The 279,065-nt window shown below is 56.7% G+C and overlaps 6 protein-coding genes and 1 long non-coding RNA gene across 25 annotated transcripts in view; 3 read left to right on the forward strand and 4 right to left on the reverse strand.

Annotated features, from left to right (window-relative positions):
• Positions 1–76,666: 76,666 nt before the first annotated feature.
• SLC22A11 (solute carrier family 22 member 11) lies at positions 76,667–94,206 on the forward strand. Of its 2 annotated transcripts, XM_047072400.1 has the most exons (10): positions 76,667–77,068; positions 78,548–78,651; positions 83,015–83,169; positions 83,271–83,439; positions 84,409–84,532; positions 85,469–85,584; positions 88,665–88,879; positions 89,904–90,012; positions 91,013–91,219; positions 92,496–94,206. In XM_047072400.1, the coding sequence occupies exons 1-10, from the start codon at positions 76,667–76,669 to the stop codon at positions 92,557–92,559; spliced, it is 1,665 nt and encodes a 554-aa protein (XP_046928356.1). In that variant the 3' UTR covers positions 92,560–94,206. The 2 variants fall into 2 exon arrangements, with proteins under 2 accessions (XP_046928356.1, XP_046928355.1); XM_047072399.1 differs by lacking the exons at positions 88,665–88,879; positions 89,904–90,012.
• Positions 94,207–107,636: 13,430 nt separating this feature from the next.
• Positions 107,637–116,623, forward strand: SLC22A12 (solute carrier family 22 member 12). 3 transcript variants are annotated; one of them, XM_047072372.1, is made up of 10 exons: positions 107,637–108,038; positions 108,687–108,790; positions 109,197–109,351; positions 109,427–109,595; positions 113,727–113,850; positions 114,019–114,134; positions 114,830–115,044; positions 115,485–115,593; positions 115,829–116,032; positions 116,560–116,623. In XM_047072372.1, exons 1-10 carry the CDS (start codon positions 107,637–107,639, stop codon positions 116,621–116,623), a joined length of 1,662 nt encoding a protein of 553 aa, XP_046928328.1. The 3 variants fall into 3 exon arrangements, with proteins under 3 accessions (XP_046928328.1, XP_046928329.1, XP_046928330.1); XM_047072373.1 differs by having other exon boundaries at positions 109,197–109,249; XM_047072374.1 differs by lacking the exons at positions 109,197–109,351; positions 109,427–109,595.
• A 5,131-nt stretch (positions 116,624–121,754) lies between these two features.
• On the reverse strand, positions 121,755–200,368 carry NRXN2 (neurexin 2). The gene is made up of 18 exons (XM_047071840.1): positions 200,325–200,368; positions 197,961–198,032; positions 193,295–193,596; positions 179,358–179,519; positions 178,230–178,668; positions 174,534–174,920; positions 174,152–174,355; positions 168,173–168,199; positions 166,500–166,619; positions 165,758–166,139; positions 164,961–165,151; positions 163,155–163,328; positions 162,671–162,790; positions 149,219–149,400; positions 144,305–144,476; positions 136,198–136,523; positions 133,861–133,939; positions 121,755–122,768 (listed from the first exon to the last, which is right to left on the reverse strand). Exons 3-18 carry the CDS (start codon positions 193,466–193,468, stop codon positions 121,882–121,884), a joined length of 4,026 nt encoding a protein of 1,341 aa, XP_046927796.1. The 5' UTR covers positions 193,469–193,596; positions 197,961–198,032; positions 200,325–200,368; the 3' UTR covers positions 121,755–121,881.
• Positions 200,369–233,747: 33,379 nt separating this feature from the next.
• On the reverse strand, positions 233,748–248,921 carry RASGRP2 (RAS guanyl releasing protein 2). Of its 7 annotated transcripts, none has more exons than XM_047070522.1 (18): positions 248,836–248,921; positions 246,819–246,959; positions 246,624–246,667; positions 246,057–246,163; positions 245,476–245,538; positions 244,996–245,127; positions 244,083–244,233; positions 243,722–243,895; positions 243,438–243,554; positions 241,829–242,110; positions 240,402–240,479; positions 240,079–240,201; positions 239,633–239,748; positions 236,297–236,438; positions 235,992–236,028; positions 235,452–235,628; positions 234,118–234,182; positions 233,748–233,971 (listed from the first exon to the last, which is right to left on the reverse strand). In XM_047070522.1, the coding sequence occupies exons 2-17, from the start codon at positions 246,889–246,891 to the stop codon at positions 234,124–234,126; spliced, it is 1,875 nt and encodes a 624-aa protein (XP_046926478.1). In that variant the 5' UTR covers positions 246,892–246,959; positions 248,836–248,921; the 3' UTR covers positions 233,748–233,971; positions 234,118–234,123. The 7 variants fall into 7 exon arrangements, with proteins under 7 accessions (XP_046926478.1, XP_046926474.1, XP_046926481.1 ...); XM_047070518.1 differs by lacking the exon at positions 248,836–248,921 and adding an exon at positions 247,182–247,240; XM_047070525.1 differs by lacking the exon at positions 246,624–246,667 and having other exon boundaries at positions 246,057–246,159; positions 248,836–248,920.
• Positions 248,922–250,521: 1,600 nt separating this feature from the next.
• On the reverse strand, positions 250,522–263,020 carry PYGM (glycogen phosphorylase, muscle associated). The gene is made up of 20 exons (XM_047070506.1): positions 262,239–263,020; positions 261,095–261,196; positions 260,916–260,994; positions 260,725–260,828; positions 260,214–260,345; positions 258,825–258,936; positions 258,656–258,738; positions 257,927–258,070; positions 257,508–257,600; positions 257,114–257,260; positions 256,830–256,993; positions 256,439–256,553; positions 255,802–255,903; positions 255,304–255,451; positions 254,947–255,005; positions 254,678–254,819; positions 254,005–254,212; positions 251,327–251,461; positions 251,047–251,113; positions 250,522–250,933 (listed from the first exon to the last, which is right to left on the reverse strand). The coding sequence occupies exons 1-20, from the start codon at positions 262,479–262,481 to the stop codon at positions 250,784–250,786; spliced, it is 2,529 nt and encodes an 842-aa protein (XP_046926462.1). The 5' UTR covers positions 262,482–263,020; the 3' UTR covers positions 250,522–250,783.
• Positions 254,732–255,806, forward strand: LOC124504876 (uncharacterized). The gene is made up of 3 exons (XR_006960540.1): positions 254,732–255,222; positions 255,314–255,424; positions 255,543–255,806. It is a non-coding gene; the product is annotated as an uncharacterized LOC124504876 (long non-coding RNA).
• A 4,114-nt stretch (positions 263,021–267,134) lies between the features above and the next one.
• Positions 267,135–279,065, reverse strand: part of SF1 (splicing factor 1) — a 13,894-nt gene continuing 1,963 nt past the window's right edge. For 2 of the 10 annotated variants that reach the window (XM_047070508.1, XM_047070511.1), the window contains exons 2-14: positions 278,810–278,938; positions 276,012–276,087; positions 272,835–272,987; positions 272,536–272,625; positions 272,004–272,187; positions 271,803–271,918; positions 271,565–271,672; positions 270,696–270,876; positions 270,160–270,433; positions 269,765–269,824; positions 269,479–269,658; positions 268,513–268,717; positions 267,135–268,077 (exon numbers count right to left, since the gene is read on the reverse strand). In XM_047070508.1, coding sequence (XP_046926464.1) covers positions 267,948–268,077; positions 268,513–268,717; positions 269,479–269,658; positions 269,765–269,824; positions 270,160–270,433; positions 270,696–270,876; positions 271,565–271,672; positions 271,803–271,918; positions 272,004–272,187; positions 272,536–272,625; positions 272,835–272,987; positions 276,012–276,087; positions 278,810–278,938 — 1,886 coding nt within the window. In that variant the 3' untranslated portion in view covers positions 267,135–267,947. Of the gene's footprint in view, positions 268,078–268,340; positions 268,718–269,478; positions 269,659–269,764; positions 269,825–270,155; positions 270,434–270,695; positions 270,877–271,564; positions 271,673–271,802; positions 271,919–272,003; positions 272,188–272,535; positions 272,626–272,834; positions 272,988–276,011; positions 276,088–278,809; positions 278,939–279,065 lie in introns of those variants that run through there. The other 8 variants (XM_047070509.1, XM_047070517.1, XM_047070507.1 and 5 more) reach the window with 6 other exon arrangements.

Below are 279,065 nucleotides of genomic sequence, written 5' to 3' on the forward strand. Positions count from 1 at the left end.
TCACTTGGGCTCCTTGGACCCCCTCCTTCAGGGATGGCTCCCAGTGGGGTCCAGGGGCCACTCAGGAAACGTCCTGCCCCAATGAGTCAGCCACGTGAAAAGCACTGACCAGAAACAGACGGTGCCCCCTCCACGTGGTAGACTGAAATGTTGGCCCCGATTCTACCTCCTGAGTGTCCCCACCCTTGCTATGTCCTGGCCACGAGTGGGGGACACTTTCCTGCTCTCTGACTTTGAGATTGTTCGTGTGGTTTGCTCCGGCCAATGGCCTAGGAGCAGAAGGGACAGTTGGCCAGGTCCCGAGTGGCCTAGTACGTTCTGCTCACCCTCTTGTGCTTCTGTCACGAGACACACGTCCTAGCTGGTCCACTAGCCTCAGGGGGGTAAGGGACACGTGAGCTGAGCTGCCCGAGCGGCCACGGCCCAGCCAGATCAGCTAAGCCCCAACCAATCCGAGAAGTCCCGTGCACAAATCATTGTCATTTAAGCCCCCTGCTTTGGGGATGATGTGTTACACGACACTGTGGTGGCAGTAGCTAGCATCATGTCGCTCAGGAACTATGCGACCAGGATCACACGAGGGGCAGGGCAGCTCTTCAACCATTAAGAGGAGGGCGAGAGCCTCAAAAATAAATACAAAAAAAAAAAATTTAAAAAAAAGGGGGGGGCACCTGGGTGGCTCAGTTGGTTGGGCTTCCGACTTCAGCTCCGGTCGTGATCTCGCAGTTTGTGAGTTCGAGCCCCGCGTCGGGCTCTGTGCTGACAGCTCGGAGCCTGGAGCCCGCTTCGGATTCTGTCTCCCTCTCTCTCGGCCCCTCCCTGGCTTGTGCTCTGTCTCATTCTCTCTCAAAAATAAGTAAATTAAAAAAAAAAAAACACATTAAAGAAAAGAGGAGGGCGAGATCGACGCGGAAGAAGAATCAAGAAGCTTCCCAGAGAGGGCAGCTCCGCGTACCCTCAGTCTGTTGCATCTCACGTCCTGTGTATACCTCTTCATTCGCCGGTGACAAGTGTCGGCCAGGGCTGAGCTGTCCCATGCCCTCCCCACGGGGCACCCAGTTCACCACACGCCCTGCCCACTCTCTGCGGCCTCAGGCCTGACCCAGGCCACTCATCGACATCACCTGCCTGGCTTCTTTTGGACGCTGGAGTTTGAGACCCCCAGGGGAGAGACAGAAATGTCCTCGAGGTCACGAGAAGCCTCGTCTCCTGAGGGAGGGACACCAACAGATGCTGCCGGCGAAAGAGGGGAGCCAAAAAAAAGCTGCAAAGGTTTTTTTGTTTTTAAAAGCCCAGAAAGAGCTCCTGAGGGCTCAGACCCAGGGGCCTGAAGGCTGTCTGGATGAACTTCCGGCTTTGCCCAGCACGCTGAACTCGTGCCATACGGTACCCAACACGGTTCTCCATTCCTTCCAGAAATGTCCCTAACCTGGGTTGTTTCCTCCGTTTTTCTCCAGGCTACTACATCCTGCTTCGCTCCACACTTTTTGGTACAAAAGGTAACTGAAGTACACGAATAGGGTTGGGAGATTTCCCAGAAAGAAAGAAGAAGAAGACGGAAACAAACAAACAAACAACTTTGGCTTCCATAGCTGTGGAATCGTTGTCCCCTACATACCTGGTCCATCATGTCTGTTCTGGGCATGTCCCAGGAGAATAAGCTAGAAAGCTGCCCAGATGCATCCAATCCCACCTCCGCCTCGGATATCTCAGCTCCTTGGGAAGCAGGGACGTCAATGGAGGTTAGATAAGACGTGCCCTCTGGTCCAGCCTCTGTGCGGGGCCAGACTCGCGTTCCAGAAGGTGTTACAATATCCTCCGCTAATAGTTCCAAGAAACGACAAAGGAACCCCAATCGTACCGTGTGAAATCTCTCCTCCTATTTTCTCATGGTCTGTCGGGTCCCAGGCACCCCCCACCCCCGCCCCGGCTCTCTCTCCCCTCCCTGGACTCTCCAGTCCAGCTCACTCAGAAGTCCCCCAAACCCGCTCTCTCCTTGACCCTCGTTCCCATGCTCCCAACTTCGCATCGAGGAACCCCGGGACCGACCTGGCAAAAACGAAGCTCATCTCAAAGGCCGGGGCGGGGAAGGTGGCCCAGCCAGGACAGAAGTCCCCTCAGAAGGAAGGAGGAGGGGGGAATGACCAGTCAACAGTATCCACCCTGGGAGGGAGACTTTTGCCCTTGACAATGAGCCTCAGCTGCTCCACAGAGGCCTGGGGGGCTGAGGGTCCTGACCTGGGAATGGCCCACCCCAGCTACCAAGCGGTATCATTTGGAATGCTCTCAAGAAAATGGGAAAATGTCAGCCAAGAGTCTGGAGATGATGCAGGGTCAGACGAGGTCATCGAGAACTATGTTCTTCCTGTGTGGCCACCCCGTCGGCCGAAGCATAGCTTCGTCCTGCCATCAGTCCCGCTTTGTGCACACTTTAGGTGGATGTATCCCCATGCAGGCAGCAACCTGATCGGATGGAGACAGGACATTTCTTGTCCCCACCCCCCGCGCCCCCAGGCTCTCTCATTCCCCTCCCAGAGGTAACCACTATTCTGACTTCTATTGCTGGCGTGTGTTCTATTGCCTGTTCCTGAACCTCACACACATCGAATTCTACAGTACGTGCTCTTTTCTGTCTGGCCTTTTTCCTCCTAATGTTACGTTTGCGAGATTCAGCCATATTATTGGGGGGGGGGCAACGCTCCCAATGCTCCTTTGCTTTGGGGCAGCCCACTGCATGAATATACCATTCTTTACGCACTCTGCTGTTGATGGACATCTGGGTTATTGCTAGTTTGGGGACCGTTATGAGTAGCCCTGTGATATGCACTTTTGTACATGCCTTTTGGTGGAAATATGCACTCATTTCCCTTGGGAATTTACCTAGGTGAGGAATTGCTGGACCACAGGGTAGACAGCCATAGGTTTAGCTTTTTTTTTTTTTTTTTTTAATTTTTTTTTTTAACGTTTATTTATTTTTGAGACAGAGAGAGACAGAGCATGAACAGGGGAGGGTCAGAGAGAGGGAGACACAGAATCTGAAACAGGCTCCAGGCTCTGAGCTGTCAGCACAGAGCCCGACGCGGGGCTCGAACTCACAGACCGCGAGATCATGACCTGAGCCAAAGTCGGCCGCTTAACCGACTGAGCCACCCAGGCGCCCCTGGTTTAGCTTTATAAAGGGGGCCAAATGGTTTTCCAAAGGGGTTGTGTGTGTGTGTGTGTGTGTATGTGTTTTTAATATTTATTTATTTTTGAGAGAGCGTGCAAGCAGGGGAGGTGCAGAGAGAGGGGGGATAGACGATCCGAAGCGGGTTCTGCGCTGACTGCAATGAGCCCCACGTAGGGCTTGAACTCACAAACCGTGAGATCATGACCTGAGCCGATGCTTGGTGCTTAACCGAATGAACCACTCAGGCGCCCCCCAAAGTGGTTGTGCTTAATGGGATTTTCTCTCTTCCTTTCTTCTGGCCTCCCTCCCCCTTCCTCCTTCCCTCCCTCCCCCTTCCCCCTTTCCACCCTCTTCCTCCCCCTCCCTTCCTCCTTCCTTCTCCTCCTCCCCCTCCCTCCTCCTCCTCCCCCTTCCCTCCTTCTCTCCCTCCTCCTCTCCCTTCCTCCCTTCTCCTCCTCCCTCTCCGTCACTTCCCCCTTCCACCCTTCTTTCCCTCCCTGTCTCCTCCATCCTCCTCCTCCTCCTCCTTCCTCTTTCTCTCTCTTTCCTTCTTTCTTCCCCAGTCCGAACCTCAAAGTTAATAGGAGGATTTAGCCCATTCACATTTATTGTGATAATTGATGTATTTCTTTTTTGTCCATGCTTCTCTTCGTATCAGTCACAGTTCAGTTGCAAGTAACAGAAATCATCAGGCTTAAGCGGAGAGGGGTTTAAATTTTTTTTTTTCAACGTTTATTTATTTTTGGGACAGAGAGAGACAGAGCATGAACAGGGGAGGGGCAGAGAGAGAGGGAGACACAGAATCGGAAACAGGCTCCAGGCTCCGAGCCATCAGCCCAGAGCCCGACGCGGGGCTCGAACTCCCGGACCGCGAGATCGTGACCTGGCTGAAGTCGGACGCTTAACTGACTGCGCCACCCAGGCGCCCCAAGCGGAGAGGGGTTTATACAAGGAATCAGGTGCTTACAAAATGGTTAGAAATCACGGGACGAGCAGGTTTGGGGCTGAACTTTCAGGAGTGACTGCCTGAGAGGTGCCACAGAACTGGCCAGAAAGGGAGCCGCTGTTTCCAGCACAACCCAGAAACTGGGGACCGAGCTCGAGGCTGGCCCAGGGCCACACTGTCTCTGCTGGACACAGGGGTCGGGACATGGCTGCCACGACTCTGGGCTCCAAGATGGCATGACTTGGCCATGATTCGCCCTAGCAGAGGCTGCTCTATGCTGCCTCTGCCCCGGGGAGCCCAGCACCCCCCCACACACACCCCGTTTGCCTGAAAGCAGAAGCCAGGCCTGGCCCCGCCTTTGTCCTCAGATGTCCCTCAGGTGCGGCTGCTGGGGGGAAGCAAGGTCACAGGCAGAACGGGGCTGCGTCTGGGAAACGTATTTTGTGTTTTCCACCTTCCAGAAAACAGCAAGGCGCTCTGCAGAGGGGGCGTGGAATGCTTCGGCTTTTCCAATGACTTGACTTTGTTGTTGTGTTTTTTCCTTTCTTCACTTTCACTGGCTTGAACAGCTTCACTTTTATTTCCGGCCTCCTCCACCCTGTTTGCTCCAGGTTCGGAAGTTCCACTGGGCTCCTGGATTCTGCTCGTGGTTAACTTTAGCCCTAAATAACCTTATTTAAATCTCTAATTCCAGGGTCGCCTGGGTGGCTCAGTCCGTTAAGCGTCCGACGTCGGCTCATGTCATGAGCTCACAGTTTGTGGGTTCGAGCCCCGCATCAGGCTCTGTGCTGACAGCTCAGAGCCTGGAGCCTGCTTTGGATTCTGTGTCTCCCCTGCTCGTGCTCTCTCTCTCTCTCTCTCAAAGAATAAACATTAAGATTAGAAAAAAAAATCTCTAATACCCTCTTGCCGTATTCAAGTTAAAGGTTACAAATACCCAACCCCCTGACGTCTTACTTGCCCACTTGGCCCCCACTCCCCTCAGAAAGAGAACTCTGGAACACTTCACTTCCCCTCTCCTGCTGCCTTGCTGCTGCCCTTAACTCAATTCCTGGGTTTTGTTGATGTCATTTAGAAATTTTAGTTCCATTTTTAGGCTGTTTGTTATTATCATTTTTTAAACGTTTATTCATTTTTTTAAAGTTTATTTTCATTTATTTATTTTTTGATGTTTATTTATTTTTGAGAGAGAGAGAGAAATAGAGCACAAGCAGGGGAGGGGCAGAGAGAGAAGGAGACACAGAATCTGAAGCAGGCTTCAGGCTCTGAGCTGTCAGCAAGGAGCCTGATGTGGGGCTCGAACTCCCCAAACGTGAGATCATGACCTGAGCCGAAGTCAGAGGCCTAGCCAACTGAGCCACCCTAAAATGCTTGTTCATTTTTGAGAGAGAGAGAGAACGCGAGGGTGAGCGGGAGAGGGGCAGGGCAGCAGCAGCACAGAGCCCGACATGGGGCTCGGACCCACGAATCATGAGATCATGACCTGAGCTGAAATCCAACACTCAACCAATGGAACACCCTGGGTGCCCCATTAGGCTATTTAGTATTAACTTGTCTCTTACAGTCTGTTTCCTGGCTTTCGAGAATCCCTTCCAAATGATCCCACCCTATCCTCAGTCACCTTATCATCTGCTGACATGTAACTAACCAGGCCGGCAGGCTCACCCCTGTTTCTCGCCCTCTGTCTTCTCCTCTGGTGAGACTTCCGTCTGATTTGATTTTCAGGGCTCTGGTCTGTTTTCTCTGTTTTCCTGGTTACTCTGAAGGAGCCTTCCTTTTCCCGGGCTGCCTTCCCTCATGGGTTTGTAAATGGGTTCCCTCCGCTCTCACTTGCAGGGATGCAGAAATGGAAGAGGGGCCTGTCAAGGGCTCTTTCGATCTGGAAGGTTCCAAAGAACTTGCCTCTAATCTGAGAAGCTCAGACGTCTCACTGGGCTGCATCGCGGTGTGTAATTCTTTATTTATCACTTCTGCCCACGTCCCTTTCAGATCTCAAGGTTCTTCTCTCCCTTCTACACACCTTCAGTTACAACATCTCCTTTTGTTCATTTTCCTCCTTTTAGAAACCCTGTGACCGACCCAATGATCTGGGGTCCTGAATCCGATTTCGCGGCCAATTGTCTTTAGTCGTGCTCTCATCTCTCTGCATTTTGGCTTTACGTGGTGCGTGAGCCCCTCCATCGATCTTCTGGAATGCTGCTTTTGTTCTCAGAGGACCCTTCCCGTTTTCACTTCCTCTCTTAAATTTTCATTGTGGAAGTCCCGCGCACGTCTGTGTTTTTGAGTTCGCAGAAGCCTTCCTTCTGTGTGCTCTGTGTGCTGTGTGCACCCCATCGGCCGTTCTCATCAAATGGCTGAGGCCTCGTCCCTTCGTGCTGAGAGCAGACGAAGCCCCTGCTCCCGCTGGATTGGGGGTTGGCGCTTTTCTTTGCTGGCCCGAGAGAGCAGCTCGCTAGATCTGTGCAGCCAAAGTGGCGGATCGTGTGGGTTGAAACAGGGCCAAACTGGGGCCGTCACTGCGACGTGCCGCGGGAGGGCACTGTGCACACCCAGGTCTTATGGGGGGGATTGGAGAGCCAGGGGTAAAAGCCCTACAGACCCTAAGGAGGTCTGGACCCGCAGTACCCTCTTCAGAGGTCGGCAAGGAGGTTAATGCAAAAGGACCCTCAGGACATAGCAAGAGAAGGGGGCTTTGCTAAGAGAGGCAGATGAGAGCCAGATGGACGTGCGGTGACCCAGCGGGGGGAATTGTGGCCAAGGACAGCGCTTGGTGTTGGCTCCACTTGGCCCATTGTCTCCCGGGCACGTAGCTAAACTACAGTTCCCAGCTTTCCCTGCATATGACCATGTGATCTACTCTGGCCAATGGAATGTGAGCAGAAGGCACCCAGCGTGGCGAATGGGGGCGGGGGTCCTATCCTGAGACCCAACAACACAGTGGGTTGTCCAAGGCCCTTGGGTGTCTGAGTCATTGCCTGGAGAATTGGGAGGGGATCCCGGTCAGGAATGCCCGTGGGAGACCTTGCTTGAGCAAGAGAGACATTTTTGTTGTGTTAGCTGTGGAGATGTGGAGCATGTTTCTTACGCGGCTAGCAGCTGATGACTAATACAGTAAGCTTTCCTGGAAGGTCCGGCAGACTTGTCTGCACGGCTCCTTGACCAGAGCTGGACTGCATGCTGTCCCCTCTGTCCCCTGCCTTGTCTGCAGGTGGAGTTGATACCCAAACAGTATCAGGGTTTTGCCAGCAAGGAAGAAGTTGGGAATTGATTCCCGGCGGCTGCCATATTGATGAGGCCAAACAGCCTTTTTATTTTTTATTTATTTATCTTTGAGAAAGAGAGAGAGCGCGAGCCAGGGAGGGGGAGAGAGAGAGAGGGAGACAGAGAATCTGAAGCAGGCTCCGCCACTGTCTGCATCAAGCCCGACGTGGGGCTCGAACCCACGAACCGTGAGATCATGACCTGAGCCAAAGTCAGACGCTCAACGGACTGAGCCACCCGGGAGCCCACGCCCCCGCCCTCCTTTTTAAAACGGAAACAGCTTTTTATATATTTGTTGGCTGATTTCACTTGTCAATTGCCCCTTGATGGCCTATCAAGTTTTTTTTTTTTAATCTTCTATTAATGAATGATAAGGTGTTTTGATGGATTAAGGATTGTAATGCACATCTGTCATTATTTTTGTCCACCCAGGATCTGCATTCCCTTCCTCCCTTCGAGGTGTCCCCTGATCTCTGCTACAGAAGCCTTTAAGACTCCTTCTCCAGCCCTCCTGCAGCCTGTGCAGAGCTCAGTGTCCATCCCTTTGTGGCTTAAATCAACTAAGGTCAGTTTCTGTTGCTTGGAACAACAACAAAACTATAATAGTAACCTTTCGTCTATATTGTCTGTTACAGATCACTTGCCCAGGTGTTATTTGTCTTGTAACTTTTTTCTTGAGAGGCAGAGAGGGGGTGGGGGAGAGGCAAAGGGAGAGAGAGAATCTTTATTTTGGGGGGGGGAGGGGCAGAGAGAAAGGGAGACACAGAATCCGAAGCAGGCTCCGGGCTCCGAGCCGGCAGCACAGAGCCTGATGCGGGGCTCGAACTCACGGCCGTGAGATCATGACCTGAGCTGAAATCAAGAGTCAGGTAGATGCTTAACCGACCGGGCCACTCAGGCTCCCTGTCTTGCAATCTTACGTGCACAGTAGCTTTTCCTGTAAACAAGTTTTGCATTCTTAGGCTGCCGGATAGATTAACCATGTCTTTAGTTGTTTCTGATTTTCAGGTCATGTTATAAAGGCCTTCCATAATCCGAGATGATAAAAAGATTCACCCACATATTAAATTTTTAAAATTTTCAGTTATTTCACTCAAATATTTGTATTTAAATATTTTATGTTTAAACACAGAGTTTAAAAAGCCAAACGCTACCACTAGGTTTAAAGAAATTAGTACTCTACTCCCTTTCCTTGATTCTTGAAACCCCCTATCCAGACGCAACCACATTCAGCTTTTAATAGATGTTTCCTCTTTTCAAAGATTTCCATGTCTAAATGAAACTGTTTATACCCTAATTCTCGGTTTTCAGTTTTAGATGTATCTCTTCACTTGCTACCATGGAAAATGAGCTTATTTAAAAAATATCTTTTGCTTCCAAGTTTTTATTTTGAGGTATTCTTTTCTTACCATCCACATTTTTTTTTTTAATGTTTACTTATTTTTGAGAGAGAGAGAAAGCGTGGGGGAGGGACAGAGAGAGAAGGGGACAGAGGATCTGAAGTGGGCTCCACACGGACAGCAGAGAGCCCCACCCGGGGCTCGAACTCACGAACCGTGAGATCACGACCTGATTTGGAGTCACTCACTTAACCAACTGAGCCACCCAGGTGCCCCCACCACCCGCACTTCTAGTATCTAGAATCTAGCCCAGCCCTTTAAAAATCTTTAGGTTCCTTCCTTTGTTGTTGTTGTTTGTAAATGTCCTGCAATCTAGACTTCGCTGGCCGGTGGCCTTGGTGTTGTGGGCCATGTTCCTCTGTTCCGCGTATTTCTTGTCATTTGGTGGTTGGATCTAGGGCAGGTGTTGGCAATGTTTTTCTGTCAAAAGCCAGATAGTAAACTCTGCTGTTGTAAAAAGTAGCGTGGAAGCAGTTGTAGGAAACAGGTGAACAAATGGAGCCCAGATGGGTTTCAGTGAAACTTGATTTGGGGTCATGGTTTGCAGACCACCTGCCCCCCCCCCCCCCGCCCCCCACCGGCCCCAGATCTAAGGCTTTGTCAGATTCAGCTTTGATTTCGAGCGCACTGGAGGTGCTGAGTTCTTCTTGGGGGCAACTCCTGTCCCATCGTTGCCAATTTCCTTTGTGTGTGTGTGGTGGTAAAATACACATAACAAAATTTGCCATTTTAACCCCCTTTCAGTGTCCAGTTCAGTGTATTAAATCCATTCACATGCTGTGCCACCGGCCCCACCGCGCATCACTATGACTTTTTTTCAGCTTGTAAAACGGAAACTCTGTCCCCGTTAAACACCAGGCCCCCATCCTGCCCCCGCCCCCAGCCCCTGGCAGTCACCACTCTTTCCGTCGTTGTGATACGCACGCTATTTAACTTGAAAACTACAAAACGAGGTCAAAACTGGAAGTAAAATCCACCCATGATTCCCACCACATTTTTGGGGAAGCATATAAATTCAGAAGCGAAAGCTCTGTCTTCTGCCCCCTCAACACCACTCCCCTCCCCCTGAGAGTCTCTACCAACAACTGGGTATAGTTTTTTTTTTTTTTTTTTTTTCCAGACCCTTTAATGTACTTCTAAAGGCCTATAGCTATACACAGCCAGATGCATATAACCCTTGTGGAGACGCCTCCCTTCTGCCCCGCAGCCGGTGGCTGGAGAGGGGAAGGTTGGAGTGTGGACCTTCCACGTGCACTCCTGGCTTACCCCTTTTGCTACAAGAGAGACCACGCTGAGGGAGTGAGTGGGTCCCCACCCCCCCTCGCCCCCCCCCCCCCCCGGCCACTACGGAAAAAGGACACCCTCTCTCCTTTCTGAATTTTTTCTTACCCCTTCTCTCGGGATAAAGCGAACCCCAGACCCATATGCATTTTTAAGTGACCCTTTCTGGAATGTTCAGGAATTTCTCCCAAAAGTCAGGGGAGGGGCGGAGACTGGACATTGTGTCCTGGTTGGGCCAACATGCTCCCTTACGGTGGGCTCGTGGCCCCCCCCACTTTTCCGTCTCCTCCCTTTGAGTCCTTGGCCCCCCAGCCCCTTGGCCCCACCCCTCCCCTGGAGCGCAGTCCCGGACCCTTTCAACCACTTCCCTCGGTGTCCACTAGGTGGCGCGCTCTTCCGCTGTGTTCTTGCCTTGGCTTTGGGTGGTGTTGGGGCGAAGGATGGCGTTTCGGCTTCTGTGTCTCCTGATTTTGGTGGGGGGTGAAGGTGGCTCGGCCCTGGGGCAGAGGACTACGCAGGGGGGAGGGCAAAGCCGGGATCAGAGGCAGCGCACACCCTGAGACAATAGGGTGTTACTGTCGGACTTTCTGGCCGGCTTTGATGGAGGCTTTAAGCAAACAGGGACACGCAAGTCCCCCATCCTTGCGAAGCTGGTCATGGAGAACTGATTTTGGAATTCCTTGATGACCCCCTCCAGCCTGTCCGAGAGGTCAGAGAGGCCACGAGTGGAGTGGGAATCTGGAGCTTGATGTGTGTTCCCTGCAGCTTCGGGGACACGTTGGACAGGTGACCGGCTCTCACCGGAGACGATCAAATGGTGATTGGTGATTCAGCCCGAGGTAGCAGAAGGGAAGGCTGCAGTCCCAGTAGCTGCTGCTGGTGTCCCCACCGGATCCCCTCTCCCAGACTGGAGTGCCTTCTCTGGAGAAGTGCTCTTGGCTGACGGGACCACAAGGCTTGGAAGGTTCAGGGGTCAGTCCATAGCCCATGGCGAACTGATTCAGGGGCTGCCCCCTCACCTCAGACAGGGATAAGTCCGCGGGACAGTTTGTGCATCGGGTCAAGGCCGGGCTTAGCCTCAGATGGCATCCTGACCCTTCCCTGTCCTGCTTCCCTCACTCCCTGAGGAGCTGCCCGCTGGCAAATCCCTGCTCCCAAAACCCCGTCTCAGGCTCCGCTTCTAGACAACCGAAGGCAGGTAGTCCCGAAAGGGGTCCTAGGAAGCAGATTCCAAGGATGCGATTTTGCCGCTGGATGACTTACTGTGCAGCTGTGACGAGGCGCCCCCTCCCCCGTGCCCCGCCACTCGTGGGGAGTGGAGCCCCCACGGTCCCAGCTGCTCAGCCTTCCCCTTGGTCACCTGGGACAGGACTCGGGCGGACGGGGATGTCCTGGCTTGTGCAATGTCCTTGGTGCTTGAGAGACATCGGGGAAAATAATAATCCTAAGGACTGCGGACAGGGAGGCTGTTGCTGGGGACCCCTGATGATGTGAAAGGACAAGCGCAGGACGCCGATCACCAGTTTCCGGCAAAGTCGGGAGGACTCCTTGGCAGCATTTAAGGAAACTTTCCTACCACACCGCTGGAGACAGGCTCAGGAGGTCACCGTAACAGAATTTCAGAGAAGGCTTAATTCCCATCCTGGGAGTGTCTCTCCTCCAAAGCCAGGGCCCCAAGGGGGGAAGGGTGGGGAGCCTGAGTCCCGAGACGGAGCCATCGGGGAGACGCGCTTGAGAGCCTTGAACCCCAGACCCTCCTGTGCTCTCTGGCCTGCAGAAATGGCCCCCTTCCCCTGCTGAAAGATAGAGGGCCTCCTTTTGCCTAAAGATTGTACAGAAACCTCACATGAGGGGTAGCGCCCTTTAAGACTTGGAAAGGCTCTTGAGAGATGGTTCTCAGAACAGTGGAAGTAGGGACAGTGCCCATTCAGTGGAGGAGGGGCTGGAACAGCTGGGGCAGAGCATGAAAGAGGGTATACAAAGGCTCGGGGACGCGGGCAGCTAGAATGGGCCTTCTGGTGTGGACTAGAAACCCACTGGCTGGCTAAGTTCCTCGGGCAGGCCCATGTCTTTATGAAGGAATGGACAGGGGAGGAGACACCGGCATCACTGAGAAGCCCAGGGGTGGCCTCTGTCCTCTGTAGCCTGTACCTGACAGTGGAGACGCTGCTGTGGAACTGAGCTTCCTAGTAGCAAGGGGGATGATAGGATCCCGTAATAGCAGAGACCGGAAGCCAACACGTAACCGTCACAAGCAAGGTGATGGGCAGGGATGGCAGCCAGGGGCCCTGACCTGTAAGGACCTATGAGGACGCCTAGTAGTATGTCACGTTTCCAGGGGCAAGATACATGGGCAGCCAGCGAAGGCGTCGATTCATGCGTGTAATCAAAAGTAGGCAAGAGTGGGGCGCCTGGCTGGCTCAGTCGGTAGAGCATGTGACTCTTGATCTACGATCCTAAAAAAGAAAAAAGAAGTGATCGAGAATGCATTAGCAGGTGGTAGAGGTCAGAGGCCTTAATGGAAAGTAGTGATCCTTTATCTAAACTGGAACAGGTTCTCAAGCTCAGAATCCATCAGCTGAAGGAGGGGGAGGTCCCGTAAGGAAGGACCCTGAAATGTCCTGGCGGGCATATAGAGAGTCGTTTTTTTCCAGTCTTTTCCCAAAGGCGCTGTATGAGTGTGCTCGGGCGGCTTAAACGACAGAAATTTGTGGTCTCGTAGTTCTGGAGGCCAGAAGTCAGAAACCAAGGGGGTGGGCAGGGTCGGTTTCTTTCGAAGGATGTGAAGGAGAATCTGGTCCGGGCCTGTCCCCCAGCTGCTGGTGGTTTGGGGCAACCTGTGGCAATCCTTGGCTTGTACATGCATCACCCCGATCTCTGCTTGCCATCATCACATGACCGTCTCCCTGTGTGTGTGTGTGTGTGTGTGTGTGTGTGTGTGTGTGTGTCTACCCTAATGCTCACCCTAATGGCTTGATACGTTGCTGTGAGATGTCAGGGTGGGGCGACGAGACAGCGGGCAGGGCTTCAGGCGGTGGGCCGGCCATTGGCCATCGACGCGATGTGAATGAAGAGAGAGGCGGCCCGGGGTCAGGATGTGCATCGGCTCGGGGGGCTGGAGTGCTTGGTTAAGTCTACAAGGAGCCAGACGGGAAGACCGGGAATAAGGGGGTCTGGGGAAAGGCCTGTGTGGACCGTGGGCACAAAGCCTGAGGCTCTTTGTCACATCAGCGCAGCCGACCAAGTAGACGAGATGGCCCAGCCAACCATTGTCCTCGGCACCATGGTGCTTGGGCAACAGGCCTGCAGAGAGGAGCAGTTATGGTGGCAGAGCCGGAGGCCAGGCGGGGGGCCCAGGAGAGTGTACCCCTATTCATCGAGGCCGTGGCAGTTACTGCCACCTCTGAGTGTCTGACCTGTCAGCGAGTGAGCTGACTCTGGGCTCCCAGGATGGAGCCATCCCCTCCAGGTGACGAGCTGGCCATGGGGTGGCAAGTTGATTTCACTGGGTCCCCTTCCATCCTGGAAAGGCGATTTACCCAGGTCCATGAACGTGCATTCCTTACTTGCATTTATTTATTAGTGAGAGACAGAGAGAGACAGAGCGTGAGCAGGGGAGGGGTAGAGAGAGGGGGAGACACAGAATCTGAAGCAGCCTCCGGGCTCTGAGCTGTCAGCACAGAGCCCGACACGGGGCTCGAACCCACAAACTGCGAGATCATGACCTGAGCCGAAGTCCGACGTGCAACCGACTGAGCCACCCCGGCACCCCTTGCGTTCCTTACTTTCAAGGTCAGGGCCAGGACCAGGACTGCTGTCCAGGGGCTCCCAGACTGGCAGACTCATTGACCTAGGAGACTGAATAACACCACCCACGAACAAGGGGTTCGTTTCTTTTTTTTTTTTTTTAAACATTTGAGAGAGAGACAGAGAGGCAGAGAGCAAGTAGGGGAGGTGCAGAGGGACAGAGACAGAATCCGAAGCAGGCTCCAGGCTCCCAGCTGTCAGCACAGAGCCCAACGCGGGGCTCGAACTCAGGAATATGAGATCATGACCTGAGCCGAAGTCGGACGCTTAACCGACTGAGCCACGCAGGCGCCCCAAGGGGTTCACTTTATGGGAGGGAAGGTGTGACAGTGGGCACGGGACCATGGATCTGCTGCTCCTACTCAGACCGCCTCGTGAAGAACCGGCAGCTGGGTAGAGCAGGGGATCTGCCCTGCAATGACCTTCCAAGGTGAGATGGCTCTGTGCCTTAAGCCGCCCTGTGGCGCTGTGCCCCCGCTAGACGGTGTGCGGGGCGGAAGCGGGAGTGGCTCCATTCACGCCGCCGACCCCAGTGACCCAAGTGAAACACCCAGCCCAGCAGATGGGGAAGGGAGGAGGGCGACAGTGAGTGTCCTTTAAGGCCTCCGGATCAAGGGCAAGAGCAGGGCCTCCAATTTCCCCCCCTCATTCACCTCTTGGAGTTTCCACAGGAGTTGTGACAACTGCAGGGGAGAGGCTGTGCCCGCGTGGAGGCGACCTGATGCGAGAGGGAAGAGCCTCTGGGCGACGCAAGGGGGTGGCCTGTGGTGGAGGCCGGTGATGGCCGTCCAGGTCCCCTTCCCGGCCAGTGGTGCACGGACCTCCCCAGCGGCCAGAGTGGCTGAGAGCGTCCCTTCCTCCCTGCACAGCTGACCTCAGCTAACGGGGCTGCCTCTCCTGGGAAGTCACACCCCTCCGCTCCCTGGTGGCGGTCCCCAGCCAACGGCTGGTTGATAAAGGGGTCCAAACGCCGCCTCGGGTTGGGGATAACTCCGAAGGGCAAGAATTCTCCAGAGCCTTTCCTCCTGGATCAGAGCAAGGCTGCACGTGCCCGAGCCCACACCCCTGCTCTGCCTTTTCCCCTCCCTCCCTTCCAGCTTTGGCTGTAGCGTGCTCCCTGAGGGATTCCGAGGCTTCCAATCCCCGCCTCAGTCTTAAGGGGCCCGGGCGTTTTCTTGGGGGCGATGAGAACATTTAGAACCAGATGAGGCGGTGGTTGCCCAACATTGTGAATGTACCCAACGCCACCGAAACGTACACGTTAGAACAGTTTGTTTCATGTGATGTGAATTTCACCTTAATTTTTAAAAAACGACATGTGAAGAGAAGCCCCTCCCCCCCTGTCCCCTCCATCACCCCCCACCCCCCGCCATCGCATGCAGGTACGCAGACACACACACACACACACAGACATCCACAGCCAGCCAGAGCCACACGTGCACACGCACCCCGGCCGCCAGAAACTTCCTGATTGCAGGGCGCCGAGCCTCAGCCTTAAAAGGAACGGGGAGTTGGATTATTACCTGGTCTTGGGCACAGTCATGACTGAAGCAAGACAGGCTGTGGGTCTACAAGCGGGGAGATGATGCTCTTATCTAAGAGTCATGGCCCGCCCGAGATTTTTGTCTAAGGGACAGGGAGAAAGGAGCAGGCAGAGGCCGCCTTCCCGCGGCCTGGTTTCAGCACAGGCCACGCGGGGTATCGATTTCCTTCCTGAAATCCTGTGTGGTTTCTGTGACAGCCTCTTTGTCCCCCAACTCCATTAACATCATGCTTACTTTCTGTCTTGTGGACGCCAACCCCGGCTTAACGAGTCACCGAGTCACCCGTGTTGAAACCCCAGGTTTCTTTACAAAGCTTTCCGAGAGGGCTACCCTCCCTGCGATCCAGGGGATTTTCTGAGCCCTCTGAGCCCTCGGAGAAAGGGGCAATGGGATGGAGAGTGCTGGATGGTGAGAAGCAGGGTGGAAATTTCAGGAAATGTCAGCCCAGCCCAGGGCTGAGTCAGATGCCACCTTCTCAAACAGGGCCCCCGCCCTCCAGCTCACGGGGCTGCCCTTTCTCCCTCACCCTTCTGTTCCGTTCTGTGTATTTCCTCTGTAGTCCTCACAACTTGAAATGACCTCACGTCATTTCGCTGTTTTGCCTGTTCGCTTCTTGTCCGTTTCTTCCCCTGGAATTCAGCCCCGGTAATTACTGAGCAAAGAACAACTCTTTCTAGGTCAATATGTGTTATCTCCCTTGCCTTAAAAAAAAGGTGGGAAAATATATAGAACATACCCTGTACCGTCTTAACTATTTTAAGTGTGCAGTTCAGTGGCATTAAATGCATTCACATTGTTATGCAACCATCATCACCATCCGTCTCCAGAACATTCTCATTATCGCGTACTGAAACTCTGTCCCCATTAAACACTAACTCCCCATCCCTCCTCCCCCCTCAGACCCTGGCAGTCACCACCCCACATCTCGATGAACCTGGCGACCCTAGGTCCTCCTGGAAGGGGACGCAGACGCTGTTTGTCCTTTTGTGACCGGCTTATTTCATTTGGCATAATGTCTTTCGGTTCATCAATGTGTCAGAATGTCCCTTTTGTGGGCGCCTGGGTGGTTCGGGCGGTTGAGCGTCGGACTTCAGCTCAGGTCACGATCTCACAGCTCGTGAGTTCAAGCCCCACGTCGGGCTCTGTGCTGACAGCTCGGAGCCTGGAGCCTGCTTTGGATGCTACGTCTCCCTCTTTCTCTGCCCCTAACTCACTCGCATTCTGTCTCTATAAATAAATAAACATTAAAAAAAAAGAAAAAGAATGTCTCTTTTGTTTTTTAAGGCTAAATAATATTCCTTTCTTTGGAGAGAGCACATTTCACGCCTTACTTTTGTTTTTTTTTTTAAAGTTTCTTTGAGAGAGAATGTGTACTCGGGAGGGGCAGAGAGAGAGAGAGAGAGAGAGAGAATCCCAAGCAGGCTCCGCACTATCAGTGTGAGGAAACTGATGCCGGGCTCGAACCCCCAAACCCATGAGATCATGACCTGAGCCAAAATCAAGGCTTAGACGCTTAACCGACTGACCCATCCAGGCGCCCCATTCACTCCTTACTTTTAATGACTGGGTTGTATAGATTCTTTTATTTTAAAATTCCTTGTTGAGAGACATTTAGGTTTCCTTTGTGATTTTTCTATTTACCAACAGTGCAGAAAAGCATACCCTTTAATGTATTTTTGATATACTCATGCTATTACGTCTGCAGGATACCTTTCTAAAAGTGGGGTGGCTAGGTCCTAGGGTAGAAGCACTTCACCTGTTTTTAGATGTCACCAAATTGTTCTCCCAAAAGATTATCCTGGTTCCCATTTGCTGCAAAAGTGTCCGAGCACGCCCCTTTCCCGATGCTGTTCCCAATCTTCTGAAATGTTGCCAATCTGGTCGGTTAGATATGATTCTCTCGTTGCTTTAACTTGTATTTCCTCAAGCATTCTCAAGGTAAAACATATTTCTATGCTTCTTGGTCATTTGTATTTTTTCTTTTGTGCATTTCCGACTTCTATCCTTAGTTCATTTTCCCATTTTGTCTTATTTTTATTCTTTCTATAGAGTGTTCCTACGTATTCTGGTCCTGATCCTTCAGTGCGATTCAAATACCTTTTCCTAATCTACAGTTCGTTTTTCACTTGCGGAGTCTTTTGTTGGGCAGAAACGCCACATTCGGTTGCCGTCCCATTTATCAATCTTTCTTTTAGGATGTGCTTTCCATATCTTGTTCAAGAAATGCCTTCCCCTATGCAGAGATTGCAAACAGGTTCTCCTATATTTTCTTCTTATAAATGTTTTACAGCTTTGCTTTTCACCTTTTCGTATTTGAGCCTCCTGTGGACCTTGTCTAGTGTTTGGGGACAGTGTTATCTTAGTGGTTCCTCCAGGAGCTGACGGGAGACAACGATTTGGGTGCCAGCAGTGTGAGGGGTAGGGAAGGGAGCCCAGGAAGTGCGTGCTGTTGAACAGCTACCACTGAGGGCAACTGAGACTCAGTCCCACTGGGGACCTCGGGGAGACAGCGTAGAATACATTTCACAGTTATCTTGCTTCGGGGCAAGGAGGCGGTGGTGTTCATCCTTCGGCTCTGCTAATCAGCGCCTGAGCGCCACTCGTGGGGCGTCCCCTCAGCCTGTCCTTCCAGCCCACTGTTCTTGCAGGGGTGAGTAGAAGCCCGTGGGTCTGCGGTGTTTGCGGGTGGACACCCGTGTATGTCTACATCAGGGGTGTGGACGGGGAGGGGCAGGGCCCCCGTGTCCACTACCGTGTGAAGCTGGAACCTACATTTATTTCGTGGCCAGCCAGTTGGCCTAGTACAATTTATTAAATAGTCCGTCCATTTCCGTATCGATTTTCTGACATCAGATTTCCGGGTTCACCTTCTGGGTGTATTTGTATGACTCTCACAGCGTTTTAATGATCATAGTTTCATACGTCTTGCTACCCGGTAGGGACACATCCCTCCCCTGCCCTCCCTTCGTTGTCCTCCCTCAAAATTATTTTGGTTTTCCTTGAGCCTTGACCAGCCCCTTTGTGTCTCAGGGTTATATGGTCAAGTTCCCGGAAAAGGCCCGTTCAAAATTTTGTTGTAATTGTATTAACTTTATAGATTGATTTGGGGAGACTCATTACGTTCACGATTTTGAGTCTTTCTATTCATGAACTTGCTATATGTCTTTATGTGTTTACGTCTTTCGTGTCGGGCAGTAATATTTGGTAATTTCCTCCATAAAGGTCTTTTACATCACTTTCTGTCTTGTCATCTCAATTTCTAATTGTTTTGCTGCTGTTGCAAGCAATGCCTTCTGATATCGTATTTTCTTAAAAATTTTTCATGTTTATTTATTTTTGGGAGAGAGAGAGACACACACACACACAGAGTGTGAGCAGGGGAGGGGCAGAGAGAGAGAGAGCGGGAGAGAGAGAATACCAAGCAGGCTCTTTGCTTGTCAGCATAGAGCCCGACGAGGGGCTCAGTCCCACAAATTGTGAGATCATGTCCTGAGCCAAAATGCAAAGTCGGACGCTTCATCTACTGAGCCGTCCAGGTGCCTCTTCTTTACTCTGTTAATGTGGCAAATTCTATCTGAATATTTTTCAAAAATTGACCGTTACGTGCCTAGGGTAATCCCAGCTCGGTCATGATGTATACATGTAAAAAACACATTATGAATCGTTTTGTTCGTATTTTACTTAGGATTTCTGCATGTATGTTAGAAAAGGGAAATCTGTTTCTAAACTTCTTTTCTTGTGGGAGCTTTGTCCAACCGGGATATCAGCTATGCTCTCTTCCTACAATAAGTGGGGTCCGTCTTTTATATTATTTTAAAACATCCCTACATGACAATTGTTATGATCTCTGTTTTGTTCCCGATGCCGATGACTTCACCCTCTGAGCTGATTGAACTTGCTAGAAGTTTGTTTGTTTTATTGGTCTTTTCAAGGAATCAGCTTTTGGCGCCATTGATTTATGAAATCCAATGACTATCTGTCTTTCTTATAGAATGTTTAGATCACTTGAGAAGGAAGACAAAAATGGGAGGCACCAACTCACCGTCTTTATTATTGATGAGGTTGATACAGGAGCATGAAACTCGCCTATAAGGGCAAAAGCCCTACCAGGACCGAACCCCAAAGTGAGACAGACTCATGGGGCTACTTATGCACAGGGTTGAGAAACAGAAACCCGTGCTTCATCCCTCGGAGACAGGCTTTTATGCTCAACTTTGTGGCCAAGAAGAGTAGTGAACACATTCTTGGCTGGAGTGAGGACAGAGGGGAAAGAGAGAGATTGAGAGAGAAGAGGAGGAGGGCAGAGGCAGGTTCATACGTGCTTAGCTCCTGTGTCCAACTGGGGCAGCCGCTTCTGTCCCCCAGGAGGTATAAGGTGGGGGAGTGAGAGCAGAGAGGCCTGATCGGTTCCTCCTAACGCGTGGGAGGGAACCTCGGAGGTAGGTAGGGCATCAACATCTCCCCGGCCACTAATTATCTCCGGTATTTAAGGGTTCATTTATTGGTAGGTTCCTTTAGCGTTATCCCAGGCTAATGGCTTATTTCTAAATGAGCGGGGTTAAAAAAGGTTGGTTTTTTTTTTTTTTTTCAATAGCGAGTCTCCAGTTCAACTGCATTGTACTCAGAGATTGTGAGCTGTCCGATGTAAACCTTTTGGTATTTCTTTTTTTTTTTTTTTTTTTTTTTTTTCAACGTTTATTTATTTTTGGGACAGAGAGAGACAGAGCATGAACGGGGGAGGGGCAGAGAGAGAGGGAGACACAGAATCGGAAACAGGCTCCAGGCTCCGAGCCATCCGCCCAGAGCCCGACGCGGGGCTCGAACTCCCGGACCGCGAGATCGTGACCCGGCTGAAGTCGGACGCTGAACCGACTGCGCCACCCAGGCGCCCCTCAACTTTTATGTATGTTCAGGGTGTGCTTGAAAATAGTGAATATTCTCTATTTGTTGAGTCCAAACACATAAAGTAGATGCAGCTTCCGAACTATGTTGTTCAGACGTTATAAATTATTATCACATTTTTTTTTAATCTGTCCGATCTATTAGTTTCTGATAGATGGGTATCAAAGTCTTCCTCTATTCCTGTGGTTTCTTCAATTTCTCATTATAAATGCGTCAGGTTTTGTTTTGTGCGTGTTGAAATTATATTGCTAGGTGCGTGCAGATTCATGATTTGTATGATAGTCCTTGTCATCCTTTGTCATTATGTTGTATAGTTACTTATGCATGCTTACTAATGCTTTCCGCCATGAATTCTTACTTTAATATTGTCAGGCCAGCTTTTGCTGTTTGTGTTTGTCTAGTGTGGCAGCAGCGTCGAGGTGTTACCCAGTACTGATTTTCCCATTCTTTCTTAGTAGCAGAGCCAAACTATATCTATGGTGAAAATGCACCTGGCTGAACCCAACAGCTTCTCTTGCAGCAGGGTGTGGCCCGGGAGATGCCGGCAGGACAGAAGGGCCGCTTGAAGGGAGTCCGTCCAGCAGGGAGGACACCCTTTAGTTCTGTCCCTCTTTCCCCTTTCTGATGCCTGGAATGCTGATTGGATGGCTGGAGCTCTGGCAGCCATCTTGGAATGTGAGGTTGCCTCGAGGATGGCACCAAGTACTAGTGGAACAGACAGAAAGAAAAACACTGGGTCCCTGTTGATAATGGAACCATGGTGCCATTTCTGGCTGGCCTTCCTCTGCGCCTGTTTATGTGAGAGAGAAATGTCCTTTTAGTGTGGTGAAACCACTGTTTTTTGTATACTTTTTGTATGCAGTCACTAATCCTAACGTACATTAACTATATCTTTTGTGTGTGTGCGCTTGTAGTTTCAATTTTTGTTGTTTCATTTTTATTTTTATTTTGTTGTGTATATTTGTAGTTTGTTTTCAGTGTTTTAGGTGTATCACTTCACGTATTTTGGATATAAACTCTTTGTTTAGTCACGTATATATTAACAATTTTAATAAACGTGAAGATTTGTGTATATTTTAAAAATTATAACAATAGGGGCGCCTGGGTGGCTCAGTCGGTTGAGCGTCCGACTTCAGCTCAGGTCACGATCTCGCGGTCCGGGAGTTCGAGCCCCGCGTCGGGCTCTGGGCTGATGGCTCGGGGCCTGGAGCCTGCTTCCGATTCTGTGTCTCCCTCTCTCTCTGCCCCTCCCCCGTTCATGCTCTGTCTCTCTCTATCTCAAAAATAAATAAAACGTTAAAAAAATTTTAAAAATTATAATAATATAATATAATTACATATAATATAATATACAATTATATAAGCATCTAGCATTGTGCTTGGGACATAGTAGGTACTCACTAAGTATTTGTTGAAGGATGAATGAATAAATATGCTACAAATATTTTCTCCCATCTGTCATTTAACTGTGATTGTGTTTTTTGCAGTCCTGAAGTTAAAATTTTGACTTCATCAAATACCCGAGCCTTTGCCTTTTTGGGTTCCGAATTTGTGTATTAGGCCTAGAGAGGCCCTACTCACCCCAACCTTATAAATACACCCTCCTATGTTTTACATCACTGTTATAAATGTGAACATACATGTGTAAATACTGAATTGATTAGGATTCTTGTGTGTCTATGGTGTGAGGTAGGCATGCAACTTTGTTTCCTTCTAAATGGATAGCTAATTATACTAACATTTTCAGGGAGAAAACATCCTGTTACCAGTGAATTGAAATTTTATTGTAAATTAAACCAGCTGGCTTCTTTGGTGTTGCTTGGGAGAATTGGTAACCATATTTACCCGAATTCCTTGCTTTTGGCTCAGTTGGTTGAGCGTCTGACCGGCTCAGGTCATGATCTCATGGTCAGTGGGTTCGAGCCCCACGTCGGGCTCTGTGCTGACGGCTCAGAGCCTGGAGCCTGCTTCGAATTCTGTCTCTTTCTCTCTCTGCCCCTCCCCTGCTCACACTCTGTTCTGCCTCTCAAAAATGAATAAACATGAAAAAAAAATTAAAACAAATTTACCCATGTGAGATACAATTTACTTGGCTGCAAATTTAGGTCCTCGGTTTGGTGCACTTGCTACCCGATTCCTGAGAGCCTGGACTGCAGTGACTGCCTTTGGTGAACATTTACAAGGGTGACAGCATCCATGAGCCTCTTTCCTGGACGTCCTTGAGACCAGAGTTCCACTCTTGTTCTTTCTTATCCCCTGACTGTGGCATAAAAAAAATAAATATGTTCAATCTCTATCTCTGGTTCCATTCCTGACAAAGAGCTGCTAAATCCCTTGCGATTTCCAGAATGATAAGCACATCTTTTGTTCCAACTCTTGCTGGGCCCCTAGATGGCTTCAGAATGGGGGCAGGTCACCAAAATGACCAAACTTTGATTAGAAGGTTGGAACTTTTGGGGTGCCGGGTGGCTCAGTGGGTTAGGTGTCCGACTCTTGGTCTTGGCTCAGGTCATGATCTCATAGTTTGTGAGTTCGAGCCCTGTGTCTGGTTCTGCACTGGCAGTGTGGAACCTGCTTGGGATTCTTGCTGTCTGAAACTTCCCCCCTGCCCGAGATACTTAAAAAAAAAAAAAAAAAAAAGAAGAAGGTTGGAACTTAACTTCCATCCCTGCCCCCCACCCCCGCCACCTGTGGGAAGGGGAGGTGAGTGGGAGATTGAGTTAATAATTGATCACACCTATAGGATGGCACCTCCATGAAACCCCCTAAAAGATGGGGTTTTGGAAGCCTCTGGGTTGGTGCGTACACGGAGGTGCTGGGAGGGTGGCTCACCTAGAGACGGCCTGCAAGCTCTGCACCCCCACCCCCGCCCCCTACCTTGCCCTGTGCGTCTCTTCCAGTTGGCTCTCCCTGAGCTTTATTTTTTGCCATAAACTGGTGATGGTAAGTAAAGTGTCTTCCTGACCTTTGTGAGCTGTTCTAGCAAATCTCAAACCGGCAGAAGGAGTTGTGGGAACCTTCCATTTATAGCCGATCGGTCAGAAGTATGGGAGGCTCAGACTCGTGACTGGGGTCTGAGGGGGCGGCAGCCTTGTGGGACCGAGCCCTTTAGCTTTGGAATCAGACGCTAACTTCAGGTAGATAGTGTCCAGGATTGAATGGAATCGTAGGACACCCACTGGTGTCGGTGGGTGGATGTCTGAGTTCGGGCTGCTATAACAAAATGCCATAGGCTGGGTGGTTTTTAAATACTCGAAGTCTATTTCTGTTCTGGAGGCTGAACATTTGCGGGCAGGGCGCCAGCGTGGTCGGGTTCTGGTGAGAGCCCTCTCCTGGTGGAAGACTGCTGACCTCCCATTGTATCTGCACACTCAGGAGAGATAGAGCTGGCTCTCTGGCGTCTTCTTCTTCTTCTTCTTCTTTTTTTATTAAAAAATATATTTTTAATATTTATTCATTTTTGAGAATGAGAGAGACAGAGCATGAGTGGGGGAGGGGCAGAGAGAGAGGGAGACCCAGAATCCGAAGCAGGCTCCAGGCTCTGAGCTGTCAGCACAGAGCCCATCTAGGGTTTATCCTCAGCAGCACCCACAATTCACGTTGTCAGTATGGTGCCGAGCACATAGCAGGTGCCCACATCATTGACTGATACCAATATCAGCAGAAAGCTTCCTTCGCAGGGAACAAGTGTGCGCAGAAGGGGGGCAAATTCTCCATCTTTAGGATTGATCCGTGCCTCCTCTGTGTTATTACATATAAACGTCATTCCTTTAACCGTAAGACTTTTACTTTCTGGACTCCGGGTGCCGTTTACTTATTTCTTTTTAAAATAGTGGTTATTGGGGCGCCTGGGTGGCGCAGTCGGTTAAGCGTCCGACTTCAGCCAGGTCACGATCTCGCGGTCCGGGAGTTCGAGCCCCGCGTCGGGCTCTGGGCTGATGGCTCAGAGCCTGGAGCCTGTTTCCGATTCTGTGTCTCCCTCTCTCTCTGCCCCTCCCCCGTTCATGCTCTGTCTCTCTCTGTCCCAAAAATAAATAAACGTTGAAAAAAAATTTTTTTTTAAATAGTGGTTATTACTTTCTTTTAAAAAACCCCACAAAGTAATGCTTGTCCAATGCAGAAAAATGGAAGAACATAAAAATGCCCAAGAAAAGCGCACCCCCAGCCCATAAGCACCTGTCCAGTGTTACTATTTTGATGTATCCCCTATTCCTCTTTATGTACATATTCAGATCGATATTATGAACATCTTTCCATGCTGAGAAATTTCTTTTCTACTGCATGGTTTTTCATAGATGCATATTAATCTATGATTTGATTGTTCCTTGACCAATGCCCTGGTAGATTTTTATCTAATTATTTTTTGGGCCACCACAAACAACTCTGGGATGAACGTCTTCTTCCGTGAGGCTCGTTCATTTGTCTGCTTGTCTCCTAGAGATGGCATTGTTGAGCCCGAGACAGAGGACGTTTTTAGGGTTTTTGTAAAAATTAGTTCCTGAAAGACCAGCACTGGCTCTAGAGGCTCATTTCAAGCCAGAGGCAGACGTTTGGTGAGAGTCCGACCCCAGCTGTTCCCCAGCCCCAGCCTTGGACATGATGCCCTCCGGTCTCCTGGGTGTTTGGTGCTCTGTGTCTTACAAAAGGCTTTTTTGTCCATGACCCCTGTGGATCCTCAACATTGACCCAGTGAGGTCAAGAGGGCAGGAAGCATCCCAGTGGCAGATCGGAAGCCTGAGGCCGTGATGCTTAAACAACTTGATGAGTGTATTAGTGTGCGGGGACCTTCATAACCAAATACCATCAACTGGGCAGCTTAAACCACAGACGTTTATTTCCTCACAGCTCTGGAGGCTAGAAGTGCAAGATCAAGGCGTTGGAAGGTTGGATTTCTTCCGAGGCCTCTCTTCTTGGCTTGCCGATGGCCGCCTTCTCACTGTGACCTCTCACGATCTTTCCTCTGAGCTCATGCATCGCTGGTGTCTCTCTGGGTGTCCAACTCTTCTCTTCTTAGAAGGACACCGTTCAGATTGGATTGGGGCCCCTCTGACGGTCTCATTTTAACTTCATTTCCTCTTCAAAGCTGTCCAAATATAGTCATATTCTGAGGTATGGGGGTGAGGGCTTCAACATGTGACTTTGGTGGGGGGGGGGTGGCGCCTGGGTGGCTCAGTCGGTGAAGCGTCCGACTTGGGCTCAGGTCGTGATCTCCAGTTTGTGAGTTTGAGCCCCAAGTCCGGGATGGCAGCCCAGAGCCTGGAGCCTGCTTTGGATTCTGTGTCTTCAGCTCTCTCTGCCCCTCCCCTGCTCGCGCTCTGTCTCTCTCTCTCAAAAATAAGTGAACATTAAAAAAAATGTGACTTTGGGGCGCCTGGGTGGCTCAGTCGGTTAAGCGGCCGACTTCGGCTCAGGGCATGATCTCACGGTCCGTGAGTTCGAGCCCCGCGTCGGGCTCTGGGCTGACAGCTCAGAGAGCCTGGAGCCTGTTTCCGATTCTGTGTCTCCCTCTCTCTGACCCTCCCCTGTTCATGCTCTGTCTCTCTCTGTCTCAAAAATAAGTAAACGTTAAAAAAAAAATTTTAAAAATAATGTGACTTTGAGGGTCACAATTCAACCCATGACAGTGAGTGAACAGTGGAACGGGGGTCTCCGGTCTTCTCCAGTCTCTCCAAGAGCCAGGACTCCGGCAGGGGGTGGGGAACAGAACGTCCACACAGGGAACCCTCTGAGAGCGGGTGAGTCACACGCACAGGCTGTGCTTCTGTTAATTCGGTTTGGGAGAAGGGACAGACGTCACCTGGGGAGACTCTCCCAGAGGTGGAGGAATTCTCCTTGGATCCTTCGAGGCGAGGAATCTCCTGATTCACAGACGCTGACCAGTTTCCCAAAGTGATTTCATTAAATGGACCCTTGAGTCTTGAGTTTCTTTCACTACAAATTTTCATTTATCAGCTTCAAGAGGAGGCAACAACATGGGGGCCGGAGGGCGGGGGGGAAGCGTTGAATTAAAGATGGGAGCCCAGGGGTTTTGGGAGATGTCCCAGCCAGTAGCCGCAGGGACCCTGTCTATAAGACAAGCACAGTGCTGCTCTCTTGGAGAGCTCTTTGTAGATTAATAATAAATCTGAGTCACTGATACCTGTAAGGGGAATAGAGTTAGCGCATTTTGAAATGGAAACAAAGAATGACCTTCTGGCTTAGCTGTGATATTCAGGCTCATTTTCATCATCTCGGGGCACTAATTTGTCTGGAAGACACGCACACTTGTGACTTGGAGGGGACTGGTACACAATCCGGCCAAGAGGCCGCCGCCTAGACCCCTAACGAGCCGGGCTGCCGGTGAGGCTTCCCTACTACTGACATTATCTGGCGACAGCGGCATTGGAGAGCCGCGTGAAATGTCGCTTGGGGAAATCTGGGCCCAAATGGGCATTTGCAAGAGTCTCCCAGTGGGCTGATTAGCTCAAGCAAACTAGGTCCGGGGTTTAAAGCACACGGGAGCCCAGCACACGTGAACAGGGGACAGAGAAGCCAGAGACATACTCACCACTGAATTGAGAAGGGGAGTGTGGTTTTAGGGACGCCGAGGAAGACACTTCCCGGGAGTGGCACCAGCATCGTGGCTGGCGGGATTTGAATTAGATTCAAGGGCTCTTGTTTAAGCCTCGGCACCTTAGAGTTATACCGATCAGGGCACTGAGTCAGAATGTGGAGATGTCACGGGACATTTGGGGCCAGCCTCTAGGAGGGGGACAGGGGCTGGGGATATTGTCTCTGAATCCTTGATGACACGGGCGAGGGGAGGACAGCCCGGGGGGGACGGGGTTGTACAGAAGACCCGACACTGCAGATCCTGGCTTTGCCCTTGGCACGCCTGGTTCGGTAACTCTGTGTGGGCAGAGGCTACGTGACCATGGGCAGGGCGGCGCCGGACCCGGGGCTCTCCTCTGCTGAGTGGGCCCGGCAAGGCCCTCAGAGGTGCCGAGATGACACGAGAGTCTGCAGGTGGCTGGGCTGAGGAACAAGCCAGGGGGACGGGCAGGAGAGACATCTTTCTTTTTGTCCCTTACTGCCTCATTAACTGTAGTTGGAGGGTGTGCTAATGTCCTGGGGCTGCTGGAGTAGTACCACAAACCGGGGGCCCCAAATGACAGCAATTTATGCTCTCACGGGTCCAGAGCCTGGAAGTCTGAGACTGAGGTCCTGGCAGCGTCCTCCAAGGGCTCCCGGGGAGGCGTCTCCCCAGCTCCTTCCAGTTTCCAACGGCTGCAGGTGACCTTGGCGTTAGTTGGCTTGTAGACGCATCTCTCCCACCCCTGCTTCTGTCACCACGTGGTCTTCTTCTCTGTTCCCTGTGTCTTCACCTGCTTTCCCTCTGTGCCCGATGTCCCCTCCCCACCCCCTTATCAGGGCACCAGTCAGTGCATGTAGGGCCCAGGCTTTTTTTTTTTTTTTTAACTCGTCTGAACTTGATTTCAGCTGCAGAGACCCTATTTCCAAATAAAGTCACGTTCTGAGGTTCTGGGTGCACTTGGATTCTGGGGGCGCGGTGGGGGGGGACACTGTTCGGCCCAGTGCGGTGGGACATGAAAATTTGGGTGGGGCCATGACTTTTCCATTCACTCTCAGGGGAGGAATCTCCCGCGGTCGCTATAAGCCTAAAGCAAGGTCTCGATTCAGAAATTCAAGGTTTCCGGTCCCGTGTACTGGTCCTTTTTTTTTTTCCCCCAGCCAAGGCATGTCACGACTGCAGGCTGACCCCAGGCAGCAGCGTGGAGATCCAGGGTCCTCATCCTCTCCCTCTGCAGCTGGGGCCGGGGGTGCCGGGTGGGGGACCAGGGAGCAGCCGCGGGGCCTGGCTGTCCTGTCCTAAGGGTTCTGTGTGTGCCGTGAGGCCTGCTGGGATTTAACTGCCACTTTGTCTGCTGGGCTGACACGGGCGGCTGGGAGACTCTCCGGGGCAGGGATCCCCTTGGTCCGGGGGGGCGGTGTCCTCTCATGTCCAGCTCGCTGACTCTCTTCTCAGGCCCTAGGACTTAAGCAGCCCACCTCTGCGAGGCCTGTGTGCTGTTCCGGGTGACCCGTGGGACTCCAGCATGCCCCCTCCGACGTGGTCCCCGTCCCCCTCCGTCTGGCCCAACTCTGGGAGGCAGGCTGGTCCCCACTTGTCAGTGGGCCGGCGGAACACCACAGTCTCGCCCTCACTGTGCCCCCAACAGCGGGGTCCCCCCTCAAGCTCCATGGGAGGCCCAGACTGGCTGGAGGTGGGAGGCGGACCCCCCCCCTTAGTCTCCCTCATTGCCCTTGGGGGGAGGTAGGACTTCCGGCTCTGTCCAAAGAACCCCTTTTAGAAATACCTCCCCGCCCTGACCTTTGGTGACTCTGGGATTGATAAGTCGTGAAACCCCTTCTCGGCCACCCTGCCCTCCTGGCCTGACTCGGGGTGTGGCTGTGACGGAGGGGAGGAGGCAACGTGAGCTGTCAAGGGTCACGAGGGAGGGCCCAGGGAACGCTGGGAGACTGAACCAGCCTCGAGGGTCCCATGGGTTTGAGCAACGGAGGTGACGGTGACATTCAGGCACGTGGGGATCAGGTGGCCTGTGTGGAGGGAGGAGTGACGAGGAGCCCGGAAGGCCAAGCGGAGGACGGCAGGCTTTATCTTGCTGGAATAAGGGGCAAGGCAGGTCTGAGAGCCAAGGAGGGATGTGGTAGGTTCAGGGCTTGTCCAGAGGCGCCACCGCAGCCCCGGAGACGAGGAGCAGCCCCGTAACCTTGACCCGCTTTCTCCTAGGTGCCTGCTTTCTCTTGGATCTTTCCCCTGCCCTTCCAAGTGCGATTTGCTGGCATCTCAGGTCCGATCCCCCAGAAGTGGCGCCTGAGCTGGGGCTTCCGGAGCAAGCGGTCACCGAGGGAGGGCTCTCAGGAGGAGGCGGCTAGAAGAGGGGAGGGTGTGGTTGCCCTCAGGCTCCCAGCCTCGCCTGATCCCAGGAGCCCCGGGCGTGGGTGGCAGCACAGAGCTGTCCCACAGTTGGGCAAGGAGGCCAGGGCGCCACAGGGGCAGGCAGCCCGGCGGGTGGGGGTGACCTCCCAGGCTCTTGCAGGGGAGGTGGCTCCCGTTGGTCAAGTTCGTCTCTCCGGGATCTGATGGCGTGACCAGCTTCCCCGCCCAGCTTCCTCGGGGCTCCTCTTGCCCGGCCAGCGAGGGGCACAGGCCCTCCTCCCACCTGGTCCTCCCCTCGCCCCGCTCAGCCACCCTGCCCCTCCACCGTCTCCAGACTTGCTGACTCTCTAGTATGGCCTTTTCCAGAAGGTTCGTTCACCAGGCCAGCTCCCCCTTTTAACGTGTCGTAGACAATTCACTCACCGTAACTTCCAGAGAACGCTGTCCCTGATGACGGGTTATACTCTTTTTCATGATTTCTCATTTATAAAAAGGAATTGTAGGGGCACCTGGGTGACTCAGTCAGTTAAGCGTCCGACCTCGGCTCAGGTCATGATCTCGCGGGTCGTGAGTTCGAGCCCCGCGTCGGGCTCTGTGCTGACAGCTCAGAGCCTGGAGCCCGTTTCAGATGCTGCGTCTCCCTCTCTCTCTGACCCTCCCCCGTTCATGCTCTGTCTGTATCTCAAAAATAAATAAACGTTAAAAAAAATTATAAAAAGGAATTGTAGGGGCGCCTGGGTGGCTCAGTCAGTAAAGCGTCCAACTCTCGATTCTGGCTCAGGTCATGATTTCTGGATCAGGTCATGGGATTGAGCCCCACGTTAGCGGGTTCGTGTCGCCTTCATATTGGGTTGTAAGAGTTCCTTACATATTGTGGAGACAAGCCCTTTGACGGATATACGCATTGTGAATTTTTTTATCCCCCCAGCCTGTGGCTTGCCTTTTTATTTTCCAAACGACGTCCTCAGAAAAGCAGAAATTGAACACTTCCTTGAAGTTCGATTTATCAATTTTTTATTGGCTCATGGGCTGGGTTCCCTAGGAGGCCTTCGCTGCGCAAAGGCTGTGACGATTTTTTCCTGTTTCCCTCTTGAAGCTTTATCGTGTTCGCTTTCATGTGGCCATCTCGGACTCATTTCAAATTCGGTTTCGTGTGCCGTGTGAGGAAGTCATTTCCATATAGATATGCGATCGTCCTAGTACTTTACCGGATAGATTGTCCTTTCCCTATTGAAGTGTTTTCTGATTCCCCACTCTGCCCCTCTGAGACTTGTCTACTTTTACACGGATATCACCCTGTCTCGATGACTGTAGCTTTATGGTAAGTCCTGTTATCTGGTAGTGGACATGTTCCCAATTTGTTCTTTGTTTTCAAAATAGTTTTTGCTATCCTAGGGCTTTTGTATTTCCGTGTAAGTTTCAGAATCACCTTATACATTTTTACAGAAAGCCTGTGGGGCTTTTGACTGGGATTGCATTCACCCCAAGCTCCATTTGACTCAAATTGGCGTCTTAACGATCTCAAGTCTTGCGATCCATGAGCCGAGGTGATCTCTCCGTGTGTTTTCAGCTCGCTGCAGTGTTGTGCAGTTTTTAGTGTGCGGGTCTTATGCATACTTTGGTAATCTTTATCCTTACGTACGTCATATACGTAAACAAATTTCTTTTTAATATTTATTTTGGAGAGGCAGAGCGTGAGCGGGGGAGGGGCAGAGAGAGCGAGAGGGAGACACAGAATCCGAAGGAGGCTCCAGGCTCCGAGCTGTCAGCTGTCACCCGGTGCTTGTTGCCCGGGCTGCCAGCGGCCTGGGTGGCGGCCCCAGCCCTGGCCTCAGCGGAGGGACAGGGGCTTTTCTGACCTGCTGCTCACCCCCGCCCCCATTCCTCCACTTTCTCCTGGAGGCCCCGGCGTCTGGGGCGCTGAACTCCCCGTCTTGGATCCATCTACACTGTTTTGGGGCCAAGAAGATAGTCCCCCGGCTCCTTCTGAACCGCGGAGGGCTTTTTACAGGAACTCCAGGGGAGACGGCTGGGGCTGGGGTCTCATAGCTACCGTGTGTCCAGCACGAAGCTGGACCCCTTCATTCAATCCTCAAGATGACTCTGATGCAGGTACCCATTCATTCATTTGGTATTTGTTTATGGCTCTGGGCACTGGGGAATCGGCAGTGAACGGTTCAGAGGGAACTCCCTGCCCGCTTGGAGCTTACGCTCTGGGAGGTGGGGCAGGACAGATACTGAGCAAGGCGAGGCAGGGCCATGAGGAGTTCTCCAGCTGAAGATACGTGCCGCCAGGAGGAGCAGGGGGCACTGAAGGGGCGGCCAGGTGCAGGGCTGGCCCCTGGGTCAGGGAAGGCCGCACAGGTATCTGAGCAAAGATCTGAGGAAGTGAGAGTATGAAGTGCGAGGATATCTGGGGGGAGGAGGAAATAGCAGATGGTGCAAAGGCCCTGGGGCAGGAGTGTGCCTGGCACGTTGAAGGAGCAGCAACCGGTCGAGGTGACGGAGCAGAATAAGCAGAGAGAACGAAGCGAACCTAACCAGCAGAGAAGAAGAGCAGAGAGAACCTAACCAGCGCCATTAGGTAGCGGGAGTCGTTACCTTGGGAGCTGCTGCAAGGTCTCTGAACGGAAGAGATGTGGCCTGACACTTCCCATAACAGAGGTCCTCAACAGTCTTAGACCCGGAGGCCCCAGATGCCAACAGATGTTCTAGGACACCCTCTATGCTCTCTGGAAATGAAATTTAGAGGTAACATACTCTACCGGCACGAAGAGTTGTTAACGATTCACAAGAAAGAAGACCGAAACGTGAATGCCGATAAAACCACGATTACCGTTGTTTACAGAGTAACTGCTCCACACAGCGACCCTCCAAGTCGAGGGTTCGGGGCAACCCTGAGTGGTGCCATGCGGGTAGACAGGCTCGCCCCTACTTACAGTGAATAAGCGTGAACTTCAGACCAGAAGAGCTTGGGAGCCACCCACACGGGCACCGTGGGGGGAGGCAGGAGAGAGATCTGGGGTAGAGCGGACACCAGAACAAGAGTAGTTTGGGAGGGAAATAGCCTAGTGTCCACGGGGATAAAACACGGTGACGATTACAGATTCTCAGAGGGGAGAAAATGAGGAAACGTGTCATTCTTGCAAATGAGCCGGACCTTCTACCCACTACAGGGATGGGGTAGTGAAGGAACATCCCACAAATATAACCTGCACCCCCACCCCCTCCACGCCCCGGAATACCACTCCTGTACTTAAAAAGGTCATGGAGGGGCACCTGGGTGGCTCAGTTGGTTGAGCGTCCAACTTCGGCTCAGGTCAAGGTCTCACGGTTCGTGGGTTCGAGCCCAGCGTCGGGCTCTGGGCTGACAGCTCGGAGCCTGCAGCCTGCTTCAGATTCGGTGTCTTTGTCCCTCTCTGCCCCTCCCCTGCTCACACACTGTCTCTCTCTCCCCCTCTCTTTTTCTCAAATATAAAAAAACATTTTAAAAAATTAAAAAAAAAATAAATAAAAGGGCCATGGAGGCCAGGGACCACGCCTTAGCTGGTGACCCCACAGAGTGGGTGGCTGGGGAGAAAACGGGAGCCCCCAGAGCTTCTAAGAGGCTGGGGGAGACAGTCACCCGGCGATGGGGAAACACCAGGCCAACCGAAGCTGGTAAATAACCTCATTATGTTACTTTCCACAACATGGATTTGTTTTCACTGTGCTATGAGACATCAAAGAACTAAATGGAACTTTTGTAATGAAATGTTTGGAGTGAAGTCCTTGTGTTTCACTCGGCTGTGAATCTGATGACGCTTGTTCCCAGATCTGCTGCCGGCCTGCGGCACGTGTTTGATGGGGCACCAGAGAAGCAGGCTGTCGCCGGCGGTGTTGACCCGGGTCTCTGGGGTTCTCAGAGAAGCCCCCACCCAGCAGAGCACGGTCTCTACTCGCTTTGTGTGGTAGCCGCGTTCCTGGAAAAGCCAGCGTATATTAAGCGTGAGCGGGAGAAACTTGGCTTTTTAAAAAATTATTATTATTTTTTTAATGTTTATTTATTTTTGAGAGAGAGAGAGAGACACACACACACAGTGCGAGCGGGGGAGGGGCAGACGAAACCCAGAGTCGGACACTTAACTGAATGAGCCACTCAGGCGCCCTTATTTATTTATTTCTATGTTTATTTATGTTTTGAGAGAGAGCACATGGGAGGGGCAGAGAGAGGGAGAGAATCCCAAGCAGGTTCCGCACTATCAGTGCAGGACTCGACGCGGGGCTTGAACTCACGAACCGTAAGACCTTGACCTGAGCTGAAATCGAGAGTCGGAGGCTTAACCGACTCAGCCACTCGGGCGCCCCCAGAAATACTGTTTTAAAAGCGTCACTGGGCTTCTGGGTGGAGACAGGTAAGCTGGGGGGATCGCACTGGGCAATGGGGGCCTGGCCCGGGCAGGGGGAGCGGGGGTGGCTGGAGAGGGAGAGCGGGACATCAGGCTGGGGTCTGGATTCATCTGAAGGTGGAGCTGACAGGATCTGTTGGTGGGTTGGACCAGGAATGTGAGCGAAAGGGAAGAACCGAGGCTGGGTCCAAGGGGTTTTGGCCTGAGCCACTGGCCAGAGGCAGGGGGAGGCCTGAGGGAAACAAGATAGGAGCCATTTTTGGGTGTGTTGAGTTGACTTGCCTTCTAGACGGTTCAAGTAGAAAGCTGAGGGCACCCGGAGACTGGCTGAGACCCCTGCCCCCGCCCCCCGTGTGGGTGTGGAAGGAGCAGAGTCTCAGTGCTGGGCCCCCAGCGGCAGGTTGGGGGGGGTTGTCGGCAGGAGCCCCCACCAGTGCAAGTCGGGGGGAGCCAAGCCGACAGAACAAGAGGACATTGCAGGAAGGAATGGTCCCCTGTGTCAGGAGCTACAGGAAAGTCAGGTAATTGGGATGGGAGGGTTGACCTCTGGATGTAGCCACAAGGTCCTGACGGGAGAGGGAAACACTGGTAATTCAAGGAAGGAAGGAAGAGAAGGGTTGCTGGACTGTCGTCCTTGAGCGGGTGGGAAAGGAGACGCTGGCCTGGGCTGGGAGAGATCGGGGACCAGCGTCCCCTGTCTTTCTCTTGAACGTGGATGCCGCAGGCCCCGGAGGTGACCTCTGGTTTCTTTTATTTCTTTTCTTATTAGCGAGAAGATCGAAGAGTGAAGACCTGGGATTGATGGCCGTCCACATGTAGAAACATCCTTTCAGAGAAAGGGAAGGTCAAGTTCTCGGTGTCGGGCGTGGCCTTGGCGAGGTTGATGAACCCGGGAGGAGCCCCCACCCCATATACAACAGCTCCAAAGGGCTCGCAGGCTCCGAGAACCCAGGCTGGTCCTCACCGCTCGAGGCTCCGTATTTGCAAACGCGCCGGCCTGCTGAAATGTATTTGTGACCAAACTGATACACGCGGCAAGTTCACGGTCATCTGTGGACAGGCGCAGAGCAGCAAACCCATCGAGTTGCCCACAGTGCCTGTTTCCAGGCGAGGCCGAGCGAGACAACGCTCTGTTGCCTTTCCCCTCTCATCCTGTCAGCCAGGGTCCTCCTCAGAGTCCATTTGGTGCCATGGTTTTTCGCATGTTTATGCTTTTTCTCGACGATTCTACTGTTGAGCGGTCCCCAAAGATAGTGCCGAGGTGCTATCTCGCGTTCCCGAACACAAGAAGGCCGCGATGTGCCTTACGGAGGAAATATTTGTGTCAGATAAGCTTCGGGCGTGAGCTGTTGGCCGTGAGAGCGATAGTTAACGAAGCAGCAACGTACGTGAAATCAGGGGTCTTTGATCAGACACGCACACAAAACCAGGTTAGGCTTTGACGTGTGGACAAAATGTGGTGACCGAAGGCTGGCAGGACCCTGACGCTGTATTTCCCCTAAGAGCAATGGTTCGGTGGTCAAGGTGACTTTATAGAACCTGTGACCTCGAATAGTGAGAATCCGTTGTAATGTGAAATTTCTGAAGAGGTGTAGGAATGTGTTTAAGGTTCCTTTGCCTTGTGGGAAATAGTCTTCATGTCATAGATCAGGAAAGAGGCTCAGAGAGATTAAGCAACTCATCGTAACTGTTCCATCTCTGATTATAGGCTGGGCTGAGACTTGAACCCAGATTTTTCTGATTCCATAGGCCTTGCCTTACTGGCCACATGTTGCCACAGAAGCATCCTCCGCACAGAAGAGTCACGGGTGTCCCCAGGAATAAAGAGAAGGTGCTGGAAATGCACCCACCCAAGTGTAAAATTTCTCCAAAGTCTCCTGTTTTACCTTAAAAATTCTTGTGGGTTGTTCGTGCTATTCCGTAAACTCTCCACTTTGGTGTTGCTATAAAAATAGTATCTTAAGTCATTCGTTGCGTGGTTGCGCCCCAGCGAAGGAGACACTTGTGTGTCACACACATCTGTCAAGGGAAGGGGTTTGGCGAGTGTTGCTTGTCCCCGTGGGTCCAGAGAGCGGAGGGACTCGGCGCGAACACGGATGCACAAACAGACGCAAAGCGTGGCTCACGCCAGGAAGCCAAGGTGGGTGGGAGAGAGGCCTGCAGCCTGGCGGGCTCATTACCCCAGGCCGCATGCCCAGGAAAAGTCCAGCGGGGGCCACTTTTCTAGAATCCCTCAGTCTTGGTCTCTGGGACACCCACGCGCCTCTGCCGTGATCGACCACTTGGGGGCGCCCCACACAAGCTGGACCCACGTTGCCTCGGAGTTCCTCAGGCGTGGCCTTGGTGCCAGGGCCGTCCGTGTCCGGCTCTGTGGTCAGCCACGGTTGCCATGGACGCTCGTGGCTACCAGCCAGAGCGGGGTCTCAGGGCTGAGGGGCTTTGCCGGTTTTAGGCCGTCAGCTCGGCTTCAGCCGTTTAGGGAGGAGACGTCTCTGAGCCAGAGCCACGCGATGGAGCCCTGCCAAGGAGGAAGGAACGGCTGGAGCTGTTTCGGGACACAATCTCAGTGGGACAAACCCAGGGGGGCTTCCCTCAGGCGAGCCACCCTCACTCGGGGGTCTCTTGGGTGCACCCACGCTCCCCCACGCAGGAGGGCCCGGATACTCTGATCATCTCCTGGAAACTACACCCGCACGTTCCCACACGCTCTCTCCAACACACCCACGCACACACACTCTCACCTGCACACACACTCAAACAAACCCACCGGCCTCGTTCAAGAGACCCACGTGGGCGGTTTTGTTGACAGCTGCAAACCGGGGATCCTTCCCCAGGCCCTACGGGATCCGATTCCCCGGGGCCGACCTTGGAAACGGCTGCTGGGCCCATCAGCCGTCCACGGGCACCGCCTCTCTGCCGCCAGCCACGTGATCGGGGGGCCCCTCGGCGGCCTTGTGTACCCCCGTCCATCCCCCACCCCTGCAATCCTGTCTTCGCCCAGCAGCGAGAGCCATTTCTCAAGGAAATACCCTCCGACCGCATTGCCTTGCGCAGTGGCTTCTCGACGCCCTAGAAATGGAGGCGACTGTCTGTAATGTGGCCTCACGACTGCCACCCACGGGCCCGTGCCGAGTCGCCCCTCCCATCACGTCTACCTCAGCCACGTTCCGCTTCTTGGTTTCTTTGGAGGAATTTTGTTTTCCTTTCCTCATTTCTTATGATGAATATAAAATACCGATTCTCTTACTCCTTTTCTACGCTATCAGCAAGAGCGTTTAAAGCAGTAAAAATTTCCTCCCAAGTCCTCTTTTTCAGGATCCAACATAGATTTGGGGATGAAGTGTTCCCTTTGTTTTTGTTTTCGATACAGTATGTCATTGATTTTTTTTTCTTTTCTTTAATCTCCTCCTTAGGCGAGGTGTTAGCTAGGAATGTGCCTCTTGATTTCAAAGTGATCAAGTCTTTGGACATCTCTGCATTCATTATTCCGAATCGTTTGGGATTATGTTTATTAGAGGATGTGGTCTGAAAAGCCTCTACTCTCAGGGGGGTTTCTTTCTGGCCAAGAACAGGGGCAGTTTCCACAGACGTGAAAGAGTGAATTTCTCTATTCAGGTGATATAGAGTTCTAGAATGGATTGCTATCAAATGAAGAGCTTTATTGTGTTTTATTGTATATATATTGGAGCTTACCCCAGATTTGCACGTATATGTGTATGTATGTACAGATGTGTGTTAATATACGTGTGCGTGTGAACATACACACCTATGTATATGATCTCCCCATCTCTAGATCGGTACAGGGTCCTCCACCATTTCTAATCAGTTGTTTTTTTAAATTTTTTTAAACATGTATTTATTATTATTATTTTAATGTGTATTTATTTTTGAGACAGAGAGAGACGGAGCACCAGCGGGGAAGGGGCAGAGAGAGAGAGGGAGACACAGAATCCCAAGCAGGCTCCAGGCTCCGAGCCATCAGCACAGAGCCCGACGCGGGGCTCGAACTCGTCAACGGCGAGATCATGACCTGAGCCGAAGTCAGACGCTTAACCGACTGAGCCGCCCAGGCGCCCCGCTTGTTTTTTTTCTTCTGGTGGTAACCTGTATTCTGAATCCTGTATTCTGAAATCAGTAGGGTCTACACTTAATAAATATGCTGTTCTCCTTGTTAATCCAGGGCCTTGGAATGCTTTCGTTCCTACCATAACTCATGCAACTCACAGGCTGGCCTTTCAGCTTACCCTTTTTCATTGCTCAAGGTAGACATTATTATTATTGTTGTTCCCTAGTATTTGGATTTGCCCACATATTTCCCAATTTCTTTGCTCATCATTCCTTCTTTTATTTGTTCAAGATCTTATCTGTAAGCAATCTCTGCACCCAACGTGGAGCTCGAGCTCACAACCCGGAGGTCAAGAGTCGCGTGCTCCCCGAACTGAGCCAGCCAGGCGTCCCTCATTTCTCCTTAGCTTATAATCCTGAAGACGATTTCAAAAAGGTTTTTTTTTAAGTCGGCTCCACGCCCAACATGGGGCTTGAACTCACAACCCTGAGATCAAGAGTTGCGTGCTCTACCGACTCAGCCAGCCAGGTGCCCCAATAATATTAGGTTTGAAATGATCTCATACTTCTAGAAAACTGTAAGAACGGTACACAGGGTTTCTTCCCCCTCTGAACCATTTGAGAATACATTGCCAGTCTGACGCCTCATTATCTCAAGTGCCTCAGTGTGTGTTTCCTGCACAGAAGGCAGTCCTTCTGCACAACCACAACACAACCTCAAAATCGGGGCATTAACACTCGTGCGTTATCACCACCTCATCGACAGCCATAGGATCCAATCCAGGGTCACAAATTGTGTTAGGCTGTCATGTCTCTAGTCTCCTTCAGTCTGTGACTGGTTTTCAGTCTCCTCTTGACGGACCTTGACACTTTGCAAGAGTACAGGTCAGCTATTGTGTAGAACGTTCCTTGGTAGGGTTTGTCTGAGCTTTCTTTCTTTTTCTTAGAGACAGAGAGAGAGAAGGTGAGCAGGGGAGGGGCAGAGGGAGAGAGAGAATCTTTTTAAAAAATTTTTAAAAAATGTTTATTTTTGAGAGAGAGAGAGCAAGCGGGGGAGGGGCAGAGAGAGAGGGAGACACAGAATCCGAAACAGGCTCCAGTCTCCGGGCTGTCAGCACAGAACCCGACGCGGGGCTCGAACCTACGAACGGCGAGATCACGACTTGAGCTGAAGTTGGACGCTTAACCGACTGAGCTACCCACGCGCCCCTGATTCTTTAATGTTTTAAAACTACAATAGTTTTATATTTAAAAGTATTTTATTTATTTATTTATAAATGTTTATTTATTTTGAGAGAGAGAGACAGAGACAGTGTGAGTGGGGGAGGGACAGAGAGAAAGGGAGGGAGGGAGAGAATCTCAAGCAGGCTCCGCACTGCCAGCTCAGAGCCGGATGCGGGGCTCGAACTCACCAACTGTGAGATCATGACTTGAGCTGAAATCAAGAGTCGGATGCTCAACCCACTGAGCCACCCAGGCGGCGCCCCAAAGATTTAAAAGTGTTTCAAATCCGGTCCAATGGACATTTGAAAGTCCCTTGGGGCGTCGGATGATTCTTAGTTGTGTGGGAACACGTTGCCCATCGTGGGACATTGGACATCCCCAACCCCACCCCCCGCCCCGCCCCGCCCCGCCCCGCCCCGCCCCGCCTCGCCCCGCCCCGCCTCCGACCCTCTGCGGACGCCGCACCCAGTCACGTGACACACGCAGAGACTTCCGCATTCCTGGCTCCGCCCCCATCCCCCACGACCCGGATGAAAATCCTGGCTCAGCGCATAAGCTGGGCTGGCTCTGTGCTTGCACCTGTCCTTCCGACTGCCTGCTGGCCTTTGCCACCCCGGTGGGATGTCTATACAGCTGTACAGAGTGGGTTGCAGCTTTGGAAAGAACGGTCCTCATTGGGTTTTGGACCTCCCGTAGGGCCTTCCCTTTGGTGACATACCATCGTGAAGACAAACCAGAGAAGAGAACAGTTTAAAGAACTTCCCAACTTTTAAGTTAGACCCAGATGCAGTGACCCCATTGTACCCGATCCCCAAACCGTGACCCCTAACCCCTGCCTTGTATCAGTTAAGGGATGAATCACTAGCTCAGAACGGCACCCAGCGGCCAGTTCTCTAATGGATGGGCTTGGGTCGACTGGCCCCAACCCGGTCCTTAATGACGGATCCTGTAGATTGTGAGGTTCCAGAATGACCCCCGGGGGTGGCTGGGCCTGCTTGTGGATGGGGGAGGGAGAACAGGAGCCCGTCACGTGACGAGGCCACACCACACTGTCACATGCCCCAAGCTCTCAACGGTAGAGTCTTCATAGGGCCAAGACAAGACGTCTTGGTGTGAGGACGGTGTGAGGTTTGTGCCTTCCTTCCTCACAACCTTAGAGCTTTCTTTTTTTTTATTTTTTTTATTTTTTTTTTTTTTCCAACGTTTATTTATTTTTGGGACAGAGAGAGACAGAGCATGAACGGGGGAGGGGCAGAGAGAGAGGGAGACACAGAATCGGAAACAGGCTCCAGGCTCTGAGCCATCAGCCCAGAGCCCGACGCGGGGCTCGAACTCACGGCCCGCGAGATCGTGACCTGGCTGAAGTCGGACGCTTAACCGACTGCGCCACCCAGGCGCCCCGAGCTTTCTTTAGTGTAAAAAGATCTCCTTTTCCAAGCTTTAATGAGCTTTGCAATGTAGGGTTTAAAACACCAGTTAGAGGGGCACCTGGGTGGCTCGGTCGGTTGAGCCTCCGATTTCGTCTCAGGTCACGATCTTGCGGTTTGTGAGTTCGAGCCCCACACCAGGCTCACTGCTATCAGCCTGTCAGCTCAGAGCCCACTTCGGATCCTCTGTCCCCATCTCTCTGCCCCTTCCCCGTTTGCGCTCTCCTGAAAAAAAAAAAATACATTAACAAATAAAAAAATTAAAAATAGAACACCAAAAGGAAAAAGCTCATTCTGTATTTGTTTCCGTTGCATCATGTTTCTTGAACCGGAGCGTAGACTCCATCGTCTTATCTCCTACCCCCCCCCAACGACCTCACCATGTTCCCCCCCACCCCCGTCTCCTTGCTCTTCAGCCACCGCATCTCCTACCTCAGGACCTTTGCACTGGCTCTGCCCTCTGCTTGGAATCCATTTTCCCAGACATCTGCATGACTTCCTCCCTCACTTCCAAGTCTTTGCCCGTTCGCCACCTTCTTGATGATGCCAGCCTTTGAGCACCTTAATTAAATTGCGTGACCGACCATCCCCACTCGCCCTTGCTCCGCTCTGCTGTCTTTTTCTTCTGCGGTGCCTTCCTCCCAAGCCTCTAAAACAGAGCCAATCACTTAGCAGGCATTCAATGCAGTTTTGCTTGATGGGTTAAGTGAATGAACAGTGGCCGATATTTATCGAGCAGGCCCTGTTGTAAGTACTTTACATTCTTCCAACGCCTCTTGAAGGATGGCTCGATAAACCCATTTTGCAAATAAATGGACGGCCCTCGGCACAGAGAGGCCAAGAAACTGGTGTAAGATCACACAGCTGGTAAATGTCAGTGCCAGGGCAATTCATCCTTGCCAGGCACTGGCCGGTGACCACGACAGGCCAGGCCCTGCCCTGGCAGAGATGGGGACCGGACAGGCTAGGCCCTGCCAGGCAGGTGCTCCTGGCTGACCCAGACGTCTTTCCGGGGGGCAGTGGTAGGGTTTGGGTGGAGAATGTGGATGGGGAAGGGCAGCTAGGGGGCCACGGCACTTATTCCCTCGAGAGCTGATGGTTCCCTGTATCACGGGGTGGTCCTGGAGATGCGGAAAAGCGTTAGATGGGGTTCTCGCAGACGCAGACCGTGACATGGGGACTCGAGGGCAAAGGAGTCGTCGAGGAAGTGTCCCCGTGAGAAGCAGGAAGCAAGGAGGAGGGTAGCAAAGCAGGATCAGGGGAGATGAGGCCAACCACAGAGGCGGTCTCCGGGGTGTTCGGTTAAAGGGGCTCCCGGGGCCGGAGAAAGCGGCAGGGGCCAGCGTGGGAAGGAAGAGTGCGGTGTCTGGGGGGAGGTGTGCAACTAGTAGAGAGGATCTGAGGGCATCCGAAGGGAGCACTACGGAAGGGACAGGAGAAGCAGGAGGCAAAGAAAGCACCCGGGCCACCTGCCGCCGGGTGGCTGATGCCGCCATTGTTGAGAAGGAGGAAGACCGGGGGAGGATCAGGGGTGGCCTTGGCCGGGTGACAGAGACCTGTCAGACATCACAGGGGGACATAAGGTGGACAGGTGGTTGTGAGTCCGGGGCCTGGCCTGGAGGTTCGTGGCCGGTGTCTGAAGCCATGGGACCATCCAGAGGTGACCGGTCAGATAGATGATGGTGCGTCTTTCCCTTAAAGGCTTGACTTCTCTCTCCAGCCACGCGCTTTCTCGGACTCCCAGAATGCCCTGTGTCCTGCCACAGGGCCTTTGCGTATGCCGCTCCTCCCGCTGGGAACCTCCGGCTTCTCCTCCTCACTTTGTTGGTGTCTATTTATGTCGAAGGCCTTGACTCTCCCATGGCTCCCTCGGGGAGGTGCCGCCGAGCTTCGTGGCCACGCGGAAACCCCCCGTGTCCCCCTGCCTGCGAACTTGCACTTCTCCTCGGGAACTGCGGCCACCGTTGCCGGTTTGCGTGTTTGTGTGTGTGGTTTTGTGGGGTTTGTGGGTCTTGTCCACCCCTGGGCCCGCAGCCCCTGTCCTCCTTGCCCGGTGGGGCTCCCGGAGGCACTGCTCTGGTTGCTCCTTTCCTGGAACAACCTGCTCGTTGGCTCCCAGTGGCTCCCCTAGTGAAGCCCAGGTGCCCCAGCTAGGGATTGGGTCCACTGCCCAGAACTTGCTTATTTGTCCAGCTGTATCCCTGGCTGAGACATCCTCTGCCTTATGCAGATCTAACGGTTCACCCTCCCTCTCTGCCGGATGCCGGGTGACCCAGTTAGCCGGCCTCCCTGTCCCACTGCTAACCAACCGGGGGCGGCATTCGTACCTCCGGAGTCCTTCCAAATGCCTCCCTCTGTGGGTCTCCCCAGCCTTCGTTGCCCGGAAGGACCGTGTCTCCTTCCCTTGCTCTGTGTACGCATTCAGCCCTTCTGAAATACTTGGCAAATCTATCTTTGTGTCTTTTGTTCTCTGAGAGCGGCAGCCGGGCTTGGGTCCACCTTCGCTGTTCCCTGGAACAGAGCCCAGCCCTGACGTGCACTGGTCCGCATGGGCGGAACGGACTCAGGCCGATGCTGTGTGCTTCTGAGCGTGTGTGTTCGTTCCCCAGACCTTGAGAAGTGACAGCACATTATCGCCTGGTGTCCAGAAGGCCCCCCACCCCCCCCAGGTAGAAAAAGGCATAAAAATCCCAGGCCCTGCTCCCAGGATCCTGGATCACAGGAATCACCCCAATCTTAGCGATAAGTCCCACGAATCACTGTGCTTTTCCGTTCTGTTTTGTTTCGTCAGTGTGTTGTCCCTAATAGGTTTTGAAAAATTTAGTGATCTCAGAAAATATCCCAGTTACATGTGGAAGAGTCAGCTGAGAATAACCAAGAAGAATCACATACGTGATGCGAAAGAAGTCTTTTAACATTCAGTGGTTCTGCTTATCGTGGTAAAATAGACCTAACCTGAAAGTCGCCGTTTTAACCATTCAGTCGCACGAAATACATTCACGTTATTATGCAGCCATCACCACCATCCGTCTCCAGAACATTCTTATCACCTCCAACAGAAACTCCGTCTCCTTATTAAACACTGTCTCCCCACCCTCTCCTCCCCCCAGCCCCTGGCAACCACTATTCATTCTACCTTCTGTATCTGTGAACTTGACTGTTCTCGGACTTTCATGAGTCTTTCATACAGTCTGTGTCCTTTAGCGACTGGCCTGTGTCACTTGGCGTGATGCCTCCAAGGTCTATTCACATAGTAACGTAAGCCAGAATGTCCCCTTTTTAAGGCTGAGTAATGTTCCATTGCATGTATAAGTTTATTTACTTATTTTGAGAGAGAAAGAGAGAGGATGAGTGGGGTAGAGGCAGCGAGAGAAGGGGAGAGAATTCCAAGCAGGCTGTGCCCCGTCAGCGCAGAGGCTGACGCAGGGCTCGAACTCACGGACTGTGAGATTATGACCTGAGCCAAGATCAAGGGTCAGACCCTTCACCGAATGAGCCACCCAGGTGCCCCTATTTTTTTTTTTTTTTTTTGTATTTTTGAAACTCTGGCATTTAGGACTTTGGTCCTGGAGAGACTGTCTCTCCCAGGATTAGCTAATTCACAGAGATAGACAACATCTCCCCTCTAAGTCCACCTTTGATATACAAAGCACCCACCCAGAGCCCACGCCCCAACCGCCTCCTTTATCAAACTCACAAACCAAGCCAATATCCCCCCTCCCCTAAATCACCCCAAGGCCGGGTTCTGGACAACGAGGGGCCACCGTTATAGCCCAGCGCCCACCAGAATTAATCAAACCACACGATCCTAACCTTACCTGGGGACTTTCCCTCTTGTCCCATTCCTTGCCACAAAAACCCCAGTAAAGGCGCTGGGCCATGCTCTCGCTTCTCTCCCTGCTGACCAGCTCTGGGCTTCCCCACACGGCCCCGCCTCCTCTTTCGAGGGATCTGTGAGTGTAAGTTTCCTTCTTCATGACAATCGGTTTTGAATCCACTCGTCTTACCATAACCTCATCAAAACGAATCCCCAATACATTTAAACACGATCACATTGTATTTATCCATCCATCAACGGACCCTTTGGGGATATTTGGATGGTTTCCACCTTTTAGCTTTTTTTTTTTTAATTGCTTACTTATTTATTTTGACAGTGAAAGAGGCAGAGAGAGAGGGAGACAGAGAATCCCAAGCAGGCTCTGTGCTCAGGGCAGAGACCAACTCAGGGCTCGATCCCATGACCGTGAAATCACATCCTGAGCTGCTATCGAGAGCGCACTGGCACAAGAACAGACACTCAGATCCATGGAACAGAATAGAGAACCCAGAAGTGGACCCACAAATGTATGGCCAACTAATCTTTGACAAAGCAGGAAAGAATGGAACAAAGACAGTCTCTTCAGCAAGTGGTGCTGGGAAAACTGGGCAGCGACATGCAGAAGAGGGAACCTGGACCCCTTTCTCACACCAGACACAACATAAACTCAAAATGGATGAAAGACCTAAACATAAGACAGGAAGCCATCAAAATCCTCGAGGAGAAAGCAGGCAAAAACCTCTTTGGCCTCGGCCGCAGCAACTTCTTACTCAACACGTCTCTGGAGGCAAAGGAAACAAAAGCACAAATGAACTACTGGGACCTCATCAACATAAAAAGCTTCCGAAGCCAAGCGAAGGAAACAATCAGCAAAACTGAAAGGCAACTGACGGAATGGGAGAAGATATTTGCAAATGACAGATAAAGGGTTAGTATCCAACATCTATAAGGAAGTTACCAAACTCAACACCCAAAAACTGAATAATCCAGTGAGGAAATGGGCAAAAGACATGAAGAGACACTTTTCCAAAGAGGACATCTGATGGCGGGGCACCTGGGTGCCTCAGTCGGTTAAGCATCTGACTTCAGCTCAGGTTGTGCTCTCACGGCTCGTGGGTTTGGGACCCACGTCGGGCTCTGTGCTGATGACTCGGAGCCTGGAGCCTGCCTCGGATTCTGTGTCTTCTCTCTGTCCTTCCCCTGCTCATGCGGTCTCTCTCTCTCTCTCTCTCAAAAGTAAATGTTTAAAAAAAAAAAAAAGAGCTCCTGAATGGCTCAGTCGGTTGAACATCCGACTTCGGCTCGGGTCACAATCTCGCAGTTGGTGGGTTCGAGCCCCACATCGGGCTCTGTGCTGACAGCTCGGAGCCCGGAACCTGCTTCTGATTCTGTGTCCACCCCCCCCCCCCGCTCCTCCCCTGCTCGTGCTCTGTCTCTCTCTTTCAAAAATAAATAAACATTTTTTTTTAAAAAGAAGACATCAGATGGCTAACAGACACATGAAAAGATGCTCCACATCACTCATCATCAGGGAAATACAAATCAAAACCACAATGAGATACCATCTTACGCCTGTCAGAATGGCTCACATTAACAACTCAGGCAACAACAGATGTGGAGAAGGAGGATCTCTTTTGCGTTGTTGGAGGGAATGCAGGCTGGTGCCGCCACGCTGGAAAACAGGATGGAGGTTCCTCAAAGAACTAAAAATCGAACTACCCTACGACCCAGCAATTGCACCACTAGGCATTTATCCAAAGGATACAGGAGTGCTGATTTGAAGGGGCACATCACCCCCATGTTTACAGCAGCACTATCGACAATAACCAAAGTATAGAAATGTCCATGTGGCCCCAATGTCCATTGACTGAGAAATGAATAAAGAAAATGTGGTGTATATATATATGTGTGTATATATATATGTATATATATACACACACACACACACACACACACACACACAATGGAATATTACTCGGCGATAAAAAGAAATAAAATCTTGCCATTTGCAACAAGGTGGATGGACCTAGAGGGGTATTATGCTAAGCGAAGTAAGTCACAGAGATATCATATCATATGATTTCACTCATATGTGGAGTTGAAGAAACAAAACACATGAGCGTAAGGGAAGGGAGGCAAAAAGAAGATAAAAACGGAGACGGAGACAAACCATAAGGGACTCAAATACAGAGAACAAACTGAGGGGCGCTGGCGGGGTGTTGGGTGGGGGGATGGGCTAGATGGGTGATGGGCATTAAGGAGGGCACTTGTTGGGCTGGGCACTGGGTGTTCTATGTGGGGGATGAATCACTAAATTCTATTCCTGAAATCATTATTACACTATATGTTAACTAACTTGGATTTAAATTAATAAAAAAAAAAAGGAGTTGGACACTTAACCAACTGAGCCACCCAGGCACCCCTGTTGTTGTCTTTTGAAGGAGATATTTCAAGCACGCAAAAAGAAGTAACAGGAATAATATAATGAATGTCCACATACGGTGGTGTCCCACAGCCTCTGTGCGCCCTCACCTGGCATCCTTCTTTTCCAGGGTGATTCTCTCTGCCCCGTTCGCGTTTTCCACCCCAGGTAGGGGCACAAATTCTATTCCATATGAATGAATAGTATCATCTTGTATCTTTTTTTTAATTTCACAGAAAGACACGATATGGTACAGTCAGCAATATGTTTTTCTCACGCAGCGAGGTGTTTGAGATGTGCCCATGTTATTCTGGATGTTTCCAGTTTCTCCACTAAAACATGAACGTGTGTGTGTGTGTGTGTGTGTGGCCATCTCTAGGGGACAGACTCAGGTGGGGACCTGAGTGCCTGTCCGTCTCCATTTATCGGGTGTGGCCAAACTATTCTCCAAACTGAGATACCACCTTGCACCCTGAGCAGCAGGTGTAAGAATTCCTGTAGAGGCTGACTGCGGCCCTTGAATTCACCCCTAAAACCAGACACAAGGTCACGGGCCTTCTCTCAGGAGCCGGAGTTGTGCCTAAAGGCAGCAGAGGGAGCCTGGCTGACCAGCCGATGGTAACTGCTTCTGGAACAGTGGTCAAGGACCCCGAGGGCCCCGAGGGCCCCGTGGCGGTCCGTGGATATGCCTGCTCACAGCGACCTGCCCCTGGGAGGGAGACCTGGCCGAGCCTCGCCCCAGCCCTGCCCGGATTTGGACTCGTGGGACCCTGCTGATCCCAGGCCAGAAGGGCTCTGGCAATTTGCTGGGGGTTGGCTTGGTAGACGTACGGGCCTCGGACCCAAGAAAATATTTGCTTAATAACGTGTTTGTTGTGAAGTGTCTTCGCGCTCTTGTGTGCTCACCACGCAAAGTGTTTTCAGCCAAGAGGAGGCAAATTTCTCTGAAATTAGGATATTCAAAGTAACTACTCGACTCAAGCCGTTTGATATTGCTTTAAGAAATCTGTTTTGCCCATAAAATCACGGTTCTGCTGTTTGCGCCATTCGGCTGACATTTATTCCAATTTGCAAATAGCAGCTTCTTCCATTATACCTTCTGTAATTCAAAATCGGAATCTTTAAGTCCTCGGGAAATTGTGTTTGTAATATTCTAAAGCGAAAACACTTGCAAATGCGTACGTTGTAGCACCAGCGTAAATTTTAAATTCAGTATGAAAGTAACCCTTCATGTGCGCTCTTGTCTGGCCTGTAAATCACAAAGTGTTTTATTCTCTATTCGCCGAGCTCTCAATTGCCCTGTGTTTTGGAGAGACTCGAATTGCTGTGTATGCGGCTTGAGACGGGCTCCAAGCTGTTCCCTGGGCTTCAGAAGCTTCGAGCGTTTGCTGTGGGTGCTATCCGAGCTGTGGGCACGAACGGTGCCTCGGGCTGGCGGGGGCCACAGGTCCGGTAAAAGCTGTGGTGAGTTCTTGCCCCATCCCTTGTTTGGGGTCTCAGCTCCCTTGCAAAGCTCCAGGTGGGAGATGGGGAAGAAGGCCCCTCTCCCTGGTTCTGCGGATGGGATTAGCGATTGAGCCCTCGGTGCCCAGATTTCAAGAACAGCTCTTTCGGATTTCCTGTCTAGGAGCCTGATGCGCCCAGGCTGGGCAGGGAACTGGACTGGGCCGTAGCCCTGCCGCCGGCTGGGATCTCGGGCTCCTGCGATGCCCCCTTTTGTGGATGGATCATTCTCCCCTACCTGCTTCTACTCCCTGGTCCTCCAGAAAACAGACTTCTGGGGCTGCCTCACCGTTTGCCAGAAATATCCCAAGTGGGTTCACCGTACTTGGAATACAGTTTCCTCGAGGCTGGCCATGCATGTCACCTGGTCAGCTGTATTCCTAAATGCTAATTATCATTCTGACTTTACTTCCTCTTTGGGGCAGCGGAGCACAGGCGACACGGGGGGAGGGGGTCCCTTGGGAGGCCCACGGCAGGGGTCAGGAGAAGGCAGGGCCGTGAGCATGAGCGCCGACAGTCTCTGAACTTCTCCCGGCCTCAAGGCTCCAACCAGGAGATGAGTGGTTTGTACGCGTTGCATTCCTTAAGCTCGTCAAAGTACTTGGGGATAGAAGCAAAAGTTGTTTTGTTTGTTTATTATTTAACAGAGTGGTTAACGTACAGATTCGGCAAACATCCGAGATACTTTTTTTTTGGTGACCTCATTGGAAATGTTCATCCATTTTCTGCCTTAGTTCTGTGCTCATGTATGTATTTACGGTTATGAATTTCCCTGTAAATACTGCTTTATCCGTATTCTATATATTCGGATAGTATCTCCACCACCATTCAATTCTATTTATTTTTAAGTTTCCATGATCATTTCTCAGTTGACTTAAGAATGGTTTCTTAGGGGCACCTGGGTGGCTCAGTCGGTTAAGTGTCCGACTTCAGCTCAGGTCACGATCTCGCGGTCCGTGAGTTCGAACCCCGCGTCAGCCTCTGGGCTGATGGCTCAGAGCCTGGAGCCTGCTTCCCATTCTGTGTCTCCCTCTCTCTCTGCCCCTCCCCCGTTCATGCTCTGTCTCTCTCTGTCCCAAAAATAAATAAACGTTAAAAAAAACAAAAAAGAATGGTTTCTTAAACAGGCATCGGGCTACAACAATTTCATTTTTGGTTGGGGGATACATTTAAAAAGCCTCAAGGGGGCGCCTAGGTGGCTCAGTCGGTTAAGCATCCACTTCGGCTCAGGTCATGATCTCAGGGTTCTTGAGTTCAAGCCCCACATCGGGTTGTCTGCCGTCAGCACAGAGCCTGCTTCGGATCCTCTGTCCCGCTCTCTCTCTCTGCCCCTCCCTTGCTCATGCTCTCAATCTCTCTCAAAAATAAATAAAAACATTAAAAATATATAAAATAAAGTAAAAAGCTTCAGAGGCCAAAAAGCCAAAAAGATCTACGCGGACAACTAACCCTTCTACCCCATCCCCCAGGCATCCACTCATAGGCAACTAATATTGGCCATTAACTGAGTGTCCTTCCTCAGATAGTTTATGCATAAAGCAAAATGTATATAGATGAACATATAAATATATATTCCTTCCCCTCTTCTTAGACAAATCCTATTCCCTTACATCAGTAGGTAAAAAAGCTTATTTATTTCTTCCCTTCTTTCTTTCTTCCGTCCTTTTTAAAGCAATTTTTTTTGACGTTTATTTAATTTTGAGAGAGAGAGACAGAGACAGAGCGTGAGCAGAGAGAAAGGGAGACACAGAATGTGAAGCAGGCTCCAGGCTCCGAGCTGTCAGCACAGAGCCCGCTGCGGGGCTCGAACCCGTGAACTGTGAGATCATGACCTGATCCAAAGTCGGATGCTTAACCACCCAGCCACCCAGGCGCCCCTCTTCCTTCCTTTCTTGAGCGTGCACGAGCAGGGGAGAGGCAGAAGGAGAGAGAGAATCTTTTTATTTTTTTTTTTAATTTTTTTTTTAACGTTTATTTATTTTTGAGACAGAGAGAGACACAGCATGAATGGGGGAGGAGCAGAGAGAGAGGGAGACACAGAATCGGAAACAGGCTCCAGGCTCCGAGCCATCAGCCCAGAGCCCGACGCGGGGCTCGAACTCGCGGACCGCGAGATCGTGACCTGATCTGAAGTCAGACACTTAACCGACTGAGCCACCCAGGCGCCCCTCTTTTTATTTTTTTAAAATTTACATCCAAATTAGTTAACATTTAGTGCAACAGTGATTTCAAGAGTAGATTCCTTAGTGCCCCTGACCCATTTAGCCCATCCCCGCCTCCCACAACCCCTCCAGTAACCCTCAGTTTGTTCTCCATATTTATGAGTCTCTTATGCTTTGTCCCCCTCCCTGTTTTTGTCTTATTTTTGTTTCCCTTCCCTGATGTTCATCTGTTTTGTCTCTTAAGTCCTCATAGGAGTGAAGTCATAGGATTTTTGTCTTTCTCTGACTAATTTCACTTAGCATAATGCCCTCCAGTTCCATCCACATAGTTGCAAATGGCAAGATTTCATTCTTTCTGATTGCTGAGTAATACTCCATTGTATATGTATCCCACATCTTCTTTACCCATTCATCCATCGATGGACATTTGGGCTCTTTCCATACTTTGGCTGTTGTCGATCGTGCTGCTATAAACACGGGGGTGCATGTGTCCCTTTGAAACAGCACACCTGTATCCCTTGGATAAATACCTAGCAGTGCCATTGCTGGGTCGTAGGTAGCTCCATTTTTGGTGTTTTGAGGAACCTCCATCCTGTTTTCCAGAGTGGCTGCACCAGCTTGCATTCCCAGGGAGAGAGAGAATCTTAAGCAGGTTCCACGCCTAGTGTGGAGCTCAGTCTCACGACTGTGAGATAATGACCTGAGCCAAAATCAAGAATCGGACGCTTGACCAATTGAGCCACCCAGGCGCCCTCTTCATTTAATTTAATAGCTGCATCATGTTCCATTGAAGGGACGTACCAAATCTAAATACCCGGGTCTCTATTGATGAACATTTCAGTGGACTCTGGTTTTTTCAAATTTGTAAACAATGTTGTCATAAAAAAAAAACACCTTTTTTTTTTTCCCCATGTCATTTCATAGGCGGGCAAGCATATCACCAGACGTGGGAACGCTGGGTCAAGTGTACATGCATTTGAATTTTGACAGCTGTTGCTGAAGGCCTTCCATGCCTTCCAGCGCTGCCATTTTCCACACGCAGGCACAGCGTGAGGTTTACCCCTCAGCTTTGCCAGTGGAGTGTCTTAGCAAATTCTGGTCCTCTGTTGCTCGATTAATGACTAATGCTATCGTTTTAGCTTTAATTGGCATTTCTGTTACTATGAGGTACCGCATCTGTCATATGTTTTAACGTCATTCATACACATCTTGGTGCCTAACTGCCATTCTCCAATAAAAGGTGGCAGGACCTCTTGGCTGACTCCCCGGGACTGGGAAAATGCAAGCTAAGCCCGGCGTGTCCTGCAGCGTCTGAAGAAAAGAAGTGCGGGGTGATGCCTGGGTGGCTCAGTCGGTTGAGCATATGACTCTTGCTCTCAGCTTGGGTCTCGATCTCAGGGATCAGGGGTCTCAGGGAGGGTCGTGGGTTCAAGCTCCGCCCTGGGCTGGGAGCCTCCTTAAAAAAAAAAAAACAAACAAGAAGAAGAAGTAAGAAAGTGCTAACAAATGAAAACAACCCACGCGCCACCCCGGCAGGGTTATGTCAAAGGGCGGTAGGCGCCAACTGGGAAAACTCCCAATGGCCAAAGCTGAAACGACTCGAGCAGCAAAATAAATAATGTAATATCTGCATTGGAGACAAAAATATAAATTAAATATACATGTGTCCACGTTGGCATAAATAAATGATTGTATAAATAAGTAAACAGGGGGAAATGGACAGCTGTTTCGGAGAGAGGCATTCTGGGTCCTTTAGGTAGGTACTCTCCTCTCCCGAAGGTAAAGTTTGATTCCCCGTCCCCTGAGCGTAGGCTGGACTTCGTGAATGGCCTGCTATGAACAGAAAGTGGAAAGAGAAGACCTAAGTCGAACAGTGGAGGAATCTGGCCACCACCACCTCATCCACATGATTCCAGGCTTCCGTGGCCCAGGATGTCATCTGGCTACGAGCACCACCGCCCCTCCCCCACCGATCTGCCGTGGCCAGAGGGCCCTTCTGCGGTATTCCTCCCCCAGACTTGTCACTCCAGCCTAATCGTGAAAACAAACGAACAAACAAACAAACAAACAAAAACAGGACGTGAGACAATCTCAGACTCAAGGACATCGTACAAAATACCCGACCACTACTCTTCCAAATGGTCAAGGTGGTGTGGCAAACGAAGAAAGACGGCCTGGGACGCGTGTGCTATCATGTGGGGCCCTGGATTTGGACCCCGGAACAGAAAAAAGGACATTAGGGGAAATACTGGTAAAATCTGAACCAAGCCTGCAGTCTAGCTAGTCGTAACGTCTTACTGTCATCACCCTGGTGGTGACAAATATGTCAGTTACGTAAAATGTGAACACTGGGGAATGTGGGGAAAAGGTACAGGGCAACTACCTCTGTATTGCCTTTGCAACTTCTCTGTAAATCTAAAATTATTCCTCAAGAAGAGTTTCATTAAAAAAATTTTTTTTTAATGTTCTTTTATGAGAAAGAGACAGCGTGTGAGCGGGGGAGGGGCAGAGAGAGAGAGAGAGAGGGAGACACAGAATCCGAAGCGGGCTCCAGGCTCCGAGCTGTCAGCACAGAGCCCGACGCGGGGCTCGAACTCACAAACCGTGAGATCATGACCTGAGCCGAAGTCGGACGCTGACCCGGGCCACCCAGGCGCCCCCAAAATTTTGTTTTTTAAAAGTTACTTGTATGTCTTTTTTTTTTTTTAAGTTTATTTATTTATTTTGCGAGGCAGAGAGAGACAGCAAGCATGAGCTGGGGAGGGCAGACTCTGCACTGTCAGCACAGAGCCCCAGAGGGGTCTCCGACTCACGAACCACGAGATCGTGACCTGAGCCAAAATCAAAAGTCGGATGCTTAACTGACTTATCCACCCACGCGCCCCTGTATTTCTTTTGTTTAATGAATAGTTTGGTCATTTCTTTTGCCAATTTCTCTGGGGCAGTTAGTCTCTTGTTTATCTGTAGAAGCTCTTTATATATTAGGCGTGGGTTATAGTATGAATTATGTGTATTTTCTCCAGCTTGGCTTTGTCTTTTTATTTTCCTTATAATCATTTCTGCCCATTCAGAAGTTTGGTTTAGTCAAATTTTCCTTCCGCCCCTTCTGTTGTGGCTTTTAACTTTGTGTTATAGTTGGAAAATCTCTTTCCCTCCAATGTCATAAAATCATTCTCCCATGGTTTACTCAAGGGCTTTCACTTGAGAAGTGTGCTTTTTTACATTTCCAGTATAGTCTCTATGTCTCCAACTTTTAGAAATTCTTAGAAATTTATGAATTTGAACAGAGAGGATTTAAAGGACAGAATTCTTAACTAGGTATTCAGTTGTTAACTAAGTAACAGAAAATGTATAAAGAGAAGTCTATAAAGTATTCGGGGTGGGGGTGAGGGTGGGGGGAGGCTGGCAACCACAGGAAGCAGCTGCGGAATCAGAGGGAAGGGGCTGGAATTGCCAAGTAGAACGTTAAGGAGGGGCCCCCTCTGCGGGGCCTGGGACGCCAGCTCTGATGAGCCCCGCTGGCTGTACCAGTGTCTCGGAGGGGTGGGGTGAGGGCAGGATGAAGTCGGTTTGCCCGTGCTGGAAGCATTCAACTGGATTCCAGGGCTGCCGTGGGCACGATCTGCGGCCGAGGGGTGAACAAGCTTTGCTGGAACACCACTCGCCAGACAGGAAGCAAACAGGGAGGAGCAAGACCCCTCTTCCTCCTTTGGCTTTTCAGTCTCTCTCTCTCTCTCTCTCTCTCTGGCGCCCCCTATCGGCAGAACCTAACAGGGACCATGGCAGCGCAGATACCCAGAACAGAGGAGGGCCATTTGGAGCTGGAACAGTAATTCAATAACAGCCTTTTGCTTCACACTTCAGTCCGTCCTCTTCCCTCTCCCACCGGGCCAACAAATTACAGTGGCCACCTGAAATCGCCTTGGCTTTAATTAAGTTCTCAAAATACGTGGTATCAATACGATTTTCTGCAGCTGATGTCCGTCTAGGTCTCTCCACGTTGCATGTTTGCCAACTTCTTTGCCTGCTATTTCTTCTTCCATCTCAGACCTTTTCTTTTTTATTATTTTATTATTTTTTTTTTTTTTTTTTAGCGTTTATTTATTTTTGAGACAGAGAGAGACAGAGCATGAACAGGGGAGGGGCAGAGAGAGAGGGAGACACAGGATCTGAAACAGGCTCCAGGCTCTGAGCTGTCAGCACAGAGCCCGACGCGGGGCTCAAACTCGTGGACCACGAGATCATGACCTGAGCCAAAGTCAGACGCTTAACTGACTGAGCCACCCAGGTGCCCCTCAGACCTTTTCTTATGGGGATGGCTTTCCTTCTTCCTGAAGTACAACCTCCGCCTTGGGATCTACTGCTGGCGAACTCTCGATTTTTATCGGTCGTGTGTTCATTTCACAGTCCTGGCGTTCTGGAAATGTTTTCGCGTTGCATCCTGGCTCCTGTCGTTGCCGTTGGTAAGTCAGTTTTCAGCCTAATTGTCATCCTCTTGCTGATACTATCTTTTCTCTCTGCATGCTTTTAAGATCTTTTTACCTTAGAGTCAGACAGCTTGGTGCATTAGTGGAAAGATAATAAGGTGTATTTAAGAGGACGTCGAGCTGGAGAGACACACATTGGTCGAAGTCTTACCCAATCTCTGAGACCTCAGGCAAGATTCTCAACTGCTGAGCCCTGTGACTCTGTGATAAGAACAAATAGGCACTCTGTGTGGTGGTTTTGGAAACCAGAGAAGCCACGGTCCCGGGACCTGGAGAAATGGAGACACCCCACTGAAATGGTAACAGTTATTTCCACTGACCCCATCTTGCTCGTTACCACCGTCTAAGGTTAAATTCAGCTCTGCCAACAAGGACGCTTCGTGTGCATTTTGAGATTTCAAAACATAATTCCAACCATGGCTCCTTTAATCATTCCCTGTTGTATAGAATTTTCTCTTACGTCAACTTAATAAAGAAATTCAAAAACCTCTGCTAATTAACTTCTCAGCACAAACTATGGCAGCACAGGCTCAGAATAGTATCGTGTCAAACCCAGACAAAAGAAGAAGGAGGAGGTTTTGGTCCTCCTTTGGGTAAGAGAATGGTAACTGTTTTCTGTTTCTAGAAACATCCGTACAGTATGGCACTGGGGTGTTCATGAACACGGCTGCAGTCAGAACAAGGAGAGCAACTGTTCTCAGGCTTGACAGCTTTTGAACGTTTTTTTCTTTTATTTTTTTATGTAATTAAAAAATTTTTGGGGGCGCCTGGGTGGCGCAGTCGGTTAAGCGTCCGACTTCAGCCAGGTCACGATCTCGAGGTCCGGGAGTTTGAGCCCCGCATGGGGCTCTGGGCTGATGGCTCAGAGCCTGGAGCGTTTCCGATTCTGTCGGAATCTGTCTCCCTCTCTCTCTGCCCCTCCCCCATTCATGCTCTGTCTCTCTCTGTCCCAAAAATAAATAAACGTTGAAAAAAAAATTAAAAAAAAATTTTTTTAATGTTTATTTATTTTTGAGACAGAGAGAGACAGAGTGTGAGCGGCAGAGAGGGAGAGGGAGACACAGGCTCCAGGGTCCGAGCTGTCAGCACAGAGCCCGACACGGGGCTCGAACTCAGTGACCGCGAGATCATGACCTGAGCCGAAGGCAGATGCTTAACCGACTGAGCCACCTGCGCGCCCCAAACGTTATTTTCTTTTAATCACAGATTTTGATTTAGAAAATTTCCTACAATTGTGGTCATATTTGTAGGTGTCCTGGACAGGCTGACTTTGAAAACAAAGAATTTCCCCTTGAATTAAAAGTAGAACATTCACCTGGGACATTCTCTACCTTCCCGCTTCCCGCCTTAACATTTTCACTCAGCAGAATCTTTGCCGCCTGCTTCTTTTCGGTCTCGAAACAACCCAGCTATCAATGCACTTGCCCCGCATTCCTTCGCGGAGAACAAACGTTGTACTCCTTTTAAAATCTTACCTTTCGGGGCGCCTGGGTGGCGCAGTCGGTTAAGCGTCCGTGACTTCAGCCAGGTCACGATCTCGCGGTCCGTGAGTTCGAGCCCCGCGTCAGGCTCTGGGCTGATGGCTCGGAGCCTGGAGCCTGTTTCCGATTCTGTGTCTCCCTCTCTCTCTGACCCTCCCCCGTTCATGCTCTGTCTCTCTCTGTCCCAAAAATAAATAAACGTTGAAAAAAAAAATTAAAAAAAAAAACTTACCTTTCTCCTCTGCTTGGATGCATCGAGGTGGCCCAAGGGGGAAAAGACAAAATCTACTGAGAAACAAACTGTATGAGAGGACCCATAGGCCGTAAACTATCAAACTAAGAAGGTTAGGAATGAGAAGCTCTCCCTGTTCCATGAAAGCATAGATGCTAACTCCACTATTCTCGACTGGAAGAGAAACCATCAATGCTCATATATGTGCTCTACAAGAAGATAATTTTTTTTTTTTTTTTTTTTTTTTTTTTTTTTTGCCTGAACATCGTTTACGCCACAGGACGCTCTATGTGGGTCCTAGTATTTTCTAATATGTCTTCTCTTTTCGCTCTCGGGTTGTCCTTGTGCATGATGTCCACCTGCCTGCTCGGGGAGGTATATGGGGCTCAATCTTCCATCAGGCTCCTTACCGTGGTTAGCTTACTGGAATCGGTGTGGCCTAAAAGATTGTTGATATTAAGCTAGTGGGCATTCAAGTCCTGGACGCCATGAGAACTCCAGGTCCCCTTTTTTGTGATTCAGATTCTAAATCGCTCGGATTATATCTAAAGAGAGAGCTGGAGACAGAAAAACTCAAAGGGACCCTCTGAGTTACACTGCTCTGTGTTTATATCTTCCGTGTTTGCGCACACGGGCCAGAAGGGGTCACCGCTGCAAAGTGGGTGGCCTTTGGGAGGGCATTCTTCCACCAACTCCTCCAAACCCTTTGTCCCTCCTTCTGGGACTCTGCTCTCCATTTCCTATCCCTGCATCCTGGGCACCCTAAACCCCTGGGGCCCTTCATTTCCCCGTTTCGTCCCTTAAATGTTTCAGTGGTAGGATATGTCCCTGCTTTTCGGGGGCCGTCTTTCCTCTCCCCCGGTCAGGTCCCCTCCTCGTGGGTCTCTGTGTTTAGACAGGCTGCTGAGAGGAATTTAAGTAGGAAATGGCCTAAAGAATGAAGACTTAAAGATCCTTACATTTACATTTTTCGAGAGAAATCTATAAACGTGACGGAATCGCCGTATACAGGAGGCATGTTACGTTGGCGTGTCTAAACAGGCCTGCTTCAAGTACTGGGGCATCTCTGGCCACTGTCTTCTTGACCCCAAGCTGGTATTCTAATTTTTCAAGAAATTCCTTCTCTCCACAAACCAGGGTTTGCTGCCTAAGCCTTGACTGTTATCTGATTTATAACAACACTGCTAAGCACACTCGCTGGGGCCGCTCCGAACCCCCCCCCGCCCTGTTTTTTTCTTAAATAAACAAACAAAAGCCTCAGGGGGCACCTGGGTGGCTCAGTCGTTGAGGGTCTGATTCTTTTTATTTTAAATGTTTAGTTTCTCAGACAGAAAGAGAGAGAAAGCGCAAGACAGGGAGGGGCAGAGAGAGAGAGAGGGAGACACAGAATCCGAAGCAGGCTCCAGCTGTCAGCACGGAGCCCAACGCGGGGCTCGAACCCAAGAACTGGGTGAGATCATGATCTGAGCCAGAGTCGGACGCTCAGCCGACTGAGCCAACCTGGCAATGCCGTGGGGCCCTTCGCTCTTCTCTCTGTGCACCCACCGCCTGAATCATTACCTGTCACCTCCTGGTCACAGGGTGGCCGCCCTAGTGCCCGGCTTCCCTTCTGCTTTCAGAACAGGAAGAAGGCGCCGGGGAAGGGGGTGCCTGGCAGGCTCGGGAAACGAGGGTCCCCAGGAACCCCCCCCCCCCGGCAGACTTCTACATGCGGTGGACTGCCCTAAGCGGTTTGGAATCATCACGCTGGCCTTGGGCTGGGTATAAAATTGGGGGCTCAAGTCCCCGCATAGACTAGTGTCTGGATTTACTTACCGTGGGGTTATAGGGGTTACAGTGCCCCCGCCAGGGGCACTGGTGCAAGGAAAAACCAAAAGGGCTCGAACTCCCAGAGGTGGCTGAGTGTTCTCACCAAGAGCTGATCAGTTAGCCTTGGGGGCGTGGTGGGGGGAGGGGCATGTCCAACGTTCCCCCGGCAGGACTGGCTGGCCACACCCCTACCTGACCCCACAGAGAGAAGGTAGAGGGCGCGGTGCTGCCTTGCAGGGCCCAGATGGGGGACACAGACTGGGGGTGGAGAGAAAGAGTCCACACCCGTTGGTGGAGACATGAAGCTTTTGTTAGTCTGGTGTATTAGTTGCCTCCAGCTGCTGTAACAAATTACCACTTTGGCAGCTGAAAAGCAACACCCCATGTATCTTACAGTTCCGGAGGTCAAAAGTCTGAAACAGGACGGGGCGCCTGGGTGGCTCAGTCGGTTAAGCGTCCGACTTCGGCTCAGGTCACGATCTCACGGTCTGTGAGTTCGAACCCCGCGTCCGGCTCTGTGCTGACAGCTCGGAGCCTGGAGCCTGCTTCCAATTCTGTGTCTCCTTCTCTCTCTGTTCCTCCTCCACTCGTTCTCTCTCTTTCTCTCTCAGAAATAAGTAAGCATTAATTAAAAAAAAAGTCTGAAGTCTCACTGGGTAAAATCAAGGCGCTAAGAGAGCCAGTTCCTTCTGGAGGCTCCAGGGGAGAAGTTCCCCGCCTCGTCCAGCGCCAGCAGCCCTCCGTCTTCAAAGCCAGCAGGGTGGCAGCTTCAGACGTCCCTCTGCTTCTGTCTTCACACCGATTTCTCTCTTACAAGCACCTTTGTGATGACTCCGGGCCCACCGGATAATCCCGGATAATCGCCCCATCTCAAGGTCCTTAGTCAAATCTGCAAAGCCTCTTTTGCATGTAAGGGAACATTAATAGGTTTCTTTCGGGGATTAGGACCAGGTATGTCGCCTTGCCCGGGTGAAGGGCAGCTGACTCAACTTGTGGGCGTGGGGCAGGGAGTGAGAGAAAGGAAGGGGATCTGGGGGCAGGGCAGAGCTGGGAACCTTCGAGAAAGGCCACGGCTTGTTGGGCTCAGGGCATGGCTGTCAGCTAAGCTCTGTGGTGAACTGAGCCAGGAGATTTCCTCAGGGCCCCAGGCGGAGGCCCACTGCCTTCCTCCCCACCCTCCTCCCCTGACGCAGAAGTCCTCGATGCCCCGGTGACAGTCCTCTTCCGTCCCCGCTGGTCCGCCTGGCCTCAGTCCCTCCCAACTGCCTCTTGGCCGGTTTCCCACCTCCATCTGGCCCACCACAGTGTGGCCGGAATGAGCTTTCCGAGGGAAGTCATTCTTCCTCTGTTTAACATTCTGTGAGGGCTCTGGGTGACCTTTTAGGAGGCAGCCCTACACCCCCAGCTTCACAGAGCAGCCCCTCAGGACACGTGGCTGATTCTCACCTCGTTTCCCAGAGTGTGGAGAGAATCGCATCCCACCCCCCCACCCTCCGCCCTCGTTCCCAGTGCCTTCTTGCCTCTTGGGCCTTTGCAGATGTGGTTCCTTCTGCCTGACACCCTTCCTCTCACCCCTCATCTGCCAACTCCTAATCCTTCAGGGCCCGGCTTGTCTGTCGCTGTCCCTGGGAAATCTTCAGGATCAGCCAGTATCCCGCGGATGTGACAGAAACTGATTTGGACTGGACCACATGGGGGTGGGGTGGTCCCTCAACGGGCACGATGCGAAAGGATGCTGGATGCCTGGGGACCCCGCCTAAGGCTACTCCCGTGCCCTCTGACACGGGGCATGGGCTTGGTTCCCTGTGGGCCTCCATAGCCCTGGGTACATATGTCAGTCTTGGTCCTGACTGCGTGAAGTCCTTAGTGCCTGGCTGGCTTGCCTGCCTCACTGCCCCAGCTCCCCACGAGGACCTTACCCAACTCGGGCTCCCCCCTGGGTCAGCACAGTGCCGGGCACACAGCAGCTCGGGGATTATGGAACGTGGCAAGGATTTCAGGGGGCAGTTCCAAACTCCAGACCCTGAGGACCTGAGGATCTGTGAGCTGTGGGAGGACAACTGACACGAGGCAGACAGAGGGGAAACTGAGGCAGGGACCCCCAGTCCCTTTCTGCCCAGAGATCTCTTAGATCGGTGGTGCACGCCTTGGGAAAGCGTTCGGCCGTGTCTGGGAAGGCGAGAGGCTCGTTCGGGCTCCGCCCTGTGTACCCAACAGAAATGCGTGTGCATGCCCACCGAGACGTCACCGTCTCAGTCACCGGGATGTCACCGGGAGCGGCTTTATTCACGACGGCTCCAAACCGGAAACCTTGTCCAGGACGATCGATGAATAGTTCACACTATTCTCAAAATGGAAAGAAAACTCACATCAGAATTGACTCCCTGTACAGCCGTTGGGGGTTGAAACAGAACGTGAGGGACCCTCGTCCAACCGAGAAGGAAACCCCAGATCTGTTTGGGGAAGAGTTTTAACCCAGGGAAATCTAGAATCGAGTGGAGTGTATGATGGAATAGATCGGAACCGTTATATTTATCTTTCTGTGAGAAGGTCAGAAATCTCCCTTATATCTCTGGCCTTTTAAGGACTTAGAAAGTTTAAGAGAACTGAGTATGTTTGAATGTTCACATCAGACTTGTGATTCTAATTTTAAATGTGCTCAAGTCGTTGACTTTGAGCTGTGATTGAAAGTTGGAACCTTACTAGGTTGGTAAACAGTTTTTGAATATTTAAAAATCCCCATAATTGTAAGTTTAATGTATCTGATTGATAAGAATCGCTTTAAGGACTTGGGAAGATTTGTTAGTCAGATAATTGAAAAACTTAGAAAATGGAATATAATAAACTCTGATTGCAGCTTAAAATGTTTAAAGGAGTTTAATTAACTAAGTAGGTAAATGGTACAAACATTAATCAAAGCTCGCCTTAAAGATGATCATGAAAATTGTCTGGATCTATTCATAGAATAGGCTTTGTAAATTGCATTTAAAAAGCTCAACAAAAGGTTAGGACTGAAGAACCAGCTTTAAAAACCAAAGTATTGGGGCTCCTGGGCGGCTCAGGCGGTTAAGCATCTGACTTTGGGTCAGGTCATGATCTTGAGGTTTGTGGGTTCGAGCCCCCCGTCGGGCTCTGTGCTGACAGCTTGGAGCCTGGAGACTGCTTCGGATTCTGTGTCTCCCTCTCTCTCTCTCTGCCCCTCCCCTGCTCGCGCTCTCTCTCTCTCTCAAAAATAAATAAAGATGAAAAGTAATAAAGTATTTCTGAAAGTCTTTTCTCCACCCAAAGCTGCCCTCAAGAACCAGAAACTTCCTTGGAGTCAGACACCGGCGGCTTGAGGGAGGATGACCCAGAGGTCACCCACCCGTCGATGTCTGGGACAAAAGAGACAATAGGTATGGTGGGTGCTGCCCACCAGGGGGTCATGTGAGCCCCCAACCCAGCCTCCTGCCTTCCCGTCCCCACCCCTAACTTGAAGGTACTCTCCAAAGCAGCCACTGGGCCACTGCAGAGACCTGGGAGGCACCGAGGGTCCCTGCCCCCGTGCTTCGCAGCGTCTGTAAGAGACGAACGTGGACACTCCTTGACCCCCACCCCTACCCCCGTCTTCGAAGCCTCTCGTCCGCTTGGTGCTGTCTTCTGTGGTCAGCAGAATAATGGCCCCCCAAAAATATACCCATGCCCTAATCCCTGGAACCCGCAAAGGTTACTTACACGGCCGAAGAGACTTTGCAAATGTGATTAAATTAATTTCCTTGAGATCAAGGGATTATCCGGGTGGCCCTAAATATGATCCCAAGTCTCCTTAGAAGAGGGAGGCAGAGAGAGATTTGATGAAAGAAAGGGGCAATGTAAGCACCCGAGCAGGTCCCTGCTGGACCCAGGGAACACAGTTCTAGAAACTGGAAAGGTGAGGAAACAGATATCCGCTCCCTGCCACCCCCCCCACCCCCAGCCCCACTGCGTAAGAGGTAGCAGATCCTCGGCATCACCTTGATTTCAGCCCAGGGACACGGATTGGGGGCTTCTGGGCCCCGGAGTGTCAGAGAAGAAACGGGTGTTGTTGTAAGCCGCCATATTGGTGGTTATTTTCACCGGAGCAACAGGAAACTGGTCCACCTGCAGGGAGAGTTCCTTGCTCTTGGCTCTCCTTGATGCCAGGGCTCCAGCCCTGGAGCCCCAGGGCCTTTGCTGACCTCTTGGACTGAGTGGGAGGCCTGAGGGTTCCAGGCATCATCTTCCGTAGCAGCTGCCGACACCCCACCTTTGGTGGGGAACTCCTTGGTATCCGCCTTCAGTCATTGGTGCAGAGTTCCTGAACTTGACGATGGTGCCCTTGTCCATGGCTGTGGCCAACAAGGTCATGAGCTCTGGGCCCCTCTGTGTCTGCAGGCAGCACACCCTGGGGCCTGGCAGGGCCACGTCGGGCCTCTTCTTTGCCCGCCTGTCCCTAGCGTGGCCCTGTCCCTCCGGCTTCCTTCCAGTAGTGGAGTAGGGCTGCAAACTGGGCCCAGGCCACCGTGGTGGGCATCATCACCTGTCATTATGGGTGTGCCCCGTACGTTGGGGGCCCCGGGCTGTGGCACCCCAGACTGGCTCCTCCTGTACCTCTCCTTCTCTGCAACAGCACCCCTTTTCCTGTGCTCACGGCAGATATGGTCCGGGGAGCCCCACAACCCAGAGGCACCTGGCATTAGACTGGGGGAGACAAGCCATTCATGTCCAGGTTAAGTTGAAGTTCTCAGTAGACAGGGTGTGTCCTTATCACTGCATCAGGTCCAGAGGTCTCCAAAGGAGGGTCCTATGCATGGGGTGGGGGTGGGGGGTGCAAGACAGTTTTCTGGGGCACGGGATGTAATGTCACAACTCCACCTGTTTTTATTCTTAGCTCATTCTTTTAAATTTCCATTTCTTGGGGCGCCTGGGTGTCTCAGTCAGTTACGCGTCCAACTTCGGCTCAGGTCATGATCTCACGGCTTGTGAGTTCGAGCCCCGCGTCGGGCTCTGTGCTGGCGGCTCAGAGCCTGGATCCTGCTTCGCGTTCTGTGTCTCCCTCTCTCTCTGTCCCTCCCCGGCTCGCGCTCTGTCTCTCTTTGTCTCTCAAAAATAAATAAGCATTAAACTATTTTTTTAATTTCCATTTCTTAAAAAGCTTTTCTATTACATTCAAGATACTAGAACAGGAGTATGAGTATAGATTTATAACTACATAAAATCAAATGGTAGGGGCCATGCTTTTAGGGCCTCTTAACGAAGACGATGAGTAAAGAAAGCTTCGGCAGCATCGATCTAATCAACAAGCATTTATTGATCACCTACTGTGGGCGAAGAACTGGGTGAGATGCTATGGGAATTTTTAAAAAGAGAGTGAGCAGAGGGTGTGGTCTTAGCAGGGAGGTTAGAAGTGCTACTCAGAATGACAATATCTGTAACTCAAGTCACAAACAAGGGCGACTGCTCCCAGTAGCCCTACTTTTCCTACATTTGCAAATGTAAAGAGCATTTGCAAATCAACAAGAAACAAGAAACTAGGCAACAGCCTCGTTGGGAGGGAAATGAGAGGAAGAGAGTCACAGAAATGAACCACAAGCTGCCCCTGGGCACACACAAAAGATACTGACTCATCACCCAGCTGTGTGTTAAAGAACACCGAGGTTCCAAGTTCCCTTCTGTCGGGTTGGCCAAGATCCACGAGTGTGAACACGTGCGGGTTGGTGGTGAGCTGGGCAGATCGTCTGTTGTAATGGCAACCGCCTCATTGTTTCAAACACACATGCCCTCCAAGTTGGCCACACATCTCCAGGGAATTCACCTACAAATACAGTCGTCTGTAGGAGATAAATGACGTACGTCTATACAGCAGGGTACTCTTTGGGCTTCGCGAAGAATCAGAAAGCTCTAGATATCCTGATAGGGAATGAATTCCAAGAAATATTGGTGGTGGAAACGGCCAGAGGCTACCATTTGTAAAAAGGAAGAAAAATAGAACATACACACCCACGTAGACAAATCCGTGGAAGGCAGGGCGCAGGCGAGAGAGGCAGAACCAGAGACTTCTCTGGGGGGTGTTACTCAGGACAGACCCTGGAGAGGTGGAGACGTGACCTGGAGGGGGCGCCTGAGTGGTTCAGTCGGTTGAGTGTCCGACTTCGGCTCAGGTCATGATCTCATGGTTCGAGAGAGAGTGTGTTTGTGCTGACGTCATGGAGCCTGCTTGGGATTCTCTGTCTTCCTCTCTCTCTGCCCCTCTTCCGCTCGCACACGCTCGCGCTTAGAAATAAACATTAAAAGAAAAAAAAGAAAAAAAAAAGGAGCGACCTGGAAAAGTCTCTGGGCTGGAATGCACAGAGCTCCGAAGCTCTCCAGCCTCAACTTCCTCGTTGGGAGCAAACACCACCGCCCCTTCGGCCCCTGGGTTTGCTGGACGGCAGGTTAACATAGACCCAATAGCGCCATCAGTCGGACACCGGGGGTTTTCAGGGGCCGAGCTCTGTGCTTCGGGTGCCACGCGTATTATCTCGTGGAAACCCCCCAGCAGCCCCGAGAGGAGGCTAATGTTTGCCTCTCAGTTTCCAGGCGCTGCAAGTTAGGCTTAAAGGGGTTAAATAATTGGCCCCACGTCCCTCCCTCGGTGATAAAGTGAGACTCCGCCTGTTGTCGCTTTCCAGAACAGAGTCCTATTGGTTAGGACAGCAGATATGGCTTTCTTTGGTTGGACTCAAGTTGGAAGTGGGGGCAAAAACGAGGGAAGCTGGTAGGTACAGACCACGGCCTGGCGGTCTGGGGTGGATTGCCGCAGAAGCCGTGGCTTGGCTGCCCCAGGCCATTTGCAGCTACTAGATGAGACTTCTGTATTTACATGTGGTCCAGACTCAGTCGGTGTGCGCTCAGCTGCCACGATCCAGAGTCCTGGGCTCGCCTGGTGCCCTGCTCCTCCCTTCCTGCTCAGTCTGTGGTGCTGGGGCGCCCGAGACTGTCCCCACGCCCAGCGGATTCCGCCTCTGCACCCACTCCCTGGTAGTGCCCCCCTCAAAGTCCCGCCTCTGGCAGGCCGGGCCCCGCAACAATCATTCCAGGCGGCAGGGTGATGTCCCAGGGGGACTTCTTTATGCACCTTCACAGGGTAAGAAGTTTGTTCCTAGATCTACTCTCTTTCAGCCTCCCCGCCCCCTAACCATTTGAGGAAGTGAGAGAATCTTCCTGTCCTTGCTAATACCTTCTTCTTAAAAACAAAGAAAAAGCCGGTGGGGCCCAGAGCGCTTGGCAGGCGGGGGATCCAGCCAGAACATCGTAATGTTTGCTTTGTTTCCACAGGATGTGTTTTTACGGTTTCCTTCTATTTGCGACAAGTGATACTGATTTTCCAGTTCTGGTAGTTGACATCCCGCGGAAGCTACGTTATTTAGAAGTCAGCTGTTGGGGCGGCGGGGAGGGGGGGAAGCATGAATGAAAGAAAGAGCAATAGAAAGACTCTGAAGCTGTGACAGAAGTCAGAGAGCCGCCAACAATGACAGAAGTGTGGAAATCACTGCTCTGGGGCAAGGTGATGGTTGCCTGCTGGGTCGGGAGTTCCTCGTATTACCGTCCTCTTTCGGCCTTTTCTTGCCTCCAACCAGTTTCAGAAGCCTGGAACAAATGCGTCTTTTTATTTGTTTATATATTTTTAAGTTTATTTACTTCGAGAGAGACAGAGGGCGCGAGCGGGGGAGGGGCAGAGAGAGGGAGACAGAGGATCCCGGGCGGGTTCCGCACTGTGACTGCAGGGCCGGAGGCGGGGCTCGAACCCACGAACCGTGAGATCACGCCCCGAGCCATGGGGTGCTTAACCAGTGGAGGCCCCCAGGCACCCCTGGAATAGTGTTTCTTTTTTTTTCTATTTTTTTTTTAAATTTTTTTAACGTTTATTTATTTTTGAGACAGAGAGAGACAGAGCATGAACGGGGGAGGGGCAGAGAGAGAGGGAGACACAGAATCTGAAACAGGCTCCAGGCTCTGAGCTGTCAGCACAGAGCCCGATGCGGGGCTTGAACTCACGGACCGCGAGATCGTGACCTGAGCCGAAGTCGGCCACTTAACTGACTGAGCCACCCAGGCGCCCCTAGTGTTTCTTTATCAAGTCTGTGCGTGGCACTTTCTGTGTGGCCGTGCTCTGTTCTGAGCGCGTCGCTAAGATTAACTTGTTTTGTCTTCACAGACCGTAAGATCGGTACTGGTGTCCCATTTACAGGTGAGGAAACGGAGGCACAGTGAGGTTAGCCAACGGCCCAGAGGTCAGAGCCCGAGTTTGGACCCAGGCTGGCTGGTCCCAGAATCTGTGCTGTGAACTACCTGCCCCCCCACCCCCAAGTCCTGGCTTCCCGGACCATGTGCTCAGCAGCTCGATAACAATGTTGCCATTTTGTTCCCAGATAGCTTTTTCTTCCTTCCTTCCTTCCTTCCATGTTTATTTTTGAAAGAGAGAGAGAGAGAGAGAGACAGAGCATGAGTGGGGGAGGGGCAGAGAGAGAGAGGGAGACACAGAATCCGAAGCAGGCTCCAGGCTCCGAGCTGTCAGCACAGGGCCCGACGCGGGGCTCGAACTCACGGAGTGTGAGATCATGCCCTGAGCCGCAGTCGGACGCTCAACCGACTGAGCCACCCGGGCGCCCCAGGAAACGGAACTTTTTTTTTTCTTTTTTTATTTATTTTTTCTTTTTTTATTTATTTTTTAAATTTTTTTTTTAACGTTTATTTATTTTTGAGACAGAGCATGAGCAGGGGAGGGGCAGAGAGAGAGGGAGACACAGAATCCGAAGCAGGCTCCAGGCTCCGAGCTGTCAGCACAGAGCCCGACGCGGGGCTCGAACTCACGGAGTGTGAGATCATGCCCTGAGCCGCAGTCGGACGCTCAACCGACTGAGCCACCCGGGCGCCCCAGGAAATGGAACTTTTTAAGAGGAGAATCATCAGGTCAGCCCGGTTTTGTCCTCTTCTTGGGGGCCTCACGGAGATCCAGATTCCAGCCTCCCACGCCCTCCGGATGTCCTCCCACAGGGAGCACTGGCCCCGCCCCATGTCCCCGAGGACAGGCCCTGAGGAGGGCACTTGGCCTGAAGCCCCTTCTCTTGGCTGCCTGGGCCCCGGATGCCCGGCTTTTCTTCCTGTTTCTACTCGGAGTCCGGGCGGCAGCCCATCTCACGGGCCACCTTCCTCCATGCTTCTGGATGATACCACGGCCCTCCATCCACTTCCTTTGCCCCTCAGGACCCTCCCCACCCACAGCTCGGCCCTGGCCCTTGGCCTCGGGGCTGAGGAAGCGTGATGGGCCGAAAGGAAATCAGGCTGTGGGTGACAGCAACATACCTAATGAAATGTGAAACACCCAGACAGCGTGTGACAGCCCAGGGCCCCGGGGCGGCCTGCCTGACGCGTTTTCATGCCCTGGGTGGGCGGTGGACGGCAAAGGCCTGGTCCCGGGGAGGACGCCCGGTTCTTGCTTCAGCGAACCTGGGTCTGAAACCAGGGGCCACACCCTGGCCCGCTGGGGGTCTCCCACACCCCCGCAGGACCCTCGGCTCCACAAGCAGGGTCAGGCACCTCCTGATGCTTAGAGAGCCGGTGAGAGGTAGAGCCGGAGGCAAACCTGGGCAGTCGGGACACAGAGCCCCGCGTCCGTGGCTGCGGTGTGGCCATGACTTCCTGCCTCCCTGTGTGCCCCCCTGTCTCCTCGTCTGAGCTTTGGTGTGCCAGGGGCCACACCTGCCCTGGTCACCTTTACAGGTGAAGACAGGCTTGCGATCGAGGGAGGGAGGGTTGAAGGCCAAGGTCTCCTGTACATTGCAAGAGCCCTGGTGGCATCTCAGCGTAGAAACCCGTTCCTATTCTGGTAGTTCAGACATCTCACCCCGCCTCGGTCTGTGGGTCTCCCTGCTCAGCCGTCCGCGATCTTCGTATCTCATACACACTCCTTCCCTCCTTTGCCTTTTCTCGGCTTCCCAGTGCACTTGGACTTGGGGAGGGGGAGAGAATCGAGCGCGCCCAGTCGAGCATCTTGAACCTCCCGCCCACCTCCGAGCCCCGGGAAACCGGATAACAAGGCTCGAGAGACCTGTGTGAAGCAGGGCCTCGGGCCTCCCGTGTCCCCTGGGCGATGCCACCGGGCAGGTTCCTTAAGTCGAGCTCCCTAGTTGGGGAAGAAGTGGCTGTTCAGGTTCCATCCGCAGCTGGATGAGGAGCTGGGTTTGGACCTACCTGCTGCCAGGGGAGGAGGGGGTGTGCGCTGGGGAGAATGGGAGAGGGGGGCCAGTGAGGAACCTGTCCCCAGGCATCTGTCCCTTTGGCTCTCTGTGCAAAGAGCAAATCCTAGCTTGTCACCGGCAGGGGCAAGGCAGCTCACGGCCCCCGCGTGCCATCCAGGCTCCCTGCGCCACTGTCTGATGAGGCAGAGGATGAAAGTCACCGTGGTGTAGACCTCTGCAATCTGGTGCCTTCTGACACGCTGCCCCTCCTTTTTCCAGCAAACAGGGGCTTCCTGTGTACAAGCAGGGCTTGGGCGCCGGGGAGTTTCAGCACGAGGCAAGTTTCCCGTCCCTAAGGAGCTTATATTTTGGTGGGGAGGCCGTGGCGTAAATTGAGGCAAAGCCCCTCTTGGGGACCCTCTCTGAGGAGGCCGGAAGGGTGGGACAGCCGTGGCCACGGAGGAGAACGGTCCAGGCCAGTGCCACTTGACCTGGAGCGGGCATACAGATTACTTGGGGGTCTTAGGAAACGCAGATTCTGACTCAGGAGGTCTGGGCTAGGGCCCGAAATTCTGCATTTCTACCGGCTCCTGGATGACGCTGACGTGTGTGGTCCACGGACCACACTTTGAGTCGCGAGGGAAGAGGGAAGCCTCGGTTTCCTGCTATGTACGTGCTGCTGTGCTGAGGGTGACGTGGGGACCCGTGGGAAGTCCACCAGGAACAGAGCTGACCCTGTGGCCTCTGATGGAGGTGCTGTGCCCTCCCATGGGCCCAACAGCAGATCTGAGCCTTGTTAGTAGGCCAGCCAGGCTGTAGATCCCTACTGCCCCGGGGGTGGGGTGCGAAACCCTTGGTTATCTCGGGGCAAATGACTCAGCATCTTCTCGGCCACTGCCCTGGCCCTTGGCTCCCCACAGATTCATTTGGGGTCAAGGTAAAGGCCCCAGGGCAGTCGCAGAGCCCTGCACAGGGGTGAGCAGCCCCAGACATCGGCTCAGGGCCAGAGCAGGTGTGGGCCGTCCTCAGAAACAAGCTGGAAAAGCCCTCCCCATCCGCAGAGATTCGGAGATTGGAGGGTTTTGGAGGCAGAAGATGTGGGTGGGGTGGGGGGAGGGCCGCTAACCCAAGGTTGACGGGCTTAAAGGTTAATCCAGCATGTGACCAAGACGGGCTTGCGCTTGCTGGGAGGGCTCAGAGGTCAGGACGCTGCCTCGTTACCCAAAAGAGACACTTCAAATTTCTGACATGTTGTGCATGCCGTCAGGATCTTCAGAAGATTGTACATTAAAGATAAAAAGTTGTACATTAAGAGGCGCCTTGGGGCGCCTGGGTGGCGCAGTCGGTTGAGCGTCCGACTTCAGCCAGGTCACGATCTCGCGGTCCGGGAGTTCGAGCCCCGCGTCGGGCTCTGGGCTGATGGCTCGGAGCCTGGAGCCTGTTTCCCATTCTGTGTCTCCCTCTCTCTCTGCCCCTCCCCCGTTCATGCTCTGTCTCTCTCTGTCCCAAAAATAAATAAACGTTGAAAAAAAAAAATTAAAAAAAAAAAAAAAAAAAAAGAGGCGCCTGGGTGGCTCAGTCGGTTGAGCGTCCAGCTCTGTTTTTTTTTTTTTTTTTTATGCTTATTTAGTTTTGAGAGTCAGAGATACAGAACATGAGCGGGGAAGGGGCAGAGAGAGAGGGAGACACGGAATCCGAAGCAGGCTCCAGGCTCCGAGCTGTCAGCACAGAACCCGACGCGGGGCTCGAACCCACGAACTGTGAGATCATGACCTGAGCCGAAGTCGGACGCCCAACCGCCTGAGCCACTCAGGTGCCCCAAGCGTCTGACTCTTGATTTTGACTCGGGTCATGATCCCACAGTTCACAGGTTCAAACCCCGAGGTCATTTAATAAACATTAAAAAATTAAAAAACAAAAACCAAAAAACAAAACAAACCACAACACTTTTCCGGAGAGATTTTGCCAAGGCCAGCACGCCGTGCTGTGGGTGGCTCAGGTCAGTGTACCTCCTCACGTCGATTGAATCTATGCTCCCTCACCTGGGGGGCTGGCTCCACCGGCCCCACCTCGTCCGAGTGCCTCCCCACACCGTGGCCAAGAAGGTCTTTCCGATCTGGAAACCTATGTCGTCACCCCCTTGCTGGAGATGCTATTCCCGCAGTCCCTCCGTGTTGCCCTCCACGTCCTCCTGGGGCCAGCCCCTCTTCTCCATCTCTCTCCCCCAGTCTCAGGACCTTTGCCCGCGTTGTCCTTTCTAGAACACCCATCCCACTTCCTCTGCTCTGCCCTCGGACCCTGCACCCTCTCCGTTCTGCCTCGAGTCCCCCCTACCGTCGGGTCCAGCTGACATTGCGTGATCAGACTGTCATGAAGATTGTTTTACAGCAGTCCCCCCGACCCCCCCCCCCGGGATGTGCCTCCTTGCTGATTCATCTTGGGTCCCCAGGGCCTGGCATGGGGCCTGACCCCTGCTAGGAATTTAATATGCGTTTGGGAGCCAAAGTGATGACAAACTCTCTCACTGCCTTGAGGATCGGAGTCTCGGTAAGTGGAGGGAAACTGCTGGAAAGCAATTTCAAGAACTAAGCGGAATGTATAAACGTGTGTACAAGTTTCCCAGGGCTTCTAGAACAAAGCGCCACAAACGATAACAGACGTTTATTCTCTCACGGTTCTGAAGGCCAGAAGTCCCAAATCAGGGTGTCTGCAGCGCCATGCCCCCTCCAAGCCTCTGGGGGTGGGGGTCATCGGCCGGTCTCCGGGGGCTCCCGGAGCTTCTTGGCTGGTGGCTGCGTCACTCCGATCTCTCCTTTCGTCCTTCCGTGACCTTCTCTTTCTCTCCCTTCTCTCTCTTCTCTTCTACATGGGGCCCCCGTGCATGACAGGTGTCAATTCGGATTTAGGACCCACCTGGACGACCCAGGACGTCCTCCCCAGCAGATCTCTAACTGCGTCACGTCTGCAAAGACCTTTTGTCCGAATAGAATCCCCTGCACAGGGTCTAGAGACGAGGGTGCAGATGTCAGGCCGCCCACTCGGAGAAGGGCCAGTGGACAAGGCCGGGGGGTCACGACAGGATTCCAGCAGCCTCCCCACGCATTACAGCTCTTGCATCCGGAGCTCAGATGGGCGCACGGTGAGGAAGGCACACCGGAGAAGGGACAGAACCCTGCACACGAGCCCTGGGCGGCCCGCACCCACGCGAGGGAATAAAGCGTAGGCAGGAGACTGTCTGGTCAAAATTCTGCCTCCCAGAAACGCAGGCTGGGCCCACCCTCTCTTCCGCTATCTCTCCTCCCCATCCCAGAGCCTCCCAAGACCTTGTTAAACCACAGTGGTTTATGGGACAGTGGTTCAAGGGGACAGGGGCAGGGAGAAAAGTATGTAAACTGAGGCAGGGCGCAAGGAAACACAGCCATGTTATTTTCAATCAAGTGTGTATACCATCAGTATCCAAACCTGAAGGGAAGGAAGGAAAGAAAGAGGGAGGGTGGGAGGTGGGGTAGAAAACCACACAGCCCGGCACCGCACGCAAAGATTTGTGGGAAAATTCCAAAGGAAAGACGTTCAACAAGCAGAACCCACGAGTGCATTAAAGGAATAGCATAACTTGTCTAGAATGTTCCCTTCTGGATGAAAGGATGGGTCAGCAGTTTTTGGAAAGTTCATTAATATGATTCAGGAAATTCATTAATGTAATTCACCATATTCACGAGTTTAATCGGGAAAGTCATATCGTGACCTTCATAGGTGCTGAAAAGGCATGTGGCCAATTCAGCATCCTATTTTTTGAAGAAGATTTTTTTAATGTTTTATTTATTATTTTGAGAGAGAGAGAGAGAGAGAGCAGGGGAGGGGCAGAGAGAGAGGGAGACACAGAATCTGAAGCAGGCTCTAGGCTCCGAGCTGTCAGCACAGAGCTCGACGCGGGGCTTAAACTCACGAACCGCGAGATCATGACCTGAGCTGAAGTCGGACACGTAACTGACTGAGCCACCCAGGCGCCCCTTTTCAAAAAGAGTTTTTAAAGTAAACTCTCTGCCTAACGTGGGGTTTGAACCCACGACCCCAAGATCAAGAGTCGCATGCTCCACTGACTGAGCCAGCCAGGCGCTCCATGGCCTGTCTTTTTAAATCAAAAATGGCTGTTCAGAGGCCCCTGGCTCACTCAGTGGACCACGGGACTCGATCTCGAGGTCATGGGTTCAAGCCCCACGTTGGGCCTAGAGTTTACTTTAAAAAAAAGCCCCCCAAACCATAGAGGTGCAACTCTTGATCTGGGGTTGTAAGTTCAAGCCCCTCGTTGGGTGTAGCGATTACTTAAAAAAAGAAATAAATAAAATCCTTTAAAAGCTGTGAAAGAATTCCTTTATCACCATGGAGAGGAGCAGGCCTTCCTTTCTAATCATGACATAAATTCCAAAAGCCAAATAAAAAAAAAAGATGGAAAATTCGGTTACAAAAGGATTGTTTACGTGCAAAAACACCGATAACAATAGCACAGCCACAAAATCAAAAGACAAACTGGAAAAAACGTTGGCAACTTTTATCAAAAGCTGGCGAAGAGCCAACCCCCTCCCCGCCCCCCAGTATCTAGGGGCTTCTAGAAATTGGTATGGAAACCACAAACTGCAGTCAAAACATAGATAAAGGACATAAAGAAAGAGTTCCCAGAAAAAGAAATGCAAATACATCCGAAATGCATTAAAGTTGCTCAAACTCTCGCGTAAGAAATGGAAAATATCACTATGCTCTGTTACCACTCATCACCCATGATATTGGCAACACCCTGTAGTAGCCCCCTGAGTTAGGGAGCTGGGGACAGTAGCAGTGGCTGTGTCCCCAGGGAAGACAGCGGGGAGTGCCTCTTAAAGCCACAAGCTCACTTACACTTGAACCCAGCAATACCACTTCTGGAATTTTTTTTTTTTGTTTGTTTAAGATGTTATTTTTTAAGTAATCTCTACACCCAACGTGGGGCTCCAACTCCTAACCCCCCGAGATCAAGAGTGGCACGCTCCTCCCACCCAGCCAGTCAGGCGCCCCTGGAATGTTTTTTTTTTCTTAATGTTTATTTATTTTTTAGAGAGAAAGAAAGAACGAGCAGGGGAAAAGCAGAGAAAGGACAAGAAAGGACAGGGGAGTTGCGTGAAGACGCTGCCTTCGTCCTTCTTCCTCCGCCAAGGCCCTTGGTTGAACTTAGGAGAGTTTGCAAAGATGAGGTTTTATAGCGTGTGAGGCCCGGGAGATCTTCCAGGGAGGGAAAGCAAGCCAAGCTTTCTCAAGCTGAAGTCCGCTGGCTGCGGTGTGAACCCAGGGGAGAAGCTCACCTTCTCTTGCTCCCAGGCTCTGCCACGTCCAGCGGGCCCAGCTGGATCTGAAACGTGGAAAAGGAAACAGGAAGCGGGACACAGGGGACAAATGGCCACGCCCGCCGATGGTGGTGGCGAATATTCGTTGTCAGGCCTATTCGTTATCCCGTTTAATTTTACCACCGTAAGCAGAAGCTCTCCGCTGGTTGCTGAGGACCCTGGGGTCAGAGGGGGAAGTGAACTGCCTGAGGTCATTTGGCCCCTCCTGCCACCTTACCAGGTGGAGCCCTTGTCTAGAAAAGTCAGCCCAATGGCAATCCTAGTTCTATAAGAACCAGGGGTCCACTTTACACGAATCGATTTAATGACACACTCTGGAGGCTTGGCAGCTGTGACCTAAGGCTGCCTGCCTCCCTCCCCGGAGCCCCCGAGCCCCTGAGCCCCCTCCGCTTGGGAAGTCTTCCGCCAAGGAAGGATGTGTAGGGTGCCGGGAATACTGCAGTCCCGGGTACGACCAGCAGGTGGCGGCGCAGCTGCACCGAGCCCAGCCCCCAGCAACCCCAGAAAAACAGAAAATACAAATCTAAAAATTCCTTGGCCTGGACGCAGACAGTCAGTTGGAGATTCCGGGAGCCTTCTGGCAAATCCGGGAGGTTTGACCTTCTGCTGTAAGCAAAGCCTAGGGGCGTCCATGACAGGCAAAGGGCAGGGGAGAAGAGAACATTTTTTTAGCATATGGAAAAGGGAAATGGAAAGAGACGAGAATTCTCTCACAGATGCCTTGGGTTTCGGTGGCCATAGCGGTGGCCACCGACCTCTAGCCGCCCAATTCTCCAAGTGAGGCGCGCTTCCCAAGCAGCTGAATCCCCTGGAGAGCTTCTTTTTATTTATTTTGTATTTTTCGTCACGTTTATTTATTTTTTAGAGAGAAAGAGGTAGAGTGTGAGCGGGGGAGGGGCAGAGAGAGAGGGAGACCCAGAATCCGAAGCAGGCTCCAGGTTCCGAGCTGTCAGCACAGAGCCCGACGCGGGGCTCGAACCCACGAACCCGGGAGATCGTCACCAGAGCCAGATCATAACCAACTGAGCCACCCAGGCGCCCCCGCCCCCGGGGAAGCTTAGTTTTAAATGCAAATTCCGGGGCCTCCCCTCACGGCAGGACCTGGGAAACTGTTTTAGCCAAAACGCCTGTGGCTTCTGCGGCTCCTCGCCCACCCGGGTCGGTTCTCTCTCCACCGCTCTCTACTTGCTATTTTAAAATTCATAATGAGCTCCTGCCCTGGGAGGCAGGGTACGGAGGCAGGCGGCCCTGGCCTGGAAATCCGGGCCCAGAAGCCCCGCTCCTCGGCCTCCTGGCTGGGTGCCAGTGCGGCCGGGATTGCCCAAGCCTCCTGGCGAGTTCGGGGCCCAGACACCTATCCCCGCCACACCCACACTTCTAGCACCCTCCCAGACTTCCCTCCAGAACTGACTCAGCCGGTTGCCCTCACAGCTCCGGAGGTGACTTCTGGCTCCCTGGCTGGCCCTATTCTGATCCCCATCCTGAATTCCAGCCCTAAACTGGGAGTTGATGCACGACGAGGGGCTAGAGGCCACGTGGCAGCTGGCCAGGGCCACTGGAGAGCGCGTTTGGGCTTTGACCTCTGGTTCCCGTCCCCACTCTGCTGTGTGACCTGGGGCAAGCCGCCTGCCTTCTCTGAGCCTCGGTTTCCTCGTCCGGAGGAATTAGCACCAACTCTCGCCCGGGCTGCTACGAGGGGCGCGTGAGAGGGGTACCGACCGCAGGGTCAGCACGGAGCCAAGCACATAGCAGGTCCTCGGGGCCAGGAGCAGCTGCTACTAAGAGGCTCCGCCTAGGTGGGGTGCTGGGGAAGGGGGGGGCCTCCGCCCCTCCTCACACCAAGCGGGGTCAGGGAGGTATGACTCCACTCACTTCCCCAGGCGGCAGGCCTGCTTAGCTCCAGGCCCCAACCGGGGGCTTCGAAGGGATGTCAGGGGGTCGTAGCCGCCCTCTCCACCCTGGGGGGAGCCTCCAGTCCAACAAAGGCAACCTGGAACTTTGAAATAGAAGCTTCCCAAAATAGTGGGTCTGCAAGCTGGTCTCCCCTGCTGCCTGGCGGGTGGCAAGGAGGGAACGAGTGCCGGCTGGGGCCCTCCCACCAGCCTCCCTGCAGCCTCGGAGCCCAGGGAGAGAGGGCCCTGCCCAGTCCCCACCTCCGTGCTTTAGCCAAAGCGGCCTGAAATTGTCCCAGCACGGCTGAAAGTCAGGCCACCGGTTCCCTGATTTCAAGGGCCACATGTAGAGGAATCTGGAAGTTCGATATAGGAATGTGAGGAGGTCACCCGCAGAGAGCTGCAGAAGCCTTTCTCGGTAGCTAGACCTGACTTTCTGGTCCAGGAGTCCACGCTGAGATTAAACTTTAACCGCGGCAACAGCCCAGTTGGTATTTCCTCCACAACTGTAATTCAGTAACATTACCCCATGGCCTCATTTTTTTCCTTTTTTTTTTTTTCTTTTTTAAATATTTGCTTCATCCTTTTACTCTTGGTGCTGGAGCCGGAGAAACAACGTGCCTCGATGCCCCAGGCAGCCTGGGTACCGCAAGCTCTGTCCCTGGTGCCCAGACTGGTGGGCAGTCATTCCTGGAAACAGAGTCAGGAGGACTTTCTTCAGAGCATCCGGGTCATCTCAGGACTGACTTGGCTGGGTTGCCAGACTGCTGTCCCTGTCCCGCTGCAGGCCGGCCAGGGCAGAAGGCGCGATGACCCAGGGTTCCCACACTTGCTAGCAGTTCCCGACAGCAGCGGATCACTCCTTGGCTCCCTGGCCCCTTCCGTACCCGCCGTGGCCGCCCGTAGCTCCGTCCATGGCGTTCACCGAGCTCCTGGACCGAGCGGGGGGCATGGGCCTCTTCCAGGCCCTGCAGGTTTTCACTCTCTTCCTTCCCTCCGTCTTGTTGCCCTCCCACATGCTCATTGAGAACTTCTCGGCCGCCGTGCCCAACCACCGCTGCTGGGTGCCCCTCCTGGACAACAGCACCGCCCAGGCCGGTGTCCCCGGGGCCCTGGGCCCCAAGGACCTCCTGACCGTCTCCATCCCCCCGGGCCCCAACAACGAGCCCCACCAGTGTCGCCGCTTCCGCCAACCCCAGTGGCAGCTCCTGGACCCCAACGGCACGGCCACCAACTGGAGCGAGGCCGCCACGGAGCCGTGCGTGGACGGCTGGGTCTACGACCGCAGCACCTTCACCTCCACCTTCGTGTCAGAGGTATGGGCCTCCCGCCGCCGACCTGGCCTCCCCAGGGGCCAGCGATGGCCACCCCCCCATGCCTGGAAGGATCGTACGGCTTCCATCAGCACTGTTAAATTAGATGCTACTCCCTCAACACATTTTGACTCACTGCGTACGACGGGGAAGTGAGCGGAGTCAGACCTCCCTGACCCCCTGATCTGGATAAACAGGGAGGCTTGGAGGAGCTTACGTTCCGCGGGCAGATTCAGAATTGGTCAACGTTTATTTATTTACTTATGTATTTATTTGTTTATTTTTAAGCTTGTTTATTTGTTTGAGAGAGACAGATGCAGAGTGAGTCGGGGAGGGGCAGAGGGAAAGGGAGAGAGAAAATCCCAAGCGGCCCAGAGCCCGATGTGGGGCTGAAACTCATGAACCATGAGATCGTGACCTGAGCCAAAACCAAGAGTTGGACACTTAACCAACTGAGCCACCCAGGCGCCCCAGCGCGTCAGTATTTAAACTAGTGCCGACAGGAGATCAAACTCCTTTAAGTGGCAGGCATCATTCCGTGTGCTTTCCCTTCGTGTCACTACGATCTCCCGGGGGGTCTCTTACTGTCGTCTGCATCTAACAAATACATCCAAATAGAAGCACAGTGAGGTTAAGTAACTTGCCCAGGACACACAGCTCAAGTGCACTGGAACCTGACTCAAGCCAGGCGGGCAGGAGCTAGAAGCCGGGTCTTCGGCATGTCCTGTCCTGCCTCTGCAAAGGAGAAAAGCAGCTCGGAGGGAGAGGCAGGTGGGGAAGGCCTCTCCGGAGATGAGGCCCGGATTAGGCGACGAGGAATCAAGTGACTGGAAGGTGGGGCGAGAGCCCAGTTGGGACAGAGGTCTGAGTAGGAGCAGGTCTGGGGTGTCGCAGGAGCGGGACGGGCCCCAGCGTGTCTGGGCAGAAAGGGTCAGGGGCTGGGCCACCGTGTGGGGAAGGTCAGTGAGGAGCAAAGGGAAGTCACTGGAGGCCTTGGGGCAGGGAAACGAGGGGATCCGCTTTGCGTTTTCTAGAGATGCCTTCGCCTTAGGGGGCGAGGGGCTCCTGCCACAGTGCTGGCGGCCCCGTGAGGGAAGCAGCTTCAGGGCCCCGCTTCTGGGTGAGGAAACGGCCCGGCCGGGGGCCGGAAGCCCCCTCCACCCCCCCCCCCCGGCTCACCCAGCGAGCGATCAGCAGAGTTAGAAGCCCAGCCTGTGGTTCAGCCACTGCCCACCGCCGCCATCCACTCAGGGTGGCCGGTCACACATGTGCCACTCAGCTAGCTGGAAGTACAGAGCCAAGGCCCCCGCCAGTACACCCCTGCTACCTCTGTCACCTGGCCCTAGGAATCCGGGGCCCCCCAAAACCCAGGCTGACCAGGTGCTCCAGCCTGGGAGCTCCCGACCCGGACCTCCCTCTGCCACCCAGGCCCTGCTATTCCACGTGCCCTGAGCCAAGCTGCTGTCCCTCTTTCTCTTCCAGTGGGACCTAGTGTGTGACCACAAGGGCCTGAAGCCCATCGGCCAATCCCTCTACATGACCGGGCTGCTGATAGGGTGCTTCTCCTGGGGCCTCCTCTCCAACCGGTGAGTATCATCTGTCCTCCCGGCTCCTCCTCAACAGAATGAGCACTGTGGGGGCAGATGTACAAAAATGGCCCACGAATGTCCACGTTCCTGGAGAGACGGGGCTCCCTTGGTCTGACCGGGGGTCTAGATGTGAGTTCCAGGTCTCCAAGGGGCAGCGACAGCCAAGGGGCAGTGATGGCCAAGGACCCAGGTCCCCAAGGGGCAGTGACGGCCAAGAACCCAGGTCCCCAAGGGGCAGCGACAGCCAAGGGGCAGCGACGGCCAAGGACCCAGGTCCCGAAGGGGCAGCGACAGCCAAGGGGCAGCGACGGCCAAGGACCCAGGTCCCCAAGGGGCAGTGACAGCCAAGAACCTAGGTCCCCAAGGGGCAGTGACAGCCAAGGGGCAGTGACAGCCAAGGACCCAGGTCCCCAAGGGGCAGCGACAGCCAAGGGGCAGCGACGGCCAAGGACCCAGGTCCCCAGGGGGCAGTGACGGCCAAGAACCCAGGTCCCCAAGGGGCAGCAACAGCCAAGGGGCAGTGACAGCCAAGGGGCAGTGACAGCCAAGGACCCAGGTCCCCAAGGGGCAGCGACAGCTAAGGGGCAGCGACGGCCAAGGACCCAGGTCCCGAAGGGGCAGCGACAGCCAAGGGGCAGCGACGGCCAAAGACCCAGGTCCCCAAGGGGCAGTGACAGCCAAGAACCCAGGTCCCCAAGGGGCAGTGACGGCCAAGAACCCAGGTTCCCAAGGGGCAGTGACGGCCAAGAACCCAGGTCCCCAAGGGGCAGTGACAGCCAAGGGGCAGTGACAGCCAAGGACCCAGGTCCCCAAGGGGCAGCGACAGCCAAGGGGCAGCGACGGCCAAGGACCCAGGTCCCGAAGGGGCAGCGACAGCCAAGGGGCAGCGACGGCCAAAGACCCAGGTCCCCAAGGGGCAGTGACGGCCAAGAACCCAGGTTCCCAAGGGGCAGTGACGGCCAAGAACCCAGGTCCCCAAGGGGCAGTGACAGCCAAGGGGCAGTGACAGCCAAGGACCCAGGTCCCCAAGGGGCAGCGACAGCCAAGGGGCAGCGACGGCCAAGGACCCAGGTCCCGAAGGGGCAGCGACAGCCAAGGGGCAGCGACGGCCAAAGACCCAGGTCCCCAAGGGGCAGTGACAGCCAAGAACCTAGGTCCCCAAGGGGCAGTGACAGCCAAGGGGCAGTGACAGCCAAGGACCCAGGTCCCCAAGGGGCAGCGACAGCCAAGGGGCAGCGACGGCCAAGGACCCAGGTCCCAAAGGGGCAGCGACAGCCAAGGGGCAGCGACGGCCAAAGACCCAGGTCCCCAAGGGGCAGTGACAGCCAAGAACCTAGGTCCCCAAGGGGCAGTGACAGCCAAGGGGCAGTGACAGCCAAGGACCCAGGTCCCCAAGGGGCAGCGACAGCCAAGGGGCAGCGACGGCCAAGGACCCAGGTCCCCAAGGGGCAGTGACAGCCAAGAACCCAGGTCCCCAAGGGGCAGTGGCGGCCAAGAACCCAGGTCCCCAAGGGGCAGCGACAGCCAAGGGGCAGTGACAGCCAAGGGGCAGTGACAGCCAAGGACCCAGGTCCCCAGGGGGCAGCGACGGCCAAGGACACCACGCTGGATGAAGCTGTGCTCTGAGAGATTCCCTTGGACACCACACTCTCTCCTTTGGCAATTACGCCAAACTTCTTGAGCACCTACTGTGTGACGGGTGCTGTGCAGTCCCTGCCCTCAGGGAGCCCAGAAGCTTCTCAGGAGAAACAGACCCCTTGTGACTCTGAGTACGTGGCATGCCGTGAAATAGAAATCCGCCTCCCCCTCCTCCTGCCCTTCCTCCCCCGTCCCCCCATCACCCTCCTTCTGAGATGGCGCCCCAGGACCTAGCCCCGCACCTTCTCTTGTCCAGCCACACACCCCCGCTACTTGAGACGCTGCTCCGGGGTCTGCGGTGTCTACGTTGCCCCCACTCAGCTTGTAAACCCCACTGCCTGCTCTGAGTTTCCACGAGGGAGAGGCTCACATTTGCCACGGCCAGAGCTGAGCTGCTGACCGCCCCTGCCGCCCCCCCCCCCACCCCGCCCCTGCGCACCAGACTCCACCCTGGAAAAGAGCCCCCAGCCCGGGGCCCACACCCAACCTTAGAGGCCACCCTGTTCTCCTTTCCTCAGGCCCGGCCACACACTCCCCCCAGCCCCTGCCTCTCCTCCTTGAAAGTCCCCTTGCCCCGCCCACCCGCCTCTCTTGCCCCAGGCAGGTCCCGGCCTCCTCCAGGGTCTCTGGCCTCCACTCAAGAGTGTCTTTGCAAAACCCTGTATGTGGATCGCAGCCCGAAGTCCCCCAGGGCCACTGCACCGAAGATGGCTCCTAACCGCCCCCTTCCCCACCCACCCCTGCTTGGCACTTGGCTTCTCCCCACCCCCGACAGCCGTGCCAGCCCCTCCGGAGCCCCCGCGGCACCCTGGCTGCAGAGCTCTCACTGAGGTGGCCGTGCCTCGCCCAGAAGACTCTCCCCACAGTTGCTTCTCCGTGCCCAGCGTGCCGGCTTTGACTCCAGCCTGCCTCCCCAGAGAGGCCTCCCGGCTCTCCTCTCCCGCCTCAGGCCCCGGGGGCCCCACGGCTGCACCTTCCTTTCTCAAACACCACACCCACTCGGCCAGCATCTGCTTGCGCGTTTGTTGTGCGCGTCCCCACAACAGGTGGCTCCGAGAAGGCAGGGGCTTTCTTGCTGCGTCCCCAGCATCCGGCGTGCGCTCAGTCATTATTTTGTGAATGAACGAACGACTCACTCCCCTGACCATGCAGGCTACGGGGTCTGACCCCTGGGTTCCAACCCCCACCTGTCCTTCCCGAGCTTCCTAGAAGGCAGGTTGGTGGCTCCTCCGTGCCTCAGTTTCCTCCTGTGCGTGGGGACCCGGCCCTATGCATGGGGTTGTTGTGATAATAAAGTGAGTTATTCACACGCAGAGCTCGGGCCAGGGCCTGGCACGGGGTCGGCGCTCCGTGCTGGGGTTCTGCTACGGTCGTTACCTGTGGGCCTTGTGCTGCGCTGCACGGGAGGGACGTGGTCCAAATGGCACTTCCAGGGGACCCGCTGCCGTGCAGCTATGGCTCAGTCCCCGGGGGCTGTCCACACAGGGAGCCAAATCGCAGTCGGTCTGCAGGTGACCCAGCGAGCCTGGGCCCAGGGCCGGGTGTCGGCATCCAGACCTCGCCCCGGGTCTGGGCCGAACGGGCCGGTTCCTGGGGACCCCGCTCGGATAGGCAGGGCCCAGCTTTGCGCGCGTCTCTCCCGTCAGACTGCCACACGCTTTAGCTAAATGCAGGCAGAGGTTTCGGGCTAAGCTGGCCTCGGGGCGGTAGGTGTGGGGCGCTCTGGTCCCCTTGCACAGACTGGCAGGGAGCTGGCCGCCTTGCCCCAGGCCACATGCGCTCAGCCTCCTGGCCGCACCGCCCCCTTGCTCGGTGTCTTGATTTTCAGAACTCCGTGAGGCGGTCCTCCTGCGTACCCCCGTTTTACACATGGGGGGACTGCAGCTCGAAGACGTGGAGTCTTGTGCCCAAGGCCACCCAGAAAGGGCAGAGCTGGACTCGGACGCAGGCTTCTGAGGTCAAAGCCCATTTTTTAAAAGTTTTTATCTAAGTTCCAATGTGTCCACATGCCTCATCGTGCGTGTAACGTAATTTCAGGTGCACAACGTAGTGATTCAATCGAGGCCTGTTCTCTTTTTTTTTTTAAGTGCATTTATTTGAGAGAGAGAAAGCATGAGTGGGGGAGGGCCAGAGAGAGAGGGAGAGAGAGATGTGGGGCTCAAACTCGCAAACCGCGAGGTCATGACCCGAGCCAGAGTTGGACACTTAATCGACTGAGCCTCCCAGCTGCTCCAGCCAAAGCGCGTCCTTGACCATGAGGTTATGCTGCCCCCTGAGAGCAAGGCGTTTGCCTTTTTTTTTTTTTTTTTAATGTGTATTTATTTTTGAGAGAGGAGAGAGGGAGATTGTATGAGCAGGGGAGGGACGGGCCGGAGGCAGGGTGGGGGGGAGGGGTGCAGAGAATCCCAAGCAGGCTCCGCGCTGACAGCGCAGGGTGGGGGCTCAATCTCACGCTTCGTGAGATCATGACTTGGGCCGAAATCAACACTCCGGACGTTTAACCAACTAAGCCGCCCAGGAGCCCCAAGGCGTCTGCCATTTTTGTAATAAGCACCCCGCCCCCCCCCCCCAGCATGCCCCTGGGAGATCCGGGAAGGAGACAGAGATGCCCCAGCAGGTACCCCTGCCTTCTTGAACCCTCTGTTACCTTGAGGCACTGGCCCCTATGCCCGAACCCCCAGGGGCCCCCTCCAGGCCCCCACTGTGCTTGTCTCCCGACCAGGTTTGGGCGGAAGTGGATACTGAACTTGTGTTGTCTACAAGTGGCTTTGGCCAACATCGGCGTGATCTTCATTTCCCATTTCTTCATCTACTGTGGCCTCCGGATTCTGAGCGCCTTTGCAATATCCGGCATCATCATGTCCTCGGGGATGCTTTGTGAGTCCCCGCCTTGGCCTGCTCCCACTGGGGTGGGGTGGGGTGGGGGTGTGGCGGGGAGGGGGGGGCCCTTACCTGCGGATGCCTGCGTCACCTTTCAGTGGTGGAGTGGACCACGACCCGCAGGAGGGCTGTCACCATGACAATCCTGGGATGCTTCTATAGCCTGGGCCAGATGGCCCTGGGGGCCCTGGCCTTCACCCTGCGGGACTGGCGCACCCTCCAGGTGGCCGTGTCGACGCCCTTCCTTGCCATCTTCCTGATATGCTGGTCAGTACAGTGTGGGGCCTTTTCCCTTGGGGAGAACATCACTAACCAGGAGGGAGACTTGGAGTTCCAGGGTGCCCCTCGCCCCCGCCACCCTGGCTGGCCCCGGACCCCAAGATGCCGAGAGCCACGAAGGGCAGCCATGCGTGCAGAGCCCTTGCTGAGGGAGACTTCTTGGGGGTTCGGAGTTCAGGGTGGGCGTTTTAGCCAGAGGTCTGAGGCTCCCGTCCGGACTGCTGGCCCCCGGCCCCTCCCCGTCCTTGGCACCCACCGGCCCCGCCCCCTGCAGCCTTCACATCGCTTGCCGGGCCCGTGGGCTCCGAGTCGGCGAGGACTGACAGCGGATACGAAAAGAGATCACCCTCGCTATTATTTTGGGTGTTGCGAAACTCCCTGGGGTCTGGAAACAGTTGTTTGGGTGAGGGCTGAGGGAAGAGACACAGGGAGGCAGATACAAGTTCATGGCGCCTGGAGTTCTCTCGCCTCTGCGAACCGGAGTTGGGTAGACCTGGGCCCAGGGGAGTCTACCGTGGGGTAGGGAGAATCAGAAGGACTCATTCATTCATTCTCAAGTATTTGCTGCCCCCGTGCCAGGCGTGGTTTCAGGTTTGATCTGACACGTCAGCAAATCAAACAGACCAAACGCCACTGACCACACGGAGCTTTGATGATACAATTACCACCCTTTTCAGAGGAGGGACTGACGCCCAGAGAGGTTCAGTGACTCACCCGAGGCCCAGCGAGTAGCAGAGGCAGGATCTGAACCCAGGCAGGCCGGCTCTTTTCACCACACTACCACACTGCCTTCCGGAAAGTCTTAGCTTCCCTGCAAACAGGGACGAGGCCCTCCGGGCTGGGAAAAGTCCAGTCCTTTCCATCCAGGAGCCGCTTCTCCCTGCCACCTGCCCTGAGGCTGGGAAGAAGCAGAAGGAAGAAGGCGGAGGCCCCGACAAGCATCTGTTTCCTTAACAGGTGGCTTCCAGAGTCTGCCCGATGGCTCATTATCACGGGCAAACCAGAGCGAGGGCTGCAGGAGCTCCACAAGGTGGCCAAGATAAATGGCCACAAGGAAGCCACGAAGTCACTAACCATAGAGGTGAGATGCTACTGTTGGTGACCCCAGAGTGTGGGACATGACCGGGAGAGGACGGCCACCGATGTCTTTGGACCAACTTCAAACTAGCCACGCCACCGCCACCTCCATCGACACCACGGGTTCCCGCAGCCACAGCTCCACGAGACGCCAACATCCACCTCGCCACGATGACTGTCACCTTGCCCATCTCTGTCACCACCACATCATTCCCACTGTCACCACCCGCTCTGCCATCACCATCACCAACAGCACCGCCAATGACAGCAATATGAGGGGCGACCCACCCACCCCACTTTAATCCACATACGTGACATAGTCACTCACTGCGCAGGGCTTCTCAGGGTGTTTGGGGACAGCTGGACGTGCTTATCTGAAGGCAATTGTTTCAAGGAAGCAGGTGTGGGAGGAGTGCAGCCAGAAACCAGAAAACACAGCCTGGGGCCGTGGGGAGGGGCGTGGGAGGATCAGGGAAGGCTTTCAGGAGGAGGTGACTGACCAGGGCTGAGCCGAGCACAGGGCAGGCAGGGCCCCAGAAGGTCAGGAAGGGTCTGGATGGGGGGTGCGGTCGGGAGCCAGTGTGGCCCGAGTAGGCGTGCCCTGACACCAGCCACGAGGAACAAGGGGGGTGGGTGGGGCTTTGTATGGCAACTACCGAGAGCAGAACAGCCCGCAGGCCACAGCTCAGAGGGCCAGAGCTGGGACACAAGACTGGCTCCTTGGCTCAGAGTAAGATGGGCCAAGTCTGCAGATGGGAGCTCGGCCAGGGGGCCAGAGAGAGAGACCTTTCTGCCTCCATCGCAGCCCCCACCCCGAGGCTCTCCAGAAGCCAAGGCCAGGCCCCTCCCATCACCCTGTTGTGGTCGAGGTCGCAGTGCCCTGGCGTGGGGGCGGGGCCGACTCCCGGCACTCACGGTATCTGGTGCTCCCTGTGCGTAGGTGCTGATGGCCAGCATGGAGGAAGAGATGACCTCTGCGACGGGCCGCAGGTCGGTGCTGGAACTGTTTCTCGTGCCCACGCTCCGCTGGCGGACCTGCATCATGTCCCTTGTGTGGTATGCCGTCCGTCGCAGACACAGGGCTGGGGGGGGGTGGGAGGGGGTGGTGCCCGTGGAGGCCGGGGGTGGGGGGTGGGGGTGGGGTAGGGCCCCGGTGACACAGTTCACCCAAGGCAGAACAGAAGAGATAGAAGTTTCTTGAATACATGGCAAGGTAGCAGTGGGCAGGACGGCAAAGGGGAGACTGTCCGCCAAGGAGGCAGGGGTGGGGGGGGGGTGTCGTTGGCGGGGGAGGGGGAGAGGAAGGGGAGGAAGTAGGGGAACATACGGAATTTTCCTTCTTCGCTACCTGTGCCTGGTAGTAAGTAGCTGATTGGTCAGCTGGGGTTGATGGATATTTGGAGGTGGGTCGTCTAATGGGCCTGTTTACCTTCAACCTGGCCGTGCTGTGGGTCCTTCTACCTTGCTCGGGTTTCCTTTGCTCCAGTTTGTTGCCTAAAAGGGCCTCTGCAGTGTCCAGGGAGAAACGGCTCCCACAGACCTCAGGAGGCCCGGTTCTGGCCGGGACAGGCAGCTCCCCCAGAGGGCAGGCCCTGGGGAGAGGATATGGGAGCTCAAGCCAGCTATAGGGCAGGACCAGGGGAGGACTAAGCCCAGGCTAGAGGCAGAGCCTGTGTCCCCCGAGCTGCAGGACCAGCGATGGCTGGGGGGAGGGCACGCTCCTCAAGGGCTGACCAGCGGCTGGCCACCCACTTACTTCAAGTTCATTTATACCCCCACTTTACAGATGAAAAAGCAGGGCCCAGAGCGGGCAGGGAACTTGCCCAAGAGGCCAGAGCAGACATCTGAACCTTGGCTGAGCTACCTCCTTGCCCCCTGTCGCCCGCCAGGCCCCACACTGAGCACGGACTCCCCAGCAGGCCCTGTCTTGGTGCCCAAGGGCGCCTGGGACCGGGAGAAGGCCCCTGAATAAGACAAATTCAGTTCAAGGGACTTGCAGAGAGCATACTAAGAAGTGAGGATCAGGTTTGATGGAGACTTGATCTTGAAATAAAACTAAAGATCGGGGCGGGGGCGCCCGGGTGGCTCAGTCGGTTGAGCATCCGACTTCAGTTCAGGTCACGATCTCGCGGTTCATGAGTTCAAGCCCCGCATCAGGCTCTGTGCTAACAGCTCGGAGCCTGGAGCCTGCTTCGGATTCTGTGTCTCCCTCTCTCTCTGCCCCTCCCCTGTTCACGCTCTGTCTCTCTCAAAGATAAACATTTAAAAAAACTAAACATTAAGAAAACCCCTAAAGATTAGGAAAACATTTATTTTATGCTCTATTTAACCACATATGGGTTCTCATGGCAAATAGTTGCTACATCTTAGAACAGAGATTGAATTTTTTTTTTCCTGGCTTAAGTTTTTTTTTTTTTTTCTGACAAATTAGAAGGAGGGCCGGGTGGTGGGGTGGTGCCCGGAAGGTCCAGGGCCATTCTTTCTTTTCTTTTTTAACGTTTATTTATTTTTGAGAAAGAGCGAGAGACCCAGAGTGTGAGTAGGGGAGGGTCAGAAAGAGAGGGAGACACAGAATCCGAAGCAGGCTCTGGGCTCTGAGAGGTCAGCACAGAGCCTGACGCGGGGCTCGAACTCAAAAGCTGTGAGATCGTGACCTGAGCTGAAGCCGCTTAACCGATTGAGCCACCCAGGTGCCCCGAGGGCCATTCTTCCGAAACCTTCAAGGCTTCCTCAGTTCTCCCAGCGGCTGGCTTGGCTTGCTCTGTTATTCTTCAAATCACGGGCTGGGAAGCCGAGATCCCGGTGGGTTTCGAGACGTCCCCTGTCCCCTGTCACCTACCGGCTCTAGATCCGCAGTATCCGCTACTTTGAGCCAGAGCTGAGCCCCTCCGCCACGAAGCTGTTCCTAGGGGACCACAGTTTCTGTCTGCAGCTGGGGGCTCGGGGCGCAGTGCTGGGAGGAGTGTCCCTGAGTCCCTGAGGCAGTGACGGGGACAGATTTGCAAAGTGACGGGGAACAATTTCATATTGTGGCCACCTGTGGATCCAAACTCAACATCCAAACTTCAGAAACCCGGCTACTGTAAGTTCAGCTACGGAGGAACCTGTGCAGGGGGGTCCCTCCCGTGTCCACCCCCACCCGGAAGGCCTGGGATGGACGTCAGTGAGCAGGAAGCTCTTGGGAGAGAGGGCTCTTGGGATCCCTTCCTGTGGACTGCTAAGGGAGGGGAAGGAGCAGAGAAGGGGAGAAGGGAGGGGAGGAGGAAGGGGAGGGGAGGGGTGAGGTGTGAGGGGAGGAGAGGAATGGGAGGAAAGGGAAGGGGAGGGGGGAAAAGGGGAGGAGGTGGGAGGGGAGTGAAAGGGAGAAGAAGAGGGGAGGTGGGGGTGGGAGGGGAGGGCAGGGAGGGGGTGGGGGAGAGGTGGAGGTAGGAATGGGAAGGGAGGAGGGGTGGGGGAGGGGACGGGAGGGGGGGAAGAAAGCGAATGGGGCAAGGATGCGGTCACTGTGGGACAGTCTCAGAAAGGCCCCGGCAAACCCACGGAGGACTCAGGAGCTGGGGTGGCCCCTCTGGCCTGTGTCATGGGGTGCTCTCCGCACCTGAGGGACAGCACCCCCAGAGGCTGGGAAAATACGACCTTCCACGCTGAGAGAGGGACAACCCAACCCATCTCTTTCCACTATTTCTCCCACCTTTCAGAGCTAAAGAAACCGGCGTCCGGAAAAGGGCCAGAAAGGGCCAGGTCGTGATTCTAGGCCGTGCCGGGGAAACAAAGCCAGAGAGAGCTAGCGCCAGAACTGAGGCTCGACCCCCCAGAGCCCAGTCAGCCCGGGGGGAGGGTTCCGTTCTCCCGCTGGCCGAGGCCGGGGAGCCTGCGAAGTGAGGCCCAGCCCACTGCGGCCAAGACCTAAGGTGAAATGGAGGAGGCCTGCCCTTTCTCTCCCTCCTGGGACAGGCTGGCTCGAGAGAGACTCGCCCTGCATCTGACAGACAGGCTTTTGGGGCTCCGGTAGTGACCCGCCCCGCTCCCCTCCGGGCTGGCTGTGCCCTCTGGGGACGGCCCAGGTGTGAGGTGACACTGTACGGGTGCCCTTTCCTCTGCGGGGCAAGGACCCGACTTCAGCCTTTTTCCTGCAGCTTCTCCCAAGTGACATCCTACTACGGGCTGGTCCTTGACCTGCAAAACCTGGGGAATGACATCTTCCTCCTCCAGGTTCTCTTTGGAGCCGTGGACCTAGTGGCCCGGTCCACCACCGCCTTCTTGCTCAGTTTCTTGGGCCGCCGCACAACGTTGGCCAGCTTCCAGGCTATGGCTGGCCTCTCCATACTGGCCAACAAACTGGTCCCACAAGGTGAGGCCGAGGCAGCTTGGAGGAGGGGCGGCCCGAGTGGGCCGAGTGGCCGACAGCTTGGGCCACTGGCTTCCCTGGCCCTGCCCACTGTGCTCACCCCCTGGGTCCTTCCCCTCCCCGGGCCCGAGAACATGGCGCCCCCATCCAACCCCCCCCATCGGCCCCCCACCCATTCCCCCCCGAGGCAACTGAGGTTCGGAGACATGAAGCCAGGAGCCGGAGGTCACTCAGCTAGCAAGTGACAGGGCCGGGGGCGGGCCAGACTTCAGACCAGAGGCTGGGGCTGAGGTGGGAGGAGGGGGAGGCCATGAGAAGCTTTAGGTTGCTGGAAGGGAGGCAGGAACCCCACGTCTGGTGCACCCTGGGGTTTCTCTTCTCCCTTGTTAAAGAAGCCAGAGGCATTTGTGTGCAGAGTGTTGGAGGGCCCTTGTCTTACTCTTTTCTTGCTGAATGAGGCTCTAATGCCCTGAAAAAGCCTCTCAAGTCTCCTCTTACGGCTCCAGGCAGGGAGGCTGGTGGAGGGGCAGGGACAGGCAGTGGCAGCAAAGCCAGGAGGGAGGCAGAGGGGCGGCCAGCGTCCAGGAGGGGCTGAGTTGGGCGGACTGTCTGCCAGGAGCCCAAACAAGCAGCAAGAGACAGCGGGGGGGAGAAAACTTGCAAAAGGCCAGTGCGTGACGGGTTATGCGACTCTGCGTTACAAACGTGGGCGGGAAAGCTGAGGCCCAGCCCACGGGCCGAGTGTGGCGCGCAGGCCTCGGCTTCCCGGCTAGGGATCCCGTGAAAGCCAGAGTACCCACAGGGGGGTGCTGAGAGCCCTCCCGAGCCACCCCAGGTTGGCCCACCCCAGGCCTGGCTGGGCTCAGGCCCCGCCCCCACCCCCGGCCCACCCACCATCCTGCCCACACCCCCCATGGGCACCTGGGCGCAGTCAAGGAAGCCTTGCGGGAGAACCCAGCCCTTCCTCTCCAGGCTGACCGGGCACCCCCTCGGGCAGACCCCACTGTCACCCTCTTCCTCTGCCCAGATTGGCAGACCCTGCGCACGGTCTTTGCTGTGCTGGGAAAGGGATGTTTTGGCATCATCTTTTCCTGTGTCTCCGTCTACAAGCCTGAACTCTACCCGACTTCACTGCGGTAGGCTGGGCCGCGGGCTGTGCCTTGGAGGCCGGGGAGGGGGCCGGGCCCCGGGTGTGCCAGAAGGGGACGTCCCTGGGGAGGCCAGCGGGGAGGGCAAAGAGGGGGCTGGGCATCCGGGAACACACAGCAGAGGGTGAGGAGGCCCCTGGCCCCAGCTTCCTTCCTTCCGCCAAAGGCTCATCCTCAGCCGGGGCTCCCAGAACAGCATTCCCCCGGAGTCTCCACCGGGAAGGCCGTGGTGCCATGGGGCCCTCAGTGATCAGAAACTGCTTTGAACCCGAGAACCTTCTGTTCGGGTGAAATCTTACAAGAACCCTCAGTGAGACCAAGAGCTGCCCTAGTGAAGTGCCCTCCGTCCCCCCACTTGCTTCCCACTGTCCCCTCCCTGCCCCAAGAGAGCCCTGAGTCACCTCGCAACAACCCGAGGGCACCACGGGCCACAGGTGGAAAACCAGTGGTGTAGAGCTAAACTATCCCCACATCGGGTGGTTGGGTAAACTGAGGCTCAAGGACCTACTCGCGGAAGGGTGAGATTGGACCCAGCGCCCTAGAGCCCTAGCCCAGGGCTCTTTCCCTCATCATGGTGCTCACGCACCCTCACCCTCTCACGTCCCCCCTTCCACTCGTGGTGTGGACCCTCGTGTGTTGATTTTGTTGATGTTACATAGAAAGCCTGAGCGGAGAGCTCAGGGGCCTAGCAGGAGGCCTGAGGCAAGCCCCCCACTTACCGAAGACCAGGAGAAACGGGGTGGGCCCTGGAGCATCCGAGAAAGACCCTGGTTGTTCTCGGGAAGCAGAGACCCCGCTCTGGATGGGAAAATCCATGTGGGTTCCACGGAGAAGGTGGTGCAGGGAGAGACCTTGTGGTTGTGCACCTCCCTTATCCCAGCTTTCCCTCCCCTGGCCCAGCCCGATGCTACCACCCACCCCACCCCATAAAGCCCCCTTCTCGAAAGTGGCGGCGGCCACAAGGGTCTGGGCCCCTCTCCACCCACAGGATGACAGCAGATGGCTTCCTGCAGTCGGTAGGTCGTCTGGGGTCTGTGATAGACCCCCTGATCAGGATGACTCAGGAGAGCCTGCCCCTGCTGGTCCCCGTGGTCTACAGCGGTCTCCCCATCACCTCTGGCCTTCTTCTCCTGCTCTTCCTCCCGGAGACCCAGGGATTTCCACTTCCCGACACCATCCAGGACCTGGAGAACCAGTGAGTGACCCCCCCCTCCCCCCGCCCCGGCCGGGCTGCCAGGATGTCGTGGGGCAGGGCTGCAGATGTGGGGACAGGCTCCCCTCGGCCCCGGGACGGGACAGCCCAAGGGGGCAGGGAGACGTGCTGGACGAGGAGGGCAGGAGACGGGCTGGGGGCTCGTCAGCGAGAGGGCACCTGCGTGCTGCGTGCTGACCGCGTGCCCGGTGCCTCGGGCACGCCACCCGGGCGCCTCAAGGCTTGCGTCTGAAACCACGTAACCGTTATGACCACGCTGCCAGGAAGAGACTTTTTCCAACCCTGTTTACCGGAGGCTCGGAGAGACGCAGGGGCTGATTCAGGGTCTCACAGGTAGAAAGCGATCGTCCCTGTCCCTTCGGCAGGAAAACGGAATGATTATGAGCCTGACCCGCAGCCAGGCTGCCTGGGACTGAATCCCTACCCCCCAGGCGCGCACTCACCTCTCTTACCAAACTCGCTCACGAGGACGAGGACACGGAGCCGGCCCTGACCGCGCTCCTTAAATCTTCCGCTAGGAACTCTAGGCCCAGGCAGATGAACAGGCCGTTTCTCTCCGACCCTCTGGGAAGAGATCATGCTTTTCTCACGTCGTCCTTGGAGGGAACAGAAGTGAGGAAACGTTCCTCTGGTTTATTTCATGGCCAGAATCGCCACTAGGCTCTGCTTCCTCATTTGGAAAATGGGCGTTAAGGAAACAACACAAAACCCAGCCAAGCTCAAAGAGAGGTCTTCAAGTTGAAGCGATTATATTAAAGCGCGGAGAACAGCGCTTGGCCCGCAGCACGGGCCCCCGGGAGTGTGGCTGCTGTGTCCTGGGTGAGGGTGGTCCTGGGGAGCCCACAGGCTGAGCCGGAACCAAGGTCATGCTGATAATAGTAATAATAACCGCTGGTGCTTCGGGGTTTTAATATAGCATCTTACTGTTCCAATATAGCATCTCATTTAATCCAAACAACAACCCCACAAGGTACTGTTATGTTCAGTTTCACTGCCAAGCGAATGAAGACACAGAGGGGCCATGTAACTCGCCTAAGGACACTCAGCCAAGAAGCAGGGAAGCCGGGACTTAACTTACTCTTTCACTTTGGGGGGTACCTACTGTGTTTCAGGCACTGTCTTCCGCTTTGGGCACACGGCGGAAAAGGAAACCGCGATCTCATAGCGCTTACGTGCTCGTGAGACTTGACCCCCAGCCCTGCCCTCCAAGCCCCCCAGCCGTGTCACCACACACCACTCTGTCTTTTGATTATCCTAGGAAATCGGCAGCGGCCACGGGCAACCGGCGAGAGGTGGTCGTTACAGAAAGTACCTCGTTCTAGAAATTCTGCCTGCGTGGAGCCCCTTTGGCCAAAGATCCCCACGGAGGGAACCGCCTCCTCTCCAACTGAGGGTGGAAGAAATCGGAAGAACCTTGAGAGTTAGGCGGGGCCGGCGCTGGGCGTCTGGGCGCTGAGGCCGAAGGCTGCTTTCTCCCCTCACTTCTGTTCTCCCCCCACCTCAGCCCTGCAGAGCCGAGTCCGGTTGGCTGATCGAGTCCACACCACTAACAAGACGGGTCCTTTCTCCTCCCCGTCAGGCTCCCGTCTCCACACCTTCACTCAGAACTCCTGACACTTCACTGACCCGGGCACCACAGTTTTCTCACCTCCAGGCTACCAGAGTGGATCACAGGGCAGAAAGGGAAGGGTCTAGACAGACCTAGGTTCCAATCTCTCCCCCATCCTCTGCAGAGTCCTCATCTGTAAAATGGAAACAATCATGAAACCTTCCTCCACGGGGCAGGGGGTGGTGGGGACAGGGTTAACAGATCTTAGCACGGCTGAGAGTCCAACAAACAGCACCTGCTAACGGGGCTGCCGGGTACCGGTGTTCAGGTTGTGCACTGCCCAAGGCACCAGCTGAGGAGGCACGTGGGGGCTGAAATCCAGCCCGGGCTCCGCTGGCGCAGAAAGGAGTTGTTTTCATCCCCTCTTACTTCTCCGTTGGGGAGGAAGGGCTTCCCACCCATGGTTATGGGGATGGCCTAACATTGGACGGCTCAGGCCAGCAGCGTTCATTGCTCACAGGTGTTCACGGCTCAGGGCGAGTGGCGCCATGCAGCACGCAGGGCGCGTGGGGCTGCACGCAGGAACAGCGTGAACCACCAGGGGCTGTGGGAGGAAGGCTTTGCAGCACCAAGAAGGCAGAGTGACCCCTGGTTCCCGGGGGAGGATGTGATCGGCTTGTCTGAGGAATCCCACCCATTGACAGGGCACTGATGCTTTTGCTACGGGACCCTATCCGCGGGAGCAGGAGGGGCAGGACTTGGGGTTCGGCCACTCGAGACCCTCCTGGATTCCCTACCTGTCAAGGCAGCACATGACATCAGGCTTTAATCTGAGCCCTTACACCACAAGGGCACCCCTTGGTTGTCTGTCTATCTCAGTGGGTCGCCTTCGCCTAATTCACGTAAAGACCCTCCCTGTGGGGGCAGCAGCCCGTGCCGCTAAAACTGTGGGATCACTGAGGCCGACCCCCTGGTTTAGAGGTGAGGAAACTAAAGCTCAGAGAGGTGGAGTGACCAGCTCGGAGTCCCACAGCCGATCCCTGGCCCGGTTCCCAGTCCAGGCCTCTTGCCCGCACCCCGGGCTCCTCACCCCCCACCTCCAGCCGTCCAGGCCTGACATCAGCAGCCCTGTCACATCGTTACTCCCACACCCTTCCCTGGAGATCCAGACCCTCTAGACAACTGCCCACTCCTGGGCGACCCAGGGAAACCTCAAGCCGTGGATTCCCCACCCCAGGCATCCCCACAGCCCTCTGTCACATCCGACTCCCACCAGGCTAATCAAACACCATTCAAATCATACTGCCCGTCTGCTTAAAATCCTCTGATATCTCATCATAAAGATCACACTTCCCCCGCCCACAGGCTCATATGGGTCCCTAGCCTTGCTTCGCATGTAATAAATTTTTAAACATTCAAATCATGGGAAGTATGTTCTTGGATCCTCATGGAGATCAATTAGAAATCAGTAACAGAGAGATATCTGGAAAACTCCTTCAAACATACTTCTAAATAACCCCCCGGGCTAAAGAAGAAATCGCCAAGGAAATTAGAAAATATTTTGAATTGAATGAGAATTTTAAAAGAGGACATATCAAAACTTGCAGGATGAAGCTAGAGAAGTGATTCAAGGGAAATTTGTATCATTAGGTGATTATATTAGAGAGGAAGAAAGTCTCAAATACCTCAGCTTCCACCTTAAAAAGCTAGAAAAAGAAGAGCTGACTAAAACTTAAGTAGGTAAAGGAAAGGAAATAAACAGAAATCAGAGAGACAGGAAATGAGAAAGAAAATTAGTGAAACCGGAAACTGGTTCTTTGGGAAGTCAATAAAATGTATAAATCTCTGGACATACTGATCGGGGGTGGGGGGAAGGAGGAAAGAAGGAAAAAAAGAAGGAAAGAAAGAAAAGGAAGGGAGGGAGGGAGGAAGGGAGGAAGAAAAGATACACATATCAAGAGTGAAAAAGGAAGCATCATCACCAACCCTACAGACACTAAAATGATAAGGGAATATTACAAGCAACACTTTACCCACACATTTGACAACGCCGATGAAATTAACAAATTTCCTGAAGGACACGAATGAGCAAAGTTTGCTTAAGAAGAAATGGATAACATCATTAGCCCTAAGTCTGTTAAAGAAACTGAAGTTGTGGTTTAAAACCTTTCCAGAGGAAACTCCAGGCCCGGAAGGCTTCCCTGATGAATCCTGCCGAGCACCTAAGCAAAAAAATAATACCAGTGATGCCCAAAATCTTTCAGAAGATTGAAACAAAAGATAACACTTCCCGGTTCATTCTTTGAGGCCGGCATTACCCTAATCCCCAAATCAGAAGAAGATATAACAAGAAAACTATAAACCAGTATTTTTAATAAACATAGACATAAAACTTCTTTTTTTAAGACACGATTCTTTTTTTTAAATGCTAATTTATTTTTGAGAGAGAGAGAAAGAGAGTGAGCAGGGGAGGGGCAGAGAGAGAGGGAGACACAGAATCCGAAGCAGGCGCCAGGCTCCGAGCTGTCAGCACAGAGCCCGATGTGGGGCTTGAATTCACAAGACTGCGAGATCACGACCTGAGCCAAAGTCAGATGCTTAACCGATTGAGCCACCCAGATGCCCCCAAGACATTAAAAATTCCTAACAAACATTTAGAAAATTAAATCCGACATTATGTTAAGAAGGGCAATACACCATGACAGAGTGGAGTTAATCCCAGGAATACAAAGTTGGTTTAACATTCAAAACTCAAGATTAACAAACCAAATTATTGACAAACTATAGAAGAAAAATCATATGATCATCTCAATAGACACAGAAAGTGCATTTAACAGAATTCAACATCTATTGCTGATAACATTCAGCAAGTTAGGAAAACTAGTGAATTTCCTCAACCCGATAAAGGACATCTGTGAAAAACCTACAGGTAACATCGTACTTAGTAGTGAAAGACTGAATGCTTTCCTGTCAAGATCAGGAATGAAGCTCACCACTTCTCAATATTGGTTCTAGTCAGGGCAATCAGGAAGGAAAAGATCAATAAAAGACAAGAAATAGATAAGAAAGGAAGACACAAAACTTGTTAATTTGCAGATGACAAAATTATAGGAAATCCTAAGAAATCTACAAAAATGTTACTAGAACCAAGAAATGAGCTTGGCAAGGTTACAGGATACAAGGTCAAGACACAAAAATCTATTGCATTTCTAGGGGCGCCTGGGTGACTCAGCTGAGCGTCTAGCTTTGGCTCAGGTCATGATCTCATGGCTTGTGAGTTCGAGCCCCGAGTCAGGCTCTGGGCTGACAGTTCAGAGCCTGGAACCTGCTTCGGATTCTGTATCTCTTTGCCCCTTCCCTGCTCACGAGCTCTCTGTCTCTCTCTCTCTCTAAAAAAAAAGATAAATAATAAACGTTGGGAAGAACATTTTTTTTTTCAACTTTTTTTTTTTTTTTGGGGGGACAGAGAGAGACAGAGCATGAATGGGGGAGGGGCAGAGAGAGAGGGAGACACAGAATCGGAAACAGGCTCCAGGCTCCAAGCCATCAGCCCAGAGCCTGACGCGGGGCTTGAACTCACGGACCGCGAGATCGTGACCTGGCTGAAGTCGGACGCTTAACCGACTGCGCCACCCAGGCGCCCCGAAGAACATTTTTTAAGTAATATAAAGGATAATCCAATTTTAAAACAGGCAAGGGGCGCCTGGGTGGCTCAGTCGGTTAGGCTTCCGACTTCGACTCAGGTCACGATCTCTCGAGTTCGAGCCCCACGTCGGGCTCTGTGCTGACAGCTCGGAGCCTGGAGCCTGCTCCGGATTCTGTGTCTCCTCCTCTCTCTGCCCCTCCCCTGCTCATGCTCTGTCTCTCTCTGTCTCTCGATAACAAAGTTTTTTTCAACAGGCAAAAGGTTTGAACAGATGCTTCACCGGAGAGAATACACGGACGGCAAGCAAGCGTGTGCAAAGAGGCGTCACATCGGCAAACGTGAACCACACAGATGCCACCACATACCCAGAATGGCAAAGATTGAAAAGACCGGGTGTTGAGGAGATTGTGGGGCGACTGTGGGAATGTAAAATGGTCCGGCCACTTTGGAAAACAGGGTGGCAGCTTCTTAAAAAATTAACACGCACGCCAGCCGTGCCACCCAACTGCTCCGCTTCTAAATATTTCCCAGAAGAGATGGGAGACTGAGCCCGTACGGGGACTTGCACGTGAACGGTCCTCGCGGCTCTATTTGCAACTTCCGGGAGCTGGAAACCACCCAAACGTCAATCAACGGGTGGGCAGACAGATTTCAGTGTGTCTATGCAACGACTTACAATTCGTGTAAAATATATGTATGAGAAGTGCTAGAAAACGCAGGCTAAGCCGGGGGCCCAGAAAGCCGATCTGCGGGTGCTCAAGCCAAGGGTGGGGGAGGGAAGGAGGGATTTCGAAGTCAGTGGCGACACACGGACTCTGGGGTGATGGGTGTGCTCATTTCTCCTGATTACGGAGATGGCGCGGCGGCATTTCACTCCCTTGCACGTTTATTAAGCTTGAAAGAAAGCCTAGAAGGCGCGTTATCTGTAGGGAGACAGCTCCCAGCCCAGGCCCGAAGGCCACACGTGCGTGGCCAGAGGCCGTTGCAGCCCCGGGGCCGTGAGTGCGAGGTGCCGGGTGGCTCTGCGGTCACACAAGTGACGGGGCCGGTCTTTCCGGGGCTGGTGGCCCAGCCCGTGGTGGGAAGTGTTGCCCCCGGATGCCGGGCGAGAAGGGGCCTGCAAGGTTTGGGCTGACGTGACCTGATGGAGATTCCGAAGGATGGCCCTGCCTGGGAGCGGAGAAGGGGGGACAGGGCCGCGGGGCTGGGGGCGGGGAGCCCCGTCCGGCGCTGTTGTGTCCCCAGGGTGCCGGCGGCACCCTGTGCGGAGAAGTGGCGGCAGGGAGGGCGGGGTTTGGACGGAGCCCCTTGGATTTGCTGAAAGGTCAGGATGGAACTTGAGAGACGGGAGGAACCGAGGAAGACCGAGGTTTTTCTGCTCGGCCACCTGGTGGGGATTTACCCGCATGGGTGACACCTTTTCCCCCAGGGCAGAGTCATCTGGGGAGACCAGGCGGTGGAGGGGAGAGTCCGGTGGGCAGGCGCAGGATAGGGCTCAGTCCCAGGGGGGCAGGGGCGGGGGGCGACGAGGCCACTCAGGGCCCAGAGAGCGTCGCCCAGAAGCTTTGAGCCCAGGATTGCCAAACTTCCCAAGTGTTCTCAAGTCACGATTTTTCTGTGAAATCTCCAAAATACTCAACGTTGGCTCTCTTGTTTAGAACACAGCATCTGGGCCACACCAGGTGTGTCTAGAGGAGCCAAACCACTCTCCCCTCCCAGCTGCGTCAGGAGGCACATGAGGACACCGTGGCCAGAGCGGTCACCCGGACCTTCCCAGGCCCCTCCGGCCAGCCTTCCCAGGACTGGGGCCATCTGTGTGGTGAGCGGGACCCTTCCCCCAGCCGCCTGGGCCGCCTCCCTGGTGTCGGGACCTCAACACGGCCCACAGTGACGTTGTGACCTTCCCCCAGACCCTAGATGGCCCGATATCCAGTCGGTGGTGAAGCCAGAAAGCTGGGAGCTGTGCTTAAAGCCTCCCTCGGTCACCAACTGGTCGCCAAGTCCCACTGCCTCCCTCTCCAAAATGTACCTCCCATCGATCCGTGTCTGTCCTCACCTTCGCCCCCACCCAAGCCGTTGTCACCTCTCCCGTGGGGACCCCAGGAGCTCCTCACTGGCCCCTGCTGCCACTCGTGGCCCCGCCCCTCCGCACACACCATCCGCCGTGTGCTCCCCAGGGCTCGTGCCAATGCCTTACAGGAAACCCTCCAGGGGATCCCCACCCTCCGTGGGTTCTCACGAGACCCCTAGGACCCTCCTCACCCCCCCGCCAGCTTCCCTCTCGCTCACTTGGCTCACGGCACCATGAACTTGGCAGGTCCTTGCCCACCACGGGGACCTCACGCACGTTGTTCCCCTCCTGCTCTGCTCTGCCTTTAACCCCTGGCCCCTTCGCAGCCGAGGTGTGAGTACTCGTCCCTCCTCAGGGAGGCCGTCCCCCCTGCTAGCTGAGTGGCCCTTCCCACCCCTCCCTGTTACTCCGGTGCCTTCCCGATTTCCTTCATTATCCTCGTAGAATCTGTCCTCATAGGGTTAGCGGTTGGTGGGTGTGCTGACATTGGGCCTCCGCCTCCCCCCTCCCTATACCTCACAGGCGGGAACGCTTTTGATCTATTCTCAGAAGTCTCCAGAAGTTTGCTCCAGGGCCTGACTCAAGGTATTTTTGTAAATTACTGTTTGTTGGATGAATGAATGAGTGAATGAATGAATGGGAGCAGAGACAGCACGAAGAGGCCAAAGAGAACATTCCAGTGTTCCCTTTGCCTCCACCTGCTGAAAGTCTAGAGCCCTGTCCCCCCCCCCCCAAGGTTAGCGGGTGGCCAAGTCTCCAGGGACCCCCCACCCACCCACAAATACCCTCTTCCACTCCCCCTCCGGGCACAGACATGAGATCGGGTTCCCTGCCCGTGTCCCTCGTGCCCCCCATGGCATCACTGGGAGGCACTGTGTTCTTTGGGTCCAGGAGGCGGCACGTGCCCTCACTGGGCCCCCCAGAACCCCCTCCCAGGGTGTCTCTAGCCAAAATGAAGAAAGAAAATCAATCAATCGGCCCTTCTCTGGGAGTGAAGCAGCAAAGATTGACATTTGGGGGCATTGGCCGCCGTGCTCTCCACTGTGTGTGGAGGAAAGAGATGTGCAGCGAGACCGGAGCCACGAGAGAAGCAGAAGTAGGGGACAGAGGTAGTACTGCAGCCCCAAGGCGCCACACCGCCAGGGCGCCCCCTCCTCCCGTTACCAAAACCCAAGTTTGGCTGCCGTTGCTCGTGGCTCGAAAGGCCAATACTCCAGAGAAGGGCTTCGACTGGAAAGGAGGATAAGCTTTATTCCGGAGGCCGGCCACCTGATTCTCGTCCAAAGGCCGGCTCCGAGGTTTCTGCCTGGCCCAGAGAATTCTCAAGGGCGTACGGTGATCAGTGGCATTTCTTGATTATGCGCAGACTCAGACGATACCAGCTGGGGAGTCGTCTCCGTGCTCGGAGGTTGAGCAGGAGGTTTGGCCAGTCCCACCCAGGCCAGGGTGTTCTCATCGCTGCGGGCCAAACACGGCCTCCGTCTCCTCAACCCTCACCAGCTGAGGCCAACGGTGCATACGTGTGTGCGAGCGTGTGCAGAGAAAGGCTGGAGACTGACCTGAGGTTTCCAGGCTACAGAGCCCTCGAGTAGAGCCACAGAGGAAGAGTCGCAAGCCCCGTGGCAGACAGAGACGCCAAAGGGGACGCGAAGTAACCAGGAGCCCGCAGGCCCGACCTTCCCTCCCCCGCCCCCTCCTGCCTTTTGTTCAAACAGCTTGGACGCGGAGTGAGCCCGAAGGTCCAGCCGCCCTCACATCCACACAGGTGTTCCTTCTCGAAAAGTAAGAGCTCCTCGTTAAAGCGGCCAAGCAGATATCAGCCGTATGTGAAAAGATGAATCACATTTTGACCCAGATTTACAGCAGCGTCACTCCACGGTGTGTCGGGGCCCGTCCTTCAACCAGCATCTATCCCCGCTTGATCTGACTCGGGGCCAACCCCGGCTGCCCATGAACCCTTCTCAGGTCAGCTTCCAGGGGAGCCCAGGTGTCTCCCCGAGTCCTCACTGCCAGGAAAAAAAAAAAAAAAAAGGATATTAATAACGCCTGCTGGGGACTGTTACAGGTGATCCGCGCCAACTCGCTTTGTCCTGAGCTTTGTGAGGTCAGAACCACTCTCGCCCCCATTTTACAGAGGCACAGAGAGGTTCAACTCCTTTCCCAAGGCCACACAGCCCGGGCAGAACAGGAATCGAAATCCAGGCGGCCTGTTCCAGAGGCTGTGTGCCTAACTGCCTCTCGTTTGGGGAGAGTTCGTGGGTTTGTTGAAAACACGGCTGGCGCTGGCTACTCTGATGGCAGGCTGTGCGCTTCCCGTCCCCAGAGGCAGAAAAGAAAACTCCCGATCGCCCAGTGTGCTTGCCCGCTGCCGGCCAAACCCCGCCGCTGTGCTTTCCGGCCAAACGAGAGGGATTTTGCCAAAATCCGCGGGACACCTTCCCGTGCCCTCCCCCCAGCTGGTCCTGGCATCCGCCTAAAATGATTCCTCCTAACATTAGGCTGCAACTCGCAAAACCCAACAGGGTCGGGGCCCCGCTAGAGGATTCGGTGTTCCTAAAATGCAGCTAAGGCGGCTTCTGACTTCTTCAGGAAAGATGCTGGAATCCTGAGCTCTGGGGCCCCCCCCGAGGCAGGGCTCCGGGCACTGGTGGGGGCAGGAGGGGGGGAGGCGGTGTTTGCACCCGGCCTTGTTAAAATGTGCCAGCCGGTGGCTGCCAGCGGTGGGTGAGACCCTCCGCAGAGCGAGGCAAAGTTCAGCCCGTCCGAGCAGCCCGCGCTCTGACGAGCCTTATTCCGACGGCTGGTTAACATCTCTCTGTTGAATTTTAACACGAAATATCTTTTTGACGCAGCAAGGAGAGCGAAGTCCCTTTGGCGAAGGAAGGCCAGATTTGCCCGCTCCGCCAGGCACGTGAAAGGAAGGCTGCCCAGCGCTCTCCTTGACCTATTTAGAGCGCATTTGTTCAATGGGCCAGGGGGTTCCTGCGCCAGGGGGGCTCCTGGGCCTCCGAGGCAAGGGACAGGAGGCAGGGCTTCTGTGGACGAGGGCCAGCTGGGTACGAGGCAGGTCCCTCGTGGTGCGGCAAGCCGTGGGGGGGGGGGGGGAGACGCGGGCTGTTCTGGGGGTGGCTCTGGAAGTCGGCTTGGGGAAGGCCCCGTTTCTGTCCGAGGAAACTGCTTACTGAGCTTTTTGGCAAGATGAAAGTAAAGCTAAAATCTGGTCCAGTGGGACGGGAGGCTGAGACGGCAGCACAGAAAAGAAAAGGGATCTTTTTCCTGGTCCCCGGTGAGGGGGCCAGTGTGGGGGGAGGGTGGTTGACAGGGACTGAGGAGGGGGTCCCCTAGGGAGGTGCTGAGCTAGGAGACGGGGACCCTGGCGCTCAGGGAGAAGAGGACAGGAGGGAAAGGCCGCTCATCGGAGGGGAGCGGGGCCCCCGTGAGAGGGACAGGGGCGCCGAGGCTGGGACGCTTGCCATGGAGTTTTCAGTGGCTTCCCAGCATTCTCCTCTGCTACCCTCCAGCCTTCGGCCAACCTCAGGAGTTGGAAACATAGCGGGGGCGCCGGGGTGGCTCAGCCACTTGAGCCACTGGCTCTTGGTTTCAGCCCAGGTCACGATCTCACGGTGTGAGAGTTCGAGCCCCGAGTCGGGCGTTTGGCTGATAGCATGGAGCCTGCTTGGGATGCTCTCTGCCCGCGCTCTCTCTCTTCCCCTCCCTCGCGCCTCAAAATAAATAAATAGAGTCGAAAGCATAGCTGCTGGGGCTGGACGGACCTGGGTTGGAGTCCCGATTCTGCCACAGAGTACCTGGGTGGCCTAGACTCACCTCTCTGAGCCTCAGTTTCCACATCTGTAAAAATGGATGTAAGACTGGAATACCGAATTGGAAGGGTTGTGCGAAGGATTAAACGAGTTAACGCAGGGAGAGAACGTAGGACCGTGTGCGACACATAGTAAAGACTCAGCGACCATCGGGTGTCATCCCCACAAGCGACATCGTCATGGAACGCCGAGGCGTCTCTCAGCTGTGCTGGGGGGAGTTCTGAGTTGAGCCCGTGGCCACATTTGGGGCACATCTTGCTGGCGACGAGGAGGAGAGGGGCCGCTGTGTTTGTCCAGCAAGGAAAGCTCCAGCCTTTCAGAACTGCCCAGGATAGCATTTTGGAACAAGTTAACACAAGCCAGAGACCGGATCCTCAGACGTTCTGGAGAAGCTGGAACTCTAAGCACCGCCGTGTGCGCTGGGGGGGGGTCTCTGGAGAAGGTGAGGACCCTCTGAGAACCACGACTTCTTGTCCTGGAAACGACCCTGTGAGGTTGGGGGCGGGGGGGGGGGGTCCATGATGCTCTTTCCCCAGGTGGCGAACTAGAAGCTCATCAAGCCAAGTCCACGGAGACCGCGTGGCCCCTGCCCTGCCCTGCCCTGGGCTCTGATCTGCACGCCCGTTCCCGTTCTAGGCACTTTCCTAGACACGATGACTCAGACCCGGCCCTTAGGAGGCATGTAACCCGTTATCTGACAGACAGAAAAGCTCGAGACCACGGCAGGGGCAGGGCTATCACGGAGCTGTGCAGGGGCAGGAGGGGAGAAGCTTGGAGGGAGGCGTGGGCTCGGGCTGGTGGGGTTGGTGGCAGTGGCTCTTGGACAGAAGAACCAGCAAACAAGGGAAGAGAGGGTGCGGGGCATTTCTGGAACGAGGCGTGTTCAGTGGGGACCGGGCCCAGGCCACGTGAAAGAGGCAGCTAAGCGAGGGCTCTGATGATGGGGGTGGGGGTGGGGGGGGGAGGGCTCCAGGTGGCTTGGCCTTGGCTCTGAAGCACCAGGGTATCAGCGAAGGCTTTGGGCAAAGGGGACAAGCTGGAGGCTAGCAGACATCCTCAAAGGGACCGACCCAGAGTGTTGTCCCGGGATAGCCACCCTGTCTTAAAGAATCCAGCCCGTGGAGGCGAGGGAAGGGAAGAAGCTTGAGAGTGGAGGCTCAGAGGCCACATGAAAACGAAACTCTGGGGACCCCGGAGGCATGAGCAAACCCAGCGGGTTCTGGCTGCCGCCTCCTCCTCCAGCCGCCCGCCTGGATTCGGCCTGGGGAATTTAGCCGCCTGGGGAATTTGCTGAGTCACTGACGGTTAGCAGTCCTGCCTGCCCTTTCTCCTGCCTGGCCTGGGACCAGAGGCAGCTGCTGTCACCACAGGACATCGGGGGTTGGGAGGAATCGCAAAAAAAAAAAAAACCTGCCAAGCCATCCGGCCAGAAAGATGTCCACACCGCATCCCCGGGTCCAAGAAAAAAACCCACGTCGGCGAACAGCTTTGGCCGGTGCCCGTTTGCGGACCGTCCGCAGGCTACTGACGCCTGAAACTCACCAAGGCGGGCTCGGGGCACGACAAGCCTTCCCGCGACACCACCCCCCCTCTGTCTTCTGCCCAGTTGCCGCGCCCTCCGCTCTGTGACCCTCTCTTCGCCCACCGCCGTGATCTAAACCACCCATTTTTGTTGGATGCTCCTCTTGGGCCCCCAAAAATGGGAGACCGAGGGCTCCATTTGAAACCTCATCTTTCTGCTGTGAAAGGTCGCTCCCCAGGTGAGCTCCCCGGTCCTGGACTCGAAGTGCCTCTCAGCCCTAATGACATCAAGGGGCCGACCCACCCACCCAGCGACATAGTCTTCAGTCTGCTTCCCTTTTTTATCGGGCAGAAGATCTTGGGCTGAGATGGAAATCAAAGGATTCCTATGTTCTAAATTTAGCGCTGTTTGTCTTTGGAAACGCTTTTCTTTCTCTCTGGGTACATAGTTTCATTTAAGCTGTGGGGGGAAGGCCTTGTCGAAAGTTCCTCCCAGGCTCGGAACACCAGCCTCCAATCTGACCAATCTCTGGCCACGGAGCTCCTTTTTAGTCCTCTCGAATACCTTGTTAAGTTGCAGTGGCGACAAACGGTACACGTTCCCGGCGCCATCGACCCGCTCCAGGGATGTGAGAGGTGCTCCACAGACAGTGTGCAAAGGGTACCGCCCTCCCAAGACCCAGAGCCACTCCCAAAGATGGCCAAAAGACAGAGGTCTTAGACACGTGCCCCGAGAGCTGGCACCAGACGCGGGGGACCCTAGCTGCAAAGGGGGTGCAACCCACACTTCTGTCCCACCATGTTTTGGGGCTCCCGGCCCGATGGTTGAGCTGTCTGCCTGTGCAAGAACCGATAACCCGCATGCCCCTCCCTTGTAGACGGGAAGTGAGGCCAAGTGCTCAGCACAGGAGACTGGACAAGTCTCTTGTCCAACAAGAAGGCCATAGCTGTCCCTGGGAGGGGAAGGCTCCACAACCGACGGGAATTCACGAGAGTCTGGATTTAGAAAGGAAGGGACAGTGTGAAATTTTACGTTCCTTTTCAACAGGGCTCTGCAGAGATCCGGGAGAGCTGACTCTGGTAAGAATCCTTACCCTATGGAGGCTTCTGGAAGTCTTCCCAGGGCCCCCTGCAGTCTGTAGCCATGGTCCCCGGGCAGGAAGTGGCACCACCTGGGGCCTAGGAAGGTGTTCCAACGGGCCCCCACGCTTGGGTGGTGGGATTAAAGAAGCCCTTGAAGGGGCCCCTGCGTGGCTCAGTCGGTTAAGCGTCCGACTTCGGCTCAGGTCATGACCTGGCGGTTTGTGAGTTCGAGCCTCGCGTCGGGCTCTGTGGTGACACCTCGGAGCCTGGAGCCTGCTTCGGATTCTGCGTCTCCCTCTCTCTCTGCCCCTCCCCTGCTCACGCTCTGTCTCTCAAAAACAAATGTTAAAAAAATTTTTAAGAAGAGGAACAAGGACACAGAGTGTGGGGAGAAGAGAAGGGGCCAGCAAAGGAGACAGAAGCGTGTGGGGAGAGTGGCGGCCCAGAGGGAGAAGGGCCAGCGGCTGAGATGGCTCAAGTAAGAGGAGCCCTGAAAATGTCACCGAACGCAGCCGCAGCAGGGTCACTGGGGACCAGGGCGTGACAGGGACAAAAACTTGATGGGAATCAATCCAAAAAAGAAGGAGGAACTGGAGGCGAATGGCAATAATGCTTTTGGGGTCTTGTACCTAAAGAGTAGCAGGAAAAGAGGTGGGGGCCAAAGACAGGCATTAAAAGGGAGGGGGCTTTTCTGAGGATAGGAGGGAGAGTGGCAGATGGGGGGGGTGGTTAACTGTTAATTTCTTTTTTTAAGCAACCTCTACCCCCAACGTGGGGCTCAAACTCACGAGGCCGAGATCAAGAGTCACATACTCCTCCGACGGAGCCAGGCAGGCGCCCCGGAAAATGGCGTATTCGTACATTGGTGGGAACTATCCGGTCGGGAGGGGAAGGCAGTTGCCAAAGAGGCTTTGAGCAGGTGGAGAGGTGGGCCGCAGGGCGCACGGCGAGGGGGGCAGGATGAGTGCGAGCGCGTGGGCCATCGGGCTGGCACGAGGAAAGGCAGGATGCGGGGCCACCGAGGCGGGTGGGAGGATGAGACCGCTGGCTTCTCCTGACTTCTGTTTCTTTAGTGAAATAAGGAGAAAGGGCATCTTTTTGCCAGAGGGTGGAGGAGGAAGGAGATATCTGAACAGAGGAGGCGGCACAAAACGCAAGACTCTGGAAGTATTTACACCAAGCATCAACAGTGGTGATCACCAGTTGGTGAGTTTAGGAGGGATCTTTGCTTTCTTCGCACCTGTCAATACGTTCTGAAACTTTTGAAAGGCATGTACGTTAATTTTATAATCAAAAGAAACAGAAGCTGCTTTTTTTTTTTTTAATGTTTATGTATTTTTGAGAGAGAGACAGAGAGGCAGAGTATGAGCGGGAGAGGGGCAGAGAGAGAAGGAGACACGGAATCCGAAGCAGGCTCCAGGCTCCGAGCTGTCAGCACAGAGCCCGACGCGGGGCTCGAACTCACCAACTGTGAGATCGCGACCTGAGCCGAAGTCGGGACGCTTCACCGGCTGAGCCACCCAGGCGCCCCTGAGAAGCTGCCTTTAAAACCAGCGGGAGCAAGTCTTTACGGAGGCTGCATTAGCTGTCCAAACCCGTGCTGGTCCCAAAGATGCTCCAAAGAAGGGTTCCTGCCCCCCGGCAACTGGCTGGACATGAGACCAGTTGGACAATAATGAGAGGGTGCAGGCCAGATGGGGCTCTACTACTAACTTAGGGCCCAGGAGGGAGGCAAGAATAAGCAAGCAGAGCTCCCTGGAGGAGAAGGCCCTTGTGGTACGTTCAGGATGTGGCATTCCAGGCTGGGAGCACGAGCAAGGCTAGGAGCCCACGGAGCTGGCACAGGGCGTGCTCGGGGTGGGGGGCACAGAGGCCAGTGGATGGGCAGGGGGAGAGTGGGCGAGACAAAAGGCAATGGGGAGGGAGTTACCCCTAAAATGGGTGGCCTCGTGCCCCAAAGCACAGAAGAAACGGTTAGGTCACTGTCATTGTTCCCACACATCATACACACGTGTCTGGTGACGTTGGGGAGACCTTGCGAGGGCTCGGAGAGGGTGACAGCAGAAGCAGCTTGGGCGCATCAATGGCAGCAGATGACGGGGGGGTGCTGGGCCACACAGGCTGGGAGGTGTGGGTTCAGATGGCTGCCCATAACTTGGGACACACACACACACACACACACACAGGTCTCAGCAGCTCACAGGATGTCGCTCTAGCTCCTGCCAGTCCCAGGATCAGTAAAGTCCCTGCCCTTTGAGGCAGGCAGGGGTGTGGAGGGCAGGCAGCAGCCTACGTCACAGTTGGGTTAAACTTCAACCAAGCCTTAACGCCTATTCCGTAAGGGTCACCTGGTCAGTGTTTTATTCCAGTCTGGGTGACTTCAGTCTCCACTTTCCCCGCTTCCTTTACTCAGCTCCTCCTGGAGGTCCAGGGCCAGCTACGTCTCCGGAAGGATGCTGGTGGCTCAGGGGTCACACCTAGCAACCCCTGGTCCGAGTCGGAGGCACCCTGAGTGACATTTGCTGGGCGGGCGCCCGGAGAGTCCTGGCCCAGGGGGAGCGAAGCCGGAGGCCACTGCCATGCTCCAGGCTTCTCAGCTGACAAAGCGGGTGCTGCTGTGGGGGAAGCAGGTGGCCGGCCTTGGCCCCTTTGCCCTGGGCCAGCTTCTGTGAAGTGGGCACCTCCCCTGGGCCCCCTCGGCGGGCTCCATGGCGTTTTCTGAGCTCCTGGACCAAGTGGGCGGCCTGGGCAGGTTCCAGGTTCTCCAGATGGTGGCTCTGGTGGTCCCTATCATGTGGCTGACCACTCAGAGCATGATGGAGAACTTCTCGGCCGCCGTGCCCAACCACCGCTGCTGGGTGCCCCTCCTGGACAACAGCACCGCCCAGGCCGGTGTCCCCGGGGCCCTGGGCCCCAAGGACCTCCTGACCGTCTCCATCCCCCCGGGCCCCAACAACGAGCCCCACCGCTGTCGCCGCTTCCGCCAACCCCAGTGGCAGCTCCTGGACCCCAACGGCACGGCCACCAACTGGAGCGAGGCCGCCACGGAGCCGTGCGTGGACGGCTGGGTCTACGACCGCAGCACCTTCACCTCCACCATCGTGGCCAAGGTAAGGGCCTCCCCTGACACCCTCCCCAAGTCCTGGCACTTTAGAGGCCGAGGGCAGAGCTCACACTTGACTGGACTCAGCACGGCCCAGTCCTGGGAGGGACCTGCCCTCTGCAAGCCTCCTCACCCGCCACCGGTGCCCTCCTCCCGCACCTGCCCTACAGGGGAGTGGGCGGCAGGACCCAGCCTACAGACAGACACTGGCCCCTGGCTCGTGGAAGAGTGGGTGCTGCCCCTGACCGCCAGGCCAGCCCCGCTGCTGCTGATTAGCTGTGACACAGGCAGCTCCCTCCACCGTGACCCCAGTTCTCAGACCCCGGGGGGGAGGCATCAGGCAAACGCGGGCGAGTGGGAGGGGCCCCCCCACCCCGGCCAGGGGAAGGGGCCTCTCTCTAGAAGGGAGCGGCCCCGGGGGAATCGGGAGGTGACGCCAACTCCGGCTGGCGTTGCAAACCGGGTGAGGCAGGGGAGAGATGAGGCCAGAGAGAACTTGACCCTGGACCAGAGGGTGATGTGGGGAGGCTTAGCCCTGCCCCACCACCCTAGAGGTCACCGGGCCATCCACCCACACCTGGTTCCCTCAGGCCTTCCCATCCTACGCCTCCACCCCTGCTTGTCCGGGCTCAGCTCCCCACTCCTCTCCCGCCAGTGGGACCTTGTGTGCGACTCCCACGCCCTGAAGCCCATGGCCCAGTCCATCTACCTGTCGGGGATCCTGGTGGGAGCTGCCGTGTTTGGCCAAGTCTCCGACAGGTGAGTACCCCCCCCCCCCCCAGTTCTAGAAGCCCCTTTTCCCTCACGCCTCTGTGCTCCCATCTCCGTGTGTCTCTCCCCTGATGCTTTCCGGCTCTGCCACTGAGGAAGCCCTGTACGCGCTCTAGGCCTTTGTTTCTGGGGTTGTAGAGGGTCGTCACTCCTACAAAACACTTACCGCTAAAATCTGCCTAAAACCGCTAAAAGCTGTTGCTGAGCGCTCCTGCTGACGGGGAGCTCGTTCTCTGCCCGGGGCCGCCACCTGGGCCTACAAGCCTTTCGTGGGCGGGGGTGGATAACTCGGATCTGGACCCAAGAGTCACCGTGACCTCTGCTCAGACCCCCATGGCCGGTGCCGTGGCGCCCCGTGGACCCGGCCACCGCCTGCCCGTTTGTGTGCCCGCAGGTTTGGGCGCAGGCTGGTGCTGACCTGGAACTACCTTCAGATGGCCGTGTCGGGCACGGCGGCCGCCTTCGCCCCCACCTTCCCGGTGTACTGCCTGTTTCGCTTCCTGGTGGCCTTGGCCGTGGCGGGCGTCATGATGAACACTTGCACTCTCCGTAGGTCACCTGACCCGGGCCAGGCGAGGGAGGCTCGTGTGGGCTCCCAGGCTGACCCTTGCGGTCTCCTTGCAGTGATGGAGTGGACGTCCACGCGTGCCCGAGCCTTGGTGATGACTTTGAACTCCCTGGGCTTCAGCTTCGGCCAGGTCCTGATGGCCACAGTGGCCTACGGTGTGCGTGACTGGGCCCTGCTGCAGCTGGTGGTCTCCGCCCCCTTCTTCCTCTGCTTTGTGTATTCCTGGTGGGTGCCGTCCCCCCGCCTCAGAGAAGGCCCTGCCTACCCTCCACCCTGGGGGCAGGGACCAGGGGTGCAGGAGGCCAAGGGAGCCCAGCCGGAGGGGAGCCACGGGCCCGGCACAGCTGGCGGCCACAGGCCCACGGTGCTCACCCACCCCGGCCTGGGGCTCCGGCGCCGGAGACGCTTCTCCCTTCCTTGTTCCTCCCGGTGCCTCCTCCCCCTGCACTCATCCTCCCCCCTCCCCTCTTCCTTCCCATCATCTCTAGGCCTTTTCCCTCTTGACTCCTTGCTTGCCTTGGCATGTGTGCCTCTGGGCACATTTTCTGAGCCGAGGCACTAGGCCAGGCTGAGGGGTGAGACACAAATACAACACACACACACACCGCTCCTAGGACACAGCCCCAGTCAGCCTTATGTACTGACATTTTACTAAAGAGCAGGGACCAAGACCCAGTGGTCAGAGGGGACCCCCAGCCCCCCACACAGGGCTGACATATTAGAGAAGTTAGGAAGTGTCTGTGCTGCCCTGAAATAAATCAGGCATGGCTCTTGCCAAACTTCCGGGACATAGTAGGTGTATGGGAAATATTTGTTGGATGGATATCTGGATAGATGGATGGGTGGGTGGATGGATGGATGGATGGATAGATAGATGATATAGATAGATGATAGATAGATAGATAGATAGGTAGGTAGGTAGATAGATAGATGATAGATATGATAGATATAATGGATGGATGGATGGATCGATCGATGGATGAATGGATGGATGGATAGATGGATGGATGGATGGATGATATAGATAGATGATAGATAGATAGATAGATAGATAGATAGATAGATAGATAATAGATATGATGGATATAATGGATGGATGGATGGATGGATGGATGAATGGATGGATGATATAGATAGATGATAAATAGATAGATAGATAGATAGATATGATAGATATAATGGATGGATGGATGGATGGATCGATCGATGGATGAATGGATGGATGGATAGATAGATCGATGGATGGATGGATGATATAGATAGATGATAGATAGATAGATAGATAGATAGATATGATAGATATAATGGATGGATGGATGGATGGATGGATCGATCGATGGATGAATGGATGGATGGATGGATGGATGAATGGATGGATGATATAGATAGATGATAGATAGATAGATAGATAGATAGATATGATAGATATAATGGATGGATGGATGGATGGATGGATGGATCAATCGATCGATGGATGAATGGATGGATGGATGGATGAATGGATGGATGATATAGATAGATGATAGATAGATAGATAGATAGATAGATAGATAGATAGATATGATAGATATAATGGATGGATGGATGGATCGATCGATCGATGGATGAATGGATGGATGGATGGATGGATGAATGGATGATATAGATAGATGATAGATAGATAGATATGATAGATATAATGGATGGATGGATGGATCGATTGATCGATGGATGAATGGATGGATGGATGGATGATATAGATAGATGATAGGTAGATAGATAGATGATAGATGATAGATATGATATAATGGATGGATGGATGTATGGATGGATGGATGGATCGATGGATGGATGGATGGATGATATAGATAGATGATAAATAAATAGATAGATAGATAGATAGATAGATAATAGATATGATAGATATAATGGATGGATGGATGGATCGATCGATCAATGGATGAATGGATGGATGGATGGATGATATAGATAGATGATAAATAGATAGATAGATTATAGATATGATAGATATAACGGATGGATAGATGGATGGATGGATGGGTGGGTGGATGGATAATCTATCTAGGTAGATAGATAATAGATAGCAGGTAATAATAGACAATAGATAATAGGTGGTGGGCAAGAAATGAGCTGAGCTGAGCTGAACAGGTGGCTGGAGGGGTAAGTGGATGAATGGATGTCCTTTGGGACAGGGCTGAGCCCGGCTCATTCACACACAGACCCAGCAACTCTGGGTTTTTGGTTGGCCATCGTGGCCCCTGCAGAAAGAAGTCCGGCAGAAGCCCAGGGGAGGACGGGGCACTGGCACCGGGAGGAGGGCTGACTTCACAGATCTCTCCAAACCCCACTGATTGGAGCAGACACGCTCTTAAAATGGAGCCCTGAGCAGCTAATTTGCAGTCACTCTGCAGAGCAGGAGACAGTCTCGCTTCCTGCACTGGCTCTGAGAGGAAGCCATTCCAGCTGACGGGTGGCTTTCCGGGATGGCCGTTTGACCCCCGGGACCAACGGAGCGGAGGCTGGAGGGTAGAGGGCAAGGGTCAACGGTGCAGATTCCGGGGCCTCCTTCCTGGCTCTCCGAGGCTGACGCTGGCTCACGGGGGAGAGCCTCACTCTTCCTGACAGACGTGCCCACCCAGGTGCCGTGCACGTGCCCACAATCGTGCGTCACCCACCACGTCATGACTTCGGCAAACAGCTACCGGGTGCCCACCAGGGGCAGGGCACTGGCTGATGCGGGGCCGACGACAGCGAAACAGGCGCACTGCCCCGCGGGGAGCTGGCAAGACACCCCACACGTGATGGCTTGACGAATAAGAGGGGGACCATCTGAGGGCGGGAGCCCATGGCCCGCGAACTCCCACCAGCTTCTCTGCTTCTCTTCAAAACCCATTTCTCTCCATGACGGGTTGTCTGCCTGTGCCGGCCCCACCCCCCTCCCCGTCTCCTCGAACCCCCCCGACCACCAGGCTTCACCCACGACGGCCCTGGCGCCCCGGCTCTGCCCCCACTGTTCTTGGCCCCTGAATCGGAGGAGGGGTGCCCTCTCCCAGGCGACCTAACCTGTGTCCCCTGTGCCACATGCTGCAAACCCTGAATCCCCTCTCCAGACCTGCCCCTCCCCAGACTCCAGCCTCCCGTTTCCAACCCTCCGTGTGACATCGCCATGACTGATGTCTCGGATTCACAAACGTGAACATCTTCTCGCACCTGCTCTTTCCCAAGGCTTCCCCAGCAAGGGTGGGGGGGATAGCAGCCCCCATCCGCCGGGTCCCAGAGTTAGAGACACCACGTCACCTCCCTGTCCCTCACTGACCTCCCCGCCCCACCCTAAGTCCAGCAGGTCACTGGATCTTGTCAACTCTACCTCGAAAGTATGCCTTGAGCCCCCCTTCTCTCCCCTGTTCTAACCCGGGAGGACCCTCGGGCCCCGTGCATGCGGAGCAGGTGACCCCACGCCTGGCTGCTACTCCCAGGGGAAAGCGTGCCTGGCTGGGGGGCCTGCCCGAGCAGAGGCCTGGAGACAGGAGCCAGGGTGGAATGGTGGGCGTGACTGGGGCCTCGGTGGGCTGGGCCAGCGCAAGGGATCTGGGCCGATGTCGAGGGGTGTGGGGGCAAGGTTAGGGTTAGGAGCTGGGCCCTGGCATCGGGGTGTGGAGCCGGGATGCGTGGGGCCAGCTGGCATCCAGGAGACAGCAAGTGTTGTCCTGACGTGGGCGACCGGGCCGCAGGCGAGACAAGGGCAGGGGGGCGGGTCAGGCACAAGCGGTGCTGCTGGTGGTGACAGGACTTGGTGGCTTCCTGGGTGCAGGTGGAGGGGGCTGGCGACGCCAGGACCAAAGACCCTGCCCCAGGCCTGAGCCGCCGGTTGGGTGGGAAGCTGGGGAGGAGCCAACTCAGGCAGGAAGGCGCAGCCTCGGGGGTGAACAGGAAGGCCACGGATGTGACATCGGGCAGGTGCCTGGCCTCCCTGGTGAGAGGTGGGGGACCCCAGTGGGCTTGCGGCTTGTGGCGGGCTTGCAAGACTACAGTCCTCACTGCAGACAGGCTCACCCAGGCCTGGTTCCCGGGGGGGGGGGCGGGGGGTGGCCAGGGAAGAGCCACAGGGTCGGGAGGGAGGCCGGAAGGGGAGGATATGGACTCCCAACCCCAGTCCGAGGAAGAGAAGGAAAAAGGCAGAAAAGGTGGCCTGCGGGGGAAGGAGGGCGTCAGGTGGTGTGGCGTCCCTGAGCCTGGGGCCTATGGGCACCAGTGAGGCCACCCCCCTGGGCAGAGGGAGACAGAAGGGCAGTAAGGCTCACGCAGCCTGGGGCCACAGGCCGCACCCACCCATCCTCCGCCCTTGACCCCCTGCAGGTGGCTGGCGGAGTCTGCCCGATGGCTCCTCATCAAGGGCAAGCTGGAGCAGGGCCTGCGGGAGCTACAGAAGGTGGCTGCCATCAACGGGAAGAGGGCAGCGGAGGACACACTGACTGCAGAGGTGAGGCGGGGCGGGGCGGGGCGCTCCCCCAGGGCTCGGCCCTCAGACCCTCTCCCTGCCCCTGCACAGGCCCCTGGGAGGGTGAGGGTCTCAAGGAGGAGGACCTGCCCGGTGCTCCCAATGCTGACAGTGACTCCCCTCCCGCCCCGCCCCACCCCATCCCTGCAGGCCTTGCTGTCAGCCATGCGGGAGGAGCTGAGTGCGAGCCAGGCTCCTGCCAGCCCGGCTGCCCTGCTTTGCACACCCGGACTGGGCCTCCGGACCTGTGTCTCCACTCTGTGCTGGTAGAGGCCCCTTCACCCACCCGGGGCCCCAGCCTCTGCCTCGGGCCTGCCTTGGGCAGCCGGGAACCTGGGGTCAGGCCCTGACTGGCATCCAGGCAGGGGACCTCTACGGACTCTCCTCTTGCTCCCGCCTCCAGGACCAGGCCTGAAGCATTCCATACCCCACCCCCCCACTCCCCTGCTAGTAGTCAGGCTCCCAAAGGGAGAAGCCAAGGCCAGGTGGGGTCAGGCTGGGGAGAGGGGATGGCAGAGACCCCTAAGGAGAAAGATTCACAGCAAAGGCGCTGGGAGAGCTGAGCTGCCCAGCAGGCCGAGGAGGCCATTCGAGAATAAGCCAGGCGAGAAGGCACACCCAACCCAGTATTATCAGAGCCCAGGGAGCCAGTCTCACCCAGCAAGGACACAGGACAGGACACGGGACGCCCAGAGGGAGGGAGGAAGGCAAACCCTGGCCTCTCCCCCACCCCACCCCACCCCCTGCACCTCCAGCCCCTCACCAGCGACTCCCATTGGCCAAACCTACCTAGGGGGTGGCACTGGGGGAGGGGGGAGGCCTGGGGCCAGGTGGTGCACAGAGACCAGCCCTCCACTATGCAGAGCCTGCAGGGGGAGGCTGGAGGCGGGTCTGAGGACCGACCAGCAAAGGAGCAGCCCCCGCCCCAGCCTGACCCCACCCGCCCCGCCCCGCCCCGCAGGTTCGCCTTCGGCTTCACCTTCTATGGCCTGGCCCTAGATCTGCAGGCCCTCGGCAGCGACATCTTCCTGCTCCAGGTCCTCATTGGGGTCGTGGACATCCCGGCCAAGATCGGCACCCTGCTGCTGCTGAACCGCCTGGGCCGCAGGTCCACTCAGGTGGCGTCCCTGGTGCTGGCGGGGCTCTGCGTCTTGGCCAATATGCTGGTGCCCCACGGTGAGCGGCCAGAGGCTTCCCTACCTCGGGGGGCTGAGCCAGGGACAGGGGCCCCTGCCCCCTCCTCAGAGGGTGCTGGTCTAGAGCAGGGGCCCAGTGGGGAAGGAGGCTGCTGGGGCATCTGGGACAGATGGTGACGCCCGCCCCAGGCAGCAGGAACAGGGATGGAGTGGAGGGGGTGGCGTCATGCAGGGGGAGGGGAGGGAGCAGGGGGCCAAGGAGGACTCCCAGGGTCTGGCTCAGGGTTATCGGGTTGGGCAGCAGTTTGCGGGGCAGCGAACGGAACCACGGTGTCACCTAGGATGTGGTGCGTGTGTGCGTTGTGGGGGACACCCAGAGGGAGGGGAGTCATAGACATTTGGGAGGTCAGGGAGAAGTCCGGCCCCCATCTGACCTCGGAGCCCCGCCACCAACCTCGCTACCCCCTTCCCTGTCCACAGAGTTGGGGGCCCTGCGTTCATCCCTGGCCGTGCTGGGGCTCGGGGGCCTGGGGGCCGCCTTCACCTGCGTCAGCATCTACACTGGTGAGCTCTTCCCCACCGTGCTCAGGTGAGGCTACGCCCAGGCCCAAAGAAGGGGTCACCCTGGGCTGCGAGGGCAGGGTGGGGGTGGCCTTCCCCAGCCCCGGATGTTCCCGCCGCCATCCCCCTCCCATGTGGTCTCAGGGCTGAGCAGGTGCATTCCGCTCCCCCCCCCCCCCGCCCGCCTGAACCACTGTGCCTCCCTGGACAGAGTGGGGCTGGGCCGGGCTGGGAGGCCCTCACGGGTGTTTCTGGGACTGCAGGATGACAGCGGTGGGCCTGGGCCAGATGGCAGCCCGCGCGGGAGCTATCCTGGGGCCTCTGGTGCGGCTGCTGGGTGCGCATGGCCGCTCACTGCCGCTGCTGGTCTACGGGGCGGTGCCGGTGCTGAGCGGCTTGGCTGCATTGTTGCTGCCCGAGACACAGAGCCTGCCGCTGCCCGACACGGTTCAAGATGTGCAGAACCAGTGAGTGAGCTCGGCCCGGGGCCCGCCCTCTCCGTTTCCCCCCTGCCCCCTGCCCCCACCCCGTCACTGGGCAGAGAGAGAAGCAGAGGCACAGAAAGGGACGGGATTGGCCCAGAGTCAAACAGCACATCTTTGGGAGAGCGGAGACCAAGGGCCGGGGCTCCTGGCTGACAGTGTGGAATTGTCTCCTGCTCTGGGCCGGAGGCTGGGCCACCCTCGGGGCCACCTTCAGAGGCGTCGAGGGGAAGGGAGAGTGTAGTCGTTTGTTAAGAAGGACGGGCCGAGGGTGTGATGGGCGTTGCTGGGGGAGGAGGGGTGCTCACCGGCCCCAAATTCTACCACGAAAGCCCCTAGATGGCTGGCAGGCTGTCACTGCCCCCCCCCCACTTCCCAGCACGTGCCCATTCCTGGGCCCCCAAGAGCAGGGCAGTGGTACCTCCTGAGACCTCAGGAGGGACCGAGTTCAGGGGTCAGAGGTCACTCTGCACGCACGAGCCACACCCCTCTTGTCTTTCATGTCTGAACAGGGCAATGATGAAAGCGACACGCAGCCCCCCGGGGCGCACTGTCCTGAAATCCACACACTTTTAAGCTCCCGGGCATTCTGCAATGGGACATTGGGAGAAGCACCCTCTCTCCTTCAGAGAAGGCAGGACGACAAAGGCCACCATCTCCAGAGGGTCCAGGGGCGGCCCCGGGCACCCCACCGGACCCTCCCTTGTGACTTCGAAAAGGATCAAGGACCAGCAGGACCCTGTCTACCCCGTGCTCCCCTCCTCGCTGCTCACGGCCCCCAGCTGTCCACTGTTCCCCCCCTCCCCCCCCCGCAGCCCTCCCCCCCCACCGAGCTTAGAGGCCACCATCATCCAAGGTCAAAACGTCCCAAACTCATCGCACTACCCCGAGATCTCCACACAAGTCTCACTCCTCAGTTGTACCCAAAGGGCAGCTCTGGCCCCCGGTCACCCCTCTGCACACTCCAGCCACGGGACCAATCCTGCCTCTCCCCTTCTCTACCTACCAAACTCCTCTTCGGCTTTCCAGACTCAGGGCAACCGCCTCCTTCCAGGGGTGCAGCCCGAGGCCATAGTGAAACCCTTACCCACGGCCACGCACCTGTCTCCCACCCTGCCAGCTATGAGTTCCCAGAGGGTTGGAGTGGTCCCCTTGCCCCCTGATCCGACCCGGCCCCCACACAAAGCCTGGCAGGAGGGGCGCTGGGGGGGAGGCGACAAAAGAGTGAATAAAGGATCAAATGACTGCCCCTCCCTGACTCCAGTGAAGAGCCACAGGTGGGGGTGGGGCAGAGGAGAGTTCTGGGGAGCTCCTCTGGGGGCTGGCCCTTTCCCAGGCCAGCCTATCTGCCCTTTCCTGCCTGTGTTGTGGGCTAGGCACCGTCCTGGGCATCTCATGGCATCATCTCATCTCTTCCCGAGCCCTTCGAGGAAGATGCCCCATTTTACAGATGGGAAAGTAAGGCTTGGAGAAACCGATTGCCCATGACGGGCAGCTAGGAGGGACCGAATCAAGAGTCAGGCCCAGATCTCCAGAGCCCAACCTTGGCTACGACCCCCCCCAGCCTGCCCTCAGGCCTCGAGACCTTTGGGAGACAGAAGCACTCCCTGGCCTGGTCTTGTCAGCATAGCCTCGGGCCTCTTTAGGGGGGGGGATCGTGTCTTTTAGCTTTCTGCCTGTGGCCACCCCTCAGTGAAGAATCCCCCCCTCCCCACACACAAAGACAAAGGGGACAGGGGTGGGGATCATGTTTGTTAAGATGCCCAAAGGCAAGGTTGTCCCAGCCTGCCCTGAACTTTCCGTCCTGTCTGCCTGCTGCCCAGCTGAGCCCCAGCTACTTCCTTACCATTGCTCAGCATTCTTGGGACCCGCTGGTGTCCAGAAGCTTCCAGAAGAGAGAACCCAGGACTGGTGAGAGATGGCTCCTCCTCCCCGCTAGGGTATCCTCCAGTTCACCAAGTGGTCAGAGCTGTCCCTCTGCCCACGTTCAGAGCAGCCTTGCTCCTGGCCCTTCCAGGCGGTCACGGTCTTCTAGGACCCAGGGCCGACCTGCTTCCAACATGTCTCCCCTCACTCAACAGGATCTGGAAGTTGGGAGGGTCCAGGACCCGGCCCCTCTGGGGCAGCTGGGGGTGAGCGTCATCCCCGTGGCAGAGTGGGTGCCCTGCAAAGGGAGAGGGGTCTCCCCTCACAGTGGTCCCAGGCCTGCCTTCTAGATGGATGCTCCACTCAAGCGGTCTTCACTTGGGAGCCCCCAATTTACTGCTCACCACAGGGAGCACCTACCCCCCCGAGGCTGCAGGGACACCTGCAAGGGAAGAGCCCAGGAAACCGGGTGTGGGAAGGAAATGGTCAACAGTCTCACAGTCTCATTCACCCCATGGAAGTAGAGGCCTCTAGCAGTGGGGACAGGAAAGTGGCTTCGGACCCACTTTGGCCATCCTCCTGTCTCCAGCCAGGCCTGCAGCTCTCCCAGAAGGGTGTGTGGGGAGGGCAACGCAGGCTCCTTCAGCTCCATATCCGCCTCCAGGAAAGGGATGTCCTTCCAGAAGAGTGCCAGGACTGGCTGACCTTGTGTTCCCTCCACCGGGGGTTTGGGTGGTAGGGCAGGTCTTCAAGGTCAAAGGGATCAGCTAGACTCCACTTCGAGCTTCTTCCCCAGCTCGGTCCTTGCTCCTCCCCAGGTGGAATCTCCTGGCACATCCCTGATAGAACCAACTGTCAATGAGCGAGGTGCCTGGAATTTCAGTCACCCCCAGATGCTGTTTGGACACTCCTGAGGGTCAATGCCAGTCCAGCCAGACTCCAAAGGACCTCAGCTCAGGCCCAGGTGATAGGTTCAACATCAGATGCCCAGACGAAGGAGCTGAGACTGAAGTGACCATATCTTACAGACAGGTAAACTGAGTCAACGGTAGATTGACTCACAACCAACCCCTTGAGTGGCAAGGAGCTCTTAGTCTCCTTACAAAGAGAAGAAAACACCCAGTCCTACACCCCCATGGCAATGAGCAGGACTGGGACCCATCCTTCCAACTCCTCCACTGTCCCTCTTTCTGGCCCCCTACTCTGACAGACTGTTCAGGGCCATTCTAGAAATTTCTAGAATAAGAATGAATTTCTAGAAATTCTGGAATAGAAATTTAGAATTTCTGGAATAGACAAATAGAATTTCTAGAAATTTCTGGAAGAAGAACGTTCCCTTCTTGACACCAAGGAACTCCTGCCTGCCTCTCTTGGTTTTCTTTGGCCAGTGACGATGGGGCGGGGGAACCTGAGATAAATTTCCATCCCTCGGACAAACAGAACAGCAGCGGAAGACGTGGGCGCAAGGCCACGGCCAGCACAGGGACAGGATGTCCTGGCCAGACCACCCCAAGTCAGGGCCTCCCCGCAGGCTTCCACAGGGGGTTACAGCTGACCTCAGGCTCCTAGGCTGTGAGCAGCTGGGCAGAAGCAGGGCCCATGCCTCCCCCCAGGTGGTTGGTTCAGGAGGGCAAGGAGAGGCCTGGTCTAAGGAAATCCACAGCAGCTACTGGAGAACCCGCTCCCCCACCAGTGATAGGACTCTGGGGCAGGGCTCTCAAAGGCCCCTGGGGGCACACCCCAGGGTAAGGAGGATCCTGAAACAAAAAAGCTTCATCCCAGGATGGAAGGAAGGACGAGGAGGTGAGGCTCCTGTGGACACCAAGCCCAAAGACCTGGCAGATGTCCATGGACCAGACCTGCGAACTGGAAAATGCCGCAAGAATGGGCTGGCCAGCAACAGAGCCACCTGTGGATGGGAGCTTGGGGAGCAGCTTCAAGTGGCCCAGGGCGATGGCGAGCCAAGGGCACAAGAAAGCAGAACCAAGAGACGGGAGCAAGATCCACCAAGCAGAAAGTGGAGGAGACCTGAGTGACAGAAGCACGGCTGAGTCAGGGCTCACGTGCCCAGCGGCATGGCGATCCCAAACTGCCACCTGGGAGAGGAAGACCATCCACCCTCCTCTCTCCTGAGGACGCTGGCACCTAACCCTCACCTAAGAGTTTCAAATCCAGACCCGTCTCTCCGCGTGTTTGGGACCGTGAGCTTGTTCAGTGTCTCCATGAAGGAGCAAACGCCCTAGGATGAAGCTCTGCTTCTACCTACAGCTGCAGGAGGTGCCCACAGTCAGCCGGCGAGCAGCGTAGACTGGGGCAGTGTAGACCGGGCCCCGGGAGGGGGTGGGTAGGCGGGGCGGCAGAGATTAGGTCCCAAATCCCTAGAGATGCAGAAAAAGCAGAGACCCTGGAGTTGGGCGGAACTGGGGGCAAATGTGCACTCAGCCACTGGAGCCCTGGCCACCCAGGAACACCACCACCTTCCCCAAGGGCTGTAGCAAGACCCCAGCAGCCCCCAGAGGCGTGGGCCCGATGTGGCCACTAGGGGGCAACACGATGCTCTTGCCTCTGGTGATCTGATCACCTCCAGAGCTTCGGTGGGTGGGCTCAGCCAAGACCACAGACCAGCTGCTTACCTGGCCCGATCCTGGGGCCAGGAGGGACATGGGGGTGAGACAAAGACAAGCCGCTCCCCAGGAGCCCAAAGCTATGCTCGGCCCAAATCTTTGGAGACTACTTACCAGCTCTCATGGGCCGCAATTCGGGCCCAGACCCCAGGCCAGAGCCAGGACCAATGTCCCAACGGTACCCACCCAGAAAAAAACTGCACAGGACCGTTGGATTTGGAAAGTTTTTGTTTTCTTTTCCCACACATTTCCGGGGTTGGGGTGTTTTCCAAGACTCAGACACATTTGTTAACAAAGAGAGAAAAAAAACTGGGGGAGCAGGGAGCCCGTGGGCAGAGAAGTGACCCCAGCAGTCAGCGGGCGATGCCTCGCTCTCTCTCTTCCCTGGTGCCCGCGCCCAACGGGTGCCACAGGCCGCTGCTCGCGGTATCTAGATTATTTGTCTTTAATATATATCTGCATTTGCCTTTCCCCTCCCACCCGCCCCCCACCCCTGCTCCTCCAGCAGCTTCCCCATCAATGCACGTCGCCCGGCGGCACACGACAGAACAGGCCTTCGGCGGCCCGAGCCCCTTCCCTGGGCGGCACCAGGCAAGCGCCTCCTCCTGGTGGGCGGAGTCGGGGCGCTCGGGGCAACTCCCACTGCCCCGCCCCGCCCCGCCCCCCCCACGCTGGGCCGCTCGGCCCACCCGCCCGCCCTTCTCCCACCGACTCTGGAAACCCAAGGGTAGGAAAGGAAGGGAGAAACCAGACACACGAGAAAAGAAGTGGAGAGAGGGAGGGTGGGGACCGAGAGACACGGCAAGCCTGGGACGGGGGCCGGAGGGCTTGGGAGGAGAAGGAAGGCAGGAGGGACAGAGGGCAGAAGAAAAATTGCGGGAAATTAAACAGGACGAGGAGTGGACACTTTACAAAACCCCCAGCCTTCCTTCCCGCCCAACCCCACCAAAATAAAACTACCCCCCCCTTAAAAAAATAAATCAACCCAGGGCTGTGAGCACGTGCCCTGCCCGGCAGGCGCAGGGCTGAGAGGGACAGACAGCCCCCGGGACTGACGGTGCCGCCGCACCCGACGGCAGGAGGAAGGGGACGAGCACGGGGTTTCCTTTTCTGTTTTTCTTTTTTCCTTCTTTCTTTTTTTCTTTCTTTCTTCCCTCTTTTTCTTTTCTTTCTTTTTTTTTTCCTTTTTTTTTTTTTTTTTTTTTTTTTGCGTTTCCTCTTCGTGAGAGAAGTCTGAGGCAGCCAGGGAGCGGGTCCCCAGAGCCCCCGGCGGGGAGAGGGCCGCACCCGCCTCCCGGGGCCGTCCCGGGAGGGGCAGCTGGCAGTGGGGCGCGGTGCCGGGGCTCACACGTAGTACTCCTTGTCTTTGTTCTTCTTGGCCTTGCTGGGCGTCTTGGGAGCGGCCGGGGCCTTCTCTTTGACCACTGCCCCATTGCTCTGGGCCGAGTTACTGATGTAGTTCCGGCTCTGGTCCACCTGGTAGGAGCCCTCGTCGCGGTTGCGGTACTTGTACATGGCGTAGAGGAGGATGAGGATGCAGAGCGCCGCGGCCGCCACGATGCCCACCACCATGCCCGTGGTGCTGCTGGACTCCCGGATCACCTCCACCGCGCCGGGCGGGCCCCGCTCCCCGGGCCCCGTGGGGTTGGCTGTGGGCAGATGGGGGAAGCCGGGGGCGGAGGTCACGCCCGGGCGCAGGGGCGGGGGCCTCCGCGGCTCGAAGGACGTGGGGGCCCCAGGCCCCAGGGGCGGGTTCTCCAGCAAGGGCTGCAGCGGGTCTCGGTGGTTCATTTTGCCCGCGGGCAGGTTGGGGGCCGGGGCGGAGGGGGCCAGCAGCACCCCGGGGGCGCCCGTGGCCCCATCTGTCCTGAGGTGGGGCCGGGGAGCGGGTTTGCGGGGTGAGAGGAGGGTGGTGCGGTCCGTGACCAGGGGAAAGGTGGTGTAAAAGTCCTCGTCGTCCGTGGGGGGGAGGCTGGAGTCAAAGACCTCCCCGGACGCAAAGCCCGAGGCCTCGATGGGCTCTTCGCAGTCGCTGTCGTCCTGCTCGGCCTGGCACGGGCCCCCGGCGGGCGGGCGGCGGGCCGCGGGTGGGGGCAAGGTGTCTTGGGTGGCGCCCACGCCCGTGAGGAAGGGATAGAAGGTGGGGGGTGGGGGCACGAAGGGGGATCGGGTGGCCACGGGAGGGGGGTCTAAGGAGTCCTCCGTGATAATGGGCAATATTAACTCTCCTCCTAGAACAAGAGAGAGAAGAGAGAAGAGAGGGTGTCAGCGAGGGCCCAGGGCGCAGGCGGCTGGCACAGAGAGAGAAACAACAGCCTCACACACCCAAATCGGTTCCAATTGGCTTTGGCGGAGACTAGAGCGGGCTGGGCCCGCCCGCCAGCCTGCCGGCGCGCTGCGCTTTAAGCGGGCAGCGGCTCGGAAGCCCTGGGCACCCCACGCACGGGCTCTGCGGCTCACTGGGTTTTGGTCTTTTGTTTGTCTTAAGAAACCAAAAGGAACAGAAAGGAAAGGAAATCGAAAAGAAACGGAAAAAAAAAAACTCTACTGGTTTAAGGCTTAAAAACAGATACAAGAGCAGCATTTAAACAAACCTAACAACAATATCTTTTAGGGTTTTTTTTTTTTCTAGATTTTTCTCTTTTTTTGCTTTTGTTTTTTTTTTTTTTCTTTTGTTTTTTAAAAAAGAAGATAGCATACCACGGAATTCAGGCAACTTACATCAACAAATAGGCCGTGTGATTTTAGCATGAAGAAAAAAATTACAAACAGAGCTGTGTAAGCGGGTTCTCCCGGAAAAAATAAGAAAAAACAACTTTTCCGTACCACGTTTTCTGTCTATCTGTTTGGCATCTCCCTCCCTCGCTCTTCTCTCCCTCTGGACATCTTGCTTCCTCCTGTACGCTCTCTCGCCTCCCTCACTTGTGCCCTCTCCCCCTCGTTAAACACAAAGCTAAGATCTGCACAGTGCGGGCTCGCTTGGGGAAACTGTTACCACCACTTGGTGACAGCATGGGAGGAAGGAGGGAGCAGTGGGAAGGAGGGCTTGGGGGAAAGGGAGGTACTGGCAGCTATGGAGGAATCGATACATGGGTGAGAGGACTTGGGGGGGATGGTCATGGGAAGCAGCTTTGAAGGTCAATTGCAGGCTGGCCATGGGAAGAGGAGAAAACTGAGGTGGGAGGTGACAAAGTCCATGAGAAAGAGTGGGCAAGGAGGAGACAGGCTGGGGGAGGGTCTTGTCCCATAGGACTCTGGGAGAGGGTGTGAGAAGCCCTGTGGAGGCAGGGAGGTGGGAAGGCGGGGGGGGTAGGGAAGAAGGAGGGAGGGAGGGAGGTGGACAGGAACACACGACTCCTGCGCTAACCCTAATTCCCCAACGTGCTCTTTCTTCACCCTCCACCTCTGACCCCCACTGGCTTCCCCCCTCCCCCTCCCCAGAACCCCCATGGGCCGCCAGGACCTGACCAGGGCTGGACTGCCTCTGGCCCTCTTATTATTCTTAAAACAATAATAAAACAACGGAAAGAAGAAGAAAGCAAAAAAAGAAAAGAAAATACATACACAGCCATCTGGGAAGGAAGCACTTGCTAATATAGGGCCCGGGGAGGGGGGGGACTAGTCGGGAAGGTTGGGGGGCCGTGATTAGGTCTCCTCCCTTTCTCCCTTAGGTCTCTTAACTGTGGTACCCTGGGCATAAACTGCAATTCCCATCAGCCCCAAAGGGTGAGAACTACAACTCCCATTAGCCCTTGGAGCCGGGGGGGGGGCACAGACTACAATTCCCATCAGACCCGGGGTCAACAACTTGACAAGCCCCATCAGCCCACTGCCCCTCTGGCAAATACTGCATCCCACTGGTGTGGGGTAGATCCAGCTGGAGTCTAGGTCTGGGAGCGCTCTCTCCTCTTAGAGGGACACCTCTGGGCCTGGTTGGGGCTGGAGATTTCCTCTCTAGCTCGCCCTACACCCAAGCCCTGCCCCCATCTGAGTGCTTCTCCCTGGTCTCTGCAGGGCGTGGTTTTCACAGATCGGGCCCTAAGCCCCCTATCCCCTCCAGAGGAAGCACCCCGGGGGCTCCACTCCCAGGCCCTGCCTGCCCCACTGCAGCCACGCCCGGCCATGTGCCACTGCCACATCTTGGCGTCTCTTCTCCTGCTCCCTGCCCCCTAAGCCTCTGTGTCTGTTGATCCTTCTGATCCCAAGCTCCGGCAAAATCTGGCAGAGCTGTCCTTGGCCACCCTAGCCTGCCACAGCCAAGATCTTGCCATTGAACTCGTAGCCTTGCCTAGCTCCCCGGGCTGCTCCTCCCACCAGGCTCCCAACTCCCCCTGGGCCAGGGCTCACCTGCACCCCACATTGTGAAGCCCCAGGGCACCTGGCCCTCCAGGGGCTCAGCCACACTGAAAAACTGAGCCCAAAGCAGACAAGCATGTTCTGTGGAGCTGGGACCGTCCAAAGTTAGCTTTTTATGGAAGAGGATGCTGAGGCCCGGGGTGGGGAGGACTTCCCAAGGTCACTCGGTGTCTGCATCAGGCAAGGTGAACAAATGGACTCTCCAGTCCTTTCTGTGGCGCTCAGAGACCAGGAAAGGGTCAAGTTCTCACAAGGAGCCTGGAAAGGCCTGATTCATCCTCCCCATGCCTGCAGTAATCTGTTTGACTCTTGGCTTGTTAACCTGGGAGGCCGCAGACCTGTTCTGTCATTAATTACTGTGTGACCACGGACAAGATTCTGTCACGTTCTGGGCCTCCTCATCTGTCAAGCTCTCAGCTTCCTCATCTATAAAATTAGGGCATTGGGCTCCAGGCCCAGGGTGAGGCCAAGGTCTGGCTCTTGTGGACCTCCTGCCTATGGATGAATAATTGATCTCCCCATCCCCTCCTGAGCCCTGGACCCACCATGGATGGCCCAGCACCCTGGTCCCTGGGTAAAGGGCACATTCAGCTCCCAGCTCTTAGGGGGAGGCTGGCAGCCTGTGTCCCGTCACGGCACAGTTCCTCTCCCTGCTGGGCCACACCACCGGCCCTCTTCCTGACCTTTGCCTTCCGTTCCGAACACCTCGCCCCTGCTAATATTTCACTCGTGCTTCGAGTCCGGCCAAATACCTCCTCTCCCAAGAAGGCCTCTGGTTTGGGCTCACTGCTAGGGAAGGTTCAAGGCCCATCTATCTCCCTAGCACCCAGCACTGGGCCTGGTGCGGGGGGCTCATCGTGTTTTGACCAAGGGAAGGGGAGGAATACTCACCAGGCATTTCCTCTGGGCCCGGCCAGGCTAGGTATCTGGGGATGGGGTGGGAGCCCCTCACGGGTCAGAACAACTGGGTTTTGAACACCCTTCCTCCCCTGACCCACACAGAGCAGCACCGCTGAGTTCGGCCTGACCCAGCTCTCACCCATCACCATCTCTACCTTTGATGCTGGATGGGGCCACCGGTTGCAGGGGTTAATCAGGCCGGTCAGGGCACAGACCTTGTCTCTCTACCCTCTCACCCCCAGATAGACTAGGGGTGGGGGAGGAGGGCCTCAGGCCTTGGACCACAGACAAATCCTGCCCAGCCTGAGCCCTCTGCAACCTTTTGTCCCAACTCACTGGTTCTTTAGGACCTTGGGGCACACAGGCCCCCCAAGGTCCCCCTGTGCAGCGTCTCCCAGGCTCCAGAGCCCTCCCAGGCCTGGTCACCTTGACTCTTGCCCCTGCCCTTCAACCCCAGCTGTGTCCTGCCTCCATATCTGGGTCTCAGCCCCGTCCCTGTGTCCCCCAGCTTCTCTGGGAGCTTTCCTTGGGCCCTTCTCTGTCCAAGGCTTTGACGGTGTCTCCTGAGGGTGTCCCGCTCTCACCCACATCCTCCACACCACCACAACTGCCCCTCGGTGCCCCCTTCTCATGGCCCTGCACCCCAGCCTCCGTCTCCTCACCCCACAGCCCCTGCTGTCCCCACAAGATAACACGCTGTCAAGACCCCACACTGTCTTCCTTCCCCCACATTCGATCAAAGCCGAACTGACTCTGTGGCAGGCAAGCCGCATGTAACATAGGGCACTGGGTTTCCCTGGGGTCGTTCATTCACTGGTCCAGGGTCCAGCAAGCTTGTCCTGGCGAGGAGTTAGCAGGCTCTGGAGGAAGGGAGGACCCCTCAGAGACTCCTCACTGTGAAAGTCCAACCAGGGGCTCCCCTTCCCACTGGGCGTTTGAGGAAGACTTGGGGTGCCTGGGACCCCGGGTCCAGCTCTACAAGGCTGTACATTGGGATGGGGTGCTCCCGGGAGTCTGAGAAGGACCCTAGGCAGCTTCCCGCCCCTCCCCCACCTCAGGCAGCTACAGCACTTGGGAAATACTCACAGGAGCACGGATCACAGAAGCCCCCCCACCCCCCACCCAACTCCTAAGTTGAATGCCAGGACGTGTCAGTCCCACTTACTAGAGAGAATTCCATTCTGGCCAAGGAGACCAGCAAGCTGAGCCCTTTCTGCCTTCAGGGCACAGCGACTCCTGACTGGAAATGTACCCAAGAACCCCATTCCCACCCAAGCAGGACGTGCCTACTCCCAAAAGAGCACCTAGCACTGAGGTTGAGTGTCACAGACTGAGCAATCGGCTGGCTGAGGCCCCGTCCGCCAGCGCGGGGTGCCTGCCCAGGCTGTGACAGCAAGAAAGCCGCTAGCCCACAGGGCGTTTCGTGTGGGTTCGCAAAAAGGCAGCCCCTCAGTGTGGCCACAGACCTGCACGCACACGACTTGGCGAATAGCTTCTCTTTACACAATTAGAAAAAGGTACTCTGGCTTCCTGGAGGCCACAGCCCTGCTCCAGGGACCAGGACACACAGCTTGGTGAGCAGAGAGCACTGGCTAGATTTCAGCCCTTACTCACCTGTTCCAGTAGACAACAACCTGTGCCCAACTGCGTGCAGTGACCTGGAAGATGGCGCCCCGCCCCACTCGGAAACAGCAGCGCAGCCAATGGCAAGCGTCAAGGCGGATTCAAGGTCAGAGCAGATGCGTATCGTGTGTGTGTGTGTGTGTGTGTGTGTGTGTGTGTGTGCAGGAACGCACCCCTCAGAGTCTGTTCCTGTGCACCTGGGCATCGTGTGGACACGAACCTCAACGGATCTGAGCACGTGAGCGTCAGGGAACCTGCATAGACGTGTGCGTGTAAGCGAGCCCCTGGCTGTGCCTGGGTCCACCTGCTTCTGAGCCTGGGTCTGAACTCCTGTGCGCATGCGTGCATGCCCCACCGAGAGCCTGTGAGCATGCCCCCGTGGGTCCCAGCGTGTGAGGCAGGCCTCTGTGAATGCCTCTTTCCCCAAACTCATGGTCTCCTTCTCCTGGGCTGCAAGACTACATTTCCCAGCACCCCTTACAAGTAGGTGTGGCCGTATGACTGAGCAGGGGCCGCTGCTAGTAGCCGCCTGGGAAAGTCTCCCGGGTGCATGCCCTTTCCCCTCCTTCCAGTGACCTCGCAAACTGCCTGCTGAGTACGGAGGAGCTACAAGGAGGGAAGGAGGCTGGATTCCCAAAGCGCCCCTTGGGGCGGAGCCACCTGCTGATGGGGAAGCACCCTGGTGGGCTTTCACTTGAGTGAGATGCTTCCCTGGAAGAAACCACTGAGATCTGGGGGTTATCTGTTGCAGAAACACATGTTGCCTTCACAAGTACGGATGCCGAACCAGACCTGTGTGCCCCCAAAACCCGTGGGCTTCAGGTAACAAGCCAGGGAAAGGGCTAGAAAGATGAAGCAGCGTACGATGCGGGACATTGGGTTCCAGCCTCCGCTTGTGATGCCCTACGGGGCAGAGCGTGCGCCGGCGGAGGCTGAGGCCCCAAGGGAATGTGCCAGGAAAGTTGGGGTGACGATGCCGGCTTTTCCTTTCGGCTTTCAGTAATGCATCATAAGAAGACTGAGTTAGGCAAGAGTGAGTGGGGGCTTTGCAAGCAGAGACGAAGGCAACAGAGAGAGCCCGGAAACGCGGGGCTTGCCAAGCGTCCAGAGAGCCGATGCTTCCAAACCACAAATCGCGAGAGAGACCAAAGATGGCTGTGAGGGACAATGACCCCGTGAGACGTCTACCTGCACAAGGAGGCCTCGGCCTCGCCTCACAGATCAGATGGAGGGTGTGGCCTCCCCACCTGCTGTTTCGAAGGCCTTCAGAAGCGTCATCGCTAAATGAAGAGACAGGCTCTGATCCCATGATCAGAGCAACACGGAAATAAACGGGCTTCGCAAGTGTGTCTGGGAAAGAACTCTGAGGGCAGCCGCTTTGCTGGAGCCTGAGAAACCACCTCTGGGCCCCCAAATATGCAGGGACAGGAAGTGGGCCGAGTCCCCAAGGAGGACGTTTTCCCAACACCCACTTCCGAGGAGGCCACGGAGGATAAGAACTGGGAGGCCCTTCACAGAGGCAGCATCAGGGCCACAAACCAAGGAGAGGGAGTTTCTCGAAGACAGTAGAGGACGGGGGTTAAGGAAGAAAGTTCGCCACCGCAGGGGTGGAGTCTCGCCCACTGCAGGGGAGGCTGGATTTCCTCAAGGCTTAGAACTAGGGGTCTTGGGGGGTTTTCCATTCTTCTCTTTTTTTGCATGACAGGTTTTACTGTGATGGCTGACTCTGGCCCACTGGATTCGGGGCGGGGCTGAGCTGTGTGGTCCGTGAGATCGATTACCCTTTTAGTTCACGTGTGGACACCCAGGAGCAAGTCTGGACCCAGCCAAGCGGGCCGCCATCTCCCAGACACCCTCCCCTTTGCAGTGACAGCCCTGAGGGGGTGAGGCTTCAGGGTGTCTCCCTTGGGGGGCGGGGGGAGGCGTGCTCTGCGGGTGTGAGAAAGAGTGAAATGGACTGTTGGTGACCCAGAGGCCACACTGGACACAGAAATCGCTAGCTGGTCTGGTCACCGCATCTGTTTCTGCTTCCTCCCCGGGGGCACGGCAAGGCCATACCTCCCAGCCTTCCTCGAAGCTGAGCCGGGGCCGGGAGACTGAGCTCCGGATGGCCGCGGGCAGAATGGTCGCAAGCAATGAGCGCCCCTCTCCACCCTGGCCCGGAGAACCCACCCGCGCGTGACCCCACCGTGGGTCACCTTCCGCAACTCGGGACCTCACCTGGTGGGGACAGTGTGGCTTCCAGACGGAAGGCCAGGCCCTGGGCGAGTGCTCGTAGAGGAGAAATAAATTTCTAGGTATTAAACCACAGGTGCTGTGGAGTTGATCTGTTATGGCAACTGGTGTTATCTTAAGAAACTCTGGAATGTGAGCTCATTTGTGCTTCTGTGAATTCTGAGCTAGATGTGTGGGTCTGAGCGCGCGCGCCCGCATCTGTGGAATTAAGCCTCTGAGGGTCTCTCGTACGTATGCACGGGCGCAAAGCCTCCGAAGGGTCGTGCCTACACGGGGTAAGCGCACGAGCTGGCTCTGTGGGTCTGAGCCACGTGGGGGGCTTACATGAATCTGAGTGCTCGCGCATGTGTGTGCCCTCGGGGGTCTGAACAGCGGCATGTGCTCACCTGTGTGTGAACACAGAGGCATGCGTTTTATTGGGCCTGAACACGTATGTGCGGCCTGAGGGCCTGAGGATACGAGCCCATCTGTGAGCAGCTCATGTGGACATCTGAGCATACGAGTAAGCGCATCGGTATCCGTGGGTGCCCGTGCGGGCCAGTGTAGACGTGTGTGTGTGTGTGTGTGTGTGTGTGTGTGTGTGTGTGCGTGCACGTGTAAACACCACTGCAGGACTCCGTACGAGTGTGTATGCCCTGAAGGGTCCGACCATGTGTATGTCTCCAAGCATGTGTGAATCTGAATGTACGTGTCTCCGAGTGTGTGTGCGTGTGTCTCTGAACACGTGGGTATGAATGTAAGCATGTGTCTCTGTAAGACCAGGCATCTGTATGGGTTTGTGCGAACTTACTGGCAGGACACGGGAGGCCTGAACATGAGTGTGGACTTGGGTGGAGCCGTGACACGCGGCTGTATGGGTTTGTGCTTCTGTGGGTCTCAGTAGCCGTGTGTCTGTGTGTTACAGACGACACATGTGTCTCTTTAGATCTGAGCGTGTGTGCGCCTCCTTTGGTCTGAGGTGCGAACGGCCTGTGACCGTCTAGGATTGAACGTATTCACACCTGTGCGAGTGGGTGTGCGTGAGCTTGCTGGTAGATCCCTAAGTGTGTGTGCACGGATGTACGTGCGTGCGCCCCTGGTCAGACACGTGTGCACGCATGTAAATGTGTGCCGCTGTGGATCTGAGTCCGTGTGCGCCCTTCCTCGGTGCCTCAAGGGGTGCAAACTCAAGTCCCCACAGGGCACCATACCCTAATGTGCGGGTCAGGCTGGCGAAGACAGCGAGGGGTGGTGGGCCACATTACCCACGATGCAGAGCACGCCCCCGCTGAAGGCACTCCCTCTCAAAAGAATGAAAACACGGTGCCCATCAATCCATACCCTTCTTTGACTGGCTGGCCAACCTCACGTGAAATAACCACGTTGGACTATGATCTCACCGAGCTACGGGAAGGAGGAGTGGGGCCTGGGGTCTGGGAAGGGGCCCAAGTGGAGAGGAAGGGTGGAAAGCGAGTGGGGACGATCCCAGGCTTGACATCTGGACCCAGGGAGGAGGATCTGGCAGGTGGGAGGGATGCCAACGGCCTGGGGTCCCTGGGGTCAGCCCCTGGGTAGCCACTGTCTCTAGCCAGGCTGCCTCCTCCTCTAACACTGACCTCGGAGCCCAAGGAGGCCCGGCCCTGTGCTAGAGAACAGCCTCCCTGCACCCGGGGCACAAGAGGGCCTCTGGCTGGAGTCCCCTTTCTCAGTAGACGGGGCGGGTGGCATGGTCTAGATCAGCCTGAGGGGCTCTGGAGTCATCTTGGTCTTTGCCTGGCCTCCCATCAGGATAAAACCCCAACCTGAAGCATATGGGACGGGTGTGCGTATGAAAATACACACACGTGCCACGCACACCTGGGGGAGAACCTCTGGCTTCTGCCGGTCTCCTCTGGAGGCTTACGCGTACGCTCTGCCCTTATTTTCAAAGCCCGGTGCCAGGCTGTCCACCAGCCTCTCCCTACCCCCCCACCCCCCACCCCCGGCTTCTAGTCCTCCTCTACCCTCCACCCTCCCCTCAGGGGCTTGGCCCTCTGATCCAGGGAGGGCGGCCGACCTGCCTACCTCAGCTCCCCTTTACTCCCTCGTCCCAACACAGCCTAAGGGAGCTCGGCCAACCGGTGCACGCACTCAGCGACTCAGCGTCCGTCACATCCAGGCCCCTGACAAGACTCCAGGTGGCGGCTGGAAAGTTCGAACCTCGGGGAGTGTGTGGCCCCGGTGTGGCCCAGTATGCACTGCCTGTCCCTGCGCGGTGGCCGTGTGGCCCCACACTCCTCTCCACGGGGTCCGGGGAGAGCAGACCCCTCCTCTCACCCCATAGTCCCTCCCCCCCACCCCCCAGAGTGAGCACATGCGTGCAAACACATGTGATGGGGCCAAGTGCCCTTTTCTCAAGACCCACACAGCCCTGTGTCCCCGGAGTCCTATCCCAGGGCTCTCGTGGAGCTGATCATCACGGCCCCTTTCGGCAGGTCCGGGCTAGGGGAGCTGCTTCCATATACGGGACACCCCAGTAACTGACTGGGTAGAGGAGGTAAAGCAGGGTTGAGGGGGAGAGTGCTGCGTGGAAGCTGCCAGATGCCCAGAACCTCCCAAAGCAACGGCAGAGCATGAAGGTGCGTCCCTGAGCTGAGATCGCCTAGTGGGATGCAGCCAGATGGCCCCCCCAGCAGAGGGGCCTCCCCGCAGTGGACGGCGTCTGTTCCAGAAAGCACCAGCTCTCGGCTGTGGATGGGGAGGCCTTTGCAGCCCAACAGCCTGCAGCTCCCCCACGCGCCTCAGGGCCCCGGACCACCAAACAACGCTCTCCAGCTCTGGCCTGTGGGGTCTGGGGGCCTGTGCCCCGACTCTCCCCCTGCCATTGGTCTCTGGAACCTGAGCCTCTGCCCCAAGGCTCCGTGGTGTTTCTTGCTCTCCCCACACTCCTTCCACGGTTGCAGCCTACCCTCAGCTTGAGCGTCTCCTCTGGGACTGGCAGACCGCCCCCGCCAGGCTGGGTTCACAAGCTATGCCCCAGTGAGACTGCCCCCCTCCCCTGACCCCATCACCGTCGCCAACCCCGCAGGCATCTGCCCCCACCTCCAGAGCCCAGGCGCTACCCACTGCAAGGTAACCAGAAGTCTCTGGAAACCCAAGCAAGGGATGAGGTTCCCACAAGCTCATCCAGGCCACCACCGGGTCCCACGATCCCTTCCTGGGAAATCTGGCCACATTCAGTCCTTCCTCCGTTCCCGCTGCCAGCCGTAAGCACCAGGACCTCAGCTCCTCAGGCCCTCCCTCCCCCTGGCTCCTCTCAGCCACCCCCAATCCGCTCAGCTGAGCAGCCCTCGCACCCACTGTGCCACTCCATACCCCGCACTTCTCAGTTGGCACTCGAGGCCCACCCTTGCTTTGCCAGCCTGGTCTCTCGCTGGGGCCGAGCCCAGCTCTCCAGCTGGAAGGATCCAGCAGAGGCCTGGAATGCCACCCCCGGGAAGCCTTTCCTCCCAGCACCTGCTCTCCTGTTAGAGCAGCTGCCCCTCTAGCAATCTAGACCAGACCTCAGGTCCCAAGCTCCTCAGGGGTCACGTGTCTGGCTAGGGGCACATCTCCTACCCCGCCCCGCCCCAGCCCACTCACTGCCTGGCACAGAGCTGCTGTGTGGCATAACTGCCCCAGCTTGGCCTGGCAGAGTGTCTGGCCTCCTCCCTGAGACTGGGAATGAGGAGGGTTCTCGATCCAGCGGAGGTCTCCTCTACTACTGACCCAGGGAAAAATCAGGCCTCAGGGAATGATGGGAGTTGCAGTCCTGGACCCAAGAGCTGATGGGAGTTGTAGTTCTGGTCTCAAGAGCTGATGGGAGTTGTAGTTCCTAGGCCTGCGCTCCCCCTCCTACCCCACCCCCGGCTCGCACCCCATAAAGACTCATGGGAGCTGTAGTTATTCATCTTTCTCGGGGAAAAGTCCCCCTCTTTCCCTCCCAGCATTCCTTGGCCCTCAACCCCAGGATCCCAAGCTAAGGACCTCACTAACTCGGAGGGCTGGGGTACCAAAAGGCCAGAAACGGCCTTGCCAGAGGGACAACTGGAGGGACCTGGAGGGGAATGGCAGGAAGGCAGAGGAAGCTATCAGGGCAAGTGAAGGCCTGGCAGCAGGCCCCGTGGGCTTGGGCCAGGTGGCAGGGACAGTCGCCCCCCTCCCATCAGCGTCACCCGGGCCCGGGGCAGGGGAGGGGGGAAAGGCACTCACCAGTACTGGGCTCACACTCCTCCAGGTCCTCGTCGTCACTCGGACACTCAGCAGAGGCCACCAAGAGGTCATCTGTGTTCTGGGGGCGAGAGGAAGGGTGGGGCGGGGGGGAGAAGAAGGTTCGCGGGTGGGTCAACAGGTCCCAAAGCCACCTCTTGAGTGGGACCACACAGGAGACGGGTCCTGGGCTAAGACACACACCCTGGCCCGTGGCTGGATGGCCGAGGGCCTCCCTTCCCCCGGATGTGCAGAGCGAGGCTGGACAGCACCCGCCCTGCAGCAGCTGCCCGGCTCCTGGGGGTCGGTGAGCCAGCACATGTTGTGTCTTTTATTTCTAGGAAGCCAGGGAGGCTGACGTTGGACCTGGGGGTGCAGGGCTGGAGCAAGGGGGCCCGGGGCAGGGGGGAGATAAGGCGTGGGGGCCACCGGAGGCCAGCACAGGCAGAGAGGGGGAGCAGGGCCTAGGGTGGGGGGTTGGGGGGGGTGGTTCTTGGCTCCACCCTCACTACCCCCCCCACCCCCATCTCTCTCCCAGCCCCCTTCCCAGAGCCTGGAACCAGGCGGCACACAATAATTAGGGCTGTGGTTGCCATGACAACTGGAGACGACTTTGTCAGCATTTTCTCTCCTCCTGATTGCAGAGAAAGAGAATCCCCAAGATGAGCGAAATGTAAGGGGCGGGGAGGGGAGTGCGCTCAGGGTGCGCTGGGGAGGAGACCCAAGCGGGGAAACCCAGAGTCCAGGCGGGAAGGGAGCCCAGGAGACTGCGGGATGTGGGGAGAAGGCTGCTGAAGGCCAAGGGTGGGAGGAGTCTGGGGTGGGGAGGGGTGCCTCTTCTCCACCCTGCCCCTCCCCCCACCCCCCCATCTTCAGATCACTGATTTTCCTTCTGCACCCTGGCCCCTCAGCACCAGTCCATCCTGCGGGGGCTTCTCCAGCACAGCTGTGGCCCCTGGGGCCCCCCCACCTCTCTTCCACCTGGATGGCCTGCCCATCTCCCTCCCACTGAGACTGGTGGGCCTGTCTTGCCCATGGGCGCCGGGCACAGTCACTGCCCAATCTTGGGTAGGGCCAGGCCTTTCTCCCGGGGCTCCCCGCTCCCTGGGGCAAGGTCTGGCATTCGGGTCCCCCAGCTTCTCTTGGCAGCAAAGGCAGAGGGGAAGGGGGTGCAGACTTCTCGCTCGTGCCCGGATGAGGCCGTCAGCCAGTGCCAGGCTCCCCTACACACGGACTGGGAGGGAGGAGGGGATTTAGTGCTCATCGAGTCCGGCCCTCATTTACAGACGCTGAAGGCAGGCTGGCGGTGGACTTGGGGCGCGGCCCCCTGGCCGCCCCCCGACCTCTCCCTCGCCCCGGGGAGGACAGCGCTCTCTCCAGGCACAGAGGCCCGACAGCCACGGGCAATGAGGGACAGAGATGGCTCGGGCCGCGGGGACAGGGTGATTAAATAAGGTCTACCATGCCAGGTGTGATCCCTCCCTGGGCCGACAGTCATCGATGGCAGGAGCTAGAAAACTCAGCCAGGCCCCCCAGTTGCCTCTGTGAGTCACGCATGCTCCGTTGGCTTTTGGCACCAGCAAAGCCGGGCCTGTCCTGCCCCAGCACAGCCTCACCCCCAGGTACCACCCCCTCCAGGTATAAGAGAAGATAAACTCAAGTCACTTGGGCTTGACCTGATCTAGAGAGAGCACGTGAGCAGGCGAGGCAGGCAGTGTGGGGGGTAAAGCACCAGGCAACTGTCTGTACCCACACCCCCTCACACCCACAGCCATAGAGGGCACTGAGGCCTGCTACGCGGTGGCACCTGCTCAAGGTCGCAGGAGGAGGACGGGCTTGCGGTCCCACTGCGAGGACACCAGCGATCAGGGAGACGCCGCTCCGGGCCTCCACCAGCCTCCAGAGGCGGGGCCGCCACCAGCTGGGCTTCTAGCCCCTCCAGGGCCGTCACCTACGTGCCCTATGGCCTTTGTTATGGGGCAGGCAGATGGGCTCATTCCACCCTCACCCCAGTCCAGACTTCCTCCCTCTTGGGTAGGGCCGTCTTCCCTGGTCTAGCTGGAGTACCAAACTCCCCCTTAGCCCTGGGAGTGGTCCCTAGAAACAGTGCCCACCCTCCCATATACAGCATCCCTGGTCACCAGGGCAAAGGCCGCTTCGCGGAAGGAGACCTTTCCCACCTCACCCGACCCATCACTGTGACAAGGATGAGGTGGCAGCCTCCGGGATCCCGCCAGACCCCCCAGGCCCTCTCTGGGGCGCCCCGGTGGCTACGTGGGCATCGGCCCTCTCCCCCAGCCAAAGTCTCACTCCTTGTCCGTCAGCCCAAAAGGCCCTCACCTGGGTGGTGCTGTCCCTCAGTGTGGGGGAGCGGCCCCGGCGCGTGGTAGTGGTGGCCATGGTGGTGGTGGTCTCCATGATGGTGGTGGCCATGTCGGCCAGCAGGGTGGTGGCCGTGGTCTCCGCGCTGAGCAGCACGGACGGCCCCTCCCCCACCAGGCGCAGGTGGCCCTCGGTCCGCACATTGGGGTCGCTCTCGGCGGCCAGCGCCAGCACCTTGAGCCCATTGTAGTAGAGGCCGGACACCTGGCCCTGGAAGGGACGGCCCTGGTCCCGGCCCCCGATCTTGATGGCAGCCTGGCTGTTGAAGATGGTCAGCTGGCGGCCTGGCGGGCGGGGGGATTGGTAGGGGTGACAGGGTGACAGAGGAGGGACGGGCAGTGGGGAGAGATCAGAACAGGATGGGAGAACAGAGGGAAGCCAAGGGAAGGAAAGAGGAGTGGAGAGGGAAATCAGCAAGGGGGTGGGGGTGGGGGGGTAGGAGAAACGAGGAAGGGGCAGACACCAAAGGGAAAGTCCTCGTCAGCCACAGCCCCTAGCCCAGCCAGGTGGGGACCCCAGAGGGGGAGGGTCCCCAAGGCACACATGGGCTGGGAAAGGGAGCCCAGCTCCCCCCTGTCCCCACCATGCTCATGCCTCTGATATTCCCATCCCCCTCTCCTCTCCTGCTCCAGGGGCATCGCCCCCCCTTCTTTCCCTTCCCTCAATTTGATCCCCATCTTCTCCCTCTGTTCCCCCAACCGTCCCACACCCAGTGTCCAGCCCCGAGCCATGGAGCCCTCGGAAGCAGCAGACAGAGCAGACAAAGAGGGAGAGACAGAGAAGGAGACTGCCAGGCTGAGTGGTCAGCGCGTGTCAAAGCAGAGTGGGAGGCGACACCGAGGTGCCAGAGGTCAGGACGGTGCGTGGGAGGAGGGCCGGCGTGCGTGAGGGTGACCTCACTCTGCCCTGCCAGCCACCACCAAGCCCTCTGACCTCTGGCCAGGCTCCCCTCTCTCCTCCCCCCTCCAAGGCCCAGCCACTGCCCGGGGACCAGGCCCTGGAGAGCAGAGGCCTTCCTCCCCGCCAGGATGTGCAGGCACAGAGGTGGAAAACGTTAAAGGGACCTTGCTTCGCTCGCTGACAGCCCAAAAAACCGCTCCAGCTCCAATCTCGCTCCTCGCTCAGCAGTTAGACCTCAGAATTCCCACCTGGGTGGGGTTTGGCGGTTCTTTTTGGTTTTAGTGGATCTGGGGGTCGGTTTAACCCTCTGAGTTTGTTGCTTTGGTTTGGTTTTTAGAAAAGACATTTATTATGTTTAAGTTTAGATTTAACTTTGGTTTTGGTGTTGCTTATTTGGGGGAAGCGGGGGGCAGAGGAACCACTACATTGCCCCCTGCCCCCGGGACCTTCAGCTGCTGGCGCCGGGGGGTTTAAGACCTGGCTTAGCCCTTGTTAGCCTCTGGTTAGTGCCTCGTTAAAGATCTGGTTTAGAGTTAGGTGCCTGAAAGCCCTGCCCCCGAAACCTGGGCTGAGGACAGTCCGACTTGTGAAACACCCCTCTTTGGAAACACGGGTTCCCCGGGCCGCGCGGCCATCTGTCTGGCCTCTAGCCAGTGACCGGGCGCGGGATGCGTCTGCCTGGCCCTCTGCTCAGCCTCTCCTCCTCCTCCGGCGCCCTCTGGCCGCCTGGCACCTTACTCAGCCCTGGACAGAGTCACCATCTTACAAATGGCGGGGGGGGGGGGGGGGGAGCCGGAGGCAACCAAAGCTGAGAACTAGTCAGTAGCAGCTAGAATACCAGACCCGGGGAAGCCCTTTAAGGACTATCTCCTCCCAAGATTATTCCCCACCATAAGAATTAGGAGGAAAACGGAGAGGAAATGCGTATAGTGGTCAAACCAGTTTGGGAAGCGACCACTTCACCACGACATAGCAGGTTTCTTTCTCTCTCACACGACTTCCCAGAACCTTTGTGAAAAGGGAGCCAGCACTTCCCAGGCTCGTTTTGCCACAAATCTCTTTCTTGGGAAGCATCTCACGGGACTTGGGCTTCACCGGACCTGGTTTGGAACTGGAAATTGATTCATTCGAGAAACATCTATCGCACACCCACCACGTGCCAGATGCTGACAGGAAAAGCATCCCTCCAACAATGCCCAGATCTTGTTCTCAAATACCTTCCCGCTTCCTTACTTCATCTCATTCTCCCCAGCACCCCTCGGGAGGTAGGCTGAGCGGGCTCGCTCTCCCTGTCCTTCTGGAAGTCTTGAGGCAACAGGTGCGCTCCCCCCCTTCCACACTCTGGGAAATACCAGAGCGTTTTGCCCCATCTTTCACTTTCCAGGAGAGGAAAACTGAGGTCTCCAGAGAAGGGGTGACCACGCAGCTAGGAAAGGACGGCTGGGGTTCACCCTCACCTGATCTGCAAGCCCCGCTCCCTACCCCCCCCCCCACCCACCAGGGCCCATCCAGCTCTGCCTCCTGGGGGGTCACAAGTTGTCCCAGCCTCAGCCCAGGCTGCTCCCCTGGCCTCTCTGATTCTGGGAGAGGGAAGTGGGTGATTGAGAGGAAGCTACATAGGTTAGCGAACTCGGCCCCTGTGGCCCCGCCCGCCGTGAACTCCTCAAAGGGTTAAAGTTCGCCCCGCTGGAGACAGCAACCCAGTGCGGCTGGGGGCTGTAGGTTTTAGCGATGTCTGTTACAGTCCCTTTAACTTTTTGTCCTGTTACGGATTTATCACATCTGGTTATCAGCATGTTTAGTCCCCACTGGCTGTGTGGGGGGCTGGAGGTGACATCTGGGGGTTTTAGCTGGGGCAGGCCCCAGTGGACATTTAAAAGCACAGTTATCAGCTGGTTAGGTGGGGGTTTAACACTTCTACTGCCCCCCTAGAGTTTAGCCTTAGAGGTACAGAGCTCGCCCCCTCTCCGAAGGGAATGGGATGGCTTTGCCCTTGGCCCCAACTTCCCTTGGCGACAAGTGGCCTTCTCCCTCACACCCAGCAGTGCCTCGCTACATGTGGCCTCTCAGCTAGCCTGTTCTGTCTTCCTCATCAGCTCGGCACACACAGAAACCCTTGTGGGACACCTGCCCCTGCCCCTACCTCCTAGTAGGCCCCCTGCCCTCGCCTCTGCTCCTTCTAAGAGGCCTTCTGGACCAACGTGGGCCCATTCCAGAGACAGTGCCCGGAGCCATTCTCTTGGGGGGTCTTTCCAGTAGGATGGCAGGCCCTCACTCTTTCTTTTCCTCCTTCGAGGACCCTGGCGAAGCCTTCCTACCCTCCCTTTGGATCCTAGGATCAGCACTTCCTGCTTCCCAGAGCCTTCCTGCTCCTAAGTGCAGTGCAGGCTGCCCTGGCTGCTGGCCCTTTGGGAAACCTCCCTCCCCATCTGATCTGCGTTCCAGCCTGCTCTACCGGGATGGTCCAGGAATCCCATGGATTATCCCAGCCCATGCCAGGTTTGGAAGAAGCCCTCTTCTGAGAAAAACCCCACCCTTGTCCAAAACCACCCCTCTAAAGACACAGACTACTGACTCCAGAGGGGAAGGGGGCATCCCGGTGGGAAAATCAGTCCCTCGCTAAGGGGCGGGCGATGGGGAAGGCACGGTGGGGAAAGAGAGAGCTCTGCACCTTTAAGATAGTGTTTTTAAAGTTAATTAATTAATTAATTAATTAATTCTGGTTAATTACCTTTGTCGAGCAGCCACTCATCTACTACTCGACCAAGCCGGTAGGGGATTCTCTGTCTAGCAATCGCCAGGCGCTCGTTATCAAAGTTTCCTTGGAAAAGTTTAGAAAGACAGTAGGTTTCTCAGGCGGCGAAGTCCAAAGGAGTTAGAAAAGTAATTACGCGTTTCTCAGGAGACTCAGAGTAAGCAGCGACATCCAACGGAAAGGGGGGAAGGTCCACCCAAGGCGGGAGAAGAGACGCTGGGTCCCCCGTCCTCCCGTGTCCCCTCCCTAGGCTCCCATCCGGAGCCGGCCCCACCCTGGGGGCAACGAGTGACCCAAAGAAAAAGACAGGGACATGGAAGAAAAGGAAAGGGGACCGAAAGAAAAGGCAGCTGGAAGGTCAAAGGTCAGAGGTTAAACAGGTTTATCTGTGCTCAGGCTGTGGTACCCACCTTCCTTCCCCATCCCGAAGTGGCGTGGGGGGGCAGGGAGGGGCATTTAGCGGGTTTAAGTTAGGGGGTGGGGGGCCTCAGTGGCCCAGCTGGTTACTGAGTTTAGAGGGTGGTTTAGAAGGGGGAGGGATGGGTTAAGTGGGGTTTATGCGGCATTTAGGGGGCGGCCCGGCACTCGCGCTTAACAGTGAGATTTGAACCACTTCTCCAGGCATCTCGGCTCCCTTTACCTTCCGTGCTCAGCTCCTCGCTCCACCTTCTTTTGCCAGCTCCACCCCACCCCCCTACCCCACCAGCTTCCGCCTTCATCTCCGCCTCCTACGGGCTCTGCAGCCTTGTCAGCCTGCCCACGATCCTGTCTACCTGCCACCACCCACCACAGGTGACACGCCACCCAGCAGCCCCACCCGCCCCCCTGCCCTTCTCCACAGCCATCTCGCAGCCCCTGGCAGCCCTCTCCGCCTGCCCTGGGCCCCTCCCTACAGGTGCACCCAGCCCTGCCATGTCGGGCTCTCTTTCCCCATCTCAGTCGCATTCCGAGACCCTCAGACTCGTCTCTGCTCAGGTCCCCTTTCATTTCTGCCCTGGGGACCCAGCCCAGCTCCTGACCCCTCTCACTCACTAGCCTTTCTCCTTCTAGCTCCTTTCCCCAATTCCCAACCCCACCCCTCCTCAACCCTGCTGTGCCCACCTGTCCCTCTTTCCACTCACCATTGTCTAGTTCTTGGAGATGGGGAGGGAAGGGGTGTATATGTGTGGGGGTGGGGGGGGAGGAGAGGGAAAGGGAGAGGGAGGGAGAGTGAGCCTGTGGAAAGGGGTCTGTCAGTGTGCCTAGGAGTTGTGTGTTCCTCCCTGCGGCCACAGGCTGTGGATTATTCCAGTCTGCAGCAGTGGAAGTAGAAATGATTTCCTTTGGGAATCTGGCCACTCTTCCCACTGAAACCACACACAGGGTTCAATAACGTGTTATGGGGGTGCTTTCCTGATCATCTCACACTGCACAGCTACACTCGCTGCCCGGTGAGACCGGGGCCGGGCCTGCGGTGGACCTCTCTCGTGAACAAGCACACCAAGTGTTCGTGCGTGCGTGGCAGGTGCCTCCCTGGGTGCTTCTGGGGCAAATGAGACCTTGCCTTCCCTACAGATTTAGGTCGCTGGTGTTTTAAGTAAACAATGGATTGTTCACTCGTTTAGTCACTCAACAAACACATCTTGAGCATCTGCTCTGTTCCTGGGGCTGGGTATCAGAGATGCAAAGATGAGGGCCTGGCCCTTGCCCACAGAGGACCCCAGCCAAGCACGGGAGACTGGCAAGTGACCGGCAGTGTTCTTTGCTCCGTTAGAGATGGCACAGGGCATCCCACCCTGAAGACAGGAGTGAGAGGGACCGAAGAAGACGCTGGAGGGGAGGTGAAGCGGCCAGAAGGGAGTCGGGCAGGGAAAGAAGGGAGTCGGGCAGGGAAAGCAGGGGCAGACCACGCATGCAGGGGCAGAGAGGCAGGAGGGCAGGAAGCATTTAGGGACGTACCTGCACTGGGATACTTGTGTGTGTGTCTGTGTGTGTGTGTGTGTGTGTCCGTGTATTTGTCCCTGTGTGTGTCCTGAGAGGAAGGGAAGAATGTACATCCTTCTCACTGAAGCACATAACAATTCTAACCAAAGTTCGGTTTGTTGAGCGCCTCCTCTATATCGTGCCATTCTGGCGCCTTCCTTGCGTCATCGGACAGAATTCTCTCAGTATTGCTATGAAGCGTGTATGATCCCTACCTCTCGGAGGTGGAAACAGATTCAGAGAGGCTGGATGACCCACCCGAGGCCACACAGCTTGTCATCAGGAGATCCAGGATTAAAAGTCTGGCCCTGCTGACTCAGAGTCCAAGAGCTGAGTCTCTGGGCTTCCGGAAAGTCTGGAAGGCCCAGGCTCTGGGCCCATGCACTCCACTAACCCAGCCTGCTTCGCATCGCTGGGGATGACACCCTTGGCTTTTGCAGACCGTCTGCCCTCACGCTGCAGCCAGGGGACGGGCTGTCTTCCCCACCCCCAGCCAGGGGTCCCTGAGCAGAGGAAGGGTAGACACGAGTCCTCCAACCTGGCCTCTGGCCTGCTAGGCTCCAAGGGAAGAGTTCTGGACCCAAGTCATGGCTCGATGTGGTGAAACCTTCATGTTCTCCCAGCCCGGCTCTGTTCAGCTGAGGCCGATGTCCTCGCTGCTACAAAGGTTGCCCTCCTGTGTGTGTGTGTGTGTGTGCGTGTGTGTGTGTGTGTGTGAGAGAGAGAGAGAGAGACAGAGAGAGAGACAGAGAGACAGAGAGAGAGACAGAGAGAGAGAGAGGAGACTGATGATCACAGGGCAGTCATACCTACACGGCCTGGCCTGTGCACGTGCCAGCCGTCACATGGGAGTGTCTGTGCACCTGCATGGTCCCACAGGCGCCCAGAACCTTGGGGTAGGCTGGCACCCCTCTGCAGGACTTTCCTTTCCCTTACGTCTGTCTGACCATCCGAGTATTTGCAGTCATCCGTGTGTCCGTGGTTGGCCTGTGTGTCCATCACCCTCTGTATTTCTCGGGCCACGTGGTTCTCTTTTTTTTTCCAGAATGTTGGGGACAAGCCTGTGTGACTGGGAGCTGGGAATCTCCACCGGCGTCTTTCCGACGGCGTAAGCGGGCCCGTGAGGGTGTGCGTACCTGCACTTTTCCCTGTCCTTCTGCCCACGCCCTCCTCAGTCGGGGTGGGGCAGCCCCCGCCTCGGCTGTCACTTCTGCCTCGGAGAGGGACCGAGGCTGCACATGCTCTCGCTTCTCCTCGGTCGCCCCCGTGTGTGTGACTATGCAGGGTCACTCAGCCATATTATACCTCCGCATGTCTACGTTTCTGCAGTGTTCCCCTGCAGTGGTTCTGTTTCCCCCACCCTCTCAATCTCCCGCACTGGGCTCTCTTCCTCTCCCTCCCGAGGCTCTGTCCACCTCTTCTCCCACTGGTTGGGTCTGTGCCACCACGTCTCCATATATCTCTCTGCCTCACTTGGGGAGCTGCCTCCGTCTTTGCTCTTGTCTCGGTGACTATTTCCATATCTCTCCATCACCCCTCCCCTGGCTGCCCCCTCACTCTGAGGCTCTTTCTCTGCCTCCTCGTTCCTCCCATGTCCTCATCCCCTTCTCTCCCCGTGCTCCTCAGACCTTGGTTTGTCCCGGGCCACCACAGCTGTCACACTGTTGAAACTGGGTCTGGTTGCTGTGCTCACCCCTCCTAGACTGCGAGCTCCCTGCAAGCAGAGGCCGTGTCCTGCTCCCCGGTGTCTCTGGCACAGGACCTGATGCCTAGTAGGTTGCCAGTGAAGGTTCGTGGAATGTGCTGACACTCTTGTCATTTGGCCTTCTCTCCCTTTCATCATGTCCCCTATTCCCTGAGACACGGGTTCCTTTTCTCTGCATCTCTGTGGTCACTTCTCTTCCTTTATCTAGGTCTCCTGATATGGATCTATGATCTGCTGTCTGTAGAGACCTTGGTTCGTTCCTTGGCTCTGTCCTTGGGAACAAGCCTGCCTCCTCGCCAAGATATATTCTGGGTTACTTATGGATCTTCTCTTTTTGGTTTCTGCATCTGCCTCCCCATTTCTGCCTGTCCCTCAATTCTAAACCTATTCTTTCCTCCATCGAGTCAGACTCTCCCTACTTCTCCCCTTCTTCCTCTTCTTTTCTCCCCCAGCTCCACCTGGGCCCTGGCCTCGCAGCCTTCCCAGCTCAGCTCTGCCCTTGCCCTCCTAGCCCACCAACTCCCACCACCGAGGACTAGCTCGCCCTTGCAAATCCCAACCTTTCTCTTTAGCCACGCCCCCGCCCGCGTCCCAACTAGCCACGCGCTGTTCCCTCGGCCCCGCCCCCAGCCGGAAACATCTCCGCTTAGCCCCGCCCCGGTGCAGGCAGCGATCCTATCAGAGGCCGCCCTGCCCGCCCCGCCCCACCCACAGCGCCTCCTCCGCCCGCCGGCGCCGCCTACCTGCCGGGTACCGCTCATTGACCGGCCAGCTGTCCACCTGCAGGGTGGCGTTGCCGCCACTTCGAGTGAAGCGCACCACGTGGTATTTGCCGTCGCTCACGATGGCGTTGGGCTCGTCGATGGTAATGTCGTCCGTGCCCACGTTAAAGATCACCCCCACGGTGCCCTGGTCCTGGGGACAAGGAGGTAGAGGTGAGGAACCGGGAAGGAGTAACGGTTCACTCTTTCTAGAACACCTGTGACCACCACCGGCCCAGCTCCGTGGCACTTCACAGATTTGCAATGCACATCTCTCAGTCATGCCTTTGCTGGACAGTGTCACCTGCCCGAGGAGGCCGGTGAGCTTGCCGGCCCCCCACATGCAGCCAAGAGAGTGGGCCTGAGATCCAGAGAGGTGGGGGCCGCCATGGGGTACAGAGCCTGAACCGAGAGCACTTCCCCAAGCCATACCGGCTTCTTGCCTTTTGGTTCGTACAGAATATTCACAAATGTTTACAGGGCACCCGTTCTGTGTGAGGGCCACTGAGCCCAGGCCCCAGACAAGGTGACCGGGACTAAGTTGGGGACCAGTGGGAGCTCAGAGGGTGGAAACCTCCGTAGGGCACGACCAACAGAGAAGTCCACGGAAGCCAGCCCCGCGCCTGAGGAAAGTCTGGCCTCCCCACTCCCCGCCACCCCCAGCCTCAAGCCTCCCCTCCCCTGCACGCTCAGCACTGAGCGGGGCCCCTGGGACCCCTGCACTGGGGCATCAACATGCCTCTCCTGGTAGCTCATCGTCCCCCATGGTTGTCAGGCCTGAGTGTGAAGTCACAGGAGCGGAGGTGCGGGTCTGGACTGTGTGTATTGGGGGGTGATGGGTATGGGAAAAGATCAGGGGGACAAGCCACAGCAGACTCACTAAGGAAAGGTGAGCAGGTAGGGGTAGAGGACGGGGCTGGCGGCTGAGGAAGGACAGGCGAGGAAAGACAGGGACTGCAGCCTGGAGAAGGGGAGGAAAGGGTCTCGGCAACCCCCAGGACCTAGGACCCAAGCCCTGAGCAGGGCAGTGCCTGAGGAACCCTGCAGAGGCCACCCAGGATCCAGCCCCAGAAGAGTTCCATTGATGGCTCCAGAGTGGGAGGGAGCACTTCACTGAAACCTTAAAATGTGCCAGGCCTTCTATGGGTACTGTGCACGTGTGTCCTCTCCATCCCCACAGCGACCCTCTCGGGAAGCTTATGGTACCCCCAATTCACTGAGGAGGAGACTGAGCTCAGGGAGGTGAAGTAACGTCCCCAAATCCACATCGCAAGAAAGGAACCCCAGGTTTGAACCCCAGTTGGCCTGACTCCAAAGCCAGTGCTCTCTTCCTTGCCCACTAGTCTAAGGAGACACGGACTCAAACTGCGGAGGGGTGAGGAATGATCTGAGAGGCTACTGAGGCCAACCTACCTGAGAGACAAAGACATCTAAAGGAGCCAGGGGGAGGCCCAGGAGGCCCTAAACCTGAGCCTCTATTCCATTCCCCTGAACTTCCCAGCAGCACTCCTGAGCTCAGCCTCCTGAGTCCCCCACGCCCTCCTGCATAGGACAGATACCCACACAGGCTCACTTAGGCCCCCTGGATCACACACGGTCATGGGACCCATGACCCATCATCAGAGAGGACACACACTCCTGGGGTCTTCCTGAAAGACTAGCCCGGTCCAGCCTGGGCATTAGGACCCATTCAGCTGTCAACTCCTGCAGCCAACAGAGCCAAGCAGCTTGGTGGCCCTGGGGATGGGGAGGGGATTGGGGTTTTGCAGAGACCTGTGCAGGGCACAGGGGGTGCAGCCGTGGCTCACTTGGAGATCCACGCCCAATCCCTTCCCCACTTGTGGGTCCAGTTCTCCCCATCCTAGAACTTGGGAAAGCCACCTGTGCATACACACACACACACACACACACACACACACACACACACGCAGCATCTCTCCTCAGATGCAGTAAAGCAGGGAAACTGAGGCTGGGCTTGCCTAACAAAGAGTACTCGCAAGCCCCCGCCCCCACTACCCACAGACTGACAACGTCGCGGGGAGACGGGACGGTCACGGGCGCCCCACGCACGTGGGGGAAACAGCCGGTGCCCCTCAGTACTATTGTTAGTAACGCCGCTGAGAGTTTCTCCCCGTGAGGCTCAGCCAGGCAGTGATGGCGGTCAAGGACCCCAGGCAGAGGGCCGGCCAGGGCGACTGGAAGGCAGGACACCTGGGTTCCCTAGGAGGCAGCCGAGTTCAGAGCCACGCGCTCCGGGGGAGAGGCAGCTCCCAGAGCTGCTCCCGACGTGAAGTCAGTTGTCACTTCTGTTAAAGTCATTAATTCCTAATTCCCCAATTACCTCATTAGGCGGCGGTGGGGAGAACGCGGCCGCTCCTACAGCAAATAATTATGGGAGTCAAAATTAATTTGGCAAAGTGGAGCGACGCTTTATTAGAAACGTCAAATTGCTTTTCTCTTATTTTGCTGCCGCCTCCCCACTCTCTGAGAGCTGCTAATGACGCGGTGGCGGGAGCTGGTGTGTCACCAGGGGAGGAGGGGCTGGGGGGCTGCCCCCGAGGGGCTTCGGCCCGTCTGGGCCCGGCTCCTCCCCCAGAGCTGGCCTCTCCCGTGGCTCCCACACTTCCTCCAGGGCCCCCACCCTCGCCAGGCTCCCCGACACGGCCTGGCGCCCCCCTCCGGCCCTCTGCAGCACCAGGCGCCGGGCCTCATTCCTCCATGACCCCGCCACAGGCCTCGCCTGCTGGGAGAGAAGAGGAGACCCCTTCTCCCTGCACCCCGATCCCCTACCCTGTGTCTTCAGCGCCAGGGAGCCCCGTCCCCTTGCCGCACAGGCACAAAGACACACAGAAGTGGTCAAAGAGGCAGACACGCAATACACGCAGATTGACTCGCCCCGTGGAATCGCAGATGGTCGGGGTGTGGACTGACACTGTGCGCTTCCTACGGGCCAGGCCGTGTCCCGAGGGCTTGATATGCGCCATCTCATTTAAACCTCACGGCCTCCCTTTGTCCTCTCAGCACCCAGCTACTACACGGATGAGGAAACTGAGGCTGAGAGCCATGGGGTGACCGCACAAGGACAGAGCAAGGAAGTGGCACGGCTGAGACTCCATTCCGGGCCCTCCGCTCCGAAGCCACGCATGGCCTCTCGTGAGTGTGTGGAGAGAGAACAGGAGCCCTACTCACAGAGAGAAGGACACAGAGACACGGCCACACGTGCCACAGGGTCAGGAGACTGGAGCAACAGCAAATACCAGTCCTCTGGGAAAGGCAAAGCGATCAGAGGCCACCAGCCTGTGCCCCCACCCCAGTCCCCCAAGGTCCCACTGTCACTGCTGACGCCATCGATACGCACCCAGCCCCACGTCACACACAGTCAACGTGCTGTCCACAGTCACAATCTCCAGAGACACTGTCACACGAGCACGAACCTTCCAGGCCTTCTTCCCAGGCTCCTCGCCACTCCACACCCCTCTCCTACACACTTCCCTGCCTGGCCTCCTCCGTCCAGCACCCAGAGGCTGCCGCTTCCACCCCAGCCCGTGGGACATCTCCCACCTCCTTCCTTGGCTCCCCGGCGGTGGGGGAGGGGTCTGCAACCATGGCACCCGGGAAGAGCTGTTGCGCAAGGAGGGGCCGGTAGCCATGGTCCCATCAGGGGGAGAGGCCAAGAGCCCAGACATGCTTCCTTGGTCCCCTTAAAGCCCAGATCCCCACCCCCCACACCCAGACCTTCCCAGCACACAGGGCCTGGCCACCCTACTCAACCCCCCCAGCTCGGGAGTCCCGGCCAGGGTCAGCATGTGGGAGGCGGGCGGCGAAAGGATGCAGTTGTAAGGGGACTTGGGGGTGGAAATGGAGACTGAGGTCAGAGGCCCAGGGGTTAAGTCTGTGGGGAGGGGACAGGGAAGAGGCTAAGGGCAGAAATGAAATAGGGCAAGGCCAGAGGCCATAGGGAAGGGTGTGGGGCTGGACCCGAAGGGGAAAGGGTCACAGAAGAAAAGGGGCTACCCGAAGACTAGAGTTAGGATGGAAACTGAGAGAGGAGCCGTGGGTGCGGCAGGTAGGACGGGGCAGGGGGGTGGTGTGGCAGGTGGACGGAGGAGGGAGTATGGCAGATGGGGCAGATAGGGAGGTAGGGCGGGTGGAGGGCATAATGGGTATGGCAGGTAGGGCGTGTATGGCAAGAATGGTGGGTATGGCAGGAGGAGCGGGTAGGGTATGATGTTAGTGGGGGGAGGGTGGGCAGATGGGGGGCGGGTTTGGTGGGAGGCCCAGAGGGAGGCACTGGGAAGAAGCGGATGTGGAGGAGGGGAGCCCGGCGAAACAGCCAGAGCCGAGTGGGACAGGAGGCCAGGATAAGGATGTGGGGTGCGGCCAAGAGGCCAGAGGCTGTAGGGGAGGCAGGGTCAAGGGGCTGCCGGGAGGGCAAAGGTCGTGGGAACAGAGGTTACGGGCAGAGCACAGACAGCAGCAGGGTCTCAGGCAACGTGCCTTGCGGCTGCTCTGGGGCGGGGCGGCCTGAAGAAGCGTGGCAAGAACAGGCACAGGACACAGTGGGCCGCCCCGGGTGGCCCAGCGGGGAGCAGGCAGCGGCCCGGGGGAGTCACAACGTGGGCTGCAGGAGAATGGCCCAGAAGGCTCAAGGAGGCCCCTCTGCTCAGGAAGGTCAGAGGACCCAGAGCCAGGGGGTGGGGAGCCGGAGAGCGTCAGACCGGCCGGGGCAGCTCCGGGAGTGCAGAACAGGAAGGGGCTAGGTCTCAGGGGCAGAACCACGCAGAGGAACCTCCAGGAATCGGGGTGGGAGGGGGGATTTGAGGTGCTGATCCCATGGCGGTGAGGGGACTGAGCGGATTTGGGGGGGGGGGGGTGGTCAGGGGCCAGGATCCTTACGATGTGCAGCTGCAGATAGTCTCCGAGGCCGGAGGCACTGTCCACCCGCACCAGCACAGCACTCCGCTGGTGCGTGCTGAAGCCCACGGCCAGGCGGTCCATCCTCGTGCTGGGCCGGTCATTGGGGGGCCACGTGTAGGTGATGAGCGCTCCCCCCTTCCCAAAGATGTATGTGGTCCCGGCTGCAGAGAGAAGGGAGAAGGAGAGATGACTTCAGGAGAGCGAAGCGAGCAGGTCCTCGGGGCTGCGACCAGAGCACGGGGACACCAGGCCCTGCCATCCCAGGGAACAGTTGGCGGGCGGGGTGCCCGGCGGAGGGCCTGCGCACGCGCACAGACAGACGTAGCTGCCTCATCAAGGATTCTAGCTGTAATTACAGCAAAACAGAGAGGCGACAGAGAGAGTGGCACAGAGAGGGAGCCCAGAGAGAGGCTGCAAGGGGACTGAGAAGCGCACCGAGGGCAGGCAGGACCCACCTCGGGGGGGGGGGGGGCCTGGGCCCCGACCGGCTCAACTTCTCCCAGGGGTGACAGATCGGAGGTGTGTGCTTCTGTGGGGCCAAGCTGAGCAAGCACTAAGGCAGAAGGAGCCCCAGGCGATGGCGAGTGGAGCAGGGGCTGTGTTCAGCTCTGACTCATCGCCTACAGGCTGGCACCCTTCCACTGCCTGCCCCCACCTCCTCCCAAGCCCCTGGAAATCCTGATCCCAGTTTGTCCAGGACTCCTTGCTTTCACTCCCAATTAGGAGGGGGGCTGCCTGGGGCCCAAAGAGGGGGTGCCTGGAGCCTTACCCATCACAGAAGAGACAGACCTTGGGGGATGGGGAGGCGGGTACGACGGACTAGAGACTGACAGCCAGAGGAGGAAGGAGGCAGAGAGACAGATGGACAGAGAGGGACAGAGAGGGGTGTAGGTGAGAGAAAGTGGGAGAACAGAAGCCAGAGATGAAGGCTCCCTCTCCCTGCCCTCCCCCACCCCACCCTCTCTCCCCTCTCAGTCTCCTCCATCCGGCTGCCGGGGGCGGGTGTGAGGTCCCTAACGATCTCAGCCCCAAAATAAACCCCATTAGTTGCCATGTTCCCTCCTGCGGCTGACTGGGCTCCCTGGGGGGTGGAAGGGGTAGGTAGGGGCAGACCGTTGGCTGGGATGGGGGTGGGGGGCTGGACGCCCAGGTTCCTGGAAGGGAGCCTTGTCTGGGAAGCCTAGAGGACTTCTACTCGGGGGGCCTTCAGAGAAGGAAGGGAACTATCTTGCATTCTTTAGAACCTAAATAGAGCAGATGAGATTCATAAAATGCTTAATTAAATAATTAGCCACTAACGACTCCTCTCAAAGCACTTCTTGGGGGGGGGAGGGGAGAGGGGTTTAGGGGAAGACTTATCCAGAGAGAAAGGCGGTGGGGCCTGAGGGCACGTGCCTGAAGTAGGCTGGGAGGAAAGTGGGGCCTTGTGGGTAGGAGAAGTTGGGGTGTGGGGTCAGGGAGCTAGGAGCCAGGGAGGGCAGGCCCGAGGGAGACTTGAGGAGGGCCTGGGGCCTAGACACTTCCGAGGAACAAACTCTGTCAAGACGGCAGCCCAGCTGGTCACCCTCTTCAAGGCCAGACCCCTCAAGCACCTTGGGGTCTCTCACCTTAGGGTCTAGGCGCCCCAGTGCAGTTTGGGCAATCACAGAGGAGTGGGATCTACCCCAGGAAGCCCCTAGGCCCCTGAAGGAGAGGGACCCTGAGTGCCTTGGACGGAGGCACCGTCTACACCATCTGCAGGCCCAGGGAAGAGTTGAGGGGAGAAGGGGAGACTCCTGCCTGGGTCCCAGAGAGGCAGCAGGGGTTGGGGGAGAAGGAACTGTTCTCCAGAGCACTGGTCATCAGCGCCTTCCCTCTCCCCAGATCTGGCCTGAGAGGAGAGATGACCCCGGCCCCCAGGGCAGGGCAAGCAGGAAAGAACCACCTCGACGTCTAAAAACTGACATCTGGCCACAGCGAGTCACTGGGAGAGCACCCTCAGCAGACAGAGGCAGCTTGGCTCTGGCCCCTCCAGACCCACGAATCCTTTATACTTGGGGGGGGGGGGTGCGGTACAGGGTGGGGGCTGGAGGCCCGGGTGTCAGGAGGGAGCCCCAGGATCAGGGTGGAGGGCTGGCTGGGGGCAGGGTACACAGTGAGCCACACCCCCACCCCAGGCGGGTCACCTGCCCGGAAGGGGCCAGGCCTGAAGGCCGGGTGCAGGGCAGGCCTCTCAGCCGGCAACAGTCTCTCCATTCCCAACACTGCAGCACTCTGGAAAACCGGCTGTTTCCATGGCAACCATCATACCCAGGGTCCTCCCTTCCCCCTCCACTCACAAGCTGCTAGTCCAAATTTGGGGGGTGGGGAGGGCCAGGGGAACAGAGATTGCTGACCTTCTTCCACACGGCCCCCTGACCCGGCCTCCCGGACCAGAGGCCGCGCCTCTCCACCCTATGGGCTCCGGGGGGCCCCCAGGTAGATGTGGGGAGTGGGGCTCATTGGTTTTCTTGGTCCCTCACACCTGCCAAACCCCATTTGTGTGGAGCCCGTTCCCAAACCTCCCAGGTCTAAGGGAAGGGAGGCCCTCTCTCCTCACTTCCCCACCCCAGGACCCCAGACAGTACATCACCTTGGACAGAACCCGGCCTGAACCCAGACAGGGCCTGAGGAGCGGGCAGGCCCCGTGCCCCACGGGGCAGTGAGGCCTCCGGGATCGGGGGCGCGGCTGGCACCCCCAGCGCCGGGCCCCACGGCAGACACATCCCCAGTGACGCACCCGCAGACCCCACACCCACACCCACACCCAGGCGACGACACACCCAGCCGCACACAAAGACCCAGCGTGGAGAGGCAGACTCCGATAGGAGACACGAGGCGGCCAGCAAACATTGTAAAAAGTGCACAAAGGCAGGCCTGGGCGGGCAGCGAGGGCAGGACTGGACGGCCAGCGTCCCCGCGCCCAAGGCCAAAGGGCACCTGTCCACAGCCCTCCGGTCCCCAGCCCAGGCCACGCTCAGCCCGGCTTCCCCGGGGGCTTTATTACCCAGCTGTTCTGACGCTGCAGCTGGCTTATTACACGGGGCGGGCCTGTTAAAGCCTAAGGGCGTTTATTACACTGTGGGGGAATCGGGTGGAGAGACACCGTCTTGGACCGATGAGGTTGAATGGCTTATTGGACTGGGGCAGCAGTAATTACCCTGGGGAGACATTTCTCCCCCCAGCAGGGCGCCTCCTTCCATCCCGGTAGGGGAGGAAGGCAGGCAGGGGGATGGGGCTCTGCCGGGTCCCTTCTGGTTGCTCCCAGCTGGACCCCGAGCCCTGGAGATAACTCTCGCCTCCCCCCACCCCCGCCCCTCTGCAAGCCGTCCTGTATGCCCCCGGCCACCAGACTCCCCTGGAGGGGAAGGCATGGAGACAAGGAGCCCAGGACACCACACCACATCTAGAACCTCTGAAAGCTTCCAGAAAGGGCTCCGGAGAAGAGAGGGGCCTAAGCCAAGGCCCAGAATATTAACTCTAGGAGGCCCAGACCCACTGTCTTTGACCTCCCCATGTAGCTAGTGAGCGCCATAGTGCACAACAGGGCAGGGGGGGTGGTGGGCACACAACCCCAAAGCCCAAGACAAGAGAGCCTCTGTCCAGAAGCAAGATGCCACAGGCCCAGGTGCCCACCGCCAACAGCCCAGGGCTGGCACCTTCTGTCCACACCCCGCATAGTCTGGGCCTCCTGGACGCAGAAATTCACTGACCCAGTAAGACACTAAACGATCAAGAACCTTTTATATAGTTCCCACACACCTGCATTCTAGAAAGACACACACACACACACACACACACACAACCATTAATAATGGTTAGCTAACCTAGACCCAAACAATAAACTCATTCCATGTGAATAACCACCCATGCAGTGATGCCCCTGTGGTTCAAACTACATATGCAGCCCCTCCGTCTGCCAGTCTCCCAGCTGCATCAGAAGCCATGACAGAAACCTTCTGGTAGATCTCTAAATCATGAGAGGATAAAATGTTCTGCACAATCCAGAAAAGCCACGGTCCTAGGTGCCCATAGCCCATCCTGGCTCTTTGTAAATGGACCTTCACTACCCTGGCGGTGGGGGGGGGGGGTGTCTCCACAGTCCCTGGGCTCAGCGCTCTGGCCCATTTCTGGGCCACACACCATCCAGTCACAGACCCCAAGTTCACCCACCCATGTGCAGAATCAAAATAAATGCCAGCCCCCTTTATAAGCTGGAGTGATAAATCCAGAGCTTTCCATCCCTGGCTTCAGGGAGTAGTAGAAACAAAGGTCGGGGGCTGAAAGGCTCTGAAACCAGAATCAGGGTCAAGGACCAGGAGAGTGTCACCCCCTCGGGGCATTTTTCGGATCCAGGTGTACTGGTCACCCCCCCCCACACACACACACCCACCCACCCAAGCCCAGATGACATCAGGTGCAGGGGTGTCAATGGGCGTCTGGCAGGTGGATATGGATATTATGCAACAGGAGGGGTTGAGGGGTGGAGGTAAATGGAGGGAAGGGAGGAAAGGAGGAGGGAAGGGGGGGAGAGGGGGGAAGGAAGGCAAGGAGAAATACGGGGAGAAGCCCAGAGAAAGGACACAGAGAAGCAGGTGCAGAAGGAGAGGCTCCCTCACACCGGGGGATGTGGGGGAGACGTTGGGGCAGAGAGGGAGGATGCCCCTTGGTCTAGAAAGCTCTCCCAAGTTGGCCTCTCCCTCTAGCTGAGCAGGGGGTCCCAAGAGAAACCTGTCCCTTCCCCTCCTCTCTTGACTAAGGTGAACAGAGGTGGGGCCAGCCAGAGGGCCTCCTCCCAACTCTTCTATCTGCCCTCTGCCCCTCTTCCTTCCTCTCACCTGCCTAACCCTCCATAGGTCCCTCCCTTCTGGTTCCCACCACCTTCCAGTTGTGTCCTGCGGCTGCTCCTCGGTTGCCCTGTGGCACTGGGCAGCCATTAGCCCTCTTGGGGCTATTTTTCTCCTCCACACAGCAAGGGGGTGGCCATCTCTGAGGCAATCCCAAAACCAACATTCCCTAGCAGCGCCACCCCCCCCCCCCACCTCCATGCTCTCTCCTCCATTTTCTCTCCCGGTCTCCCAGCTCCTTGCATCCTGACCCCAGCTCCTTCACTGAGCCCTCCTCTGCCACTCAGCTCCTAGGAAGGTCCCTCCTTCCAATCTGCTCGCCTCTCCTGGGCCTACTCCTCTCTCACCTCTGGCCCTCTGCTCCTCACTGCACGCACGCTGCCCCCCCAACATCCCGGCCTCCCCTCTATATCTCACCACTTTGCACATCGCCTCAGTGCCCAGAAGTATCTCGTCCTATCTGGACCCCTTTGGGAGGAATCACTGGGCCTCTGGGGAGCCAGAGGGGACAATGAAGAGGAGGGACGAGGGCACCGAGGGCCCAAGAGCTTGTGGGGAGAAAAAAGGGGGTTAAGAGCCAGAGAAGGTGTGGGCTGGGGAAGTGGAGGAAGAGAGAGACCTGGGAGCAGAGCGCTGGATGGAGAGGACCCCAGTCTTATGAAGACATGAGAGGAGGTACACTGGGGAAGAGAGAGGGAGGCAGTAGAGAGGAGGGTGGGAAGGGGCCACTCTTGGGAAGTGGACAAAGACGGAATAGAGCACGGAAAAAGAGGAAAAGATAGAGTAGAAAAGGGGGTGAGAAGATTGGGAGGGACACAGGGGCAAAGGTTGGGAAGCAAAGATGGACGGAGGAGGAGTAGCATGAGGGAGGCAGAGAAGAGCGCAGAAATGGTGGACCGGGAGGGGCGCGGAGGAGAGGCGAGGAAGACACAGGCATGGCAGGTGAGGGAGGAACAAGAGTGGAGTGAAAAAGAAAGAGAGGTGATGGATGGGCAGAGATGGAAAGTGATGGACGCACAGAAATGGGAGGTGACAAGGGTACAGAGTGAGAGCTGGTGACAGCACAGTGATGAGAGATGATAGGAGTCCAGATAAAAGGTGATGGGAGCTTGGAGATGTCAGAACACCATGGGAGTCAAGGTGGGAGGTGATGGGGGGACAGGAACAGGAGGCGAAGGAGGCGCAGAGATGGGGGGGGAGGTGCAGAAGTCGGAGGGAGAGAGGTACACAGATGGAGGGGATACGGGTCCCCTATGGAAAGGGATGCCAGTATACAGGGAAGGGACGTGATGTGTGGACTAAAATGGGAAGTGATAGGGTCTCCGGGATGGGAGGTGACAGGTCTGATCTGGACTGGGAAGGAGGGACCTGAGCTGGGAAGCGATGGGGTCCGGCACGGGAAAGAGGGGTGAAGTGTCAGGACGTGTCAGTGATGGAGAGAGTGCAGAGGCTGGAAGTTGTGGGGTGCAGTGACGAGAAGCGAGGGGTCACGGGGACCAGGGAGGATAGGTGGAAGGCGGCAGGTACGGAGTTAGGAAGGAATGGCACACAGAGAACCTGAGGGTTGAAGCTATGAAGTGATGGGGGGCCGAGGCGGGAGGTGATACAGGGCGGAAACGAGAAGTGATAGAGGTTGGAAATGGAAGTTGATGAGGTCTGAGAGGGAAGATGAAGCCGGTTTTGAGATGGAAGGGTTATGAGGGGCTGAGATAAGAGGTGACAGGAAGTGGAAGGTGACAGAGGACCGGCCCAGGTTGATGGGGTGACCGGGATGAGGGGAGGTGGGGAGATTGGGCTGGGAGATCATAGGGAGCCTGGGGCGGGGAGGGAGGGAGTGTGAGCTCCAAGCAGTAAGGTTGCAGAGGTGAGAGACGCTGGGGGTCAGAGGTGCAGGTAGGGCAGAGGTGCAGAGGGGTTGCAAAGGAGAGATGAGGCCAGGAGAGGGCTGGGGCAGGGGAGGGAGCTGACTGTTTGGGGGGTGATGGAAGGCCAGTCAGAGGGGAAACGGGGGTGGGGGGGGGGGGGGACAGAGGTGAAATAGAGGCGGACATGGGAGAGGTGGGAGAGGAAGAGACGGGACACGTCAGAGGCAGAGATGACAGATGGGGCGGAGGGGAGCACAGCTGGGGGGACAAAGATGAGAAACTAGGCCCAGAGATGCCGGATGAGCAGTGGCAAGGTAGGGAGGGGCAGAGGTGGAGGTGAGCCGGCTGGAGAAACGGTGAGGGGCAGAGGTGGAGGAGAGGGCAGGGTAGGGGGAGAGCTGGACCCAGGATGAAGGCACAGAGATGGGGAGGTGATGGGAGCGGAAACAGGAAGGGGTTGACAGACCGAGATGGGGAGAAGGAGGTGAAGGTGAGGCAAGAAATGAGCGATGACGGCCAAGCTGAGGCCGATGCAGGGGGTGATGGAGAGGCCAGGGTGGGGCCGAGGAGCTGGGAGCCGGAGATGGTAGGTGAGGGAACGCGGGCCCGCAAAGCGGAGGGGCCGGCCTCGGCGCGCACAAGCTGGGGTGCGGCCCGCGGGGCCGGGGCCGCGCGCACGGGAGGCCCGGGGAGGGGGGACGGGGGTGGGGGGGGGCCGGCCACGGCAGAGCGCCACTTACCGTGCCCGCCGCGGGTGAGGAAGGGCATGCGGTTGATGGCGATGGGCACGGTGCCGTGCTTGCTGTGGAAGTGGTGGACGTGGTGGGTGGTGCTGAGGCTGGAGGAGACCCGGGCCCCCTCGGCCGCCCCCAGCAGTAGCGGCAGCAGCAGGAGCGGCAGCAGAGGTGGCGGCGGCGGCGTCGGGGGCCCGGCCAGGGCGGGGGGGCGGCGCGGGCACCCCCCCGGCCCGCTCCCCCCGGGGGGCATTTCGGCCCGGGGGCGGCCGCCTCACAGCCCCATGGCCGGGGGCGGGGACGCGGGGCTGCGCAGCCCCGCGAAGCCCCCCTCCGGCTCCGAGCCCCGGGAGGGGGGGGTAGGGGTGAAGAGAAGGAAAACCAGAGCCCAAGCCTCGGTCCGGAGCCAACGAAATCAACTGGATCCCGCCGGGGAATCCGAGGTCCGCGGAGCGGCAACGCCAAGGTCCAGGACGCCTGGGTCCATCTCGAGGAGCTAAGGGTCTGCCCGCATCCCGGCGGGGTCGGAGCGGCGCAGAGGGCCGTCAGAAACCCGGGGGAGCGCCCGGGGGAGGGGGCATGGTGCCGGGTGGAGAGGTAGGGGAGGCGCGGGGGCCAAGCAGGGATGGGAGAGCGGGGGAAATCCTGCGGAAAAACCGAGCCGGGGGAGGGGGGAGGCTGGAGGGGAGAAGCGGGAGAACGACGGAGACTAGGGCCGGCCGCGCCGCTGCTGCCGCTGCCGCCCGACGGAGGCCGGGGGGGGGGGGGGTGGAAAGGAGGGAGCGGCCGGGGGGGGGGGCGGGAAAAGGGAGGAGGGAAGCAAATCCGGGTGAGGGGGGGAATGAAGGGAGAGGAGGGGAGAGGAGAGGAGGGGAGCGGGACTGAGCAGAGGAAAGGCGCGAGCCTGCGAGATTCCGGTGGAGAGATGGAGGCAGCGGAGTGTTGCTGCAGAGGCTGAGGGCTGGAAGGGAGAGGGAGGGAGGAGAGGAGAGGAGCGGAGAGGGGAGGGGAGAGGGAGCGCGGGAGGAGGAGGGGGCAGGGCAGCGGGACCCGAGCGGCTCCCGATCTGCGGGCGGCGCTGGGCAGCTCCGCCGCACGGCACCTGGCTAGCCCGCCTGGCGCTCGCCTCTCCTCTGCGCGCGCCCCGCCCCGCCCCTCCCCCGCGCCCGGGCGCGCGCGCTCCCCTCCCGCCCGCTCCAGAGAAGGGGCCCTGCTGAATAATTGAACAGGACTGAGGCTAGCAAGAGAGGCAGCTCTCTTCCTCCGCCTTCCCTTCCCCCGCACCTGGACGAACCCCAGTGGTGCCCTCTCTGGTCCAGCGAGCAGAGATGTGGCCACGGCCACCTCTGCACGCACCCCTCGGAACACACGTGCACGCTAGGATGTGGACGGGTATGGAGACACCCACGTGCCCATACAGGCACCAGTGAGCGCGCAGGCACACACACAGGCTCAGACACATACATGCATACATGTGCTCATAGACACTGGCGCACGGACTCACACTCGGCGCGGGGGAGGGGCAGGAGGTGTGCACATGCACAGAGGCACACATGCGCGCACACATACGTGTTCGGCCGCAAGCGATGAACAGCCAACATACACACAGACACCTCCTCCCAGCTCACCCTCCAAAAACAATGACCCAGAGCCTCACAGGTACTCAAGGGGAAGACACGTCACACACGTACAGTCTTCTCACTACCTTCCCAAAAGGGTGCTCCCCTACCCAGCACACCCTCGCTGGACGCCTCCGATCTTCCCCTCCCCCGGCCTCACCTCTCCCTCCACGGAGTTTTCAGGACACCTGTCCACTGAGTGTCCCACTTAGGACAAAACCCTTCCTGGGTCACTTAGGTTCGGCCGAGGAAGCCACTTCTTCTAGGTGCCCCTCCACTGGGATCTGCCTCCCCCCACTCCCCACCGCAGAGTTTTGGGGACCTCTGGGAAGCACCTGTCATAGCCCAAGAGGTAAGTGCAGAGAGACTCCCATCCCTTCATCTGGATGTGACCTCTGCACCCACATCAATCTGGGTTCAGTGAGACGATGGTCTCCTCGAACCAGGGAAGGGGTGGGGGTGGGGGGCAGGGAGGGAGGTGGAGATGGACCTGGAAGGAGCCAAAGAAACAGGGTAGTAGAGTGAGGAGGGGTGGTGAAGAAAGGGCAAAAGGAAAGGGGAGGTGATGTGAGAAAGGGGACAGGGAATGGGGGCACACAGGCAGGAGAGGGCTGGCTCCTGCTAATTGATTCTGAATTTCATCTTCCAGCACCGTGAGCCCGACGGGAACGCCTGAATGCAGTCAGCACCCAGGACAGCTCCCCTGTTGCCCAGGTCACCTCCCCAACCTTGTGGGAGGACGTGGCCCCATTTGGCCCCTGGCCCTTCAGAAGTGAAGCAAGGGGTCCCCAGAAGAGAAGGAAGGCTTCGAGGTGGAACATGGCTCTGTGAGGAAAGAGACACTGCAGCCTGCAAAGCGGGGCTGGGGCCCCCTGAAGCCTTGTCCGCCTGCCCTCTCCATCCCATCCTTGTGCCCCAGGCTCTGGAATAGAGACTGACACAGCTCTGAGCAGGCAGAAAATTTATGGTCCCAGAGGGAAGGAGGGAGGAGCCGGTGGCGGTGAGAGGAGAGGAAGGGAAACCGCCTAGAGGCCAATCAATATCAGTGAGTGGGAAGTGGAGAGAGTTGGAGGGGGTGACGTTGGGGAGCCGGGGGGGAGACGGAGGGTAAAAGAGGAGAGGGAGAGGTGTGCAAGACATCAACAGAGCCTGCGGAGATGAACAGAGCAAGTGGAGAGATGAGAAGAGGAGGGCAGGCATGGGGAAGAGCTGATATCCTGGGAGAGGGGGGTTCTGGAAGACAGAACCCTGAGCAGGCCTGATGGGAGCGCCTGGGTCCCAAACCCCAGTTCTGGAATTTCAGCCCCATGTCAAGCGGTGTCCCTCCTTCTAGCTTCCCTTCCTCCCTCATTTCGTATTCTGTTCTCCATTCTCTCCCCCACTTTCCTCTCTCTCATGGCAGAGACGGGTTCTCTCCTCTGATCTCTCCTGCCTTCCCAGAGCAGGCTACTGAACTTTAAAGGGACACAGAGGTCCTGCACACCCCATGTTACAGACGGAGAAACTGAGGCCACAAGCTGGGAAAGGTTGTCCTGAATGAAGGTCAGACGTCTCCCCACCCCAGTCTCTCCCCCACCCATCAGACAACCCCAACGCTCTGAGCACACCCTGGCCATTCCCACCCTCCTCCCTCTCTTCCGGCTCTGGGCCCCTTCATGCCCCGTGCTGTTCCCAGGGCCTTCACACTCAGGCAGGGTGAACTGAACAGGCCTCTCGGCCAGGTTCCTGCATGACCTTGTGCAGCGGCTGGGCCCCAAGAAGACCAGCCATAGAGGGACAGCACGAACAGGACACAGAGCCGAACGTGGAGAATTAGGAGGCACGATCCCAAGAGAAGAGGGAATTACGGTTTGGGAAGTAATGGCACAGCCCCCAGCCCCAGGTTCCTGCCCTGCCCTTCCGGGGCAGAGATCTCAGAAGGTCCCCCAGGGCCGGTATCGGGGGAAGCAGCAGGCAGAATCCCAGCAGCTGCCAGGTTGCACCCACCTTGTCTTGACCTCCACGGCTCTGCTCAGGCCTGCCACCAGACACAGACCAGTGCTCGGGGATGGTGATTCTTCCCAAGATATGCCCTGCTCCCCAGCCCCGAGTCTCCCTGCCTCCCGCCTTCCTGGAACCTGAAGAAGCTGTTCCAGCCTCTCTTCCCACCCTCGCTAAAAGATGACATAACTCCCTAAATTCCCAACAATCTCTATGCCCGCTTCCAGAAGGCTCCGGTGTGTGCCAGTGTAGTAGTGACAGTGGGCAGCAGTATTTCTTGACCTTGATCCTTTGCATCCCAGGCAAGAAATGCCCACTATTAGGGGCGCCTGGGGGGCTCAGTCGGTTGAGCATCCGACTCCGGCTCAGGTCATGATCTCACAGTTCGTGAGTTCGAGCCCCGCGTCGGGCTCTGTGCTGACAGCTCGGAGCCTGGAGCCTGCTTCCGATTCTGTGTCTCCCTCTCTCTCTGCCTTCCCCCACCCCCCATTCACACTCTGTCTTTGTCTCTGTCTGTCTGTCTCTCTCTCTCAAAAATAAATAAACATTAAAAAAATTAAAAAAAAAAAAAAAAAGAAATGCCCACTTTCAGCACCACCACCCGGGACTAAATGAACAGCAGGAGGTAATGGAGTCAGGAGCTCCCAGGTTCCAGCCACACTCTATCCCCCCAGCACCCGAGAATTTAGGGCATGCAAGTGGCCTCGGTTTCCCCATCAGTTAAACAGGACGGTCGGTCTCCAGCCCACTGCCTTCACTGAGGAATAAATTAAAAGAGCTTTGTGAACTGCCAAACGCTAAACAACCAGTGGGGATTATTACTGTTAAGCATCAAAGTTACCACCGTCTCCAGATCTGTGCACAGTGAGTGAGCTGGATAGAAAGAGGCCCCGCCCTGTCTTTCTTCCCTGGGGAGCCAGGGCTCCAGTGTCCCTGAGCCCTGGGGGACATCGTCTGGGGGCTTTGGGAGGAACAGAGAGGAGCAGGTCAGACAAGGAAAACCCTGAAGACAGGATGGGAACAGGAAGCGGAGATCCTCAAGCCTGGGCCGGGCCTCAGAGCCCCCCAACAGTGCTGAGGAAGAGGGCAGAACAGGCTTCCCACGGAGAAGGAAGAACCAAGATCTGCCCAAGAACCCAGTCCCTGGAACTTGTAGGTGGATCCCGTAAGAAACTCAGGACTCGTGCCCGGGTGACTACGGCTCCAAGACGTGGCAGGGAAGCAAAGGCACCGACCCCAGTTCTTAGCCCACATCTACGATTAACTACCCCCAGAAATCCACTGACCCCTCCAGGCCTCGGTCCCCATGTTTGTAAAATGAAAAAGCCCAGTCCTGAGTGGTGTGTGTGTGTGTGTGTGTGTGTGTGTGTGTGTGTGTGTGTCTTTTCCCAGGCAGCTGACTGGCCACACCCCTGGTCTCTCCACAGGGCTACCCCGAAGGAAGACCATTCAGGTGATGCCTGAGAAGACTGCCCTCTTCCTCGCTGCTGCCCGCAGGCCAGTCGTCCAAGAGAAACTCTGCAGCCCCCCTCAGATAGGAGTCTCCCTCTCTCCACTTCCTGCCCCAGCTGCCCTCCCTCTGCCAAGCCCTAACCCACTGCTGGCCACCAAGCCCCAGTACCAGAAACTGCCGCTGACAGTGCCCTCTCTAGGGAGGGGCCTCAGACAATATGCAAGTTGGCAGACAGATGCCCAGACAGGGAGAAGAACGAGGCAAGGACGCTAAGGAGTGTCCTTGTGGCTCCAAGGGGACCACCTACAGCTGAGATCCTTGGCGGGGGGCGGGGGGGGTAGGCGTAGTCGGGAACAGCATGACTGCTGTCTAGGGAAGCCAGCTGTCCAGCGGCCTGGCCTCCCGGGAATCTCCTGAGCCTGCCCCCTTGGGAGCGGGCCGACTCTGGGCAGGAAATTCGAGACTTCCGCTGCACTCTCCCGAGGGCACCGGAGGAAAGGGGGTGCAGGTCGACGCCTGCCCCCTGTCCTGAGCTATAGCAGGTAAATCAAACCTGTTAAGACCATCACCAAAATCTCACAGGGAGAGCAACAGAGGCTGACATCTTTGGGTACAGGTGAAGGGGGCAGCGTCCAGCCAGCTCCGAGCAAAGGGAGGAGGCCGTCTTATCAGCAGATTGCCCCAGGGGCTCAGGCAGCAGCAATCCCGCCCAGGCCCCAAAGGAAAGACTCCAAGGGGTCGAGGGTCGACAGCAGCCAGCAGCTCCCCTCCCCCCACTGCCCACCCCCACCCCGCCCCGTGCTCTCAGGACAAGAAGGGATAAGAAGGAAGCAAGCAGCATGGCTCTCAGAGACCCTCTCTCCTCCCCGGCAGTCCCTATGGCTGGGAAGGGGCCAGATCCCCCCGGGAACTCACGGTCATTGCAGACAGGGCCTCCGTAGGAAGTCATGGTGCAGTCACAGGTGAAGCCATCCCACTGCTGCAAGCAGACACCCTGGTTGGCACAGGACTCTTCGGTGCAGGTGGTGCTGGGGCCTGGAAGAGGCGGGAGGAAGAACACCCCCCACTCAGCCAAGCCCCCTCCCTCCCCAGGAGGCGCGGAAGCTTCAGAGCCCGTGAGAGGCCCCACTCTCAGTCCTGCCAGGACCAAAGGGCCAAAAACCGACGAGGGCGTGGGGGGTGGCCACGGGTGGGGAGGGGTGCTCAGGGACGGCTGGGCTTGGCTTTGAACTGCGATAAGGGGCCAGGGTGAGAGGCAACGGGAAAAGTGAGTGACCCTTCACCCCCGGCACCCCTGCCCCAGGGCTGTGGGGACAGGCTCCCGCGAGGCCTGAGAAGCAAGGCCACTGTGCTGCCCCAGCGAAGCCCTGCGGCCGGCCCTCCTGCACCCGCCACTCACCGTCACAGCCCCTCTCCACCTGCCCGATGCGGTGCAGGGCGTCGGCGATGAGGTCTGGGAGGCGTCCGTTGAGGTCCACCGAGGCCAGGCAGCCCTGAAAGCCATCCCGGGAGGCCACCAGCTTGGGCAGGTTGCTGAACATGTTCTTGCTCAGACCGCCAATGTACAGCTCCCCTGTAAAGGGAGAGGGGTCAAAACCTGAATCCCGGTCCCCATTCCCCTCCCAGGATACCAGCATCTGCTTGTCAGGTCGTCCCAGACTCGGGCTTCCGTAGAGAGATCCCACGACCCCCCCCCTTCCTTCTTCCTTCTCCACTCTGCCATCTGTCTGCTCCCCTCCCCGAGAAGTCCAGATGCCCAGGGTGGGGTGCTTGGGGGATGGGGAGCAGCTGGGAGACCGGGCTCCATGCTCTCTCCCACACAGCTGATTCCAGTTCCGGCCTGTAATCAGGGCCTTTCAGAGACGTGAGGGCCTGTCTGCGCCGCCCCCACCCTCTCCCTTCCCCCTATTCCCTGAGCTCCCTCAGGCCTCTCTCTCCTGAGTGCTCTAACCCAGCTCCCTTTCCCCAACAATTAGGGCTGGGCCGGGGACTCTGGGTGACTCCAGGAAGTTCTCCTCGGGGACATCCGATCCCACGCATCACTGCCCTGGCCATATCGCGCCCAACTCCCCGGAAGGCTTGGCCGGCCCAGGGCGCAAGCTTCAGCGAGACGGGGTCTTGGCCACTGGCTCGATGCAACACAAGACTAACCCAGACCACCCTTGGGTCTGCCAGCGCTTCGGATAATCTGTGACATGCTGCCCCCTTCTGGAAGCTGGGAGAATTGGCAGCACTAAGCCGAAAGATCTGGCCGGCACCTGACCGGGCTTCTAGTTCCCACTCTGCCTCCAGCTCACTTGGGGACCTCAGGCAAGCCTCCTAGCCTCCCGTTTTCTCCCATTTCCTCCTTCTCAAGGCGGGGGTGACTTCACTGGTCTCTGAGGACCCTCCCAGACCCCAGACAATGTGAGTCACACACGGACCACGCAGGGGCCTCCAAGGGGCTGAGGGCTGCTTGGGGCAGATGAAGAAGGTCACTCGTGTTGCCCCACAGGGTTCCGGAGAAGCTTCAGGCCTCATCTTTGTTCTTGTCTCAAGGCCTTGACTCTAGGTTCCTCCTTCTTCCCTGTTCTCTCCAGCACCCCTTCCGGGGGCAGCCAATGACCACTTCAATAGCTACCTAAGGGCCCCTGGGGAATGTGTGACCCTGATGTGACACCGAGCCTCCCAGGGAAGCCTGGGTCCAGAAGAGTGCCCAGACAGAGCCTAGTAGATGCCCAGTGTATAGGACAGGCCGCATGCAGGGACCCCGCAGCGGCTAACCCCCCCTCCCCTTATCAACTGTCCCCTCCCACCCACTCGGGGGGAGCTATCTGCCAGGACACTATGCTCCCCATTCTCTTTCCAGCCCTCAGCCAAGGCAGGCCTCTCAATCTTGGGCAACCAAGAGGTCTTCAGAAGCCCTGGACTGCCCACCCCTAGCTCTAGAGTGAGGCCACCAAGCTCCCCGTGAGGCACATCCCACGGCCGGGCTTTCAGTGTTGAGGGCAGCCTCACGGGAGAGCTGAACAGAACTTTGACAGGAAAACGTCAGGCTGGACACAGAAAAGAATAGGAAGGAGTTGGAAACCGTGGCCAGGAGGGGAGAGGGAGAATCACGTGAGTGAAAGAGCACGCCAGCCGGTGTGGGGGAGGGAGGGTCTTGCTGGGGCCAAGGGGGCATCTGGGTCAGGGCCAGGCCTTCTCCACAGGCCCCAGGCCCCACCTTTGAGATCGAGGTTTCGGGCGCCATTGGAGTGCTGCGTGACCGTGCGGGAGTCGATCTTGAGCGTGTGCACGTTGCCTGGGTCCCTGGACACCACCACGTTGTGCCACTGGTTGTCATTGACTGGTTTGTCTGAGTTCCCCTTCATCAAGGACGGGCCATTCCCCAGGTCAAACACGTAGTGGATGTACCTGCCCCGCGGTAGGGAGGAGACACTGGGTCAAGGTGGAGGCAATACTGGGAGGGGAGGGTAAGGAGGAGCTACGGCTTGCAGGGGTCCTGCGTGCCGCAGGAGGAGGGGATAGAGGGGGAGAGCCCACGGTGGAGGGACCCAGCCCAGTACAAGAGGACTCTGGTGTGAAGTCCCATCATGGGGACAACGTGGGGACAGAGGGCCACAGAGGAGCCGGCTCCTGTGACAGGCTCAGACGAGGAGCTGGTTGGGGGAGAGGTTTGTGGGGACAGCAGGGGCCCCTGGGGGCAGGGCACAGCTGCTCTAGGGTGGGGTCCCCTCAGGCAAGAGAGGCCATAGGGACAGGGCCCTGCCTCCCGCCTGCAGAGAGGACGCACCTGAGCCAGGACAGTGAACGGCAAGGATACTGGCAAGGAAGGAACCGGGGAGTCACCGGGTTGGAAAAGGGGGTGCCACTTTTCCATCTTGGCGGGGGGCTGGGGACCTGAACCTCGAGCTGTGGTCTGAGGGGACTGGATATCTCAGCCAGTGGCGGGGGCCGTATCTCGGTCAGCAGGGGAAGGGGACCCCTTCCTTGCCGGCGGCGCAGGGCGCGGCAGCTCACCCCTTGACCAGCTCGATGACAATGAAGTCATTGCCGTTGCCCGAGTTGAACAGGAGGAGCCCGTCGGGGGCCGTGGTCTTGAACTGGAAGAAGAGGTGCATGGAAGCGTAGGCTTGGAGCGTGGCGAGCGCCAGGTAGCTGCTGCGACTCTTGAAGGTGACAGGATCGGCCACGATGGCCCGCAGGCCGAAGCGGGCGTTGAGCTCGCAGTAGGTGATGTCGCCGTCCTTGCACTGGTCCATGTAGGGCTGGCCGTTGAACACCAGCCCGCTCAGGTGCCCGATGAAGTTGGAGGGCACCACGGAGATGAAACGCCGCTCCGTCATGATGCCCGTCTCAATGTTGTGGAACTCTAGCCGCGTGTGGGCTCCCGCCATCTGTCCTGCTCGGGACCGGAGACAAAGATGAGGGGGACAGGCTGGGGGGGGGAGGGTTCTGGGGCTGGGCCCCAGGGTGCCAAGAGCCTCCCCTCCACACGAGGGCCACACCGGAGAGACATCGGCAGACACCTTCGGTGGGGGTGCCGGCGGCCGCACGCCTTGCCGGCCCAGGGCTGATGGGCACCGGGGACAACGGCGTCCGGGCCCCCCCGTGACATGCCACCCCTCAGGGAGAAACGGCAGTGGGGGGTTTGCCAGAATGCTGCCCAAGGAAGGGAAGCCAGGCGGTTGTCACCGAGAAGAACAGGGCCGTCCACAGGTCCCCGGAGGCGTATCCACCCTGCTGGGCTCAGCGCACTCACCCTCCACGGTGACGTTGTCCACAGACAGCTGCAGGCTCTTGCCACGCCGCACCACCCTCACCGTGTGCCACTCGTTGTCATTGAGCTTGTGTCCCGCAAAGAGCGTCTCGGGGCCTTTACCTGCGGCACCAAGTGGGGAGTGAGCGCGGCGTTCCGGCTCGCTCACCTGTGGCTCCCGGTCCCAGCCCAGGCGCACAGAGTCTCCCCCCCATACGCACAGCTGCACACCTACAGCCTAAGGCACGCGGCCAGCTGTGCCACACGCACCCCCACCCCCCGCACGCGGGGACACACGCTCACCCAGTCTTTCCACACCCAGTCAGAAATCCAGACAACACCCACTGCCTCTTTGCGCAACTCCCAAGGCCGTCCCTGGAACAGAATTGGATGCGAACGGTGCCTCTGGAGTTGTGCCCTGAGGCCCTGCACACAGCCGCCCCGTACCTACAACCAGCGTTTTCTTCCCGAGTCTTCTCAGGAGCGTCAGTGCCAGTGTGTGTAGCCAGCAGTGAAATTCTCAGCATCGAGGCAGAGGCCTGTCCTTTTCAAACTCCCAGACCACCCCCGTGCCGCACATGTGAGCGCGCGCCCGCGGCTTCGCTGCTGGCGGTGACACCCTCACGCAGACACACAGCTCCCCCTGCCCCCCCCCCCCGCCGCCTACAGAGGGACCCGGTGTGACCTTTCTGTACGCCTCTGGTTAACTCCACGCACCCGGACATGCGACCACACACACAGCACAACCGACCTGGCCAGAGAGGGGAACGCTTCTTAGGAATTATGACCCTTTATTCGAGGCCGGGATTCTCTGATTCCAGGTCTAAACCAAAACCTCTTCTTCTTTAGAAGGATGCTCGACTTTGCGGCACTCCCAGGGCTCCCGCCAGCGGGGCCGGGGCTCAACACGCACGCGCCCACAGGTACCAAACACACAGAGGGACACGCTGGGCGCACACGGCCCCCTCTGCCGGTGTCTGCCGGGTTCCTGTGCTCTCTCGCACGACACCAGGGCACGCCATGCAGAAACACTCTCTCCGAGACATCACTGAGCCCAGCACCCTGGGATGCTCGGAGGTGGCCACACCTGCTCTCCTCCTCACCCCCAGCTGAGAGACTCACTGTCCCTTCTGAATGCGCCCCGGCGTGACGGGAACTCAGCGCCACCCCCCCTTCCCAACACAGGAGCTGTGGAGGGCTGAACGTTGAACCTCGAACCCCTGACCCTGCTCCCCACCCTCCTCTTCTTTCCTGCGTGCCTCGCCCGCCCCCTTGTGGCCGCCTCTGGAGATGCAGCGGAATATCCCGGCTCTTCTCAGGCTTCTTCCGGCCACAGGGAGGGGGGTCCTCCTGCCACAGGTGCACCCGTCTTTGCCCCACCCTCCCAGGGACTTGAGATGACAAGGCTCCCTGGCCTTCCTTTTCTCAGTGAGCATGCTGACCCAGGGCCCTCCACCAACGCCTCTTGGTTCACCTTGGCTTGGCCCGTTCTGCCCTCCACAGCCACACCACCCCACCCGCCCTCATGCCTGCTCCCCTCCCACCACCCCCACTGCCCAACCCCCACACAAGCCAGCGAGGAAGGCTCTCCTCCCCCCCACTCTCCCTCCCCAGATCCCAGTGTCCAGCATCCCAGGCCCCTGGGGGCTCGGCAGAAGAAGAGGGAAGCCACTTACTGGGTGCGCAGCCGACGCGCAGGCAGTCTGGGGGGGCCGTGGGGCGGGCAGAGGGGGAGGGGAGACAAAAAGGCAGAACAAGTTTTTTGTTTTCTTTTTTTTTACATCCTTCACAGGGAGGGGTGTCTGCGGGCGGGGGTTCCCCCCCAGGACCACTTTCCGGGGACCACGCGTGCCCAGGTGCCCTCTCCCCTTCCTCGGTTGGACCCCTGTCCCTCCTGCCCCCAAGAGGGCTCCAACCCTCCCCAGAACTGGGAGGCAGGGCAATCAGGTGATGGGAAGAGGGCTTGCCGCCTCCCGTCTTAGAGGGGCCCGGGGCCTCTCACGTCTGAGGGAGATGGCACCTTGGGAATCCCAGTCGTACAGGGGATCTTCGTGGGGCTGAGGGCTTGACCAACCCCACATCTCCACATCTCTCGGAGGGAGATGGGTGGGGAGGGCCAGATTCCCCGCATCCCCTGCTCTGGGACGACTCCCCGCTCAGAGCCCAAGTTGTGACACATCACTCCCCATGCCCCCCTGGGCTCTGAGCCAAATGGAGGGGTCTGCCCCAGGGCTCCCTACCCGTGGCCACACATCTCCCAAAGTCCCAGGGGGCCAGCACCACCCCCTACAGGAACCTTCCTTCTACCCTTCCTGATGGAGGATGCCAGGCTGCCACTGGGGAACAGGGCGATCTTTCACCCTGAAGAGGAACTAGAATCCATCTGTTTTCTCAGGGAGGGGCCAAGGCCTCACAGACGGGGCTCGTGAGGCCCCCAAAGTATGATTTCAGAGGCCACCCCGCAAGTCAGAGGCGAACAGGCACCACAGGCAAAGTCTGCCCCAGCCTCCGCATGGCTGTCCTATGACCCCAGGGTCAGGTGGCCCCACATGGTCAGAAAGCACACCGTCTACACAGAACTGTAGCCCAGGGCCCCGGAGCCTTGGGCCATCCCTCTGATGGGACACACGACCCACATCATGTCAGTTGGCCAGCCTCGCAAGGGGAACAGAGCACTAGGGTCCTATGAAATCGGGGCCTAGGGCCCTTGGGACACCTGCACCATGCCACCAGACCCAGATGAGCTGGGGCTGCAGAACGTCCTGCACCCGGAGGCAGAGGAGCTGGGTCCCAATTTCATTGTGTGGCTGCGGGCAAATCTCTTTTCTCTGAGTTTCATCTTTTCGCCTTGTGAGCCCAGAGCAAGAAAGAGGTGCTCAGTGGGCCGGCCCCTTGTCTTTCCGGGAATATCCTGGCATCCTATGGCTCCTCCCAGAACAGGCTCTGCCTGCACCCCTAGGCCCAGCACACAAAGGCGGCTGGGGGCATCTGGCATCCCTTGGGCCCCTGAAGGTTCCTGCAGTGGAGGTAAACAGGCTCCCCTGTGGCTCTGGGGGCATGGGCCCCTCGGGCAGTACGGCTGAGCTCCACACGCGTCGTCAACCGCAGCAGAAGAGTGGGGGGAGCAGCCGGGACCCTGAGCCACAACCTGGCACCAAAGGAGGGAAGAAGCAGCAGGGGAAGGCAACGGAGCAGGTTCAAGGGGGAAGTCAGAAGGGACAGTGAGAGGAAGGAGGTCAAGAGGGTGCAGAGAGAAAAGAGGAAGGAAGGGGAGCAGAGGGAAGCAGAAGCTAGATGGGGGATGGGGAAGGGAATGTCAGGGTGGGAGGGTGGGAGGGTGCCAGGCCTGGAGTCAGGTCGCGGGGGCTCTCTTTGGGCCAGCAGAGTCTTCACCAATGAAGGGTCCAAAAAAGAAAAAAGGGGCTGGAAGGACAGGCCGATCCCCTATTGGGAAGAGCTCAGTTCTTCCCTTCCCTAGCAGGGGTGGGCGCCAGGAATGGGGGGTCCATCTGTCCAGAGAAGAGGTGTCAGCTCCAAGTCCCCACCCCCTGCGGTGACTCCACCCTCAGAAGCCCCACTGCAGTGGGGTTGGAGGAGAGCCGACACCCCGTGAGGATGGGCACCCCAGGAGGGGGCCGGCACCACCCCGGAGGCAAGCAGAAAGTGGGAGCGATGAGAAGCACCCACCTTCGTACACACACCCGCCCAGAGCCCAGCTCAGGCGGCATTAGCTAGTGACCCGTGCAGGAAATGAACAGAAGTGACAGGTCTGCACAGACTCACCAAAGTCCTGGCTGAACATAGAGACCAGGATGGGGTTATGAGTGTGCAGGGAAACAAACAGGTGGGAAGAGGTCACCGGCATGTGAAGGAACCCAGAGTGAAGAAGCCAGGCTTCCCATCCCATACCCCCACCTGATCCCCTGCCCCACCCAGGCCCCACAGTTTGGAGACGGTGGGTCCAAGTCTCCCATGCAAGGAGCCTCAGGAGCCCATGGGCCAGAGGCTCATCTCAGAAGTGACATCACAGAGTGACAGTATGCAGTTCTTGTTCAGAGCAATCTCCCCGGCTGCCCAGCCTATGGAAGGTGCCTGTGAACTACCGAGAGCCCCAGGTGGGAACAAAACACCCTTCCACGGCCTCAGGGATTGATGGACCTTGGAACATAATGTGTATTCAGCCCGGCTTACACGAACAAGAGTTAGGCTTACTCTGTATGGCCTTGAGAGGGCAGAACTAGGTCCACAAGAGGGAATTTCAGAAGTTGACGCTAAGGAAGAATGACCCAGTGATTAGAATGGCCGTAAGACGTGGGGAGCTCCTGACATGAATGGCATCTGGGCAGCGATGGAGGAACTAACAGGTAATTCACATATGGGGCGGGGGTGGAGCTGGCTGGAGGAGATAACTTTTAAGGGTTCCTCCAGCTTGGAGATTCTTCAGTTACAATACATCCTTCACGTTAGCCTCACTGACAGCTGGGGCTGCAGGAGCGCAGCTGGTGGAGGGCAACTCCAGGGAGGGGAGGGCGACAAGGGACAGGCTAGGTGGGGCAATGGCCCAAGAGGCCAACCAAGGGCAAAAGGACCGGGAACACAGGTCACACTGGGACAGGGTGAAGAATCCCGGGGACTCTAACATTCCCTGGGAACAGAAATCAACCACCCTGCTCAGGGCCAGCAGACCTTAGGGTACTTGCTTGGGGTCTGCAGGCGTGGTGGAGGCCTAGGGACAGGACAGGAGACACAATCCAGTTTCTCTAGCATCCTCGGCCTGGAAGGAGGCAGCAGCTCCTTGTCAGCCTTTTCTGGCCCGGCAAACACCCTGCCTCCCGAAGCTGGCACTGAGTGCCTCCTCCCAGCTGTCCCACCAAGTGGTCATCAGCAGCCTTGGTTTCCTCTTTAGGACTCAGCCCCACGTCCAAGTCATTCCACTGAGCCTCTGACAGTTTGCACAGATGCCTGCGTATGTCTGCCTTCCCTCCCTCCCTACAGGATGAGACTTTGACGCGAGAGACCAAGCCTTGTGAGGCTTCTCTCTGCTCCCCGGGAGCGAGTCCAGCCCAGGATCAGAGCCTTGGTGTGGTTCCCTGCCTGCGAGGCCCCACAGGCCCTGGTAGCCAGCAGGATGGGGAAGCAGGGGCCAGACCGGGTCATGCAGTGTGGAAGCAAGCCCCCAGGCCTGGTTCTAAGCTTAGGTCTCTACTCCCATTAGATTTTCTTTCGAGAAGGGCTGGGTGAGTCTCTACACGTGTGGCTTGCATCTTTACAATGTCTTCACTCCCATTATTCCGTGGGAGCCTGAAAACCGCCACAGAAGGTAAGCAGAGCAAGGATCCTTAGCCTCATTCTACAGACAGAAACAGACTCAGAAGAGAGAAATGACTTACCCAGCGGTCAAAGAGACCGGGCCCGAAACCCAGATCTCCTGGCCCCAGGCCCAGTGCTCTTCCCATCAGAGCCTGAGGCTGAATGGCTGGGTGCAGATCACACAGCGGCCACACTCCTCCCTGTACATGCATCGCTGAGCATTGCGGACAGAGGCATCTGCACCAAGCATTTGGTCACGGCTTGTCACGGGGCATAGTAGAGATAGCATCTCTGCGCGTGGGACCCAGCATGGCCAGGGATGAGAGGCAGTGAAAGGTGAGAGCCAGTGGCGTCCTGAGGGCCACCTGGTTCTCTGATTTCTAAGCACTTATGAGGCACAGACAGAAAAGTACGCCAGTGGGAAGGAGAGGGTAGATCCTACGGGCGAAGGTCCTGAGGGTCCGCCAGAGAACACGTTCCTGGCCAAGAACACCGCCTCCTGTCTAATATCAAGGAACCCAAGCTTCTTCCCCATGCACCTAAGACAGTTCAAGTAAGGAAGAGGCATCGGCCTTCCCTGCAGATAGAGGGCCAGAGACTTTCCCTGCGGGATCACTTCCGAGCACACGGAGCCATGAGCTTACTGCACAGAGGACACACCTCCTAGGCGAAGGAGTGGCTCGTGCTGGGTCTGGGTACACAGCCAGAGCAGTCTGAGAACCCCAGGGCCACTCATGGGGTCCTGGACTGGCACCTTCCTCCTGTGACCATTTCAGAGGTGCTAGGGGACGTGGTACGGACCACGGAATGTTGGCCAAAGCGTGTTTCCCTTCCCACGTCCCCCCTGCAGCACTGACACCCACCACCCGCTCTGGGGGCTGTGACGGTGGTCAGAAGCTGAGCTTCTTCAGTTCCCCAAGTCTGAGGCCCTTACTGCCTGCACACCTCCCTACCTCCTGCCCCCAACTTGCTCGGCAAATCCTTGTCCTATGGGTACCAAGGCCAAGTGGTCCAAAGGGGAAGAGGAAAGATGTAGTATAAATTTATTGACAAGGCAATGGGTCCCCAAAAGGCCACCATCTGTCCCACAAACGGCCTAGAGATGAAAGTTAGGGTGAAATCCGGATATTTCAAAGCTCAAATCCTCTGAGTTCTCTCCAGTTGAGGACATAACAAGGAACCTTCATGGCCCGCATCTGCCTACGTGGCAGGCCCTTGGGTGCTACACGCCTTTGCGTTTAGAGAGGCTAGGGTGAAATGGACAGCTGTGAGTCCAGCCTGGACGGCTGAGGACCTCCAGCTTCCGGTGTTCCCCTGACGGAAGCCCCGCGACGGCGGGGTCCTGGTCTTCGTTGCTATTGTAACCCAGGTTCAGAATACAGTGGCACTTACTTCCCGTAAATAGGAGCTGAGTGAGTGCACCTGCTGTGCTTTTGTTTTTGTTTTTTTGCCCCAACCGGCCTGATGGTGCCCCCCCCCCCCGCCCCCGCGTGGACACCCTGGGGACTGCCTGCGAAGCGGAGCTGACCTGGGCTCATCTGGGCAGGGGCAGGGACGGCGAGGGCCCCTGACGCCCTCCGCCCACCCCAGCTCTGTGAGAGGCAGTGGGGAGACGCTGTACTTTAGGGCAAATGACCTGGCGTTGAGTCTGGGCTCCGACCCCAGCCACTGCTGGCTTTATGACATCGGAGGAGTCAGTATATGAATTCTGCAGTCTATAAAACAGGCCTGGCACAGCCCATCAGGTGACCCTGCGGCTTCAAAGGGCAGCCACGGGACGCAAACGTGAAAGCAGACAAGGGAAGATCTGTCCCCAGGCGTCCAGTGCCACCTGCGCACACCTATGCGCACAGACAGACACGGCTCTTCAAACGCAGAGCCCGTGGGAGAAGCTGTGTCCTCCTCAGCTCCAGATCTGCCGCTGCCCTGGGCTCAGCCTCGGCACCGCTAGGCACCCGCAAGCCCTTCCCAAATGAATGAGCCAGCGAATGAGTAAGTGGATGAGCCGACAGCCCAGAATGAGCGACGCTGTGACGCGTGTATGCAGGACAGACGCCACCAAACCCAAATGAGCGCCCCCGGGAGGGCGGCGGTCGCGCCCAGACACACTTGGGCAGAGGGCACGGCCAGACGCGGGGTGCCCCCCGTACACAGTGTTGCCAAGCACGGAGCATCCCCTACGCTGTGCACCCTTGCTGGGGATGAAGCTTTCAGGGGCTCTGGCTGAGGCCGGCCCCTCCCCACTTCCCACTCTTGGAGGTGCCACCACCAGCTTCTCCAGACAGAGGGGGTGTGCTCAGAGGCAGGGACAGGGAAGGGGCCAGAACACAGGGCGGGGTGGTTACCGAGGTTGACAGTGAGCTTCATCTGGCCCCCGTCCAGCTCGAGGCGCAGGGTGTCGGCTGACTCCCTGGAGGTGGTGGCCATCATTAGCCCGTAGGCCCGCTGGGACATGAAGCGCAGGGACACATCCTCTGCCTCCGTGTGCATGGCGTTCGGCAGCATGATCTTCATGTACATGGAGCCATCGTAGCTCAGGACCGTGGCCTCTGCCCCAGAGGTAACGGAAGAGGGAAATCAGGGCACGGCCGAAGGCCAGTGGAGGGAGAGGGAAAACCAAGAGGATCGTTACAAGGACAGACCCAGGGCTGGCCTATGAGGGGCACCCCGAGGAGGAAGGGGCACAAGGAGGGGCAGCGGGGACCCCTGGAAGGAAAGCAACCTCACCTCTCTCACAGACCCGCCCCAGAAAGCCGGTCCCAATGCAGTCACAGACGAAGCGGTTCCAGCCCTCTCGACAGATGCCCCCGTTGCGGCAGGGGGCAGACGCACACTGCTTCAGTGTCTCCCGGGAGCAGAAGGGGGCGATGCCCACCGCCCCCTGAGCTTCGGCCAGGCCCCGAAGATCTCGGCTGCGCCCGTCTATGAAGAGGTCCCGCACACAGCCCACGTAGCCAGCCCGGAGCGCCGCCGTCCACACCTCCGGGGGCAGGGGCAGGTCCACCCGCCCCCCCTCAGGGAGACCGCCCAGGTACAGCTCGCTCTCCAGGTCCAGAATCTCACTCTCCCCAGTGGCCAAGAAGGGCGTGCTGCGGCTGTTCACCGAGATGGAGCCTAGGGATCGAGGGAGAGCGGGCGTCAGTGAGGAAAGCAGGATCGAGAGTCGCCGCGGGCCAGCAAGGGATCCCGACCCCCCACCCCGCACCCTGCAGCAGCCCTGGGCCAGAAGCTCAGCCTTCTTTGCTGCCGTGGATGCTACTCAACAGAGATTCTGAGTTCAGGGACTCAGGTGAGCCAGCCCCAGCCCAGCTGCAGGGTGCGGTGGGCCTCTGTCCAGACTCCTCCTTCTGTACCTGAGTGAGTCCTCAGAGGATATACAGGAGGTGGACATGCCCAAAGGGGCTAGATCATTCGAGGGTCATTACCCCGGCCCGGCCCTTAGACCGGAAACCAGAGGCAGAGAACACGCAGGAGGCTGAGAGGTTTGAATCCAAAGCGTTTTCCCCCTACTTTAGTGACTGTATGTCAGGCACTTAGCACTTCATTTATGTCACCGAGTCGCAAGGTAACCCTATGAAATTGGCCCTTTATGACCCCGACTTGAAATGGCAGGTGAGGCTTAGGGAGATTGGGAGACCTGCCCAAAGCACCACAGAGGGTGAGGAACGGAGCCAAAGTGCCAGCCAGGCAGTGGGACCACAGAGCCTGCACTGTCCAACCCTCTGCCTGGTGGGCAAGATGGGTAAGCAGATCCGTCGTGGAGCCGGACACAGGACGACACCCAGGAGAGGGGATGCCAGGCACAGAGCTCCTACATACTAAGACTTCTTTGGAAGGAAAGGCTGGCTATCTTAGGAAAAAGATTTGGGATCAAGTAGGAGCTTCAACACCTCTACTGAGATCTTAAGAAGCAGAAACCTATACATTAGAAAGTATTCTGTTTATAATTTTTTCCCTATGCTTTTTCCTTCCTCTCTCTTTTCCCAAGAAGAACTCTTCAAGAAATAAGAAGAAAAGAAAAGAGAAGAGAAGAGAAGAAAAAAGAAAAGAAACGAAAAGAAAAGAAAAGAAAAAAGAAAAGAAAAGGTCTAGCTATCTCCATGAGGTTAAAGAGAGGTAAGGAGGATTTGGTCTACATTAGGCACAGGGGTGTCACTAAGGAAGCAGAATTAGTACCTCCTCTACAGACAGGACTCTATCTAAAGCATGGTCTCTTCTGCTCAAAACCTTTCCTGAACCAGAGAAGCCACTCCCCTGGGCCCCATTTAACATGGCCCTAGCTTGTTCTTCCCCGACAAGGTGTCAGATGCTCCAGGGTCTGGCTGCTACAACCCACCCTTCCACCAGCACCCCCCCCTCCAATATGGCCCTCCGCATCTCTATTTGTAGCAGACTCCCCAGATGCCTGCTCTACCCACCAGCTCCAGGGTCTCCTGGACATGGACGTTGCCCAGCGAGACTCTCAGTAAATGAACCAAATGTGGGAGAAGGAAGAGACAGGGAAAGGAAGAGGTGGGAAAAGAGTGTATAATGGAGAGTCAGCAAGAGGAAATTAAAGTGAGTACAAGCTTGCTCCAAGATCCTTCTCCAAAACATGGAAATGGGACAACCCAAGTGTCCATCGGCAGATAAACGGACAAACAAAATGTGGCAGATACATACAATGGAATAGTGTTCGGCCACAAAAAGGAAGGAAATAGTGACCCAATGCTACAACATGGATGAACCTGAAACCATGCTAAGTGGAATGAGCCAGACACAAAAAGACAATTATTGTGTGATTCCATTTACAGGAGGTCCCTCCATTTAGGAGGTCCCTGAAGTAGTCAATTCATAGAAACAGAAAGTGGGATGGTGGCTGCCAGGGACTGGGGGGAGGGGGACTAGGGAGTTAGTGTTTCATGGGGATAGCATTTCAGTTTGGGAAGATGAAACTATTCTGGAGGTGGACGGCGGTGATGATTGTACAGCAGTGTGGATGTCCTTAATGCCACTGAACTGTGCACTTTAAAAATGGTTAAAATGGTAAATGTTATGTGTAATTTAACACAATTAAAAAACAAACAGGGAAAAGGTCAAGGAGAGCTTTGTTGCGATGACTGCCCCAAGTCTGGGCTTAGGTGCATAAATGAATGTGGGACATCAGAGATGGCCAGAGCTGGTCAAACAGCGACCCAGGGACCAGCCAGACCTGGTATGTGGGCTCTGGAGATCTGTGGGAGGCTAAGGAGAAGAGAGAGAGGGGTTCTCTGCAAGGCCTGGACAGACTTCCGATCTAGAGAGTCACTAATCACCTGTGTGGAGACCCGGGGAGGCAGCAAATGCCCTGTGAAGACCCCCGGGTACCATCATGAGACAAAACCGGGGGATGAACTCATGTACTGTAAAGCCCAGGAAAGGCGACATTTCTCTGGAGAAGAGAAAGGAAGAAACAGCCAGCCACAAAAGGTTGATGCTTCCAGGGGCCACAGTGCTCCTGGGGGGGGGGGGGGGAGACCATCCTTCCACCCAGTCTCAAAGGTCTGGTGCAGTGACAACTGGGGAGCACAACAATTTAGCTGACGCTGGTAAGTGCTTACGCTGGATAATGTGTCAGCTCCCCTTTACATCAATTCATTCTCTCATGGTCAACAAGATGGAAAAGAGGAAAAGAGAGCAATGGGCAGGAAACAAGAGAATGGGAAAAGAAGACCGAAAAGGAAGAGTAAAGGGGTGGCTGGAAGCAACACAAGGTTTGAGAAACAGCACCTGCCTGGCCCGAGCACTCTCTGCCCTGCTGCTTTACTGTGCTAGAAGCCTCACCAGGTGGGAGTGTCAGGTTGTTTAGCGTCTGTGTCGCCCCCAACCAGAGCCTGAGCTCCATGACAGCAAAGACCTTTGAGTCACCTCCATCCCCGTCCCAGCACCTTGGACAGCGCCTGGCGCTCCATAGGTACTCGGTAAGACTTTGTTGAGTAATTAATGAAAGAGAGTTGCGTGGACCTAGCTAGATAGAAGGGAGATGTGGTTGGGAAGTTTTGGGTTTTTTTTGGGGGGGGGGAGGAGAATGGGATGTCTACTCTGTGTTAGGCACGGTGCTAATGCTTTTACAGGTATTTTCTTATTTTCTTCTCTTAAGGACCTCCAGTGTAATGGATGTAGATAATGAAACTAGGGTTTTATAAATAATGAAACTAGGGCTTCAAGGGGTTGAATAAAGGGCCTAAGGTCACACACACAGTAAGTGGGAGAGCAGAGGTGCGACTCCAGGTCTGCTGACTCCAAACACTATGCTCCTTCTGTCAGTGCGCCATGACAAGGAGGGACAGCGAAGGGGCTGACAGGGCCAGAGGAAGGGGTAGGACAGCAGTGGAAGGGACCTGGAAAGAATGTCAGGGTGGGGGGTGGGGGGAGGAGAGTGGAAGGGACCAGAGGCCTCCTGACCTTTGCGCCCGTCCCTTTGGAAGTCCACGTGGCACCACTCGCCATCGTTGACCTTGCGGCTAGATGCCCGCAGCTTGATGCCCCCAGAGCCCATGTCCAGCAGCAGGTAGAGGTAGCCATCCAACAGCTCCATGGCAAAGTAGTCGGCCCGCTGGGCAGAGCTGTGGCTGCCGGCCCCGGCCCCAGCCCGCCGGCCCTGGCTGAAGAGAAGCAGCCCGTTGGGCTCAGTGGTACGGAAGTCTAGGGAGATGGAGCTGGTGCGTCTGGCACTCCAGCGGGGCAGCGCCACAAAAGCCTCGGGACTCTCAAAGGTCACGGGGTCCAGGGCAGCCACATCCTCACAGCGGAATGACAGGTCCCCCTGCAGCTTCATCTTGGGGTCCCCTTCCTTTGCCAGGCGAGACAGTTCCAGCTTGAAGTCATTATTCTTATAGACCACCTGCAGGGAGGGGTGGGGTCAGGGGTGAAGAAGCAAAAGCGGCTCAGGGCCTGGCCACTCCTGCCCAGCTTGGACCTCTGTTCTAGAACTTCGTGCACAGAGGCTGTGAACCAGCACCTCCCTTGCCCCACTTATTTTCCGGGTTCCGTCTTCCAGCCCAGCACTAGCGGGACAGCCCTCATTGTCTGCGGGACTGCGGTTCACGACAATGGCAAGACAATCTCTGCTACCATCTAGTTGACATTTTCCGATTGCCAAAGTATTTTTATTCACACTCTCATCTGCTCCTCACACCCACCTTAAGAAGTAGGCACTGACTACTCATTTTATAGATGAGGAAACTAAGAATTAGACTGGCCAAGGGACTTGGCCAAGGTCACAAAGCTAGTGAGGGGGAAGACCCAGGACCAAACACAGGGCTTTAGTGTTCACGCCCAACATTCTTTCCTCTGTACCGCAGCTGCCCTCCAGGGTCCTCTGAGAGGCTGGGGGACTTCAGAGGCTCAAGGAAATGAGAGAGAAGCTTCTTGATGGAGTCAGTGGGGCTTAGGTTTTGAATAGGAGAGGTCTCCCACCACCTTGGAAGGAACAGAGGAACCAGGCGGTTGGCCAGGTCAGACTAAATCATGCTGAAGACAGGGACCAAAGGGTTTCCTGGCTGACCCCAGACCCTTCCTAGACCTACTCACGTCCTTCAGGCAGCCCATAAAGTTGTTGCTGACGGGTGAGCCCGGTAGGTCAGCCGTGTTGGGACTGCCCCCAATGTAGAAGAAGTCATCAGAGCCCAGCATGGTGTAATCCTCCTGCGTGTAGCCTGTGGTGGTCAGGATCCCGTCCACTGAGATGGTCACCTGCCCAGCCCAGGGAGGGAGGGGGAGAGACAAGGAGACAACCGGCATCAACCCCCTGGGAAAAGCCACGGGCTGGGCAAGGGAGGGGCCAGGGGGCTGCGGGGGAGGGGGACCCCCATTTTTATGTCTGCTTGTCTTGGAGGAGGAACAGTGGGGGGGAAAGAGGGAAGGCGGGAAAGGAGGCAGCACAAGATTTGATGGTTTCAGGGTGGGCTAAGGCCTGCCCCACGGCCCCCAGCTCAGCAGGCAGACGCCTGGAGGGTACTCAGAGGGCTCACCGTGAAGTACACCAAGAAGCAGTTCCTGGAAATGGCTCCAGAAAGGAGCAGGGACCTCAGGACAAGGCCCCATTCTGGGGGGGTGCAATGCACCCTCCCTTCCCTCCTCTTGAGGTGCTCTCTGGATCCTCATGATTTCAGAGCGTCTTTCATAAAGGAGGTCGAAACACCAATTCACCTTGGATCTTGGTGGCTCTGCCTCGCCTGCAGCCCTTCAGAGCACTGAAGAGTCTTTTCAGTCTTAGCCCAGCAGGGAAATGGGAGACAGCAAGGGCATGGGAAGGGGGGCTCAGATACTACTGGGGACGCTTAGAACTTCCTGAGGGATGCATAATGCCCTTCGCCCCTCGGGGCTGATTCCCGCCACCACGACATCAAGGGCTCCCACTGGTCCATGCCCTCTTTCTGAGTCTGTCTCTTTACTTCCCAGGTCCCTCTGTGGCTCTCTCGTCTCCCAGGGAGAGGGTAACCCTTCGCCAAGTCACCGGCCTGAGCTTTTTCTTCATCGTCTTCCCTACGAACATCACCACTGTTACTCAGAGCCAAGTTAGGGAACAGAGGGTAACGGGGCTAACCTCATGACACCTTAACCCTGGGCTGAAGTCAGGTAAGAAAGCAACATGGGTAAGGATGGGGGAGTCATTCAGCATTCCAAAGAGGTGAAAGGGGCTCAGCAGGGGCCTGATGAAGGCAGAAGTGACCTTGGGGAGCAGGGACAAATGCAGGAAACTCTGTCTACCCACTCCCCAAATGCCCACTTGGTCCCCAAAAAGTTTAGCCATAGGAGCAGCCCACAGGGGCTCTAGAGACCCAACAAGGTTGTAGGGGAAGAGCCAAGGGCTTCAGGACCACGAGCGCTCGCTCTAGGAAGGCCGTGGCTTAGGGCGGTCGCCTGGGAAAAGCAGACAGGCTCCTGCAGGAGCCATCAGGAAGCTGGCTCACGGTGAACCCCGACACTGTGCTTCCAACAGACCACAGCTCACCCCCACTTCCCAGGCCCCAAACATGCTTTAGCACCCCCTTGTCAGGCAAAATCTGGAGGTTTGGGCCTTCCAGTCACATCCTGGGATGTCCCCACCCACACCAGTCCATACGCACATGCCACCAGCCGTCTTCCCGAGACTGGTCTCCGGGGTTCCATTGTCACGGGGGTGGAAGGAGGATGTTAGGAATTCCTAAAGAACCTGGGCAGAATGAGGCAAGGGGAGCTTCCCCCACAGGGCCCCCGAGTCCCCCTCGTGCTGGGCTGGGGCCTCACAATGAGTCGGGGTACAGCTGAGCAAAGCGAGGGCTGAAGGGGCCCCCTCCTGGGAACCATCAAACCTTGTGCTGGGAGGGGGGCGGGTACCAGGTTCAAGGACAGAAGGCAAGGGGGTGTCTTTGTGGAAGGGGGCAGTTTGAAAGATTTTGAGTCTTGTCTTGAGGGGAGGGCTGGTCATAATGGTTTATTTCTTCTTCCCTCCACCCGCCCGAGGCTGGGAAGCAGGGATCTGGGTGGGAAAGGGAAGGGTCAAAGTATTAGTCACAAAAACATGCAGACAAGATTAGAATGGGCAGAAGGGAGCTGGGGAAAGGGCAGAAGGGGGCTGGGATGAAGGGACAGGATAAGACAGGGAGGGGTGGGAGGTGAAGGGTCTCCTTGGGGCAAATTCAGTTCTATTCTGCCCTGCACCTCCACTCCACTCGTGATGCTACACTGAGACCAGGAAATGGGCCACTAATGAGGTCCTGAGCCTGTGTCTGGTCACCCCAGTTGGAAGGTCAGCGCCTGAGGGGCAGGCCCCCGGCGTGACATGTCCCTGTAACCACACTAGTCCCAGCACAATCCAGGGGCACATCATGGCCATTAAAGGTGAACATCAAGTCACCTTGTGACCCAGGGAAACAGTGGGCTCTCACTGCCTGTGTCCCATCTTTAAGCCCAAAGCCTCAGGAGCCTCGAGTGAACAGGCCTCCATCCTCCAAGACTGCTCTGGTCACGTGCCCCTGCTTCTGTGCAGGGGGAGAGCCCTTCCAGCCCCCTCAGCCACTAAGCTGTGTCCTCCCTCTCCAGGCCCAGCAGCCAGGGCACCAGCTGCCATCTCCCCCACCCTATGGGCTCTCTTTGGCCCAATCCATGCAGTGAGCTCATCTGCCTTTGCCATTCTAGAGTCAGAAGGACTCGACCTTTGGGGGGCGCTCTCCTCAACTCCCCTTCAGACTAGGCATGAATCTGACCTTGCCCACTACAGCTTTATGCAAATCACTGCCATGGGGCGCCTCTTTTGGGGAAAAAACCACCCTCCTGTCTGTCCCCCAGATTTACAACTATTTTTTTAGAGCAGCCCTGGCCCAGGGGCTGGGGGAGAGGGTAGCAGGAGACAGGGTAACATACGGAGGTGCACGGAGGAAGGGCGGTCAGCCTGGGGGTGGAGGAAGTTGAGGTAGAAAGGGGGAGACGGGCACTGGGTTGAAAGGAAGCCAAGAGTAGGGGGGTGGAGGACAGTCTCTGGGGAAGGCAAGGAGGGAGATGACGGAGATTAGTAAAACCCGACTGTTCCCTCAGACAAATCAAAGTCCAGACACAAAAATGGCAGGTTCGTTAGTAAAAGCAGGAAACAGGGGAGTAATTCCCCCGTCCCCCTCCACCCCAGGGGTTTGTGTTGCCCCTGCCCCCCAAGCCCCCCCTCCCCGCGCAGCTTCTGGAAGGGGTGGGGCCGGCGGGGGAGGAGGGCAGGGGGGCCGTGCGACAGAACAGCCTCTGCAGCTAGGGCACATGCAGGTTAGAGGGCCACGGGTGGGGGGCCAGGCCCAGCAAGAGAGGTGAGAGAAAGGCAGCCGCAGGTGAGAAGGCATGCGGGGCCAGGGGAGATGGGGAAGAGCGGAGATGGAGGTGAAAGAGCTGTGGGCGCAGGAAGGAGAAGCTTCCTTCCAATGGAGGAGGGGAGAGGAGTCGCCGTGAGGACAAAGACATCTATGGGTGGAGGAAAAAAGGGAAGAGACATGAGGCTCAGATCTTCCTCACCAGAGAGTGACTCAGACGCTCATTCCCACCACCCATTCACTACTGGTCACTGACCCAGACACACCTGCTCACACGCCACATCCTGCTGGGGGCAGGGGCTCATTTCCAAGCAGCCATCTTTCCGTCATCAGGACCACGGCTAGCACCCGAGACACAGCAGACACTCCGCACTCAACCCACACCAACCCATCAACGCAGACAGCCAGGGCCCTGACTGGGGACTGAGTAGGCCAACGGGAATGAGCCACAGCTCTGCCCTGGAAGAACCAGGCCCAGCTAGGGAAGAAGGGGTGGAGCACCGAAGACGTGGAAGCCCAGCCTCCCTCCACGCCCCAGGAGCACGGAGGGTGGCTGGAGGTGGCTACCAGGGGCAGCCTACGACCTGGGCGGGGTCTCAACCCTCCCTGCCGGGCCCACCTCTCTTCTGCTCTTCGGCTGGGCTCCTCTTAGGGAGGCTGGTAGGATGTGAAACCGGGCTCTATAGCCCCTCAGGTACTCTCCGTGCCTATCATGACCCAGGAAGAAAGGCTGAGGAAGAGGGAAAGATCCTCTGGCATCATCCGGATCCCTTCCCAGCTGCCTGCTAGGATCACAGGGTCACTGACCTCCCCTTCAGGGGAGAATAATATTGTGAGCATGGGTGTTTTTGACTTGTGGATGGGCTAGATGGGTTTCTGGGAGTTTGAAAGCCATTGACAATGTATGCAAAATTGCCTCCTTAGTCCATTGCCATCATCAAATTCTCAAAAGGATCTATGAGCCAAAGATGGTTAAGAACAACTAGTTTAGGAAGAACAACTAGTTTAGGCAGAAGGCCTGGGCTTCCCTTAGGATTGGGTGGGGTGGGAGTAGGGCAGGAAGACAGGGGAAGGACGGCTGAGGGAGGTCATGCATCCCTGCTACATGTTTAAGTTCAGCCATCTGTTTGTGGTAGGGAGAAGCTAAAGAGAGAATCGGGTTGGAGATAGGAAAACGACTTAGCCAGCAGTCATGGCCTGACAGTGAACCCTGACGTTTGGATTTGATGAAGCCTGGGACTAGAGGAGAAAGACTCCAGGCCAGAAACCTTGAGTTCCTGTGCAACCTTTACCATTTTCCAGAACAATCTCTGCCTCTCATCTGTAAAAGGGGTTCAGTGACCTCCATCGCCCACACTTCTTCCAGGCTGACCATGCAGATTAAATGAGGTAACCGAAGGGAAGGCACCGGACCTTTCCATAACTGTCATGTAGTCCTGGGTTTTCTCTAGGCCTCAGTTTCCCCCTCTGTTAACTGAGAACAATCTCTGATGTCTCAATCTGGGCATTTGTCAAGTTTAAATTATATTCAGACTGTGAGAGCTGTTTAGAAGAATCACAGACCCCAGTGTATGCACAAAGAGCTATTTTTATTTTTACAAGAAAACTTCGGGGGCAACTGGGTAGCTCAGTCTGTTGAGCGTCCAACTCTTGGTTTCAGCTCAGGTCATGATCCCGGGGTGGTGAGATCAAGCCCCATGTCAGGCTCCACACTGAGCGTAGAGCCTGCTTAAAATTCTCTCTCTCTTCTGTCTTTCTGCCTCTCTCCCTCTCTCTCTCCAAAATTAAAAAAAAAAAAAAAAAAAAAAAAAAAAAAAAACAAGAAACAAGAAAACTTCCATCATCCTGACCACATCTAACCCAAACCTCTCAACTGATTGGCCTTTTTGGTCTGTATTCACTCTCTACCCAAGGAGAAATGCTCAAATAACAAGAAAAGAGACCACATACAAATGCATTAGTAAGATAAACGCAAAACCAACAGGAACCTGGTTGAGGAATACCTGGGAATAATAAGAAAAGGGTGAACCCCGTCTTTTTGGTGCCCCAGGCTCTAACTCCGGTCTTGGCCTGAAAATGCTGATCCCTGGGACAGGTGTTTGACGGCTTATGAGGCTACTCAGGGCACCGAGAGGCAACCAGCTCTGATCGTCAAGCAGTGACGCTCACACCGTGAACTTTAAAAACTTCGAATTTAGCGGGAACCTCCCTTGCCAAGGCTGAAATCAGACAAGGCTGTTTGCCTCTTAACCAACTTCACCGTGTTACTCCGTCTTTCCTCCTCCTCCCCAGGCCAACTCCTGAGGCATTCTGGGGTTTCTTGCAGTTATTTTCGGGACTGATTCCTAAGAAGGGATGATAATAGCGTCTCCAGCGGGGCCAGAGATGATGTATTCTCCAGGGTTCGCTATAGGAAGGGGATCACTTCTTTACAAAACATCCTCACCCTGGAAACACTGAGATAATCAGTTAACATGTTATGAAGATTAATAAAATTATGGTTCCCTGTACAGACCACAGACGCTTTCACTCCCATTACCCTACTTGATCTCCACACTGACCCCATGAAATAGACAATGCGGGTGTATCATCACCCGTTCGGTAGCTGAGGAAACTGACCTTTGGCTCAGGTCCACGTGGTCAATCTGTAACTGAATTGAGACCAGAAGGAAGGTCTACAGCACCCTAACCCCTAGATGGTATTCCCCGGGTGTTTGGGAGTGTGCCACGTGGGTTTATCTTGCCTCCTTTCTGTCCCCAAGGTCACAGGTTGGCTGTCCAGGGAAGCTCTGTAAAGAAAGGGTCCAAATGCCCGGCTCCTGACAGGCACTCAGTGGCCTGGCCTGAGGGGTGGCCAGCACCTAACTTCTAGAAGCAGCAGCTGGAGAGCAGAGCCTGAGACATGGGGTGGTGCTGGGACCACCACGTGGTTCCATGGGAACCTCAGGGTGCCTGGGAGTGGCCAGACGAGGTCTTGGAGCGGGGAAGGGCGGGGCTGGCTGTGGCGGTGGGCACTACCTCGGGGACAGGGCAGAGGACAGGGCTACCGTGGGTCTGTGGGCGCAGGGAAACACGGGTGCGTGGAAGCATCAGGACAGGCCAGACGTAGCCTCACAGGTGGAGCCTCCTGGGGAGGTGGGGGGAGCCACTCAGCCCCGGAGCCCCAGCTATCGAGCTTCCCTCATCGCCAGCCAGCCACACGGATCTGGGAGGCTCGGAAGGCCAGGCAGCTGCCCCAAGCAGCGCAGGCCCCGCGGGAGCAGACACATCCATCTGCAAGGTCCCCAGCCTGGCGCTCAATCACTCTGCATTATTAATAGGCGATGAGTAACCGCCGGCTGCTGCAAAGCCAGGACGGGCAGGCACGAGGGAATCCCTGGGGATGGCACACGGCACAGCCTCCAGGCGCACGCTCCGAAGCCAGGCAAGGAGCAAAGAGCCAGCCCCAGCTCCTTCCCTGCTCCTGCCATCACGGCCCCCAGACCTCAGGGCTGGCCCCCGCGGCCCGCCTCCACACGGAGCCCTTCCCCGACTCAAACGTACACACGGTCCCGCGGCCCCCCTGCTCACTCCCGCGCTTACACGTGTGGAATCACCCGCAGAAGCCCCCCCACACACACACACAGCACGGTCTCCCACTAACACCCCCTAAATGTCACACCAACATTTACACACAGCCGCACCCACACACCAACACACACCAGCTGCGTTTACACAGACACCCACATCAACACTCACCGGGACTGAGCCCAACCCAAACAGCGGAGCTTGGCAACAACTAGCCTGATTCACCCCTGCTGCACCTCCTCCTCTCATCCCCTCAACAGGGAAGGTAACCACCCTGTCAGAGGCCATGCAGGACAGGCACGGGGCACAGATCAGGGGAGATGGAGGGGAAGGAAGACAGTGTGAAACACAGTGTTAGTCAGAGCGGCAGAGTGGTGGGGGAGACTGGACGCTATCCCTCATGGGGGGAAAGACCATTCATGCCATGCAGATGTTGGGGGGGCAGACGGAACCACGAACCCTCAAGGCTGAGGAGTGAGGGAGGGGATGTCACCTCTTCCCTGGCAGCCAGCACGGGACAGCCCCCAATCTGGTACAAACTGCCGATCTGAAAGCGCTCTGGACTGGTCCCAGGCCGCTCTGCATCTCACAAGGCCATCCCCCCCTCTGGGGGACTTGCCCAGCTGGCTGCCCCCGGAGGTCTCACTCCCAGCCCCCTCTCCCAACTCGAGGGGCCTGTCCGGGAGCTGACAGTGAGCAGAGAGCGTAGCATGTCATGGGATGGTGTTTTCCATGGATTTTCAGGAGACCAAGAAAGAAACTAAATCAAAGAGAAAAAACGAGGGAGCGGGGTTGGGGGGGGGGCGGGGAAAGGAACAAAATAAAGCAATAGAAATAAGCAGCCTGGCATCGGGGCTGGTCTAACCAGAGCCGATGAACATGGGGCCTGCCCCCAGGTCTCTCTGGCCAGGAATCTGAATTCAGGAGCCGGGGTTATAGGGTTGGGACAGGCCAAATTCCTCGATTTTCATTTGCCTTTTGGATTTGAGTTTGGACCAAAAAAGAAAGAAACGGGGGAAAAGGAAAACTAGAAGAGAGAGAAGCAAAATCTAAAGACTGTCCAGGACGCCAAAAACAATCAGAAGAGCAAAATAACCAAAACCAAACGGGGAAAGGAAACAAAAGAGGGAGAATCGAACAGCTAAAAAAACCCACGGCAAACCAAACGGTAAGACAATTAGAGTGATATCTACCAGATAATGCAGTTTGTTTACCATAGCGTGTCCAATTCCTGCGTGCTTCACCGGAGATATGGGGGAGGGGGTGGGAGGGGCCAAAAAAAAAAAAAAAACAACAAAGACAACAACGAAAGAACGGAAAGAAAAGAAAAATAAAATGACCAACTGTGAAACTCAAGGAAGGAGGAAAAATATATAGCCATATATATTTGGTTGGTTGTTCAGACCCTCCCACCTTAGGCTTAGCGGCAGTATTTTTGCTTAAAGAAAATTAAATTATAATGGGAGGGAGAAATAAAACACACACAAAAATTAAAGCCCTTCTTCTCCCAATCGCCGCCCCCCTCCAACCCCTCCTCTGGATTCCTCTGCCCCCCCAACCCCTCCCGGAAGAGCCGGCTGCAGAGAAGGGGAACAGTTAAAGACCTTGGTTAGTAGAGAAGAAAACAACAAAAGAACTGGACCAGGAAAGCAAAGACTTAAAGATGGCCGACATTCCGCAATGAGACAGAAAGGTTAGTTTGGTTTTTCACTCATACCTCACCCCACCTGTCCCTGCCCATCCCTTGGTCCCCTGGGTTATAAGCGTGTTAGTAACACACACAGAGTCGGCAACGGGGTTTTCCAACAGAGGGTGAGAGAGGGAAGGCAGGGGGTTAAGAAGCAGACCCAATTATGCAGTATTAGTAAGTCTTTTCAGCTGAAATGTTAGGGAATTGAAGGGAAGGTTGGGGGCGGGGGGGGGGGGACAAGGGGTGTGAGAAAGGGATGGGCTACTGACTCGGGTAATGGACAATGGGTTGTTGGCTAACTGGTCAACCAGATGGCTTTCCAGAGAACTGGCCAACTGGCTGACCAGTGAGCGTGTTGAGTTAATGGGTTAACTGGTTGGTGATGGGCCAGCTGTCAGGCTGGGAGAAGAGTGGCCAGTGCCCTAGAGAATCATCACAGGACTGGCTAGAATGAGAGGTCATTTCATTTGGAGGCAAAGGGAAGAGGTTCCCAAAGAGCAAGGGAAGGGATACAGGTGTGTGCTTTCTGTGGGCATGTAGGACAGGCAAACTGATTCAGGGAGTCATGGAGGGGAGGGGGCAGCTCCTCTTTTACTGGTTCTCTTCCGTGAGAAAAGAAGAGAGATAAGGGTCACCACCAGAAGAGGGAAAAGGAAACCTTGCCCTCCATGGGCTGGCACTGGGCTCACTTTCACGGCATACCTAATCCCAAACCCGCCTCCCTCTCCTCCCGCTCTCCCACTCATAGCTGACCCGTCCTTCCTGCCTAATTTGATTTTTCAGAGCCCATATTTCCCCCAAAGTTCCCCAGGTTCTCCAAACACCCCACCCCCATTCTCTGATGTTCCTCTGGGCAATCATCCCTCCTAGCATCAAGTACCCCCCACCACCACGCCTGTAAGTCCCTGGAACTGGTTAACGTTTTCCCAGCAGCCCAGCCTCCTCCCACGCACACCCCATAGACCCCTGAGCCTCTTCTCCCCACAGCCAGCACTGAAAATCCATAACCCCCACACACCACACCAGAAAAAGGGACACAGAGGCCCACCTACCTCTAAAACCCCTTACTCCTCCCTAAGCTATAAGCTGGCCTCTTCTATCCCAGCCTCTAGAGTCCCCACCCCCATGTGGCTCTTCTCAAGGCCAAAGGCAAGGGCAACAGTCACCTTCAAAATCAACCCTGGTCTTTGTGGAGGCAATGTCCGTGGGACTTGAGGCAGCTGCACCGAGAGTTTCGGAGATGATGGGACACCATTGTGTGATGTCCATTAAATACTAAACTACACCCCTGAGAGTATGATTTCGAGAAGTCTTCTATGGACAGATCCATTAGTGACAGCATTGTTATAACCAGTGGGCACAGGACTAACTCAGAAAGACAAGTAATAAGGGCCTCGTATAATGAAAAAAAAAAAAAACAGAATTCAATATTTACCAGCCAGAAGAAGGGCTAAATGACCAATACCAACTACTAGCAACGCAGAAGCAGTTTCCCTAACAGGGAGGCAAGAGTCTCAGGTCAGGTGCAGTGACGGGTGCAAGAGGCTAACCCATAATACGAGAGTTAGCACAGCCGGGTAGTAGGACTGTCGTGAAGTGAAGAAGCCAACTAGTCAGGACAAGGACCGATTGGTTCCCGGGCAGCTAAACCAATTGCATCCAAAAAGACAAGAGTTTTCTGGTGTCACCGACTAGTCCAACAACACAGGGGGTAAAGGTGGGGGTGTGGGGGGAGGGGTTGGGGGTACAATTCTAACTACTACTACTACTCGTTTTGAATGAAGACTGGTTGTGGAGACTCAAATAAGGGGGAAAAAAAGAACAGTTTTCAACTTTCTGGGACAACTTTAATATTTAACAAGCAGAACAGCAAATTAAGAAACGGGACTGAGAGGGAAGAGACGTGCGTTCAAAGCCCGGGACTTCCACTAATGTCAAGACTATCCTGGCTTCCTCTGAAAAGCAGCAAGGTTGGAGTTGGCTGAGACGGGGCCGGGTGCAGAGCCCAGACCAAGGCGATCGTGGCCAAATTAACTAGAGTGGAGTTTGCGCTGGAAACCATTCCTGGTGGCCTGTGACACAGCACAAGCCCGTGCCTTCCCAGACGCCAGGACCTGGAATACGGAGGCTTCAGACTAGCAGATGAACGATAAAGGCTTTTCCCCACTCACAGAATCAGAGGGCTCCTGGAGTCCAGGAGCGTAAGAACGACAGTGCGTGAGGAAGGAAGGAAGCATCAAGTCATTAAGTCACAGAGGGGAGAAGTCAATCATAATACCCAGTAGTAATCTACCCCCCTTCTCCTCTCTCAACTCTGCCCGTCGCTCCAGCCCCTCAAGAAAGCCAAGACCAGGATTATACACTCAAATCGCAAAAATCCGGATGAAGGCCATCTTCGTGGAGCTTGGGCAGGAGAAGCTCGGGACAGAGAAGAGGCGCTCGCTCTGCTCAGGGCTCGAGGGGGCCCATTTTTCAGAGAGACGAGCAGAACACTCAGACGGTCTCAAGAGTTGGGAACATCCAAGAAGGGCAGATCCACAAGACAAATCACATAGTAGAGCCGCCTTTGTATTTCACACCAATTACAGCGGCCGGGCTCTCCTTGGGAGGCAGAGAGATGGGTGCGGCTGCAAAGTCAGACAGACTTTCCAATTCTACCGCTTCCTGACTGGGTAACGTTGGGCAAGTTCTGTAACCTGCTGAGTCTCGACTTGCTCACTGATAAGAATGGGAATATGGCGGGGGGGGGGGGGGGGCGCCTGGGTGGCTCAGGTCATGATCTCTCAGTTCGTGAGTTCCAGCCCCACGTCAGGCTCCGTGCTGAAAGCTTGGAGCCTGGAGCCTGTTTCACATTCTGTGTCTCCCTCTCTCTCTGCCCCTCCCCCCTCATGCTCTGTCTCTCAAAAATGAATAAACATTAAAAAAAAATTTTTTTTTAAAGAGAGAGAGAAGAAATGAATGCAATATGGAGCACACAGAAGGAATACGATCCTTCTAACCCTATCAAGGGCTAGAACGCAGGGTCTCCTAAGGGGGCCCGAGGGGGCACGCCGTCCTGGGTTAGGAACCACTGCTCTAGAGACAACAGGACCCAGTAAATTATTCTTAGAAGCCCTGAAAAACAGGCAGGGGCTCCAAGGGCCTGGTGAGAAAGTACTCAGCCGCAGGCTAGACCTTGAGTGAGGATGATGAATCCAGACCACAGCCCCGAGGCTGACCTTCCCGGTGATGGTCACAAGGGCCGAAACAGAATGGCACCTCGCATTTACGGGTGTGGACTGGAGTCCAACAAATCCCTCCAGAAACCCTTCCTCAAGAGTGCTCTCAATCAAAGCCTTTAAGTGGACACCCTCTTTGGCCCTGAAGGCCTGTGTTCAGGTCACCATGACCGGGCTCTGCTCTGCTCTGACTCATCGTACGAGAGGCCAGAAGGAAGTAGTTCCCAGCAGTTCCCAGCTTGAGCCCTCAACTCTGGGAGCCCCACAAGGAGGACACCACGGGTCGCTGTCCACGCTCGGTGCTGCCGAGGCCAGGCTTCATCCCCTCTGGGTGGCTTTCCTGCCTCCCGGAGCCGCAGACCTTCCCCTCCTCTTGGTGTTCCGCAAGGTCCTAGAATTTTTCAGGACCCTGATGCTCAGCGGGTGCGCGCACGAGCTTTGCTCTGCTAACTTTTAACAGATTCATCCTGACTCCTCGAGAGCAGAGCTGGGAGAGAAGAGACTGTCTTTTCTCCCCCTCTTTTCCCCGCTGGTTTGTCAGTAGTGACAGCACCCGTCCAGCGGAGGGAAAACCAGCAAGGGGCACAGAAGCAACCCCCCCCCACCGCCCTCTCCCGCAAGTATGACAGGTGGGCACGACGCACTCGGGTTTGCTCAGATAACAGTGACAACACAGGACAGCCCTCCGACGGGATCGGAGAACGATGTGACAAGAAGAGAGAGAGACACTGCACCGAGGAGGGTCCCCCCGCCCCCGGGCAGGGGGGGCACGGAGAATAGGCACGTGGAGAGGAGCCCACGACAGGTGGCAGCAGGCAGGGTTAGTCCCAGAGTCCTCCTGGCAGGGGGGAAGGCACTAAATGAGGAGGATTCCCCATTAGATCATCACCCACTGGGGGTGGAGAACAGGTAGGAAGTGTGACGGCAACCAGGATCCCGACTCCCATCAAGGAGCCTTTCGATGGGGGGAAGGGGAAGGGGAAGCGGAGGAGGAGGAGGAGGAGGAGGAGGAGGACAGCGAGGACCAAGACAAGGAGAGAGAGCGGAGAGTCAGACGCCACACAGCCAGATCAAGGCAGTAGAGGGAAGGAGAAGGCCTAACCCGGCAGCAGCCGTGCCTCCGGGGACAGAGACGTTCCACGTTGCTGGTGACACTCGGCCTGCTGGCAATGCAGCTGGAAGACGCTTCCCTGCCACGGGCTGTGAGACAAAGTGGTGAACCCGAGAGAAACGGGCCGGTGGGAGGCTGGCCCCCTGGGCCCTGCCTGAGCGAACAGAGAAAGGAGCCAGGAGGTAGAGACAGGTACCACCCGGATACACAGGGACCCCTCAACAAGGGTCTGGCTTGGGCTCTGCTCGAGGCAGGAGCTTGTCAGGGCTGGAAACAAGCTGGGCCGGGGCAGGGGCAGGGGGGGTGCGGTCACTGCCAAGGCCAGAGACATGGCCTCGCCTGCTCTAGCCTCCCTGGGCCTTAGAAATGGTGGAGAGGCCGCTACTCAGAGGACAGAACGGAGGTCCTCGCCAAGCGGCCAGTCTGGGAGCGGGGGCTGAGGAGACACCGCAGAGAAGAGTCTCGTCCCTCCTGCAAGAGGCTGACCCGAGAGTCCCGTCTGGGCTCCTGCAAGGGGCCTGGGAGCCACGGCAAGATAGCCACGGATTGCTGGGGCAGCCAGGGAGGGACAGGAGAAAGGGGCGTGCTGCCCAGAGTGAGGTGGGGCTGAGCGTGTGCTCCCTCACACCTGCTGCACCTCTACCTCGCCACCACACCCCTGCCTCTGCCCTGGAAAGGTCCCGCCTGAGGGCAAGCCACACCCTGTCCCTACACTACCCCAGGCTTTCATCTGCACCTTGCTGCCCTAGAGTCAGGATACCCACAGCTACTCGGCCAATCCGAAAGGCCCTCTTGCCAGGTCACCCGACTTCTCAGCCCCCAGCCCTTGAAACCCTAGCCACCCCACCGGTGTGAGCCAGACCCTTCCCCTTCCGTCAGGCTCCTGCCCCACGGCAGCTCTGCGGCGTCCCCTGAACTTGGCTTCCTGGTGCCTGCATCCTGCCCGCTGCCCCCGCACTCCCAGGCCCTCACAGCCCGAGCCTTGAACTTCTCCAGAACCACACCTGGCTGCCGGGCCCCCGACGACCCCGTGCCAGGCTGCCTTCTGTCCCCACCCCCGTTGGGCCCCAGACACAGCCGGCCCCCGGCCTTCTTCTTGCTCCCCCTACCTGGCGCAGGTTTCGGGTGACCCGGACGTCGTGCCAGGCGTTGTCGTTGAACTTGCCGTTGACAGGTTCCACAAGGGCCTCGAAGGCTCCTGAGCCCAGGTTGATGACCAGCCAGACGGCCCCAGACTTGAGGGACAGGTTGACATAGTCGGCCGACTTGCCCGTGTGCAACATCAGCCCGTTGCGCTGCAGGGTGCGGAAGGCCAGCGTGATCTCGTCCGTGCTGCTCTGGATGGGGTTGTGGGACAGGTCGTAGCAGAAGAACTCGTTTCCTTTGAAGGTCGCCACAAACTCCTCCTTGCCTGGACGCCGTGGCGTGGGGAAACGGGAGAGGCTGAGTGGGGTGGGGCGCGCCAGACCTCCCCCTGCCCCTCCGGCAGCCCTGGCGCGGGCGTCAGGCCCTCTTCCCCCCACCCCTTCGCAGCCTGCCCACCCTCCTCTCTGCACCCGGCCGTCTTTCCTGTCAGAAAGCAACTTCCCCGTGTCCATTTCCAAAGCGGGAGGCTGCTAAATGGCTCTCACGCTGACAGCTGACAATTCAGCTGCCACGGGGCAGGCAAAGCAGACGTTCTCGCTGTCTCCTCCCTGGCCCACTCTCCGTCCCCTCTGTGGTTTTAACAAAGGGATGTGGAAGAGAAAAGAGGGGCGCCTCCCGACTTCCCCCTGGAGCACCTCCCCTGTTGGGGGGGGGGGGCACCGAGGGTCTCCTGAGTGCAGCCCACCTCCCACTCCTGCCTCCTGTCTGGTGAAGGTCATTCTCAGTGCCCCGGGGACAGTTGCAGGCCTCACGTGGGGGATGGGACCGGCAGGCCTGTTGGGCAACAGGGAGCAGAAAAGGAGGACGGGGAAGCGGTGGGGTGGGGTAAGGCATTGGGAAGACACACGGGAAGGGGATGCACGTGACAGCGATGTGCACCGGGCAGCAGTGGGCCACCGGGTGTGGCTGGTTCCGACGGCCATCGTGCCAGTTATCTTCCCCAGCCCCGTGTTCTAGTCCAGCCTGAGAGGGCGGCGCAGACAGGCCCGAGGCGGGAGCCTCTGACGTCCCAGAGGGCAGGGGTGGGAGCCCTGAGCGCCAGCAGGAGGCTAGGGTTTGTGCACGCGTGCGTGCATGTGTGTGTCCGCGTGTGCCCATCAGCACCCCACACGGGGCTCCCTCCGCGGGCACTTGGCAAGCAGAAGCAACGTGACCGAAAGGGCCTTAGGGATTTGTAGCGTTCAGTAAGTGGGTGACGAGTGACAGGACAGCAACAGCCTGTGGAGGAAAGCTGGGGTCGTAGCCCGACACCTTCACCAGCTAGAGCGCACAAAGTGGGACGAGAAGGGGACACGGGCCGAGGGCAGAGCAGAGGACCTGGACCACAACAGCGACTCACTTGTCCCCAACAGACAGCGGCACGGTGATGGCTCGTCCCGCTCACCGCACAGCGTGGGAGCGCGTGAGGACTGCCCGCACAAAGTCTCTATGGAGGGCGGGGGCTCTCAGTACAGGCCCCCAGGCCCAGGAAGGAGCAGGGTGCAAGGCCGGGGCGCACGCACAGCCCTCAGAAGACACCTGCCCTCCCGTGAGCCAGGCCACGGTGGCAAGCGCCACGTGTGGAAGCCGCGGCTCCCCGGGTGCACTCTCTGCGGATGTCCTTCCCCAGCACACAACAGCCCCGCTTCTCTCCCTCCGGGCAGGCTGCCCGGAGGCTGTCCTCACTGCCTCCGGATGCCAAGGCACCAGCTGCTGCCCCAGAGCCTGGCACCGCGCTCGCTGCAGCTGGCAAGGCCCGGTTTCCTGAGGCCACGGGGCAGCGAGGCCGGTGGGGGCACGGGCAGAACCCCGCTCTGCCTACCTTCGGGCTCCAGCAAGAAGGGCCGGGAAGCAAAAGGGAATCAAGCAGAGACAGCAAGGGCCAGTGAGGAAGAAGGGCGATGCAGAGGGAGGCCACGGAGAGGGGGAAGGATGGCCGTTGGGGACAGAAGGGAAAGGGGAGCCGGCTCGAGCACCGAGGGAGCAAGAGGTGGTGGAGAGGAGAAGTCTGGTTAAAGACAAGGAGCAAGCCTGGAGGGGACAGGAAGGAAGAGGGCCAGCAAGGAAAGGGGGACAGGGACCTCTAGGGAATGGAAGCCAAGGCTTTCTCGGGGCCTGGCCGTTTCCATAGCAACCAGGCCTGCTGCCCAGGCACCGGCAGAGCCAGGGGGCCGGAGGACCAGAGAAAGGAACATGTTTGACCTTGGCTTTGCCACACGTCCTAGTCCCTCCCAGAAGCCAGGCCTCCTCTCCCATTCCCTCACCTTTGCGGCAAAGGAACAAACGATCATTCAAAGGAGAGTCAAACGGAAAGAAAGAATAGAACAATCACGTGAAGAAGTGATTGGGACAGAACAAAAGAGACCAGAGAGGAGGGCCAGGGGCTGGACCACAGCTGCCAAGGCGAAACGAAGAAACGAGGCCATCCCTTGATTCCTCTGGGCTCTGCCTCGGATCTCCTAGGAGAGGAGGCGAAGCCAGTCGCGGAGCCGCCGCAGTCTACGCGTTCTCCAATTCCCGTTGCCGTCAGAGACCCGGACGGGCCCAGAGACAGAAGGAGGCTTGGAGCAGCCAGAGACAGAGGGAAAGAATTTGAGGAGAGGGACAGACAAGAGCGAAGGTGACCAGGACAGCCCAAAGATGGCGGGAAGGACAGAGACAGACCCTGAAGGGGGAGGAGGGCAGCAGGACTTCAAGGGATCGCTGGAGGGGGGGTGGGGGACACTCGCGGTAAGGATTGGGGGACTGCCCTGCCCCGGGGCGCTCAGAGGAGCCAGACCCAAAGCACCAGGGGGCGCTCTCCCCCACCATCCCACGCGCACCACCCGGGGAACTACAACTCCCGGCAGCACTAGAGAAACAATCGCAGCTCCCCATACCCTCCACCGCCCCCCCTTGCACAGGAAGGGGGGGGGGGATCAGGGCTGATACTTGTTCACCTCCCATGGTCAGGGACTACGGAGCCCAAGTGCCCCCAGCCAAGCTGAATGTGGCCAGAAACCAGTTGTTGTGGTCCTGGACTTCTAAGAGCCATAAGGACCAGAGCAGCTGCCTCATTTCCAGGCCCAGCTCGGAGCCCTCCTCTGGGAAGGTCTCCAGCCCCCTTCTGCCCCTCCCTACTCTCCAGCACTACAGCTGTCTGTTCTGCTCATTTGGCACTTACTGCCTAGTAACATCTTGTACTGCTCCCTTGAGAGGAAGTGTGATGTGAGAAAAAAGGCCTGGGCGCTAATGCTGCCTCTTCCACCAGCTTGGTGACCTTGACCAAAAGGCAGATCTCTAAGCCGCAGCTCTCTCCTCTGGACAAAGGAGCTAACCACCGACCTACCTCGCGGGCTGCTGTGGCATCTAGAAAGAGAACAGATGGAATGAAGCTTCATAAACTATAAACTATTCGACTAACAAATGACTCCTGCACTGGTGTGTAACTTTCTGTGTGTGTGTGTGTGTGTGTGTGTGTGTGTGTGTGTGTGTTTGTGTGCGCGCGCGCTGCCTCTTACTCTCGAGACCAATGAATAAATTAAGTCCTCTGGACGAAGTCTGCACTTTTCCTACACCTTGCATGTACCACACTTTCTTGTAGCCATTCGTTGGAATGTCAGTGAGCCCCTTGAGAACAGAGACCATTCACCCATCGAAAATAAATTTGCCGAGCACATGCCTACGCATGTGCCGGGAGCGGTGTGGAAGCACCGGGGAGGGTGTCCAAATGAAAACACCCAATCGCTGTCCCCAGGGAGCTCAGTCGGCTGGGAGAGGCAAACAGGTGAAGTGACAGTTAGGAGGCAGGGTGGCGAGCGATAAAACGGATGTGTAGACAAAGGGGACACCGAGCGGTGTCTGGGTTTGCTTGGGGAGTTCAGGGGAGACTTCCAGTGTGGATGGCCTGGCTGCTTTGTCAAGAGTCGGCTGAAAGAGATACCAGATAGTTGGGGAAGAAAGCAGGGATGGCAGAAATCCAGGCCGACAGAACAGCACGTACTATAGAAGGCAGGCGGGATTCGATAGCCCCAGCGCTTGGCACCCGCGGGAGCCCCTTGACGGTTGCTAACTGCCCATAAACTACTTAGGAAAGAGACTCTAAGAAAGGCAGGCTCGGGGCAGAAAAAGGAGCTTAAAACCCGTAGCCCTGACACAGGCTAAAAGGCCCCGTGCTGGTTTCAGGGGGTTGGCGAGCGTCCGTTTCCGCATCTGTAAACCAAGGGCAACGAGCCCTCCCGCCGAAGGTTGTGAAGGCTCACTTAGGTGACCCGTGCATAAGATGAATGCCACATCTCCTAACCAGAATCCCCCTGGGCGGGCACCTAGCAGGCTTCCCGAACTTGAGGGTTCAACGGGGGGTTTACCCTGCCTCCCCGTCGTTCTACCAGACAAACAGGTACTTTCTAGGGACGGGCCTGAACAATTGCCACAAAAAGACATCTCTTTGTCCTCGAAAAAGGTCATTAGGACGGCCGGGATTTGGGGAAAAAGTGAAGGTTTGTGGTCCTTTACACCAGAGAGGCAGGCCCAGCAGCCTTCGTGGACCTCAGACGCGGTACAAAGGGACACGCTTGTGTTGACTCAGCTGCCCCCCCCACCCCAACGCCAGGAAGTGCAGTTCTGCAAGGGGCGAGGGCTGGGCTCTCTGGGGACCGTAGGGTCACTGACCTTTCGTTGGCTGGTGCACATCGCCGGCTCCTCCTCTCCCGGCCCCCCCCTCGGAGAACAGTAAGGACCCTACTGGAGAAGCAGAATTGGGGAGTCAGGCATGGGGGGGGCTACCCAGCCAGTCCCACCCCAGCCTCGAGGTGATGGAGGGCCCTCTCCGGGGCCGAGGTCCTGCTTGGAGGTACCGGTGGGGCAGGGGTGCTGCTCTGGGGACTCACTTGCTTCAGGGCCTCTAGGGAAGGAGCCAGATGACAAACCGAATCAGCCCCACAGACCCCTGAGACCCACAGCCACCAAGGTCTGCCCTTTGCCCAGGGGTAGAAAGACCACGGGGAGGGAAGAGTGTCCATTGTCGGTTCCGGTTCAGGAGCTCCTTCGTCCCGAGAACGTGCAAACAGGCCAGCCCTCAGGACTGTGCAGGCCCCGGCCTCCACCTCCAGCCTCTCCCTGCCTCTCCCTGCCTCTCCTCCCCACTCCACATCTTTGCTCATCGCACTTCCCCTGCAGAGACTGAGCTGCGGCTCTTCAACTCCTGCAAAAGCCTGACACAGGCTCCCCTCCACCAGAACCTTCTGGATTCACACGCCGGAGACCTCTTGTGTCCTCTGCCCATCCTCAAGGCTAACCTGGCTTTTGGTCTACACCTGGCTCTCTTACTCGTGAGTGCTCTTAATGTCACCTCTGTCCCCTTCTTTGCCGACCAGGTCATGGGGCTTCCCAGGGGCAGGGCCACCATTTCTGTTTGCTCTGTGTCCCTTGAAATCGTGTCTCCAGCAGGGCTAGGCACACCGAAAGGGGTTCTGCCTGGCTGGACTCATCACATGCATGGGGAAGGCCTTTCTCAGGGATGGCTTCCCACTTCCCCCCATGGGCTCATCAACCCCTGGGCCTCCTCTCCAAAGGCCCCTGCGGGCACATGTCACCGCATCTGGGTTCCAGGCTGGCTCGCGCTCTCCACCCACCCCTGCCAGTGACTAGTGCACTCAGCGTCTGGCTCCCAGGTGCCCACGCCTATTGCCAGACCCCACAGAATGCCTTCTGGAGGGGACCTCAAGAATGGAGTTGAGAAGTCCGTGTCTGAGCCCCCCCATTCCACCTCAACCCCAAATCCCCAGAACTAAAAGCTAGAATAACACCTGAGCCGTGGGCCCTTCAGGGGCGGGGTGAGCCACAGCCAGCACCCCCAGAGCCAGGCCTTGAGAGGCAAGAAGGATGTGAGCGAACCGACCAGGTCCTGACCACCCCCTCGGGATGTCTTCGTTCTCCACAGTTGTTGCCATAACTTCACATCCCTGTAAGAATCTCAGGCTCCTACCTTCCCAGACTTTAAATCCAACCCCAATTCCAGATCCGAGTCTCTCCCTATGGCCCAGTCTTCATCCTGCAGGCCTCTCCCACCTGCAGGCTACAGACCCCATATGGAAGATGAGGCCTCACAGAGCTCTGCCCTCGGCATGGGGAGCGGTGCAAAAGGGTCTAGAATTCCTGAGCTCAAGAATCAATGACGAGGACACCCGGGAGGGGTCAGCACTGGGAGGATGGCAGTCAGGACCCCCGGGCTGTCAGGTTTGCTTAACAAAGTTTTTTGCTTTTTAAAGATGCTTTTTAAAGATGGGAGGGACTTGATTGAAGGGAGGCTAAAAATAAAGAAGCAGCCCCAATGGCACCACCACCTAAAGGCCACATAATCACTAATAAGTCACCTCATCTCTCTGGGCCTGAATGTCCTCATCTGTCAAACAGAGTCAAGAGATGTGGGTGAGGGTGGACGGTGGGACAGCTGTGGGAGAGGGGACACCCTGCCCCTCCATTTCCCCTGCCTCTTCCCTCCTCACTGCCACCGCAGAGAGAGGGGACATCCCCGCAGCAGCAGGGCGAGGCCAGGGAGGCTGCCTACGATTGGCTTTCTCCGGCCCATGCTTTTTCTCTTTTATTTGGGTCCGCAGAAAAGAAAGAATGACCAGAATGAGTGGAAGGAAATAAAACACCACCATGAGAAGGAAAAAAGAAGATACGCCACCAGGAAAACGCAAAAAGGTGAGGCGACTTGAGACAACGGCAGGAGTTGAAACATCTCTTGATGTCAGAAACCAAGGCGCGATGAGGGTGGATGGAGCGCATCAGGGAAGGTGGGGGGGAGGGGAGAGCACAGACGGGGGGTGGGGCTGGCCCCCCCCCGCCCCCACCCCAGCACCCGGGGGAACATAACATAAAGACGTGACAGAGGAAGCAGGTAGGAAAGGCAGGAAGGAGGCAGGACAGGTGGAGGCCGGGGAAGGAGAACAGGGGGAGGAACAGAAAATCCAGGCGCAGGTTGGGGGCAATCCAATCCAATCCAATCCAAACCAGAACTTCAAACCATACCTTCGCTGTTTAACGTCAGGTGAGCCGGACCTTGGAAAGGGGAAGGAGAGAAAGAAAGAAAGGAAAAAAAAAAAAGAAGAAGAAGAAGAAGAAGAAGAAGAAAAAAGAAAGAAGAGGGGAAAGAAACAAAGAAAACACAAGTCATCAAAATCAGCCAGAGAGAGGGGAGAAAAAAGCTTTTGCTGCCACAATTTAAAAACCCTTTTTAACTTGTGACAGACATCGGGGGAAAGCCCTCAGCCCGGAAGCTGAGGAGAGGGGCCCGATGCCGGAAACAGAGGGTGGAGGGCACGAGGGGCGGGGGGGGGGGGGGGGAGAGAGAGACAGAGAGAGAGAGAGAGAGAGAAGGGGGCACCAGAGAGGGTGATGGGGTACAGGCAGAACCGGAGGGGGTGGGGGGGGTCCAGGCAGGGAGTCACTGCAAGGGGCGGGAGAGGAGATTTGGTTTCTTTTTTTTCTTCTTGCCGGAAAAAAAAAAGGAAAAGGAGGAGAAGCATGAGGCTGGGAGGGTTGCTTTTTCCTTTTTCTTTTTTTCTTTTTTTTTTTTCTTCCGGGAGGCGGAGAGAAAAAAAAACAGTCAACGAGAAAAAACGATTCGGATGGAGGAGAAAAGAAAACACGACACAAAAATCAAAGCCACCTGGAGAGAGAGAGAGTGTCCTGTTAGCGTGGGATTAAGTGGGCAAGGAGGACCTCCAACCCCACCCCCACCCCATGCCCTTACCCCTGTGAGCCTGGCAGAGAAGGTGGGCTGGGGTGTGTGGAGCCTGGGCCTAGAAGGAATCTCCCCCCAAAGGGGCTTTGGAAAGGCATCTGTCCAGGTCCAGAACTCCCAGCTGCCCCCCCCCAAATCTCCATAGGGATTGCTGTGTTCCTGGATTCTACGAGGAAAGCGGGGCTCGGCTGGGGAGGACAGAGTTGGAGCAGAAGCAGATAGGAGAAAGGGAGACGTTGAAGTAAAGATGGGGAGCTCAGATCCTTCCATAAGGAGGACCAGGAGACTAGGGCCAGCGCTCTGGGACAGCAAGAACCAAAGAGGCCAGCCGAGGCCCACGGGCAGGAGGTCCAGCTCTCTGAGAGGTCAAGTTGACTCTACGGACCCCCTTTCTCCGGCCCGGGCCCCTCTGAGATGAGCCAAAAGCTGAATTTTGAAAATGGAAAACAGAAGCCCTATATTCAAGACCGAGGGCAAGACGGGCTGGGGTTTTTTTCCAGGGTTACCTCGGCCCTTTGAAAAAGCCTGGTCTAGCCCTGATCTGGGCCTTCCTAAACCTTAGGGGGAAAGACTCTGGCCCATTGGACCAGCACCCTAGGCCCCAGAGAACACCGGCCACGGAAAGCCCTGTGCCAGCGAGGCTGGAAGCACCGGGTCCCACAGCAAAGCTGAGGAACCCCCTCCCCCCCACCCTGCATCCCAGGTATCTAGCCAGAAGGGTGGGGGAGGAACAGCCCTTGAAAACCATCCCAGTGCTGTGCAATGGTGGCCCTTAGGGACAAAAGGCCAGGCCAGGGTGGTATGATCGAGGTAGAGAACTCCAGGTTCCTCTGAGATGAAGCTGAGCCCAGGATGTCTCTGCTCCAAGAGGAAAGGCAGCCAGGAGGTTGGGAAGGGGGTGGCCAGTGGTCAAAGGCCTGGCCCCTGCAGAAGACGTGGGCAGAGGCTCACAGTGCCCCCTTCTCCTCTCTTGGGGGAAAGGCCGGGGTCCCTCCCCACCTCTGCGGCTAGGCCAGTTGGGGGAGGGGCCGCAGCTGCGGAAGGGAAGGACCAAGCATTTGGACTCCGTCGTACTCCTTGCTCTGAATGCCCCCCTCCCCCGCCACAAACTTTCCCCAAGATCTACCCGCGTCTACCCATAAATCCAGGAGCGACACCCAGAGCCTTAAACCTTCAGCCAGCTCTTCCTGGCAGAAATAACCTTGCCTGCAGGCTCCCATCCTTGGAAATCGAGGCGCGGGAGCTGGGTGCCCTATGACTGGCCCTCTGTCCCCCGCGGGCCTGTGCTACTGCTCATAGGGGGCAGGGAGGGGGTGGGGAGGGAGCCACATCTCTCCCCTGGCAGACCCTTCCACTGCCCAGCTCCTAGGCAGCCTCATTAGCATGCAGCACTCTCCCTCTGTCACCACGGCAACCAGCTGCTCAGCTCCCTCAGGCGTGACAGCACCAGCCATGTTGGTGAAGGGGAGGCCGGTTCCCTGCCCGGGCTCCCCACGGCTCAGCCCAGCCCGGCCTGAGGGTGCTCTCCCTGACGCCTACCGCCACTCCCTCGGACCCCCCCTCGGTCCCCCAGGCCTGAAATCCCTGCTCCTTCCTCCTGCCCAGCCCGCCTGGGTAAGCCCCTCCCCACATCCACCTGTGGCGTCAGCCCCTCCTCCCACCCCTGGAGAAGAGGCTGGCAGTGACGGATGGCATTACCAAGGGTCCTTTCCTAGGGCACTTTATCTGGCTGCTTCTGCGTCCTCTCTCCCCGCTACAGGAGGCTGGGGAGAAAGGAGGAGGGGCAGCCAGGCTCCCCAAAAGGAGCTGCTGTCAGGGGCTGGGGAGCAGCCCCAGCCCTGTGACTGGGTTCCTAGGAGAAAGCCAGGCCTGAGGCACAGCGCTGGGGGTCGGGAAAAGAGGGTGAAGCCACGGGGGACCCCAAGATCTGAACTGCAACTTCCAGAGCGCTGTGCCACAGAGGAGGTCCCAGCCCCGCCCCCCGAAACCACACCTCCCCACTCAGTCTCCTCCTTACTCTCCTACCAGAAGCCCAAGAGGACCAGCAGGAAGAGGGTTACAGGGGACAAGATCGAGAGACACACAAGCAGACACGTCACAGAGAGACACACAGATGCACCACACCTCCAGGTGTACACACACGCGTGCACGCGCGCGTGTGGGCACGTGCTGTGCACCTCCAAACCAGCAGGCCACCATGCTGCCCCCAAGATATGGCTCAGCGGTGTCCAAAGGGTCTCGTTCCCCACCCGTCCCCGAAACCCAGCTTCCCTTCTTGTCCCTGTTGGTCCTGCGTGCTTGGAAGAGAACCATTCCCTTTTCTGTCCCCTCCTGGCTCCGTCACCTCTCCCCAGCAGCCCTCCTGCTTTCTTCCATGGCCTGGTTGTTTTCCCCTCCCCAGTTCTCTCCTTTCTGCCCCTCCTTCCGCTTCTGCTTCCTCTTCCTGCCTCTACTTACCTCCTCCTTCCTCCCATCTCTCTGCCCCCTTCCTCCTCCCCACAAGCCTCTCCCTTCAGGCTCGCCCCCCCCTCCCCTTCCTCCCTCCGTCTCTCCCTTTGTTCCAGAGGAGACATGACATCAAGAGCAAGTAAAAGTCACATCAGCACTAAATCTTATCTCCAGCCCTCAGAAGGCTGCGTCCACCCAGACACACAGACTCTCTCTGTCTCACGCACAGAGGTAAACACTGACACAGAGATGCGGACGCAGATGCAGACTCTCCTACAGAGGCACACAGAGACGTGGGCCACGATGACACAGGCGCGCACACCTCCACACACACTCGGGCACATGTGCCCAAGCACGTATGCACAGACGTGCACGGGGGCATGCGGGCACAACAGAGCAGGAGAGTCCTATGAACACGTGTGCGCACACACACTCTCTCTCACACGCACGTGCACACACACTTGCACACGCACACACCACACACACGCACTCTCTCATACATGCACCTGCACACATACACACTCCCTCACACAATGCACACCTGTACACACATTCTCGCCCATGCACCCGCACACGCACTCACACATGCACGTGCACAGATACACTCTCACACATGCACCTGCACACACACACACGTGGCACACATACACACTCTCACACATACGCACCTGCACACACATACACATGCACACACTCTCACACATGCACATGCACACATACACTCTCGTACATGCACTTGCACACATACGCACTCCCTCACACATGTGCACACATGTACATACATTCTCACACGCACCTGCACATACTCATACAAGCACATACAGATACACTCACACGCACCTGCGCACACACGTGATGCACACTCTCGCACACGCATACCCACATACTACACTCTCACACACATGGCACACACACACACATGCACCTGCACACACACACACTCTCACACATGTGACACACTCTCACGTGTACACACATACACTCACATGTGCACACATGTACGCACATTCTCACACGTACCTGCACACACATACACACGCGACACACACGTGCACACATGCATGCATGCACTCTCACACATGGCACATACACACTCACACACGCACCTACACACACACACGACACATGCACACACGCACCTGCACACACACACTCTCACACGTGCACGTGCACACACACTCACATGTGCACACATGTACACATTCTCACACACATGTGCACAGATACACTCACATGCACCTGCACACACACACGTAACACACACGTGCACACACACATACACTCTCATACACGGCACATACACGCTCACACGTGACACACACATGCATCTGCACACACACACACTCACACATATGACACACTCTCACACACGCACGTGCACACATACACACTCTCATACATGCACCTGTACACATACACTCCCTCATACATGTGCACACATGTACACAATTCTCATACGCACCTGCACACATGCATGTGCACAGATACACTCTCACGCGCACCTACACACATACACATGTGACACACATGCACACACATATGCATACACTTTCACACATGTGGCACACATACACACTCTCACACACGCACCTGCACACACACTCTCACGCATGTGACACATATACACACACTCTCACACACCTGCACACACATATTCACACATGTGACACATATACACATTCACACATGCACCCGCACACATACACACACTCTCACACACGCATGTGCACACACACACACTCATACATGCACCTGTATACATACACACTCCCTCACGCACATGACACATATACACACACTCTCACACACATGCACACACATACACTCTCACACACGTGACACATATACACACTCTCACACACACACCTGCACACACATACACATACATTCTCTCATACATATGACACGCATACACTCTCACACATGTATACACACATGTTCACACACATCCACACTCACACACAATGCACACAGATACACTCACTCACATGTGCATGCAGATACACACACACTGTCTCTCACACGTGCACTCTCTCACACACACACACACACACACACACACACACACACACACGGGTGCCTGCCCACCGGGACCAGGGAAACTGAAGACTTCCAAGGAGAAGAGGCATCTATCAGTAAGAGACAAGCCGAACCGCAGACCCCACAAGGAAAAATGGGTTCCAGCCCACACTCAAGCCCAAAGCACTTCCCTTCTTTCTTGCCCAGGACTCCTGCATCCTGGGTGCTCCCCCTGCTCCTCCCACACCAGAGCCCAGGCCCAGGGAGCTCTCAGCCTAGAGCTGCTGCATCCCTCCCACCTGCCACTTGCTTCTTGCTTCTCCAGGAAACGCGCATGGGACACCTTGCCACCTGCCCTCTCTACGGTGGCCATGTGGGCGCCCCCGCGCCCCTGCCCCCCATCCCACGTGATCTTCCCCTCTCGCTGATCTAGTCCACCCCCGAGGCGGGAAAGGGCCAGGGAAAACCACAGCAAGAGGGGAAGGTTCAGAGAATGACAGGAACCCAGAGAGAGCCTGGGGACCGGCAGAGCCAAAGAAAGAGGTCCAGAGACAGAGCCCTAGTGAAAAAGAAAAGTAAATATAGAAACCAGAGAGAGAGAGAGAGAGAGAGAGAGAGAGAGAGAAGGCAAAACAAAAGACAGGGAAAGAATGGACAGAGGGACTCCGAAGAGAGGCACACTCCGGCCCTTGCCCTTGCCCTTGCCCTCGGCCTGGGCTGAAGGAAGAAGCAGACCGCCCCTACCTACCGGCCCCATGGGGCAGGGGCCAGGGGCCAGGGGCCTGCCCCAGTGTCAATCAGGGCAGAGAAGCTGCCACCCACCTACACCTGCTGCCCCGGGGACCCGGGCCCCCGCCCCTGCCTGCATTCTTCAGAGCCCAGAGCAGACTGTACGTGAGCACCGCCCCCCCCCCCGCGCCGGCCCCCCCCCCGGCTGCATGGCCCTCTTAAGCCTCCTCAGCGGGGCTGGGCAGAAGGGTGTCCCCTCACTCACTTCTCACTCCTCCAGTCCCCTCCCCTCACCCTCACTCCAGTCTCCTCCCTAAGAAGAATCGCCAGTCACAGCCTGGCCCCGAAGACTGGGAGTGGAAGGGCCTGCCCCCTGCCCGGCAGTTCTCCCCAGCAAAGCAATAAAGAGGGAACAGGCAAGGGGCGGGGCTGAGGGAGCCGAGAGGACACCCAGACATCCTTCCCCAAGGGGCCCCAACCATGGGCAGGAGAGGGAGCCCGCAGGTGGCCAACGACACACCCTGGCACAAGCCCGCACGGGGATCGATCCGCCACCCCAGTGACCAGAAAGCATCACTCACCTTCCATGGGGTGCTCCTCTGTAAGCCAGCGAGGGTCAGGAAAGGGTGAGGCAGAGAGAGAGAAAAAGGGAAGGCTAGTTAGTGAGGGTGCCGAGGACGGGGTCTCAAGGGGAGGGATGAGTTCAAGGTCCCGATGCCCCGCCGTCCCTCCCCGAGGCCCTGACACAAGTCACCCACACCGGAAGGCTCTGCTAGGGACAACATAGAGACAGAGCTTTTCCCTGAGTCAGTGCCTCGCACACAGGGTCACACGGTCCAGGAGGACCCACGTCTCATGGTGCATTTCAGGAAACTGAGGCCCGGGGCAGGGAAATGAGCGCTCAAGGTCACATGGAGAATCAGAGGCAGAACCAGGCGCAGCAGTCAGGCAGTCTTGACTCTCCCAGGCACAGCTCCTCCCCTGCCTTCCACTGTGGCTCAGAGACAGATGGGGACACGCTCACACTCAGTGACACACTGACACACATAGGTACTTAGCGATCCAGAGACGCATATAATCTCTCACGCAACTCACCCTCGAGGCCTTTGCACACCCAGACCCAACCACCACCCGCCACCCACCCGGGGGGAGAACAGTCACCCACACGCAGTCACAAAACACAGTTCGGCCTCCAAGGGCTGTGTGACTCCAGTCACTTAACCTCCCTGAGCTACTACCGGTCCCTCTTCCGTAAACATGACAGACATGGACCACATCGTTTCTGCGGCCCCTGTGGCTCGGGTTCTGTGATTCTAGGAAAAACAGCTGGGTGAAGTGAAGTGCCCCCCGGGGCTGGATGGGGCACTTCAGGGGTGGGACGGGGTCCCATTGCAGCGGGCCCATCCCCAAGTTACGTCACAGCCTTTGGGTAGCCAGCCCTCACCTTCTTAGGGGTCCGCCTGGGCCTGGCCCTGAAGTGCACCAAATGGGTCAAGAGAGGGTAGAAGGGGGAGAGGGGAGATGCAGTTCCTTCAATTAGGCTGCAACTCCTTGAGTAGGCGGGGCTCTGGCCTGCTCTGTCGGGGGCTGTGCCCCCCCCCAGCCCCGTCTCCAGACATTTCTCAGGGCCCACCTACTGAAGCCACAGGTGGGAAGAGAATCTGCACAACCTACGAATATACAGACCCAGGGGCGCCTGGGGGGCTCAGTCGGTTGAGCTCCGACTTCGGCTCAGGTCACGATCTCGCGGTTTGTGAGTTCGAGCCCCGCATCGGCCTCTGTGCTGACAGCTCAGAGCCTGGAGCCTGCTTGGGATTCTGTGTCTCCCTCTCTCTCTGCCCCTCCCCCGCTCACAGTCTGTCTCTCTCTTTTAAAAATAAACATTTTTGGGGCGCCTGGGTGGCGCAGTTGGTTAAGCGTCCGACTTCAGCCAGGTCACGATCTCGCGGTCTGTGAGTTCGAGCCCCGCGTCAGGCTCTGGGCTGATGGCTCAGAGCCTGGAGCCTGTTTCCGATTCTGTGTCTCCCTCTCTCTCTGCCCCTCCCCCGTTCATGCTCTGTCTCTCTCTGTCCCAAAAATAAATAAATGTTGAAAAAAAAAATAAAAAAATAAACATTTTTGCGGGGGGGGGGAGGGGCGCCTGGGTGGCTCAGTCGGTTGAGCTCCGACTTCGGCTCAGGTCATGATCTCGCGGTTCCTGAGTTCGAGCCCCGTGTCGGGCTCTGTGCTGACAGCTCGGAGCCTGGAGCCTGCTTCGGATTTTGCATCTCCCCCTCTCTCTGTCCCTCCCCTGCTCATGCTCTGTCTCTCAATAATAAATAAACACTAAAAAATAATAATAATAAAATAAACATTTTTTTAATGAAAAAAATACAGACCCAGCAGGGAAACACACACATGCACACATGCATGTAGGCCCCAAGACACGCACGCAAACACACCAACAGCCGTTCGTGCGCACACGGTCTCCTCCCTCCGACATCATTTTGTGTTATTTGCTCATTCGTTCTTAGGGGGCTAGCCATACTCCAGAAACACACACACACTGTCGATTATCAGACCTTCTACCCCCTCCATAATATACACACACAGGCTGAACGCAGAATCAATACCCACACGGTGATCTAATACCTAATATTAGATGCGTGCACCACCACTGCACCCCACACTCCTCCGCTGGCTAAAGACTCATGCCCGGTGATGAGCACAGCTCTCTCTTTTTCTGTCTGTCGCCCCACCTCTCTCCATCTGCTAAACCCACACACACACATACGCCTTTACGTATCTACGTGGGTCACAGACACAGACCTTCTTTTTTTACCTGCCAGCGGCATCCCCCAATGGCTGTGTATACCACGATTTTCTTACATAAACTGCAACACATCGCATTTATGGCAGGGGGTGATGCTGGGCCAGAGAGGGGCCCCCGGGAGAACCCCTGGATCCCCTTGGAACCCGTGGGTTAAGGCCCTGGTCAGTCAGTGCCAGTGTCTCCCCAGCACCCGTACAAACAAGGAGGCCCGGTGATTTCCAGATACTCCAACATGGCTGGTATTTCAAAGAGTATTCCCACCTGCCGCAAACGTGGGTCGTCGTGCCAGGCTCCGGAAGGTGCGGCGACCAAGCTTGGCCTGCTGGCCGCCCACGTCTTCCCTCTCCTGGCCTCCGAGAGACCCGTTGACCTCTCCAGCTCTGCTGCTCTTTGCTATCTGCTGATTCACCTGTGTCCCTTGCCTGCCATCACGGACCCCTCCAGGCTCAGTCCTGCGCCCTCCACGCTCCTCCCTGTCCCCTGCCCTCCTTGGCCAGAGCTCGCTTCCGTGGCTTAAGGACTCCCAAACCTGTGTTTGCAGATTGGGCCTCTTCCCCGGATGCCAGATCGGCGTCCCCATCTGTCTGCTCGGAGGTGACTCAGGCAGCTCCCCGACCTCCAAGCGCCAAAGCCATGCCTGTCTCCACCCCCGCCACAAAGTGCCCATTCCCCTGCATCCGGCAAAGGCACTGCCTTCAGCCAACACTCCTTGAGCACCCAGCATGCGCCCCCTGCTCTGCCAGGCTCGAGACACCGTTAGTTAGCTAAGTGCCCAAGTGCCCATGACCCTCAACATGCATCTCACACATCAGCCCCACAGCGATCTCAGGAGCTTGGTTGTAGTACCTACTCCTGTGGGCAGAAAGGGAAGCACGCCCCGCGGCACAAAATCACCTTTGACTTCGGTCACTCCGCTCCTAGGTCATCATAGCCCACGCCCTCACCCTTCACCCCTGGTTTCCTGCAACGGAGCCTCCCCCTGGTTGGTCTCCCTGGGCAAGGTAGGCACCCAGAAATCAGCCTTGCCCTTTTGTCATACCAATCGCCCAGTCCCGTCACTTCCACCTTCTAAAACCTTAGAAGGGGGCGCCTGGGTGGCTCGGTTGGTTAAGCGTCCGACTTCAGCTCAGGTCATGATCTCACAGTTCGTGAATTCGAGCCCCGCGTCGGGCTCTGTGCTGACAGCTTGGAGCCTGTTTCGGATTCTGTGTCTCCCTCTCTCTCTGCCCCTCCCCTGTTCATGCTCTGTCTCTCTCTGTCTCAAAAATAAATAAACGTTAAAAAAAAATTAAAAAAATAAAAAAAAAAATAAATAAAACCTTAGAAGTGTTTTTCATCCCTCCATCCCCCCTACACCCCCAAGTCCAGACCCCCCCTCAGAGCCTCCCCTCGGAACATTAACAAGCCTCTTAAATGATCCCCCCCCTACAGCCAGTCTTTTCCCCTACAATTCATAGTCCGCAAACCACAGTGGTCCAACCAAGTCACAACCCTGCTTAAAACCCTCCGAGGCTGGGGCGCCTGGGTGACTCAGTCGGTGAAGTGTCTGACTTCGGCTCAGGTCATGATCTCACCGCTTGTGAGTGCGAGCCCCGCGTCGGGCTCTGTGCTGTCAGCCCAGAGCCTGGAGCCTGCTTCCGGATTCTGTGTCTCCGCCTCTCTCTGCCCCTCTCCCATTGGTGTTTCCCTCTCTCTCTCTCTCTCTCTCCACCCCCTCTCAAAAATAAATAAACATTAAAAAACATAAAAAATAAAAAAACCTCCAAGGCTTCCTAATGCCTCCAGGATACAGTCCAGTCTTCTCAGGAAAGTACATGCAAAGTTGAGCCATGCCTCCCTCCCACCTCCTTTCCTGCAGCAGTCCGGGCTCCTGCCCCACCCACGGCTGTCCATTTCCCTAATGTGCCACATTTCTGCACATACCGTTCCCTCGGCTTGAAACGCCGTTCTCTATCCCCACTCCTGTCACCCTCAGCTGCCTGAGAAAGCCAACTCTTGTTCTAAGACCAGGTCAGTTACACCTCTGTTTCTGGTCCCAACTGACCTCCCAGTCAAGGCTAGCCACGCCTCTTTTTTTCTTTTTTTTTTTTTGCCACCCTCTTCTTGATTTTTTTAAATGTTTATTTTTGAGACAGAGAGAGAGGAAGAGCGTGTGAGCGGAGGAGGGGCAGAGAGAGGGGCAGAGAATCTAAAGCCAGCTCCATGCTGACAGCGGAGAGCCCGAGGTGGGGCTTGAACCCACAAACCCCAAGATCATGACCTGAGCTGAAGTTGGATGCTTAACCGACTGAGCCACCCAGGCGCCCCTTTTAAAAAATTTTTTAAGTTGATTTACGTTGAGAGAGAGAGAGAGAGAGAGTGCACACAAAGAGGGGGAGTGGGAGGTGGGGGGGAGGGGCAGAGAGGAGAAAGAGATTTCCAAGCAGGCTCTGTGCTGGGGGGGGGGGGGGGGCGGGGAGCGGGATGCGGGGCTCCAACACACGAACTGTGAGATCACGACCTGAGCCGAAACCGAGAGTCAGACGCTTAACCGACTGAGCCCCCCAGGCGCCCCTGGCCACCCCGCCTTTGTGCCAGCTTTCAATATGCACATTGTGTTATCATTTCACTTATTGTATCTCCTTTGCGATCGCGTTTCCATGTCTGCTTCCTGACTGGACTGTGTAACATCCAAGAGCAAGGACAACGTCTCATTCATCTCTACCTCCAGCTGTGTGCACAGTTCCTGGCTCAGAAAAAGGCATGCCTATGTTTGTTGAATGAATAATCAAAAACACTTCTCACATACCGAGTACTTCAAGTGTTCCTGGCTCTTTCCATGCATTGTTTCACTTCCTCACCGTCACCACCTCAGCAGGACACACTGTTTCTACTCTTGTAGAGATTGGGGAAACTGAGGCTTAGAAGGTGGAAGAAACTTGCCCAGTAGGCACACTGCTGGTGAGGAACAGACCCAAAATCTGAACCCACATCTGTCTGGCTTTCATACTGCCAATGGGGGGCAGGGGGCGCCTGGGTGGCTCAGGCGGTTGGGCGTCTGACTCCAGCTCAGGTCATGATCTTACAGTTCGTGGGTTCGAGCCCCGCGTCGGGCTCTGGGCTGACGGCTCGGAGCCTGGAGCCTGTTTCGGATTCTGTGTTTCCCTCTTTCTCTGTTCCTCCCCCACTCATGCTCTGTCTCTCTGTCTTTCAAAAATAAATAAAGGTTAAAGAAAATTAAAAAACAAATACTTCCAATGGGCCACATCCTTGGCTGGAAGTCAAGACTTTTTTTTTTTTAATTTTTTTTTTCAACGTTTATTTATTTTTGGAACAGAGAGAGACAGAGCATGAACAGGGGAGGGGCAGAGAGAGAGGGAGACACAGAATCGGAAACAGGCTCCAGGCTCCGAGCCGTCAGCCCAGAGCCCGACGCGGGGCTCGAACTCACGGACCGCGAGATCGTGACCTGGCTGAAGTCGGACGCTTAACCGACTGCGCCACCCAGGCGCCCCTGGAAGTCAAGACTTTTTAGATGCCGACTTTAATCTACAGTTTCTGATCTTAACTCCCTCGAAGCACAGCCATCCTGGTCTCCTCATCCGCCCCGACCCACCCTGCCCCACGACTCATCTCCTAGACTCCTCATTCAGGCTGTTCACCTGGAGAGAAAGCCCTTGCCCTATCCTTTCCACCTCCACAAATCTCACTCAGTCCGCCTTCAAGATCTCGCCAAGTCCCGCCTCCTCCTTGCAGCCTTCTCTGACCACCAGGGTTAATAATCACGGTAACACTGATCGATCAGTTAGAATAGTGCCTGGCGCGTTGTAAAGGATTTCCGTATAACTCATTTAGTCCTTACAGCAACATTATAGCCTCCATTTTACAGAGTAGGACATTGAAGAACAATGTGATTAAGTAACTGGTCCAAGCTGACACACACAGCAAGTAGCAAAGCCAGATTCAACCCCCGGGGCAGCCCTCGCTCTTAGCCACTCTGCCATTGGAGGCTTTCCTTGTGAGTATGTGTCTTCTCTCTGGGCTCTTACGCCAGTCACTCCCTGCACTACTCTCTCGAGCCTGGAGCCGTCTCTACAGCAGAAACTGTCAGGACCCTGGGTATCAGAGGTGATCCCACATCACGTGACCTCAAGTAGTCACCTTTCACACACAGGGGGCTTACCCGCCCCACCAGAGGGCATGCGTGGTATTGCCTAACACGAACTCGAGATCCCAGCAGGTTCATAATCAAGGACAGTGATGAAGACTGGAACAAACGAAAAGAAAAAGTTCTGAGCGGCCGAAACGAACATCCTTAACAGTGATGCCTGAAAGACTGTTATTTTCGCACAGGAGAGCCTCTCGGACCTTACCCAGAATCCACTTACTGGTGGTGACACACAAGCCTAACACGCTTGGGAATGCTGATTTTCCAAGTTCGCAAACGGAGAGACAGAGAGGAGAGAGAAAGAGACAGAGAGAGAGGGAAAGAGAGATGGTTGTGGGCTGCTCCTTGACAACTCCTCGTAAGGGCGGAGGTGGAAAAGTCAGCAAGAGCTAATATAAGAAATCCAAAGTACAGCAGCCAGGCATCATTTCAGGCAGGGACAAACCTCAACGAAGGAACGAACCACTGTGTGACAGTGCGATGCAACACCTGAGGGGAATCACGACACCCTGAGTCATCCGGAAAAGGTGAAATCACTCTCCAAATATTATGCTTAGTGAGGCAGAGGGGTGTGCAACGTATATCTCCGAAAGATTTCCATCCGGGATGCTCTTTCATTGTTGGTGAGTTGTGTATTTTAAGTGGGATAACGCTCCACTTCCCAGGGTGAGTTCCTCCCCCAGGGCTCCGGGAGACTGACATGTTACCGATCGATTTCTCAGTGCGGGGACAGCTGGCTGACAAATACAGTAATGCCCTCATCACATCCTGGCTTACGGGAGGAGCTGTGACCTGAAGAATTTGGGGGGTTGCTGGTTTCTGATGAAACACGGTCGCTAAATACCCCAATAAACCAAAGGCAAGTAATTCACGGACACAGCTCACCCGCTGCCTGAGCCTTTGGAGGCAGAATGGACAAAGGTGGGGGGCAGCAGGATTCAGATTCCGGCTCTTATATCGCAGGCGGCGGCCACGAGGAGTGAAAATGACCTAAGGCATTCCAGACACCTAGCAAACGCTCACCAGCTGTGAGGCCCCAGGCTCTGCCCCCTTGACTGTGTGATTCGGTCTCTTTTTGTTCCAACTGCTCCTTGGCTGTGTCTGCGGCCACTCCTCTCCCTCCACCTCCCAACTGTGGGCTCCTCTGAAGTCTGTCACTTTCTCCTTGGCCACCTCCTCTGATTCCAGAGCTTCAAATACTCTCTCTCTCCACACACGCCCGTGGTGCCAGGGTCTCCCTCCGCAGCCCTGCCTCCGGCTCAAAGCTCTGGTCTCCACATTTCCGGCAGCCTGGATGCCTCCGTCTAAGAACACTGAGGGGCAATGCAGCTCAACACGTGCATGATCTGTGGCCCAACGCTGCTCCCCGCCCCCGGCTTCCCCTTTCCTTTCACCCCTCTACCTCCTTCCACCGCAGCAAACCTGAAACCTCATCACCTCTGACTCCTCCCTGCCCCGCAAGAGGCAGAGTCCTAAAGATTCCAGCGACAGCTCCCAAGTACCGCCACCCTCCCTCGCCACTCCCCAAGACAAGCTAGATCCAGGGCCTCAAGATCTCTTTCGACCACCCAAGTCTCTCCCAACTATCTTTTTCTATCTCCCGACCGACTTCTCCACTGCCTAACTCTGCCCCCCAAAATCCTTCTACACCACACTCCCAGCTTCTGATATAGAGCTCTGCTGATTCCTCTATCTGCTCAAAATTCTTTTGTGGCTTCATTTGCCGATACCCCATACACAGCCTCCAGTAAATGTTGGTTGAATGATTTAAGTCAAAACTCCAAGACCTGGCTTCAACCTACTTCTCCCGCTTTATTTTATGTTATTTATTTTATTTTATTTTATTTATTTTATTTTATTTTATTTATTTTATTTTATGTTATTTTATTTTATTTTAAGCTTATTTATTTTGAGAGAGAGGGCAACGGGGTAGGGGCAGAGAGGGGAGAGAGAGAATCCCAAGAAGGCTCTGCACTGACAGTCAGATGCAGGCTCGAACTCACGAACCGTGAGATCATGAGCTCAGCTGAAATCAAGAGTCGGACGCTTAACCACCTGAGCCACCCAGGTGCCCCTGATCCCCCTGCTTTCGACTCCACTATGTGCCTTATATTCTTGGCGCCCCTCAATGGCCATGATGTACACATCCCTCCCTTCCACGCCTTAGTTCTTGCCAGGGCCTGCACATGGGGGCCTCCTCAACCCAACCTTCTTCATCCGTGTTCAAGGTCAGTCTTCAATAGCACGCGTCTTATTACTGATCACCACCCTCCAACTTGTAAACTATCCCCTTCCTAAAAACCCCAAGGGCACTCTGCTTGTGATAGTAGTACCTTCTAGTCGTGTATCAGGTATTCCTTTAACTTCTACAACAGACCTGTGAGACAAGCACGCTTAGCCCCACTTACACACAAGGACAAATTAGTCCGCACGTGAGGCACCCACCTGCTGTCACGGGCCCAGTGAGGGCAGAAGTCAGATTTAAACCCCCTTCTGAGCCTCAGGAGTCTGGGGTTTAATCACTAAGCTGCACTGCCTAGCTGCATCTCTTTGGGCACGTACCACACAATTTTGTGTTGTTCTTTTGCCGTTGTTTATTGAGCACCTTCTATGAGCCAGACGCTATTCTAAGCATTTTACGTGAATTAGCTGATTTAGTTCCCATAACAACTCTGTAAGGTAGGTACTGTTATTACCCCCATTTTCCAGAAAAGGAAACCAGGGTGGAGAGAGCTGAAGTCCAAGGTCACTGCCCAGGCAGTCTGGCTGCAGAATCTGTGCTCTTAACCACAGACTGGACTGCTTTTTTTTTTTTTTTTTTTAATCTGTTTCCCCAATTAAACAGTCAACTCCCAGAGCAGTGTCTTATTCATTTCTGGCTCCCCTTCAGCCCTCAATACATGGCCCGTCACGAAGGAGGCCTCAATAACTACTTGTTGAATTGAATCACCAACAAACTTAGGAAACACGCACATGAGGGGCCCCTGGGTGGCTCAGTCGGTGAAGCGTCTGACTCTTGGTTTCGGCTCAGGTCAAGATCTCGCTTTTGTGAGCTCGAGCCCCGCCGAGGGCTCTGTGCTGACAGTGCAAGCCTGCTGGGGATTCTCTCTCTCCCTCTCTCTCTCTCTCTCTCTCTCTCTCTGCCCCTCCTCTGCTCTGCTCACGCTGTCTCTGTCTCTCTCAAAAAGAAATAAATAAACTATAAAAAAAAAAAAAAACAGATATCCTAACAGGGAAGTTCTCAGTCAATGGGTAAGCCCAGACCCAGGAAGGCAGAGGGAGATTCCAAAGGACCCACAGATCCATATGCACACCAAGTACTGAAGGCAGGTTGATATGTCTTGCATATAAAGCTAAAAAAAATTTTCTAAGGTATATTTGATTAACCACAATGGCAAACATAACATCAAAGTCATCTAAAAGCTTTCCTGAATTCATAGTAGCTTTGAGCCATCTATCCTCACAGCAAACGGGTACAAAAATAACTACTATTTGGAAAGGGTACTGCGAATGACTGACCTTTAAAAATGCCCACAATCTTGGGGCGCCTGGGTGGCTCAGTCAGTTAAGCATCAGACTCTTGGTTTCGGCCCAGGTTATGATCTCACGGTTCGTGGGTTCGAGCCCCACATCAGGCTCTGCACTGACAGCACAGACCCTACTTGGGATTCTGTTTCTCCTCTCTCTTTGCCCCACCCCCTGCATGCACGCATACCTTCTCTCTCTCTCTCAAAATAAATAAACTTTTTTTAAAAACGCCTACAATCTCAAAAAAGTTGAGAATCACTCAAAGCAGATAATAATGAAATGACTGGAGGTCACCTGGGTGGCTCAGTCGATTAAGCGTCCAACTTCAATTCAGGTCATGATCTCGCAGGTCATAGGCTCGAGCCCTGCATCAGGCTCTGTGCTGACAGCTCAGAGCCTGGAACCTGCTTCGGATTCTGTGTCTCCCTCTCTCTCTGCCCCTCTCCTGCTTGTGTTGTCTCCGTCTCTCTCAGAAATAAATAAACATTAAAAATTTGTTTTAATAATGAAATAACTAGAACTTCTGGGGAAACGTGGGAACCCTGGCCCTGAGATCTATCTCAGAGATGAGGAGATATTCCCCTCAAAGTCTTCATCCTCAACCCCAAAACCCAGGGGTGGGAGTGCATTCCTTTCCCGGAATGGGAAATGAGATGGAATTCTCATCCAGGCTGGATGAGAATGTTCTAGAAGAAGTCTAATGAGCACAGGATATCGCAAAAGCTGCCCAGGAAATAGGAACAAATGTAAGGAGAGGGAATGAGGTCACAGGGTGGGGAGAGGAAGGCCAATCAGTAGGGCTGTCACTGGACCTGTCATCTCCAGACACAATCAGTGCGTACAACCCCATGCCAACCCCCAACATATATCTGAAAATATCGGCAGACAGATTTTCATATACACATACAGCCTTACCCAAGACTTGATTCTCTCAAATGCTTATTAATGTCTCTTAATTCATTCCACAAATTTTTATCAAACACCCACTAAGTGCCTGGCACTATATTAGGTGCAAGGAATACAGACAAAGCACCACCACTATCACAAACCACAACAGCTACCCCATGCGCGCACACACACACACACACACACACACACACAATGGGTCAGATACACAGCCATCTCCCAGCTCCAACACAGCTAATGCGAACATTCACCCCAAACACATCCAACACGCCCCCCATGATACACACACCTGTCCCTCCCACACACACGGATGCCAACACATCTCTGCCACACACCCGCACAGCCCACATTCGGAAGCACACACCTTGTGTGACTCACTAGGAGCCTCTGGCCAATAAATCCCTTCAGGGAATGGACACAAGGGCTCTGACTGACCAGTGTGCCTCTGGCTGCATTTTTCATACGCTCGGGCCCAGTTCTGCCCGTGAGACGGGCTACTGTAACCTCTCTCTAACTCAAATTCCCCTTCCATCCAGTTGGAGGGGGGGTTCATCCCATTTTCTTTTTATTTATGTATTTATTTATTTGGGAGAGAGAGGGAGGGCGGAGAGGGGCGGGGAGAGAGAATCTTCAGGAGGCTCCATGCTCAGCACGGAGCCCGAGGCTGGGCTCGATCCCAAAACTCTGGGATCATGACCTGAGCCGAGATGAAGACTCAGACACTCAACCGACGGAGCCACCCAGATACCACCATCCTGTTTTTCTTAGAAAGGCTCAGAGGGGAAAGGTCATAGAGACCAGAGAATCAAATTCAAAGTCATGGAAAGAAAGATTCCTTATGGAGTTCCAGCGTCTCTGAGGTCTTGCATTAAAACACACGCACACGGGTATCTACGCCTGAGCACACGCCTTACGCGTGTGTACTATTCACTCTCCTAGGCACTGGACTCCTATCTATAAACACTACTAGTCAAGCAGACCATCTGCACGGAATATACACACTGCCAGACTCGCAGCCTCTGCGTGCTGGCAAACACACACAGACACACACGATCACAGTTTAGGGAGCACCGGAACTCCTGGGAGAAAAGGTGAGAAGGTGTCAGGTGACTTCATACACACAGTTCCTGAAGATACATCCCGCCGCTTGGTACAAATAACCCCACAAAAGCAATCCAAACGCTTTCCTCATGGATCCCTCTACCACAGCGACAGATACACAGTCAAAATACTGTGCATCCCAAACCCAGGGCCACACCTGCAGACTCAGCTCCTGGGGTGGCTGTCCACACGCCCGCAGCCAGGAGCACACCCACCCCCAGAGCAGTCCCAGAGCCGCACCAGTTTGTGGGCACACACATGCACCCGCACACGCTCCCCAAAAGACTCTATGGCTGGGCAGGGGTGGAGGGGCGGGGAGGGGATCAGACACACACAGCTGCTAGGTGGCCCACAGCTTCTAGGGGTCTGCGGCTGGGGAAAGCATGCCTGCGGCCACCGACCAGGGCCGAAAGACACGGCCACCCCCGCCCCCAAACTGATGGGGACCGTCTCCCCCACGCCCTCGCCAGCCAAAGTACCACAGATGCCTTCCAGTCCCCCTTTCCCCATCCTCCTGAACCACAGCCCGCAGAGTCCCTGGCCCCTCACATCACTCAGCTCCGCCTCTCGCAGCTGGGGCGCTGGTGAAAGCTCTCCCTCCCCAAAGCTCCCTTTCCAGTCACAACCTCGCCATCCCCACTCTCCCTCACCTGCCGCCGCAGCGCCGGCGTTCCCTTCTCCCCACCCCCAGGCCCTCATCCTCCGGTCCCGCCCCGGCCTCACCCGCCGCGCTCCCAGAACTTCACTCGCAAACACTCACAGGCTTCTGCCGGCAGCACCTGCCGAGAGCGCCAGGGCCCGCCGCGCCCCCGCCTCGCAGGCCCCGCCCACACAGGCCCCACCCACCGCCCTTCACGCCCCGCCCCGCCTCGGGCCGGCCGCTCACCCTCCGGGCCCGGCACCCCGCCTAGCCTCGCGGGCCACACGGGCCTAGTTCAGGACTCCGCCCCAGGCCCCAGACCTTAAGGCCCCCCGCAGTCCCCGCGCACAAGACCCCGCCCACACAGATCAAGAGCACACACTCCCTCACCCACCCGCCCCACAGGCCCCCCCCCAAGCGCCGGACCCTCATCCTCTCGCCAGCCCCTTACAGGACCTGACCACACAGCCCTACCCACAGGTGGCCCCAGGGCCCGCACTGGCCACGCCCACACGGGTCACTGGCTAGCCACACGCTCCCTCTCCTTGGGACAGGTGTCCTCACCGCCGCTCACAAGGGCACGTCTCACGACCCTCGCGTGCAGGTACACACTCTCACACGCCCTCGCGCCCGCCGGCCGCAGGCGCCCCCCCAGGCCGCGCGACCCCAGGACACGCGCGCAGGCGGCCCCTCGCTCCCGGGCACCCCCCCACAACCCCCTCCCCCCGGCGCCCAGCAGCAGCCACCCCCCTGCTCACCTTCGCTGCAGAACTTGCCGCCGAAGCCCGTGTGGCTGCAGTCGCAGCCCACCTCGCCGGGGGCCAGCACCGTGCAGAGACCGCCATTGGCACAGGGGTTGCGCGCAGGCGCGCACAGTGGGTCCGCGGCGGCGCCGCGCAGGCCCTGGCTGCCCAGGAGCGCGGGAGGCCGCTCGCCCAGCTTCAGGTTGGCCAGGAGGCCGCGGAAGGGCGGCTCGTACTTGACGGTGCTGAGGGTGAGCGCCGAGAGGCGCACGTCGGGCGGGATGCCGCCCACGAACAGGTCGCTGGCCACCTGCATCTCACGCCGCTTGGAGCGCACCTCGGCGGCGCGGGCCTCGCCGTCCACCGCCAGCGCCGTGCGGCGCGCGTCGCGGGTCAGCAGCACCATGTGCCAGCGGTCGTCGGCCACCGGCGTGTCCAGCTGCAGCGTGGCCGGCTCGGCGCACGAGAGCGTGAAGCGCAGCCGCAGGCGCCCGTCCACCAGCAGCAGCTCCAGGAAGTCGCAGTCGCCACCGTCGTCCAGGTAGAGCAGCAGCGCGCGCGTGGCGTTGGTGCGCAGGCTGAAGCTGAGCTCGCCGCTGCTCGCCGCGCCGGCCCAGCGCGCGTAGCGAGCCCACTGCCCGGGGCCGCCGCCGAACTCCAGGCCGCCCGCGCCCGCCGCCAGCGTCAGCAGCAGCAACAGCAGCAGCAGCGGCGGCGGCGACGGCGGCCGCCACGGGCTCCCGGCCGCCATGCCTCCGGCGGCCCCGGCCCCGCCCGGCCCCCGGCCCCGCTCAGGCTTCAGAGCCGCGGGCGCATGGGGCGGGGAGGGGGCCGGGCGCCCCCCGCGCCGAGCGGGGCTCCCTCGCCGGCTCACAGTGCCATGGGCCCGGCCGCGGGGCGAGGCGCAGAGGCCCAGGTACCGGCTTCCCTGGGCGGCGGTGGAGGCGCCCCTCCCCCGCTGCGGGCTCCGACGAAAGACGGGGGAGGGATGCCTGCGGGGAAACAGAGAGAAAAGGGTTAAGGAGGGGTTCGGAGGAGGGGAAAGGGTTAAGGAAGGGATCAAGGGTCGTGACTCCCCCCATCACACCGGCAGGCACCCAATGGTTTCCCTTTAGGGCTTGAGGGGTCGGCCCTGACCTGAAGAGGGTCCTAGAACAAGAGATACCACCATAGATAGTAGAACTGGGGGCCCAACACTTGCACTCATTAGGGTAATTATTAATTTGAGATGTGGGCGGGTGGGTAGCAGCATCTTAAAGTTCATAGGAGCCCAGTGCAGCCGCCCTTACACCCGTCTCTAGTCACGACCAGGGCCAGTTCCTGTGGGTGAGGCCTGGAGACCCTCCGCCAGCTGGTGACCCCAGGCCCTTCCTCTCTGAGTCACCCAACCTCTGTGTGGTGTTCCCACCGCCAGCCAGTCGCGGCTCTGTCTCATCAGCTCCTGATGCTGGATGATGAAGTTGCTAAATAATTCATTGGGATTAATTAAATGCCAATTCGTCAATGGGATCATTGGGTAACCTGGCTGAGAAGGGGGCAAGGGAGAGAAGCCAGCTGTGACCCGAACATCCAGGCCCCAAGCCCTCTCCATCCACACAAGGGTACAAGCATCTGATTCCACGTCCCCGATTCCCCCCCACACAACACTCCACCCCTTCCTGGGCCCCAACCCCACTGCTCACCAGCCCACAAACCTAAATGTCTGTCTGTCCCCTCAAGCTCCAGTTCCCAGTCCTCAGCCTCGGGCCTGGCCCAATACCTGGGTTCTCTTCACCCCTGGGTTCCACCCCCTCCCCATCCACGGCTGGGGGAGCCACCAGGAGGCAGGCAGGCTCATTTACATAAAATTGCCTTTCTGAAATGATTACCCTTGTAACGGGCTGTCAGAGAGCAATTTATACCCCACACCGGGGAGGGGAATTTGCATCTCGTTAAACTCCGAGTCGTAATTATTTATATCCAACAACCCTCCTGAATATTGCATTGATTTTATTTTGGGGAGGGAAGAAGGGAAGGAGGTGGGGTGAAGCCTGGGAGAGAAGCAGGGAGGGCCCAAAGTTTCAGAAGGGACAGGGAAAGATTGAAGGCTGAGGAGAGGAATGGCACGAAAAGTGACAGAGACAGAAGAGTAATGGAGGAGAAAGGTGGCCTGATGGGGAGAAAAGGAAAGAGAAGCTAGAGAAAATTAAATTCCAAATCCAAACAGCATTTGTCAAGGCCCTGGAGGCTGGGCATTTTTACCAATGGCATTTTACTTAATCACTCTGAGAAGTCCCACTATTCCCATTGACCACTGGGGAAGCGTACATAGGGAAGTCTAGGGACTTGCCCAAGGTCACACAGCCTGTCAGCAGGAATTGGGACTTAGATCCACATGTGTCAGACTGCAGCCTTCCACAAAGGAGACAAGGGGTGGGGTAGCCACAGGTCTCACTCAGAGCAGTGGGAACCAAAAGGAGAGGAGAGTGGGGCAGGAGAAGGTTGGGTGGGTGTGGTTCCTTTCTACATGGGAGCAAGGGTACGAAGGGAGAGAGAGAAAGCTAGGGGCCCCCTAAAAATCCATAGCAGGGGAGTGAGCAGAGGGTCATCGGAGGGCAGGGATGGTCGGAGTGACATGTGTGCCAAAGGAAGAGGGGGCAGAGAAGGTCCCAGGAGACCAGGGGTAGGGTTTGGGGAGCTATCTCCAAGAGACCCTCAAAGCCCAGTTCTCAGATCCTTCTATCTGGCTTCTTCTGACTGTTGCCCTACCCACCCACCCCCACCCCCCAGTCCTACGGGCTTCAGTGGGGACTCAAGTTTCCCACCTCACTGCCCCTTCCCAAGCAGGGGACAGAAGACGATTCAGGCAGACAGCCCCCTCTCCCTCCAAACACTGTCCGGGTTATATATAGCTTTGCCACTGCCTCTCCTCATTGGGTAATGGAGATAATTAACATGCGCGGGCTAATTAGCCAATCAAATTAAATGCAGCACCTGCTCCCAGCCTGATTGACGCCCTTACCCCCACACACATGCGCCCCCCAGCCCGGGGCAGAGGAGGGGGACCCTCAGGCTTGGGGGAGGGAAAGGCCAAACTCCCCCTTTTCTCCAGAAGGGGCAGGGAGGCCCCCAGCGGAGGCACAGGCCTGAAGGGCAGAAAAGTGACGTCCTTCCTCCCTCCCCTGCTGGGGTCTCAGTCTCTCTCCGCCTCCCCCCAACCCCCACCCCCACCTCCGGACACATTTTGGGGAGGGAATTAATTAGCTATCGATTTCCACTAGCAGAGGGAATAGGATTTCGTGCAGGCTGTCCACTCTCACCCCTCAGCTCGGGAGAGGGAGGGGATTAGTTCCCCTGCCCCACCCCCAACCCAATCCCCCTGCCATACTCACAATCCCCCACCCTCTAGGGAGCTGGCAGGGGGCTTCTTGCTGAGCAAGCCTAGGGGCAAGGTCCCCCTTGTTCCGGAAGTTGGCAGAGGACAGATAGAGTGAAGGTTGGTGAGGAGGCCTCCAGAGGGCTGGGAGGCAGACGCCTGGGTCCCGGAGGCCAGTTGGTGGGGGGGGGGGAGGGGGTGGGCAAAGCGTGTGACAGAGAGTGGCTGTGTGTGCCAAGATGTGCAAGGAGAGTGTGGGGAGGGAGCAGATACAGCGCCTGTGAGCCCGCGGTGGGGGCAGAGGCTGGGTTTGTGCGGTGTCTCCCGGGAGGGGCGAGGGCAGGGTCTGGGAACCAGGGCCCCTCAAGACTCATTACTCATTCTCCCCACAGCCCACAGCTCTGCAGCACAGGCCAGGCTGGCTCAGCGCCGGGGCACAGGGGCTGCAGGGCTGGCCAGGAGGAAGCCCCAGCCCTCCCTGGGTCCTCTCTCCAGGGACCCAGAGACCCTGGGAGCAGCTTCAGGCTTGTGAGACAGAGATGGCCCCAAGAGGAGTGCGTGCTGAGTGGACACCTGGGTCCCTTCCACCCCACCCTGCAGTTCCAGCTTCTGCTGACCCAGCCTCCAACCCACCCTTCCTCCCGCGATGCAGGGGGAATCCTGCAAACCTTCCTCCACTCCTGGTACACGGCTCTCCAGACTCAGATCTCCTAGCCATGGGCCAGGGCTGGCCTTGCACAACTACATCAAGCAAATGGTGGCCCCTGGAGTTGTGCAAGGCAATGGCCCCTCCCCTAGGCCCATGCAGTGCACTGGAAGCCCCCTGCACCCACAGACCAGGCACTGGCTCCCCAAGACCCACTCTTCTCCTCCAGCGCCCACTGGCCGGTGCAGGGACACGGGCCAGAGCGGCCTCGGGATATCCCGTCCTTGGCTGACGTCAGCTCAGCGCACACTGCCAGCCACTGCTGGGCCCGGGGCCGCTGTTCCTCTGGGGACCTGACCTCTCCCATGTCATGTGGGACTCTGCCCCCCCCCCCCCCCCCCCCGGTCAGCTCCCTAGCGCCCCCAACCCACAGAAGGACTCTGCAGCCTTGAGCCAGTGGGGATGGGAGCTGGAGGGGGAGGGGATCAGGCCCCTGGCCTACTCTCTTGCCCACTGAACGCTCTCCCACAGGCTTTTCCTAGGTCATTCTAGGCTGACAGCCTCCTTCTCACCTTCCGCGGCCAGGCCAGGCCAGGCCAGTGCCACCGTGGCGTGCGGGCTACAACTTCTGGGCTCCGCGCCGTGCACCAGGCACCTGGCCGGACCACCACACACGCGCACTGTCTCATTTCACCTACAGTTTGGGGACTTGCTCTCATCGCCCCAGACTAAGCTTAGACTGATTAATTCATTGGCCCAAGTGAGTGTAGGTAAGACATTGCTGGCTCCAGCGTCTACTGCCTCCCTCCCCCCTTGCACTGTGCACAGGCCACAGGGACGCGGTGAGCTCGGAGCCCACCTTTCTCTGATCTGGCCTCCACAGGGGCCACTGCCCTTCGCAGACACCCCAGACTCCGTCTGCCCCCGGGGCTGAAAGACCCAGGCCTCAGAGCTCTTGGAGGGTCATCCTTCTCGCCTTTTCCGAGGTGGAAACTGAGTCCCAGAGAGGGGCAGTGACTGACCCAGGGCCACACAGCAGAGCAAGACTAAAACGAAGGTCGCTGGCCTTCCATTCTAGATGCTTCCCACTGTACCCACTGTTCAGGACCTGGGCCTTCCACCTGACCCAAAGCCTCAGCCCTCCCCACACCGCCAGTGCCAACTAAGCAAATGGACGCAAACTTCAGGGGAAGAGATGGTCCATGCCGCCACGCCGGCAGAGCCCCTGGCCAGGGGCCCTCTCCCAGCATCCACCCACCCCATCTCCAGCCACATCTATACCATACACGCGCACACGCACACGCACACCTCCAGCCTTGGGAATGCCAGCCTCCCTCTGGCTCTCTTCCCCTCACGCCAGCTCTCTCTCATGCCAGCTGGGAGTGTGACAGCAGGGGCCTCCCCCAGGCGCCAGGGAGGAAGAGCTGGGTTTACACACATTCTGGTGGCCCCAGAAGGCAGCCCGTGGACAGGTGGGAGAAGTGCGTGTTGCGGGGAGGGAGATTTTGGCTCGAGCTAAAGAGAAACTTGCTGGCAATTTAAAGCATCCAACAGCGGAGTAGGCTGCCTCGGGGGGGTGGGGGGGGTGAGTCCCCCTTCTGTGGAGGTGTGTGAGCCGAGGCGGGTGACTGCTGCTCAGTGGAGCTCAGGAGGGGGCTCTTGAATCACATGGGAGGGGACATCAAACTACTTGAGCCCTAAGGTCCCTTTCAATCAGTGGGGCTTTTGGAGGGCCTCCCTAAAACCTCGGGCAGGATTGGTGGGTTGACCTCCCTTCTCTGCTCCCTCCTGCCAGCCCTGACGACTTTTTTGGAAAGACTCAGAGCGTGCCCGCATCCGGCCACACCTTAGCAGTGGGCAAAAACAAGACAGTGATCGGAGGCACTAACTCTGGAGCCTGGGTTCAAATGCCACCTCTCCCTCTTCCTAGCAGTGTGTCTTTGGGCAGATTATTTAGCCTCTCTGGGCCTCAGTTTCCTTAGGTAGAAAACAGAGGCAATACTAGCATTGCTAATATATGTAAAGCACTTTAGGACAGCGTCTAACAGAGACGAAAGTACGTTGCCTTAATGCTCACGTTTCAAACTCCTCATCTTGGCACCTTGCAATTTACAAAACTCCACGTGTCCCATGTTTCCCTGGATTCCACCAGGGCCGGGCGAGGGAAATGGTCAGGGCAGGTCTGATCACTGCCCCCTTTTGCAGATGAGGCAACACACTCAGAGGGGAAAAGGGCCCTCCCCCAAGGTCACAGAGCTTGGAAGGGACAGAGCTGGGACTCAAATTTCGCCCCCTGGACCCTCCCCGGTGCTGCTGCAAACCTCCTCCTGCCGAGGAAGATGGGAGAAAGTCTGAAGACCAGAGGAGTCCCATAGCAGCACAGGCTGGAAGCGAGGGGTGTGTGCACGGGGACCCCCTGAGCAGGTCTCTGTGCGTGGAGAGAAGGGCTGGGCAGCTGGAGGTGTGCATGACGAGGCTGTTGCCTGGTGTGTGGGGCTGAGGCGTTGGGTGGGCTGGGGACTGAGGTATACAATTGAATGACTCGGCAAAGTGGGGGCTGGTGCACAGGTGCCAGGAGCTTGGGGGCAGGCAGTAGGAGCGGGGAGCTCACCCCTCTGTCCATCCCCGTGCTGTGCACACCTGGGGGACACCGCCCGGGGTGGGTGAGGCTTGTGAGTAAGCACGAGGTCCCTGGGGGTGTTGCTAAAGGTATCCGTGACAGGTGTGTGCACATGCGTGTGGAAGGTTATACGCTCGTGATGCAAACAGCTGCCATTTGCCGAAGAACTGCTATGTTCCTGACAAATCCACGAAGTCCAGAGCGCTTAGCCCAGAGCCAGGCTCACAGTAGGAGCACAACACCCCTACTGACCAGTTGCTACTCTTCCGGTCATCTGGTCCTCGCGAGAACCCCATGAGATAGGCATGAGGACCCCCATCTTACAGATGAGGAGACCGACGCTCACCGAGGGACAGAGCTGAGCCCCTGCGGTGCCCCCACGGTGGCAGCAAGAAGGCTTTGTAAATGCTAAGGTGCCATGCATATGCTGGCTTATCTGTCGAGTGAATCTCCGAGCCCCGCAGGCCTGCCGGTGTGGATGGGACCGGGTGGGGAGCCGCCCCGACAGATGGAACAGCAGGGTAGGTGGCGTGTGAGACACATGGTCGGGCGTCCCCCTGGGGGCTGGGCTCGGAGCTGGGAATGAATGGACAGCGTGGTTCCAGCATCAGGCAGGGGGAAGGCCCTGAGTGTGAGGATTAGTGCTGGGGAGTGGGGGCACCTAGAAATGGGAGTTTCTGGGCAAGGCCAGGTGTAGCTGAGCGACCAGGAAGGATGGTGGTCATGGCCAGGAGAGCTGGGAGGCCCTGGGGTGTGTGTGGGGGGGCTTTCTCAGGATACAAAGATATGGGAGTGAGCAGGGGCGAGTGAAAGGTAGGGAGAAGCTTCGGGGGGGGGGGGAGCCAGGGCATAAACGGGTGTTAGCAAGCGTGTGTGTGTGTGTGTGTTGGTGCGCACACACACACAAAGACCCGAGGCAACGTGCTAACATGGCACTTAACGATGCGTACTGGGGCAGGGGGTGTCCAGGAAGGGGTGTCCCAGGGCTGCGTGCACGGAGGAGTGCAGGTGTGCCGACGTGACCGTGGAAACCTGGGGAGGCGAACGAGTGGATGGGGGGGATGCGTGTGTGCGTGTGTGTGCGTTTGAGGGTGAGGGCTGACAGTGCAGTGCCGGGGCTCTGGGGGCACGGAGGGGCCATGCGTGTGTCATGTTCACGAGAGCAGGGCACCTGGGGGAGGTCTCTGAGGCAGGCAGCGAGGTGGCAGCCTCTCTGGGCGGGGTAGTGTAGGCGGCGTGCCGCCAGGAGGTGTATTGTGTACGCAGGTGTGTGCCTGTGTAGGTGTGTGTATGGGTGGGTGCCGCCGAGTGTATGCATTGGTGTCAAGGTGTCTGTGTCACTGGCAAGGGCGGGCAGGGGGGAGCAACTGGACCTGGGCAGAGACTGAGGGCTGGAGGGAAGAGAGGCCCTTAACAGCCCCTGCAGAGCCCAGCCCCCTCCTCCCAGGCACCCATAGTGTGGATTCAGCCCAAGCCAAGAAGCCGGAACCGGACCCTGGCTCCTGGAGAGAACTCCTCAGGCACCCGGTGGCCACTGGCCTCTGCCTGTGGGTCAGTCCCGCCCACCCCCGTGGATCTGAGGACAGGGTGGGTCTGAGCACACTTCCTCCAGCAGGAATGAAGGAACCCCCCAGCTAGACCCTTCGCCCCCACCCTCAGATGCCAGCATCCCTGGAGGCGTCCCCGGAGGCACGAGGAGTTAGGGACAGCAGTGGCCAAAGCACCCACAGGACAGGAGGCCTCGCGCTCAACAGACCAACAGACCTCCCTCCACTCTTTCTTCCTTCTGTCTTTCTCTCTTGCTACTTCTCTCGCAGAAGATAGAGAAAGCAGAGCCCTGAAGCCCCCCCCCAAAAGGAATACCCAGGCACGAGGCAGGTGGACAGAGGGAGGGGCAGGAGCTCGCCCACCCCACCCCACCCCCAGCACATACAAAACCAGGGGTGTGAGGAAACCCCCAAGGCAGTCGAGAGGACTGGACAGCCAAGACCTACCCCCCCTAAGATTCATCCCTCCGGGCCTGGACAACCACCCCCTTCACCTCCAGGCACCACGAAACAAGCCCCTCCCAGCCCCAGCCCTCACTTGTTCAGTGAGGCACCGAATGCCTTCGCCCAGGACTCAGGTGGGGGTTGAGAGTAAAGAAGACAAGAGCCCCCGAAAAGCCAATTTTGCCTCCAAGGGCCCCATCAAGGGTTCAAGGGCTCATACCCAGCCCAAAGAACCCAGGGCAGATGGCTCCTTCAGCTGGGGGAGAGGCTGGGACATGAGAAATGGTCCCCTCCTCTTTGGGGGTGGGGGAGCCGGCCCAGGGCCCTGCAGCTGCCTCTCCCTGCAGCACTCTCTGACCATAACCCTGTCGCCGCCCCCAGCGCATTCCCACCCCAGCACGGCCCCCTCCTACTGATTTCCCAGTCTCCCTCTCCATCGCCCCCAACCTTCCCCCGCAAGCTTCCGCTCCTCTCCCTCAGGCCCCCCATCTTTCCCGGCTCTCCCCCCAGCACGGACCCATCTCTGCCTCAAGCACCTTGGCACCTTCCCCTCTGCTCCCTCCCAATAACCTCCTCTCCCCTTGGCTCCCATCCCCCAGGAAAGCCTGGTCCTCAGTGGTGCCCCCCAGTATGAAGCCCTTGGCCTGGCCCCTGCTCCTTGCCTCTCCACTTCTCTCTTTCCCCTCTCCAGCGCCCTCTCCTTCTCCCACCAAGCCCAGTTCCTCGCTGGTTTCGCCCCTGCGGACCCTTCAGAGCACAACAGCTCCCCAGCCCCTCTGGAGGAACACTGCTACCAGCCCTTGGGGCTAGCACAGACTGGGGACCCCCCTTCAGAGCCTCCCTCTCAGCCCTCCGGATGCCCCTCCTTCTCGCCCCATCCCTTCCCCCAACGACCCTCCCTCTCACCCCTCTCCATTCACCCCAGCTCAGGGCCAGTGCCCCTTCCACAGGGAGCCTCCGACCCCCAACCCACCACCCCCCCAAGCCACTTAGCCTCCTCGCTGTCACCCAGCCAGCCCTCTCAGCACGGCAGCGCCCCCGCCCCCCAATCCATCCTTCCTGCCTCCCCCGCCCCTCCGGTCGCTCCCCTCCCCCGATCGGCTCCCGCCCCCCGCCCGTCTCCGCCGCAGCCCCCCCCTACCTGGTTCTGGGGGCGCCAAGAGCTGGAGGGTGGGGATCAGAGCCCCAGGGCCGCCCCGTCTCCAGCGGGTGGCAGAGCCGGGGCCGGCGGTGTCGGCCGCCTCGCGCCTCTCTCGCTCCCCGCCGCGTCCCCGCCCGCCGGCTCGTCCGCCCGCCCGCCCCGCCGCGGTGCCGCTCTGTGGAGGATGCTCTGCGAGTCAGGGCGGCTGCTCCCGCCGCCGCATCCCTGCAACACCGACTGACGGCAGCATCAGCACCAGGGCCCGCCCCCCAGACACGCGCATTGGCCCACGCTGCGCTAACGGACGAGCGGCGCAGCCAATGCGAAGGCGCGGAGGCCGCCAGTCCCTCTGCTCCACAGGCCCACCTCCCTTCCCTGCCAGGGACCCAGGCGTCCCGGCCCCAGGGCGTCCGAGCTTTCCCCGCCTCTCCCGGTGCTTAGCCTTGGCGCCCAGGCTCCCAACCAGGCAGACCCCCAACCCAGCCCCAGTGTCTTTTCCTGGAATCCAGGCGCCCTAGCCTCTGTCCTATTGGGTCGGGCCCTCGGGTCCCGCACCCCTCGGCCGGCTGGTCGATGTAGCAGCGCCCAGGACTGGGACGTGCCCAAGAGAGACTTGCGGGCCCCGACTGGGGGGCCCCGAGAAAGCAGGACCAGTGAGGGGCCCGGGCCGCAACGCCCTCTACTGGCTACGCCCAGGGGCGGGCCCCGGCTGCCGGGAGCCTAGGGAAGGGGGCCTGCCCGAAGCCGCTAGGGGCTTTTTCCAGCCCTTAGTATGGCCTCCGCTTCCCACCGCCCGAGGGCGCCCTGGCTTCCCCTAGAGCTGAGGCGTGAGGGTCTTTGCGGGGAGGAGGAAGCAGGCAGTGGGGGAGGGAAAGGCAGAGATGGAGGCGGGGTAGACCTAAGGGCTTGGGGTTTCCCAGCCCTGCCTGATGGGAATCCGAGTTTGCAGCCTGGTCCCCAGTCCCGCCAGGAACTCTGCACTGGGGAAGGAGCAGGTTCGGGGGCAGGGGTGAGGCCGCACTTTGCCTGGATCACCGAAGGAAGGCTGGCAGCAGCCCAGTTCTCTGTTCTTACCCCCCCCCCCCCCAACCAGGAGCTTCAGAGCGAGCGCGGGCGCTGGGTCGAGGCCTTCCCTGTGAGGGTGTCCGCATCACTGTGCGTGTGTACGAGTGTGGGAGGAAGGGGACACCCCTTCATTCACTCAGCCAATCAAAGGTGGACCCGGCACCTGGTGCGTGTACCACAAAGTTGGGCACTGGGCTTCTGAATGTGTATGTGTGTGTGTGTATGTGTGTGTGTGTACCAGACCATTCTGCCACCTCACCCCAAAACCCTGATCTCTGTTGCAGGGTCTGTGATTTGCACAGCCAGTGGTAGGTGGGTGCTTCTTTCGCCAGAGACAACATACAAGAACACACATTCAACCACCAGTGCGTGCATGGGCACCCAGAGGCACACTCACAGCCACGCACACCTATCCACGTGCACACAGGCATTCCCAAAGAGACACACGGGGACAGCTGCAGAAATGCCCCACCCAGGTAAGATACCCACAGGAAGCGCATGTTTGCCCAAGAACATACACATACACATACAAACTTGTGCACACAGGAGGCAAGTGCACGCCCAGGGGAACAGGTGCACACAGAGGACTTGCTTCCAGGCTCATTCTCCCCCCGGGAAGCACTTTGCACAGAGTGGCCATTTACTGAGTAGATGAGCAAGGACACCCACCCACCAGTGGTCTTCCTCTCCAGACTGTGTGGAGGACGAGGAGACCCGGACTGCAGGGGGTGTTTCCTAGGGATCGGGAAGAGATCCCTGAGCCACGTCCCAGACTGGAGGACCAGTCTGACCTTGGAAAGACCCTCAGGCTGGCCCCACCAAGGCCACTAGAGGAGCCAGAGAATGGGAACTGCTGAGTCAGGGCCTGTAGATGTGAATTCGCCTTTCTGACCCCACAGCCCACTGCCCCACCCATCCCCCACTGCTTCTCTCCCTGCAGCCCCCCCCCACGCCCACACCCACATACACACACAGACATGTCCAGCCAGGCACCGAGGCATGGATGGGCAGACAGATGGACAGGTGCAGTGACTCAGAGAGACTCTCTCAGACCCTTATAGATGGGTGTAAGAAAGGATAAGAGGAGGGCAGGGGCAGGGAGGGATGTAAGAGTGAGCATTTGTCTCCTGTCCCTACCCCCAGCTCTCTGGGCCACCTTTGCCCATCAAGGGCAGGAAAGGTCACCTGGCAGCCGCTGCACCTCCCTGCCCCTCCCCCCAGCTACAGGGAGGTCTCCCCGCCAAGGTCCAAGGTTCAGGCTACCCAACATAGTTGGGACGCACCACCTCAAGACAGCCCCCCAAAAGGCACCCGACCCTATGTGGCCCTTCTCCCAGACACAGTCCCGTGGGGACACACGGCGGAGGGCAAACGCAGCAAATACGGCGTGTGTGTCTGTGCACACACACACATGCACACGCACGCACAACGTGAGGCTCGTACACCAAATTCACACGCGCAACCATGAAAAGACAGTCCCACATCACACTCCCGGGCAGGGCAGACCTGGGCGCACATATGCACACACACACGCACACACCACACGGGGAAGAGGCCGGGCTGGGGCGGAGGGCTGCAGGGAGGGGAGCCGACCAGGCGGCAGGGACGGAGGCAGCGCGGGAGGCGGGCGGCACCGGGAGCGAGCTGCTCTTCACAACACAATCGCCGTCTGTTGTTATAGCAACTCAGCCCCCAAATCGTGAAACGGATATTACAGCCTTCAGAGGGGGCAGGGCAGGAGGGGGCCGAGGACGAAAGGAGGGGTAGCGCGAGGGACCCGATGGGGGACAGGGCTGGGGTCTCAACAGAGGGTAAAGCTGCAGGTGACCTCAGTGAGGAGTGGCCCGGCAGGAGTGGGGTCTCAAGGGGAGAGGGGAGCATGGGGTCAGGGAACCCCGAGGGAGGGGCTGAGGCCATTGCTTTGCAGGTAGGAATGGGGGGCGGTGCTCAAGGCGCCACCCCCAGGACAACCCACAAATGCTGTTCGACACACCCCAGGTTGGGGGGCAGCTCCCCATTGGAGCTCCAATGTTGGAGGAGACAGCTCCCACTCTCAGGGCTGCTGGAGCCTGGCCCAGCTTCAGAACCTTCAGAAACCCCCCCACCCCACCCTCTGAACCCAGACCAGCCTTAGAAGTAGCCTCAGGTAGCGGTGACCCCCAAAACCTCGGTGCTGCAGACTCAGGAGGGAAGAGCTGGGTTGGGAGAGGCCACAGGAGGCTGAGAGCGGGATCGATATGCATTTCCTCTGGAAGTCACCGTCCTTCCGGCTGCAGCACGGGGTCAAGAGGCTGCCAGCCCAGCAGGGGCTACTGGGGCCAAGGCTGCCCAGGTCCCCACCTCCCTCCCTGCCCCACAGCCAGCACTCAGGGCTGCCCTCTCTCCCCCACTGCAGTGAGATTCCCACCGCCGGAAGTATTCAAGCAGGGGCTGAGAGGCCACCTGTCAAGCAAGGGAATTTCGGCTACGGGCTGAAGGCTACGGTTACCCAGGCCACCGGGCCCAGCAATTCTGGGTGCAAAGAAGCCGTAGCATCAAGTCTGAGACACGCCCCCCCCCCCCCCCCGGCCCCTGCCAAGATTCTGGATTCCTGGAGATTCTAGGCCCTCTCCAAGATTATTATGTCTCAAGGTTTCTAGGTTCTAAAGTTCTATCCCCCAATTCTACTCCCCCTGAGATTCCCAACACTTGAGATTCCAGATCTCCCAAGATTCTCTGACTACAAAGTTCTGGATGCTAAGATTCTAGCCCCTGTCCTTACGGTACCCCCCCTCCCCCCCCTCCCCCACCCCGTGAAGATTCTAGGCTCTGATGGGCTGGGTTAATTACATGGGCCTTTTTATTCCATCTGGAAAATACAAATATTCACAAGAATCTGTACAACCTTAGGGACGCCAGCCCCGGCCCAACCCTCAGCTGCATGCCACCCTCACCCCCACCCCACCCCCCCAGCCCCAGCCTGCTGCCCCAGCACCCCAGGCTTCCTGCTGTGGTCCAAGTCTTTTCTCCAAGGCAGGCCTGAGTGTTTGATCCAGTCGCAGCTGGGAGGGAAAACAACAACACAGGTTGTCAGGGAAAAAGTAAGAGTCCACCCGGCCTGGGCCATGCAGACAGAGCGCCTGTTTCCTTGATCTTCCCCTCCCCCCATGTCCCCAGCCCTCAGCCACGCAGGCTGCCCAGGACTCACCATCAATTACAAGTGGATGTCAAATACGCCATCCTCCACGGCCTGCACCTCCTCCTCTCTGATCTCTGCAGGGAAGTGGGCGGGGGTCGCGGGAACAGCTCCTGGGTCCCTGTGCCTTCAGCAGCCCTTCCCCCACTCACAGCAAGCACCTTACCCCATCCCGGAAGCAGACCCATCCACCAAAAATCAATTCACTGAGTGACCAGTCGGCCCTCCCGTTTTTGAGCCTCTTCTAAGTTTTCATTCCACCGCGGCTTTTTCACAGCCACGTAGTTGTCAGTGCAGTTTGCTTCAAATGTCAATTTTGTGTGTGTTTCACATTTTAGACCCCAGCACTTCGGAAGGCTCCATGCAAATGGCTTCACTTTTTCTATTTTTGAGGACTGATGCCTGGTGCCTGCCTCTATTTTTGAGGACGTAGGCCAATTCAAATGGCTGTGGTCAACTGCCTCCGACCCCAGTTTAACACGGTGGTTCAGAGTGTTCTCAGCAAAATAAATCATTTGGGGAACTGTCATTCAAGCACACTGCGCTAGAGCCACAGGAGACCCCCAAGACAGCCGCCAAAGATTTCCAGGGCAAGGGACATTTCTCAGAATGGCCTCCAGAGCAGACAAAAAGGGACAGGCAAAAAGGCAAATGGCTCACAGGATTCTCTCTCCAATACATCGTCAATCCCCCTAACAAAATAAGAGTGTGACTGGATTTTTGTTTGTTTGTTTTTAAAGTAAGCTTTATGCCCAACGTGGGGCTTGAACTCACTACCCTGAGCAAGAGACACATATTCTGCTGCCTGAGCCAGCCAGGCACCCCTGTGACTGGAATCTTGAAGCCTCTTTCACTTTTACTCTTTTTTTTTTCTTTTTTTAATGTTTATTTATTTTATTTTATTTTATTTTATTTTATTTTATTTTATTTATTTTTGAGGGAGACCCAGAGCATGAGCAAGGCAGAAAAAGAGGGAGACACAGAATCCGAAGCAGGCTCCAGGCTCCGAGCTGTCAGCCCAGAGCCCGACACGGGGCTCGAACTCACAGACCGCCAGATCATGCCCTGAATGGAAGTCAGACGCTTAACTGCAAAACCCATTGAGCCACCCAGGCGCCCTCACTCTAACTCTTTATGTATTATTCGTTTCTCTCAGCTTCAGAAGGTCAAGTTTTCCTGAGCCACCTTCTGGCCCCCTTACCTTTTCAATCCTTCATTATCACGCCACCAACATCACAGAATTACAAACTCCAGGAAGCTTTCCCTCCTGGATAGGTTAATACTTTGCCACAATGGCCCTGCCTCCCTCCCCTCACAGGACAGCACAGGAGGAGACCCGCTCTTACCTGGAGGCCGGGAGCCTCGCCTACCTGGGCGGGGCAGGGAGAAGCTGAAGGCTCGGTGATGGGTGTGTGTGGGCGAGGGCGAGGGCGCAGGCCCCTCCAGACTCACGCTCTGGGCCCGGCGCCGGCACTCAACGGACAGACGGTCTCTACATTGCTTGTGGCAGTTCACACCGCAGGCTGGGAGAGGCAGATGGGGAGCCCAGCCAGGGCCCTGGGTCAGAACGCTCTCCGGCCCCTTCCCCAGGCCTGCACCTCTCCCCAGTTTCCTGTGCTCCTGAGCAGCTGCCCCACCAAAAAAAAGACTCTCCTTCCAAAGTGCTTCATCCTGCTCGCCAATCCACACCCTCCGCCAAGTCCTCGGTGCCCGGGCAGCTGTCTCACCACAATAAAAGCCCACTTAAAGGCTACCCCCTTCAATATAATCAGCACGCCCCTCTGGCTCCAGGGTACCTCACTCCTCCTCGGTTGCCCCGCCAAAACTAGAATCCCCGCCCAGAGAGTAGCTCTTCCCCCAAAATTCGGCCCTCCGGCCCTGCTCACCTCGGCATTTGAGGCCCTGCTTGTAGATGCCCAGGATCTGAAATAGAGGAGGGGGCTGTGCTGGGGGAGAGGGCTTGAGAAGTAATGATTTCACCTCTTCTTTCTCAAGGGCAGGGACTGGGACTGACCCACTCTGGGGCTTTAGAGCCCCTCAGGCCAACGCAGGCGCAGAACGGCCAGAGAGGCAGGCGGAATTAACAAGGTTCGCCTCTGCTGCGAGGCCTCCAGCAGGGGCGGGGCCGGAGGGTGGGCGGGGCGAGCGGAGGGGCCAGGGCTGGAGGGGTGTGGCTTGGTGGGGGTCTCACCAGGGCCTTGCAGTGCCGGCAGGCAACGGGGCGCAAGGAGTTGCTCTCGTGGAAGTTGTGCACGAAGCCCATGCGGCCGCCCAGCACCGAGCTGGAGCGCAGGAAGTAGGACACCATTTCCTCCCTGCTGATGCAGCCATCCCTGCGGGGGGCGGGGTGGGAGAGGGAGCGCCTCAGGTCGGGGCCCTCCCCCGGGACCAGCCACCCACCAGCCTAACCCATCCCACTGGGAACTTCCCTACCAAGGAAAAGATCCTCACCCAACTCCTGGTTTTAGATTTCCTGGTGCCGGAAAGAGAGGCCTAGACTTGGGAGCCAGGCAAAAGCACCAGCCGCTACTACTTGTGTGGTCTTGGGCAAGTCACTTCCCCTGGGTTTCCTTCCCAGAGAAATGAGGATCATAACTCCTGCCGGGGTCACTTCACAGCGTTGGCATGTAAACTAACTAGAATTTCCCACGAGATTATCAGCCTTTGTTTCCCAAAGTGAGCTCTTTGGAACACCCGTTGGGAGCCTTGAGATTCAAGAGACTTCTGCTGAGCTCTGGGACCAGGCAAGATTGGGAAAAGCCGCCTGCGTCGGACTCGCATGCCGGCGAGTGCTGGAAAGACACCTGCAATCAGGATTCCCCACATAACCCAGGGGTTCCCACAGAACCCTTTTCTCACCTATTAACATATTTTAGGAAAGGAGCATGTGCTCTGGAGACAGACCTCCGTTCAAATTCTGGCTTGGCTACTTCCTGGCTGTGTCACCTTTGGGCTCATTAATCTCCCTGTGCCTCAGTTTCTTCTTCTATAAACGGGGACAGTGATGATTCCTGCCCCTCACGGGTTTGTGTGAGGACTGAATGAGGGCACATGAAGCATTTATAACAGTGTCTGTGTAGTTGGTAGGTCCTGGGCCACGCGGAGCTATTTCTGTCAGTGTTCATCCTTGTTGGAAACTCCTGACTATTATTATATCTGGGGCTCCATGATGTGGTCCAGGTGATCCTTCAATTCAGTGGGGCATTGGGACAGCTGGCCATTTAGAAAAAATATATACATCACCCTAGATTCTTACCGCACGCTGCGCCTGGACACTACATTCTCACTGAACTGAGACCACTGATGTAAAAACCAAAATCATGGAAGTATCTGGAAAGGTGTAAGAGGATACCTTTGGAATTTCAAGGAGATGAGGGCCTTTCTAGACATAACACAAATCCAAGAAGCCATAAAGGAAAAGACGGACATATTGAACACGCGACACTTTTTAAAAATTTTATATGGAAACGGACAACATAAACGACAGACTGGAAGAAAATATTTGCAAACACATTCGACAGCAAAGAGTTAACATCCATTAACAGAGATTCTGAAAATCAATGAGAAAAAAAAGACCCACAAACCCAGTGGAATAATGGACAAAGAATATGAACAAGCAATTAACAGAAGGAATATAAGGGACCAATAAACATATGAAAAGAGATCCTACCCCCGCTAATATTAAAGAGATTCAAATTTAACCAAGACACCATTTGCCAATTAGACTGACAAAATTGTAAAGCTTATTATAGCGTCCAGTGTTGGCAAGGAAGTTGGGAGATGGGCACTCACTCACTGCTGATGGGGGTGCAGGCTGGCACAACCTTGCCTGAGGTCACTTTGGCAGGCTCTCTCCTAATTTAGAATGTGCATATCTTTTGATCCAATTATCCCACTTCTAGGAATTTCACCTACAGAAATAGTGGCCTGGGTGCATTGGTACAAAGATGTTCACAGCAGCATGGCGTATATTAACAGCGGAAAACTGGGGACAGTCTACATGTCTGTCATGATAATGACAGCGGGACACTCTACAGCTATTCTAAAGAATGAGGTCGTTCTGCATGAAGCTGGCGTGGAAAGATGTCCGTGATAGAGGGTTACGTGGAAAACAAAAACAAAAGCAAAAAAGCGAGATGTGCAGTTCCATCAAGAAAGTGATAATAAATAAACAAACAAACAAACCCACCACCACCACCACCAACAACAACAACAACAAAAAACCCTGCAAACCCTGCTGCTACAAATACAAATACTAGATCCCGGTTAAAATATACCAAAATTTGCTTTAAATGCATAGGTGAGTTTGTGGGAAAGAAATGGGCATCCTCACATTCCAGAAACAGAGAGTGAACGTCAAGCTGAGGCAGGGAGTTGGGACCAAGGCTGAGGCCGCCCTAGGAGGGGGTTGCTGGTCTCCCTAGTGAGCCAGGTGCTGGATTTTGGTGCCCAGATGGGCTGGGCACAAGGCTCGGGGTGTGCAGGAGGTGGGAAGTCAAGGCTGAGACCCCCGCGCGAAGCTGTATCTAAGGTCTCCAACAGCGAGCGGCACCCTCACTAAAAGTGTGACCTGGAAAAAATCCACCCACCAACCCAGGGACATAACCTAGAATTCTGTCTCAGTTCTGGGAGCAGAAACAAAGCAACTGTAACCAGCCCCGTGGGCAGAGCTAGATTTATACCACAATCCTATTTGTCCATGGAACAGGCACAAACAAAATCTGTAGCAATTTGCACATGCAGGGAGGGGGGAAAAAAAAAAAAAGACTGGAAGGACACACTGTTGCCAAGCCAGTGGCATTGCAAACATGTTACTAATAATATAGCCTCTTCTGATGGGAAAAGATGGGAGGAGGAACGTAACTTTGGCGTCTCACTTCATACGCTTCATTCACTGTAAATCTGTTTTACTACCTGGATTTCTTTTTTACCATGGGGCTCCGCAATATGGAAAAAAAAAAAAAAAAGGCCCAGATTTTTGAAATATGAATAGCATTAAAAATATAAGTCGACCTGAGATGGGGCTGTAAATTGCGACTGGAGTTTTTCGTCTGCTCAGCAAAACAGGGATATGAACATGGTTGCCGGGGGCATGTTTAACCTACTTCAGAGAATCAGCTGTTTGTCCAAATTGTCAGTATGTGAATTGTTGATAAGCAAGTGGGTGCTGCTAATTACAGGCCTTTCTTTTCTGTTCATTAAAACAGGCTACCCAGGAGTTGAACTTGCCCACACTTTTTGCCAGCTGTGAGCTCCACAAATAAAGCGGCATGTATGTAGCCACAGTCCCCCGGCCACAGTCTTTGCAAGATTCAGGTGGGGCCCCCCCATCTGTCTGAACGAGCGGGGTAACCCTGTGCTGCCACAGCTGGGAGCCTCCCCCTCCAGTACGAGCCCCTCCCCACATTGGTGGCTTCCTCGGCCGCGATCATCTGGTTCAGTGGCCTCCTCTTGCACAGGAGGAAGCTGAAACCCGGGGGGGAAGTGAGCCTGCCTTCCCTCTCCCCCAGCCCCCAGCCCTCCTCACTGGTTCTGGTCGAGGTCCCCAAAGGCGCTGAGGTAAGGGAAGTTCCCACGGATGATCTGGAACTCTTCCTGTGAGATGTGGCCGTCCCCATCGACGTCAAAGTTCCGGAACACAGACTGAAGTGCACGGAGGGACACGCGGGGGACAGGAGGACAGGAGAACGAAACAGGCGTCAGTCCCGTCCTGTCCACAGGCCCCGTGCATGTTGTGAAGGGTGCTCAGGCGTGGGCGCCTCTGCAGCTCCCCTTTCTCTCTCCCTTTACCGTACCCCCCCAACCCCACCCACTGGCTCTGCCCCTTGCCTGCTGGAGCCTGAGCCCTGGCCCTGGAACGAGGCGCCAGCGTGGCTCCGAGGGTGGTGGCCAGGCAAAATCGTTCTCGATGGACCGCTCCAGACCTGTCCCCCGACCCCTCAGGTCGCAGGGCTGGCTGCCACAGAGTCTCACCTCCACCATCTTCTCGATGTGTTCCACTAGGAGTGCTTGATCCAGCCTGGGTTTGGCGGCTGAGGTCCACTCATCCAGCACCGGGGGCCGGGGAGGTGGGGTGCAGCTTGTGGGGCTGGTCGGCTGTGGGGATGGTCAGGCCTGAGTCAAGGCCGGAGGTGAGGGAGTCCAGGGGCGAGGGGGGGCGGGGGGGCAGGCAGGGAAAGCCCTGGGGAGAAGGGAGCCCGCCCAACAAGCTGGACAGGGGAGGTGGCCTCTGTCCTGGGATTTTCAGGAAGGGCAGCGGTGGGGGAGAGTGGGGAGGCAGGGATTCCCTGTCTCACCGAGGACTTCGAGCGCGGCTCCCGCTGCAGGGACAGCTGGTAGAGTTCATCCTCCGTCTGGTACTGATCCAGAGATACCTAAGACACACAGGTCTGATCACACCCCCTGCCCCTGCTGCCCTCAGGAGCCCGCTGTCCAGAGCCCAGGGTCATAGGTCCACTTAAAGGCCACGGCGCAGCCTGGAACCCAGCCCAGAAGCTAGACTCGGGACAAAGGCCACCTTAGAACACACCCCAGTGACCACACACCAGCCTGGCACACAGAGCAGACCCCGCAGCTTGGCCCCAAATCTTGGGCACAACGCGCCTCCGAGAATCCAGCCAAGAATCCAGGTCAGAACACAACCAAGAGCTCTGAAATTAAGCCCCGACCTAGAACCCAACCCCACATCAAGAATCCAGCTCAGATTTCAATCCTGATCCCGGCCCAGAGGCTAGAAACCGTTAAGGATTCACTCTAAACCCAAAACTCCAGGGGCGCCTGGGTGGCTCAGTCGGCTAAGTGTCTGACTTCGGCTCGGGTCATGATCTCACAGTCCGTGAGTTCGAGCCCCGCGTCGGGCTCTGTGCTGACCGCTCAGAGCCTGGAGCCTGTTTCGGGTTCTGTGTCTCCCTCTCTCTCTGATCCTCCCCTGTTCATGCTCTGTCTCTCTCTGTCTCAAAAATAAATAAACGTTAGGGGCGCCTGGGTGGCTCAGTCGGTTAAGCGTCCGACTTCGGCTCAGGTCAAGATCTCGCGGTATGTGAGTTCGAGCCCCGCGTCGGGCTCTGTGCTGACTGCTCGGAGCCTGGAGCCTGTTTCAGATTCTGTGTCTCCCTCTCTCTCTGACCCTCTCCCGTTCATGCTCTGTCTCTGTCTCAAAAATAAATAAATGTTAAAAAAAAATTTTTTTAAATAAATAAATAAATAAACGTTTAAAAACAATTTTTTTTAAACCCAAAACTCCAGCCTCGGCTCAGTGTCTAGAACCTAGTCTAGATCTCGACTAGAACCTAACTCCCATCTTCGACCCCCACACCGAGTGCAAGGCCAAGCCCAGACCTTTCCTAAGAGCTCAAGGCCATGTTTAGGAACCACCCCTGACCCCAGACGCCAGAGCTGAGCCCCAAGCCTTGAACACAACCCACTGCCGGGAACCCAACCCAGGACCCAGGCCTAGCTTCAAGCCCGGCACAGAAAGTCCACACGCCAGCCTCGAAATCAGACCTGAGTCCACAGCCCCTTTCAGAGGCTGGAACTCATCTCGGTGTCCACTCCAGACCCTGGACCCCAGGGCTGGATCTCAGTTCCTTGATCAGAACCTAGAACACCAGGCGAAGCCCGCAGCCTGGCGTGAACCCGAGACCAGAGGCGGTTGTCCACGCTGGTGCCCAGCCCCCCCCCTCCCCCCCCCCCCCGCAGCGTCCCTGTTCCCAAGCCCCCTCACCGTGAGTAGGCTCAGCAGATCTGGGTTGGCCTGCACTGGTGGCCGAAGGCTGGTCACCATGGCCAGCTCCTCCAGGATGCTGAAGAGCTGTTTCATCTTGGCCCCATTAAGTCGGGTCCGGGCGGGGTCCAGCCAGTCAGGCAGTGCCAGCTGCAGGGCCACCAGGTCCTTGAGGTGCACGCCCAGGATGGGAAAGCGGAAGCCCACGCAGGCTGCCAGCCGGCGTCGGTAGTTGCCATAGTTCCCTGTGGCTGTCACCAGTTCCGTGAGACCTTCCCAGAGCTGGGGCGGGGCGTGGTGGGTGGGGGCAAAAAGCAAAGAATCACACACACGTTACGCACATCACTGGCTCAACTACGCCTCCCCCGCCGAGCCCTGGAAATGTGGGAGAGGATGAGGAGTCAGAGACGGGTGAAAGGTTAAAAAATCCTCCCTCACTGTCCCCCAGCACTGTCTCCCTTAGCCCCTGGGGGGGGCAGAGTTTATAGGTCATGAGTCCAAGGGAACGCCCACTGCCAGACACCCCACCTCCACACCAGCCCTGGGCACAGACTATCCCTAACATTTAACAGAAGAAACTGAGGCTCGGGGCGGCAGACAGAACAAGACAAAGATCCAGAAGAAATGTCCTCAGCTGTGTCCTTTGTAACCGCCCACACTGGGAAGACCCCCAAATGTTCAACAGTAGACACATAACTTGCAGTAGACTCACAATGAAATATCATACGGCAATGGAAACGAATGAGTAACAGAACGTTAGGAGGAAAGAAGCAAGACATAAAATAACACACAACATGATCCCATTCACAGGAAATTCAGAAACAGGCAACAAAACTCCCACGTTATTTTGAGATTCATACAACGTGGCATGGTAAAGCTGTAAAGAAAAGCAGGGCCGTCATTACAAAAGTCGTGACGTTGGTTACCTCTGATTGGGCGGGGGGCGGGAGGGGGGTGGGGAGTTACGGTCTAAGGTGCTGGAAGCTTCGATTTCTTGACCTGGGTGCTAAGTTACACAGGCATTTTCTTTCTAATTTTTCTTTAACCTCTACATACATACGCTTTATATATTTCGCTCTATGTACGTCACCCAATATGTTAAAGTAAATAAAGAAAAGGGGGGCGCCTGGGGGGCTCAGGTGCTTAGCGTCCGACTGTCGGGTTTCAGCTCAGGTCGTGATCTCACGGTTCAGGGGATCGAGCCCCACATCGGGCACCGCAGTCACGGCGCGGAGCCTGCTTGGGATTCTCTCCCAATCCCTCTGCCCCTCCCCCGCTCACACTTTCCCTCTCAAAATAAATAAATAACTTAAAAAAGAAAGAAAGAAAGGGAAAGAGAGAGAGAGAGAGAAAGAAAGAAAAGGAGAGGAAAAAACACAAGCTTTGGGGTCAGGCAGACCGGTAAGCCCCCACTCTGCCACTCGGGTCGTGTAACCTGTGAAAAGCATGGAACCCCTCCAAGCCTCAGTTTCTGCATCTGTCAAATGGGGACAGGAGTGCCCAGCCCGCGACGCTACTAGGAGTTGTCAGCGAGGCCAGACCTGGGAAAGGGCTAGCCCGGGGCTCGACCAGGCTGTTCCCCTGACCCACCCACCCCAGTCCCAGGCACCTTGACCGTCTCAGGGCTAACATGACTGTGGGTCTCCTTGAGGCGCGAGATGGAACTGTGGCTCAGGCCTCCGACCACTGCCATTAGCGTGTTGAAGTTCTGCAGCTGCAGGAGCTTCTGGGGGGCAAAGGGGGAGGGGCGTAGGCAGTCAGTCACTGAAGAGGCCCAGAACTTGGCCCAGCTTTTCTGGCGAGGAGGCAGTGGGTTGGTGGAAAGGAAGGACTCCGCCGATGGGCACCTGGGAGGCTGGCGGGGGGGGGGGGGGGGGGGGGAGCGACGGGCACCTCTGCCACGTGGACGAAGTGTGTGATGACCAGGGCCCGCTGAGGGGCTGTGGGCTTGCTGAGGACCATGAGTTGCACCCACTGCGACACACTGTTGAAGAGGGAGATGAATCGCTCCAGGACGGGGTTGTCCACGGTGCAGCCGTGAGTCACAAAACTGTGATAGTCCTGGAACTGGGGGGTGGGAGTGGCCTCAGCCCCTTCGGGCCCCTCCCCTCACAGATGACCACGCCTCCCCCTCCAGCTACTGAAACCCCCAACCCACCCTGTGACCCTGCCGACCCCAGGGACCCCCCGTTCCCCCTGGGACTCCTCCCCAACCCAAACTCTACCCCCGACCGCATGCCCTCCGGGGCCGCACCAGGATCTTGCAGAAGGAGCGATACTCCAAGTAGGTGAGATGCTCCGCCAGCTCCATGGGCTCCAGGTGGTCGAACAACAGGGACATCTTTCGCTTTTTCTGTCCTACGGGGTTCCGCTGGGTCACCTGCCGCTTCCACTTGTAGGTGGGGCTGGGGGGGGGAGGGGGGCGGGGGCAGTGAGCCCTTTTGCTGGAGATGCCCCATCCCTTGCGGCCCCACACTCGTGCGCAGGCACCACTCAGGCCGACTGAGGACCCACACAGTCTGTGGCACCGTGCTGGCCACTGATGTCCCCGGTCCCAGCAACTCCTGCAAACTCCCCCCTCGTCATGCTCTCAGGCACTGTGCCGGGCACTGGGGGTACAGAGAGGAGCAAGACACAGTTCCTTCCCTTGGAGAGCTCACAGCCTACTGAGGGAGACAGACACAGAAACAGACAATCACCAAACTGCGCGGCGCGTCTACAGGTCTTTGCACAGAGGGGTCGGCACAAAGTGCAGGCCACGGGAGGGAATGGCAAATTCTGCCCCGGAAGGCCTCCGAGCCCTCAGCGCCCGGACACGGTCCACACCTGAGCTGAGTCTTGACGACACAGAGAGGCAGGCAAGGGGGGCCCGTATGAGCAGAACAGTCATGGCGCAAAGGATGCAGGGCAGGGAATGACGAGTGGACCCGTACAGCGGTCGCGTGGCGTGCACGGGGTGGGAGATGATGCAGGAATGCCAAGCCGCCTGGACGCCACCAAAGGCTTTGATCCCCAGCCAAGACATTGTGAAGGCGACAGGGGGCCATAGGTTTTTCCAGCAAGAGAGTAACATGACCCTCACTCATTCAATTCAACAAACATTTGTTAAGTACAGATGGTGTAGGACGCCGAGCGCCCTCCCCAGCCCTCAAGCTCGCCCCACGCACACACTCTCGATGTCAATGAGGCTGCTGTGCCGCCGGTTCCCTTCTTGGTCTAACAGAGCCTTCAGCTCCTTGATCTGCTCAGCGAGCTCAGGGTTCAAGTCAAACTCTGCTGGGAATGCCGAGATCCAGTACCTGGCGGAAGTTCTGAGTCACCCAAGGCAGCCCTCCCCCCACCGCCCCCTGGGATTGTAGTTCCCCAAAGAGGGGGGAAGAGCCCTACACTGTGGCTCCCTCCCCCAACCACCCCCCCACCCCCCACCCCCGTTCATTCCTTCCCCACCCCCACGGGGCAGATCAGAAAACCCAGGCCCAGACCAGGAAAGAGGCAAGCCTGCGACAGCCGGCCCACCATGGACAGAGCCCGGGTTCAAACCCACATGACCAACTCCCAGAACGTGTTCGTTCCACTCCTTCAGGCCAGTCTGAAGCCTGAGAGAAGGGAGCGAGAAGAGGGGACAGCGTCGCAAAAGGAAGGCTCACCTGACCAGGTGGCATGTTTTCACCTGCAGCGAATTGGAGTTGTCCTTCCGGGATTGTTGGTAGGTGAAGGAGAGTTAAGGAAAACGAGGATGGAGACTAATTCTAGAAAGGGAGGCAGGAGATGGGTCCCGGCTTCTGGAGGGAGACTGTGGGAGGGGCCTGGTCCTAGGAGAGATGCTCGGGGTGGGACCTGGGGTGGGGCCTGTAGGAAAGGGGCTGAAGAGGGGGTGAGGGGCGAGTTTGGGGAGGGTGCACAGCTAGGAACGGGGCTAGGTTCTAATGGGTGGCTGAACGCATGACCTGGGTTCCGGGAAGGAGGCCGGAGGAGGGACTTGGGCTGGGAGTAGGGACAGGTCCCAGGCTGTAGACAGCCCAGGTTGAGGAGGGGCGGGGGCGGGGCCTGACTCGAGAGGCGGGAAGGGGCGGAGCCTCGGCCCTGGAGCAAGGTTGCGCCAAGCCTGGATTCTAGGGCTTATAAGGGGCCCATGCTCTAGGAGCGGAGCCCATTCTTGGCCTGGGCTGGGCGGCCTGGCTCCCCCAAGCAGGGCTGCAGGGCCCACGGCGAGGCCCGCGAAGGATATATGTGGAGCAGTTTTGCCGCCAGCTGCGAAGAAGGGATGTACCAAGGGTGCATCATGAGGAACATGCGCACCAGCTGCGGGTCTCGCACCTTCCCGGAGTCATCTAACTCCGAGGGGTCAGAGAGAAGCGGGGTGACCCTTCGTCCCGTAGCTGTGGTCCCTAAAGCCTACCCCACAGCCCGCCGGATATGTGGCCCCCCGCCCATCACCTGCTTTGCCAGGACTGTGAATCCTGTAGGCAGATTAGAAAGAAAAGGTAGGGTGGGCGAGGGATAAGGCAGGATCTGAGGAACCGGAGGAGGGAAGCGTCTGATCCGGGCCCATCGTCCCGAGGGGAGCCAGCTGGGGCGGAAGAAGCCTGGGTTCCCCGGGGTCAAGAATCCAGAGGCCATTTCCTGAGTGCTTGGGGGAAAGGGCACCCCCTCACCAGATAAGCCGCCCCCCACCAGCCGGAAACAGCTCCCAGGCCAGAGATAGACAGTTCCTCCGGATCCTCCGGGGAGACAGATAACGCTCCGCATGTTCCAGAGTCTGGGGACCCCGTCCCTCCCTTCAATGCCGGCATACCAGGGAAGGGAAACATTTTATCTTTCCGAAGCGTGTGGATCTCTCTACCGAGCAATGAAGAGAAGGCTTTCGTTAAAAAGGTGGCAGGATGCGGAACTGGGTGGGTCCAGGCCAGGGGTCTGCCCGGGGAGGCAGGGACCCCGTTTCAGGCTCGGAGCTGGGCTCAGGCTGGGCGTGCCCTCCCGTGCCACTCACCGAAGGCTTCGATGCAGCCGCGGAGCAGCTCCTCCACCGTGCAGCCCTTGTCCAGGTCTAGGGTGCCCGCCATGGCCGCCGGCGCGGGGAGGCTGGGCCAAGCTGCACTCCGAAGCCTCCCAAGGGGCTCCGACCGGACCCCTGTCCCGGGAGAGGCAGAGAGGGAGTCTGCGGAGGCGCCGGCGGGGGGTGGGGGGGGGTTGCGAGTCGCGGGGCGGGCAGGAACGGGGCGGGGCGGGCACGCCCCCTGCTGGGCAGGGGCGGAGTCGTGCGCCGCGGCCACTCCCGGGGTTAAACGGTCTGGCCCGGGATGGTGCAACCCACCAGTTGGGAAACCGACCGGCCGCGAGGCTTCCGGCTCACCCTTGGAGTCGCGGGAAGGCCGAGGGGCTCCCCGGGGATGGGGACGAGCCAGGACACTCCGGGAACTGGTTTGTGCCCCAACCCCCCGTAGGCCCTCTTCTCGCGTCCTCTCCCCGGAGGCACCTGCAGCACCCCGCTGCTCGGCTCTACGCCCCTCCCGCTTCCCTCCCTCCACAGCCTCCCTTCCCCCGCAGGGTTATTTTGGGAACCCAGAGCCTGAGGGGACCTCGGAGGAATTTCTCCCTGGGATGGGAGGGAGGGAGGAACCCAGGCGTCCTGCCCGCATCGCCCCCTCCCGGGCTCCCGGGAGGGGAGGCGGGGCTGTGGCAACCCCCAGGGGCCTGCCCTTGGGGAGGCGAGCTAGAGTGCAGAACATTCCTGGGGCGGGGTGGGGGTGGGGGGAGCCCGCTGCCGCCCCGGAGGCGTCAGCGGAAAGCCTGAGCCTGGGAACCACGCGCTCCCAAGCCACCTCCTCCGTGAAGGCCCCAGGGGTCCGGGTTCAGCCCTTCCGCAGACCATCTTCCTCCCCAGCCGGAGCTCCGGACCCAGGCCCCATACTACACAGTCGAACTGTGAGCTCACTCACAGGCAGGCCACATTCGAACACACAGAGCAGGGCGCCCAGAAGGGGGCGCCAGCGTCCTGAGGGGTGGAGAATGCCGGTACGTCTCCTCCAGCAACTCCAGTCACACGCGGGGTGATACACACCCATGCAGGGACACACGGTCATTCTATACCTGAGGCCAGAGGCCCACATTGGGGTGAAAGACCCCCCCCCATACACACACACTTGGGCCTCAGGCACTTGCCTCCCAGCCTCTGTCTCATACACACAATGGCACTCACACCCCGTGCACACCTGCAGGAAGGATCCCTCGGGCACACATACCCAGCTTTCTAGCCCAGAATGCAAACCCGTTGATGGGGCCAGTTCTGGACTTGCAGCTCGCTCGAGCCAGGCCAGCCTGGAGTCCCGCGGCCACGGAGGATCTGAAATCGCACACGTGCGCGCACACACACACGCACACACACACACACACAAACACACACGACAGTGCACCTACACGCATGTACAATCCCACACATGCACACACCCCCATGGGCGTGCACACACGCCCCCATTTCCTCCGCAGTCCAGAAACCAGCTCTGCGGCCGCAGCGCCCTGACACCCCTCATCCCCGGACGCTGGCAGAGCCTGGTCCCCCCCCCCCCCGGTAAAGGTACCCCGTCCCCCTCCCCTGCACAAACTCGCCGGGGCTGGAGGGGGCTCCTCCACTGAGTTCTCTGGCTGACTTTTCCTAGGAGCCACCCAGAGCCAGCCCCGTCTAGCTCTGTCGCCTCCTCGCTGTGTGACCTTGAGAGTCACTTGGCCTCTCGGAGCCTCAATTTTCTCATCTGTCAAATGGGGGGTCCGCGAGAGAAGGTCCCGCTGAGACGTGGCTGGGAAGGGCCGGAGGCGCCGCGGATGCCGCCCCCTCCCGCGGGTCGTCCAGGGCGTTTCAGCTCTCTCCCACCTACCCCGGACCGGGGCCGCAGACTCCGCTCCCACCAATCCACCCGCTGCCCCCGGCCCGCCTGCGCCGCCCCGGGGGGGGGGGGCCTGGAGGCCAGGCCCTCCTCTGCCTGGCGCCTCGCCCGCTGTCGCTCACTCACTCTTGGGACCCGCGCGGCACGGAGCCCGCACCCGGCCGGGCCGGCGCCACCTCCGTGCGCTCCCGCCCGCCGGCCTCGCTGCGGCTGCAGCTCCCGCCCGCTCTCGGCGCCGCGGCCCCGCTTCCCGCCGCCCCGCCCCCGCGCCGCGGCCGCCCCCTCCCCTCCCCACCCCTCCCGCCCCTGCGCGGGGCTCCGCACCGCCGGCTGCGCCTCCCCCACCGGGGGCTCCCTCTCGCCCCGCACGCGGCCGTCCCTGCGGCAGCTTAACCCCTCCCCTGCCGCGCCGCCCGGGAAGCCAGGGCCGCGGGCTGGGGCTGCGCCACCGGCCGCGCGGAGGGTGGGCGAGCGGAGGTCAGGCCTCGCGGGACGTGGAGGGGGGATCTAAACCGAGAGCCCTCTCCCCCCACCCAGACGCCCCTACGCCCCCCGCCCTGCCGGCTGTTGGGCAGAGGAAGCCGGGAGGGGCAGGAAGCGGACTGCGGTGGGGAAGGGGCGCCCCGCCCAGCCCCCGGCCCGGGTTCCTGTTTTCGAGACAAACCGTTCCCACGGGGCTAACCCGACCCGGGGCCGGGCGTCTTCCTGCGGGCAGCGGGGGGCACAGACCTGGTAGAGATCGGGGGCGTGGGGAGAGCGGGTTCTGTGATAGCCTGGAGGAGGGGCTAGGACAAGATGGGAACATTTTGGGGACAGGGGCCTTGTGGGAGAGGGAGGCATGAAAACGCGGCTACCTGAAAACGGGGCCTCGATGTCTGTGGAGGGGGGTGGGGGGGCCCCGAGTTCACACAGGAGGGACTGGGGCCCCGGAAGCCTGGCTCCTCACGGGGCCAGATGGGAAGGGGCTGCTGCAAGCGGCGGGTGGGTTCTGCGCAACTTGGGGGACTGGAGGTCTGCGTGCGTCTCCCCCGCCACCCCACCACCCCCCGGAGGAACTTGGGAGGGGCAGCCACAAGCAGTTGGGGTCCCACAAGCCAGGCCTAGGAGAGCCGGTAACCATTTCCGGCTGTTTGGATTCAAATACACTCACTGTGAAACCACCGGCCCCAAACCTGCCTTTCGAGGCTTGCCCCTTCCTGCCTCAGGGCTGGGGAGGCAGGACCTCCCCCACACCTCAGTTTTGGTAATAGGAGGCCGAGAAACAGCCTCTTTCTGGTCCTCAGTTTCCCCAAAGTGAGGGGAGGGGGCAACACTTGGCCTAGCCCAGACCGTCTGTGAGTGTCCCCCACCCTAACTCCCCAGACTTTAGACCGAGCGTAGCCACCTGCTCAGAGACCCTTAAACGCCGCAGTGGGGCGGGGCTACGGGCGGAGTCAAGAAGGCGCCAACCACCCACAGGCTCCTCCCCCTCCCAAGTCCTGCCCCGGACAGTGTGGACCCTCCGTAGTCCTAGAGGCCTCGGCCCAAGTCCCGGCTCCCAGCCCCTGTGGGCCCCACCCAGGAGGACGCCCCGCCCCCGGCCAGCTTGGCAGGCCGCTGACCTAGTATGGACACAGCACTGGGAAGAGAGGCGTGGAGGGTGACGCCTGAAAGGAGGCTGGAGAGTCTCGGGTCCCGCCCCCATGGGCTGCCCCCTCCTTCGGAGGGGACGCACCTGCCGGTTGTGGGGGCAAAGCGCGGTGACTGCGCAGCTGCCGCGGTGCCTGCCCAGAGCTAAAAATATTTCCCAACAGACAGAGGAGTAAGGAGGTTCCCAAGGAGAATCAATTTATTGAAGAGTGGGTGCAGTTGGTCAGACCCTTAAATAGGAGGGGGCAGGGAGCCCGAGGACAGGATGGGAGCAGTGTCCTTAGTCACACTGGACACTGGGACCTTGAGACTGGGGGAAAATGGGAGGTTCCAGGAAAAGGCTGAGAGAACGAACTCCAGTATCCCCCCTCTGGGTGGGGACCTGGGGCTGGCCCAAGGGATTGCAAACAAACTCAGGGGCCAGTTTGGGGTCTGGTCTGGAGGCTCAGATGGTCTCATCAGGGGCCGGCAGGCGCTTGCGCGAAGGATCGACGCCCCAGATCTCCCGGGCGTACTGGGCAATAGTTCGGTCACTGGAGAACTTGCCTGATGTGGCTATGTTCCGGATCACCATTCGTGTCCACTCTCTTGGATTCTACAAGCCAAAAGAGAGCTCTGGGTTCATTCTGCCGGTGGGGTCCCCAGCTTCCACCACATCCCATCCGGGGCCACCAAAGCCTTGCCAACCCCTGGCCCAGGGCCCCTCACCTTGTACAAAGCACTGACTTTCTCCTGGCACTTAATGTAATCTTCATAATCTGCAAAGACTTTAAACCTGGAAGGGAACAGACAGGCAGGAAGCTCCATGAGATCAAGGGCCAAGCCCGTCCTGTCCTGATGGTGTGCGAGGGCCAGGAGAGGGAAACTGCTTCCAGAAGAGCCTGGCCCCAATTGCCCAGGACCCCTACCCAGCCTCCCCACACACGGCACCTGAGCCCAGTTCAGCCCAGCAGCCCCACCTGCACGGTTCCCTGGCCAACCAGCTCACCGGTCATGGTGCATAAGCATGTTGACAATGTCCTTGAACAGGTCTGGCTGTTTGGGGGAGAAGAAGCCACTGCTCAGCTGCTCAATGATATGCCGAAGCTCCGGAATTCGGTCATAGTACTCCTGGGCGTTGTACCTGTGGGGGAAGAACAGTCAGCGCTGTGGCCAGGAGTTCCTGGCTCCTCCTCCAGAGAAAACCCGAAAAGTCCTAAGCCTCAGGGCCAAAACCCAGGCCCCAGCCTGCGGCTGCCCTCCCCGGAGCTGCTGCACCCCTCTGGAGGACCCTCTCCCTTCTCTGCTCAGCTTTGCATCCCCCTTGTGTAGTTGAGGCCTGGAGATGGCAAAAAGGTAAATGTCTGAGCCAAAGGCCCCCAACCAAGTGTTCTTTTTTCCCTCCCATACACCACCACCTCTCCTAACCAGTGTGTTTCCTTCCTAAATGCTTTCCTCGCTCCCTCTCCCAAGTCCGTCCGCCTTTGGGCCCCAGGAGGAAGCACCAGGCATGTCCTCGGACCGTCCTTAAACTCGGACCGTCCAACCGAGCCCATCGCTGGCCTGGCGCCAGCTTTCTTCCCGTGCGCCGCTTTCTGAAGCAGTCCAACCACCCCTCAGCCACCTGGGTTCAAAACCCTCCCCGAGGCCAGTCTCCTCTCTTTCCTCGCCTCCCCGCTTCCAACCGGCAACCAAGGGCGACTCCTCAACAATGTCCCCCACCCCCATCCCCAGCACTGGCAGTGCGGGCCATTCTCCTCGCATTATGGCGCGGCGGCCTCCACGCTGGGCCCCCACCTGCACCTTGCCCCCCGCAGTCCGGCCTCCACCTTGCACCCAAAATCGTCCTCCTGGAGCCTGCTTCTGAACGTGTTGGATCTGGCTCAACACATGTCCTGTCTCCCTCCTATCCAAAGGATAAAGTCTGAACTTCCTAGTCAAGCCCAACAGGAGAAATTTCCTTTCAATATTTAATGCCAGCTCTCAGAAGCAGGTGGTGGGAGTGTGAGCCGCTACCAACTTTCTGGAAAGCAATTTGGCAATATGCATCAAAAGCCTTAAGAACTCATACTTGAAGAAGAAGGGAGGAGGAGAAGAAGGTCTCATACTTTTTTTTTTAATTAAAAAATTTTTTTTAATGTTTATTTATTTTTGAGAGAGAGAGACAGACAGAGTGCAAGGGGGGAGAAGCAGAGAGAGAGGGAGACGCAGACTCTGAAGCTGGCTCCGGGCGCTGAGCTGTCAGCACAGAGCCCAACGCGGGGCTCGAACCCACGAACCCTGAGATCTTGACCTGAGCTGAAGTTGGACGTTCAACCGACTGAGCCACCCAGGCGCCCCGGTCTCATACTTTTTTGACTCAGAAATATATCTCCTTCTAATAATTATCTTCAGGAAATAAAGATGTGGGCCTAGATATAAAAGGATGGGATCGCAGTGATATTTACACTAAGAAACAGCAGAAATCAACCTTAATGTCCAACAGTATGGAACTGGATAAATAAATTATAGCATGTCCATACGATAGAACCCTATACAAACATTTTTAAATAAAGACTATTTAGTAACATGGAAAATGCCTCACCAGTGCTGACATCAGGCTTCAAAATTGTACACGTGTTAGTCCCAACTTTCAAAAACCTACATATATACACACGCATAGAGATACACATAGAGATAGGACTACAGTGGGGCACCTGGGTGGCTCAGTCGGTTGAACATCCAGCTTCGGCTCAGGTCATGATCTCCCGGTTTGTGGGTTCGAACCCCATGTCGGGCTCTGTGCTGACAGCTCAGAGCCTGGAGCCTGCTTCGGATTCTGTGTTTCCCTCTCTCTCTGCCCAACCCCCACTCATACCTGTCTCTCTCTGTCTCAAAAATAAGTAAACATTAAAAAATTTAAAAAAAGAAAAGAAAAGAAAAAGGACTATGGCTTTAAAAATGGGTGATGAGGGGCACCTGAATGGCTCAGTCGGTGAAGCATCTGCCTCTTGATTTGGGCTCAGGTCATGATCTCACAGTCCGTGAGTTCGAGCCCCACGTTGAGCTCTGCGCTGTCAGCACCGAGCTTGCTTGGGATTCTCTCTCCCTCTCTCTGCCCCTTCCCTGCTCCCTCGCTCTCTCTCTCTCTCTCTCTCTCTCAAAATAAATAAACATTAAAAAAGTAAAAACAGGTGATTAAATTATGAATGACTGTTATTCTTCGTGGTTTCATATTTTTCCAATTAAGGAGCACATATTGCTTGTATGATAAGAAAAAAAATTTTTAATAAATTTTAAAAAATCTAATATCTACTTTGAAGAACCGCATTTCTGGCCACAAGCACAGCTGTATTTACTGTCCTCATCTTTCCCCTTTTGCCATGCCTGCCAGGGAGCTAAGAATTCAATTTTACTTCCAGAAATTCCAGCAATAAATAATATCTTAGCCTACGACTGATATCATTTTCTGTTCCTTTTCCTTCAGTGTTGTGTTCCTTCGTTCTTTTCCCATGCCGTTAACCTCATTTGTTGTAAGTCATCTCAAAAGTTCTCCGGAACCCTAATGGCCATGACTGAGACCTTGTGCAGCCTGGGCCGGCCTTTCCAGGTATGCCCCTTGCTCCCAAGCCCTACCCTCCAGTAGCCACACCTCCTCGGTGCCTCCTGCCCATGGACTGTGAACTTTGGAGCCCTTGACCCCCATACCCTCTCTGGTCGAGCTTTTCCACATCCTCCACCCGCATGCCAAAGATGAAGAAGTTCTCTTCTCCCGCCTCTTCCGCCATTTCCACGTTGGCCCCGTCCATGGTGCCAATGGTCAGAGCCCCATTGAGCATGAACTTCATGTTGCCGGTGCCCGAGGCCTCAGTGCCTGCCGTGGAGATCTGCTCGGAGAGGTCAGCAGCTGGGATCACTGTGGGGCGGCAGCAGGGGACAAACTCAGCTCCAGGGAAGGTCCCGCCCCAGCTGGGGACTGTGGAGCTAGGCTGGTCCGAGGTACAGCCAGAGTCAGAGCCCCCCTCCACCCCAACCCTCCCACAGTCACCAGCTGAATCTCCCTCCCACCGCCAGCCCCTCCACCCCACTCCACCCCACTGCTTGGTGATCGTTGGCCATCTGAGGTCTGAACCTGGACTGGACTCTCTCCCCACCCCTGCCCCACTGTGTGCACGATTTGAAGGGCAAATCTTCCCTATAATTTCACCCTGTACTGCCCGAACCCCCCACCGCCATCGGGGTGGGGGTGGGGGGACATCCTCATGATTTGAGCATTGTCCTGTCCAGATTCTTCTTCCAAGTGCAAGTACCCCAGGAACAGGTGACCAATACCCCTTCCTGGGACTGAACTAATCAAAGCGTCCCTCTGGCGGCACCCCACCTTTCTCGGCCAGCGAGACTCGGTAGTTCTCCAGGAAGATCACACGGAGGCGGTCTCCTACCACTGGGTCGTGGTTAACCACATCCCCAATGGCTGTGATGAGTTTGATGATCATCTTAGCCATGTGGTATCCAGGGGCAGCCTGTGGGAGCACAGTCTGGGGTCAGCTCCACGGCCTGGCCCCCTACCCTTAACCTGCAACCCAGCCAGGCTGACCTCAACCCGGCTGTCAAAGGACCAGAGCCGCGGTCTGCGGCCTGGCTCCTCACCTTCCCTCCAATCATCACAGTTCGGGGCACAACAAATCTATTGGGTTCCTGCTTGATGCCTGTGGAGAAACAGAGATCAGTGGGCCAGGTTTGGCCTCCTGACGACACCTATCCACCAGCGCCCTAGACAGTAGGCCTGATTTGGGCAACCGCTTGCTACGTGACTTCCGATCTGTCACTTTCCCCTCTCCGAGCCTCAGTTTGCCTGTCTATGAAATGGGGGTAAGTCCGTGCCCCAAGAGCTGTCCCGAGGCCAAAGGAGACGTTGACTAGGAGGTACGTGGTACACGGTCGGGGCGGGGGGGGGGGGTACGCAGAGGGGAGCGCCAAGAGACAGAGGGCACCCCTGCCACTCACGGTTGTACAGGGTGATGATGTGGAGGCAGTTGAGAAGCTGGCGTTTATATTCATGAATTCGCTTCACCTGGACGTCGAAGAGCGAGTTGGGGTTGATATGGACTTTGTACTCCCTCTCCAGGTACGCGGCGAACTTTAACTTGTTTTCCTGAAGGCAGGGAGGACGGGGGGGGGGGGGGGGAGAGCTTCACCAACGGGCCTCAGCCTCAGGAGATCCCACAGTGTCATTTCTTTCCCAGAAAGGGAGCGGACAGAAGGCTCGCTCGCCACCTTTATCCCCGCGTGCGCCAGGGCAGACATCGCTAATCAATGCCAGCACTCTTCCACTGCGGTCAGATGATGCCCTGTCACCTTGGACTCCAGGCAACGTCTACCAGGCCCGAGGCTGCCGGGGAGACAGGCCCCGCGGGCCATCCCCGAGCCGGGCCCGGGGGCCGGCGCCTCCAGCGTGCTCCCTCCCGCCCTGGCACCAGTGTTCCAGGTCGCCGCACTCCGTACCTGCTTCACTTTGGCCACATCCCGGATAAAGGCTTCATCGTCCACGTACGAGAGCAGCTTGCGCAGCTGGTCCAGGTCGGAGATGTAGTCCTCCCCGATGCGCTGTGGGGCGGTGGCTGTCGGTCAGGCCTACACCCCTCCTCCAGCCTCCCGCACAGAAAGGTCCCTTTCCGGCGTCAGCCAGGCCTCGCCCCCTGCAGACAACCCCTCCTTCGCCAGCCTCCCCGCTGGGGCGTGGTGTGGGCACCACCATCTTCCCGCTGGACCTTGAGCTCTGATGGCTGACCTCACGGGACCCCAGCAGGCCTTTCTCCTGGCCTTTTCCTCTGACAGACAGTGACCTTGACGCCCTGCTCACAATCTCTGCTCCTGTCAGTCCCACTTCAGATGTGACCTGTCCTGACCCTCTCCGAGGCTGACCTCCACAGCCAGGCCTCCATTAGCCCACAGAGCATCCTCATGCAAACAAGAAAACGGTCCCCCTCCTCCAGGCACATGCAAAGCTAGGGGAACGCAGCGCAGGATGGATTTCGGCCCTCCACTGGGCCCCCTGCAGTGGCCCACCTACGTGTCCATGCACAGCTGGTCCCTGTAGCGGCCCGTGTTCACCCCTACTGGCCACACAGTGACCTCTCACCTCAGCAATGACCTCTGCCAGCCCGGGGTTACAGAGGACTAGCCAGCGACGAGGGGTGATGCCATTGGTCTTATTCTGGAATTTATGTGGCTCCAGCTCGTAGAAGTCCTTGAAGCTGCAGGATGGGGTTGGAGGGTCACTACCCACCCCTGCGGGACGAAGGTCTCCTCCCGGAGGCCCTACCCTGGTTTCTTGCTGAGAGGGGCCTGGGGATGAGGGGGTGGCTGTATGTGAGAGGAGATCATTTGGGGACGGGACTGTACTGGACATCAGGGCCATGATGCTCATAGAAGCTGTGCTACCTGTGGAAAGGGCCAGCTGGGGTCAGGTGGTGAGGGGCGTGGGGTGGGGCGGGGCCAGCGGGGGGCGGGGCCTGGGGAGCGGGTCTCACATGGTCTTCTTGAGGATCTCGGAGTGGATGCGGGCCACGCCATTGACGGCATGCGACCCGGCGATGCAGAGGTGGGCCATGTTGATGCGTTTCACTGCGCCCTCCTCCACAAGCGACATGCGCCGCAGCCGGTCCACGTCCCCCGGGAAGACGGCTGCCACCCGCTGCGCAGGGAGAGCCCAGAGCTCAGACGCCGCGGCCTCCAGAGCCGAGGTCCCCAGCCCCGTACCCCCAGCACTCTACCCACAGCCCTGCACCCTCCAGCCCAGGCCTCCCCCACTCACGTTAAGGAAGCGCTGATTGATCTCGTAGATGATCTGGAGATGTCGAGGCAGCAGCGCCTCAATCAGATGCACGGGCCAGCGTTCCAGGGCCTCGGGCAGTACCGTGTGGTTGGTGTAGGCACAGGTCCTGACCGTCACGTCCCAGGCCTGATGAAGAGGAGGGGGGCGGTCAGGGACCCCGGGGCCTGAGCCCTATGGCTCCCCACACACACAGAGTGCGGCCAGGAGCCTGGGCCCTGTCACTGGGGGACAGGTTCTAGGACACTCGTCCTCGGGGCCTGACGCTGCTGTCTGCTTTGTGCGGGCTGCCCTCACGGATTTCTACTTCCCAGACCGGGAAAGGCAACCCTGAGACAGAGAGGCTCAGGCGGGGGTGGAGGGTGCCGGAGCCCACCTTGTCCCAGTCCAGCCTCTCCAGATCCACCAGTATCCTCATGAGCTCGGGGATGGCCAAGGAAGGATGGGTATCATTCAGCTGGATGGCCACCTGCGGGGAGGGGGTTGGGAGTCAGGCTGGGATCCAAACCAAGGCTATGGTCGCTGTCCTTTGCCCCTTCAGAGCCCCCTCCGCGTGGTTCCAGGCTGGAGCTGGGTGTGGCGGCCCTCGTGGGGGCAGCGGCGGGCAGGAGGGGGAGGGAGGTTCCCAGGTTAGGTGCCCGTCGATTGAGGATCCCAAACAGGCCACCCTCACACACACCCCCAGCCCCCACTTCCTCATCTACGACATGAGGGGGCAGGCTGAGGCTGGAGGGGAGAGGCGATGGCATGCATCACGGGAGGTGTAGAGGGGGGGCCCTCCCTGGGGCCTGGCACCTTATCCGGAAAGGCGTCGAAGCTCGTGCGCACGGGGTCACGGCAGCCGAACTTGGAGGACTTGAAGCGGCGGATGATGTCCTGGAGGGTGGCGGCCACCACAAAGTACTCCTGCTTCAACCGCAGCTCCTTCCCCTCAAAGAACTGGGGACAGTTCAAGGCAGGGCTGAGTCAAGGGGGTGGGGGGTGGGGGGTTCTGACGGTGCCACAGCGTGGCCGGGAGACTCCTGCCCACACCAAGCCCCTTGCGCCCTGAACAGCCCCCGCCTCCAGGACCCAGGGGATTTTCACCCACCAGGTAGTGGAGGGGATGGTGTGAGGACGGGGGCATTCGAGGACCCGGAGTATTGTCGGCATCGCCAGGGAACAGGTCCCCCAAAGTGCCCTGCCCCAACTCGCTGCCCCCAGGACTTGGGTGTCCTCTTAAAGAACCAAAAGTACTTGGGGGGCGGGGGTGGGGAACAGGACACGACAGGAGCCAACAATACGTCCTGGGTGCTGCGGGGCGCCCGGCTGACTCAGTTAGAAGAGATGTGACCCTTGATCTCAGGGTTGTGAGTTCGAGCCCCACGTTGGGGGTGTAGAGATTACTAAAAAATAAATAAATAAACTTAAAAAAACAAAGGATATGTCCTGGGTGTCACTAGGGCGCCAGAGGCTGTCCCTCCCCGTTTTCCGCCCTCTCCTAGGCTTTCAGGTGTCCCGCCCCCAGCCCAGGAGGTGACATACGTTGTCGTTGGGGTACAGGACGCGAGAGATGTTCTCCGCCAGGTTTCGGTCCAGCACAGCCTGGATGTAGCCACCGACGTTGACTGAGGGGTGAAAGTGGGGACAGTGTCGGGCCCAGGCTGAGCACAGGCCGGGGCAGGCAGGGGTGCGGGCAGGCGGCTGAACTCACAGTCCTTGAGGTTGAAGTCATTGGGGGCCTTGGCCGACCACAGGCGCATGGTGTTGACGATATTGTTACGGTAGCCAGGCACAGGAGTGTCGTAAGGCATGGCCAGTACCACCTGCAGGCGTGTCGGACGTGGTGGCAGGAGCTGGGTATCTGCCACGTGACTTGGGGGGCCCCCGAGAGCCACAACTCCTGCCTTTGTCTCTACCCTGCACCAACCCCCCAGCCCCAGGTTCTACTGCCCACTCTGGGTAACCGTGAGCGAACCTCTCAACCTCTCTGGGCCTCATCCGTAGAGAGAGGGCCCCCCAGGGTCTCCCCACCCACCCCCCACCCCACCTTGCCCGGCTGCCTGCGAGGATTACAGGGGGCAGTGATGAGTCTGGAGCCCAAGGCGGGGCTCCGTTGGGGGCCGCTCTACAGTGATGGGGGTGAGCGGGCCCGCCTGGCCCGAGCACAATCTAGAAGATGCTCTGGACTCATCAGAGGGCTGGGGGGCCCCGGGGCCTGGCTGAAGGGGACACAGACGTCAAGTCCATCCGAAGGGCATATGCCTGGTTGACCACCGGGCTAATTAGCAGTGACTAATGCTGGTCCCACCTCCCACAATTAGCAAATGGCGATCATTGCTGCCAACAGCTGCCCGCTACCGCGGGGCTGGGGGCATAAGCACTTCTCCAAGGCCCGGCGCCCTTTCTCCCCAACACCGAAGCAGCTTAGCCCCTGATTGGAAAAGAGTGGAAGGTGCAGCTCCGAGAGGGAAGGGACTGGCCCGAGAGCACAGAGCTAGGGGGCAGCCAGAGCCCCTACTGAATCTTATCATAAATGACAGCCCGACAAATGGCCCATTCTGAAAGCCTAGAGGTTTCTGTGCAGCCGTCTGGAGGCCTATGACCTACAGCCACGGCAAGAGAGCTGACTGAGGTTCTCTGACACCTGGGTCTGAGGTTCAGACACCTGGTTTGGCTTCAGGCTCCCTCTCACTTGTTGTGTGACCTTGGACAAGTCAGTTCCTCTCTCAAGGTTTTAATTGTCTCCCTTTCTGGGGGGAGTCAAGTCACCGTGATTATTCTGGGATGAGTCTTGTGGGGTGGAAAGGAGCCAGGTCGGGGGAAGGGCACTGGTGGCGCACGGCAGGCTCTCTCCTCCCCCTGGGCCCTGTGCTTGGCTTGGCTCCTCTGTGACCCTGTCTCCAGCCTCTCCTGACCCAAGCTGTGTGACCTCGAGTAAATCACTTAACCTCTCTGAGCCTCAGTGCCCTTCATGGGAAATAGCACCGGGTCCGGTAGTCTCCAGGCTCTCTCCCCGTATCTCCCCGTTTTCTTCCAGAGCCTCTTCCTCCCTGCTTCCCCCTCCCTGGGGGCTCCCCCCACTCCCTGGCCTCACCCTTACCTGTGTGTCCACCCACTTGGCCCCCTGGCTGGTGTGCTCCACTCGGCCATAGAAGTGCACAGGCAGCGTGAACTCGGGTCGGGCCTTCTCCCAGGGGTTTCCGTAGCGAAGCCAGTCATCGGCCTCCTCCATCTGAGTCCAAGGCAGGTCAGGGGAGAAAGGAAGGCAGCGTCAGACCCAGGCTCACACCGCGGGAGGCAGTGGGTAGGGCAGGAGCAGTGGCCCTGCTGGGCCCTCTACGGCGTGTAAATTAAGGGCCCTGGGGTGGCGCCCACCCCCGGTCTGGTGGCATATCCCATGGGACATGGTGTGTGCATGGGAGTCTGAGAGGTGGCACAGGTGTGGGTGCCTGTGCAAAACCAGCAGGCTTTGGGGCCAGGGGGAAGGGACAAGGACGCCTTCTCTCAAGGCTGAGGCTGGTTCTGGATCTATCCGGAGGTGGATGACCAAAGGCGGGGGTCCGCTCCATCGTGCCTGGGGCCCCACGAGGCCAGGGCCCGAGGCTGCTCACCTGCCAGCCCCCACAGATCTTCTGGTTAAAAATCCCAAACTCATAGCGGATCCCGTAGCCGTAGGCAGCCAGGCCCAGTGTTGCCATGGAGTCCAGAAAGCATGCTAGGGGGTTACGGGGAGGTGGGTGTCAGGGACCCGGCACACAGGAACCCTTCTGCCCGCCCCACCCCTGCCACCCTATCCACTCACCGGCCAGCCGACCCAGGCCCCCGTTGCCCAGCCCCGCGTCCTCCTCGATCTCCTCCAGCTCCTCCATGTCCAGACCCAGCTGGAGGGGTGGGGGGAGGGGTGGCAGTGGTCAAGGCCAAGGGCCAGCAGGTGAGTCCCCCAGTATCTCAGGCTCACCCCGCTCCCGTCCCCCTGCACACCTGGTAGGTGGCTTCGTCACAGGCATTCTCCAAGGCCAGGTTCACCATGGTGTTTTGTAGCGTCCGTCCCATGTAGAACTCCAGAGACAGGTAGTAGATCCTCTGCCCGGAGAGACAGATGGGTCGGGGAGGGGTCAGCCCTCCGGCGCCTAGCCAGCGCCTCTCACACCTCCTGTCCCACTCCGGGGGCCTGGCACGTGCCAGCCCTGTCCCTGTGTATTCTTCTCCCCACCACAGGCTTCAGGACCCGTCAGGAGGGTTCCGGTCCAGCCTTTCCTCTGACTTTGGACACATCACTTTTGTTCTCCTAGCTTCCGTTTCCTCGTCTGGAAAAGGGGGCTGCCATATCTACCTCAGGGACTGAGGTGCCGAGGACAGGCGAGACCCTCTTCCATCGCACACAAGCCTCCCAACAGCCCAGCGGGGAATCGGGGAGCAGAGAAGCCCCCCCAAGTGCTCCCCAAGAGGGGGAAGGCTAAGGTGCCTTAGAGAAACCAGTCATTTACTCAAGGTCACACACACTGACTCACGGCTAGAGTCGGCCCCCTTCTGTCCTTGCAGGGCCCAGGTCCCCTTGATCCTCAAGCCTCAGCCCCAGGAAGGGGGACAGAGAGGCACCAGAATCCAGGATGCTGGGTCTCCTGGTTTCCTGGGTCCCCTCCCTGCCCCACTCGCCTGCCCCTCCCCCTCCCCTGCCCAGGAGTATCAGGTTGCTGACATTTACCATGACCCCAAAGACACTTGATCCCGCTACCACCACCCCAGCTGCCCCAGCCTCGCACCAGCACCACCACACTCACATGTAATGACCCACCCTTCCATTTCAGGTCCGCCCTGACCACCCGCAGGGGTCTCCCTGACCACCGGAAGCCCCTCCGCTCTCTGAGCGAGCGCCAGGCCTTTGCCCCCAGCCCGCCTGACCCGCGCCACCCGGCCTTGCCCCCGCCCCAGGTCTCACTGCCTGGATCGCCCCAGCACCCCATCGCACTTGGCCATGGCGCCCACCGTTCCCGACCCTCCAACGTCAGGAACCCGCTGCTGCAGAAAAGCCAGACCCCTGGAAGGGCTGCCGCTTGGTGGAGCTCTCCCGGTCCCCTGCTGGGGCCCCCAGCCCACTGCCCACCCAGGATGCCCCGAGCGGCACCTTGGGGTCCTTCTCGTAGTAGTGCTGCTGCGTGCGGATCCAGCGGCCCACGAGGTGGTCGCGGACGGTGTGGGCCAGCGCAAAGTAGTAGTCTCTCGGGGTGGCCACATTGCGGTCTTTCACAAGTGTGAAATGCAGGTGCCGGTTGAAGTTCTTCTTCAGCTCCGTCACATTCTCCACGCCGGCCAGGCCACGCACGCTAATTTGCTTCCTTTTCTCCTGGTCTGACAAGGGCCGGGACATGGCTGCAGGAGGGCGGGCCGGACTGATGGGTGGCCTCAGCAGTGCCTCCAGCCAGGGAGTGGAGATCCCCAGCTGCCTGGGGTTTTAAAGCCTGGCTCTGGGGAGCTTGCCCCGCCTCCCCCTGCGATGGGAGGGTCTTGGCCCGGCGGCTCAGGGAGCTATTTTGGGGGCAAGGGGAGGAGAAGGGAGACGGGCAGGGAGAGCAGAGCGGAGCTCCACAAGGGCCAGGCCAGGCCCAGCCTGGCTCCTTCGCAGCCCTGCCTGCGCTGACCCACTTGTTCCAAGCCTCGCCCACTGGGGTCTTTGGTGCCCGTCTCTGCCTTTCACAGGGTCAGAGGCAAGATGCAGCAGGCAGTGTGGCCTTGAGAGGCCTGCGGTTTGACTGGAGCCGTTGGGGCTGTGACTTTGGCTAAGAGGTTGCCCTGATCTGGGTCCTTTTCCTGGGTTATGGATTGGGGGCGGGGGGGGGGGGCAGATTTCAGCCTCAGTCAGGGCTCCTTGAAGAAGCCAAGGAAGGCTGTCGGCGGGGGGGGGGGGGGGGGGGGCGGGGGGAACAGGTGCCAGGAGACCCCGCCTTCGTCCAAGCAGCTTGGTTTCTCTTTCAGACATTTGCCCAAAGACTGCAAACCACCGGCTGGATGACCTCTGGTCAAGTTTCCACGGTGGCCTTACGTGGGGGGCGCAGGGGTCTGCACTCGGGTAGCGAGGTCGTATATCGGGGCAACAGGGGCAAGGAGCCAAGGGTCAGGGTGCCCCGAACAGGAGACGTGTAGCTAGCAGAGGACGCTGGGTGTCTGGGAGAAGGGGGACCGGGGGACTCCGGGTTCCAGGGGGTTGTGTGAAGGTCGCCTGAGGCAGGGCCACTGCCCCCACGCCACCCCCACCCAAGCTGAGCCACTCCGAGATCCCCCCTGTTGCTGTCCTTCAAGGAGCTCTGAAGTGACCTTTCGAGAGTGGTGGTAATCAGATTACAGGCTGGCTCTGGCTAGGGGCTGCCAGCCCAGAGCAGGGGCCTCTGGGAACTGTAGTCCTGTGCCCACAGGGGCAGGAGAAGCCAGCATCCCCCACCCACTCGTAACATTGGCCAGTGGTATTGGGTCTCTCTGTGATGCGGCTGCCAGGTGATTGGAGACCTTCTCCCACTCATTCCTCCCACCTGGGGCCACAGTACTGGACAGGGACTCAGTGGGCCAAGGTTCACGGCCGTGACCCCACCTGTAAAGTGGGAGCCTCGGCACCGGGAACCTTATGCCACTTCCTCGTCTTCATGGCCTGGCAGCTCCAGGACCTTCCCTTGGAGGCTCTGGCTGTCCCCGATCCACCGCTCACGCCCTGGCCCCGCGCACTGATTTGCTGTGTGACCTGAGGCTGGTCGCTTTACTCTTCTGAGCCTTGAATTCCTTCATCCAATTTATACTCTCAAATAAGAATATGAATTCCTGCCTCCGCCTGCTGCTGCCTCCTACTCTTATGGAGGCCGCCTTTTGGATCCTGCTTTGTTCTTTGAGCAAAAGGAGCCCAAGGCTTTGTGCAATTTCAAAGGATGCCTGGGCCTCCGGGCAGCGGGCTGGTGGAGAGCAAGAACTGGGTGTTCTGGTCTGAGGGCCAGGGAAGCAGGTCAGAGGCCCGGACGGCCGCAGGACGTTCCTGAGAGCCTGGCTTGGGGGAAGGCCGAGTTGTTTCCGAGGACATCCTGAGCCACAGCAGGCCCAGCCCTGGAATCACGAGCGTGGTGTGGGGTCTACACTCCAAGTCTTCCAACTCCCAAGCGCTGCTCTCGTCTGCCCCCAAACAGCATTACTGGGTTGATCTCCCCAGGCCGCCATGCTTCATAGTGAGAAAAAAGATCAGGAAAATACCGAAATGTGCCTACACGGGCATGGTGGGAATACAGAAAACTCCCTTAAATGCTCCCATCTGCAGCCCCACCCACGGGGCTGTGCCTCTGCAGGGGTCACCCACCCTCCAAACCCTTGTCTCCAGTTGGGTGGGTCGGGTCTCCGGGCTTGGCTAGCATCTTGGGCCGCGGGGGCTGGACTCACTCGCCAAAGGCTGGCTGCTCTGAGTAGAGCTCAGGAAGCTCCTTGGTGCACAATAGTCCTGGAGAAAGCCCCACGTTCCCTGGGCAGTCACCTCGCACCCAAGTTGTGACGGGACCCTGCCCACACAAACCTCTGCCCTGACCCCTAATGGCCTACGAGTTCATTTTCCTGCCGCTAGGGACCTGCTCCCAACCATTCCCAAATTCTCATCCGCTCCCCAGATGAATCCAAGCCTCTTCCGGCTGGCTGGCTCTGCCGCCCCTCCTGGTGTACCAGCGCCTTGCTGGCCCTTCTGTGCTCAAGGCACTGGCTCAACGGGGATTTGTCCCATTTCTACTAGGAAACAGAAATTACTTTTTAAAAGTAGGCTCCGTGCCCAATGTGGGGCTTGAACTCACGACCCTGAGACTAAGGGTCACATACTCTACCAACTGAGTCAGGATGGCGCCCCAGGAGAAATCGCCTTTTTTTTTTTAAACCTTTGTTTTATCCTAAAGTAGGCTCCGCACCCACAATGGGCTTGAACTCACGACCTTGAGATCAAGAGTCTCACACTCTATGGACTAAACCAGCCAGGCGCCCAGAATTACTTTTGACTTCTCTGACTACCCCCTTGTGGGTCTCCAGTGGCCCCCACTGGAGTGACGCCACCCCAGGGAACCCCCCTTTTATTTTGCAAGCCCCAGCCCAGCATGATGAAACCTTGAAGGCTCAGGCTGACCTACTTGCCTCCCCATGTCCTCTCCAATCCCTCATTCCCCATCCAGTGCTGCGTGTGCAGATCAATCTTGAACCCTGGAAGCACTTGACCAACCCGAGTAACTCAAGGTTGTTTATGTCTGACTAGGTTTCTAACCAGAAATCCTGCCTCCTTCTCCGGACCAATCTTGGGTTTCTCCAGAGCCCGAACACTGACCTTTCCCAACCGGTGTTCCTTTCACCAACCAGGCTGAGGGGGCAGGGAGCCAGTGCCCAAGTGACAGGACAGACGGGCTTGAGCAAAGGGCTTTTCCTGCACTCTTTCAGGTCCTAAGGCGCGTGGGAAAGCATTTCTCCTCTCTCCCCACTCTTGCCTCAGAGACAGGTAGCTCCCTACACTTCTGAAGGCCAAGCCTCTCTCCCATTTCAGGGCCTGGAGCTCCTTGGAGAAAGGCCCAGAGACGTGCCTTAGCGAGCCACTTTGTTACTCTCCAAAACCTTAACAAAAGCTGACGGCGGGGAGCAGGGAGGGAGCTAGCGCAGGAATGGAGCTGGCCCCAGGGGAGAGAGACGGAGGAGATAGCTGGGCTGTGGTTAAGTCATTTATTGATTTTATTTCTAAAACCCACATAGCGCCACTTTGCCTCTTCCAGAGCTTCAAAGAGCTAATTAACCGCCCAATGAGCCCACCAGGGAAACCGAGCTTGTGGGGGAAGCAATGAGGTGAAGCCAAGGTCAAAGAGGGTTGCTAGGCCCCAGGCCCTGCCCCCATTCCGCCAGTTAAGGACAAAGAGAAAAGAGCTTGTTCTCTTCGTTTAGTCACCTGTAGTCTCAGGGCCTGGTTAGGGAAACCCACTGAACTTGCTTCCCTCCTGAGGGTTTCCTGAACCCCGCAGGCCTACGGCAGAGATACAGACGCCCTGGACGGGGCCCACAAAACCGGGCCGTGCTCCACACAGAAGGCACCGGGCGGGCCCAACCTGAAGGCGGACGGCAGCCCAGGCCGGAGCTGCCCCCACCGGCCAGGTGCTGGGGCGGCAGGGGCGTGCTGTCCCTTAACCTCCTCCAAAGGAAGGAGAGGCTGCCAGGAAAGGCAGGCTCCACGCAGGCTCCCCAGGGGCGGTGCTGTACAGCGGCGGCAGCGGTCGGGCGAGGACCTCGCTGCCTCGTGCAGCCCTGACGTGGGTTTTTCTGCTGCCCCAACAGGCACCGTCCACTGCCCCACCCGTGAAAGAACAAAACGGCCCGAGACCCCTGCGAAGAAGTGCTTACGAAAAGTGCAGATGGGGCACTTTTTCTCGCCCCCACCAACCCCCAAAGCCTGCAGCGCCGGCAGGCTGCAAGCAAGTCACGGGCAGAGAAAGAAAAAGCCACTTGGCGGTTTTAATTTTAGCTGCTCTGTGCCTCACAGGCAGGATTAGTTGGCTTGACCTTTAGTGCTGATGCCTCCCTAGGCCCAGGGCCTTGGTCAGGTGGCGGCTTCCAGGCAGAAGTCGCAACCAGAGCTCATCAGGGGTGTGTGTGTGTGTGTGTGTGTGTGTGTGTGTGTGTGTGTGTGTGTGTGCGCGCGCGCGTGTGTGTGTTGGGGGGGGGGGGTGTCCAAGCCCCAGGGAAACGCTTTCAAAAGAACAGGGACCAGGGGAATGAGGGGTGATGGAGGCGAGGAGGGGGGTGCGAAGAACCCGAGTCTCAGCTAGTAAACCAGGGAGAGATGGCGGGACCACCCACACACTCAAGCTCCCACCGGCAAAGCCACACAGGGGGACACAGGTGGGAGGCTCCTTAATTAGTGTCCCAGCAGTCCCCCAGAAGAGACCGGGGAGGCTGGGGCCAGGTGCTGAATGGAGGTAAAAAAAGCAACTCTGGTGCTGGTGGAGGGAATCTAAGAAGAGAAAATGAAGAAACAGACCCAGAAAACCACACTGCTCTTTTATTCAATGGAACACCCCCCTTTAACGCAGTGTTGAATCATACACCGAAAAAAAAGCCCAGAGAAATTTCTGCAGATAAACCAGTGAAGAGAACGCGCATTATACATTATTGTCAACATAATCACTCCATGAAGAGGGAAGGGGAGGAAAAAGGAAGTAGAACGAAAAACGAGGGGCTCAAACCCTTAGACACTGCAAAACATTCAGACGTTTGGGATTAAAATAAAATTTAAAAGGAAACCTTCCAGGAAGGAGAGGAACAAATGGAATCTGAGGCAGCTTAGATGCTCAGGGAGCATGGAAAGGACTCTCCAGGGTGGCAGACGAGCCCAAGGTGGCTTGGGTGGCCCCACCTAACGCTGGCAGGGGTGCCGGGATAGGTGTCGACCCAGAACCTGGAAACGAACCCACTTCTCTACAAAGGTGGCAAAGACAAAAATCTCACACTACAGAAAGAACAAAAAAAAAAAAGTCTCTGGGGTGGTCATGGCAACCTTGAAAATTTTAGAACCAAAGAACCCCCCCTCCCGCCCCACCCCCGCAACTAGCCTGACATCAATGGCTAAAGCTTGCGCCTAAAACCATTTGCTCCCTCCTCTCCTTAGGAAGAGAAGAACAAGGAACGGAGAAAAAGGAAAGGAATCTAATTGCAGCAGAAGATCGGGGAAGAGCATCTCCTTGGACGGAGTCTGAAGAAAGGAAGAGATCAGGAAATAACAAAGGAAAAAGAAAAAAATTAATAAAAATTTCACGATATGGAGCCAGCGTGTTCCGATTCCGTCCACAAAAATAACTCAGGCTGCTTTGCCGAACCATCCTGTCCACCAGGGGCGCTGCTGAGGCTGTCTGCCTGGAAGGGTCACCAATGGGCGCGGAAAGTCCTCACTCTCATGGCTCGGGCCATCGCCGCCGCGGGGAGGGATCCTGGCGGCCCGGTTTGGGGAGAGGCAAAGGGAGTTGGGTGAGGAGAGAAAGAAGACAAAGAAGACACTCGATGCTACGGGGCGCCAGGAGAGCCCAAGCTGGCGCCCCTACTACCACCTGCCCGTTCCCAAGCGAGTCCTCAGTCGCTTGGCCCAGCCCGGTGCGTGCACACACACACATGCGTGCACACCAATCACATGCGTGCATCCCAATGTCTGGCTCCATATGGTGAGGTTCGGCGTGTGTTTAAACGAGACCAATTCTCTCTCTATATAATATATATTTTCTTAAAAAAACCGAGTCTAGTTCTGTGGTGGAGGCGGTGGGGGAGCTGGAGGCATCCCGAAGGGCGGCATGCCCGCCACCCCCATGCCCATCATGGTGACAAAGTTAGAAGGGTCCATGGGAGGCGGAGGAGGAGGGGGCGGGGCATACATCATGCCGGCGGAACCAGGCGGCGGAGGCGGCGGAGGGGGAGGGGCCCCGGGCGGCAGAGGCGGCTGGACCCCGGGGGGCAGGGGCACCATAGTGGGGTTGCCTTGCATCTGAGGGGCTCCTGGAGAAGCTGCGGCAGCCGCCTGCTGCTGTTGCCATGGCGGGATGGACCCTGTGCCAGCGCTCGTGGTGGTAGTCGTCGTATCTGGGGTGGTAAAGAAGCCCAAGGTCACACGCGCGGGGGCACACCGCGGCTCTCTGCGGCTGCTGCCTTGGGATGGGGGGGCGAGGGGCGCCTGCTCCTTGCTTGGCATGCGGTACGGTGGTGGGGGGCGGGCGGGCGGGGCGGTCCTGGTGATGGGGAGTGGAGGGGTGGGCAGGACTACCCTGGGGTCAGCCTCGAGGTCTCTGGGCTTAACAGAGTAAGCCCTTTGTCACCAATGCCCGTGGAAGGGCTGAGGGAAAGGTACCAGACACAAGAACCGGCTCTGACGTCCCTCCGCCCATCCGCCGCCACCACCGAACGGCACATTCAACCTCAAGGCCACAGCTACTCTCCCCACAGCCCGGTCCCATCCCTGCAGTCTCTCAGGCCCCAATCACATCCCTCTCCACAGCATGCAAGCACCCTCCCCACCATGGCCCTCCGCACAGGCTCGGGCCAGCCAGCGGCTGGCAGCTCACGCAGCCCACCGAGAGCCTGGATTTCCGGCACCCTACCTACGATGGCAGGTTCCCTCCAGGTCCCCCAAGACCTCTCCCCAGACACAACCACGCCAAACATCAGCTCTCTTCCCCAAGATCCCCAGGAGGGCCAGGAGGCCCTTTCTGTTTACACCCCCAGCAGAGACCAGAGTCTCCTCCCAGGGTGTCCGCCTGCCCGCGTGAGCTGCGAGGTTCTCTTGTCCCTCTCAGCCCCACCTCCCCATCCCACCCACCCCCACAAGCCCAAAATATTCCACTCACTTTGCTGCCATGGCAAGGGGGTACTGGAAGCCATACTGCTGCTGGGCGGAGGGGGTGGCGGAGGCTGCTGCTGCTGCTGCTGCCATGGGGGAAGAGGGCCAGAGGGAGGGGGCGGGGGCTGCCCACTGGGAGGCGGCGGCGGCGGCGGCATCATGCCCATAGGCGGCGGTGGCATCATACCTGCAGGCAGGCAGAGGCAGGGGTGAGGCCTCAGGGGAGGAGAGACCGGAGACCCCACTCGCGCCCAGGGCACACCCCAAAGGGAGCAGGGGACAGGCTGCGTTACCTTTTCCTTGATGCAGGCGATAGACCCCAGAGCCCACAGGCGTACTTCCCAGGTACTGATCTTGATGGAAGGAAAGAGCAGGGACTTAGCAGGACATTGGAACCAGCCAGAGAAGACGCCCCCACCGACAGCTCGGTCGGTCACACAGCCTGCAACCGCTACCGTTCTAAGAACAGTTCTAGGACTGTTGCCTTGAAGAGGGAGGCCTCTGTCTACCCCACACAGAAAACGCTTCCTGAACCAGAACAAAGTCCTGCTCCTTCTGGAGCCCGAGCCTTGGCAGGAGACCTGGTGCGACACCCAGCCACTCCGAGGGCTGCTTCCGGTTCGCAGCAACCTGATGTAACCCTTGCTTATCCCAAAGCCCCAAGGTTTCTGGTCTGACACTTACTTACCCATTGGAGGAGGGCCATGATGCCCAGGTGGGTGGGGGCCCTGGTTCATCGGTGGTGGTGGCGGCTGCATCCAAGGGGGTGGGGGTCCGTTAGGGTTGTGCTGCATGGGATGTCCACCGTGCCCACCTGTCAGGCTGGGTAACGGGTGTGGGAAGCTGTGGGGGCCACCTCCGGGCCCACCAGGACCACCTCCGTGCATGCCGTGGTAGGGCCGACTCTCTGAAGGGCCCGAATTCATCCAGGGTGGGCGGCTCTGGGTGGTGGACATGAGAGACTACGTGAGAGCATTTCCCGCCAACGTCCCTGCCTGCTCCCCCTGGTGGCAACACTGTTCTTTCGGCTCTGTCAAGAGGTCCAGAACCCGAAGACGGGATCTTCCCAAAGCGAGAGATCCCCAAACATCCTGACATCCGGAAGAACAATGTTGCCAGCCACGTCCGCCAACCTGCTCTACCCAGAGCACCTGGCCACAGCGCCCCTGTCTCTGAGGAAGAGAACGGGGGACCGGGCCACAAAAACCAGCCCCTGAAACTCACCGGGGGAGGTGGGTTGTTGGCGGGAGCAGCAGGCCGAGGCGCACTGGCCAGGGGCGTGGTGGCAGGCCCAGAGGTGGAGCCCACGGACGCTGGCACAGGGGCTTCGCCCAGTTCAGCCATGAGGGACAAATACTCTTTATCCATCCGTGCTTTATCCTGAGCTGACTGGGGGTCACCAGGCCTGAAGGTGGGATAGGGAATGGAGAGAGAGAAGAGAAAAAAATACGCCTTATTAAAAAAAAGTTTTACGTTCTGAGAAATTGACAGAGTTTTGAGGAATCCAACGATCCTTCCTCAAAATAGTCTCATCCAATTTTCAGTTCTGTGCCCAGCTCTGCATCTGAGATTACCACGCGGATCTCTGCCACAACAGAGAAGACGGAGATCATACGACCACGCCAGCCACGGGAGCCAGGAAAGCACAGGCTCTTCCAAAAAACAAACTTGCATCAGATCCTACATTCCCAGTTTGAGGAAAGGAAAATATATGCAAGACGAGAGCACCTGCCAGGTTTTCCAAAGTAAAAAAAGGAGAAAACTGTTGCCATCAAGGGCTGGTTCAAAACCGGTCAAGAATCCAGACTGCTTAGCAGCAAAAGGTAGTTAACACTGAGGCACAGTATATCCAAAATGGAAATTTCCAGTGTTCCTGAACTCAAGACGAGCCACAAAATACAGGTGTTCTGCACAAGCTGCTCCTCATCATCCTGGGCTTTAACATCACACCGTCACAGACCACATTCACAGAAAGGGAGCATCTCTCTGGTCCAAAAGTTAATAGGAACCAACCAACAACGTGCTAAAAAAAAAAAAACAAAACAGTTTCGTACCCCACAGGCTACAAAGAAGCTCCAACTCCAGCCGCTCACCTTTGGAATTTACAATCGGAAGCAATATGGCCAGCCCCTCCACACTTGGTACACACTGTGGTATTGGTAATGCTGCGGGTCTCTGAGCTCTGCCAAGGTCTTAAGATCCTGTCAAGGAAGAAAAAACAAACACACACAAAAAGACAAAGTCATCTCAAGAGCCACGGTCAAGCTCCCTACTCCCACAGGTTCTTTAGGTCCGAGTGCACTCTCCCTCCCTTCAAAACTGATGCCACACCTGTTATCATCTTCTCGAAGGGTCCCATTCAAACGGGCCAACTCCCGAAGCTGCATCTTCCGTAGATCATTCTGGTCCTCAGGGGTCTCAATACCCTGCTTCAGGATGTTTCTTATCTAGCGGAGATGGAACAGTCAGTCATGTAAGCACCGGGGCCACTGTATGACTTCTAGCAACAGGCTTCCTTTCTGGCTGCCTCACCTGTTCCACAGCTTTCTTCACATTCTCCATGGTGTTGGCGGTAACCAGGGCATGAAGTGGTTCATCTTCTCCAGGCAACATCTGGCCATCTTTGCGCCCAACCTTCCCTTCTTTGACAGACCCTTTTCCCCGAATCATAATCTTGGCGTTACATTCCTTCTCTATGTTCTTCAAGGTGTTCCCTCTATCAGAGGTAGAAAGAAGGGAGTTTTTGTATTCGCCAGGCAAGGTCACACGCCAGAAGACACAGAGCGGGCTGATCACACTGGCAGAAAGTGTGACAGCATGGAGTTGGATTTTCCCACCAAAAGCTCCACGACCCCCAAGTGAAGGCCAGCCATAGCAAACGATCCCCAAGATCAGACTTCTCTGCAGTAAGAGGCCGAAGTTAGAGATTTTCTCACAGAAAGGCGTGAACTCCCACCCAAAACAGGAAGGCAAGCTCTCAATTGTACCCAATGCGGCCTAAGATCGATCCATCTCACGGGGTCTCAGGAACGACGCACTGTCCCATAGGACAGCACTTACTCACCTGGGCCCAATCAGCAGCCCCACGAAGTTGATTTCTGGATACTCATCTTGTGGAATCATTACTTTATCGCTCACCCGTGTCGCTGGAGGTCTAAGAAAGAAAAGACTCATGGACTCTGCGTGTTTCTAAGACAGGACACCGACATTCCACAGCTCTTCTAAACCTGAGCTTGGTACCATGTGTTAATCACACGTGATTTGGGGCAAGAGAGGAGACATGGGTACCAAAACGGTTCTACCACCAGCTCACACGTGGCCCACACGTGTCCTTGTCCCGGACCGGCCGGCCCCTCTGCTTACTTGTAATCTGCAGGCGGCTTGAAATCAGGGTTGAGGGCAACCATCTCCGTGATGAGGTTGTGCCGCTCCTCTTCAAGCTTTTTGCGGGTGCGGAACTCGCGGGTGTTAAGCCGCTTCCCCTCGCTATTGTAGATGGGCTCAGGGGAAGGGGACCTGTGGGAAACAGAGCCCCGTTATGGCTCTGCCTTCACTTTTCTCATCCCACACGGGCTAAAATTAGTCTTCCCCAGCCCCTCTGCCTCTCAGACCCTAACACAACACTCTTCGGAGGAACCGACCATAACGTGTGCTATTCAAGATCGTGTGGAGTGGGGAGATGAAAGCTGGCTTAGCATAGGGGGACTGGGGTGTGTGTGAGAGAGGAAAAAAAAACGGTCTGGCTTCTAATTGTTGAGAAGAAAAAAGTCTGTCCTTCTGGGGGGAAATCTTTGGACTGTAAATGGCAAGGACAGTATCATCTTCTGGAGTCTTCTTGCCAAGTATGGATTTTTCTTTCATTTTTAAAAAAGCTGTACAATATTACAACTCTACGAACCACGGAAACCCCAAGTTTAGGTAAAATGTGGACTCTTGCAGAGCTCGCGCCCTAGCAGGAAGAGTGTCTGCACCCCTACCGCAGAGTAAGTACGAGCTCTTTAACCCAATGCGACTGGGACTCAAGGCTGCTGCAGCTACTTGGCCCCACAATGGAGAGAGATGGTTCAAGGCTTCGTCTCTGCTTTTCCTTCAATGGCCTGGCTGGCTGTGTCCAAGGCCCAGGAGCCAACCTGTTTTCTGGCTGTTCGAGGTTGGGGAGTCTGGGTAGAGAAAAACGTTAAAGTGCTAAAGCAGCTTCTGCTAGAGGCTGCAAGTGCAGATTTGGTCAAGTACTTGTCTAGGGTCTGGACCTGCAAACGGCAAGGGGAAAACCTAGGATTCTCCACCAGAGTTTACAAGTCCAGAAAGCAGATTTTCTCTCTCTCATTTTTTTAAGGAGTAAAATGCTGTTGCTACAAGTAAAAAAATAGTAACGATAAAATGGTCAGTTTACCACAGCTGGATTTTGCGGTAATAAAAAAAGAGAAGTTACGCTCCTAGAATTCTGAGTTGAGATTACAAAAAGGACCATAGCTTGATATTCTGAATGAAAATTTAGTAGCAGCTGCAAGAAGGGAAGAGATCATGTGGATCAGGTTATTAAAAAAACATCCTGAAAGTAGTCAAGACTCCTATACCCTTGGTTTAGTTGAGAGAACCTTGCCTAGTTGGAGAGCAAGGACTGAACTCGGCTGCTCCCACTGTCTTCAGCCTAAAGGGAACCATGTCATACCACATTACACACACGATGGAATAAAAGGTCAGGTTTGTTCATGGCTAATGACGACTAAATGACACCTCCGTTTCTAGCATTTATATAAACTGTTGACACAATCCAATGATAGTGAACAAAAGCAAACATACCCCAGCTCATTAGACTATCAGCTTACACATTTATGTCTATAAGAGATCTTAAAAACATTTTTAACTGTGCAACTTAAGCAACATCAAAATAGCAGAAAGTGGCTTGATATTGAGAATACACCTTCTTAAGAAATAACCTTATTAAGGTAAGAAACTCATGCAATTCCCTCCAACCTGGGCTCAAAAGCAAAACCAGTCAGGCATTAGGCCCTCTTTCAAACTGAATACAAGAGAGAAGAAAACTCTGCTCTGGTTTTATTTCTAACATGCTTGACATTTCTAATTCTCACCCCACAGCTGTCTAGAATGTAAGCATTTCTAGCTAATCAACAAAACAAGTTTTACCGGTACCAAATCGGTCATTTGAAAGCCTCCCCACAGTTTAACCTCTTCCCAAATTGTGGATGTGAAAGGCAATAGCTAATATTCTAGAGGTTAGATTGGCCCAACTTCTTCACTTCGAATAGGCATCACATAGATGAACTAAACTCTAATCCCAGTTCTCCAGGAAGCAAAGGTTTGTTAAAAATTCAACCTTTTGAGGAATTGCCTGGTAACCTGTTAGACATATTACTAAAGGGAAAAAGGCCAAAAAAAAAAGAAAAAAAAAAAAAAGCACTCAACAGTTGTGGTCTACAACCTACAATGCAAATCTTGGGGGTGGGGGGGTAACAACACCAAAAAATATAAAACACAACCTTCCAACCAAAACCTACAGATAAAAAATAAATTCTATCACGTAAAATGAGAGAACACATGGAGAAATTAATTTGTTCCCTGGCAAATGGCAGCAGAAAGATGCATTGAGTGAGTGGCTTCTAAAACCATTACATCATCTTCCTGATTTAACAAGCCATTAATTGGGTAATAAAAGCCGAAAACACTAACTTTTAAAGGGAAGTGCTTTCAACTATGCTGCCTGCACTAAGAGAAACTTCACGGAGAGGGAGGCATACTGCCCTTCGATTAGACTTTAGCGGTTTGAAGTTCACCCAGTCAGTAAAATTCCTGGTTAAAAAGTTCATTTCCCTCAGACTTTTGACTTTTCAAAGGTGAGAGAAATGATAAACAGAGATGACATGACCACAGCTGTTTGAAAACCACACTCTTATAAAAAATAAAGGTGATTTAGGGTTGGTTGCTAGCCTTCCCCAGATAGGTGAGAAATGTTCTGGCCCCTCCCAATACCCCCAGGCAATGGCCAAGGCTGAAAATTCACTGGCAGTGAAGGAAGCTGGTTAGAAATCTCATCTATTTTAAAACCATCTCAAAACCATGAGGAGGACTGCAGCAATGAGCTAACCAGGTAAGAGTTTCTGGTCTGCTCAAACTCAGTGATGCTCAAAAATATTCTTAATCCCTGCATCGTGTACCTGTGAGAAAAACTCTATACCCTCGGCTTTCCACCACAGCGGTTACTGTAAAGGCTGGTGAACGGGCCACCTCACTGTCCCTACTACGGGTGGGTAAATCAGGTGAAAATCTACATGCTTACCAATTGGAAACCAGTTGTCCATTTTCCCGTTAACTTTTTACTCTGCTAGTAATTTTCATTCCAATTTTCTAACTGATGACTAACCATACGGATTGCTAATTAAACCCTAGGCCCAAGAGTCAGAGTATTAGCAGTCGTCTTACTATGATTTCTTTGAACTGACACAATATGTTGCCACCAGTAAAACGTATTGAGAAAAAGGTAAAAGCGTTACTGTCAGCTGGTTAAAACTGTTTCCCAACCTGTCCTCAGGGTTAGGGGGGATGCCCAGGTCTCCTGTGCGCAGTTTACGAGTCAGGTCTTCTATCTGCAGTTGCACTGGAAGAAACCAGGTTAGGAAAGAAAAAAAAAGGATGGAAAAAAGACAATGTTACCAAAAAACATCTCAAATCTCAACAACAAGCATGAAGAACTCGGAGACTTTGAAAGGGACGACTGATCAGTGAACACTCTGAGGCAAAAACCCCCAACCGCCTATCGGCAGGAGTCCATTTACATCTATAGGTATTTTTCACTTCAAAATGGTTATCACTTAAGGAAGCAAACAGTTTGTTGGAAGAGGGGTTAGCGGTATAGACTGTTCACTAAGGCTAACGTCAAAGCAATTACTCGGTGTTTCACTTCTCCCTCCCCCCTCAAGGCTCGCTATACGAATGGCACCCAAAACAAAGCATGTATGTTATCACCAATACCCTGTTCCCAACCAAATTACTTTGAGGGCAAGACTCTTCAGAGTTTACTTTTTGTCATTAAGTATTAAGCAAAGCCCAAAATGAAATCCAATTAACATGGGACAAGGAAAAATAGCAGTTGAGCAAAGATCATTTTCATTGATACCAGATTCAAAATTCCTTAAACAAGTAAGACATTTAATAACCAATCCAATACCTCATAAACAGTTCGTTATACATACTCTTTCCGTACAACCCGATCCGTACTAATAAGGATCTCCCAATACCTGTTACTTTTGTTCAAATCTTCATATACCTTAATAAACCAGTAACCGTGAGATGTTAACAAGTCTGTCTTCAGACTCGCTCCTTATGAGGAGTGTAAAAGGCAGGGGGGAGAAAATAGAAGTGTGGGTCAAGGAGAATGTGTGTGGCCCTCAGACCTTGACAAATAAGGCTGTACGTGAAAAAGAGAGGAGGGTTTCACAAAAGTTCAATGACTCCAGGGAAATGTTACCCGGCTGATTTCTCAAGATAATGGAACTGCAGAGCAAGATCACTTTCTTCAGCGTGCTGAAGAGTCACCTGTGTCTTACCTTTGTAGCATCTGAGAGTTGTGAGCAGGCATCTCTAGTAAGGGCAAGTCTTAACCGGGTTGGGTTAAAGTTGAGTTGGCTCCAAAAACAGGATTAATACAGGTCTAACCCAAGACATCCTTCTAATTTTAAATACATCCCCCAAGGCTATACCGTATATCCACTCCAACTCCAGAGAAGTGAAAATCCACACTCATATCAAGAGATGATACTTGGGGGCATCGTACAAGGCAGCGTGTACTATGAGAGACAGAAGATGAACGAGATCTGTGGATCCCTAAGCTCTTCTATGCCAGGAAAGTGCTGACTTGACGGTCAAGTATTAAGTTCAAGAACTCAAGTGAAAGTCCCCTTCATGGGAGCAGGCAGTCCTCCTAACTACGGTAGGGATGTGGGGTCTGACCTGAGGAAATAACTGGAAATTAAACCCAAAGTTTGGGATCTTCCTTGGAGCTGAGATCTATACTGGCCTCCGCTTTGACTCTATCCACTTGGATTATAGCTGTAAACAGCCCTTCGGGCTCAGTGCGTTAACTCCCTACACAGGAAGAGAACTGGAGAACTGCAGAGAAGTTTGCTTTTCCCCATTTTCTAAGACTGCTTGTGTTTTGGGAACATTATCCCACTAGGAACATTTCGCAAGGTTGTAAAGACCCGGAACGATCCAGTGTGAGATGAAGGGGTGGGTGGCAGTAGATTGGAACAGTGGGGAAAGAAGAAATATTAGTACGTGAAAACAAGATAAACAATTCCAACACCTCAAAACTCTCGGCAGTTAAAAAAACGAGATTCAGATCCTCAAGAATAACACATGCCAGCCTTGAAGCTTTTACTTATGAAGGCTCCAGACTCATAGGCCTAGGCAGCCTTTGCCCTAATTTACTCCAAAGGGGATGTTTATCTGGTTAGTAAGAAATATTTCCAAGTGAACTTTTCAGAGACAGCTGCAGATACATGAATAAAAGTGAAACTTGCATTAAAAACCTTGTATTTGAAAAAAGGTAATTTTAAGATTAACTTCATTTACATTGTGGACAGTTATTGTTAATTCTTGAAATTTCCCATCAGTTAAGATCTTTTATCCTATCACCTCATTCCATATCCAAGTAGTATCCCTTTCCCAGCAGAGTTCTTTGATAGTAAATAGTAAAAGAGCCCTCGTTTTAAGACAGCTCTCCAAAGACCAAACCAGAAAAGATGCTGAAGGAAAGGTTAGATTCAACAAAATGGTAAAAAGGGGTGCACTGTGAACACTTTCAGAGCCAGTCTTTGATTAAATTAAGGTTTTTTCTTTTCAGAAAGTACCTATAAAAAAGTAAAAGACCACATTTGAAGGGGAGGAGGAATATGAAATTATGGTGAAAACCCATGCTGTGAAAAAGGTACTTCATTTATAATACCTGCAGTGTTCTCCACTGGGGCCGTGTCCAGAGAGGCAGAAGACACTCACCTCACAACTGGCAACGAGCAGCAGCTGAAAAGGGCAGGTGGGGTGCTGGACTGGGGGCTACCCTCACTCCTAAAGTGGGTCCCTCTACCTTCCTGGCACTCATGGAGAACACTGCTGTTACAGACAGACCAAAACAAGGAGCTGCAAACCCAGGACTTAACACAGCAAAAACTGATGGATTATGTCAAAGTCGAGAATGAACACCTGATACCTCATCTTAAAAAAACAAGACTTTAAGGTCTCAAACTTACAACACGCAAAATGTCGCTCAGAATAAACTGTAACAATCTGAAAATGCATTTGGGTGCAGAACGTGTATTTACCTATATAAGCTCTTTCTTGTTCCCGAGTAAGTCCAGGGGGGATAACCGTAGGCATTCCTGGAATCACCGTCTTCTGTTCCATCGTATCTTGGTTCCATCGGCTCCTCTTCCGCTTCTTACTTGGGAAGTCTACAGGCAGACAAGGTCCATCAAATGCAAATATAAACCAGCGAACTATAAACAAGCAGATCAGGACACTGCACACAACCTCCGCAGACCGGGAGCCTGAGAACTTGACCTAAGACATTTTATAAAT

The sequence above is a fragment of the Lynx rufus genome, unplaced genomic scaffold (assembly GCF_022079265.1).
Source record: "Lynx rufus isolate CCGP_SWC_20201006 ecotype Redwood Valley unplaced genomic scaffold, mLynRuf1.p SCAF_9, whole genome shotgun sequence".
Taxonomy (NCBI): Eukaryota; Metazoa; Chordata; class Mammalia; order Carnivora; family Felidae; genus Lynx; species Lynx rufus.

Coding starts and splice junctions, on each gene's coding strand:
- SLC22A11 (XM_047072400.1), top strand. CDS start 76,667: ATGGCGTTCACCGAGCTCCTGGACCGAGCGGGGGGCATGGGCCTCTTC. Junction 83,170..83,270: donor CATGTCCTCGGGGATGCTTT/GTGAGTCCCCGC, acceptor GTCACCTTTCAG/TGGTGGAGTGGACCACGACC. Junction 91,220..92,495: donor ATCCAGGACCTGGAGAACCA/GTGAGTGACCCC, acceptor TGATTATCCTAG/GAAATCGGCAGCGGCCACGG.
- SLC22A12 (XM_047072372.1), top strand. CDS start 107,637: ATGGCGTTTTCTGAGCTCCTGGACCAAGTGGGCGGCCTGGGCAGGTTC. Junction 109,596..113,726: donor CTCTGCTTTGTGTATTCCTG/GTGGGTGCCGTC, acceptor GACCCCCTGCAG/GTGGCTGGCGGAGTCTGCCC. Junction 115,594..115,828: donor CTCTTCCCCACCGTGCTCAG/GTGAGGCTACGC, acceptor CTGGGACTGCAG/GATGACAGCGGTGGGCCTGG.
- NRXN2 (XM_047071840.1), bottom strand. CDS start 193,468: ATGTTGCACACGGGCAAGTCGGCCGACTATGTCAACCTGTCCCTCAAG. Junction 178,669..179,357: donor TTATGGGCTGCCTGAAGGAC/GTGAGTAGGTCT, acceptor CCCTCCCTGCAG/GTGGTCTATAAGAATAATGA. Junction 163,329..164,960: donor CCGAAACCTCGATCTCAAAG/GTGGGGCCTGGG, acceptor CTCCCTTTACAG/GGGAGCTGTACATTGGCGGT.
- RASGRP2 (XM_047070522.1), bottom strand. CDS start 246,891: ATGGCGGGCACCCTAGACCTGGACAAGGGCTGCACGGTGGAGGAGCTG. Junction 239,749..240,078: donor ACATCGAGAAGATGGTGGAG/GTGAGACTCTGT, acceptor CGTGCACTTCAG/TCTGTGTTCCGGAACTTTGA. Junction 236,029..236,296: donor GCCGGCACTGCAAGGCCCTG/GTGAGACCCCCA, acceptor CCTCTATTTCAG/ATCCTGGGCATCTACAAGCA.
- PYGM (XM_047070506.1), bottom strand. CDS start 262,481: ATGTCCCGGCCCTTGTCAGACCAGGAGAAAAGGAAGCAAATTAGCGTG. Junction 256,994..257,113: donor TCAATCAGCGCTTCCTTAAC/GTGAGTGGGGGA, acceptor CTCCCTGCGCAG/CGGGTGGCAGCCGTCTTCCC. Junction 255,006..255,303: donor CATCATCACCCTGTACAACC/GTGAGTGGCAGG, acceptor GTTTCTCCACAG/GCATCAAGCAGGAACCCAAT.